The sequence below is a fragment of the Leucoraja erinacea genome, chromosome 5 (assembly GCF_028641065.1).
Source record: "Leucoraja erinacea ecotype New England chromosome 5, Leri_hhj_1, whole genome shotgun sequence".
Lineage (NCBI taxonomy): Eukaryota > Metazoa > Chordata > Chondrichthyes > Rajiformes > Rajidae > Leucoraja > Leucoraja erinaceus.
The window spans coordinates 94,693,918-94,968,593 of NC_073381.1; the positions used below are offsets into that span (position 1 = coordinate 94,693,918).

Consider the following 274,676-nt stretch of genomic DNA (forward strand, 5'->3'; position numbering starts at 1 on the left):
AAAATACTGACAAAAACAAACTTTAAAGAAAAAATGGACAAATGTTTATAGCAAGATGCACAAATCACCATACCACAAATTCCCTGCATTCCCTGCACCACATCTTCTCCAAGAATCCCAGAATTCTCATTGAAAGATCTAAACTTTAAATGCAAACATATCGTAGATTAGAATAGAAATACCTACGCATGATTTAGTATCATAACCAAGATCAAAATAGTATTAATATAAAAGACACTTTGCATTTAAAAATTTAGAACTTACATCTTTTAATTCCAGTTGGTACCTTGACCCTGCTGAGAGTTTGGAGAGAAAGGATGCATGGAAATTATTAGGTACTCTTAAAGGATGAAATAGAATGAAGGAAACAATTTACCCAACTCTCCAAGTCAGACAAAATAATGTTTGGTGACCTTGAGTAACTGAGATTTAAAAAATTACGAGAGCAGATTTCTGTGTTTCAATATTGGCTTCACATCTACACATCAAAACATAGTTTAAACACTCCTCCACTACAATGCAGATCTGGTAATCTGGAAACTAAATCTAGCCCTCAAAGTCATCACATAATACTGCAGTGTAATAATACATTTATGAAAATACTACACCGAGACCCTGAAACATGCAATTCGAACCTCAGGTTATGTGGTCACTCCAAAACATCCTGCAATCGCAAAATGATCAAAGACAAGACACCTTGCTACAGTTAAATGAAGTTTATTTATAACATTTCAACATAGCAATAATGCAAATAAGTGTCTTCCAAGCAACTTTCAGTTACAATTCAAGTTCACAAAATGTGTATTTTACATTACAGATGAGACAGAATCAGACAGGAATTACCATAAAAGTGATACTGTGATAGTGTGTTCCAGCAAAGGAGAATAAGTTGAATATCCTCTTTTTTTCCATTTCTGTTTCGTCTATTCTGCATTGCTCTATACGCTGTAATATTGGAAAGTTACTGCATCACAGTAATATTACAAAGCATAGCATTTACTAAAAAATGTGAAAAGTTTAAACAATCATAATTTTGGTCCATGCCCTTGTCCTCTCTTACCAACTAACTTTGCCACTCACAGGACAAGATGCACCAGCGAAGTCTATATATTCAGTGAAGACAACACTGAAGAATCAGGAAATAAAGAAACAAAAGACAGACACACAGACTTGACACTGCCGTTTAATGTACAATACAGGGAATAAACAGAAAAATGAACTACAAATTACATTAAAACCATCCAAGGTTTCACTGTAAGTGACAGATCATTGCTTCTGGCCAGTAGAATAATGGTTACAAAGTATGGTAATACAGGTATTGAAAAAGCTTTAACTCAAGTTTGCAAATGTTACAACCAGATGGCGTCTGTTTTCTCAAACTGGTCAAGTTGTGATTTGGAAATATCCTGTACTTAATTAAGTTTTTTTTTTAAGTGGAATGTCTGTGCCCTGGGTGCTCGTTTTAACATAATGCAGCACCAAGCGAAAAGAAAAAAATATAATGCTACATAGCACTTACAATGTGATTGGGAAACTTTTGAGAAACTTTTATAGCATGCACGTCTAAAAAAAAGCAGAAACACAAATCAAATTCACCCACAACATTGTAAAAAATAGACAAGAGTAGGCGATAGTCTGCAGACTCGACATTGAGGATTTGGTGTCCCTCATTGTCTGTTAATGTGCAGGTTACTTATCCCGTTCCACAGATATCTTTCAGTGCAACTTTCCAGTATTATTTTGGTGACCGAAGGTTTCTTGCACTTCTGCGACGTAGCTGCTTATTAGGTGCCTTGATGTCCTCAGACTCAATTGATTCATGTTTTACAGTTGTCTGATCAGGAGGCTGCATGTACATCACAGCCTTTCCAGCCTGTGCTGCTCGTCTAGAAGAGGTGCGTGGACTGCCACTGACTTTGTACTCCTCACCAGTACCCGCATGACCACCGCTCACAGCTTTACCAGTGCTGGATGGCATACTGCTGTCCTTTTCTGCCCTCTCTGAGGTGCTCACATTAATATTATGAAGGGGAAGCTGCTTTGAAGGATCTGCTCCATTGCCTGCTGTCTGTGTCTCAGGAATGAGTGTGTTAACTTCACTTTCACAACACATGGATGGATCTAGAATATTAATTTTACCGTTATCATTAAGAAGTTCTGATTCAGGAAAGCTGCTTTCATCCTCATCCCGATCTGATCTTGCATCAGGGACACTCACCTCACTATGTTTAGGCTGTTGAGAGCTGCATGTATTCTTGCACTGTTCCTGAGGAACATTAGTTAATTTACTGCTACCAATCTGCTCAGACTGTAGTGAACTGCTCATACCTGTATCTTGTTTCTCAGTAACACGTGTACCCACATGTAATGAATGGATTATTTCTGTTCTTTGCTGATCCAGCAGAGGGCACAGATCTGTCTGAAATGAACTGCACATTTCACTATTGCCAATTAGTTTATCTCGACCACCATCTATTTCTTCATCCCTCACCTGTTCTACTTTATCAAGGCGCTGTTGCTGTCCTACAGTTCTATGTAATAGTGGAGCATTTACCCTCAGGTCTCCCACCTCGTCTACTGGATTGAGAATGCTAATGCCAGCCTCTGCACTGTTATCTAATATAAAATCATCCACTTTTATATCCTCCACCTCATCCAATGGTTCAGAAAAACTTATGCCGATATCACAACGTCCCGGCAAATCTCTAGTGGTGTCCGATACAAGAGCACCCACTTCTATACCCTTAACTTCATCCATTGCATTGGAGAAACGTGGCTGAGTGTCATCGTGCTTCAGCTGCTTTGCCAAATGATCTGAAACAGGGACATCTGGTTCTACATCCTTTACCTCATCTATTGAGTCAGGAATGTTAATATGTGTATCACACTGCTCTGGGTGATCTGCAGCACTGTCCAAAGCAGGAACATCTAGCCTCACATCCTTAACTTCCTTGAGTGACTTAGAGAGGTTTAGGGCAGTAGCACATTTGTTTGGTTGGTCTTCAGCATTGTTCAAAGTAGTGGTCACATCTTTATCCACATCTATTTGCTCAGAAAACCCTGTGCCCATCTCACAATGCTCTAGTTGACCTCCAACGCTGCCCAAAACGGAGATATCTGTTGTCACATCGTCAACTTCATCCATTGGCTGAGAGGGGCTGGGGCCAGTATAGCAATCCTCAAGTAGGGCTGCAGGAGTGTCCAACTCAGAGGCACTGCTTTCCACATCGTCAGCTTGATCTACTGGCTCAGAAAAGCTTAAGCTAATATCACATTCCTTTAGATACTTTGTGGTGTTATGTGATATTTGGCCATCCATTTCCAGATCTTGACCCTGCTTTGTTGGAATAGGGAAATCCAATTTAGCATCACACTGTTCTGGACGCATTGCCTTGCAATCTAACACACACATTTCATCTCCAATTTGAGCTGCCAGACTGGAGTCTTTTTGGGCATCAGATAAAGCACCAGCTATTATCACAACAGCATCAATGTCTTTAGCTTCCCTCTCAATGAGACTACATACTTTCATTCCACTTGCCTGTGGTTGTTCCGAAGTGCGAGCAACCAACTCTGTTTTTTTCACCTTGAATGCATTCAAAGTGCTTAAATCATCAGACTGTTGATATTCTTCTGCACTGTTATTTACTACAAAAGCATCAATATCCACTTTCTTAACATGTTCAGCTGTGCTGATGATGCTTGGCAGAGATTGTTCAGCACTGCCCTCTAAGATAAGAGCATGCAATTCCACATTCTCAGCCTCTTCATTTCCATCATTGTAATGTTGTGGTTGTTCAGCCAAGATCTCCAAGGCAGCAGTATTAAATTCTTCATTATTTTCAGCTAATTTGAGCATAACAAAGTTGCCATCACCTTGCTCTGCAGTGACCATTACCTTTTTTGCATGGCTATCATGCTGAGCAACAGTCACTTCACAACTTTTATTATGTATTCCTGTTTCAGAATTACTTAAAACATCATCTCCACATGGTGACATACCTTGTACATCAGGCATGTACCTACTTCCAGCTTGTTCTTCTGTTTCCATTTCATTTTTTTTGCCTAGGCCTGCAGCTTTGGGAATGCCCACATCAGTGTTTTCTGTGGGCACCAGCTCTTTGGAACAGCTTGCACCCCCAATTTTGACCTGACTTGGCACTGACTTCAGAGTACCATGTACTAATTTGATGTTCTGTGTATTGCTGCCTAGTCTGCAGTCACCGGGGCTCTTCCCTGAGCTACTGTAATAAATGCCGTACAAATCTTCAGCATTTGCAGCAGCCAAACAACTTTTGGGTTTTTCCATTTTCTTACTAAAGTCACTGAGAGATGTGGGTGGTGGGGGCGGTCGAACTGGAATAGCCAATATGGTTTGCTCACATTCAGAGACACCAGGGGCTGGTTCTTCAGCCAAAGGATCTGGTTCTTTGTGTACATCTAGAACACTTCCTTTCAAAGTCACTTCTTCGCCACCAAAGGCTCTGGAGATCACTTCTGGAGCCAACAACATTCCAGCCTTAACCACAGGCAGTGGCTTGTTCGAAGCCCCTGAAGACCGAATGGAGAGGAATGTGTCCAAAGGTGCTGGCTTATTAACAGATGTGATGCTACCTTTCCTCTGTGGGACATTAGCTACTGGAAGATTGGGTCTGATTTTTGCGTGTGTGGTGGTGGTTACAGAGGTAAATGGCACCCATGGGCTCGTATGAGCAATAAGAGTCTTTCCCGAGAGTTTAATTTCAATAGTTTTTGTTGCAGACTTAGTTCCTTGTCCCTTGCCATCGTCTCTTTCTTTGCTGCTTTCAACATGCTCCTCCTTGGCTCCCAACGAGCTACTTTTCTCTTCTTCCTTCTCAGGTTTCTTCCAGCTAAATTTTCCAAAGGACATCCCTTGCTCCTCATCTTTCTCATCTTCAATCTCATCCTTTTTCAGCATTAGTTTTATCCCAGGCTTGCAACTGAGCTCTATCTTTTGAGATGAACAGTAATTCCTTTCCTCTTCTAGCTCCACCACACTTTCACGCTCTTGTACATCCAATTTGATTAGTTTTGCTTTACTCTCTTCACTTTCCTCAAATTTCTTTTGTTTCTGAACTTCTTTTTCTTCATCGATTTTTCTTTTCAGCCCTGCTTGGCGCCGGCGCTCTGACTCCATGATTACCACGAAGCCAGCCTGGCGGTCTAGGTTTCTCCGCTGCTCATAGACAGGATTTTCATTTAAATATCCCTAACAGAAAGTACAGAAAGACAAGTTGTTACCTGAAGAAAGTCATCTGCAGTTTTAGTTCCTAACAAAACCCATACGTATCAACTCAACAAATGTCAGCAACCCTGTGCAATAATTTTTCTTGCTGAAATGGTTTCCTCTAGTCCTTCTTCCAGACCCCCAAACAACCACAGCTCCTGATTTCCAGGTTCACTGAATGCAGTTCCACAGTTAAAACACAGAAAAAATGTGCGGCAGTTACGTTCACAACTCAATATTATATAGAGACAATGAGGAACTTACTTATGAAAGGAACCAAGCTGCCCTTAATAAGATAATGGTAATCTGTGTAGAAAGTTCCAGTATTTTTTACACAATGATGATGAAGGAACATCAGCGGGTCTACTAAGGAGGAACTTAAAGCTGGTCATGTTTTCACGTGCCTGCTACCCTTGTCCTTCTAAGTGGATTAAGTTGCCCTGGGAATGGGTAGGGCAGAAGCAAAGAGAGGCAAATTTATTAGCAAACAGGAGATCTGAGAGATGGAGGGCTACCTGGAATAGTGTGAAAATTTGGAGTAAATGAAAAGCATAGGAAGGGAAAAAAATAGCACCAATGAACATTGGAATCAAGTTAAAGTGTCTTCAAATCTCAGTGCTGTTTGCCACCCTTCCTTTCAAATATGGCTAATTTTCCAATTAGCTTGCTAGTGGCAAAATCAGCACTCCTCAACAAATACCATTTTCCAAGTATCAAGTATCAGTATTAAGTTATTAGGCAGATTAAGTTGTGAAAAAAAAAAGTCCAAGTAAACTGTAAATATGAGACATCTATACCAGTTGTACTCCATTTAATCATATTCTAAAATGTTAAGATAATATAATACTAAAGACTGAAATGAAAAAAAAAAAAACTGTAAACTAGCTATTTTTGGCAACAAAGCTAATTTCAAATTTCCAGAATTGGCCTGGCATTCCTCACTAATAATGTAGATAACTGTCTATGAATATCTGGCACTGATAGACCAGCAAGCCATATGGAGAAAATGCAACTTTACCATTAATACAAATTATTTCATGCAGCCAGCACCATGGTACAGATAAAAGTGCACACCACGCGTATGCAGGGTGGAGGCTTTGTGTTAAGACAGGCAAAACATTTTTTAAATAACTAATTCAGAAACCGAGCCTCAAAGATATCATCATGCGGAAATTAAACGTTTTATTTGAAAGAACTTCAGGTGCATTATACTCTGCCACAATAAATTTTACTGCGCATAAAATTCTTATAAGAAAATGAAAACATAAGAAATAAGTGCATGAGTGGGCCCATTTGGCCCTTTGAGCCTGCTCTGCCATTGATCAAAAGCATGGCTGATTTTCTAACTCCTGAAAAATATAGCTGGAAATTAATTTTTGCACACATACTGAAATCTCATCAGTGTTTCTTTGTAAAGTGCCTCAGCTAATAAACCGTACTCTAACACATAATAAAAAGGAAACTTTTTGCATGATCCAACATCTTTCTTAAACATTTATGGAAGAAATGGCAAAGAATTCAATCACTGAAGTCCATTCTGGATGGCCTGTTCTGCAGCAATTGAGAGTTGCAAATATCATTAGTGCATCTTAAACCCGCAGATCAGTTTTCAATGATTTTAGGTTTATGGCACCGAGTACGAAAAGACAAAATAATCTGCTCCTAATAGTATGTTATATTATACTATTATAAATAATATTACTAATAATACTAATAGTAATGATAATAATCTTATGTTCTCCCACATAGCCTGTCTCTGCCTCTTCCTTTCTTCACCCCCCCCTCCCCCCCGACATCAGTCTGAAGAAGGGTCTCGACCCGAAATGTCACCTACTCCATACTTTTCTCCATAGATGCTACCTCACACGCCGAGTTTCTCCAGCATTTTTTGTCTACTTTCGAATTTTCCAGCATCTGCAGTTCCTTCTTAACAAACTGCTCCTAATACGGTTATTCCACTACATTTTCTTTACGGTGATGAAATACCACGGGTATTTATTTACAGCTCTGTAAACCTACGAAACAATAATGACCCCAAAGAAATATTGAAAATTTAACAAGCCAAGAAATAACACAAAGCCTCATGGTAACTATTCATTCCACAGAAAGTGACATTTTTTATGCCAATCACTGAAGAACACTACATCGTTTGTAGCCAATTACCAAAACTTCCGCAAAGCCAACACATTTAGGATTTGTGTGGGAACCTCTTTAATGACCAGGTTTAACTTCATACCCTTATAAATGATTAGACCATGATTATAATCTTATTTTGAACTAAGCCACAAAATGTTCACAAAACACGTCACAAAAAATCTCAACAAAAAGATGCTTCATAGATAATGCAAGTTTCTGACCCATTGATTCCCAGCTGCAAAAAAGGATTTCTGGAAAAATAAACAAATTGTTAAAAATTGCATTTTTATAGCACCTTCACCTTTGGGAAATCGCAGCACATTACCAGTTAATGAGTTACGCTGAAAAAGTGGCAAAATTATAATGCAAAATTACAGCCCAGAAATTATGGAGGCAGTGTGTGCCATAAAGATGGACGTTTTTGGCAGAGTACATTTGCCCAAATGAGCATGTGCTACGTGTTTTATACAGTTAGGAGCTCTCTGGAAATACTTTATAATTTGTCTTCCTAACCTTATACTTATCATTATGACCATGTGATTTGACATGATCTTCAGCACAGATCTGATCTCCGTAGAACATCTCACAAAGTTGGCAGTAAAATCCAGTGACTGGCATCAAAAATTCTGAACCTGAGTAAAAAGACATTGACAGTCAGAAGAGGAAAATAAATACTGCAATAGTTCAATTTAATGAAAATCCTAAAATCATTATTCCCATGCAGTCAATACATCTAGCCGGACTGTTAATCTCATTTTATCTATGCATGTATTCTGGCTACTACCCTGATTTACATATTTCTGCTTTAGCTTCCATTAATCTTTTCTGAAAGCTAATTAATAAATTCTGGACCATAGCAACTAATGGTTGGTCCGTTCATACTTTTGCACCAATTAAATTGTTAATTGACCATATGGTCAACAATATCCAACGTCTCATACCACCACGAGAGACATCTATCTGCTTGTGTGAGTTTCCTCATGAGGATTGTTTAAGATTCGCTTTTTCCAGTCTAGCGCACAGGACTCTAAAACCAATGACAGCAACTTCAACATGAATTTAACCACATTGATTCTCAATATTACTCAAACTATCCTATTTTGACAAAGGAGTGACAATCTAAGACAATCAGGTGAATGAGACAAAAATCATTCACCTGGAGACAAAGGATCAAATCCCACCAAGAGAATTGGAAAATGTGAATGTAATTAATTTAATTAATCAAGCTTGTATACTAAAAAGTTAACAAAAGTAAATGCTACAATGAAAATATGGGACTGTTGCAAAAATGCATTTGGTTCACTAATGTCTTTTAGGGAGGAAATCTACTTCCCTTATTTCGCTTCTCCAAGAAAAATCTGTAAGTAATACCAGATTACTGGTTGTTCCTTAAATGCCCACGAAGATGGTCAAGCAAGCATCTCAATTCAAGGGTAATTTGGGATGGGCATTAAAACGAATAAAGTCAAAATCCTGAATGAATGTTTTTTTTAAAACAGGATTTTGCCATCCACAGTTGCAAACAGACATTTTACAACAGGAACTTTGAAAAACAGTGGGTAATGGATAAATGGACAAAGGCTGCAGAATAAAAATGGGATTGCTTTCGCCACCATCTAATCTGTCACATTTTACTGAACAATGATAAAATTAGCTCAATTCTTCAACTACCTTCTTCTTTGAAATAATCTTTTAAAGCATTTGGAATAAATTGTCAAATAAAATTAAAAAACGTATAAACCCACCTTTTGCTGGCATAGTTATTTTGTCAGTTCGCTTAATCAAGTCATTTTTATCTTCACTCGGCATCTTTGTAGACCATGGTCTATCGTAAGGATCCAGTGTCTAATTGCATAGTGACAGAGGTACATACATGGTGGATTTGTACATTAATTTACACAGCACATTATAATACATACTGGAAATACAATCAGTTGTTACAGCACAATAGTAAATAACAATGCAGATAAAGTGCTATTTCCTTCCTGCAGTTCATCAGTGCACGTGAAGTGCTGTGGAGAAAGCAAGACACATGTTGCAATGCTGAAGACAAAATAAAAAAGATTTTGATCAATGATTTAAGCAAAGAAAAACTGTATTAAAATGCAGAGGCATATTTACATAGAGCTTCGGAAGTCACTCATTTCAAGATGTGAATCTGCCATTGAAAAAGTTATACCCCTGTCCCACTTAGGAAACCTGAACGGCCCCCCACCCAAGGTTTCCATGAGTCGCCAGAGATTTTGGTCACTCGCCCTCGACCGAAGCGTGAGCTGCATCTACCGACCAAAAATCCTGCAGGATCTATGCTACCGACCGCACACACACAAACACATCGCGAAGGTGGGGGCCAGGGACAGCGGAGCAGCGCTGTCTGCGCGATGAAGAGGAAGGTAAACGGCTGCCACAGATTACGGTAAGTCCTTTAGGGTGCGCGGGAGGGGGGGGGGAGAGAAGGGGAGAGAAAGGGAAAGAGAGAGAGAGAGAGAGAGAGAGGGGGGTGAGAAGGGGGGAGAAGAGGAGAGAAGGGTGGGGAAAGAAGGAGTGGAGACAGTTTTAAGAAGTTTAATCAAGTTAGCAGGCATTTTACCGACCGGCGGATCCTCTAGGTCCCAAAAAGTCCAATGAGCCAATTAAAATGGCCGGTCAGCGAAGGAGATTGCCTTATTGAAGGAACATAGAAGAAGCCTCGACCACGCGGAAACCACTTTCGAGCATTAGGGAGAGTGACCAAAACCTCCGGGAACCTCATGGAAACCTTGGGTGGGGCGCAAGGTCACCAGAGGTTTCCGTTCAGGTTTCCTAAGTGGGACAGGGGCATTAGATATCTATCACTGGCAACTGAAATGCATTGCGAGGAGCTAGGGCTTACATAGACCTGCTCCAGGACTGGCTGACAGTAGATGTTGATGGTGACATTTTGTTTTTTTTGGACAGGATGCCTGTGACTAGTGATGGGCCTCAGAAGTCAAGAACAGGGATAGGTAAGATTTAGAGGGATATGGGCATTGTGGTGGGCATGGATGGTTTGGGCTGAAGGGGCGTTTCCTTGCTGTATATCTCTATGGAGACAGCAGAAGGAAACAATGTTCATAACTTTGCATGGGCTAATTCTGTACGATAAAATTTTAAATTACACCACTTAAGATAATGGTCAAAGGGGATGCAAAGGAATCCCCCAGCCCTTTATATAGCTACAAGCAGTTCCAAGACTTAATTTTCTGGAACAAATGCCAGTAAGTATTCCCCCAATTATTGAATAATTACTCTGAATAGGGTATTTAGTTTCAATGTTAGTTTTGTGGACAAATGACAGATGTTTTGCTTCGGAAGAAGGGTCTCGATCTGCATCATCTTTTGTCCATTCCCTCTACAGATGCTGAGTTTCTCCAGCACTTTGTTTTTTAGAAACATATTGAATAATGCCCAGGAGAATATAGTTCAATAAGTTTTCACAAATTCCCCAAGACATATGTAACAATTTTAGAATACTTCATGTGTTAAATTCCAGAAAAGCCTTCCATTTGATCAATACAGTTTACTTATTTGTGTGATTTCTTTCATTTCTGATTTTACATCCAGTTCTCATGGCTAAACCATGAAATATATTGACTCACACATATTCACTATACATGGCTTTCCTTGGTTCTTGACCTCTCTTTATTCCAAATCCCACTTTGAGGCATATTTAGGAAATAACCAACCATGATCCTGATATGTTCTGATTTATTTATTTTTTGCTGGCATCTTGTCAGCACAATATCCCATTTACCTACCTATTGTTCAGTGTCATCTTACAGCATCGCACATCAAAATATTCAAAGTTTGTGAGTTTCTAGCATTCACAAATAATGTTTTCAGAGCTGTACATTTCGAGTTATTGACTTTTGACTGTAAAAGCTTTACTTTGCCAGACTCTCCTGTTTTGACGTGATAAACTCAAAACTCTTCTATTTCAAAATGCATAGTTTTTCATTTTATTGAATTTCTTAATATTTATTTCCAAACAAATGATTGTTCGTTCCATGATACAAATGCTGCTGTGTTGCCTATATTGCTGAATATGATGTGTGACTTTTCTAATTAAATTCCTTTGTGAAGGTGGCATCAGAAAAGAGTGTCTAACTATACGCACCTGTCTGTGACGTTTATTATGCATGTGAGTGAAAAAGTCGAAGAGTGTTCCACAAATAGTGTTGCAGTTTTTGCACCAGTGGTTTCCTGCATCATAGTATTCGTACGCGTCTTCAGTTTCAGAGAAACTCTCACAGAGCTTCTTTGTGTTAGCATCCATTTCCTTCAGAGATCCTTGTCTTGTTGCAATCTCCTGAATTAAGACCCACAGAGATGGTCATATACAATAGCACAATTTAAGGTTAAAACAAATCCAAATTTATCATGTAAAAAGCCGTCATGATAGGATAATAATGTGCCTTCCAACAAAATGGTTAAATTGCAGTTAGGACATATTTTAACAAAAGGAGGAGTGTAGGTTTGCACATTTTAAATCCAGGTGGCAATATCAGAAATGATAATGGGGGACCAGGATTCTCTTAATTGAGAGGGGTTTAAGCGAGCTCCGCACTGATATTTATTGTGAAGAGTTCTGACAATATATCTGTCCATTCGTTCATTGAATTCATCCATTGTTCATTTTCACACAGAGGGTGGTGAATCTCTGGAACTCTCTGCCACAGAGGGTAGTCAAGGCCAGTTAATTGGCTAAATTTAAGAGGGAGTTAGATGTGGCCCTTGTGGCTAAGAGGATCAGAGGGTATGGAGAGCAGGCAGGTACGGGGTACTGAGTTGGATGATCAGCCATGATCATATTGAATGGCGGTGCATGCTCGAAGGGCCGAATGGCCTACTCCTGCACCTAATTTCTTTGTTTCTATGTTTCTATGAATCAAGAAATTAATGGTGCAAAATATGAAACCAAATATAAGAAAAAATAAAAACACGTGCCACTGGTACATTTTTCAATTAAAACAAAGTAGTTTCAAAATATCATATTATGACGTCCTTTTTATTGGTCCAAATATTTTAGTATAGTTTGACAAGCCATTTTAAAATAAAGTTTCAAAAGTCACTACCTTTGACGATGGCAACTGTTCTCCTTTGAGCAGCACCTGTTCCAGGATCACATCCTTATTTAAATCAGAAGATTTTGAAGTTTTCTCTTGAATCATTACCCCCAAGATTTGAGCCACTTTCTCTAGCTTGGATAGCTTTTTGACTGTCTCCTCAACCTGCTGACGAACTATCGACATCTGGCGATTGATATCTTCCTGAAGCTTGCCATTTTTAACCAGAAGAGGGTCCTTGTGTCCGTCCTTCTCACGGCGTTTCTTTCTTAGCAATTCCCCTTTGCACGTTAAAGGCGGAAGGGAGAGGTGAAGATTTAGTTTCAAAACATCACCTCACTTAACACGCAACTCTTCAGTTCTCTCCCTCCCCAGGTTACAGTAAGCATACTGCAGATTTTTTGATTTTTCTAACTTCCACTGACCAAGTAGAGTACAGGCCCAGAAATTGTTATCTGCAGCACAAATTGGCGTTCAGTGGATTAAAAGTTTGTATGTTCAAGCTACACCTTGATGGTGACTGAAACATAAATTTGTAAACATTAAGCAGAAACAGATTGCACTGGAAGATGCACGCACTGACCCAAGTTCTGACAAGGTCAAATCTGCCACTCTTGATCAACAGCAGATTTTATCATGACCAATTTCCTCATCAGTACCATCACGGTTTGTCATTGAGATAAATGATCTGCTTTGATTTCTATTTCAAGTTTTAACTGATATTTTCCCTCAACTCTCTCTTCATCACGGTATTTCCTGTGATAAAACTGTGTTAGAAGCAAACTGATTTATTGGTGTGGTCCTTACCTAGTCAATATGACGTAATCACACCAAATGGTTACCATTCCCTCCAAAGTAGGGCGCCCAGACTCCAAAAGACATTCAAGATGTACACTGTAACTGTGACTACTTTGGGATTCCAAATTCACAGAAATTCAGTTTTTCTTTAAAAAAATAACTACAAAATAAAACAATACTACAGTAGAGAAGGATGATGGTTGCAAATAGGCAGAAAATAAGTATTCTGGAGTTAACCACAATCATTTTGTGAAATGGACAAAGTGGACTGTTTTAAAACATCCAGTCAATGAAAGGATACCAAAAATAAATAAATACTTCTGTAGCAAAACACATCAAAAAAGAGACACAGTGCAACAAGCCCATTGCCAATTTCTACCTTGTTGTTTACAGAGCTTCAGCAACTCATTTTCAAGATATTCCAGCCGTTTCTGCCGAGATGCTTTCTCCTTCTGGAGTTTTTCCCTTTCTTCCAAAACCTGATGGAAATCAACAACATCAACGGCAATTAATTAATTAATTGATTAATATTGGCTGGCTATTAATATTAATATGCCAACAAAACTTCAGTCGAAAAAAATTCAGTTATAAGAAGCATAAATGAAAATTGGATGAATAATTTAATTTTCAGGTTCAGAAATTAAGGCAAGATTAGATGAGTAGAAATAAGTTTCAATCTACTTGAAAGAATTGGAGCAACAAAGAGAAAGAATGTAAAAGAATTACAACAAAGGAAAGGGGAAAAATGGAGAACCGATGAAAACCAAAGATATCAAACAACCCGTTCCTTTCACCTTGTGCTCTCTAATGAGCGCAAGTCCATTTCCTCAGTAACAACAATTACAAACATTCCATGTTCTCTACTGCCTGACCTGCACTTTGTGTCCGTTCTCTCTTCCTTTCTTCATATTCTCAACCCCCCCTCGTTACCTAGACCAGCGTCTCTCAACCGCTAGGGTTCCGCGAGAGGTCACCAGGGGTTCCGAGATAAATTGTGATAAATAGGCTAATCATATGTAAATGCATTTTTGAGTCATTTTTGTGTTTAATTCCATATTTTTATTATATACGTAGGGCATATTCTTGGAAAATTCTTGGGTATTATAATAAAGTCTTCAACCTGTTATATTCACCCAGGACATAGAGGTACGCAGGATGACATTTGCAGGATGTACTCAGAATGTCACCATTATATGCACCTAAGATAGCAATGACAAGGCAACCTGATGGAAAAAGGAAAATAGGTCGACCAAAACTCACATGAAGGCGAACATTCCAGAAGGAATTGGAAGGAAGCCTATTGAGGGTGGAAGACGTCGCACATACCGAACAGAATGGCGAAAGCTTGCTGCCCAATGCACTCAACAGTGTGGGAGGAACAAAGTCTAAATCTAAAGTCTGTTATATAATTTTGACGTAATTGCGTGCAGTTTTGGTCTATTGCGTGCAGTTTTGGTCTCTAAACTTGAGGAAGGACATGCTCACTATTAAAGGAGTGCAGCGTAGGTTCACGAGGTTAATTCCCGGAATGGCGGGACTGTCACATGTTGATAGATTGGAGTGGCTGGGCTTGTGTACTCTGGAATTTAGGATGATGAGAGGGGATCTTATATGAAACATATAAGGGTTTGGACACGCCAGAGGCAGAAAACATGTTCCCAATGTTGGGGGAGTCCAGAAACAGGGGCCATAGTTTAAGAATAAGTGGTAAGCCCTTTAGAACGGAGATTAGGAAACACTTTTTCACAGAGTTGTGAGTGTGTGGAATTCTCTGCCTCAGAGGGCGGTGGAGGCTGGTTCTCTGGATTCTTTCAAGAGAGAGTTAGATAGAGCTCTTAGGGATAGCGGAGATAAGGGATATGGATAGAGGGCAGGAACAGGGTACTGATTGTGGATGATCAGCCATGATCATATTGAATGGTGGTGCTGGTTCGAAGGGCCGAATGGCCTACTCTAGCACCTATTGTCTAGTAATCATCTATATTACTAAAAGTCTCATCTTGGTCACTTCCTGTTGTTCTGTATATTGATTTTAGAAAAAACGCTGCCACTTACAGCTGTGATTTTTGGCCATCTTACTCAGAGCCCCCCCGTTGCGCAGGACAAGAGGATTGTTCCCATCAATGAAAAATAAAAAAGTTATTAGTGTTTTAAAAATGGTGAGATTCTCTCTCCTGAAGGCCATGCCCTTTCCGGAGGAACTATAAAACCCGGAAGTGTTGAGTGCCTCAGTCAGTCTCTGCAAGCCAGGGGAGCGAGAGGGTCACGTCTCTCAGTCTGAGCTGTGAATAACACTGAACACATGTCTACTAAACTGTGAGTGGTTTTACTGATCTGTCAGTGCCCTTAATGTGGTTTGAAAATATAGTTTGGAAATGCTAAAGCTGTGTTGCCTTTGGTTTGGAAATGCTAAAGCTGTGTCGCCTATGGTTTGGAAATGCAAAAACTGTGTTGCCTTTGGTTTGGAAATGTTAAAGCTGTGTTGCCTAATTAAAGTTGCCTTGCCTAATTAAAGTTGCCTTGCCTTCTATATAATTAAAAGTCTAGCCTTGACCACTTCCTGTTTGCGCTTTATTGATTTTAGAAAAAACGCTACCACGTACGCCTGTGATTTGACCATCTTACTCAGTCCCCCTCCACTCATCAGGTGAGGATTTTTCCCATCGATGAAAAATAAAAGTTATTAGTGTTTAAAAAGTGTTGAGATTCTCTCTTCTGTTAATCACGCCATGAAGGCCAAGCCCCTTCGAGTGGGGGGGGGGGGGGGGGGGGGGGGGGGGGGGGGGGGGGGGGGGGGGGGGGGGGGGGGGGGGGGGGAAGGACTATACAACCCAGAAGTGTGGGCTTGGCTCAGTCTCTGCAAGATGGAGAGGTCACGACTCGCTGTCTTTAGTGCCCTGCTTGAAATGGTATGAAACTGCACTTGAAGTTGATAAGACATAGAAACATAGAAAACAGGTGCAGGAGGAGGCCATTCAGCCCTTCGAGCCAGCACCGCCATTCATTGTGTTCATGGCTGATCGTCCCCAATCAATAACCCGTGCCTGCCTTCTCCCCATATCCCTTGATTCTACTAGCCCCTAGAGCTCTATCTAACTCTCTCTTAAATCCATCCAGTGATTTGGCCTCCACTGCCCTCTGTGGCAGGGAATTCCACAAATTCACAACTCTCTGGGTGAAAACGTTTTTTTCTCACCTCCGTCTTAAATGGCCTCCCCTTCATTCTAAGACTGTGGCCCCTGGTTCTGGACTCTCCCAACATTGGAAAAAATTTTCCTGCATCTAACTTGTGTCCAGTCCTTTTATAATTTTATATGTTTCTATAAGACCCCCCCCCATCCTTCTAAACTCCAGTCAATACAAGCCTAGTCTTTTCAATCTCTCCTCATATGACAGTCCCGCCATCCCAGGGATCAATCTTGTGAACCTACGCTGCCACTGCCTCAATCACAAGGATGTCCTTCCTCAAATTAGGAGTCCAAAATTGTACGCAATACTCCAGATGTGATCTTACCAGAGCCCTGTACAACTGCAGAAGAACCTCTCTACTCCTATACTGAAATCCTCTTATGAAGCCCACAATGAAACCCATTCGGCCCACAATGTCCACACTAGCTCTCTGGAAACCAGACCCTTCAGCCCACAACACCCATACTAGCGCTCCAGAAAGCCCCCCCCCTGGCCAACAATACTATTGGTGGAGAGGTGGAATATTGCATTGGGGGACCAGCCCTCCCATGTGATGCTGGGACCCAACGGCCTTTAGTGGTCAGTGGACAGGAGTACAGACGAATTCACGTTCTCCATCAGTCCTGTCTATATTTCCTGGCGTGCAGGTATAGTCCCTCATTCACCCATGTTATTTAGTAATTTCTTCCCATCATTTAGGGATGTATATGAATTTAAAAAATTCATGCTTTTGTTTATTTTTGATAGTTTATCCAAATTTTAATTTTATGTATGTTTTTGTTAAAAGTTTGTTTAAAACATGTTGCTTTCTCTCCCTTTCTCTTTCTCTCGCTCCTCCAAGGTTAGTTCTTTGGTTTGCCTTTATTTGCTTCAGTTTTGAACAAGCAGTTTGATTTGTTTTTTTTTTTACATTGTCAATAAACTTGAGAAAAACACGAGTTATTTTTTGCTTAAACCAGTTATCAGAAAAACCTTCCTCCGCTCAGTTCGCATTAACCAACCGGATCTCCCGAAGGCTAGGCACTTCAACTCCCCTTCCCATTCCGAATCCGACCTTACTGTCCTGGGCCTCCTCCATGGCCATACTGAGTCCCACCACAAATTGGAGGAGCAGCACCTAATATTTTGCTTGGGTAGTTTATACCCCAGCGGTATGAACATTGACCTCCAATTTCAGGTAGTCCTTGCTTTCTCCCTCCTTCCCTTCCCTAGCTCTCCCATAGCCTACTGTCTCTACCTCTTCCTTTCTTGTTTCCCCCTCAACCCAACATCAGTCTGAAGAAGGGTCTCGACCCGAAACGTCGCTCAATATTCCTTCGCTCGATAGATGCTGCCTCACCCGCTGAGTTTCTCCAGCATTTTGGTCTACCTTTAATTTTTCCAGCATCTGCAGTTCTTTCTTAAACTTAGCAGAAAAATATATTATGTTTGCCGTATGAACTTTAGATTTATGAAAGAGAAAGAGATTAAAAACGATATATGATAATTTTCGGAGGGGTTCCCTGAGACATTAAAATTATTTCAAAGGTACTGCAAGGGTAAAAACGTTGAGAAATGCTGACCTAAACTAATTACTCCCATGCCATCAGGTTCCATTTGCCCATCACCCAGTTATCCACCTAACTTCTCCTCTGGTTTGCTCTTCCTATCCCCTCCTCCATAAATCTGGTTCATTTGCCCACCATCGTTTCCCTATCTGGTTCTGCCTTTTACTTACCTGTCTACCCCCACGCTCCACCTCTCAATTCTATATGTTTGATCTCCCCCCCCCACCACGCTATCTATTTGTACCTATCATCGACCAGCCACGACACTCCACCGTCCCACTACACCTGGAAAATTCCATTCCCCACATCCGGTTCTACCTATTACATACCAGCCTCTGCCTCACCTGTCCCTCCTACCTACTGGATATCTTGCCTCAGCACACTCAGACCTGATCCAGAGTCTCACCCAATATGACGACCACCCCTTGGCCTGCTTTCTTCCAACTGATTACTTGATGTTACACCACTATGCCAGGTCAAAAAACTCTTCATGCTGCCATACCTTTACCTGTGGAAATTATTAGCCAGACCCAAGTGTGCCCTAATGAATGTTCTATAAAATTATAACATATCGCTACTCTAATATTTATGCCATGGCCGATGAATACAAGAGTCCCACATGCCTTCTTCGCTATCCTCTTTACCTGTGCTGACACTTTCAGGGATCTACGGACTTGTACTCCAAGGTCTCTGTGTTCAGTAACATTCTGCAGAGACCTACCATTTACGGTGCAGGTCTTACCTTGTTTATCCTCTAAAATGCACTATCATGCAACTTAAATTAAATTCATCCCCCATTTCTCCACCCAATGCTCTAGCTGATCAGTATCATGCTGTAGCCTTAGACAGCCGCTCTTATTATTTACCACCAATTTTCATGTAATTTGCAAATTTTCTTTTCATAAGCATACATTCACATTCAAGGTATAAATCTATATTGTAAACAACAGTCCCAGAACCCTGGAAGTACACCATCGGTCACAGACACCCAATCCGAAAAGCCATTATGCTCTGCTTCCTGTCACAAAACTAATTTTGGATTCACTATGCCAAGTTGCTTGGAATCCCATGCACTCCAAACGTTTGGACCAACCAGGCATGCAGAATCTCGCCAAAGACTTCACTCAAGTTTATGTAAACAACATCTATCACACTGCCTTCCTCAACATACTTAGTTTCTCTCAAAAAAAATTCAATCAAATTAGTGATAAAACAAAGGAGTGCAGATGCTGGCTTACAGAAAAACACACAAAGTGCTGAAGCAATTCGGTGGGTCAGGCAGCATCTCTGCAGTACATGGATTGGTGACATGTCGGGTCGGGGCCCTTTTTCAAACTGAAGAGTCTTTGTGTCTCTTTTTTTAAAAACAAATTAAAATGCAGGGTTTGCCATTAACAAGGCCACAATGACTTCAGTTTAGAAGGGTCTCGACCCGTAAGGTCGCCTGTTCCTTCACTCCATAGATGCTGCCTCACCCGCTAAGTTTCTCCAGCATTTTTGTCTACCTTCAGTTTTATTTCTCGTCTTTCCAAGAGCAGACAAATTCCCTTAGAATTTTTTACAATAGCTTTACTTCCACTGATTTAAAGCTCACTGACCTCCAGTTATCTGGTTTATCTTGGCCCTTTGTTGAACAACGGAACAACATTTGCCTTCCTCCAGTCGTCTAGTCTTAAGGCTAATGAAGATGCAAACATTTTGGTTACGGACCCAACAATTCCCCCCCATGCCTCCCAAACTAGCCTGGGACATCTCATCAGACCCTGAAGGTTTATCCACCCAACAATTCGTCCTTATCAGTGCGACTCTTTTACTCCTAATATATTTATAAAATACCTTGGCATTCATCTTAATCTTGTTCGCCAATAATATTTCATTTATTATGAAATGATTAGGAGGCCCTTTTTTGTCCTCCTAATTCCTTTATTAGAAGTATTCCACATTCTTCAAATCTCCTCAAGGGCCTCTGTAATACAACAATTCTCTTTTCCCAAGAATTAGCATAATTAATCACTTTTTAAATGCATCTCACGCTACCACATCCTCTCTTAAGGGAATCAAAAATGTTGATTTTGAGGACAGGATGGTATTTTAACTTTACAGATTTCATAATGGATTTTCACAGCATGCCTCCAACTGAAAATAGAAAGGAATTGCATTCTAGTTGAGGATTTATCATTGGATACTTTATTTTGACGTGCTTCCAGAGTTACGCATCATTTTTAGATTCCAGTTCAAATGAAGTTCCAATAATTAAATTCCTACAGTAAATGTCCATTATGTATTTATTTGCCTCTGTACTCCACAATTTGAGATTTGAAATTGAAAAAAACATCACGTGGTTAAAATGCACATTGTCAGATTTTATCAAAGGATATTTTATGCATTTTGGTTTCACCATGTAGACATTACAGCTGTGTTTACACATAGTCCAGGGCACCATAATGTTTGGGACACATGGCTTCACAGGTGTTTGTAATTGCTCATGTCTGTTTAAATGCCTCCTTAATGCAGGTAATACAGAGCTCTCAGCATTCAGGGCCAGTCTTCCCTCTAGTCTTTTCATCACCGTTGGAAACTTTTATTGCTGTTTATCAACATGAGGACCAAAGATGTGCCAATAAAGTCAAAGAAGCCATTATGAGACTGAAAAGTATAAAACTGTTTCAGACAGTAGCCACACCTTCGACTTACCAAAATCAACTGTTTAGAACATCATTAAGAAGAGAGCACTGGTTACCCATCTGAAAGAAGCCTGGTCTACTGAGCTGAATTTCGAGGTGTCTGACGACACTTGGAATGAAGGTCTGACCAGAATCCAAACTTGTTCGATCAATGTCAGGTATAAACTGATTCAGTTTAAAGTCATCCACAGACTCCATTACTCAAAGACCAAATTACATCGAATCTACCCTGCTATTTCTCCATTATGTGACAGATGCAAAAGTGCAGATGGTTCTTTAACACATATTTTCTGGCTCTGTCCTCATATACAAAGATACTGGTCTAAAATATTTAAGTGGTTTTCTGGGGTCTATGGAAAAGATATTCTCCCTGATCCAGAACTGGCACTTTTTGGATGCTCAGAGACTGCTTTGTACTTCACGTCTGAAGAACAACAAGCACTGATGCTTGGTATGGTGGCAGCCAAGAAAATGATCCTAACAGACTGGAAATCATCTACACCCCCCCTGCTTCGAAAAATGGCTCAATGAATCATACAGATGGAAAGGATACGCTTCTACAACTCCAAGGTACCAAACAACTTTTTAAGTGTTTGGGGACCATTTATCAACCATCTCAAAGTCCAATAATTTCATAATTTCATATTATCTGCAGTGATGTAGTCCTGTGACCTTTACTTCTGCTTTTGCAATGCATGACTGTGTAGCACCATGTGGATTGTACCAATACTGTTATGTCTGGCGGCTTTGTTTTATTATTATTATTTTTTTTAATTTTTTTTCCTTCCTTTTTTTTCCTGTTGTCTTTTTCAGTTTTTTTTTGTTCTGTTTTGTTAAAAAATTGTATAAAATAAAAAAATATTAAAACTGAAGAGAGCACTGGTGAGCTTAAGGCCCTTTCCCACTTACGTGTCCGTGGCACGCAAATTACGCAACCTCGTCGTCGCGTTGAGGCGCACGGGCATCGTGAGGCCGCGCGGGGCCGTTCCCACTGGAGGGGTATGGAGTTGTGCGTGTTATCGCGCGGCGCTCCGGGGTTTTGAGGCGAACAAAATCTTCATGCGCCCGCGTCCTGTCACGTAACTGACGGCCAGAGTGGGACATGCCCAAGACCCTGGCGCGATGCAACTTCTCACCTCCAACAGCAGCAGAAGCAGGCAAACGATCGCCGAACTCAGTCTGGGGCTCACAGCCATTGCAGATCCGGATCCGCCCCCACTAATACTCCCAGAGCGGGGCCAAGAAGATTGAGATAGACACAAATTGCTGGAGTAACTCAGCGGAACCGGCAGCATTTCTGGAGAGAAGCAATGGGTGGCGTTTCGGGTCAAGACCCTTCTTTCAGACTGAAGAGTCTCGACCCGAAACGTCATCCATTCCTTCTCACCAGAGATGCTACCGGTCCCGCTGAGTTACTCCTGCATTTTGTGTCCATCTTCAAATGACGTCACGCGCTCTAGATGGCTGTGCGGGCGCATGAAGATGCCGCGACTCTCACGGGACCGTCGCGCCTCAATAGACAATAGGTGCCGGAGTAGGCCATTCGAGCCAGCACCGCCATTCAATGTGATCACGGCTGATCATCCCCAATCAGTACCCCGTTCCTGCCCCATAACCCCTGACTCCGCTATTTTTAAGAGCCCTATCTAGATCTCTCTTCAAAGCATCCAGAGAACCCGCCTCCACCGCCCTCTGAGGCAGAGAATTCCACAAACGCACCACTCTCTGAGAAAAGGTGTTTCCTTGTCTCCGTTCTAAATGGCTTACTCCTTACTCTTAAACAGTGGCCCCTGGTTCTGGACTCCCCCAACATCGGTAACATGTTTCCTGCCTCTAGCGTGTCCAAACCCTTAACAATCTTATATGTTTCAATGAGATGCCCTCTCATCCTTCTAAACTCAAGAGTGTACAAGCACATCTGCTCCATTCTCTCAGCATATGACAGTCCCGCCATCCCGGGAATTAACCTTGTAAACCTATGCTGCACTTCCTCCATAGCAAGAATGTCCTTCCTCAAATTAGGGGACTAAAACTGTACACAATACTCCAGGTGTGGTCTCACTAGGGCTCTGTACAACTGCAGAAGGACCTCTTTGCTCCTATATTCAATTCCTCTTGTTATAAAGGCCAACATGCCATTTACTTTCTTAACTGCCTGCTGTCCCTGCTTGCTTACTTTCATGGACTGATGTACAAGGACCCCCCAGACCCCGTTGTACTTCCCTGATTCCCAACTTGATGTAATTTAGATAGTAATTTGCCTTCCTGTTTTTGCTACCAAAGTGGATAACCTCACATTATAACCAATGCAATTTCCTTGTTCCCCATAATAAATTAATGTACCCCTTTTCAGTCTTCAAGGGTCCAACTTTGGTCCTAACTATTTTTTTCCTCTTCACATACCTAAAAAGCGTTTACTATCCTGCTTTATATTCTTGGCTAGCTTACCTTCGTACCTCATCTTTTCTCCCCGTATTGTATTTTTGGTTATCTTCTGTTGTTCTTTAAACATTACCCAATCCTCTTGCTTCCCGCTCATCTTTGCGTTAATTTTTATACTGTCCCTGACGTCCCTTGTCAGCCATGGTTGTCCCTTTCTCTCCTTGGAATCTTTCTTCCTCCTAGGAATGAACGGATCCTGCACCTTCTGTATTATTCCTAGAAACACCTGCCATTTTTGTTCCACTGTCATCCCTGCTATTGTATCTTTCCAGTCATCTTTGGCCAGCTCCTCCCTCATGGCCCCATAGTCCCCTTTATTCAACTGCAACACTGAGACCTCCGATCTACCCTTCTCCCTCTCCAATTGTAGATTAAACCTGACCATGTTATGGTCTCTGGCTCCTAATGGCTCATTATCTCGAGGTCTTTTATCAATTCCGGTCCATTACATAACACTAAATCCAGAATTGCCTTCTCCTGGTAGGCTCCAATACAAGCTGTTCTAAGAATCCATCACAAAGGCACTCTACAAAGTCCCTTTCTTGGGGTCCAGTACCAACCTGATTTGCCCAGTCTACCTGCATGTTGAAATCTCCCATAACAACCACAGCATTACCTTTGCAACATGCCAATTTTAACTCCTGATTCAACTTGCGCCCTATGTCCAGGCTACTGTTTGGGGGCCTGTAGATTAGTCCCATTGGGGTCTTTTTACCCTTACAATTCCTTAGTTCTATCCATACTGACTCCACATCTCCTATTTCAATGTCACGCCTTGCAAGGGACTGAATTTAATTCCTCACCAACAGGGCAACCACACCTCCTCTGCCCACCTGTCTGTCTTTTCGATAGGAGGTATACCCTTGAATATTCAGTTCCCAGCCCTGGCCCTCTTACAGCCATGTCTCAGTAATTCCCACAACATCATACTTGCCAGTTTCTAACTCAGCCTCAAGCTCGTCCACTTTATTCCTTATACTTCGCGCATTAATATACAGCACTTTGACCTCTGTATTCACTTCCCCTCTCGCACCGCTCGCAATTGGCCCTGACCTTACTCTGTTGTCCCTTCTTGAGCTTTCCTTCCCATTAATTCGAGAATCTTTTGTCATTTTTCATGTAGTCACTTCCTCTTCAACTCCATCTTTATACTCCCAATTTGTCAATCCCTCCCCCCCACTATTTAGTTTAAACCCGCACGTGTAGCCCTAGCAAACCTGCCTGCCAGAATGTCAGTCCCCCTCCAGTTAAGGTGTAACCCGTCCCTTTTGTACAGGTCACAAGCCCAGAAGAGATCCCAGTGGTCTATAAATCTAAATCCTTGCTCCCTGCTCCAGCCCCTCAGACACACATTCAGATCCCCTATCTCCCAGTTCCTGTCCTCACTAGCACGAGGTACTGGAAGCAATCCAGAGATAACCACCCTAGAAGTCCGGCATTTCAGTCTACTTCTCAACTCTCTGAACTCTGTTAGAGAACCTCCTTCCTCTTCTTTCCGATGTCGTTTGTTCCTACGTGCACAACTACTACTGGCTGTTCACCTTCCCTCTCGAGGATGATCCGAATTCGGCTCATGACATCCTGAACCCTGGCACCAGGGAGGCAACAGACCATGCTCGCATCTCGACTGCCACCACAGAATCTCCTGTCCGCTCCTCGGACAATGAAGTCACCCACCACTAGGGCTCTGCCCGATGTCGGTCTCGCCGGTCGAGTCCCATCTCTAGGATTGGAGCCACCGACGTGTCCACCGCTCGGACTGGAACATTGTATCCCCAGACAGCTCCCAAGAGGGTGTACCTGTTTTCATTAGGCACAGCCCCCTGGGTCTTCTACACTCCACAGTTTCCACCTTTTCTTTCCGTCACACACCTTTGTTCTTCCCGTATCCTCGGCGTGACTACTTCACTGTAGGTCTTGTGCAGGAAAATCTCGTTTTTCCAGCTGCTTCTGCAGTGCCCCAACACAGTCCTTTAGGAGCTGAAGCTGGACGCACTTGCCACAGTTGTAGCAGCCAGAGGCTCCCTGTGTCCCTGGGCTCCCACATTCTGCAAGCCTCACTGTCTCATCTGCCCCGACACGTGTTCTCCGCGCTCCGTCCTCTCGAGCTTTATGCGTTGCCTCCTCTCCTCAGCCTCCTTGCCGAAGACTCTCGAGCCAAAGACTCACACTTTACTCACAAGCCAAAGATACTTCGAAGCAGCGGTGTGAAATCACAGGATAGACACAATATTTGAAGTAAGATAGTAAAGATCATGAGACATCAGTTTATTAGTTTGATCTATATATTGAGGGTGGGCGTTGAGGGCACGTAATCCCTCAACGTTACTCCTCACAAAATAAAGATCAAACTTCAAACTGTTAAGTTCTCGTTTAATCTTACTACTTTACTTCGGAGTCACGTGAGTGACTACGTGAAGATTTTAAAGCTCTGTGATTTCATGCCGTGGAAACGAGCCCAGGCGTCATACACTGCATCAGTAGGCCACTGATGAGTGAACATTAAGAATGCATTCAGACATGACATAGATATAGACATGTTGATGCTATTAATGAACAATAGTGGCAATAGTAACCTCCCTCAACCTGGAGGAAGTATGAACCATACCTAACATAGAGTTGGCAAATACCCCTGATCTGGCAATAGGTTTATTCTGAATATATGGACAGATCAATAGTTTGACCATACTGCAACCGCTAGGATGGGGTCCATCCATGCTGCTGAGGTATAGCGGTTCGGTCCTGGTGGAGTGTGAGACTCAATGTCAATGTACACTCCTGTATATGCCAGACCCATATAACCATCTGGTGAATGTTCGTAGTGATTCCTTCTAACGAGGTTTTATGTAACTAACAATATAGCTGTCAGAGCCTATAAGGCTCTTAGGAACCTTGACATACTAGTGTAGATGCGTGATCACACGCAATCCAAGGTCCATGGGATATGCAACATCTAGTTAGGTCTTGTGTCCCTGTCTAATCTGCTTGACTAATCATAAACAAAACATGTTATTATAGCCCGCAGATATGGTCATCCTATCCATTGTAGCAATGACTGGACCCGTTGCGCTGTAGTCAGTGCCATGGCATAATCACCAGTACGTGAGTATGACCATGGACAGGGATGTTGCTGGTGCCCATCGGTGAAGTGACGTAGTACAATGTTAACAACCCATATCTCTGCATCCCTATGCCTGGGAGGTTTTAAGTTGACGACACCTTCATATTCTAGATGTCAGAGGGTGAGACCGGGCAGAGTGGTTTGTGTTCTCCGCATTCAAGTGATGAGGAGGTACTTCAGGCACAGTAATGGAATATTAACTTAATGTTATAATCCCATAAAACTGAATTTCAATGTGTCAGTCATCCGTGCCGTGTTAAACGTAAGGAAGCATAAACAATGCTTCCCATCTCCTATGCTGATTGCTGCTATTTAGTGCTATCCCTGCAATCTGTAGTGAGCACTCCTAATGCTTATGGTTTGACAACCCGAGCTGCAGGAACGATCTCTGAGTCTGTAAGTCTAGGAATTGATTATATTATGCAGAGGATGGTTTCACTGCCTGGAGCACTGCGACAGCAGTGAGTGAGTCTGATATGATCTCTGATCCCCTCCTTCTCAACTCTCCTGCCCTCCCCGCATCTTTAACCCCTGGCACAGACTCTCCACACGCTGTGAATGGAACTCTCCCTCCAATTGGACCCTTGAATTAGTATAGACATTCAATAAGATGACAACTGATTCAACGTCCCGGTGTGCTCCCCTTTTTCCCACCATCTCTCCACCTGCCTTCATCCTCCGTCCCCCACCCATTCAGTAATTAAAACATGAAGTAGATTTAGAAGCCTTGGGAAAATTGAATTGTTACTTATTTTTATTTTTTACGGAGAGAATAATCTGCGCATACGCGGTTTAAGATTTTTTATTAATGCCAACTCACTGCCTACCTTCAGTAATTACTCACGGGACGTGCCTGAAATGTCATAACCTCCATCATCAACAACAAGGTGGCAGGCACATGGGAACACAACCACCTGCAGGTTCTCCTCCAAATTAGACACGGCTCTGATATGGAAATATTGCGCCATTGACTATTGATCATAGCCAACACCAGGACATCTGCAGCAGTTCATTCAAACTCATAATAATGTTCCCATGGGCAACAAAGCTCAAGGGCATTGCCAGTAAAATCAATTTTCCTAAAACAAAATATGAAACTTTCCGTACCATATCAAAAACTTTGAAATTTTTCTCATCTCCCAAATCCATACTCCTTTCCTGAAACTTCAAATACAACTTTTTCCACATGTTTCCATTCCTGTCCCCCTGAATTTACCTTACTTCGTTATAAATCTGTCAGTCAAGATGAATCATTCCTTCTTGCTCTGCTTTATCGCTACCCTTTTGCACAATTGACTTTATGCATTATTTCTTTTTTGAACAAAGTGTAATTTATGTGCAATTTTACATAATTTGTTTTTGTGTCTTTGTGTGAGCTTGTATGTCTGTGATGCTGGTGCTGCAAGATTTTTTGTTGTATCTCACCATAATCCTGCATTTGACAACAAACTTGAGCTTGACCACACCATCCGCACCTTTTGACCAGCTAACTGGGACTGCCTTCACTTAGTTCCACAATTACCATCATCATAACCAGAGCTTCTTGGGCAAAAGTTGCATAAACCAGTTAAGTCTTCCTCTAAGACAGAGACCCCACAGATTCCTTTGGAATAACTAGGGAGAGAATAGGGCCATTTAATAAATTTATCATGTCATCTACTGTATGTGTGGACCACAAGAGATGGACAAGATATCAAGTGAATATTTCACATCTGTATTTACTGTGGAGAAGGTCATGAATGCTAAGGAACTCAGTGTAGTGATGTCTTGAAGAGAATCCACATGATAAAAGATGTGATGCTGCAGGTCTAAAACAGCATAAAGGTGGATTAAGGTCTGAGACCTGATCGTGTGTCCAAGAACATTGTGAGGAATTTAGGGAAGAAATTGCGAGGCCTTTGGCAGAGATGCATCCATCATCGATAGGCACAGGCGAGGTGCTGGAAACTCTGGAGTGGCTAATGTTGTGCCTCTATTTAAGACTGGCTTTGCAAAGAAAAAGCCTGAAAACTATAGATCGATGAGCCTGACATACTGGTCAGTGAATTATTGGAGACAATTCTGAGAAACAGGATCTATAAGCAGTTGGAAAGGCAAGAATTGATTCCGAATAGTCAGTGTGGCATTTTGCATGGGAAATCACATCTGATGAATTTAATTGAATGTTTCAAGAAGTGACCAATAAAACTGACAATTACAGTGTAGTAGACGTTGTCTATGTGGACTTCAGCAAGGCATTTGACGAGATTACATAAGGTAGGCTGGTCTGGAAGTTTAGATTACATGGTGTCCAAGGTGAGCTAGTAGTCAACTGGATACAAAATTAACTTGAAGGTAAGTGATGAAAGGTCTGGTAGAGGGTTGTTTTGTGACTGGAGGCTCGTTACGAGTGGTGTGCCACAGGGATCAGTGATGGGTCCACTTTTGTTTGTTATTTATATTAACGATTTAGATTTGAACAGAGGTGACATTGTCAATAAGTTTGCAATGATTCCAAAATTGCTGGACAGTGAAGGTTACCCAAGATTACAATAGAATCTTGATTAACTGCGTCAATGGGCTGAGGAATGGCAGGTGAATTATAATTCAGATAGATGCAAGTTACTGTATTCTGATAACAAAATCTCGGATAGGATTTGTGCAGTAAATGGCAGGACCTTTGGGAATGCTGTAGAATAGAGACCCCTATAGGGAAAGTTACATAGAACTTGAAGGGAGCACACAGATAGATGGGGTGGCGAAGAATGGGTTTGCTCTTCCTTGGGTCTAGAATTAGGTATGTTACAATACTTACCTTCAGTGGCGCTGCAATTCTGCCACTGGCCGTGTGCGCGATTTTGGCGCGTTTGAGGGTCAACGTTCCAAATGGTCGCGTTCCAGAAAAACCCACAGGCAAGTTGATTTAAATGGCCGTTAATTTACAGGTATTAAACATTAAATTCCTTCCATTTGGCCTATAAATCCATGACAATGAGATTTAAAAATTGTTATATTGTGAATTCTTGTGTGAATGTTATTTGGACACTTAGGGTATTTAAAAATGTTAATCTATTCTTAAGATATTGATAGATGTTTAGATCTAGTAATTGAATTTTGTAATTAGCTACAATTAGGTAACTAACTAATTAATTATATGCTTTAATTTCAAGTCATCTAGGTAAGATTGTTTCATATTTGTTTCAGAATGCTTCAATCTATAATAACTGAACATTTCTTTTAGTTCTCTTAATTTTTAAGAAAGTTATGGGCTTTTGACTGTCCTCGGTCACAGCTTTTGTGTTAAGTCAATGGAAAAGCAATAGAGAAGATGCTAATTACCGAGTATGAAAATTGCCATAACCTTTTTAATACTGAAGATATGAAAGTGAATTAGGTGACAACTTAAACTTCTTTTTATGCTTTATCTGATGGGATAGATTACAGACTTGATTTTTTTAAATCTCAAAATTTTGTAACATTGCTACAGGTGCACAACCTTTTATCCGAAAGCCTTGGGACCAGACACTTGTCGGATTTCGGACATTTTCGGATTTCAGAATGGAAGATTTTTAGCGTAGATTAGGTAGGTAGCGCGGGCGGCTTGAAAAGTCTGGAGCAGCTGCCTCCTCCCCGGAGACCGGGAGAATCATTGCATAAATGTTAGTCAGTTAGTTTGGAGGGATTTTATGTGGTGGTGGTGGTGTAGGGGTGAAGGGGGAAACTTTAATTCTTAGTCCCCTACCTACCTGGTCGGCGACTCCCAACCTCGCGGAGCTGGGGGGCTCCGTCCGGCCGCGGGCGGCGCCGGTTGGAGCTCCGACCCCGGCAACTCTACCCCTGGCTGCGAGGCGCTCCAAATCCAGCGCGGCCCGCGGCCGGACGTCCCAGCTCCGAGAATGTCGGGAGTCGGCGGCGTCGCGAGCAATGCCTTACCGGGTCGCCGTGCGGCAAGCTCCGGAGCGCTGTGGCCGCCTTCTTCCAACATTCGCGGAGCGTCGCTGGATTTGGAGCCGCGGAGCTGGGGGCTCCGTCCGGCCGCGGGCGGTGCCGGTTGGAGCTCCGACCCCGGCAACTCTACCCCTGGCTGCGCGGCTCCAAATCCAGCGACGCTCCGCGATGTTGTGTGTCGGCGGCCACAGCGCTCCGGAGCTTGCCGCACGGCGACCCGGTAAGGCATTGCTCGCGACGCCGCCGACTCCCGACATTCTCGGAGCTGGGACGTCCGGCCGCGGGCCGCGCTGGATTTGGAGCGCCTCGCAGCCAGGGGTAGAGTTGCCGGGGTCGGAGCTACAACCGGCGCCGCCCGCGGCCAGACCGGCCACAGCGCTGCGGAGCTTACTGCACAGCGACCCGGTAAGGCATTGACCGCTCCCCGCCTCTCCGACCAGGTAGGGGACTAAGAATTAAAGTTTACCCCCTTCACCCCCCTTCACATAAAAGCCCTCCAAACTAACTGACTAACATTTAAGCAATGATTTACAGATGTTTAAGCGTCTCCCGGTCTCCTGGGAGGAGGCAGCCGCTACAGTAGTACAGACCTGGGTTGACCGTGGGTCATTTTGGGTCAAGTTTGGCGCCAAACGCGAGCTTTGGTGCGCAGACGACATCTGGAAAAAATGGCCGGTTTTTGGAGCTTTTCGGTTTCTGGAACACCGGATAAAAGGTTGTGCACCTGTACTAGAATACAAAATTATGTCTGGTATAGAATGCATGTTCTAAAACTAACTCTAATCTCCCTGCACATAACCCACATCTCTCTAATCCCCAAATGTCTATATACAGTGGCTTGCAAAAGTATTCAGCCCCCTTTACTCTGATACCTCTAAATAAAATCCAGTGCAACCAATTGCCTTCAGAAGTCACCTAATTAGTAAATAGAGTCCACTTGTGTGTAATCTAATCTCAGTATAAATACAGCTGTTCTGTGAAGGCCTCAGAGGTTTGTTAGAGAACATTAGTGAACAAACAGCATCATGAAGCCCAAGGAACACACCAGACAGATCAGGGATAAAGTTGTGGAGAAGTTTAAAGCAGGGTTAGGTTATAAAAAAATATCCCAAGCTTTGAACATCTCACGGAGCACTGTTCAATCCTTCATCCGAAAATGGAAAGAGTATGGCACAATTGCAAACCTACCAAGACATGGCTGTCCACCTAAACTGAGAGGCCGGGCAAGGAGAGCATTGATCGGAGAAGCAGCCAAGAGGCCCTTGGTAACTCTGGAGGAGCTGCAGAGATCCACAGCTCAGGTGGAAGAATCTGTCCACAGGACAACTATTAGTCGTGCACTCCACAAATCAGGCCTTTATGGAAGAGTGGCAAGAAGAAAGCCATTGTTGAAAAAAAGCCATAAGAAGTCCTGTTTGCAGTTTGCCACAAGCCATGTGGGGGACACAGCAAACATAATAGGGCCAAATGGCCTATTCCTGCACCTAATTTATATGTGGAGGAAGGTGGTCTGGTCAGATGAGATGAAAATAGGAGGCTGCAAGGTGACTTGGATAGGCTGCATGAGTGGGCAAATGTTTGGCAGATGCAGTATAATGTGAGGTTATCCATTTTGGTAGCAAAAACAGGAAAGCAGACTATAATCTAAATGGTGGCCGATTAGGAAAAGGGGAGATGTAGTGAGACCTGGGTGTCATGGTACACCAGTCATTGAAAGTAGGCATGCAGGTGCAGCAGGCAGTGAAGAAAGCGAATGGTATGTTAGCTTTCATAGCAAAAGGATTTGAGTATAGGAGCAGGGAGGTTCTACTGCAGTTGTACATGGTCTTGGTGAGACCACACCTGGAGTATTGCGTACAGTTTTGGTCTCCAAATCTGAGGAAGGACATTATTGCCATAGAGGGAGTGCAGAGAAGGTTCACCAGACTGATTCCTGGGATGTCAGGACTGTCTTATGAAGAAAGACTGGATAGACTTGGTTTATACTCCCTAGAATTTAGGAGATTGAGAGGGGATCTTATAGAAACGTACAAAATTCTTAAGGGGTTGGACAGGCTAGATGCAGGAAGATTGTTCCCGATGTTGGGAAGTCCAGGACAAGGGGTCACAGCTTAAGGATAAGGGGGAAATCTTTTAAAACCGAGATGAGAAAAAACCTTTTTCACACAGAGAGTGGTGAATCTCCGGTAGTTCTAGAATTAGGCCAGTTCATTGGCTATATTTAAGAGGGAGTTAGATGTGGCCCTTGTGCCCAAGGGGATCAGAGGGTATGGAGAGGAGGCAGGTACGGGATACTGAGTTGGATGATCAGCCATGATCATATTGAATGGCGGTGCAGGTTCGAAGGGCCGAATGGCCTACTCCTGCACCTAATTTCTGTTTCTATGTTTCTATGTGGAGGAAGGTGCTCTGGTCAGATGAGACCAAAATTTAAGTTTTTGGCCTAAATGCAAAACGTTATGTGTGACGGAAAAATAACACTGCACCCTAAGAGCTAAATCTAACTCCCACTTGAAAATATCCAGTGAATTGGCCTCTATTGCCTTCTGTGGCAGACAATTCAACAGATTCACAACTCTCTAGGTGAAAAGGTTTTTCCTCATCTCAGTCCTAAATGGCCTACCCCTTATTCTTAAACTGTGACCCTTGGTTCGGGACTCCACCAACATCGGGAATATTCTTCCTGCATTTAGCCTGTCCAATCCTCCTGCACCTTATGTTTCAATAGACAATAGGTGCAGGAGTAGGCCATTCGGGCCTTCGAGCCAGCACCGCCATTCAATGTGATCATGGCTGATCATCCCCAATCAGTACCCCGTTCCTGCCTTCTCCTCATATCCCCTGAATCCGCAATTTTTAAGAGCCATATCTAGCTCTCTCTTGAAAGCATCCAGAGAACCTGCCTCCACCGCCCTCTGAGGCAGAGAATTCCACAGACACACCACTCTCTGTGTGAAAAGTGTTTCCAGTGGCTCCAGGTTTTCCAGCGCACCCTCCTGCTGCTGGTCAGAGATCCACAGTTCATAAGCATGGGCCACTAGCCGGATGGGATTTTCAAAACTCTCCCCCACAAGCTGCTGCTGGAGGTCTCGTGGGAACTGCTGCAGGCAGGTGATTTCAAAGAGCGGGCAGGGCAGGTGGTCGCCCATGAGCATGAGCATCTTGCTCATGAGGGCCGAGGGCATCCGCCCATGTTAAGGGCATGACAGGCGCGTTGCATTCGGCTCAGTCCGTAGATTCGGAGCAACAGCTGCTTGAGGCCTGTGTATTTCCCCACGACCAGCAGGTTATCCAGGTAAGGAATGACCCGACCGGCCGTCTGCCGGTCAAGGGCACTTACCACATAGTGATAGCGAGTCTCGTCAGCTGTAATGCCGCGGATGTGAAATTTGGATTCGGCCTGTCAAAACCAAACCCTCGGCTGCGAGGCCCAAAATGTAAGTAGCTTCAGCGTTGAGTTTGACCTCGTAGGTGGCAGCGGCAGAATGCATTTTTTTTTTTTTTAATTCCCTTCCAGGATTACACTCCTGGGCGTCTGGGGGCACCAATTGTGGCGGTGACTGGCAGGAGTCCAGCCAAAAACTAGTTGGACACAAGTTGTGTGCTCTAGACGTGTTTATTCTTCTGCATACAGCTCCCTACTCCTCAGCTGACACGGGCGTTGCCCGGCCTTAAATAACAACTCGGATACCGACCCCGTGACTCGCGCCTCCCCACCAAGAAGCCGCCCTCTAGAGCCGATGGTTCATCGTGACCTTGGGTTGCCACCAGGTGCCGCCACAATACGTTGTTCAAGATGTGCACTCGTACATCGGCGAGATCAAACGTAGACTGGGCGATCATTTCGCTGAACACCTTCGCTCAGTCCGTCTGGACCAACCAGATATTTCAGTTGCCAAACACCTTAATTCCCCTTCCCATCTCTGCACTGTCCAGTCTGTCCTTGGCCTCCTCCATTGTCAGTGAGGCCGATTGCAAATTGGAGGAACAGCACCTCATATTTTACTTGGCAGATTACAACCCAATGGTATATTGCGTACAGTTTTGGTCTCCTAATCTGAGGAACAACATTCTTGCCATAGAGGGAGTACAGAGAAGGTTCACCAGACTGATTCCTGGGATGGCAGGACTTTCATATGAAGAAAGACTGGATAGACTCGGCTTGTACTCGCTAGAATTTAGAAGATTGAGGGAGGATCTTTTAGAAACTTACAAAATTCTTAAGGGGTTGGACAGGCTAGATGCAGGAAGATTGTTCCCGATGTTGGAGAAGTGCCGAACAAGCGGTCACAATTTAAGGATAAGGGGGAATTTTAGGACGGAGATGAGATTAAAAAAATTTGCAGACAGTGGTGAATCTGTGGAATTCTCTGCCACAGAAAGTAGTTGAGGCCAGTTCATTTGCTGAGTTAGATGTGGCCCTTGTGGCTAAAGGGATCAGGGGGTACGGAGAGAGCGCAGCTACAGGATACTGAGTTAGATGATCAGCCATGATCATATTGAATGGCGGTGCAGGCTCGAAGGGCCGAATGGCCTACTCCTGCACCTATTTTCTATGTTTCTATATTGATTTCTCAAACAAATGTTACAAACAAGTAACATTTGCATCCCCCCCCCCCCCCCCACTCTCCATCCCTCCCCACCCAAGTCGTACTAGCTTCAAAGTCTTCTAGTTGAGTCTCATTGTCTGTAATTCATTTGCACCAAGCCCTCAGCTAACAACGCCTGTTTTCTTTATCATCGTTTCCTTTTTGCATCTTTCACTCATTTATTCTCTATCTCTCTATATCACTGTCAAAATCTCTCGTTTTCATTTCACCTAACTCTGCAGTTGTACAGGGCCCTGGTGACACCACACCTGAAGTATTGTGGGCAGTTTTGGTCTCCAAATTTGAGGAAGGGCATTCTTGCTATTGAGGGAGTGCAGCAAAGGTTCACGAGGTCAATTCCCAGAATGGCTGGACTGTTATATGTTGGAAGAATGGAAAGACTGGGCTTGTACACTCTGGAATTTAAAGGATGAGAGGATATCTTATTGAAACATAAGATTTTTAAGGGATTGGACATGCTAGAGGCAGGAAACATGTTCCCGATGTTGGGGCAGTGCAGAACCAGGGGCCAGAGTTTAATAATAAGGGGTAGGCCATTTAGAACGAAGATGAAGAAAAACTTTTTCACCTAGAGAGTTGTGAATCTGTGGAATTCTCTGCCTCAGAAGGCACAGGAGGTCAATTCTTTGGATGCTTTCAAGAGAGTTAGATAGAGCTCTTAAAGTTAGCGGAGTCAAGGGATATGGGGAGAAGGCAGGAACGGGTTACTGATTGTGGATGATCAGTCATGATCACAATGACTGGCTCGACCTCCTCCTGCACCTATTGTCTCAGTCTGAAGAAGAGTCTCCATGTTCTCCAAAGATGCTTCCTGGCTGAGTTACTCTAGCTTTTTGTGCCTATCTTCAATTTAAACCAGCATCTGCAGTTCCTTACTCCACTACTAGTGTCCAAGTGATCATTGGTGACATGGACTTGGTGGGCCCCGTTTATACACCGTATCTCTAAAACAATTAACTAAAACTAAAAGTGAAAATAAACAGAGTTGAAAGTGCAAAATACAAAATACACCGCAGAGCATGTGCAGTTAAAACAAAAATACAGTGATGCACAGACAGGTGGAAGTGAATCACAGAATTTGAAAGGGAGATGGGAAAATCTGAAATGTCAGTATTACAGTTGAACGAAGGGGACTATGGAACCATGAGGGAGGAGCTGGCCAAAGTTTACTGGAAAGATACTCAAGCAGGGATGACAGTGGAACAACAATGGCTGGTATATCTGGGAATAATACAGAAGGTGCAGGATCCAAAGACACAACGTGCTGGAATAACTCAGCAGGTCAAGCAACATCTCTGGAGAGCGAAGTTAGGTGATGTTTCAGGTTGGGATGTATGATTATGGGGGGGGGGGAAGGAAGAAAGCTGGAGAGAGGAGGTGCAGGACAAAGCATGGTAGGTAAAAGGTGAACACAGGGAAGATGAGGGAGAAACAGAACTGCACACAATGTTCTCAATGTGGCCCAGCCAAAGTTCTATGAGGCTGCATCATAACATCCTGACTCTTGTACTCAATGCCTCAACCTATGCAGGCAAGCATACCATATGCCTTCTTTACCACTATCGACTTGTGGTGCCACTTTCAGGGAGCCATAAACTTGGACCCTTGGACCACCCTGTACATCAATACTGCAGAGCCACGGCATTAATAGTGTTTATTGTAAATATATTCAGCGATCTGGTATTTTTCCACTTTGCACTGCCTGTTGTGTTTGTGCACGACTTGTTAGTATTCATGATTTGACTGGATAGAACTTAAACAAAGCTTTTCACTGTATCGTGGAACACATCACAATAATAAATCAATATCAATCATTCATCGATCGCATTACATCCAATTCTAGTTGTGAAAACTCCCTTTCTGACAAATCCTCAAAGAATTTGAGCAAATTTGTCAAACGTGATTTATCTTTCATAAAACCATGCTGATTAATATTCAGATTTCCTAAATGATTCGCTATTTCCTCTCTGATTATTGACCCACCTTCTTGTCCATAATAGCTGTTAAATTAACAGGCCTCTCGTTCCCAGCCTCTCTCTTCCTCCTTTTTTAACAACGAACTAACATTTCCAATAGTCAATCCATTTTTTCCCATTTCTAATGTTTTCCAATCTTCTAGTTCCCTCCCAGAACTTAGCAAGTATTAAAAAAAAAATCAATCAATGGGTCCACTATGCTATATACTCTTCAGTCACTTATTTTGGGTGAAAGAAAGATCACGACCTGAAACTTCACCTATTCGTTTTCTCCAGAGATGCTGTCTGACCCGCTGAGTTAGTCCAACTTTTTGTGTCTATCTTTTGTAGGTCATTGGGTCCTGATGATTTCTACATCTTTAGCCACGCGGGTTTTCTCTACTACTATATCTCTTGTCATTGTTCCTTCCCATTATTTGAAATTAGCTGATCTGATAATCTCAGGGATATTTGCAGCATCCTCCAAGGTGAAATTTAACATGTCTGTCAATTGTTTGTTTCCTGTTATAACTACAGCAGTCTTATTTTCAAAGTTTCTAACTGTCCTTAACCATCTTCTTTCTATTTATATACCCAAAGAAACTCTTACTGATTGTTTCGATGTTCATAATCAATCCTGAAATCCTCCGTCCTCTGGATTACAATCAGCCCTTACCCTTTCTATGCCCTACTTTTATACTTTTACAATTTTACAGAAGCCAATTAACCTACAAACCTGTATGTCTTTGGAATGTGGGTGGCAGCACCCAGAGAAAGCCCATCAGTCACAGGGAAAACGTACAAACACTGTACAGACTGCACTGAAAGGCAGAATCAAACCAGGGTCTCTGGTGCTGTAAGACAGCAGCAACACTATCACTGCCCACCTGTGCTGCCCCTAATTCATGTCCCCCCCCCCCAATTCTTGCTCTTATGCCTTTTTTTTAACCTTTTCTCGCCTGCTGATTTACTTTCTCATTTTTTGAAACATTATTTTCAAAATTTGGCAATACAGGTGCACAACCTTTTATCCGAAAGCCTTGGGACCAGACACTTTTCGTAATTCAGAATTTGTCGGTCTTCGGAATGGAAATTTTTTTATGTAGATTTTAATGGCTGGCTCAGTGGTAGAGTGCCCGGCTCATATCCGCAAGGTCGCGAGTTTGCGCCTTGATCCCGGCAGTTACTCGGTCGCGAGCTTGAGTCTTCAATGTGTTTTTTTTTTGCAGAATAAATGTTTGTATGAAATGCAGTGAAGGAGAGGTGTACTGACTGTGTGGGCAGAACTTTGGAAGTGATTGCCCACCAGTCTAAAATGCCGCTGTGTCTCCCTGTCCCTGGGATAGCAGGGGGCGATCAAACAGCACAATACCCCCCTCCCCCTCCAACTCCAGAGGAATTCGCTCCCCGATGGGCCGCTACGGCGACAAGTGGCAGTTTGCCCACAGCCCGAGCTGCGCCACCCCAAGAACACCTTGCACACCATCAGCTTCTGCCCCTACGTTTTCCTCTGGAGTTGGAGCGGGGCTGGGCTGGAGTTGCTGCTGGTTGTGGGTCTCTGAGATCTCCGTGCTTGCAGTGGGCCTGGGGGTCGCTGTCCCGTTGGTCCTGACGTCTCCGGCCACCCCCCTGGACTGGAGCTGAGACTGGGAACTGTACCGCCCTTGCCCCCTCCCTCTGCAACTGCAAACAACCCCACTCTCCTGCAAGGGCGGTACAGTTCCCGGAGGATAGCAGGTGGCCGGAGACGTCAGGACCAACAGGAACCCGCTCCCCGATGGGCCCCTACGACGCCCCGAGCTGCGCCCCGTCATCCGCAACCCAGGTTCCCCTGTAGTTGGAGCGGGGCTGGGCTGGGCTGCTGTTGGCTGTGGGTCTCTGGGATCTCCGTGCTTGCGGTGGGCCGGGTGGTCGACGTCCAATTGGTCCTGACGTCTCCGGTGACTGCACTGACCTGCAGCCATCGCCGACTTGAAGACAGTGCAAAGCCCCCGCGCCGGTGCAATGAGCGGGGAGCTGGAGAGGGGAGGGAAGGGGTCACACACATGGCCGGGGAGCAGAGGGGTGTAGGTGGGGTGAAACTGAAGGGAGCGACAATCTGCTGCTGCCTACACTGTGTATCGTGTCTACCGTGGGAACTTTTAACTCAGCGGGCAGACAGCAGCATATTGTCAATTATTAACCCTCCCGCGCAATATACCCTCACCTCTTTTATGGATGGGGATTTAGTTCCCCTTTCTTCGAGGACCGACCGGAGGTTCCGCTGTCACCTCTGCGGGCCGCCCTCGGTGAACGTCCTGTCTCCCTGTCCCTGGAATAGTAGGGGGCGATCAAACAGCACAATACCCCCCTCCAACTCCAGAGGAATCCGCTCCCCGATGGGCCGCTATGGCGACAAGTGGCAGTTCGCCCACAGCCCGAGCTGCGCGACCCAAGAACAAGACGTACCCCTTGCACACCATCAGCTTCTGCCCATACGGGGAGCGTGTTCTTCTGGAGTTGGAACGGGGCTGGGCTGGAGTTGCTGATCTGGGATCTCCGTGCTTGCAGTGGGCCTGGGGGTCGGTGTTCCGTTGGTCCTGACGTCTCCGGTGACTGCACTATGCTGCTAGCATCGCGACGTGAAGACAGTACAAAGCCCCCGCGCCGGTGCAATGAGCGGGGAGCTGGAGAGGGGAGGGAAGGGGTCACACACGTGGCCGGGAAGCAGAGGGGTGTAGGTGGGGTGAAACTGAAGGGAGCGACAATCTGCTGCTGCCTGCACGCTGAGTTAAAAAGTTACCTCGCAAGACTCACGATACACTGTGTATCGTGAGTCTACCGTGGGAACTTTTTAACGCAGCTGGCAGGTAGCAGCATATTGTCAATTATTAACCCTCCCGCGCAATATACCCTCATCTTCTCTTTTATGAATGGGGATTTAGTTCCCCTTTCTTCGAGGACCGACCGGAGGTTCCGCTGTCACCTCTGCGGGCCGCCCTCGGTGAACGTTTTCAAGGACCTTTCTTCAAGGACCGAAAAAATGTCGCTATTCGGAGGTTTTCGTTATTTGGATCGTCGGATAAAAGGTTGTGCACCTGTATTCCTAATTTTTTCAAATAACCTAATATAGTGCTAGAGACTGAATCAATGGCCCTTGCTCTTGGTATTGTACATTGCTTTTCTGAATCTGAGGACTTTCCTTCAAACCCATTTTTTGATTCATTTTTTAATCCAAATTTAAATGATCATCCATTTTCCTTCAGAAAAATATCTATCAAGAGCTGTACAGGAGCGAAGTCAAGCACAATCTTCCTGAAATATTATTTTGGGAAACAACACCTTTGATATTTCTAACTTAATTTATCCAAAAGTAAAGAAAGCACATGGTCACAAAATCCATAATTTTATCTGAAGATATAGAAGTAACAGTTAAGTACCTTCCGCTTCTGCTCAGATTTTCTTTTCTCTTCCTCAGTAGACTTGGACATCAGAATCCGGTTTGTGGATGATACTGGAGTTGGAGTAGGTGTTGTTTGCACTTGCACCAGCACTGAATCCTCGCGTTTGTAGTCCACAGTGTCGTTCGAAGAATTGACCGTTTCAATTACCCTAAGATTTCGACGGGATTTGGAGACCTTTGGGTGTTGCATCATGACTACTATTGGACTACTCGGCTCACTAACTTGTGGAGGAGGATATGCTGGCCAGGCAGGAGTTGAGTACGCCAGATAAGGGTCATACTGATTAAAGTTAGGAGGGAGCGGCGGATTTGGCAGATAGTTTATTGGAGGCAACGGATACTGAGCATAGGGTGGCATAACATAAGATGGTGATGGAGTTGGCAATAAACCAGGCTTACGGGTTAATAGATCAGTTGGTGTAGAATATCGTGGAGCTGCCCTCTCAGATTCTTGAACATTTAAAGTCATTTCTCTTTGAAATGATTCCTCACTTTCTTTCAAACCTGGGCAAGACATATTTTCTTGCTTTGGTAATTTAATTCGGGATTGTGGACGAGATTCTGGGGATTTTGTATCAATTCGGGTCCTTCGATTATCCCAGGTGCCTGAATTATGGGATTCCATGGGACAGTCAGCTGATCGTGTTGACGCTTTTTTCCCATGAAGGCGCTCCTGAGTACGGGCTGCCAATTTGCTAATCTCTGAAACACCAATGTCGAGGCCAATGGTTCTCAGTAGGTCATGGATCTTTTCATACTCTTTATCAGGTTTCACACCTGTCGTGCTGGACAATCCCTCAGGCAGACCACCGGTATGTCTCACCGGAAGAAGATTCCTGTTTGCAGGAGATCTAAATTTGTCAGAGTCAGTCTTCTCTTCCTCATCCTCTCCATACAGGAACCTTTCTTCATCCTCGACATCAGCAAAATTTCTTTCTTGTAAGTTGTTGTCAACCTCTGCCAATAAACCAAGTATATGAGAGAATCCACTATTTCCTCGACTGGCCTGTTCATGTGGCAGCAGAAAGTCTGTGGCACAGTCCTTATTTTCGGAAGAAATTTCCATTTCAGACTTTGTGTCATACTTGGTTGGATGTACCCGTTCAAAACGATAGTCAGTATTAGTTAAACCAGGGAGCCCATCCTGCTCAGTAATTCGATGCATTTTGTTGCTGTCTAGCATGAAAGAGAAGTGTTCAGATTCAGTGAAGTTTGGTTCTTGCTGTGGTAACCGCATATAGCTTTGCAACGGAGAGTATCTGTCTAGATGTTCAGGCTTTTCATTCACTATGACGCCACGATAGTCATCAAACTGAAGAAAATAATCAAAATTAAGAGTTAGGACAAACCACATTTCTGACTTCATATTCACTTTCAATATTTTGCTATTTTCTGTTGTGGTCACAGACAACCATGCTCTATGCTCAGAGAACATCTGCATAGACACTTACTTTGCTTTACATATGCTAATCTTCCAAGTTGTTGGTATTCAAATGACAATCTTGGACAATTAAATTAACTTAAAACTACATCATCTATCAATGGGCTCATAGACTTTCAATCAATACATTACTTTTACTGCTGGGAGTTAAAAGCGAAAAGTATGAATGGTAAATTATGTTCAGTCACATATCATTATGATTCACACAGATATTGCTGCCACTTCTTTTCTTGGCAAAAATATCCACTTTTTCCTTTCAAACATGTTGCTCAGCCTGCAGAGAGCTTTAGCATTGTTGTTGCATGATCTTCTCCAAAGTAAATATAGAGGAGAAACACGTCTCCCATCTCCTCCGGCTTTACGCATAAGGAACCATATTGATCCTTATGGGACCTTATTGATCCTCAAGAAGCAGGTTAGACAAAGGAGTCAGCAGATGTTGTTTACTTGGATTTTCAGAAGGCTTTTTGTGCCACAGGTGAGGCTGCTAAACAAAAATGGGAGCCCAGGAATTAGAGGCAGGTACAAGCATGGCTAGAAGATTGGCTGACTGGCAGAAGGCAAAGAATAAAGGGGGCCTTTTCAGGTTGGTTGCCAGTGACTGTGGTGTTCTGCAGTGGTCGATGTTCGGTCCGCTACTCTTCATGTTATATGTAGCAATGTTACAAAACCTACCATCAGCGGTGCGGTACAGGACTCTAAATTAACGGTTGCCCGGGTGCCACTGACCACTCAAAGCGCCGCCGGGCAACCTAAACACCGAGTCATTTTGCCCGGCTTGGCAACCAGATACTGGTTTATACCGAAGACAAGACACAAAAAACTGCAGCAACTCCGCGGGTCAGGCAACATCTCTGGAGAAAAGGAACACGACGTTTTGCGTCGGCTGTATTGTGTGGTAAAGATACTAGGTGCATGGTGACGAAGGGAAATACGGGCCCCGCACTGCAGCTCCACCTCCACCTCCTCCCGCCCGCCCTGATAGCGGCTGCTGCTTGCAAACCAGAACTTTCAATACAAATCCTCCCGCACGCCGAGGCAGGGAGGAGGGTTTGTATTGAAGGCGCCATTAGCGGGTTTGCACGCAGCGGTCCTTTTCAGGGCGGGCGGGGTGCGGGAGGAGGAGGTGATGAAGCCGCTGTCGCGGCCGCTGCTTGCAAACCCGCTAACGGCACTTTTAAAGCAAACCCCTCCCGCACGCCGAGGCCGGGAGGAGGGAGGGAGGGGGAGGCCTCGGCGTGTGGGAGGGTTTGTTTTAAAAGCACCGGTAGCGGATTTGCACGCAGAGGACCGTATCAGGGCGGGCGGGGGGCGGGAGGAGGAGGTGATGAAGCCGCTGTCGCGGCCGCTGCTACCGCTGTTCGGGACCCGTCATTCGCTCCGACACGTCTGAAGCAGCTGCACCATAGATCCAATAGCTATAGGCTCTTTGAGCTGCATAGCACGGCCCCGCACCTTGCTGTTGGCTGGCGGAGGAGGGAGGCAGTGGCGAGGAAAACCCAACGGCCAAGGCAGCGGTGCAATGTTGTCCGAGGAGCGCTGACCTTCCCTCCTCCCCACCTCGCCCCCTCTCTCTCTCTCTCTCTCGTACGACCCCTCTACCCCTTATCCTGGGACCCTCCCCCCCCTCTCCATCCCGCACAGATTCCCCATTTCCGCCTCCCTTCAGTCCTCACTGACATCCCCTGTGCTCCCCTCCCTATCTCCTCCCCCCCCCCCCCCCCCCAATCTATTCATCCTGTGCTGATCACCCTATCCACCTCGCATTGATTCTCCTTCCACCCCTCACCCATCCTACACTGCTCCCACCATTCATCCTGTACTCGCCCCCTTTCTCATCCATCCTACACTGGTCCCCCAATTCATCCTGTACTTACCCCTTTCCCATCCATCCTGCACTTCTCCTCAATCCATCCTGTACTGATCCCCATTCCATCCTGTACTATTCCATGCATTCATCCCGTACTGACCCACCCTCCATTTACCCTTCATCTTCCCCTCATTCATCCTGTAGTGATCCTCCATTCAACCTGCACAGACCCTCCAATCCACTGTATTGACCCCCCCCCCCATTCATCCTGCGCTGATCTCCCCCCCTCCATCCATCCTGTACTGATCCTCCCATTCAAGAAGAATGGGGGTAACAGTCTGAAGAAGGGTCTCGACCTGAAACATTGCCGATTTCCTTCGCTCCATAGATGCTGCCTCACCCGCTGAGTTTCTCCAGCACTTTTGTCTACCCCCATCCATCCCTACTGAACCCCCATTCAACACCACTGACATCCCCCTTGCTCTCCCCTCACAATTTTACCTACTCCAACGCGTACTAATTCACCTGCCTCAATCCATCCATTGTGCACCGACTGCCTTCTAACCCCCCCCCCCCCCCCCCCCCCCCACCCGCTCTGATTCACACACACCCCCCTCCCTGACCCTATTGTCCTGGGAATGTCCCCAGAGCGAACATTGACTATGTTTGATAAAGGAATGCAATCAAATGTGTTTTAATTCCCACTATTTGTTGTAATCCATAAAGATGGATTAATTAAATTGTGAACACGTGAAACATTAAAACCGCAGTGTTCGATTGTCACTGCTGCCGTTGACACGTTATTACAGAATTCATTTTAACGGCAAATCAATGCTCTTAATATGGAGTATCAGTACTGTAGTTATTTAATGAGCAACATTCACAACTATATGTACACATATATGTTACCATGGTCCAGGATTTATTGACACAGGTTGATCATACGCTGAATAATCCAACCCCAGTTTTGTCTGGAAGTGGAAAGAACTAATAGAAATTGTATTAATTGCAATATGTAAAAAGAGTTGAGATACTGTCTTATAATTTTGCTGCATGTCATTGTGGGATATATCATGTCTTGACTGGTGAATATGTTTAGTTTGTGACTTTATTTGAATCAGAAATAATATGTGAATGCTTCATTTAGTATAATTCCGACTGGTAACTATGCACTTCGTCCGAGCACATTATCGCACCCGTCATGCAAGCCATCTTAAATGACCACTTAAACTGTCATTTGGCAACCTAAAAAGCTGCCGAGGTTGCCCGACTGGCAACAGGGAAAAAACGTTAAGCGAGAGCCCTGCTGTAGATCTGCCACAGCCTGTGTGGGCGATTGGGGGGGGGGGGTTAAAATGCAGGTTTGTATTAATTGTGGGAGAGGGATTTCCTCGGGCTGCTAGCTGATGAAGAAAAATCGTTCGCGCTTCCGTTCGCGGTTTAAATAAAATGTTGCTGGAAGTTTGCGTTGCTGGATTAAATTTAAACACGACTAAAAACACTTTCAACATCATGGATTGCAATATCAGGACAAAACAAAAGGTATGTAGTTTATTTAACATATATTATTTTGCTTTATGGTGTGCCTTTATTTTAATCTTATGATGCAAAAAATTTTATTTAGGCCCACATATGAATCGGCCATGTCTTGCCTGCCGATATGGGCTTACATTTACGGCAATGGCAACATTTCAATCGATCACATTCCAGAAACACCCACTCAAGATTATTAATTTTTATTTTTTTTTGGTAAATCATGTCATAAGAGCATCTAAATCATCTATATTTTGTGTTATTGTCTATCCAGGATCAATATTTTGACACTAAATATCCAGAGTACAGTTTTAGTCAGATGACATGCAAAAATTAATGATTTTGATCAAAGATTGATTATCTTGAGGGTGGATGTTTCTGGATTGATTTATGGGAATTAAACATTAAATTCCTTCCATTTGGCATATAAATTCATGACAAAGTGAGATTTAAAAAACATGTTATATTTTGAATTTGTGTGTGAATGGGATCAGTTTGGTATTTGTTATTTGGATACTTAGGCTATTAACAAAAATTAGCTGTTTCTTAGAAATGGATATATGTTTAGATCTAGTAATTGAATTTAGATGAATTTAATTGATTAGATGAATTTACTTTATTTGATGAAACTGATGAATATGAATTTTTTGTTGGGTATTTACTATTTGTTTTAGCGTTTAACTTTATCATTTCTACCTTTTTTCTAAAACTGCAAATAATAACTTGTTTCTGATAATGCTGTTCAGTATTTTTTTTCCTTTACATTTTCAACAGATGGCTCCGAAGAGGAAATGCAAAATTGTCAATCCAAATGCCCAGCAAAAGAGACAGATTTAGACAGCATTCGCCGAGATGATCCAAATTTGGACTACTCCAAATGTGATGATCTACAGCACATTCTTAATGGGAAAGTAGTGGGCAGAAAGGCATGTCATGCGTGGTTTGAAGAGTAAAAACCTGTAGTTTACAATGTCAAAATTGAAAAGTTGAGGAAAAACGAGGTGTACAGAGTTGCTTATTGGTTATAATCTGAGGAGTATGATGATGCTACTGATTATGATATGCCAATGTACCAGCTAGTAACTGATCTTTTCCATAAAGACTTTGTCTATTGCTAGAAATTGTAATTTATTTATCTATCTGTTATGGACTTACAACATATAATACAATAATATTAAAGTTCTGATCTTGAGAATATCACATTTTTGAATTTATGGCAGTCTGGGTGTTTATTACTATTTCCGTCACATCGGTCAATTTTATAATTAGCTATGATTAGGTAACTAACTAATTATATGCTTTAATTTCAAGTCATCCAAGTAAGATGTTTTATATTTGTTTCAGAATGCTTCAATCTATAATAACTGAAAATTTCATTCAGTTCTCTCAATTTTTAAGAAAGTTATGGGCTTTTGATTGTCCTCGATCACAGCTTTTGTGCTAAAATCAATGGAAAAACAATAGGGAACAATCTTAAAATGTCCTGAATTATCTCTACTACTTAAACAAAGGAGCAACACTGAACACTAGCCAGTCCTTTGGCTGGACTTTGCCGGTGGCCCCCGGCAATCCTGCTTCTCTCAATAACCAGCGATAGATCCCATTAGGCCCTGGCAAATTTATCCACCTTAATGCATTTCAAGTAACTCAACACCATCTCTTTCTTGATCTCAAATTGCTCTAGCATATTAGTATCCCAGAGTGAACTCACTGTCTCCATGTCCTCCTCTTGGTGAATACTGATGCAAAGCACCTAATCATACTTTATTAGTCAAGTATGTTTTGCAATATACAAAGAATTTAATTTGCCAGTCATACCAATAAAAAGCAACAGAACACACAAAACACATTTTAACATGAACATCAACCACAGTGACACCTCTGCATTCCTCACTGTGATGGAAGATGAAAAAAAGTTCAATCTCTCCCTTCTTTCTTTGTCCTCCAGCGGTCAGGGGCCTCTAACCTTCAATTGACGGGACGATCTTACTCTCGTAGCCGGCAGCGGGCCTTCCTCGTCTTAGAAACATAGAAAATAGGAGCAGGAGGCCATTTGGCCCTTCGAGCCAGCACCGTCTTTCTTTGCGATCATGGCTGATCGTCCCCTATCAATAACCAGTGCCTGCCTTCTCCCCATATCCCTCGACTCCACTAGGCCCTAGAGCTCTAACTCTCTCTTAAATCCATCCAGTGACTTGGCCTCCACTGCTCTGTGGCAGGGAATTCCATAAATTCACAACTCTCTGGGAGTTTTTTCTCACCTCAGTCTTAAATGACCCCCCCCCTTATTCTAAGACTGTGGCCCCTGGTTCTGGACTCGCCCAACATTGGGAACATTTTTCCTGCATCTAGCTTGTCCTGTCCTTTTATAATTTTATATGTTTCTATAAGATGCCCCCTCATGCTTCGAAACTCCAGTGAATACAAGCCTAGTCTTTTCAATCTTTCCTCATATGACAGTCCCGCCATCCTAGGGATCAATCTCGTGAACTTATGTTGCACTGCCTCAATCACAAGGAGGTCCTTCCTCAAATTAGGAGACCAAAACCGTACACAATACTCCAGATGTGGTCTTACCAGAGCCCTATACAATTGCAGAAAAACCTCTTTACTCCTATACTGAAATCTTCGTGTTATGAAGGCCAACATTTAATTAGATTTCTTCAATGCGTGCTGTACCTGTAAGCCAACTTTCAATGACCGGTGTACAAGGACGCCCAGGTCTCGCTGCACCTTCCCCCTTACATTGATTTTGCCGCCAAAGTGGATAACCTCACAATTATCTATATTGTACTGCCTCTGCCACGCATCTGCCCACTCACTCAACCTGTCCAGGTCACCCTGCAACCTCCTAACACCCTCTTCACAGTTCACACTGCCACCCAGCTTTGTGTCATCCGCAAATTTGCTAGTGTTGCTCCTAATTCCCTCTTCCAAATCATTAATATATATGGTAAACAGCTGTGGCCCCAACACCGAGCCTTGCGTCACTCCTCTCGCCACTGCCTGCCATTCTGAAAAGGACTCGTTCACTCCTACTCTTTGCTTCCGGTCTGCCAACCAATTTTCTATCCATGTCAACACCCTACCCCCAATATCATGTGCTCTAATTTTAGTCAACAGTCTCCCGTGCGGGACCTTATCAAAGGCTTTCTGAAAGTCTAGATACACTACATCCACTGGCACCCCTTCATCCATTTTACTTGTCACATCCTCAAAAAATTCCAGAAGATTAGTCAAGCATGATTTCCCTTTCATAATTCCATGTTGACTTGGACTAATCCTTTTACTGCTATCCAAATGCCCCATTATTACCTATTTAATAATTGACTCCAGCATATTTTCCACCACCGAAGTCAGGCTAACTGGTCTGTAATTCCCTGTTTTCTCTCTCACTCCTTTCTTGAAAAGTGGGATAACATTAGCTATCCTCCAATCCACAGGAACTGCTCCTGAATCTATTGAACATTGGAAAATGATCACCAATGCTTCCACTATTTCTAGAGCCACCTCACTGAGGACCCTGGGATGCAGACCATCAGGTCCAGGGGATTTATCATCCTTCAGTCCCATTAGCCTACCCAATACTATTTCTCGCCTAATGAAAATTTATTTCAGTTCCTCTACCCCCTTAGATCCTCTGTCCTCCAGTACATCTGGGAGATTGTTTGTGTCTTCCTTAGTGAAGACAGATCCGAAGTACCTATTCAACTCTTCTGCCATTTCCTTGTTGACCATAATCATTTCAACTGCAGTTTTTCTTGCAGTTGCAAGGTATAGTGCCAGGAGAGGGAGAGAGGGTGGTTTGGGTGGGAAAGGCCAAATTGACCAGGGAGTTACGGAGATAGCGGTCTCTGCGGAAAGCCGACGGGGTGGAGATGGTAAGATGTGGCCAGTGGTGGGATCCCGTTAGTACACAAAAAAGCTGGAGAAAATCAGTGGGTGAGGCAGCATCCATGGAGTGAAGCAATAGGCGACGTCCTTCGGTTCAAGGTCCTTCTTCAGACTGATGGGGGGGGGGGGGGGGGGGGGGGGGGGGGGAGGAAGAGGCGGAGACAGTAGGCTGCGGGAGAGCCGGGAATGGGAGGAGAAGGACGGTGAAAGCAAGGACTACCTGACATTAGAGAAGCCAATGTTCATACCGCTGTAGTGTAAAATACCCAAGCGAAATATGAGGTGCTGTTCCTCCAATTTGCCGTGGCCTCACTCTGGCCATGGAGGAGAGGTCGGATTCGAAATGGGAAGGGGAGTTGAAGTGCTGAGCCACCGGGAGATCAGGTTGGTTATTGCAAACTGAGTGGAGGTGTTGTGCGAAGCGATCGCCAAGCCTGCGCTTGGTCTCACTGTGGTTGATCATACGCTGAATAATTCAACCACATTTTTGTTTGGAAGTCTGAAGAAATAATAGAAATTGCATTCATTGTAACGTGTAAAAAGCGTTGAGATACTGTATTATAATTTTGCTGCATGTCATTGTGGTATATATCATGTATTAATTGGTGAATATGTTTAGTTTGTGACTTTATTTGAAGCAGAAATAATATGTGAATGCTTCATTAAGCACAATTCCGACTGGTAACTACGCACTTTGTCCGAGCACATTATCGCACATGTAAGCCGTCTTAAATGACCACCTAAACTGTGATTTGGCAACCTAAAAAGCTGCCTAGGTTGCCCGGCTGGAAACAGAGAAAAAGGTTAAGTGAGAGCCCTGCCGTACCTCATCTTTTCTCCCCGTATTGCCCTTTTAGTTATCTTCGGTTGGTCTTTAAACATTACCCAATCCTCCTGCTTCCTGCTCATCAGGTGCGCGGGCTTTAAACGGTCAATCGACACGGCCTCCGGCCGGCCCCCCATGTCCAGGACAAAAGTCGACTGCCCGTGTTCCAGCACCCGGAACGGGCCCTCGTACGGCCTCTGGAGTGGCGTCCAGCCAAGTCCTCTTTGGGAGGGGTCCGGATGCCCAACATGACCCACGGCAACTCGTCCATCCAGTCCGGGCCGGTGAGTCGTGCCTTCAATGCCGCCTTCAGCTGCCGGTGGAACCTCTCCACCAGACCGTTAGCCTGCGGGTGGTAAGCCGTGGCCCCCGGTCGGAGATGTGCGCCGGCACCCCGAAGCGAGCAATCCAGTGCGCGGACAACGCACGAGCACACGTAGCCGATGAGGTGTCAGCCAACGGAATGGCCTTCGGCCACCGCGTGAAGCGGTCCACCATGGTAAAAAGGTGGGTGATGCCCCGGGACGGTGGAAGTGGCCCCACAATGTCCACGTGGAGATGGTCGAACCGCCGGTGAGGTAGACCGAACTCCTGGAGAGGTGCGCGGACATGGCGCTGGATTTTTGCCGTCTGGCACGGGATGCAGGTGCGAGCCCAATGGGCAACCTGCTTGCGCAGACCGTGCCACATGAAGCGAGCTGCCACCAGTGCCGTTGTCGCCCGGATTGATGGGTGAGCCAGTCCGTGGATGACCTCGAACACTCTCCGGCGCCAGGTGGCAGGGACGATGGGGCGCGGCTGACCGGACGACACATCGCACAGGATTGTCACACCCCCAGGACCGAGAGGGACATCCTCAAGACGGAGGCCAGAGATGGCAGTCCGGTAGGTGGGCACCTCGTCGTCCGTGAGCTGTGCCGCCGCCAGAGCAGAATAGTCCAATCCGGGCGCCACCTCGAACACGGCATTTATAGCAGGGCGAGACAATGCGTCGGCCACCCGGTTCTCTTTCCCCTTGACGTAGCGGATGGCTGTGGTGTATTCGGAGATGTAAGCCAACTGCCGCTGCTGGCGTGCGGACCAAGGGTCGGAAACCTTCTGCTGGGCGAAAGTGAGCGGCTTATGGTTGGTGTAGGCGGTGAACGGGCGGCCCTCCAGGAAGTAACGAAAATGGCGCACAGCCAGGTACAGAGCCAGGAGCTCACGATCGAACGCGCTGTACTTGGTCTGCGCGCGGTTGAGGTGCCGACTGAAGAAGGCCAGAGGCCGCCAAACTCCGCCCGTCAGCTGCTCCAGTACAGCACCAACTGCCGACTCCGAGGCGTCCACAGTGAGAGCAGTCGGGGCATCTTCCCGCGGGTGCACCAGCAGCACGGCCCGAGCAAGGGCCTCCTTCGCGCCGTCGAAAGCTGCCTCCGCCTCGTGGGTCCACTCAACGCTCTTCTGCTGCCCACCCGCCAGAAGTTGATACAGGGGCCGCATGATGTGGGCCGCGGATGGCACGAAACGATGGTAGAATGCCACCATGCCGACAAATTCCTGCAGGCCACGCACCGTGCGTGGGCGGGGAAACCGACGGACGGCGTCAACCCTGTCAGGCAGGGGAACCGCGCCTTGCGCAGTCACGCGGTGGCCGAGAAAGTCAATTTCGTTGACCCCAAAACGGCACTTGTCCAGGTTGATGGCCAAACCATGCTCGCTGAGCCGCTGACAGAGCTGTCGAAGGTGAGCGCAGTGTTCCTGCTGCGAGCGGCTGGCCACCAGGATGTCGTCCAGGTACACGAACACGAATTCGAGGTCACGACAAACCCCGTCCATGAGGCGCTGAAAGGCCTGTGCAGCGTTTTTGAGGCCGAACGGCAACCGAGTAAACTCGTAAAGCCCGAATGGCGTGATGATAGCCGTCTTGGGTACGTCATCCGGGTGAACCGGGATCTGGTTATAACCCCGCACCAGATCCACTTTAGAAAAAAATGTGGCCCCAGCCAAATGGGCCGTGAAGTCCTGGATGTGGGGTACGGGGTATCGATCCGCTGTTGTTGCAGCGTTCAGCCGTCGGTAATCCCCACAAGGTCGCCAGCCCCCGCTTGACTTAGGGACCATGTGGAGTGGGGACGCCCAAGGGCTGCTCGAAGGGCGGACGATCCCCAAGGCCTCCATCGTGCGGAATTCCCGCCGTGCCAGACGCAGTTTATCTGGTGGCAGTCGTCGTGCTCGTGCATGGAGTGGTGGGACGGCCACTGGCGTCCGTGGACTCCCGATTCGCACGAATCTTGGCTGCGTTCCCGGACATTCTCACTCCGCAGTTTCATTCAGCAACCCCCAGCCACGGAGTTGTACATTATATCCGTCTCAAAATGAGGCAAGTAGTCCGAAGTTTGAGAAGCACTTTACTTTAATTCCTCCCGGTTCAGGGGAAGACGAAACCAGGAAAAGATGGCACCCAAACCCTGCCTTTTATACCCTCCGGCTAAGGACCGCCTCCGGACTGCACCACTCCTGTGCCGAGGGGTTCGGCAGTATAATGGGACGACCCTTAGGAGCCGCCACAGGGTCACCTTTAATCTACATATAAACTGGACAAACAAAATGAGCAGCGATATTGTGGAAAGAGAAATAGTTAACATTTTAGGATAAAGGCTTTGTAATGGCAAATGTCTACTTTTTCTAGTGTCCTCTTTTCCAGTTGCATTTAGTAAGTAGGAGTGATCTTACGCAGACCTAATAGAACAGATCTTCCAGTTGTTATTTCCAGTTTAATTGATTGTTTATTGAAGTAGTTGTACAAAAAAGAGATGAACGTACTATGCTTTCCTTATTCTGCATTCAAGTTGTAGCTAGCTGATCTGTACCTGGTCTGGAGAGAACTGTATGCTCCCCCTCCCTGTGCCTGCAACTTTGTGTCCCCAATGCCCATATGTACACCACCCTGTGCATCTAATGACCACCCCCAAGTGTCCAAATTAATACTGCAAGATATATCTAGACAAAATAATATAATATGCCAACAGTAGCTAGCCTAAACATAAATGGCTCCTAGGCCCTCTATTAAAACTGAGACGATGAGAAAACAAGTTAGTATCAACCTTTTGGTCAGCAATGCAACAAGGAACAGGGTCAAAGAAGCAAGATACAAACTCCAGAGGAGATGTAAAAGGACTTAAGGGGTTAGGGCCCTGCCCATCAAAGATTAACTGAAAGATGTCACAGTGGAGATAGACACAAAATGTTGGAGTAACTCAGCAGGACAGGCAGCATCTCTGGAAAGAAGGAATGGGCGAGACCCTTCTTCAGGTTTGCTGGCAGACAAGGAGAATTACTGAGACTACAGAATATCTCAATACTAGTGATAAACAACTGCAACATATTGTTGGAGAGAGATTTAAGAAACTCAGCAGGTGTGGCGGCATCTATGGAGCAAAGGAAATAGGCAGCGATTCGGGCCCAAGCCCTTCTTCAGACTGGTAGTAATGGAGTTGAGAGGTGCCTTGCTTTTTAGGAGAAATAGTGGGCCAACTTTACAGAGAGCAAAATCTGAAATGCTTGCCAATCAGAGATCAGGTGGAAGTTGAAATTACCAAGATCCTGATGATCCAGTACCATGTCAAGAGCTACATTCATGCAGACACCAGATAGTTTTTTATTAACTTGCCTCAACTGGACACATTTGCTATGTTCATGTTCATAAGTTATAGGAGGAGAATTAAGCCATTCAACCCATCAAGGCTACTACGTCATTCAATCATGGCTTTCCCTCTAAACCCCATTCTCCTGCCTTCTCCCCATAACCCAACACCTGTACTGATCAAGAGTCTGTCAATCTCCACCTTAAAAACATCCATTGACTTGGCTTCAAAAGCCATCAGTGATCATTAATTCCACAAATTCACCCCCTTCTGAAGAAATAAATTCCTCATCTCCTTTCTAAAGGTATGTCCTTTTATTCTGCGGACATTGCCTCTTGCCCTAAACTCTCCCATTAGTAGAAACATCGTCCCCACATCCACTCTACCCAGACCTTTCACTATTCAATGAGGCCCCCTGCTCATTCTTCTAAATTCCAGCTAGTGCAGGCTCAGTGCCTTCAAACGCCCTTCACATGTTAACCTCGTCATTTCTGGGATCAGTCTCGTAAACCTCCTCTGAACTCTCTCCAATGCCACCACATCTTTCCTCCAGATAGTGGGCCCAAAACTGCTCACAATACCCTTAATGCAGTCTGACCAGTGCCCAATAAAACCTCGCAATTACATCCCTGTTTCTATATTCTAGTATTCTCCAAATAAATGCTAACATTGCATTTGCCTTACTTACTACTGATTCGACTTGCAAATTAACCTTTTGGGAATCCTGCACCAGCACCCTCAAATCCCTTTGCACCTCTGATTTCCCATTTAGAAAATATTCTACACCTTTATTCCTATCACCAAAATGCATGACTGCACTTTGCCATGCTGTCCATATGCCACATCTCTGTCCACTCTCCCAACCTGTCCAAGTCATTCTGCAGAGTCCCTGCTTTCTCTGCACTACCTGCCCCTCGAGCAGATGATCTCCGTATCATCTGCAAACTTGGCCACAAAGCCTTCAATTTCCTCATCCCTCATGTACAAAATGAAGAGTAATGGCTCCAGCACCAAACACTGGCAGACAACCAGAACCCCCCCCCTTTATTGCCACTCATTCATTGCCTTCTGCTATTCAGCCAACCTGCTATCAATTTTAGAATCTTCCCTCTGATACCATCCGCTCTCATCTTCTTCAGCAGCCTCATGCGCGTCACTTTATCAAAGGCCTTCTGAAAATCCAGGTAAACAAGATCTATTGACTCTCCTTTGTCGATTCCGCTATTTATTTCCTCAAAGACTTCCAAGTAGGCAAGATCTCCCTTTCACAAAGCCATGCTAGCCAGCCTATTTTAATTTATCATGTGCCCCAAACATAGCTATGCCAAATCCATATTGCCAATCACACTGCCTGAAACTGGAGTTGAGGTGTGAGCCCCCCATTCTCCAGCAAGGGCTCAAAGTTGGCAATACTGAGATGTTTGGGTAGGCCTGAACATGTTATCCCCGCAAAACTACTCTATATCCTTGACCAGATACCACAGCGATAATTCCCAACTTTGTTATCAAAATCATAATATTTTACTACTGCTTTTGATGTCTTCGACATCTCTCAGCAATCTAAATGTAAGGCATTAGTTGACACCAGTGAAAGTCAAGGATTTACTAAAAGTGAGCGGAGTAATTATGAGCACAAAAAAACAGTAGGATTACTTAAGAATACAATTTTTTGAGACATTGGCTACGAATTTTACCCAATACTAATAAGAAAGCCTGTCCTCAAATTGTACTCGCGTGACAATTTATACTTAATTGACACCATCATGGAGTTTTCAAGTTTATCTTGTTCATTGCGTTATGGGAACAATAAACCACTCTCTAAGAGAAAAATACGTTGAGACGTGATCTTATGACAGTCTCAGTAAATGTCTGTTAACACTTAGCTATAACAGACAGTTTAAGATATGATAGACACTTTAGGATTACTGCCCTGGCAAATAACAGTGCCTCATGTTTCTAGTTAAACACTCTACAAGCACAAAGTGCCAGAGACAAATAAGTGACTTTTGTGACTTTATGTATGTCCATGAACGTTTTCAATGTTCTCCCCAAAACTGTTGGAATAAAAAAGGCAAATGATGCAATTCCTCAAACCGGTTCAGACATTCAGTTGGATCATGGCTGATCTGTTTATCAAATTACCAATCTTAATCCACATCTCAACACATCAGGGCTCTCGCTTAACTTTTTTTCCCTGTTGCCAGCCGGGCAACCTCGGCAGCTTTTTAGGTTGCCAAATCAGTTTAGGTGGTCATTTAAGATGGCTTGCGATGATGTGCTCGGACGAAGTGTGTAGTTACCAGTCGGAATTATGGTCAATGAAGCATTCACATATTATTTCTGCTTCAAATAAAGTCACAAACTAAACATATTCACCAATCAAGACATGATATATACCACAATGACATGCAGCAAAATTACAATACAGTATCTCAACTCTTTTTGCACATTGCAATGAATGCAATTTCTATTATCTCTTTCCACTTCCAAACAAAAATATGGTTATTCAGCGTATGATCAACCTCGGTGAGACCAAGTGCAGGCTTGGCGATCGCTTCGCACAACACCTCCACTCAGTTCGCAATAACCAACCTGATCTCCCGGTGGCTCAGCACTACAACTCCCCCTCCCATTCCGAATCCGACCTTTCTGTCCTGGGCCTCCTCCATAGCCAGAGTGAGGCCCACCGCAAATTGGAGGCACCTCATATTTTGCTTGGGTAGTTTACACCTCAGCGATATGAACATTGGCTTCTCCAATTTCAGGTAGTCCTTGCTTTCTCCCTCCTTCCCTTCCCATTCCCAGCTCTCCCACAGCCTACTGTCTCCGCCTTTTCCTTTCTTTTTCCCGCCCCCCACCCCTCCTGATCGTCTGAAGAAGGGTCTCAACCCGAAACGTCACCTATTTCCTTCGCTCCATAGATGCTGCCTCACCTGCTGAGTTCCTCCAACATTTTCGTCTACCCATTCACACAAGTTCTGTTATCCCACTTTCCTCACCCACTCCCTGCACATTAGGGACAATTTTACAGAGACAAGTTAACCTACAAAGCCAATGCATCTTTGGGATGTGGGAGGAAACGCACATGCTTGCATGGAGAATGTGCAAATTCAACACAGACAGTGCCCGAGAACAGGATCAAACACAGATCTAAGGCGTGCGAGGCAGCAAGTCCATCAGCTGTGCCACTATATTTATTTTCCAAACGCACAAAAAATTATACGTTGATAACTTTGGTTACTAAAAAAAAGAAACTATCCATTTTCAATCTTAAATCTCTAAGTGATGCTATGTCCCCCTTTACAGCTACTGTACATTTTAATTCAGTTCAAGGCTATTGGGGCAGTACATTGGCCATAGATTTGCTGCCTAAAATTGCCAGAGACCTGGAATTGATCCTGAATATGGGTGCTGGCTGTATGGAGTTTTGTTTTCTCATTTATAACATAGTTTAAAGAGTACTATGTTTACATATTCTGTTGTGCTGCTGCAAGTAAGGATTTCAGCTGGGACGTGAGAGAATAAAACACTCTTGACTTACGTCGCTGATGTGTGGGATAGAACTAGAGTACGGGTGATCAGTGGTCGGCGTGAACTCAGTGGGCCGTAGGGCCTGTTTCCATGCTGTATCTTTAAATTAAATTAAAAACACTAAAACCAGAGGAAATGTAAAGAAGGGTTTCTACCCGAAACGTTACCTAATTTTTTCTATCCAGAGAATCTGGCTGCTCCCTGGAGTTCCCCCGCACAATTAAAGCTTGGAATAGTCTTCACCCTACCATAGGTACCAACCAGCCGCAACTAAATTTAAGGTAGCTTTGTTTTTCCCCAAGAACCCTTTTTTTGCTTAAGTCCAAGTCAAGAGAGTTTTATTGTCATGTGTCCCAGATAGGGCAATGAAATTATTGCTTGCTGCAGCACAACAGAATATGTAAACATAATATAGAACAGGAGATAAAGGTTCAGTGTGTCTATATACTATAGACCATATATATACACAATAAATAAACAGATAAATTGCAATAGGCTGTTATTTTTCAGAGTTTGGAGTTTGGTGGTGGTGGGTCCACCAATTTAAATTCCATTTCGAATATTTTTGGAGGATCAGGAAACCAAGAAGCAAGAGTTACACCAGTGAGTTACTGCGGCTCCAGGGAGTGATTCTGCATTGTTTTTCAGCGGTCACGGTGAGGCAGCGACCGGACAGCAATGGCGGCCATAGCTCCCACAATGCAAAGTGCAAAGGGAGGGAGAAAGTGGCCGACGCCGACCAGTTGCCGTGGCAGTGCGCACGGGCGCACATGCGCACAACGACGGCCGATTATGTGCTCGGCGGCCGGCCATGCTGAGTGGAGACCCGAGCCGAGAGCTAGAGCCGGAGCGGAGACCCGAGAGCTAGAGCCGTGCAGAGACCCGAGAGCTAGAGCTGCGCGGAGACCCGAGAGCTAGAGCCGAGACCCGAGAGCTAGAGCCGTGCGGAGACCCGAGAGCTAGAGCCGAGACCCGAGAGCTAGAGCCGAGACCCGAGAGCTAGAGCCGAGACCCGAGAGCTAGTACCGAGCTGAGACCCGGACACGGATGACGGGTGGGTGTTTGCCAAGCCGGGCAAAATGGCATGGCTTTTAGGTTGCCCGGCAGGACTGTAAGTTGCCATTGGAACCCGGGCAACCATTAATTTCGAGCCCTGCACATTAGCCATGATTATATTGAATGGCGGTGCAGGCTCGAAGGGCCGAATGGCCTACTCCTGCACCTATTTTCTATGTTTCTATTACACGAAAGACTGCAAGATCTTTGTTGCAAAACGGCAATCACATTCTCCAAAGTAGTTCGCTTTCTGCTATCTTTCACATGGAGCATTTGCTGATTTAATTCCCAAATAGGGCTTGCTCTAATTTTTACCATTATGTCGTGCTCTGGATTGCTCCACCAAATTTTTTAATACTTCTAGCACAATAATTAGATAATTTTTCAAATCAAGCCTGAATTGTTTCTATATAATTGAATTATCCAAGTCTATTTTTAATCTATCTCATTTACTGATGCACAATATATATTCGTAGCTTCCATCCTCAAAAAATTTTCAGAGATGTTGTGATAGCACACCTTGAATCCAGAAATGAAAGGATATCAAAGTAATTAATAAATACAAAATGTGCTAAATTAGTAAGCAATATTAAAAGTGCTGCCATTTTGCAAGCTTTATCCAGATAACTTAAAAACACAATATACATCACACCTGCATAGCAGTTGAAGGCTCCAATCCAGGTTCAGTGCGCTTCTTCAGAATAGATTTCTTTGGCATCTGAGGGGCATCATCTGGTCTATGCAAGACATAATCACTTCTGGGAGAGTGTTGCATCCCCATTGTACTTCTCTCAAAACGTTCAGAATGACCATAAGATGGGTGTGAGTGTTCTCGCTGAGAGGGAGGAAGCATTTCTGCTATGATCCTTTCTTCTTGCTCCTTCCTCCTGCGAGCAATTTCTAATTCACGAAATTCATCATTTTTACTTTTGCTGCAATGAAAATGTTGCCGAGCATGACTGTTATTGGGATTCCTATTTGGATTTTGTGGCCGGTCAGGGCTTCTGATTCTGTAATTCCGATGTCTTTCTGGACTACGGCTACAGCACTCCCGGCTATGACGTTCCCGGCTATGACGTTCCCTGCTGTGGCTACGGTGTTCAAGTCGTGAACGTTTGGGATCCCTTCCTCTATCATCGGATCTCAAATGGGAGTATGGAATCTTCTTATACTTATCCCCATCACGTTCTCTTGATCTTCTTCTTCCTTCTCTCTGTGACAAATTGTGTGATCCATATTCCACCCTGCGTTTGTATGAATCGCTCGATGGCATCATATCTAGAAACTCTTCAGATTGGTCATCATGGAGTGAATATTTTGCCTGCATACGAGCAGATTGTGGCAGCTGACTTCTGTACACGATACGATCAGCCATTTCATCTCTGTTGGTTACAAAGAGCAGGTTAGAGTAGAATACAACACTGTCACCTCATTCTTAATCAAGTGTTTCAAACAATGTGTCATCAATTGGCATAAGTCTGGTTATTTAACAGAAACATCTGCAGTATGTGAATCTGCTCTACTATTGTTCAGAAGTCCCAATGATTTGGCTTCTTGCTCACCAGGTCCTGTTTCTCCACACCTCAAAGAATCTCAGCAGGGCCCCATTTTCCCCACCCTTCACAAACTCAGAGGATCCATTTCCTGCACTTCTTCAGAATTCAACAACTTCAAGCACTTTAGGACATCAATGGGTCATAATTACGAAATATGATATTTTCCCAGACATCAACCAAGAACAAAATTTTCACATGAAAAAAACGTTATCCATCATTAATAGTTATATAATCATTAACCCAACCTAGTTCCTTCACACAGATGCAGTGACCAAGAAAGCACATCAGTGTATTTACTTTCTTAAGCATGTCCAGGATTCTCTGGAACATCTGCAGATGCTCTGTAGAAAGTATTCTGATGAGGTGCATCTCAGCCTGAACCTGCAGAGTGGTGAATACACCCCAGTTTATCACAGGCTTATTATGTCCTCCCATCCCATCCATCTTCATGGTGTATTGCAACAGGAAACCATAAGGTATTGTCAAGGATGGCTGTCCCAATGGCCATTCGTTTCCCTCTCATCTGGAATAAGAAACAGGAGCTTGAAACCCAGGACGTCCAGACTCAACACCAGCTTCTTCTCTACTGATATCAGATGTAAACTAATCATCTCCTTCATAACCACTACTTGTAGATATTGCCACATATTCTTAGTGCTAATTCTACCTCATTCAATTATCCCATTATTGTACTTTAATATTTTTTTGCTTTGCTTCGGATTACACTACAATCTTGCACCAGTCAGCTGTTTTGCACTTAGAATTATATTTATTTTTGTGTGTAGCATGACAATGTATACATTTTACTCTGGGAGCGTCATGTGAACAAGGAATTTCACCGCACCTTGATCTACATGTAATTGAACTGAATTTGTAAAACTAAGCTGTATGGTTCAAGTCTTACCCATGCTGAGAACAAAACAGTACCAAAAATTAACCCTATAGGATTCGATTTCAAAATGTCAAACCAGATTTACCATACTCCCTCATTCCTTTTAATACTGTGTTAAATAGTATCTTATGTAGACAAAAGTGCTAGAGAAACTCAGCGAGTGCGGCGGCATCTATGGAGCGAAGGAAATAGGCAACATTTCGGGCCGAAACCCTTCTTCAGATATATCTTATGTACTGAACGTGCAAGAATCATCATAATCTAGCATAGTGAATTCTGCATAATGAAATCGTATCATCGTTTCTCATCCACCTCCCCCAACTTAACTGAAATCTAGAACTTGTCCAGGAGAAACCTTTGCAGTATTTGCACACCATCTAAATATTACGTTCATCAGATGCTGACTGTAGACGACTGGGTTGTAATCATTCCGTTTGTATTCCACAGTTTAAACTATCAGAGGTTTGTTCTTCTCTAGAACTTTATAAAATCCAGAACCTCACTGCAGCTGGAAGAAAAGGCTTATTCTATAAATCAGTATCATCTGATGACAGACACACAAATCTGGAGTAGCTCAGCGGGACAGGCAGCATTTCTGGAGAGAAGGAATGGGTGACATTTCGGGTCGAGACCCTTCTTCAGACTCAACTCGAAACGTCATCCATTCCTTCTCCCCAGAGATGCTGCCTGCCCCGCTGAGTTACACCAGCTTTTTGAGTCTATCTTAAGTTTAAACAAGCATGTGCAGCTCCTTCATGCACAGTATCACCTGATGCTCACATTCAGATAAATAAACTGTCATAAATTTTCTAGCACAATGTTTTGGCTTTTATTGCTAAAACAAATAATACATTCCTTTATAAAGTTGAAATGCTTAAATGCAGCAGTTGTAGTTTAAAACTTTAAAGACAGAAAGCAGCAGTTTCAAGACATGTTTATGGTATTTAATAATGATTGAACTGCAATGTGTAACAGTAATTATTGCTTGAGATTTGATGCATATTAATTTCCAAGTCAATTGTCTGAAAGTAATGTTAGATTTGTACTTTATCCACATTTAATCAATAAGGTTGCAATTGGAGTATTACTTTCAGTTTTGGTCACCCTGCTATAGGAAATATGTCATTAAGGAGGAGAGGGTGCAGAGATTTATGAGGATGTTGCCTGGACTCAAGGCCATAAGCATTAGAGGTTGAACAGGCTAGGTCTTTATTCCTCGGAGTGCTGGAGGCTGAGAGATGTGTAAACCCACAAAGGGAATAAATAGGATGAATACATGGGGTGTTTTTCCCCGGGTGAGGGCATCAAGAACTAGAAGGCATAGGTGGCGCCGTACGATGCCAGCCTCGCCAACAATCTGTCTCGTCCTTTTCTTCTTTTGTTGTTTTTAGTCTGTTGCTAAATGTAAGGTTTAGTGTACATTTAGTTTTGTGGGTGGTGGGGGAAACTTTTTTTTAAATCCCTTTCCACGACGGAAATGCAACTTTTTCCGTATCGTATCTCCGTCGCACTGTGGCCTAACATCGTGGAGCTGGCGGTCTTTTTGCTGGGGACCAACTTCGAGAGCTCCAACCACGGGAGCCTGCGGACTTAACATCGTGGAGCTTGCGATCCCTTTGTCACGGATCGACTTCAAGAGCTCCAACTGCGGGAGCCTGCGTGTAGATTAACCCTTATTAATCATGCCATTTATGATCTCCACTGCACATACATGCATGTCATCCTTTACATGGTATTACGGTACTACACAGCTTTACACTAGAAATGTCAGCCAGCTCGCTCTCTCTCTCTCACACAAGCCAGCGGAGCCAGATGAGAATGGCTGGCTGTTTGAATGTTCCTGTTTGCCTATGGAATAAAGATTGATCTTCACTATGTGTGTTGCTGTGGATCATTAATAAACACTGCGGACTTAAGATCGTGGTCCCTTGGTTAGGGATCGACTTCGGGAGCTCCAACCGCAGGAGCTTCGACCGCCATGATCACGGGAGCTTTGATCGCTCCAACTGCGGATGGTTCGACTGCCCCGAACGCGGGAGAAAATGAGGAAAGAAGACAATACGTTTTTGCCTTCCATCACAGTGCACTGTGGTGGATGTTTGTGTTAATATTTATGTAGTTGTGTGTCTTGTTGCTTTTTTGGTATGACTGTATGGCAAAACAAATTCCTTGTATGTTTTTACATACTTGGCTAATAAATAAATTAATTACTTACTTAAAAGCGAGAAGGAAAACATTTAATAAAAAACTGAGGGGCAAATATTTCACACTGTGGCTGTGTGGAATGAGCTGCCAATGGAAATGGATGAGGCAGGTACAAATAACTACATTTAAAATACATTTGGACAAGTACATGGATTTAGGCAATATGGACAACATATGGGTAAATTGAACTAGTTTAGATGGGGCACCTTGGTTTGCATGGAACCAAAGGACCTGTTTCTGTGCTTTCCGACTCTAATTCCAATTAAATTGTTACTTCCTTATTAATTAAACTGTTCATTTTGAATTATTGAACTATATTATATATTCTAATTGCATAGAAAGTCATTATTTGTCCAGCATATCAAGTCAAGTCAAGTTTATTTGTCACATACACATACGAGATGTGCAGTGAAATGAAAGTGGCAATGCTCGCGGACTTTTGTGCAAAAGACAAACAACCAAACAAATTATAAACACAATCATAACACACATATTCTTTTACATAATAAATAATGGAAGGAAAAACGTTCAGCAGAGTTTGTCCCTGGTGAGATAGGCGTTTACAGTCCGAATGACCTCTGGGAAGAAACTCCTTCTCAACCTCTCCGTTCTCACCGCATGGCAACGGAGGCGTTTGCCTGACGGTAGCAGCTGGAACAGTCCGTTGCAGGGGTGGAAGGGGTCTCCCATGATTTTATTTGCTCTGGAGTTGCACCTCCCGTTGTATAGATCCTGCAGGGGGGCAAGTGAAGTTCCCATAGTGCGTTCGGCCGAACGCACTACTCTCTTCAGAGCCTTCTTGTCCTTGGCAGAGCAATTGTCAAACCAGATGGTAATATTTCCAGACAAGATGCTTTCCACCGCCGCTGCGTAGAAGCACTGGAGAATCCTCGGAGACACTCTGAATTTCCTCAATTGCCTGAGGTGGTAAAGGCGCTGCCTTGCCTTACTCACGAGTGCTGATGTGTGTGATGCCCATGTCATATCCTCGGAGATGTGGACTCCCAGATATTTAAAACAGTTCACCCTATCCACAGGATCCCCATTTATACTCAATGGAGTGTACGTCCTCGGATGATTTGCCCTCCTAAAGTCCATATCAGCTCCTTCGTTTTTTTGATGTTCAAGAGGAGGCTGTTATCCTGGCACCAGAGTGCTAGATCAGCCACCTCCTCCCGGTAGGCCTTCTCGTCGTTGTCTGAGATCAGGCTCACCACCACAGTGTCATCAGCAAACTTAATTATTGAGTTGGAGCTGAACCTAGCCACACAGTCATGTGTGTACAGGGAGTACAATAGGGGGGTGAGGACGCAACCCTGGGGCGATCCTGTGCTCAGGGTGAGGGACTTTGATGTATTCCCTACCATCTTGACTACCTGGGGCCTGGCGGTGAGAAAGATACTATATGATGTTTATTGACCAACAGTGAAAGCAAATTGAAACAATGATTGTTATTATTGCAACCATCAACCAACAACGTCAATAGAAGAGCAGCTAAAAAGCAGGTGTGATTCCTGTACTTTTTGCAGCCAGGTATGGTCTCAGTCCAGATTTTAATCCACGTCCGTTTAGCACAATTGACAGTGGTATGCTATGTCCAACAATTATCCTGGTGGTGGGTAGTATTTGGCACAGGGGAATCATAAAAAGGAAACCGTGGGGGACTAATATAATAAGAAAAAAAAATTCTGGGTTAATTTTTGCAAATTTCTCTCCACCTATAACTAATTTCAATCATTTTGTTCCTTTCATAACAGAGGACCTCCAGCATCTTGCTCAGGCGTTAAAACTTTAGAATCACATCTTGATACATCATAAACAGTCAGGTCTAATCCATGCCTCCAACCTTAAATGAACAACAAGCAAGCTAATGTTTCATATTACCTTCTCAGCCAACATATTGAACAATAGAATTGTCAAATCTTTATGCCACAAAATTTAAACCTTCTCTTCGAAAGCATATCTGTGGCTCATTCTCATATCAATGAATGAACCAGCAGTCATAATTTATTGGAATGGTGAATGAATGCACAGGAAATGCAATTTTATTTTCCACTGCAATCACAGATTTCCAATCGTGACAATTAACCATGGAAATTCGGACTTGTGTGGGGCGACTATTAAGGCAATGGTTTTCAAACAATGCCATTTATTCCAAAACAATTTAGAGCCATAGAGTTATACAGCAAGGAAATTGCCCTTCGGCCCAACTCGTCCATGCCAACCAAGATGCCCCATCTAAGCTGGCCCCGTTGCCCACGTTTGGCCCAAATCACTCCAAACTCTTCCTATCCGTGTAAAACTAGGCACTCCAACATGCTGGAGTAACTCAGCAGGTCAGGCAGCATCGCTGGAGAACGTTTCAGGTGACATTTTGGCCCAGAATCCTTCTTCTGCCTTCAGTTCCAAGTTCTCCAGAAATTCTGCCTAATCCGTTGAGTTACTCTGGCACATTATATCTTTTTGTGTAACCAGCAACTTACAGTTTCTTGATTCTACCTTTCCTATCCATGTACCTGACCTGGAGGAATAGCATCTGATATTTTGTTTGGGCAGCTTACAACCCAGGGGTATGAATAGTGATTTCTCTAACTTTAAGTAACCCCTGCATCACCTCTCTTTCTACATCCCTCTCACCCAGTCGCATCGGCTTTTCGTTCCCACCTAGCAAACAGCTAACAATGGCCTTTTTACTTTATCATGGTTACTTTTTTGCATATCTTTAATTCACTTGTTCTATATCTCTCTACTACATCGTGTATATCTCTCGTTTCCCTTTCCCGTGACTTTCAGTCTGAAGGGTCTCAATCCAAAACATCACCCATTCCTTCTCTCCAGAGATGCTGCCTGTTCCGCTAAACATGCTAATCATCCCATGTACATTCCCATCCAAATCGTTGATATAAACCAAACAGCAATGAGACCTGCACCAGTGCTGAAGCAGACTATTCGTCACAGGTTTCCATTCAAAAAGATACGATACTACTTCCGCCCTCTGCTTCCTTCCATTAAGCCAACATTATATCCAGTTACCTAGCTCTCCCTGGATCCTACTCTATCCAACATTCCAGAGCAGCCAACTTCAAAAAGATTGGAACTGTATTTCCAAAGTTGGTCAGCTTCTGGCCATAGCGTTGATGTGTGTTGCAACGTAAATCCAATGTTTTTTGGAAAAAATGCTGGTAGTCTGATTGAAAATAAAAATCACACGAGTGTGAAGTGCCTCACATATCATTCTGTACTGCATACAGCTCATTTGCTCCATTGTGTAATGAGTTGCGTAAAACTTGTTTTTGTCTGTGTACTAGGTCAAAGTTTCAAAGGCAACAAAAATCACAAAGTAGTGTGTAGGATCTACTGAATCCCACGACAGAAAGCAAAGAACAAACGACACTTAGCTGAGCCAGACATTTTGTGTCACCTTTATTCCAGAAGCCCCTTTTACCTACATTCTCACCAATCATAACCCGTGAGCAGATAAGGCCAATTAGCGCGTCTGAACTTGGAGTTGTTATTGTAGGCTGTGGGCCGAGGAATGTTTTTGTTCAGGTTCGTGACCCAATTCAGGAACAACCTGAATTTTTAACATATTGTGTAAACATATTATATAAATCATACCTTAAACTCGTTAAGACCAAAACCTGCAAATTTTTAAGTAATACTAGACCAAGGGGGACCTGGTGGGTCCCGTCCCCTCAAAGCGCAGTTGGGGGGGGGGGGGGGGGGGGGGCCTTCGGCGTCACACACACACACTAACTGCCCCCACACCCACGGGGTGTGGGGAGGGGGGTGGAGAGGAGAAGAGAGAGTGGTCAGAGCGGTCGGTCGGGCTGGGCCACCGGCAGGTGGTGAGAGCGGTCGGTAGGGCCGGGACTCCAGTGGGTGGTCAGAGAGGTCGGTCGGGCCTCCAGCGGGTGGTGATCGTCAGGCCTTATCTAAATTTGTGCAAAATTTCTTGTAGTTCCGAGACATGGGTCACGAAAGTTGATTTCTAGACACACTTTTGATGCTCGGCCCACGGCCTATTGAGCTCTTGTGGATGAACTTTCTCGTGAGGCTGCTGGCGAATCGCCAGCTGTGACAGGCTGTATGTAAAACCAACATGGGCATGAAGGCGCCACAAGTGCACAATAGTTCAAATAGTTTATACATACTATAAGTATTATTCTTCTGTAGCTGGATCTTACAATAATTTATTAAAATATTAGCATAGAATTTGATTGGCATGGAAGAGTCCAGCCGTATAGCTCGCTACTGCGTTATATAACTATGACTAATCAAAAATAACTCTCCAGATCACATACGAATGCAAGGTTTGAAGAGTTCCCAATGACAATGAACTTGAAAGAACTTGAAGAAAATCACAAAAAGTGAACATTAAAAGGCTACAAGTAACATAGAAACATAGAAATTAGGTGCAGGAGTAGGCCATTCGGCCCTTCGAGCCTGCACCGCCATTCAATATGATCATGGCTGATCATCCAACTCAGTATCCCGTACCTGCCTTCTCTCCATACCCTCTGATCCCCTTAGCCACAAGGGCCACATCTAACTCCCTCTTAAATATAACCAATGAACTGGCCTCGACTACCCTCTGCGGCAGAGATCCGTGATCCTGTCATTATTTGACTTATCCCAAACATTAATTAAAAAAAAAAAAAAATGGCTTGATCATCCAATGAAATCAGTATTCCTTCCTGGTTTGGCATTACCTGCTTTCTCCATACCTGATATCCTTTGTCCCCCCTCATAGCCACAAGGGCCACATCTAACTCCCTCTTACAATCATAATCCTGGCCCAATGAACTGGCCTCGACTACCCTCTGCATTTTTGAGCGAGAGAGTTTTCCAGAGATTCACCACTCTCTGTTGTGTAAAAAAAAGTATTGTTCTTCTCATCTCTTGGTGCTGCAAATGCCAAGGCTCTGTTAACAGGATTTCCCCGTCCAGTGGAAACACCCCTCAAACAGGGAAAGTGATATAACCCCAGGAGGCCATGAGTGGGTAATTGTGCTGTGTGTAAAGAAAAAGGGAAGAGCTAACGTAACACTGAATGTACGGAAACGAGGAATATATTAAGTTTTGCTTTTTGTTTTGTTTTGTATGTGCCCTTTTACAATACTGCACACAAAAATGTGACAAAGGGGGTCAAATTTCAAATTCCTTCAAAAAAGTTGACAAACACTTTATTGGGTTCATGACTAACATAGTATCAACACAAAATATAAGAAAAAATAGCATATTGATGGCAAGTTTCTGAAAATGGCATCGGAATACACAAATACATTTTGTGTAACAGTTATATATTATTACGGTTAAAATTATACTGGTGTCCACCAGTAATCTAGTTGGCACAGCAAGTGCACGTATTTCTTATTCCATTCTATGTTTATGAATACCACATGGAACAATAAAATTGCAAACACCATTTCCACTTCATTCACCTGATCATGTAGTAGAATACTGCATCCAGTAGAATACTGCATGATCATTCACCTGATCATGTAGAATACTGCATTCATCTGAATGGACACTGCAATGCGAATTATACATAATACACGCAAACGCACGTTGCGGTTGGCACTAAAAGGTTTGGTGTCCCAGAAAACAAACATTTTTACCAATGTGATCTAAACGGTACATTACCTTATGGATTTGAGCTATATCAATGGCCGATGATTCGTCAGAACGTTGGATTTGGGCTGATTTTTTAGTAAGTAAAATGTCTCTAACGGTCGTTGCGGATCTTCCTGAAGTTGACACGAAGGAATGAAGTTAGCGACTTGGTCCGTACGAAAGGTAAACAAGAGACAGTGTGGTGTCAAATTGAAAATTGGCTCAGGTTCTTAGTTTTGATGACTAATTTATGTCCACGTTTTTTTTAATTGATTTTAAAAAGACGGAAAATATATCATTAACGGTCGTTGTGTTTTTGACACCATGATATTTTTGATATATTAAATTTGAATATAAGAAAAAATAATGAACTCGCCCAAAAATCTTTACTACCTCGTTGGTTTTCTGAAAAATATTCCAGGTTTGGAGCCTCCGTGATTTAACTTATGGAGGTACCGATCCCGATAACGGTCGTTGTCAATGGACACCAAGCACAACGACTGTTACGGGATCTTTACTGTACTGCTTTATCTTTATGTTACTGTATTTTCTCCTGGTATTGATGAAGATATTTCCCTAGATCATTATCACAACGTCTATGTGTGAGGGGCCATATGAAGTTTATTATGAATTAAATATTGATGAATAAATGTGGCCTAGTTTTCAATGTCACATTTTTGGTATCCAAATTGGTGGTAAAATGACGAAGATTTGTCTGTCATGTCAAAAGTTTTTGACTTTCGGTCTTGAAGATATCTAAATTATATCTGTTATTTATAAGGTTTCACATGATGGGTAGGTTTATGTTAAGAACAGTGTATTGGTATAAAAAAGTAAATAATAATCTTGTTCCTCAAAATCTCTCCAGTATTGTAAAAAGACACATTTTTTAAATCATGAAAAGGCTTTTTTTTTTAATTTAAAAGTTAAAAAATCTGAATTAAAAACTTTCCTCCGTAGACGCTGTCTGACCCACTGTGTCTCCGAGTACCTGAAATGGTAACTGTTTCTCTACTTGCAGATGCTGCCTGAGCATTTTTAGTAGGTTCAGTTTAACCGATTTGCAGCGTCTACAATACTTTGTAGAAGAAGGGTTTCGGCCCGAAACGTTGCCTATTTCCTTCGCTCCATAGGGTGATTTCACCAAATGTCAAATGAGCGTAGATCCCCCCTCACGTGACCGAAAATTTTAACTGGAGGACATATCTCAGTTTGGTACATGTTAGTGAATGGGGAAACACGCACTTTCCCACCCGTTAAAAAGATCGAAAACGGCCGATTTTTTAGCTGAAATTTTCTGTGCTAGTCGGGGTGACCGTGAAGCACAGCGACCTAAATTTTCAGGCAAAAAAAAAGATAGAAAGTAAGGTAATTACAAGAGGGAACTGAATGTAGAAAACAGCGGAAGTGAACAGCAAACATTTGCTGTGGTGATTTACAGGTCCAAAATATCGGGAATTATCGCGTTTGCTCGCTGAATTTCATCAAAAGTAAGGAATTATGAACTTACTTTTTATGAAATTCAGCGAGCAAACGCGATAATTCCCGATATTTTGGATCTTTAAATCTCCACGGCAAATGTCGACTGTTCACTTCCGCTGTTTTCTACCTTCAGTTCCCTCTTGTAATTACCTTACTTTCTATCTTTTTTTTCCCCTGAAAATTTAGGTCACTGTGTTTCACGGTCACCCCGACTAGCACAGAAAATTTCAGCTAAAAAATCGGCCGTTTTCCATATTTTTAAACGGGTGGGAAAGTGCATGTTTCCCCATTCACTAACATGTACCGAACTGAGATATGTCCTCCAGTTAAAATTTTCGGTCACGTGAGGGGGGGATCTACGCTCATTTGACCTTTGGTGAAATCACCCTATAGATGCTGCTGCACCCGCTGAGTTTCTCCAGCATTTTTGTGTACCTTGCAGCATCTACAATTTCTTGTGCCCCCGTCTAGTTTTTTTTTCCAAATAGCTTTTCAATTTAAATGCACTGATTCCAGCTGCAATAAATAAACAATTGACACATTCTTGATAAACGTGTGGCCATAAGCAATTCGACAATAATCACAGCCCACCTCTCAGCGGCACATAGTCCATCCGCTAGATGAGTGTGAATGGGACGACTGCTGCAGAAGTGATCGGACCCAACTGCTGAATATAAAATCGATCGACCGACCCCACGACTCGGATCGCATCTGTTGGTGGAAGGAAAGCAAAGTGGATAAGTACAGTTATCAGGTCACAGCTGGAAAATAGACATTTCACCTGGTCTAGTGTGAAGAAGGAAGGTACACAAAAATGCTGGAGAAACTCAGCGGGTGCAGCAGCATCTAGGGAGCGAAGGAAATAGGCGACGTTTCGGGATGAAACCCTTCTTCAGACTCAAGACTTCAGCGCTCCATAGATGCTGCTGCGCCCGCTGAGTTCCTCCAGAATTTTTGTGTACCTTCGATCTTCCAGCATCTGCAGTTCCTTCTTGAACACTAGTGTGAAGAAGGACCCCGGCCCGGTTCTCCAGATATACTGTGGGCCGGCTTTCATGCCACATGTTGTGGTCGGCAACCGGCTGAGTGACTCCAGCACTGAGGTGTCTTATTTCACCTCGTCCATTTGCTTCAGCGCTCACACATACCTACAGTAGCGGAGGGTTATTCGGTGTTGCGGGTAACGAGTAAACAGCAGCCGCAGCGTCCAGGTTATCTCACTCCGGTGATCCTAACCGGGCACTGTCTGTCTGTCTGTTCAGGCCTGTCTGTCTGTCTGCCTGCCGACCGGTGGATGACTGACGTCTACCCGGCCCAGTGTAACAGCTGGAGACAGATAGCCTTCCACGGCGTTATATTTATACCAAAGGTAAACAGTGGTGTTCCTCCCTCCATTTCACCAGCATCCTAAGCAAATTTCTCTCCCCCAACTAGTGCTCCAGAGAAGTAATTCCCAAAGATCCTGGTCATTCCCAAGTCAACTTCGTGCCCCCCCCCCACGATAACCTCTGACATGGCCGAACAAGCAGCCCCGGAGCCGCCCCCCGGCCGCACTGCTGGGCCGGGGGGGGGGGGGGGGGGGAGGGGACGACGTGCCCTGACCCACATGCCCCGACCCCCCCCTCCCCCTCCCGCACGTTATTATTTGAAACCCCCCGGGTTCGAAAAGGGTGCGCGGCCGTTGGTCGCGCGCGTCCAGTCGCGGGCAGAGCGCGAGAGCCCGAAGGCCGCCCGCCTGCCCAATACGCAGCCACTCGCCCGGCCGCTCCGCGTTCATATCTTTACAGCAACCGTCGTTGTATTCATCGCCAAAAGAAACAAAATATCATCAATAGACAAATCTTCGGAACCTGATTCAACTAAGAAAAAAAAAGAGATAACAAGGCGGACAACGGCCTCGAAGATGCTTTACCAAAATGGAGCCGCTCCTGCACAGACCTCTGGGCAACGATCGCCGCCCCCACTGCGCATGTCCAGGTAGCTCTTCCACTCCCCCAAACAGCATCATAGGTGGCGCAGTGGAGGGATGTTGCCCGGCGGAATGCAGAGCCTTGCCTGCCCCACATACACACACACACACACACACACACATACGCATATACACACACACAGACACAGCTGTGGCGGCTTTTGCTTTGGGATGGGGGAAGTTAGTTGTTGTGGTTGTGCGGGGTGGGAAAGTTAGTTGTGGGGGGGTGGGAATTGTTGGTTGGGGGGGGGAATTGTTGGTTGTGGGGGGGGTGGGAATTGTTGGTTGTGGGGGGGGGGGAAAGTTGGTTGTGGGGGGGGTGGGGAAAGTTGGTTGTGGGGGGTGGGGAAAGTTGGTTTGGGGGGGTGGGAAAGTTGGTTGTGGGGTGGTGGGAAAGTTGGTTGTGTGGGGTGGGAATTGTTGGTTGGGGGGGGGGTGGGAATGTTGGTTGTGGGGGGTGGGGAAAGTTAGTTGTGGGGGGGGTGGGGATTGTTGGTTGCGGGGGGTGGGGAAAGTTGGTTGCGGGGGGGTGGGGAAAGTTGGTTGTGGGGGGTGGGAAAGTTGGTTGTGGGGGGGGGGGAAAGTTGGTTGTGGGGGGTGGGGAAAGTTGGTGTGTGGGGGGGGGGAAAGTTGGTTTGGGGGGGGGGTGGGAAAGTTGGTTGTGGGGGGTGGGGGAAAGTTGGTTGTGGGGGGGGGGGAAAGTTGGTTGTGGGGGTGGGAAAGTTGGTTTGCGGGGGGGGGGGTGGGAATTGTTGGTTGTGGGGGGGGGTGGGAAGTTGGTTTGGGGGGGTGGGGAAGTTGGTTGTGGGGGGGTGGGAAAGTTGGTTGTGGGGGGTGGGAAAGTTGGTTGTGGGGGGGTGGGGAAAGTTGGTTGCGGGGGGTGGGAAAGTTGGTTTGTGGGGGTGGGGAAAGTTGGTTGTGGGGGGGGTGGGGAAAGTTGGTTGTGGGGGGGGGGGTGGGGAAAGTGGTTGTGGGGGGTGGGGAAAGTTGGTTGTGGGGGGGTGGGGAAAGTTGGTTGTGGGGGGTGGGGAAAGTTGGTGTGGGGGGTGGGGAAAGTTGGTTGTGGGGGGGTGGGAAATTGTTGGTTGTGGGGGGGTGGGGAAGTTGGTTGTGGGGGGGGGGGAAAGTGGTTGTGGGGGGGTGGGGAAAGTTGGTTTTGGGGGGGGGAAAGTGGGTGGGGGGGGGGGGAATTTTGGTGGGGGGGGGGGTGTTGAGAGTTGGTTGTGGGGGATTTGGGGGGTTGGTTGTCCAGGGGGTGGGGAAAGTTGGGGGTGGGGAAAGTTAGGTTGTGGGGGGGTGGGGTGTTGGTTATGGGGGGTGGGAATGATTTGGTCCAGGTGGTGTGGGATGTTGTTGGGGAATGTGAGTTTGGGGGGTGGTTTGAGATTGGTTTTTTCAGGGGGCAGGGGGGGTCGAGGGAAGATTTGGGGGTGGGTGGTTAGAGAAGGTCCTTTGAGAGGAGGGTTGGAGGAGATTTGCTGGGTCATTTCCAGAGGAGAGAACAGAGTTGGGACCAGATGATAGGTTGGGGGAGGTGGGTTGGGGATGAGGAATGATTTAGTCCAGGAGGCAAGGCTATGTTGTTGGTAATGTTATGGGGGTGGTGGTTTGAGAAGGTTGGGGGGGGTGAGAAGGTTGTTTGGGAAGGGCTGAGTTAGAGAAGGTCCTTTGGAGGGTGGTTTGAGAAGGTTGGTGAGGAGGTTGAGAGGGTTGTTTGGGAAGGGCTAGAGAAGGTTGTTTGGGAAGGGATAGAGATGGTTGTTTGGGAAGAGGTAAAGTTTGGGAATGGCTGGAGAAGGTTGTTTGGGAAGGGCTAGAGAAGGTTGTTTGGGAAGGGCTAGAGAAGGTTGTTTGGGAGGGGCTAGAGAAGGTTGTTTGGGAGGGGCTAGAGAAGGTTGTTTGGGAGGGGGTAGAGAAGGTTGTTTGGGTGGGGAGTTTGAGAAGGTTTAAGAGGGAACTGCAGATGCTGGAGAATCGAAGGTTACACAAAAAAGCTGGAGAAACTCAGCGGGTGCAGCAGCATCTATGGAGCGAAGGAAATAGGCAACGTTTCGGGCCAAAACCCTTCTTCAGAGAAGGTTGTTTTTGGGGGGGGGTAGAGAAGGTTGTTTGGGGGGGGGGGGGGGGGTAGAAAAGGTTGTTTGGGGGGGGGGGTAGAGGGTAGAGAAGGTTGTTTGGGTGGGGGGGGGGGGGGGGGGAGGAGGTAGAGAAGGTTGTTTGGGGGAGGGGGGGTAGAGAAGGTTGTTTGGGAGGGGGATAGAGAAGGTTGTTGGGGGGAGGTGGGGCAAGGGATGGTTGAGAGGAGATTGTAGGGAGGTTTCAGGGGCATTGCCAGAGGAGAAAATAAAATTGTTGAGATGGGAGGGGAGTACTGGTGACAAGCTTGTTTGGGTCACTGCGTGCAATTGGTGGGCATGGGCCTTTTGGGCATATAGCGGTTGGGCAGGCTTGTTGGGTGCGCTGCTTTAAGTAATGAGGCTGGTGTGCTGGGAGCTCTTGTCAGGGGCAGTGGTGGGGTTGGGGAGAGAAAAAATTGCTGATGATGCTGGTAATGGGGAGGGAGAGATGGAGGGAGGAACACCACTATTTACGTTTGATATAAATGTGATTTTATACCTTCTGCGTAAAACTTTCTGGTGTGTCTGCCATGTGCACTTTATTAAACCCCTGTGGAAAGTTATCTCATAAACCCTCTGTCACCTCATCAAACAAAAAAGCTAACAAATAGGTAAAACATGATTCACCCGTGACAAATCTGGCTTGCTTTAATATATTTTCCTCCACTGTTACCCCATTACTCCAACCCAGGTTCGAATCTAGTCTAGTGCTGCTTGTGTGGAAGAGAGGGAGGTAGTGGATAGAGACAGAGAAGGCGTGAGGAGGGTTGCCGGGGACCATTACCCATTTTTCTTTTATGATGTCTTACCAACTACGAGTATGATGTCTGCTTTCGCAATGCTTTTTGTTGCAAATTCTACTTCATTCATGGACCCACTGCGGTTTGCCTTCCGCCACAACAGATCAACGGTGGGTGCGATCTCGCTGGCTCTCCACTCAACTCTAGACCACTTTGACAACAAAAACTCATATGTCAGGCTGTTATTCATTGATTACAGCTTGGCATTTAATACAATCATCCCCTCCAAGCTGGTTACCAAGCTCTCAGATCTGGGTCTCTGCGCATCCCTCTGCAATTGGATCCTCGACTTCCTGATCCATAGACCACAGACTGTTCATATTGGTGGAAATGTGTCAGCCTCGATAACAATCAGCACGGGAGCACTTCAAGGCTGCGTGTTCAGCCCCGTTGTACTCACTCTATACTCATAACTGCGTAGCCGGTCACAGTGCAAACTCCATCATCAAGTTCACTGACAGCACTACTGTTGTGAGACGTATCACTGATGAGGATGAGTCAGAGTATAGAAGAAAGATCGACCGACTGACCAAATGGAGCCAGCACAATAACCTGGCCCTCAACACCAACAAAACCAAGGAACTGATTGTGGACTTTGGAAGGGGTAGGATGGGGACCCACAGTCCCGTTTATATCAACAGGTCGATGTGGAGAGGGTCAAGAGCTTCAAATTCCTGGGCGTGCATATTTCTGAAGATCTCTCCTGGTCCATGAACACTGATGCAATTATAAAGAAAGCACATAAGCGCCTCTACTTCCTGACAAGATTACGGAGAGTCGGTATGTCAAGGAGGACTCTCTCTAACTTCTACAGGTGCACAGTAGAGAGCATGCTAATCGGTTGCATCGTGGTTTGGTTCAGAAACGTGAACGCCCAGGAACGGAAAAGACTCCAAAAAGTAGTAAACACTGCCCAACCCATCATCGGCTATGACCTCCCTACCATCGAGGGAATCTATCGCAGTCGCTGACTCAAAAATGCTGGCAGCATCATCAAGGACCCACACTATCCTGGCCACACACTCATCTCCCTGCTACCTTCAGGTAGAAGGTACATGAGCCTGAGGACTGCAACGTCCAGGTTCAGGAATAGCTCTTCCCCACAGCCATCAGGCCATTAAGCTCAACTGAAACAAAACTGAACATTAATAGACCATTAAAAGTACACACAAATGCTGGAGAAACTCAGCGGGTGCAGCAGCATCTATGGACCGAAGGAAATAGGCAATTTCTGAAACGTTGCCTATTTCCTTCGCTCCATAGATGCTGCTGCACCCGCTGAGTTTCTCCAGCATTTTTGTGTACCTTCGATTTTCCAGCATCTGCCGTTCCTTAAAAAGATTAATAGACCATTATCTGTTTATTTGCACTTTATCTGCTTATTTATTCATGTGTGTGTGTATATATTTATATAATGGTATATTGACACTGATCTGTTCTGTATTCATGCCTACTATATTCTGTTGTGCTAAATCAAAGTAAGAATTTAATTGTCCTATCTGGGACACATGACAAACTCTCTTGATTCTTGAATCTTGCGTTATTATCCTTTCTTTCCACCAGGGGTTTGCCTTGCTTTATCAAGGAAGGGAATTAAGATTCCTTCATCTTGTCAACCACAACCTTCCTGGGCTGAGATGGTATTTAGAGATACTTTAAGCTTAAAAGCCTGAAACTTTTTTTCTGTATTTTAAAACTTTTAATTCTATCGATTAGTTGCCTTCCCTTTCAATATTGTGCATATTAAACATAGCAACATTCCTATAGTTTGGAAACCAGAACTGTGTGCAATACTCTGTGTGGTCTCGCCAACAACTTGAACAATAAGGGCAGCACAGTGGCACAACTGGAAGGGCTACTGCCACACAGTACCAGAGACCCAGATTTGATTGTGATCTCGCACGCTGCATGTGTCGAGTTTCTCCTTGTGACTCCATGGGTTTCCTCCCACATCCCAAAGATGTACCTAATTGTAGGTTAATTGTCTTCTGTAAAATTACCTTTAATGTGCAGGGAGTAGATGAGAAAGTGGGATAACATAGAACTAGTTGAACGGGTGATTAACAGTTGGCGTGGACTCGGGTTGAATGGCCTGTTTCCATGTGCCCCCTGTATTTCTCTAGGATAGTTATTGATCCCAAATCTGACCATGCATCCTGTTTCATGACAATAAGCCTCATTTTCATGTCATCCTGCGTTCCGTACTTCTGCTTGCTTTGCCCTTCACTCTAATAGGACAATATTTTTTACAGATTTCATCAGAAATCTTTTTCTATATTTATTTAATTATATGGGCATTTATTGACTATTAATATTTGTCCTTCAAAACTATGTTGGTGAATTGCCTTTAAACTACTGCAATCATACATGTTCTCCCACTAAACTATTGAGAGGGAGGGAGGGAGCTCCAGGAATTAGTCCTAGCAATGCTGCAGAAATGATAATACAATTCTATCTCAGGGTGGTGTTATTTAGAGATGAATCTGCACGTGATAGTGTTTGCACATACTTGAAATCCTTGTCCATTTACGTGGTAGAGGCGCAGATTTGGGAGGGGTTAACAGAGTAGCATTCATGAATAACTCCAATGTACTTTGTAACTGGTGAACACTGCATCCAGTGGATAGAATATATATTTTGAATAGTGGATAGAATAGCAATCAGGTGTGCAGCTTTAGGTCAAACCTCTTGAATGTTACTTAAGTTGCACTCACCCAGGCAAATTGACAGTTTTTCATCCCATTCCTGAATTAAGAACATAATTAACACCAGGCCATCTGTCTGTGGAACGTGCCTTGCCATTCATAAAGATCATGGCCAATCTTCTACCTCTCTGTATCCCTTGATTCTTTTAATATCCAGAAATCTTTTGATCTCCAGTTTGAATTAAGTCAATGACTTCACCTTGGGTGAAAGTTGGGGTGGGTGGGTGGGAGGGTTGAAAGGAATAGAAGATTTTAATGATTCACCACACTTTGAATAAGTTTCCTTAGAGTTTGTAATAGACTACCCAATTAATGAGATTACCCCAGTTCTTATCAAGGGGTAACATCCACTTTGCATCCGTGATCAATGGTTGGCATGGACTCGGTGGGCCGAAGGGTCTGTTTTTTTCTCTCTCTCTATCCATATCTGTTATTGCTTGCCACATGGTGTATCAATGCAGAGAAGTTTTGATGCAAGTTTACAGGGACACTATTAAGACAGCATCTGGAGTAGTACGTTCAATTTTGGCCACCATATTTCAGGAAGAATATTATTACATTAGAGGTTCATTTAGTTGATTCCTGGATGAAGTGATTGGACTCTTCTCTTTAAAGATGGAGGTGATCCAATGAAAACATGTGAGGTTATAGAGAACATCCTGTCAGATGCTGGAAGGATGCTTCTTCTATTTGGGCAATGTAGAAAGGGGAAAATATTTCAGAAAGAGAATTCCCCATTTAAGAAGGAGATGAGAAAGAACATCTCAGGAGATTGTGAATCTTTGGAATTCTTTATGCCAGAATGCTGTGGAGGCAGTTATTGTTGTCATACAGGAAGTGATCTCAAGAGCAGTGGTAGAGTTGCGGCCTTGCAGTGCCAGTGATCCGGTTTCAAACCTAACCTCAGGTGCTGTCTGTACAGAGTTTGTACCATCCCCGTGTCTGGGTGTTTTCTCTGGGTGCTCTGGTTTTGTTACACATTCCAAAGACGTGCAGGCTTGGAGGTTAATTGGCTTTTGTACATTGCCCTTGATGTGTATGATAGAACTATGTATGGGTGATCTATGGTCAATGCCGACTTTGTGGGCCAATGGTCCTGTCTCCTACTTATGGCAGACCAATGAAATTCTTACTTGTTGCAGCTTTATAGGGCCCATTAATGCAATAGCACATAGATAAATATATCGTAATCATACAATAAATTAACCATTAAACTAGGTAAACTAGTGAAAACTAGTCTGTAGTGCAACCAAAGACACAGTCCATGGGAGGGCATAGCTGCTGAGGTTGTGTTGCATAGTGTTCAAGAGCTTCATGGATGCTGGGAAGAAGCTGTTCTTAAACCAAATAGTCATGGTTTTCATGTTCCTGTACCGCATTCCCAATGTTATCAGTTAAATGAGAGTGTGGCTGGGGTAGTATGATAAATTTATATTATCTGCCCTTTGAGACAGCACCTCCTACAGATCCCTTTGAGGATGGGGGTGGTCAGTATCTGTGAAGGAATAGTTGCTGAGGTTTGGGAAGAGTGGAGGAAAATGATGTTGAGAGAGAGATAGTATCAGCCATGAGCAGGCTTGAGGGGCCGACTGACCTACTACTGCTCCTATTCTTTTATGAATGCCTTTTCATAAGTGATAGGAACAGAATTAGGCCATTCGGCCCACCAAGTCTGCCATTTAATCATGACTGATCTATCTCCCTCCTAACCCCATTCTTGTGCTTTCTCCCCATAACCAAATTGTACTAATCAAGAATCTATCTATCTCTGCCTTTAAAATGTCCATTGACAGCCTCCACAGCCTTCCGTGGCAATTAATTCCAGATTCACCACACTCTGACTAAATAAATTCCTCCTCATCTCCTTTCTAAAAGAACATCCTTTAATTCTGAGACTATGACGTCTGGTCCTAGATCTTGTACTCAAATCCATTTGTAATGAAGGCTAACACATGCTTACCTTCTTAATTGCTTGCTGTATTTTCACATTCACTTTTGTGTACAAAGAATCGTGGAGAATCTAGCACTAGATGTCATAGCCTCAGAATTAAAGGACCTTCCTTTAGGAAGAAGAGGGGTAATTTCTTTAGTCAGACGGTGGTGAATCTGTAGAGTTCTATGCCGCAGAAGGCTGTGGAGGCTGCCAATTGATATTTTTAAGGTAGAGATAGATAGATTCGTGATTAGTACGGGTGTCACTGGTTTTTGGGGAGATGGCAGGAGAATGGGGTTAGGAGGGTTAGATAGATCAGCAATGATTAAATGGTGGAGCAGACTTGATGTGCCAAATAGCCTAATTCTGCTCCTATCACTTATGACCATATGGGACTCGGGTGCCCTTGAACATCAGCTCGTTCAACATTTTTATAACCAAAGGGGAGATAGTCATAGAGCTATACAGCAAGAAAACTGGCCCTTTGGTCCATCCTGTCATGTCTCAATAAGCTCACCCCTCACCCAACACTCCAAGGAAATAAGTCCCAGGCTATTCAACCTCTCCCAATAACTCAAGTCTGGAAGCATTGATAACAGACCAGTGTATCTTTCCACCCTTTCCAACCTGTTGATGGCTGCCGATAACACATAATCCTCCAAAATTTCCACCACCTCCAACGAGATCCCACCATTAGCCACATTTTCCATCTCCACCCCTTTCCACCTTCCGTTCCGACCGTTCCCTCCGCAACTCCCTGATTAACTCATCCCTTCCCACACAAACCATCCCCTCTCCAGGTACCTTACCCTGCAACCACAGAAGATGCAACAACTGTCGCTATACCTCCTCCCTCGACTCATTCCAGGGATCCTGACAGTCCTTTTAGGTTAGGCAGAGGTTCACTTGCACCTCATCTACTGTATCCATTGTTCAAGATGTGGACTGTTATACTTCGGCGAGACCAAACAGACTGGCAATCATTTTGCTGAATTCCTTTGCTCAGCCCGCCTGAACCAACCTGATCTCCCGGTTGCTGGACACTTTAATTCTCTTTCCCATTCCCACACAGACCTTTTCAAAGTCAGAGTCAACGGGTCCCACTTGGTCTAGTGATGTCCGAAATTTTGTATTCAACTAGACCAACTGCAGACCCGTTGGGGGAAAATGCCTGTGTAATTGGGGGCTATGGATGAGTGGTGGAATATTGCGTTGTGGGACCAAGCCTCCTTAGTGACAGGGTCCTCTGCTCCCCCAACGCACCCATTCCCTACCCGTTGCCCCCATGGGAGGCGTGGGGGGGGGGGCAGAAAGGGAGCAGGGGGGCAGGTAGAGTTTCAGGGGCGGGGGCGTCGAAACAGGAGGGCTGATTCCTGAACGCAATACTCCCGGCTCCAGGCGGTAGGGCCCCAGTACGAGGGGGGGTGTCTGTGATGTCAATCACAGCGTGAGGATTTTTGAACATTATCATTAATAACTCGAGAAATAAAACATGAACTTTTCAAATAAGGCGATTTTGGACCACGGAAAAAAATCTCTACCGGAATATGTAAGAAATTCATCATTAGAGCGTCGTTTTGTCGCGAAGATGCGATTATACACAAACAAACGCACACATTAACAAATACACACACATCCAAGATCAGACTTTTAATAGGTACTAGACCAAGTGCAGTCTTTGTGAGATGCGGGCGCCAGCAGCCGTTATGGTCGCTGGCCAGCAGGAGGCGACAAAATGAGTGAGTGGGGGGTGGGGGGGGGAGAAGGATTTTATTAAAAATGTATACATAAACACGACGAAATTTAATGAGGAGTGGATACTTGGAATGAAAAGTGAAATCTCTACCGAAATGGAAAAAAACTCGGCATTTCTGGGTCTGACGTTGGCGTAGCAATGAATCAAAGGCTGGCAGCCACAAGTCAGAAACACACACAGCCAGCCAGCCCGACACACAGAGTTTTAATATTATACTAGACCAAGTGCAGACCCGTTGGGTCTGTTCCCCCAACGTGCGGTTGTGGGGGGAGGCGGCACGCAGCGTCACACACACTAACTATCCCCACCCACCCCCCCCCCCCCCCCCCCTCCGCACTCACGCTAATTACCCCCTTGATATATTAATATTATTAATTTGCTCCTTTTACCCCATAACCACCCTATCTACTGACGCATAGCCCCTAACGTACAGTCACATCGGGGGGGGGGGGGGGGGGGTAGAGAGAGAGAAGGACAGAGACAGAGAGAGAGGGGCAAGAGAGAGACACACAGAGGGGGCAAGAGGGAGGGGAGGAGAGGAGGATAAGAAACGGATGAGGGAGAGACGTGGGGGAGGAGAGAGGGGTGAGAGTGATGGGGAGAGAGAGTGGGGAGCAGGGAGGGGGATGGAGGGTGCTGATAGGGGGGTGAGGTGGGGAGCAGGGAGGGAAGAGGGTAGGGGGTGTGGAGGGGAGGGGGTTTTAGGGTAGGGATGGTGGGGGAGGGGATGGGGGGGAGAGAGGGGGGGGTGGGGAGAGAGGGTGTGCTGAGGGGAGGGGGAGAGGTGGGGAGCAGGGAGGGTGGAGGGAGGGGGGTAGGGGTGTGTGGAGGGGAGGGGGTTTAGGGGAAGAAGGGGTGGGGAGGCGGAGAGAAAAAGAGGGGAGGGGTGGAGAGGAGAGGGGGGAGAACCTAAAAAAGACACATTCTGCAAGCACTGTAGAACCAAAAGAGACACTGTCGGCCGTAGGTGGCGGCGTTCTCTCGGAAATCGCAGCACAGATGGCCAAAACCGGTCAAGAACAGACTTTTAGTAATATTAGTAATATAGATAGAAGATAGATAGATAGATAGATAGATAGATAGATATGATATCCTTCCTAATGATGGCAAGCATGCCACAAGCTCTCTTCACCGCACTGTCCATCTGACTCGCCTCAGTCAGGAAATCATATGCCATAATGCTCATTTTTTTCCCACATTATATGAATCTGCCATTTTCATCCCATTTATTTCCTCTGTTCATATCATCTGTTAGCATCTCTATATTCTTACCCGAGTTAACACCCCCACCTAACTTTGTATTGTTATTATTGTTTTCTTATTATTCTTGATCTCATCAAAATCATTCATATACACCGAGAACAAATGGGGTCTCCACACTGATCCCTATGGCTCTCCACAAAATGACAAGCTCTCCCCAATCCCCAAAAATGACTATTTTTTTCCTGTTTTATTTTAAGCAACCCACAATCAATACCAATATAATATCCCCAATATCATGTGTTCTAATTTAATTTCACAGTGTCTTGTGTGGAATTCCATTGAGGGAAATCAAAATGCACCACATCCATTAATTTCCTCCTTATCTTTACTGCTGGTTACCTCCTCAACAATGTCCAATGGATGTGTCAAATGTTATTTCACTTTGATCAATCCATATCAATTTGACCCAATTTTATTTATTTTATTTTTGTTTCTTTGTTGCCACTTCCTTGATTGAGTCTGCCCTTTACCTTACTACTGATGTCAGCTACCTTATTGCAGAAATCAAATCCATGCTTGATTTATTTTACTTGAAAATACTTGAAAATCAAAAAACAGCAGAAGCTGGAAATCAAACAAAATCAGCAGGTTAGGCTGTGTGTGGAAAGCAAAACACAGTTAATGTTTGAAGTTGGAAACACTGCCTCAAGGAGGTTGTCATAAATAGTGGATGCAATGATGATCATTTTCCAAAGTTCTATAGACTCTGGAACCGTTCCTGTGGACTGGAGAGTAGCCAATTTAACTCCACTTTTTAAAAAAGGAGGGAGAGAAAACGGAATTATAGACCAGTTAGCCTGACATCGGTTGTGGGCAAGATACTCGAGTCGATTATTAAAGATGTAATAACAGTGCATTTGGAAAGCAGTGACAGGATTAGTCCAAATTAGCATGGATTTATGAAGGGGAATTTTTTGAAGATGTAGCAAGTAGAATAAATAAGGGAGAGCCAGTGGATGTGTGTCTGGACTTTCAAAAAGCCTTTGATAAGGTCCCACACAAGTGTGCTAAATTAGAGCATATGGTAGGTAGAGTATTGACTTGGGGATAGGATATTGACATGGATAGAAACAGGTTGGCAGACAAAGCAGGAAATAACGGGTCCTTTTCAGAATGGCAAGCAGTGACTAGTGGGGTGCCACAAGGCTTGGTGCTGGGACCCCAATTATTTACAATATAAACAATTTAGACCAGCGGTCGGCAACCTTGATCTGCCTAGGGGCAGGGATGCATGTCTGTGAGTGGATGGCGGGCCACATCTATCACGTGTACACATGGATCTTGCGAACGGATGGCAGGCATCAAATCACGTGTTCACAGAAGGTAGACAAAAATGCTGGAGAAACTCAGCAGGTGAGGCAGCCTCATGCAATCTTTGCATGTCTTGCCCGCTGAGTTTCTCCAGCGTTTTTGTCTACCTTTGATTTTTCCAGCATCTGCAGTTCTTTCTTAAACGTGTTCACAGAAGGTGCACGGTTTGTGCAGGATGCGGTACAGCCAAAGCCTGTAAAAAAATCCACCTGCGGGCCGGATGATTTCGGGTTACGGGCCGCATTCGGCCCGGGGGCCAGAGGTTGCCGACCCCTGATTTTGTCGATGGAATTAAATGTGACATCTCCAAGTTTGCAGATGACACAAAGCTGGGTGGCAGGGTGAGCTGCGAGGAGGATGCTATGAGGCTGCAGAATTACATGGATAGGTTGAGTGAGAGATGCATGGCAGATGCAGTATAATGTGGACAAAATGTGAGGTTATCCACTTTGGTGGCAAGAAGAAGGCAGATTATTACCTGAATGGTGTCGGAATAGGAAAAGGGGAGGAACAATGAGCCTTGGGTGTCCTTGTACATCAGTCACTGAAAGTCAGGCTGAAAGTCAGCATGCAGCTCACACTGCCACCCAGCGGGCAAAGAGGAAAGCTAAAAATGTTTCCCCTCATCGCAGATTCCACCACTCACCCATTCCTCCAACACATTGCACCACTCACGCATAGCCCCGAACTGCGCAGGCGCGGCTCATTTCCCCTCATCCCCAGCACTCCCTCCTCTTCCTCCTCCTCTTCACCCTTCCTCTTCAATCCCTAGAGAGGGAGGGGGGATAGAGGGGGAGGTGGGGTAGAGAGGGAGGAGGTAGAGTGGGGTGGAGGGAGGATAGAGAGGGCGAGGGAGTGAGTGGTGTGGAGGAAGGGGGGTGGAGAGGGAGCGGGCAGAGAGGGAGGGGGGGGTAGAGTGGGGAGGGGGGTAGAGTGTGAGGGGGTAGAGAGGGTAGTTATGGAAGGGGTATCTCCACCCCTCCCCATATCCTTTCTCCACCCTCCCCATCTCCCTCTACCACCCCACCCTATCTCCCCCTCCTTCTCATTTCCTTCATCCTCCTCCCCTACCCAGGTCTTAGAGCTGGGCCCGGAACTCGACCTGGTTCTCGTACTCGGTCCGTCCCTGGCTGTAGACGCCTATGTTTTAAAAACTCATTGTCTATCTATTTAACCATGTCTTTGCTTCATCCTTTCTTTCCACTCTTCTTCAGCCTAATATCACCTTCCAGATGATCAATTCCTCTAACTGGTCTTCTTTGCAAGATCAGGTGTGACCAAAAGCTTGATTTTGCAGATGGACATGGAGATGGTTCTTAAAGATGTACACAGCTGAAGGGTCAGAAATATCCACAGAAGTGGTTCCAAGCATTGGCTCAATGCAGTTGAAACTTTGCTATTATTTGGAAGGTGCAAAGGAAATAGTATTTCATTCTTTCTGTGTTATATTGCTTTGAAAGCAACAGGAGTAGACTTTGTTTGTCTTACATTTAAATCCTGGTTGGTTTTAACTCCATCTACACGCTTTGTTTCTGCAGCGTTAGCACACGTGCTAACAAATATCTGTCAATCTACAATTGGCCTCAGCCTCAACAAGCTATTAGAATTCATTGTGCATTATCAAGAGTTCAGGGACAACATGTTCCTGTCGGGATGAAGGGTAAAGATGGCAAGTTTGATGAAGAGCATCCTTGACCTAGTGGGAAGCAAGGGAAATATCGTGGAGGCTCTTGCATAAATATTTCCATCACCTTCTGTTTCAGGTGTCCTCCTTCCATACTGCAACCATTCCCTGACTTTGCAGTAAACCACAATGGTATTGACATCGGCACAAACTATTGAGGAAAAATGAATTATGGTGATAGGGAAAGGAACAAAACATGTAGAACTAGTCCATGTAATGAACCTTCCTAATGAAATATGACAAGACTTGTACATTGAAGCTCAGTAGTTTTACTAGTAATTAAGTTGGTGAAATTTTAAACCACATTTTAGACCATGGTCATCAAATGCCCATTCCCTTAAATCACAAAATTCCGACAAAAGAGTGACAGGGATAATATTTTGATTGAAAAGGATATATTAGCAATTCTCACATCTAGAAGCAGAAGGTTCTACCAGTTCGGATTGGTCACCGATTACGTCTTTGTGACATGTCCACCATATCCATAATTGATACAGTGATCCATCGTCCTGTCTTAATATACCTATGATACTGAATACTGAACAACAAACATAATACCACAGATGATACATTATCAGAATTACTTTATAAATAACTAGATGGGAGCAGACAGATCACAAAAAAAAGTCCCTACCCATAACAGGATGACTTTCCTGTAGTAGTGACAGGGAATGTGAAACATATGCAGAAGGATCCACTAAGGAAGCAAATATTAAGTAAAGTCAAGTCGACGACCATGTATTATCATATGCTCATGTGCAGTGAGATACAGGTACAATGAAACATCTTACAGCAGTATCACAGGCAGACTCAGACAAAACAGTAAAATATAAATTGTATACAAATTAATCAAGAATACAATAAAAACACTTTTTTTAAATAATAAGTAAGTGTAAGAGATGGTCCTTGGTGTTCTGTTGACGAGGTAGGATTAGGGTTGTGCGGGTTAGTTCAAGAACCTGATAGTTCTAGGAAGGTAGCTTTTCCGGAACCTGATGATGTACACTTCAACCTGTATATAATGCCCAGTGGTAGCAGTGAGAAGAGGACATGTCCCAGATGGTGGAGATCCCTGATCTTAGATGCCACTTTTCTGATGCAGCATGTAGATGCTTTCAATGGTTGGGAGGGTTATGCCTGTAATGGGCCAATCTGAGTTTGGCACTATCTGAAACTTCTTGTGTTCATGTGTGTTAGAATTGGCATTCCAGGCCAAAATGCCACCAGTCAGGATGCTTTCCACAGTATAACTGCAGAGATTTGTTGAAATATACAATGAATTGCTGAATCTCTTTAAACTTCAAAGAAAGTAGAGGTGCTGGCGTGCCTTCTTTGTGATTACATTTATGTTCTGGGTCCAGAAGAGGTCATAAAAGATGTTAACACACAGGAATTTGAAGCTGCTAACTCTGCCGCTGACCCATCAATGAAAACTGGCAGGTGATCTCCCGACTTCCTCTTTCTGAAGTCAGTTCATTGGCCTAGTTGACATTGAGCAAGATGATGTTGTTACAGCATCACACAACCAGGAATATGAATATATAAAACTCAATATATGCTTGAGACAATGTCCAAGGCCCAACATTTTCATTTAATTTATCAATGACCTTCATTCCAGCAAAGATCAGAAGTGAAAACGTTTGCCAATGATTGCACAATATTAGTCCCTTCAGCTCCTCAGCACATGAAGCAGTCCTGTCTGCGCACAGCTAGATCTCGTCACGAGATCATTCATGTCACCAAAAGGTCAGCCTTCAACAAGAGTCAAACCATCTACATGACGTTCAATGTCCTTATCGGTGCACACCATCAACAGCCTGGTAATCATCATTGATTAGAAACATAACTGGACCAGCAATATGAATACTGTGTCTGCAACAGTTTTCCAAGGACGAGCATCCTTTGGTGAGTGACTCATTTCCTGACATACCAAAATCTTACCATCATCTATAAAGCACAGATGATGAGTGTAAAATAATACTCTCTACATGTCTCCATGAGAGCTGATCCAAGAACACTTTAAAATGTTAGATTAATTGGCCTATATTTCCCAGGGTTTTCTTTGCAACACTTTTTAAACACACATTTACCATCCTCTAATCTTCAGACACCTCACCCACATTTAATAATGACATATATCTTCTCTAGCTTCCCATAGTGTGCTTGAATATATCTGATCAGGCCCAGGAGATTTGTCTACCTTCATACGTACTAGGACGAGCAGCACCTCCTCGACTGTAATACTGATTGCCCTCAAGACACTTCCATTCATTACCACAAGTTCCCCAGTGGTCATGTCTTTCTCTATGGTAAAACAGAGGAAATACTCATTGAGGAATTTGCCCATCTTCTGTGGCATCACAAGGAGATGACCACTTTGATTCCTGAGCTCTCACTGACTCCCTGATTACCCTTTTCCCCCTCAATGTGCTTATAAAATGTACTTAAAAAGTTTCCTCCCACATCCCAAAGGTGTGAAGGTTTGTAGGTTAATTGGTCTTTGTAAATTGCTCTTCGTGTGTAAACAGTGGATGCAAAAGTCGAATAACATAGAACTAGTGCGAACAAGTGATCGATTGTCGGTGTGGTCTCGGTGGGCCAAAGGGCCTGGTTCCATGCTGTTTGTAAACTAAACTAAAACTAAACTGGCTCTTAAACACTACAAACATTAACTAAACTGAATGAGGAACTGACTTCGATGACTTGGGCTTTTTACACTAATATTGGGGTTTTTAATTTTTTGGTTTGTTTATTATGTTTGAATATTGTGTTTACAGTCCTTTTATGCTGTAAATGTTATTTGTTATTGACGGTAATATTAAACACTCTGGACTACTATGGTTAGCTCTACGTGCTTTAGTTTTGCACTATCCTGGTCTGTGGGGGGGGGGGGGGGGGATATTCCAGTTTTCTTGGAATAACTGATAATTTACTGTATTTGTCTTTAGTGTTGCATCTAATGTGTCTGTGAAGCTGTAGCAAGTAAGAATTTCATTGTTCGAGTTCACATCTGGTGCATGTACCAAATAAACACTCTTGCCGTATAGAGCCACAAAATATATATCTGTGAATGTTCATGCATGTATTGTGCAAGGAAGGATTTTTTTAAAACAGTATTCTCTTCTCTCCTGCAGGCTTTGACTCCTTGCTGGGCTATGATTCTGTCAGCACCGTTTGTCTGTCAACATGTCCAAGCAGCCGTTCGTGTTCTGTGTACCTAGGCAGTGAGTATGAGAGGACTTTAAACTGGGGTTGATCTTGATTAGGCCCAGCCCACATCTCTTTCAAAGTTGCACGCATGCAATTTCCAGCTGTGTTCATTAATCAAGGTGGGAACTCTAGCTGATTGTGTTTTTTAACCTTTCTAGTTAGATTTGATGAAGCCAATTATGGTTCCATCTTCTTGTTCACCAGAGACCGAGATTAAAGTTGAGATATATTCAGTACATGGACAGGTTAACGCTCACTCCAATAACTGAACCATCAAATAATCAATCAGCTGCATATTTATGTGCCTGAACATGATTTATTGTTGGCATTTATCAGTCCCTTGAATTACGGGATCAATGTTCATCAGCAAAAACATATTACAAAACCTTGAAGATGAAAGGTCTCATCGTCTCCGGTTACATCTAGGGAAGCTGGTTGCTGCATATCAGGTAAAAACTACATTTCCATGTATTATGTTTGTTTTAGTCATGTAAAGATGATGGGGAGGCAGTGGGAAGCATACACTTTGGCTAACAGTAGTGAGGAAATTAGAAAAAGGTGTTCTTAAAGCCAGCAGATGCTGCTTGACCCAATGGGTTCGTCCAGAATTTTGTGTATTGCTCACTGTATTTTGTGTTACTGGGTTAACATGGTTTTCCATATCTGCCACAACCTCTCCCTGTGTTAATGAACTGTGATGAAACAAAGTCATTTACCCAAGTTTAGAAATTACTCAGACAGCATTATGTGTATGTGTTTTGCAGATTAATGCAAAAAATATATAAATTATATGTATAATTTATGATTTATATCCTTATGCCCATTTGCTAAACTCGTGCCTTGAACAACGTTTTCAAATATTTTTCAAAGTGTGAATATGGAGACATAGAAGAATGCAAATGCTTGATTCTAGGGACAAAAAATGCTGGAAAAAATCAGCAGGTAAAGCAGAATCTGAGGCCAAGTCAATGGATATTTTTAAGGCCAAGATAGATAGATTTTTGATGTGAGGTTATGGGGAGAAGGCAGGGAAAGATAGATGAGTGATGATTGAATGGCTGTAGACTTAATGGGCCAAATGGCCTAATTCTCCTCCTATCACTTATGTACAATGATGTACAAATGGATCTGGGTGGGGAAGATGGTGAAGATGGTTGTGAAAAATTGCAGAAGGATCTTGATCAATTGGCCAGGTGGGCTGTGAAATGGTTGATGGATTTTAATACAGATAAATGTGAGAAATTCCATTTTGGGAAGTCTAACATGGGCAGGACCTACACAATGAATGGTAGTGCTCTGGGAAGTGTAGTTGAGCAGAGGGATCTAGGAGTGCAGGTGCATGGTTCCTTGAAGGTCGAGTTGCAGGTAGATAAGGTGATCAAAAAGGCTATTGGTACATTGGCCATCATCAGTCAGAGTATTGAATATAGAAGTTGGGAAGTCATGTTACAGTTGTATAAGATGTTGGTGAGACCGCCTTTAGAGTATTGTGTTTAGTTCTGGGCAACATGTTATAGGAAAGATGTTGTCAAGCTGGAAAGGGTGCAGAGAAGATTTACAAGGATGTTGCCAGGACTAGAGGGTCTGAACTATAGGGAGAGGTTGAGTAGGCTGGAACTCCATTCCCTGGAGCGCAGGGGGATGAGAGGTGATTTTATTGAGGTGTATAAAATCATGAGAGGAATAGATCGGGTAGAAGCACAGTCTCCTGCCCAGAGTAGGTGAATCGAGGACCAGAGGACATAGGTTTAAGGTGAAGGGGAAAAGATTTAATAGGAATCTGAGGGGTAACTTTTTCACACAAATGGTGGTGGGTGTATGGAATAATCTGCCAGAGGATTTAGTTGAGACTGGAACTAACCCAACATATAAGAAGCAGTTAGACAGTTACATGGATGGGACAGGTTTGGAAGGACATGGACCATATGCAGACAGGTGGGCCTAGTGTAGCTGGGATATGTTAGCCGGTGTGGGCAAGTTGGGCTGAAGGGCCTGTTTCCACACTGTAACACTCTATGACTTTATGACTACAAGAGGGAAGGGGGAGGTTTGAGACCTTGCATTAGATCCGACAAAAAGATTAATGCAGGAAACTATTGGTTAGTACAGGAGAAAACAAAAAAATGTTTATGGTAGGGTATAAGGAAGGTAAAAATAAATGAGGATGGAGATGAATAGTACTGGTTCAAAAGGGATTAGTGAACAATAAAAGGTCAGTGGAGGATATTTGAATTATCGGACAAAAACTTTATTCCAGAAATGTGAAATCCACATGATGGAAATGCTGATGGCTTGAAATAATTGAATACATTGAATGTCATAAAGGCTGCTATGGCCCAGTTTGAAGATGAGGTGCTGTCCTTCCAACGTGCTTGAGGTTTGTTGGAAGAGTGTATCTCAGAACCTGGTGACAAAAAGCCATTCAACCACTGTGTCTGTGCAGACAAAATGCACTGCAGGTTACTCCCATTTCTCAAAACTTGGTTCATTGTCCTGCAGTTTATGGCTCTTCAATTGCTCATTCAGGTGGTACTTCATTGTGAGAGAATCTGCAGTGAATTCCAGATTGATTGGGAAAAATATATTAACTCAATTCCTTCATCATCTTAGCTAAAACGTCAGGTGTCATATACTTACTATGCAAGTCTTACTCTGGTTTAATTTCCCACATTTCATCACTTCACATCTGTCTGAGTTAAATCCCATTTTTTAATCTTTTGTCCAGTTTTGCAGATTATCCAGATCCTTTTATAATCTTAGACTTCCACCATACAACCAATTTATACGTACTAATCATGGCACCTACATTCTCATCTATGTTAGACTGCTCTAGGCGCATGGGATCCAGGGAGAGCCAACTGATTGGATAGAGAATTAGCTTCATAGAAGGAAGCAGAGGTAAGTTTGTTTTTATAGCTGGAGGCCTGTGACTAGTGGTGTACTTCAGGGATTGTTGCTGGGCCCATTGCTGTTTGTGGTTTATATCAACAATTTGGATGAGAATGTAGAAGGCATGATTAGTAAGTTTGCAGATGACACTGAAATGGGTGGTATCGTAGTTAGCAAAGATGGTTCCAATTGGCTAGCTCATCCTAGATCCCATGCGATCTCATAAGTCATAGGAGCAGAATTAGGCCACTTAGCCCATCAAATCTACTCCGCCATTCAATCATGGCTGATCTATCTTTCCCTCTCAATCCCATTTTCCTGCCTTCTCCTCATTACCTTTGACCCTCTTACTAATCAAGAATCTGTCAATCTCCACTTTAAAAATATCCAATGATTTGGCCTCCACAGCCATATGTGGTAATGAATTCCACGGATTCACCATTCTCTGACTAAAGAAATTCCTCCTCTTCTCCTTTCTACCGGTCCATCCTTTTATTCTGAGGATGTGTCCTCTGGCCCTAGACTCTCCCACTAGTGAAAATAACCTCTTCACAACCACTCTATCCAGGTGATTCACTATTCAGTAAGCTCCAACGAGGTCCCCAACTCATCCTTCTGAACTCCAGCAAGTACAGGCTCAGTGCTGTCAAACACTCATTATACGTTAAACAATCATCTCCAGGATCATTTATGTAAACCATCTTTGGACCCTCACAAATGTCATCACATCCCTGCTCAGAAATGGGTCCCATAACTGCTTACAATACTCCGAATGTGGCCTTATAAAGCCTCAACATTACATCTGTTTTTATATTCTTGTCCTCCTGAAATAAATGCTAACATTGCATTTGCCTTCCCAACTACCGATTCAACTTGCAAATTAACCTTTTGGCAATCCAGCACCAGCACTCCCAAGTCCCTTTGCACCTCCGATTTCTAAATCTTCTCACCATTTAGGAAATGGTCTATGCCTTTATTCCTATTACTAGAGTGTATGACTGCACATTACTGTGTTATTTTAAACTACCTGCCCCCTCCACCAATCTTTGTATCATCCGCAAACTTGGCCACAAAGATTTCAAATCCTTCATCCAAATCACTGATACACAATGTAAAGAGTAGTGGCCCTGACACCAACCCTTGTGTAACATCACAAGGCACTGGCAGCCAGCCAGAAAAAGCACCCTTTATTCCCATTCTTTGCCTTCTGCCATTCAGCCAACCTTCTATCCATGGTGGTATCTTCCATCTAATATCGTGGGCTCGCATCTTCATTGTGTAAGGAACTCCAGATGCTGGTTTACACCGAAGATAGACACAAAATGCTGGAGTAACTCAGCGGGTCAGGCAGCATCTCTGGAGAAAAGGAATAGGTGCAGTTTCGAGTCGGGACCCTTCATCAGTCTAAGCAGACAAATCCTGTTTTTCAGAATACATTCCAGGAACTTTATCACAACTGATGTTAGGCTGGAAACTAGTTTGTTCGTGCCTTTACCGTCATCTTGTGCATGAAGGCAAATGTAAAGTTTAAATTTAATTTGCCACCAAAGACAAAAGCAACGGCATAAAAACACCTATTTAGGTCAGCCCTCTTTAGGTCAGCCACCATTTCCACTTGGCAAAACATCGACATTTATTCATACTTGCCAACAATGTCCACATCTGACGCTTTGATCAGCAAGGCGAAATGTTCCACAGTATTTTGAACTGTAAAGACGCGTTGAACCTCCGGTTGCAGGGTGGCGCTCCATCAGTTGCCGCAATGACTGGCGAGGGCCCATCTTGTCGCAGCAGAATGATTGTCAGGGGCAGGGTGAGAATAGTTTTGTTTCCAGCCGGTTTCCAGCCTGATGTCAGGGAAGGCGAACATACGAGGAGGAACCAGTGGATGAACTAATCCCTGCGCGATGGGATTCACTGGTAAATAGAAACTGTCACCCTGTATTTAGACATTGAGGTCACGTCACTCCTGCAGAGTTCACGGGCATTGCTCCGCCTCCGATGTGATCCAGTATTTAGTGAACATTGCAAATCAGATCATAGAGCGGTCTTTTGATCAAAGATCCTATAGCAGAGAGGATCTTTGCTTTTGATCATGTCGGAGGAATTAGGCTTTCACTCGAAGATAGACATAAAAAGCTGGAGTAACTCAACGGGTCACACAGCATCTTTGGAGAAAAGGAATAGGTGACATTTCCGGTCGAGATCCTTCTTCAGACCTACTCGCTTTCACTCGTGCTAGTTAGCAAAGATCCTCCGCTATAGGATCTTTGTCAGTTAGTTTGCTTGTGTATCGAGATGCTGGGTGACGTTGCAAAGTGGACTAGAGCGTGGAGTTTTGATTCTGTGCCGAGACAAGTGACATGGGGGAAATTCATGGTTCCTCTGATGTCCCCAGAGCAGCTGGTTCAGACTTATACCCACCCGCATTTTCAACTGGAAGCCAAGAACCAGCTGACTTTAGTTAAAAAAAGAAATTATAAGGATAAATAGGGGAGCATGAAAATATAACTGGCCGACAAGATTAAAGAGAATCCAAAATAGACAAAAGACAATAGGTGCAGGAGTAGGCCATTCGGCCCTTCGAGCCTGCACCACCATTCAATGTGATCGTGGCTGATCATCCCCAATCAGTACCCGGTTTCTGCCTTCTCTCCATATCCCCTGACTCCGCTATTTTTAAGAGTCCTATCTAGCTTTCTCTTGAAAGCATCCAGAGAACCCGCTTCCACCACCCTCTGAGGCAGAGAATTCCACAGACTCACCACTCTCTGTGAGAAAAAGTCTTTCCTCGTCTCCGTTCTAAATGGCTTACTCCTTATTCTTAAACTGTGGCCCCTGGTTCTGGACACCCCCAACATTGGGAACATGTTTCCTGCCTCTAGCGTGTCCAAACCCTTAACAATCTTATATGTTTCAATGAGATTACCTCTCATCCTTCTAAACACCAGAATGTACAAGCTGCTCCATTCTCTCAGCCTATGACAGTCCCACCATCCCGGAAATTAACCTTGTAAACCTACACTGCACTCCCTCAATAGCAAATTAGGGAACCAAAACTGTACACAATACTCCAGGTGTGGTTTCACTAGGGCTCTGTACAAGTGCAGAAGGACCTCTTTGCTCCTATATTCGATTCCTCTTGTTATAAAGGCCAACATGCCATTCGCTTTCTTCACTGCCTGCTGTACATGCATGCTTACTTTCATAGACTGATGTACAAGGACCCCCAGATCCCGTTGTACTTCCCCTTTTCCTAACGATGCCATTTAGATAGTAACCTGCCTTCCAGTTTTTGCTACCAAAGTGGATAACCTCACATTTATCCGCATTAAACTTAATCTGCCATGCATCTGCCCACTCCCCCAACCTGTCCAAGTCACGCTGCATTCTCATAGCATCCTCCTCACAGTTCACACTGCCACCCGGCTTTGTGTCATCTGCAAATTTGCTAATGTTACTTTGAATCCCTTCATCCAAGTCATTGATGTATAGTGAAAATAGCTGCGGTCCCAGCAACAAGCCTTGCGGTACCCCACTAGTCACTGCCCGCCATTCTAAAAGGGACCAGTCAATCCCTACTCTTTGTTTCCTGTCTGCCAACCACTTCTCTATCCATGTCAGCACTCTACCCCCAATACCATATGCCCTAATTTTGCCCACTAATCTCCTATGTGGGACCTTATCAAATGCTTTCTGAAAGTCCAGGTATGCTACATCCACTGGCTCTCCCTTGTCTATTTTCCTAGTTACATCTTCAAAAAATTCCAGAAGATTAGTCAAGCATGATTTCCCCTTTGTAAATCCATGCTGACTTGGACCGATCCTGTTACTGCTATCCAAATGTTCGGCTATCTCATCTTTTATAATTGACTCCGGTGCACTTTCGAGTTCATTTTAAGATACTGTTACTTGTTTTTAAATCTCTGAATGGGCTCGCCCCGCCTTACCTCTCTGAGCTGCGCCACCCATACGCTCCTGCCTGGTTCCTCAGGTCAGCTGGTCAGCTGCTCCTGGAGGTACCGAGGTCTAGTTGGAGGCTCAGAGGGGATAGAGCCTTCTCTGTTGCCGCTCCGGCACTCTGGAACACCCTGCCGTTGCACATCAGACAGGCCCCCTCTCTGTCCATCTTCAAATCCAGTGTTAAAAAACATTTGTACTCCCTGGCTTTTGACCATGCCTGAGGCTTTGCTTCTGTTTTTGGTGTTTTTGATGTTTCTTTATTTTACATGTCTTTTCCTACTATTTCTTTTGATTGTTATTTTTGGTGTGTATTAACTTTTTTGTCAATGATTAGTGATGTACAGCACTTTGTTGCAGCTATGTTTGTTTTTAAAGTGCTCTATAAATAAAATTATTATTATTATTATCTTCCCCACCACCGAAGTCAGGCTAACTGGTCTATAATTCCCTGTTTTCTCTCTCCCGCCTTTCTTAAAAAGTGGGATAACATTAGCTACCCTCTAATCCACAGGAACTGATCCTGAGTCTATAGAACATTGGAAAATCATCACCAATGCATCCACGATTTCTAGAGCCACTTCCTTAAGTACCCTGCAGACCATCAGACCCTGGGGATTTATCAGCCTTCAGTCCCATCAGTCCATCCAACACCATTTCCTGCCTAATGTGGATTTCCTTCAGTTCCTCCGTCACCCCAGATCCTCTGGCCACTACTATATCAGGATGATTGTTTGTGGCCTCCTTAGTGAAGACAGATCCAAAGTACCTGTTCAACACATCTGCCATTTCCTTGTTCCCCATAATAAATTCACCTCTTTCGGTCTTCAAGGGTCCAACTTTGGTCTTAACTAATTTTTTCCTCTTCACATACCTAAAGAAGCTTTAACTATACTGCTTTATATTCTTTGCCAGCTTACCTGCGTACCTCATAATTTCTTCCTGTATTGTCTTTTTGGGTATCTTACGTTATTCTTTAAACATTACCCAATCCTCTTGCTTCCCGCTCATCTTTGTTACGTTGTGCATCTTCGCTTCATTTTTATACTGTCCCTGCCGTCCCTTGTCAGCCATGGTGTCCCTTTCTCCCCTTGGAATCTTTCTTCTTCCTAGGAATACTGATCCTGCACCTTCTGTATTATTCCTAGAAACACCTGCCATATTTGTTCCACTGTCATCCCTGCTAGTGTATCTTTCCAGTCAACTTTGGCCAGCTCCTCCCTTATGGCCCCATAGTCCCCTTTATTCAACTGCAACACTGAGACATTCCGATCTATTATTCTCCCTCTCCAATTGTAGATTAAACCCAACCATGTTATGGTCACTGCCTCCTAATGGCTCATTAACCTCGGGGTCCTTTATCAAATCTGGTTCATTACATAACACTAAATCCAGAATTGCATTCTTCCTGGTAGGCTCCAATACAAGCTGTTCTAAGAATCCATCACAAAGGCACTCTACAAAGTCCCTTTCTTGGGGTCCAGTATCAACCTGATTTTCTCAGTCTACCTGCATGTTGAAATCTCCCATAACAACCATAGCATTACTTTTGCTACATGCCAATTTTAACTCCTTTTTTTGTTTTTTTTTGTTTATTTTATTAGAAGTTAATACAGCACAAAACAGTACAGTGTAACCTAATTTTAGGTGCCAACTATGTAATACCGTAATCCATTCCATGTACAACCTCTAGTTTTATGTTATAAGAAGGAAGTAAGCAGGACAAGAAAAAGAAAACAATAGAAAGAGGAAAAAGTGGAAAAATAGATGGTAGAGAGTAGAAAAACGTGAAGTGAGTATATAAAAAATAAAAAAGGAAGAGAGAAAGTGGAAAGTAGAAATAGAAGAGAAGGCCCCTTAAAAGAGAATTTTTCAAATCTGTATTCAGAGATGTAGATCTATCCGCGTCATGAACTGAAATCAGCAATCTTTACGGTACCGCTGCATCACATGATTCCAAAAAGTCGATGAAAGGAGACCAACTCCTTAAGAATTGGTCATATTTATCTATTAGTCGGAGTCTCATTTCTTCAAGGCGTGCTATGTCCATCATATTCCTAATCCACATTTTAACAGTTGGTGTGGTTGTATTTTTCCAAAATTTAAGTATCAATTTCTTTCCAATTATTAACCCATAATTAAAAAAAAACATTTTGATCTTTATTTAAATTGGTATCTTCTCCTATTATTCCAAATATAATCCATTCCGTTTTGGGTTCTATTCTTGACTTGAAAAGCTTTGTAAATATATCAAATATATCACTCCAAAATTTATTCAACTTTGTACATCCTACAAATGAATGTGTTATATTAGCGTTTTGAAACAAACATTTATCGCATCTGGGAGAGACGTTTGGATAAAATTTAACTCCTGATTCAACTTGCGCCCTACGTCCAGGCTACTGTTTGTAGATTAGTCCCATTAGGGTCTTTTTACCCTTACAATTCCTTAGTTCTATCCATACTGATTCCACATCTCCTGTTTCAATGTCACACCTTGCAAGGGACTGAATTTCATTCCACACCAACGGGGCAACCCCACCCCCTCTGCCCACCTGTCTGTCTTTTTGATAGGAAGTATACCCTTGAATATTTAGTTCCCAGCCCTGGCCCTCTTGCAGCCATGTCTCAGTAATTCCCACAACATCATACTTGCCAGTTTCTAGCTGAGCCTCAAGCTCGTCCGCTTTGTTCCTTATACGTCGCGCATTCATATACAGCACTTTGACCTCTGTATTCACTTCCCTTGCATCGCTCGCAATTGGCCCTGACCTTACTCTGTTGTCCCTTCTCGAGCTTTCCTTCCCATTAATTCGAGAATCTTTTGTGATTTTTCCTGTAGTCACTTCCCCTTCATCTCCATCTTTATACTCCCAATTTGTCGAACCCTCAACCTCACTATTTAGTTTAAACCCACACGTGTAGCCCTAGCAAACCTGCCTGCCAGAATGTCAGACCCCCTCCAGTTAAGGTGTAACCCGTCCCTTTTGTACAGGTCACCCCTACTTAAAAGCATATGCAAATATGGGATAAACTGTTGTCCTGACGAATCACGGTAACAATCTGCGTGGAGCCCAAGGACATAAATGAGGATTTAAGCGAATAATTTGCATATAACATTCACTGGGCAAAATTACATTATGGGTGCAGAATTCCGCGTGGCGATAGCTACAATTTAGAATGTATTTGGTTAAAAAGAAAGCATCAGGTATAGTAGCAATTAAACATGGATACATCCTCAGGGCCTGATTAGATGTATCTCAGGCGATGGAGAGATTACGAGGGCTCTGAGGGCATCAACCAATACCTAGAAAAGTAGGAAATAAAGTGTAGGAGTAACTCAGCAGCTCAGGATGTATCTCTGGAGAACATGGATGGATGATATTTCATTTTGGGATCCTTCTTGAGTAATGTTTTTTTGTAAACCAGCATCTGCTGTGCATATTGTCCATGATGGAAAATTTCTGTTGGATGGAAAAGCTGGGTTTGTTTTCTGTGGAGCAAGAGGAGTTAAAAGGGGAGCTGATGGAGTTGTATAAAATTATGAGATGCATAGATAGGGTAAATAGAAGGGTACATTTCTCCATCAAAGCACCTGTAGTTTTAGTCCCTTTACCACAGAAGGGAAATAGCACGAGGAAATCCAAAAAAAAAAATCACTTGGTTAATTCTTGGATGTAAATGTAGATGGGTTGTTTAAGAAATTTGCAGGTGACAACAAAATTGTTGGAGTTGCAGAGAGTGAGGAAAGTTATCAAAGTATACAGTGCAAAATAGATACAGAATAGATAAGCTACCAAAATGGACAGAGAAATGACAAATGGAGTTTAATATGAGCTAGTGTGAGGCTGAGAAATGTTGTACCTTGTGAGGTCGAATATAAGGGGAGAGTATACAGTTAATGGCAAGACCCTTAATAGCATTGATGTCATAAGTGATGGGAGCAGATTCAGGCCATTCAGCCCATCAAATGTACTCCACCATTCAATCATGACTCTTCCTCCTAACCCCATTCTCTGCCTTCTCCCCATAACCCCTGACACCAGTACTAATCATGAATCTATCTTTCTCTGCCTTAAAGATATCAATTGACTTGGCCTCCACAACCTTCTGCGGCAAAGAATCCCACAGATTCACCACCCCACTGACTAAAGAAATTCTTCCTCATCTTCCTAAATCCTGAGGCTACGATTTCTAGTCCTAGACTCTCCCACGAGTGGAAACATATTCTCCACATGCATTCTATCCATACCTTCACTATTCAGTACTCTTCAATGAAGTCCCCCCTCATTCTTCTAAACTCCAGCGAGCACAGGCCCAGTGCCATCAAACGCTCATCATATGTTAAGCCACTCATTCTTGGGATCATTTTTGTAAACCTCCTCTGGACCCTCTCTGATATGGTGCCCAAAATTATATTAAATTGAATTGAATAAATGTTATTAGCCAAGTGTGTATACATACAAGTAATTTACCTTGGTGCTTTGCTCGCAAGTAACATTACGATATACAGTAGACAATTAAAAATAAAACATTATAATTTAAACATGTGAAGAATGAAATAAAATACCAGAGCAAAAGTAGGCCATAGACTTTTGGCTGCAGACAAAAGTGCTGGACAAACTCAGCGGGTGCGGTAGCATCTATGGAGCAAAGGAAATAGGCAACGTTACAGGCCAAAACCCTTCTTCAGACTGAAGCTCAGACTCAGGACCCTACATTAGTCTACAATCAATTCCACTGTCTTAAGAGCATTGAGCTCCAGGTTGTTGTGATGGCACCAGGGCGCCAGCCGTGTCACTTCCTGTTTGTAGGCAGATTCCTCCCCATCCTGGATCAGTCCAATCAGGGTTGTGTCCACAAACTTGAGAAGCTTGACAGGGGAGTCTGTGGAGGTGCAGTTGTTGGTGCAGAGAGAGTAAAGGAGAGGGGAGAGTACGCAGCCTTGCGGTGCTAATATGCCGAGGGTCAGCGGATCTGAGATGTGCTTTCTCAGCCTCACATGCTGCTTCCTGTCAGGAAGTTGGCGATCCACTGACAGAGGGGTTCAGGCACAGTCAACTGGGAGTGTTTGGAGTGTATTAGCTTTGGCACAATGGTGTTGAAAGCAGAGCTAAAATCACCAAAAAAATCCTTGTATAGGTCCCCTGGTGGTCTAGGCGCTGGAGGATGAAGTGCAGGTCCAGGTTGATTGCGTCATCCACTGTTGGCCTGGTATGCAAACTGTGATATTTGTAATATTTTTCAGCTGCGCCAGCTTTCAAGGGTCTTCATAACGACAGAGGTCAGGCCTGTAGTCTTTTTGGCTATGGGGACAATAGTGGAGACTTTGAAACAGGCAGGGACAGTACAGGTTTGCAGGGTCTGTGTAGACCGGTGCCAGTTGTTCAACACAGAGCTTGAGGGTAGAGGGGGAAACATAGTCCAGTCCTGTAGGTTTCCAGCGTTTCTGTCTCCTGAATAGCTTTTCCACCTCCTCAATTGCCTAATCTATCCCCTTTATACACTTTTATAAGCACAACTGAACTTCCTGCATTCCAAGGAATAAAGTCCTCATCTCTACCTATAGCTTGTCCCATACAAGGAAAGAGTAGCGAAGCCCTTCTCCAACTACTGACAGTGATACCACAAATGGAGAAACATGTATACACTGAACCAAGAGTCATAGAGTCACACAGAAGAGAAACAGACCAAGCAACTCTCTGTCTATGTTATCCTTCACAATTGAAGGACATTCCATTGATAAACATAGAAACATAGAAAATAGGTGCAGGAGTAGGCCATTCGGCCCTTCAAGCCTGCACTGCCATTCAATATGATCATGGCTGATCATCTAACTCAGTATCCTGTACCTGCCTTCTCTCCATACCCCCTGATCCCTTTTGCCACAAGGGCCACATCTAACTCCCTCTTAAATATAGCCAATGAACTGGCCATAACTACCTTCTGTGGCAGAGAATTCCAGAGATTCACCACTCTCTGTGTGAAAAATGTTTTCTGTGTTTTCTGTGTGGAAAAATCTAGACCAATCTACAGTGACTTGCAAAAGTTTTCATACCCCTTGAACTTTTCCACATTTTGTCACGTTACAACCACAAACGTAAATGTATTTTATTGGGATTTTTGGAAGATGGATGGAGCTGTATATATCTATCGCATATAATTATTACCACTATGGCTAGGACTCTTCATCTGTTCTAGCCAGTCAACAGTAGGGATCACACTCCCAACTACCAGTACAACTTAGTGGTGAGTAGGAATAGCTTTAAATTCTTATACTCCAAAGGAATTAAGTGATTAATTCACCTCACAGAGCAACTTACAGTTGCAACAATGAACATGCTCAAGTTAAGAGATTCATGGACATAAAATTAAGAACCAAGAGTCCATTCAAACCAAATTTCACAGTTTAGAGAAAGTGAACCTTGTACTAAGCTGGTCACATATTAATGATGGAACCTTTGAACATTTAGCTTCAATAGGGTTCTGTGGTAAGACAATTTTACATATATATCTTAATTTTATTGAACCACATACTTGGTTGAATATGTGGCATTATTTTTGTCTGGTTTCTATAGTCAAAGGGTAAGGTTGATTAATTTATTTGTGCAGAACAGTCCGACTTCTTTTGCCTTGTTTCTATGGGGTTTTTTCTCTATATATATGCATAACAGCTTGAATTATAATCTGATTTCCATACATGAATATACTAAGGTCATCCATGTGCTGCACCTGTTGGTCGGAGCCTGGCTAGTGGAATGGAATTAGGAATGTAATTTAGCTTAACCTTATACCTAATCCAATTTAAAGCATAAATGTTGCAGTCACGTGTAAGTTAAAAGACTTGCTATATTATGCACCAGATTGCACAATTTCAAGCTGCAAAAGCTTCCTACCATAGGAGGGGGGACACCCTCCTCCCACACCTTCCCCCCTCAGTCGCTACATTCCCTTGGGCTTAGTCGCTGAGCACTCTCGTAATTTCTCACTCTCAACTCTCATCCAATGTTGGCAGCCCTGTTTTATTGAAACCCGACTTTAGCTTGGAGATGTTACCAAGTTCGGGGATCTGGGTTTCTGTGCATCCCTATGCATCAGGATCTTCAACTTCCTCATCAACAAGACCACAATCAGCAATAACAACGACAGTCACTGAAAGTAAGCCTGCAGGTCCAGCAGGCAGTGAGGAAAGCAAAATGGCATGTTGGCCTTCATAGCGAGAAGATTTGAGTACAGGAGCAAGGAAGTCTTACTGCAGTTGTAGAGGGCCCTGGTGAGACCACTCCTAGAGTATTGTGTGCAGTTTCGGTCTCCTAATTTGAGGAAGGATAATCTTGCTGTGGAGGAAGTGCAGCGTATGTTCACCAGGTTAATTCCCGGATGGCCGGACTGACATATGATGAAAGAATGGATCAACAGGGCTTATATTCACTGGAATGTAGATGGATGAGAGGGGATCTTATAGAAATATATACAATTCTTAAGGGATTGTCCAGTCTAGATGCAGGAAAAATGTTCCTGATGTTGGGGGAGTCCAGAACCAGGGGTCACAGTTTAAGAATAAGGGGTAGGCCATTTAGGACTGAGATGAGGAAACACTTTTTCACCCAGAGATTTGTGAATCTGTAGAATTCTGTGCCACAGAAGACAGTGGAGGCCAATTCACTGGATGTTTTCAAGAGAGAGTTAGATATAGCAGGAACAGGGTACTGTTGTTGGATTATCAACTAGGATCATATTGAATGACGATGCTGGCTCGAAGAGCTGAATCGCCCACTCCTGCACCTATTTGCTATGTTTCCATCTACCAAATAATAACTGTTTCTGTTAATGCTGTTCAGTGCTTTTTTTCTTTTACATTTTAAACAGATGGCTCCGAAGAAGAAATGCAAAATTGTCAATCCAAATGCCCAGCAAAAGAGACTGATTTAGACAGCATTCACAGAGATTATCTGAATTTGGACTACTCCAAATGTGATGATCTACAAGACATTCTTAATGGGAAAGTAGTGGGCAGAAAGACATGTCATGCGTGGTTTGAAGAGTAAAAACCTGTAGTTTACAATGCCAAAATTGAAAAGTTGGGGAAAAACAAGGTGTACTGATGTTGCTTATTGGTTATAATCTGAGGAGTATGATGATGCTACTGATTATGATATGCCAATGTACCAGGTAGCAACTGATCTTCTCCATAAAAACTTGGTCTATTGCTAGAAATTGTAATTTATTTACCTATCTGTTACGGACTTACAACATATAATACAATAATATTAAAGTTCTGATCTTGAGAATATCACATTTTTGAATTTTTTAGGCAGTCTGGGTACAAGTAATAGGAAATATTACTATTTCCGTCACATCGGTCAATTTTGTAATTAGCTACGATTAGGTAACTAACTAATTATATGCTTTAATTTCAGGTCATCCAAGTAAGATGTTTCATGTTTGTTTCAGAATGCTTCAATCTATAATAGTTGAAAATTTCATTCAGGTCTCTTAATTTTTAAGAAAATTATGGGCTTTTGACTGTCCTCGATCACAGCTTTTGTGTTAAGTCAATAGAAAAGCAATAGGGAACAAGATGCTAATTTCAGAGTATAAAAATGGCCATAACCTTTTTAATACTGCCGTTATGAAAGTGAATTAGGTGTCAAATTAAATTTCTTTTTGTGCTTTACCTGATGGGATAAATTGCAGACTTGATTTAAAAAATCTCAAAATTTTGTAACATTGCTATCAAAGTAAGTGCCTCTTAATGTGATCTCTTATCTGTAAGAAGTGATAGGCATGTAGGGATGGCCATCCCATTGCATTATCGCGCCTTTAGTATCCACGCCTCCGTTAGAGTATATGTAATTCATTTGGGCGTGCCGGTTGTCTCTTTCTTCTGTTCTGTTTACACAAGGCTGGTGAGGGGTTGAGTGAGTGGATCCACGGTATCGTTAAATAAAGAGTTTGCATTCCAGTGTTTGTTTCAGTGATTGACTAAACCAGACTAAGAGGAAAGTATTAGATCTGGAATGAACACAGTGGCTTTATCCTCCAGTTGCTCTGTATAGAGTCTAAGTGTCTTGCAAACTTATGGCGTTCTTGAGCTTGTTTCCTTCTCTATATAATGTATTATTTCTTTTTATCCCCAGGTATTCGCTGATGCTTTGTTTGCGACCCTGGCATGGCTGATTTCCTGGCTGCTTTCTGTGACTCTGATCCTTCTAACCCATTTCCATTGTGGGAGAATGGCACCGTTGGATACTGCTTCACTCAGCTGGTTCTCAATGTGGTGCCTCACGCTGCACTGGCCTTTGCCAGTGCTTGTTATCTTAACACCCCTCGGTATGTAGCTTTTATATTAAAATATCATCTCCCAGAAGGGAGTTAATCACTCCTCATATTCTGAACAATTCTGTCTGAGATTAAAGGAACCTGCTGGCTGATTCTGAAATTGTTTTTATTTGTTGAGGCTGTATAAAGTGGTTGCCTGGATAGATTATTGCATTGCAGGTAATTGTTTAGGCAGTCTTGTGTCCCTCCACAGATACTGCTTGGCATGCTGAGTTTCTCCAGCAGATTGTTTATTGCCCCAAATTCTGGCAGCTGCAGTCTCATTTCCTACATGAAAGATTTTTCTCCTTTATCTATTTGCTAAGATCATTTCATGCTCTCATTTTGCACACCTAATTTATTTAGGTTCTCTCTTATATCCCCTAAATCTTTTGAGAACTTGTCTGATACCAGTTTTTTTATACCTGGCATAGGCTTCCTTCTTTTCCATTATCAAACGTTCAATATCTTGAACTAAGGTTTCCTAAACACTGTAGAGCTGACCTCTACTAAGGTGGGGCCTGGCATCATCTCTCATTCACCTCATACCAATCATTGGTCATGACTCAACTGGGCCATAATTTCCCAAACCTTCACAAATCTTATTGTCTCTGATTATCTCCCATTCATAGCCTCAAACCTTATAATTTCCCAAACGTGCACTGTCTGTTTCTATCTTCTTACCAAAATGCCAAAGCAGCCTGTCCTGTCAGTCACATTGTTTCTGCCTGCTTTAGCCCGCCAAACTCCTCTCCAAATACCTTAATTCCATAAAGTCCCCCGTCCCCTTGTCAAATCTCTCCAGGTACATGCAAACCACCTTGCATGCTATCTAATTTTTATATAACAATTTTGTAGGGCCATATCGTCTCCTCTTTAGTATGGATGTCTGATTACTTTACATCCGGTTATTCCCCATCAGGAAGGCTTCGGAGGCCTCCGTTCCTCCTTGAATAGAGAGCCAATCAGGTTCCCCCTTCTAACATTCTCCTCTGCGTGGCAGGACTTGTCCTCGCCCTTGGCAATTTCTCATTTGTCTCATCTCACTTTTTTCCAGTCAAAGATGTAGCCATTTGTTGGATTGACTTTTTGTTGGGTACATTGAACACTACTTGTTCCAACCATACTGTGCCACCATTCCTCAACTCTTTCTCCATTGTACCAGAGACATCGGGATGATTCCTGCATCCGTGCAGAATCTGTTGATTACATCAACTTTACCAGTAACTTCCACCCTGCTCTCAAATTCACTTGGACTATCTCGTACACCACTCGCCCCTTTCTCCATCTATCCATGTCCATCATAGGGGACAGATTATTTGCTGACATCAACTATAAACCCACTGACACCACTGTTACCTTGACTACATTTCCTCCCACCCTGCCTCTTGCAAGGACACCATCCCTTACACTCAGTTTCTCTGACTGCCACATCAGTTTCCAAAATACATAGAAATATAGAAACATAAAAAACAGGTGCAGGAAGAGGCCATTCAGCCCTTCGAGCCAGCACCGCCATTCATTGTGTTCATGGCTGATCGTCCCCAATCAATAACCCGTGCCTGCCTTCTCCCCATATCCCTTGATTCCTCTAGCCCCTAGTGCTCTATCTAACTCTCTCTTAAATCCATCCAGTGACTTGGCCTCCACTGCCCTCTGTGGCAGGGAATTCCACAAATTCACAACTCTCTGGGTGAAAACGTTTTTTCTCACCTCAGTCTTAAATGGCTTCCCCTTTATTCCAAGACTGTGGCCCCTGGTTTTGGACTCGCCCAACATTGGGAACATTTTTCCTGCATCTAGCTTGTCTAGTCCTTTTATAATTTTATATGTTTCTATAAGATCCCCCTCATCCTTCTAAACTCCAGTGAATACAAGCCCAGTCTTTTCAATCTTTCCTCATATGACAGTCCCGTCATCCCAGGGATCAATCTCGTGAACCTACGCTGCACTGCCTCAATCACAAGGATGTCCTTCTTCAAATTAGGAGACCAAAACTGTACACAATACTCCAGATGTGGTCTCAGCAGAGCCCTATACAACTGCAGAAGAACCTCTTTACTCCTATACTGAAATCCTCATGTTATGAAGGCCAACATTCCATTAGCTTTCTTTAGGAGAGGAGAGAGGGGGGGGGGGGGGGGGGGGAAGAGGGAGTGGGGGGGGAGGAGAGGGAGGGGGGGGAGGGGGGAGAGGAGAGGAGAGGGGGGGTGGGGGAGAGAGAGAGAGTGCCTTTTTACTTAAACCCATTCCAAACAACCCTTTGCCGGGCAGTGCTTTTTTTTACCTCTATCCATATTTTCATTTTCAGACCAAATTAAGGGTACTCACAGTACTGTAGACATTTGTCAGTGTAATCCAGAGCTCTGATTGAGGCACACCACTTGCAGAGACTGATTGAGGCACACCACTTGCAGAGACTGATTGAGGCACACCACTTGCAGAGACTGATTGAGGCACACCACTTCCTGGTTTTATAGTCCCTCCCCCTCCCTCCAGCAGGGGCAGCAAATAGAATGGGGAATGTTGTAAAAACATTAATATCTCTGTCAATTTTCATCGACGGGAAAAATCCTCGGCACACATGCGGCGGAGGGGGGCTCTGAGCGAGGTGGCCAAAAATGACGGCCGTAGGTGGCGGCGTACCCTCGGAAATCGCAGCACAGAAAGCCAAAACCGGTCAAGAACAGACTTTTAGTAATATAGATACTACATCTGCCACGCATCTGCCCACTCACTCAACCTGTCCAGGTCACCCTGCAACCTCCTACAATACAATACAATACAATACAATACCTTTATTTGTCATTTGAACCTCACATGAGGTTCAAACGAAATGTAGTTTCGTTTGAACATCCTCTTCACAGTTCACACTGTCACCCAGCTTTGTCATCTGCAAACTTGCTAGTGTTGCTCCTAATTTCCTCTTCCAAATCATTAATATATATGGTAAACAGTTGCGGCCCCATCAACGAGCCTTGTGGCACTCCACTCGCCACTGCCTGTAATTCTGAAAAGGACTCGTTCATCCCTACTCTTTGCTTCCTGTCTGCCAACCAATTTTCTATCCACGTCAACACCCTACCCCCAATTCCATGTGCTCTAATTTTAGTCACCAGTCGCCCATGCGTGACCTTATCAAAGGCTTTCTGAAAGTATACACACCATCCACTGGCACCTCTTTATCCATTCATCCAAAATGATGCTTTCCTGTCTCGAACTTCTGAGATGCCCTCTTTCTTCAGTAAATGTGGCCTCCCCCGTGCTGTTTGGATAGATTGGAGACCCGTGATTTTTGATGTGCCTTGGGTATCAGTGCTGGGCCGCGCGCGCACACACACACACACACACACACACACACACACACACACACACACACACACACACACACACACACACACACACACACACACACACACGGTATTGTAATGATTGAAGAAGTTAATCAAGAATGACAGCAGAATCTTGATCAATTGGATCAGTGGGCAGAATAATGGAAATGAGTACTGGGCCGCACACACACATACACACACACACACACACACACACACACACACACACACACACACACACACACACACACACACACACACACACACACACACACACACACACACACACACACACACACACACACACACACACACGTATGAGGCATTGCATTTTGAGAAGGCAAACCATGAAATGACTATCACAATGAACAGTAGGGCCCTGGGAAGTGTTGGGCCTTCAGAGTACAAGTGCACAATTCCTTGAAAGGGGCATCACAGATGGACAGGCTGGTGAAGAAGGCTTTGGCACGCTGGTGTTTAGCAGTAAAGATATTGAATATAGAGGTTGGGACGCTGTGATACATTTGAACCATTTGAGGTGAGGCCGCACGGAGTATTACCTTCAGTTTTGGTAATCCAGCTACAGGAAAGATACCATTAAGATGGAAAGAATGCAGAAAAGATAAGGATATAATTTGAGGGATTGAGGTATAGGGACAGGTTGGTCCGGCTAGAACTTTATATCTTGTGGCACAGGAGACTGAGGAGTAGAGATTGGATTAATACACACCCTTTTTCCCCCAAGGGTAGGTGAAGCTAGAACTAGAGGACACAGGTTTAAATTAAAAGAGGAAAGACTTAATAGGGACCTGGGGAGCAACTTTTTCACATAGAGGTTGGTAAGTATACAGGACGAACCGCCAAAGGAAGTGTTTGTCGCAGTACAACGACAACACAAGGGACATTTGAACGGGTAGTAAAGGTTCAGATGTATATGAGGCAAATGGGACTAGCTTAGATGGGGCATCTTGGTCAGCTTGGATGAGTTGGGCCAAAGGGCCTTTTTTCGTGTTGTATGACTCTGACTGAAGGCTGGAGATAAATTTAATGGAGATATATAAGATAATGAGTCTGGATGAGGTGGGTAGTGAGAGTCTATTCTCATTTGTGGAGGGGTTGTGGATGTAGGTGGCAGGTATAAAATAATGGGCGATGAGATGTAAAAGTAACAAAGTGAAAATAATTTCCACAAAATATGAATGGAGTGCACTGCCTGTAGATATGTTAGAAGCAACTTCCATTGTAGCCTTCAGGAAGGAGTTCGATTAATATAAATTAGAGAAAAAAATTCCTGGCAAGGGAGAAAAGCACGAGAGGTGGAACTAGTGAGTTGTTTCAATAGCGAGCGAGTGAGGACACAATGGACAAAACAACCTCATTCGGTACCATGACCATTCTATGATTATGAAATCTGTCAACATAATCCTCGATACTATTCTGTCTCTAATTTGATGCTGAATCACCAGTTTTATAAACGGGTAATGATCTGATTGGTGTGTAAAATGTGAAAAGGTCATCTGGCGCTAAATAATTGTTTTTATGAGATTATCAAATAAATTACATTTTTGGGTAATCGAGAATACCAGCTGCATCAATATGGAAGTACTTGATGTTTATACAATATCCCAAATGAAAATTATTAGCTTCGTAAGTAACAATATCTCTTACTGATTAAAGAATGAAATTAATTTTTAAATCTTCTAAACCTGACTTTTTTTGGCAGATCTCGCTGGCAGAATTTCACATGGAGCTGGGAAAGCAGGATTATCATTTCCTTCGTTATGTTGGCTCTTTTCCTCATTGATGTGTTGGCAATCATCTTTTTCCCGAACTTGAAAACTCTGTGGCTGGAGGTGTTGGTAGATTCTGTTTCTGTGATAGCCTGGCTAGTTCATGGGCTAGCAATGATAGCACTCAGCAGATCGCAGTATGGGCGGTCGTTAGGTCCAACAGTTCTGATGATTTTTGCTGTCCTTCCTGCTCCGGCATTTATTATCATTCTGGTCGCTGATTGTCAGACTGGACAAATCACATGTTCAGAATATCTCTCAAGCTGGCTGCGATTCATATTGATCAGTGCAGAATTAAGTTTGCTTATTGGTTATATTGTTGTGCTCGTGGCCTCCCACTCCAGAAGAGAGGAACAGGGTTCTGAACGAGAGCCCTTGTTGCAGGGTCAGAGTACTGAACCTGAGGAACAGATTGCAGCTGAAGAAGGGACAAGTTGGGTCTCTCGCCTCTTCTACTACTGGATGAACCCCCTCCTGAAGCAAGGGTATAATCGTCAGATTACCCAGCCCGACCATGTCTACCAACTTCCACCAAAACTTCGCACCCAAACTATTGAAGATCTTTTTCAGAAAAGCTTGCAGATATGTAAGCTCAGGGAAGCATCCAAGAAGGGAAATAAACAAGCCGGACAAAAATCTAAACCTGATCAAGTACAGAGCCCCCGCAGAAATTCATGGAGAGACCGAAGGCCATCTGCGAAGATCCAAGAAGAGACCACACAAGCAAACCAAGATACAGAAATACCACTATCCGCAGTCTTGCACAAAGCCTTTGGCTTTCGTTATTACTCCCTGGGTATATTAAAATTTACAGGCAACATGCTGGGCTGTGCAGGACCTCTGCTTTTAAATCTGCTGGTCAATTTCATGGAGTCTGGCACCAAGCAAATAAACAAAGGCATCTGGTACACATTAGGACTGTTTCTGAGCACCTTTATAGGAGCCATTGTACTCAACCAGTTCAACTATCACGTCATGATGATAGGGATGTCAGTTCGGTCAGCGATAATCTCTGCCATCTATCGTAAAGCTTTGCGTGTCAATGCCATCTGTATTTCGAAGTTCTCAGTGGGTGAGATTGTCAACTTCATGAGCACTGACACAGACCGGATAGTGAATTTCTTTCCCAGCTTTCATGAAGTGTGGAGTCTACCATTTCAGTTTGGTATCATTCTCTACCTTCTGTACCAGCAGGTTGGTGTGGCATTTCTAGGTGGCCTTATTCTAGGGTTACTACTGATACCGATAAACAAGATCATTGCCAACCTTATCATGGAAAATAACAAGAAAATGCTCGGGCATAAGGATGGCAGAGTCATGGTAAGCATTACATAAAATGTTGAATCAAGGAAATGCACAACTAGCGTATTCTTTATGCAATCCTTCCTTCTCCCTCTGTCCAACTGTTTCAGCCTTTCCTCTGTTCCATTTTCTTTTACTTGTTAGTCTCACTTCCAAATGTGCAATTTGGCTTAACTGTAACTTAGTGGCAACACTTTAAGTGGTATCTTCTGGCTTCATTCGTTTTATTTGTGGATATTATATATTTATGTTCATGTTTTGAGCTCACAATAAAGGAAACACTTTTTCGTACAAATTTTAAACAACTCTTAGAAGGTTACCCAGTAGACACAAAGTTCTGGAGTAACTCAGCGGGTCAGGCATTATGTCTGTAGAATATGGATAGGCAATGTTTCAGGTCGGCACCTTTCTACCCCAAATTTTTATTTTGTTCCAAAGCCCAGTATGTTTAATCCTTACTGACACCTTTTTGGACCTTCTCTGGTGTTTTTTTGTCTATTTGGAAATCAGGATTATCACAACCCTCCTCTTTTCAATTCCATTACTCTAGAAATTTACTTCATACTTCATACGTTTTATTACCTTGTTAACATATTATGAACCTTTACCCTTCTATCCGAATGTTTTTCAATACAATTAGGAAATACATTGATTCTGATATCCTTTCTCAAATTATCTGGAGTGAATCAGCCATTTCAGGTTGCATCAAGCTTAGTTTAGGAAAGGTTCTGCCCAAGACATAGAAACATAGAAACATAGAAATTAGGTGCAGGAGTAGGCCATTCGGCCCTTCGAGCCTGCTCCGCCATTCAATATGATCATGGCTGATCATCCAACTCAGTATCCCGTACCTGCCTTCTCTCCATACCCCCTGATCCCCTTAACCACAAGGGCCACATCTAACTCCCTCTTAAATGTAGCCAATGAACTGGCCTCAACTACCCTCTGTGGCAGAGAGTTCCAGAGATTCACCACTCTCTGCGTGAAAAAAGTTCTTCTCATCTCGGTTTTAAAGGATTTCCCCTTTATCCTTAAGCTGTGACCCCTTGTCCTGGACTTCCCTAACATCGGGAACAATCTTCCTGCATCTAGCCTGTCCAACCCCTTAAGAATTTTGTAAGTTTCTATAAGATCCCCTCTCAATCTTCTAAATTCTAGAGAGTATAAACCAAGTCTATCCAGTCTTTCTTCATAAGACAGTCCTGACATCCCAGGAATCAGTCTGGTGAACCGTCTCTGCACTCCCTCTATGGCAATAATGTCCTTCCTCAGATTTGGAGATCAAAACTGTACGCAATACTCCAGGTGTGGTCTCACCAACACCCTGTACAACTGCAGTAGAACCTCTCTGCTCCTATACTCAAATCCTTTTGCAATGAAAGCTAACATACCATTCGCTTTCTTTACTGCCTGCTGCACCTGCATGCCTACCTTCAATGACTGGTGTACCATGACACCCAGGTCTCGCTGCATCTCCCCCTTTCCCAATCGGCCACCATTTAGATAATAGTCTGCTTTCCTATTTTTGCCACCAAAATGGATAACCTCACATTTATCCACATTATACTGCATCTGCCAAACATTTGCCCACTCACCCAGCCTATCCAAGTCACCCTGCAGCCTCCTAGCATCCTCCTCGCAGCTAACACTGCCCCCCAGCTTAGTGTCATCCGCAAACTTGGAGATATTGCCTTCAATTCCCTCATCCAGATCATTAATATATATTGTAAATAGCTGGGGTCCCAGTACTGAGCCTTGGGGTACCCCACTAGTCACTGCCTGCCATTGTGAAAAGGACCCGTTTACTCCTACTCTTTGCTTCCTGTTTGCCAGCCAGTTCTCTATCCACATCAATACTGAACCCCCAATGCCTTGTGCTTTAAGTTTGTATACTAATTTCTTATGTGGGACCTTGTCGAAAGCCTTCTGGAAGTCCAGATACACCACATCCACTGGTTCTCCCCTATCCACGCTACTAGTTACATCCTCGAAAAATTCTATAAGATTCGTCAGACATGATTTACCTTTCGTAAATCCATGCTGACTTTGTCCAATGATTTCACCACTTTCCAAATGTGTTGCTATCCCATCTTTAATAACTGACTCTAGCAGTTTCCCCACTACCGATGTTAGACTAACTGGTCTGTAATTCCCCATTTTCTCTCTCCCTCCCTTCTTAAAAAGTGGGGTTACGTTTGCTACCCGCCAATCTTCAGGAACTACTCCAGAATCTAAAGAGTTTTGAAAGATTATTACTAATGCATCCACTATTTCTGGAGCTACTTCCTTAAGTACTCTGGGATGCAGCCTATCTGGCCCTGGGGATTTATCGGCCTTTAATCCATTCAATTTACCCAACACCACTTCCCGGCTAACCTGGATTTCACTCAATTCCTCCAACTCCTTTGACCCGCGGTCCCCTGCTATTTCCGGCAAATTATTTATGTCTTCCTTAGTGAAGACCGAACCAAAGTAGTTATTCAATTGGTCCGCCATATCCTTGTTCCCCATGATCAACTCCCCTGTTTCTGACTGCAAGGGACCTACATTTGTTTTAACTAATCTCTTTCTTTTCACATATCTATAAAAACTTTTGCAGTCAGTTTTTATGTTCCCTGCCAGTTTTCTTTCTGATTCTATTTTTCCTTTCCTAATTAAGCCCTTTGTCCTCCTCTGCTGGTCTTTGAATTTCTCCCAGTCCTCCGGTATGCTGCTTTTTCTGGCTAATTTGTACGCATCATCCTTCGCTTTGATACTATCCCTGATTTCCCTTGTTATCCATGGATGTACTACCTTCCCTGATTTATTCTTTTGCCAAACTGGGATGAACAATTTTTGTAGTTCATCCATGCAGTCTTTAAATGTCTTCCATTGCATATCCACCGTCAACCCTTTTAGAATTAATTGCCAGTCAATCTTGGCCAATTCACGTCTCATACCCTCAAAGTTACCTTTCTTTAAGTTCAGAACCATTGTTTCTGAATTAACAATGTCACTCTCCATCCTGATGAAGAACTCAACCATATTATGGTCACTCTTGCCCAAGGGGGCACGTACAACAAGATTGCTAACTAACCCTTCCTCATTACTCAATACCCAGTCTAAAATAGCCTGCTCTCTCGTGGGTTCCTCTACATGTTGATTTAGATAACTATCCCGCATACATTCCAAGAAATCCTCTTCCTCAGCACCCCTGCCAATTTGATTCACCCAATCTATATGTAGATTGAAGCCGTTATAACCGTTATTATAACCATTATAACCGTTTTGCCATTGTCGCACGCATTTCTAATTTCCTGTTTGATACCATCTCCAACTTCACTACTACTGTTAGGTGGCCTGTACACAACACCCACCAGCGTTTTCTGCCCCTTAGTGTTTCGCAGCTCTACCCATACCGATTCCACATCCTCCAAACTAATGTCCTTCCTTTCCATTGCATTAATCCCCTCTCTAATCAGTAACGCTAACCCACCTCCTTTTCCTTTCTGTCTATCCCTCCTGAATATTGAATATCCCTGGATGTTCAGCTCCCAGCCTTGGTCACCCTGGAGCCATGTCTCCGTGATCCCAACTATATCATAGTCATTAATAGCTATCTGCACATCCATCTTATTACGAATGCTCCTTGCATTGAGACACAAAGCCTTCAGGCTTGTTTTTACAACACTCTTACCCCTTACACAATTATGTTGAAAAGTGGCCCTTTTTGATTTTTGCCCTGGTTTTGTCTGCCTGCCACTTTTACTTTTCACCTTGCTACCTATTTCTTCTACCCTCATTTTACACCCTTCGGTCTCTACGCTCACACATTTAAGAAACCCTTTCCCTTTAACTCCATCCTCCACTGTCCCATTCAACACCCCACCCCCCTTATTCAGTTTAAAGCCACCCGTGTAGCAGTGGCAAACCTGCCTGCCAGAAATGCTGGTCCCACACCTGTTAAGATGGAATCCGTCCCTTCTGTACAGTTCCCCCTTACCCCAAAACAGATCCCAGTGATCTAAGAATCTAAATCCCTGCCCCGTGCACCAGTTCCTCAGCCACACGTTCAGGTCCCGTATCTCCCTGTTCCTGCTCTCGCCAGCACGGGGAACTGGAAGCAAACCGGAGATAACAACCATGGAGGTCCTGCTTTTCAACATTTTTCCGAGCTCTCTAAAGTCACGCTGCAGAATATTCATCCCCTTCTTTCCGACATCGTTTGTGCCGACATGCACTACCACTTCCGCATGTTCACCTTCGCCCTTGAGGATTTTCTGCACTCTGTCCGTGACATCCTGGATCCTGGCACCGGGAAGGCAGCACACCATCCTCGCATCCCGTCTGTTGCCGCAGAAACCCCTGTCCGTACCTCTCACGATGGAGTCTCCCACTACAATGGCCTTGCCTGCCTTAGGCCTTTTTGGTTTTGGCTCAACAGCCCTATTCGCATCACAGGCCAGTCCGCCGCTCACGTCTTCTGTCCCAACAACTTCTAAGCGGATGAACCTGTTTACAAGAGGTACATCACCCGGGGACGTTGGCATTCCATGCTTCCCTCCCTTTCTCACTGTCTCCCACCTTCTCTCTTCCAGTACCTTAGGTGTAACAATCGTACTGTAGGACTTGTCGAGGAACGACTCAGTTTCTCGTACGAACCGGAGGTCATCCACTTGCTTCTCCAGTTCCCCAACACGGCCCTTCAGGAGCTCTACCTGGATGCATTTTTCGCATTTGTAGCAGCCAGAGGCACCAGCGGTGTCCTTGACCTCCCACATACTGCAAGCATCGCACTGAATCAGCTTGCCTGACATCTCCTTCTTTCGTCTCCCTCTCAAGCGTATTGCGTGGTCTCCTCTCCTCAGCCTCCTCTCCGAAGACTCTCGAGCCAAAGACTCACACTTTTCTCACAGGGCACTGACTCTCGAGCCAAAGACTCATACTTTTCTCACAGGGCACTTCCCTCACTAGGCCGCTCACTCACTGCCGCTCGCAAAGAGCTGCCCAGCTTAAATAAAGACCACAAAAAAAATCACAGAGAGTTTGGATGTAGCATAGTCCATCATACTGACCAAACTCTCTGCCAAAGACTCAATTTACACTTCACCCTGCCTTGGAAAGCAGCCAACATAATAAAAGAGGCGCAGGTTTTTTGCGGAGTGATTCAATGGCAGTGCATTCGGGGGGGGAGAGATTGGAGTGAGACAGCGGAGTGGAGAAGTTGAGACGGTTGACGTCGCTGCGGCAGTTCTGGATAAAGAGTTCCAGAGCCGGGACGTTACGAGGGGGGTTCCACGAGGAGGGGGTGCGTTGGAGACGGGTTTTTTTGCGGAGTGATTCAATGGCAGTGCGTTCAGGGGGGGAGATTTTTTCAGTGCGTTCAGGGGGGGAGATGGTTTTCCATACCAGGGCATCGGAAATGTCCTCGTTCTTCAGGGAACGGGGATTCCCCTCCGCCACCATAGATGAGGCTCGCACCAGGGTCTCATCTATACCCCGCAACACTGCTCTCTCTCCCCATCCCCGCATTCGCAACAAGGGCAGTCCCCCTAGTCCTCACCTTTCAGCCCACCAGCCGGCAAATACAACCATTTCCGCCACCTCCAACGTGACCCCACCACTTGCCCTACCACCATCTACCACCATCTACCCCTATGTCTGCCTTCCGCAAAGACCGCTCCCTCCGCAACTCCCTTGTCAATTCTTCTCTTCCCTCCCATACTATCCCCTCCCCGGGCACTTTCCCTTGCAAAACGCAAGAAATGCAACACCTGTCCCTTCACCTCCCCCCTCGACTCCATTCAAGGACCCAAACACTCGTTCCAGGTGCGACAAAGGTTCACCTGTATCTCCTCCAACCTCATCTACTGCATCCGCTGCTCTAGATGTCAGCTGATTTACATCAGGGAGACTAAGCGATCGTTTCGCCGAACACCTCCGCTCAGTCTGCAATAACCTACCTGAACTCCCGGTGGCTCAGCACTTCAACTCCCCCTCCCATTCCCAATCCGACCTCTCTGTCCTGGGTCTCCTCCATTGCCAGAGTGAGCAACACCGGAAATTGGAGGAACAGCACCTCATATTCCGCCTGGGTTGCTTGCGTCCGGATGGCATGAACGTTGAATTCTCCCAATTTTGCTAGCCCTTGCTGTCTCCTCCCCTTCCTTAACCCTCGAGCTGTCTCCTCCCATCCCCCTGTCCCTCGGGCTCCTCCTCCTCCCTTTTTCCTTCCTTCTCCCCCCCACCCCCCATCAGTCTGAAGAAGGGTTTCGGCCCTAAACGTCGCCTATTTCCTTCGCTCCATCAGATGCTGCTGCACCCGCTGAATTTCTCCAGCATTTTTGTGTACCAACATAATAAAAGACTTGTCTTGCCCCATCATTCCTCCTTCTCCCAGCTCTTGTCAGGTAAAGGATGCAGAATCTTGAAAGCAAGTGCCACCAGCAAGGATCAGCTTCTTTCCCCCTGTTATCAGGCTTCTGAACGGCCCTTGCAGACATTAGGCTTTGTATCTGGAGCTGTTGCTCTACAACGCTGAGAACTGTATTCTGCGCTCTGTATCTTTCCCTTTGCTTGACGTATTGTACTTTGTTCAACCTTTGTATTTATGTACAGTAATATCTGTTTTGATTGGATTGCTTGCAAACAATGTTTCTCATTGGTACCTCTATAAATGTGACAGTCTATATTACTAAAAGTCTGATCTTGACCGCTTTTGGCCCATTCTTCTGCGATGTCCGAGAGAACGCCGCCACCTACAGCCGTCATTTTTGCCCACCTCACTCAGAGCCCCCCTTCGCCTTCCGGGGACCGGAGGATTTTTCCCATCGATGAAAAATCTGAGAGATATTAATGTTTTTTTTTAATTTGCCATTCTCTCTGCTGGCGGCATGGGGGAGGGACTATAAAACCAGGAAGTGTAGTCCCTCACTCAGTCTCTGCCAGACCCAGGAAGCGAGAGGGCCAAGGCTCTCTGAGCTTCGAATAACACTTCACGCACGTCTACTCCACGGTGAGTCCCCTCAACGCGGCTGTAAAGTGGCTGCAGCCCAATTGTTTGCCTCGCCTTTTTAAAAAGTTTGTGTTCACAAAATTAATTTTGGTTGTCAGGTGGCTGCAGCCCAATTGTTTGCCTTGGCTTGGCTTTTAAAATCGTTGCAACAGTTGGATGCCAGCCCAAGAATCCATTCGGCCCACAATGTCCATACTAGCCCGCTGGAAACCAGTACCTTCGGCCCGCAACACCCATACTAGCGCAACAGACAGCCCCCCCCCCCCATTGGCGAGCAATATTGGAATTGGTGGAGAGGTGGAATTTTGCGATAGAGACCAGCCCTCCCGTGTGATGCTGGGACCCAACGGGTCCCACTTAGTCTAGTAATAAACTAAACCTAACCCATAATTTTATTTTAAACTTGGATATCTCTTTTTGAATCTCTATTAGCTCTATTTATTTTAATTAACTTCTTTACAGCCGCCTCCTTCCATCTGTCAAAATGCAGGAAGCATACCTTGGCTGATGAATGAGTATTCCTACTTGTTGAAAAACATTTAGACATTGTACTGACAGCAGCAGGGCTTGGTATTTGGGGACTACATCCATTGTCAGTGCTGGCACTTCAAAGTTTGGCATACTTGTTGTCTGATCATTAGCTTTTGGGGCAATCATGAAAATTATAGTGGGTTCTGATCTGGTGACGCTGGGACACGGGACTACATGTGATAAACATTGAAATCAGTTCCCAGTGGACTGACAGATCAAGGTTGTTGCCATGCAGTGTTGGTGCATTCACTCATAGAAGGGGGTGGATAATTAAGTAGATAATGAACAAGGGAAGCTCAAAGAAAAGTTCAATTTCTAGTGATCACAGGGGGCAGCACATAATTGTAGTATAAAGGCTGAAGCATTTGTCATGAACATCTTCCGTGTCTTATCCATTCCTGTTTCCTCCTGAGGTCTCCACCATCATTGTCTTCAGTTCATTTGATTCACCCCATGATCGGAAAAAAATGTTGGTGAATTTCGGGGTTGAAGCACAGTGCTTCTCTAGCAGTGCTTCAACTCCACATATATTAGAAAATAGAAAAAAATAACTAGGAATGAACTCAGTAGCTTCAGTCTTTGGAGTTTTTTAATGGGAGGGATTAAGGGAAAGGGCAGATAGAAGAAAGTAGCTTTTTGAAGACTGATAGGGTCTATGTCTTACTGTATTGATTTTGAATAACCTTCAGTCTGAAGAAGGGTTCGACCCAAAACGTCCCCCATTCATTTTCTCCAGAGATGCTGCCTGTCCCGCTGAGTTACTCCAGCTTTTTGTGCCTATCTTCGATTTAAACCAGCATCTGCACTTCTGTCCTACACATGTATTGATTTTGAATTACACATCCCATTTCCTGCTATACCTCCTGGTTCATTGGGCTGAATTACATTTCCTGGATTACATGTTAACTTTTTTTTTTAATTGATTTTCCAGCTGATGACTGAGATTCTGTTTGGAATACGGGTAATAAAATTCTACACCTGGGAGAACCATTTCACGGCAAAGGTTGATGACTACAGAAAGAAAGAGCTGCACCGTCTCAGAATCATCAAGTATCTTGACGCAGTTTGTGTTTACATGTGGGCGGCCCTGCCTGTCGTGATTTCCGTCATCACTTTTGTCACCTACATCTTAATGGGACACCAGCTAACTGCGGCCAAGGTCAGTCACTTATTGTTTCCGAAGAATATTTAACCCTCTTTCCAGTTTGCAGGTGCCTGAGAATCTTTTGCACTTACAGAAAAGTGGACAGACTTGTCCAAGAAAGAAAGTGCCGAGGTTGACTATCTTTAGGATGTACAACGAGTCATCGAATAAATCAGTATGGAAACAGGCCTTTTGGCTGAATTCGCCCTTGCTGACCAAGATGCACATCTAACCTAGTCCCAATTTTCCACCTATGAACAATATTGCTCTGTTTTATCCACATACCTACTTAAATGTCTTTTGAATGTTATTATTGTATGGCTCAACTACTTCCTCTGGCTGCTTGCTCCATATATGTACCACCTTCTGTGCGAACTAAGGAACTGCAGATGAAAAAGCTTTCCCTCAGGTTCCTATTAACATCCCAACTTCTGTATTCAATGGTAGACACAATTCTGGAGTAACTCAGCGCGACAGGCAGCATCTCTGGAGAGAACGAATGTGATGTGTCGGGTCACGACCCTTCTTCAGAAGTCACCCATTCCTTCTCTCCTGAGAGGTTGCCTGTCCCGCTGAGTTACTCCTGCATTTTGTGTCTACCTTTGATTTAAACCAGCGTCTGCAGCTCTTTCCTACACATTCTATAGTCAATGCCTTTATTGATGAAAGCCAGCATACCAAAAGCCTCCTTCACCACCTTACCTGTGACACCACTTTTGTGGAACTGTGTACTTTTACTTCTAACCCTTTATCTTATATACATGAAAATTAATAGTGACCCATCCATTTTAAACTCCTTGAGCAAACTTTTATGATAATGCAAAGGCCTAGAAGTTAATCTGCATAATATCTTAAAAAAGCAGGATACAAGATGAAAGTTGTGTTAATCGACTTTGCACATGTTTCTGAGTGAGTTTTTAATTGGTTGTTCTTTAGATATGAATTTCTTGATGAGAGAATTGTTTGCTCGTGTATTTTATGGTACATGGTTGTAAAGGTTTGCACATTGCCCTAAACTCATTGCTGATCTCCCAGTTAAGTCTCTGTTGAGTCTCCCGTCAACTAAATTGGTTTGAATCACAAGACACAACTGCTGGAGGAACTCAGTGGATCCAGCGGCATCTGTGCAAGCAATGGATAGTTGACCTTTATGGGTTGAGACCCTGCACCAGGTCTGATAATCACCAAGAACAAGAGACCGTGGGAGGAAGTGTAGTCTCGGTAGCTGTGAAGACAGTTAGTTTATAGTCATTGTCAGTAGATATTTTGTCTCCTGAGATGGAGATGGATATGGATCCAGAAATGGGAGAAAGGTGTCAGAAATAGTCCAAATTAATTCCAGGGTGGGGTGGACGGTGGTTGTGAGTGTGATAAAGAAATATGAGTTCCTCCGAGGTGCAGGAGACAGCACTAATGCAGTCATTGATATTCAAAACCTACCTTGGTACGACTTCACAATTCTTTGCTACAAAGATGGACTTCTTGACCAGCAGACCTCAATACCATAATATTTACTCCACCCTGATCCTCTACACAGCTACTTCCAAACATAGATGTCCACTTAGGCCTTGAGGGGCCTAATTCTCTCACTGGTTAACCATTTCCCCCCTTTAAATACTTATGAAAGCTCATCATGGTTATCAAACATTACAACAAGATCTTGATCAACTGAGCCAATAGGCTGAGGAAAGGCGAATGGAGATTTCTCAAATAAATGTGAGGTATTGCATCACAGCAAGACAAACCACGGCAGGACTTGCACAATAAATGATAGGGCCGTGTGGAATGTTGGAGAATATGGAGACCTAAGGTCCTGATACACAGTTCCATGGAAGTGGTGACACGGGTAGACAAGGTGGCGAAGAAGCAGCTTGGCGTGCTTGTCTTCATCAGACAGGGTGCTGAGTACAGGATTACAGCTGTACAAGACGTTGGCAAGGCCACATTTGGAGTACTGTGTACAGTTTTGGTCACCCTGCTACAGGAAGAATCTCACTAAACAGGAAAGGGTGCATAAAAGATTTACAATTATGTTGTCACACGTCCGGAGAGTTTGAATCATAAGGAGAAGCTAGATCAACTGCATCTCTTTTACCTAAGAACAGGAAGCTGAGCGCCCATCTCTTCACCTCTGCCTATCCTTAGCCCCACGTCCCCCTCCCTTTTCATCTGTGCATTAATTGCCTTATTATTGTGTTTTGTACTGAATTCTGTCTTTACTTTGTGTACTAGTCATGTCTCTACTATTTATTTCACTCCCCTTACATGTTTTTCCTCTATCTGCTAAATCTTTGTAAGGTGTCCTTGAGACTCTTGAAAGGCGCCCATAAGTAAAATTTATTATTATTATTATCTTATCATAGAATTATGAGATATATAGATAGGGCGAAGTCAGATATTTTTCTAGAGTAGGGGAATCTAAAATAATATGATGTTTAAGCCGCAAGGGAAAGATTTTAAAGGGATTTGCCAGGCAACTGTATCGCACAAGGAAAAATTGCACTCTATTGCACGAGCAAGCTGCCAGAGGAAGAGGGAGAGGCAAGTAGAACTCTAATATTTAAAAGAGACTTGGGCATGCTTTGGAAAGATTTAGAGGAATATGAACCAGGAAGTGGCAAATTGTACAAGCTCAGTTGAACATCTTGGTTGGCATTGCTGAGTGAGGTCAAAGGGCCTGTTTCCACATTGTAAAGCATTATGACAACCCCTGCCTCTCTTGCTTTTCCTACATCCCTATCATTTCATTACTTCACTTTTTTCTATGACCTCCCTACATGTCCTCACAACACCCCGTTATTCTCTGCTTATAGTACCTTTCCACAACCACTCTTGCACAACACTGCCTCGATCCATGCCCCAACCCATTTCTCTCGGCCCTATAATTCTATCTCCTCCCCCCCTGTTGTTCACTCCAAAGCCTGGTCCATCCTCGCTATATATTTTTCCACAACCCGTTCCCAAAACATGCTCCCTTTTCCTCCTTACAGGTGTTCACAGCCTTAGCTTTGGTGGGAATGTTGATCATGCCCCTGAATAACTTTCCTTGGGTCCTGAATGGAATATTACAGGCAAAGGTCTCCTTGGATCGGATCCAGCGCTTTCTGATGCTCTCAGACCAGGATTTGACAAAGTACTATACAGCAGGTAATTCAGTGAGTTGAATCTCATTTCCAAGTTGTCAATATATCAAATATTTACCGAAGAAGGTGAGAGTATTTAATTAAATTTCACATTGCTACTTTTACTTTTTGTAAAAAATGCTTTGCCACAAATTTTTTTTTTCTTTTTTAACTGACATAGTCATAGAAGGATACTGTGTGGAAACAGGCCCTTTGGCCCAACTTGCCCACTCCGGCCAACAATGGCTCAGCTATCCTAGTCCCATTTGCCTGCGCTTGGTCCATATCCCTCCAAACCTGTCCTATCCATGCACCTGTCTAACTGTTTCTTAAATGATGACATAGTCCCAGCCTCAACTACCTCCAATGGTAGCTTGTTCCATACATCCACAACCCTCTGTGAAAAAGTTATCCCTCGGATTCCTATTAAATCATTTCCCCTTCACCTTGAACCTATGTCCTCTGGTCCTCGATTTCCCTACTCTGGGTTTTGTATACCTCTATAAGATCTCCCCTGTTCCTCCTACGCTCCATCGAATAGAGACCCAGCCTACTCAACCTCTACCAAAAGCTCACACCCTCTAGTCCTGGCAACATCCTTTTCTGAACCCTGTCAAACTTGACAATATCTTTCCTATAACGTGTCCAGAACTGAACACGATATTCTAAATGCCGTCTCACCAGCGTCTTATACAACCTCAACATGACCTCCCAATTTCTTTACTCAATACTGTCAGATGAAGGCCAAAGTGCCAAAAGCCTTTTTGGCCACCTTATCCACCTGCGTCTCGACCTTCAAGGAACCATGCACTTGTACTTATACTTGGAGATCCCTCTGCTCTACGACACTACCCAGAGGCCTACCATTTACTGTGTAGGTCCTGCCCTTGCTCGACATCCCAAAAGGCAACACCTCACACTTCTCTGAATTAAATTCCATCAGCCATTCCTCCGCCCACCTGGCCAATTGATCCAGATCCTGCTGCAATCGTTCACAACCTTCTTCACTATCTGCAAAACCACTAACTTTTGTATCATCAACAAACTTGCTAATCTTGCCCCTGTATGTTCTCATCCAAATTATTGACGTAGATGACAAATAGTAACGGGTCCAGCACTGAACCCTGAGGCACACCACTAGTCACAGGCCTCCAGTCTGATAAGCAACCTTCCACCATCACCCTCTGCTTCCTTCCATGGAGCCAATTTGCTATCCATTCAGCTATCTCTCCTTGGATCCCATGAGATCTAACCTTCCAGAGCAGCCTACCATGCGGCACCTTATTGAACGCCTTACTAAAGTCCATGTACACAACATCTACAGCTCTGCCCTCATCAACCTTTTTGCTCACGTCTTCAAAAAAATCAATTAGATTTGTGAGACACGACCTCCTACGTACAAAACCATGTTAACTGTCCCTAATCAGCCCTTGCCCATCCAAATGCCAGTATATCCTATCCCTCAGAATACTCTTCAGTAACTTAACAACTACAGATGTTAAACTCACTAGCTTATAGTTCCCAGCATTTTCCCTGCAGCCCTTCTTGAAAAGAAGGACAACATTTGCCACCCTCCAATCCTCTGGCACCTTTCCTGTAATTAAGGACAACTCATAAATTTCAACCAAGGCTCCCGCAATTTCCTCTCTAGTTTCCTACAATTTGTCTACCTTCAAACACGACAGTACCTTCAGTACTTCCTCGACGGTAACCCTGACTGCTCTCAAGACACTTCCAGTGACTGCTCCAATTTCCTCCATCATACTGTCTTTCTCCTCAGTAAATACAGAAGAGAAATACTCATTGCCCATCTCCTATGGCTCCACACTGAGGTTCCTGAAAGGAACCTTTTATTCCTGATAGGTCCCACTCTCTAGTTATCCTTTTCCCCTTTATGTATTGATAAAATCTTTTTGGGATTGTCTTTTCTGCTACCCACCAGAGCTATCTCCTGGCCCCTTTTTGTCCTTCTGATCTCCATTTTTAGTTTGCTCCTTTTCCCAAAACTCCTCCAGGGATGCACTTGATCCCAGCTGCCTAAACCTGTCCCATGCATCCTTCTTGTTTTTGACTAATGTCCCAATTTCCCTCGTCAGCCAAGCTTCCCTACGTTTGCCTGCTGTGCCATTCACTCTAACAGGGATGTACACATCCTAAGCTCTCTTCAGTACACTTTTAAAAACATTTCACTTGGCCGATGTTCCTTTCCCCTAAAATAACCTGCTCCAGTCAACTTGAGCGAAACCTTCTCTCATACCCTCAAAGTTGGCCTTTCCCCAGTTGAGCATTTTAACACGTGAACCCTCTCCGTCCCGATCCATAACTATCTTAAACCTAATCGACTGTGGTCACTTGTTCCAAAAGGCTCCTCCACACATACTTCATTAACTTGCCCTTCCCAATTTCCCAATACTAGATCCAATGTTGCCCTCTCATGTGTGGGAGCCTCCACATACTGTTTAAGAAAACTCTCATGAACACATTTGATGAATTGTACCCCATCTAAACCCTTCACTCTATGCTTTTCCCAGTCAATATTGGGAAAGTTGAAATCCCCTACTACAACAACCTTATTTGACCTGCTACTGTCTGCAATCTCCCGGCACATTTGTTCTTCTAATTCCCGTTGATTATTTGGGGGTCTGTGGTACACCCCCAACAAGGTGACCATCCCTTTCTTGCTCCTCAACTCCACCCATATAGCCTCACTAGACAAACCGTCCATAATGTCACCTCTGAACACTGCCGTGATATCCTCCTTAACCAACAATGCAACTCACCCTCTTTTTTTTCTCACTCCTGAAGCTCCTGTACCCAGGAACATTGAGCTGCCATTCCTGCCCCTCCCTTATCCAGGTTTCAGTTGTGGCTACAACGTCCCCAGTCGCTCGTACCTATCTATGCCCTAAGCTCATCTGCCTTACCCATCAAGCCCCTTGCATTAAAGTACGTGCAGTTTAAATTGACCCTCCTTCCTCGCTCTCTGCCTTTCACCTACCTATTCTGTCCACTAACCTTTCCCTCACCACCCTCCATACCAACTACCAACGTCTCACCTGCCTCTGTCCTATATGAGATCCCACCCGCTTCCAATCTAGTTTAAACCCTCCCATTTAATAATTAAACGTATCCTACACCAGTTTAAATACTTCCTCTTGTTTTCTGCTAGTTTTTTCCAAGATAGCTTTCTAAATTAACTTTTCTCTGCACATCATTATATTATGTTCCATGTAAGTGGCCTGAAATATGGGAACCTTGTGCCTTATACAGACCCATCCGAGGATTCTAACTCAGCAGTTGAGCTGCATGATGCTACCTTCTCTTGGAGACCATGCGAAACGTCTGATGAGGAGGCTGAGCATGATGGCAGTATGGTGCTCTTGAATCTGAATCTAATACTGAGAAAGGTAAACATAAAAAGATAATTGTTATTTTATGTTCATGTATGGAATGTATTGGCTTCAGCTTATTGATGTTATAACTTTTTACAAAGTTCACACATAATCATGTTTATTAAGGGGTTTGTCACTTTTAAAGTAACGATAGAATGGGGCTGACCATCAAGGGACAGTCAGTTTCTGAATTTAATTGACGACTGTTTACACATCATGTGACATTAGTGGGAGTGAATTTTTTGGCAAAGGAAAATATGGGCTAACACAAATTGAAAATCAGAAATCTGCAGATGCTAGAAATTAAGTAAAACCAGTAAATGCTATAAATATTCAGCAGATCAGACAGCAGTTGTGGAAAGAGAAAAAAGTTATTGGTTCAAGCCGAAGACCCTCAAGGACCTGTCCCACTTAGGCGATTTTTTTTTTTGGTGACAGCCGAAAAATAATCTGTCACCACATGGTTGCGGGGTGATGCCTGTATTTTCGTGAGTTGTCGCCTCAAGTGTCGTGATTTTTTTCTTGTCACCGCTGGATTTTGAAATGTTCAAAACCTTATGGCGACAGTGAGCTTGACTTTGCCTGTCTTCTCCTGTCATAGGTGCTGTTGTAGGTTGTTGCCAGGTGATGTTGGTTGTCGCCGGGCGCTGACTTCGGTGAATTCCATTGGCGACTACCTACGTCAACCGGCGACGTGTGCAGGCGACTGAATTGTTTTCCGTTGTCTTCAGTTGTCGCCGACAGGGTCGTAGCTTGTCATATCTTGTCGCGGGTGGACATAAGTTGACCGGTTGTCGTCTGTGTGGTCGAAGGTTGTCGTAGGTTGTCGTAGGTGTGGTCGTAGCTGGACATCCAAATGTCGTGAGGCATTGTGTCACCGGTTGACGTAGCTTGACGTCGCTAGGTGGTAGCTTGTCGTAGATATTGTCGTAGGATGGGGAGGGGGGGGGGCAGAGAAGCTGGTTTTTCAGTGTCCCGCTACGACTGTGACTGTCGCTGGCAGTCAACTAAAAATTGCCTAAGTGGGACAGGCCTTTCAGTCAGGTTTCCAATTTGAAACATTAACTCTATTTCTCCTTCCACAGATGCATTCTGAGTATTTACAACATTTTCTATTTTTATTGCAGACTTGCAGTATCCTTCTATCACAATTTAAATAATCCTAAACAGAAAGTAAGCTTACACTTGTGAGGTTTGCTATGTAGAGTGGAACTTTAAATAATAATTCCCATTTAATGATTCAGTTCTTATATATTGCAACATAGAGTGAATTGTCATGTCAGAGAGTATGGGAAATGCATAAAGAGTGGTTATTTATAATGTGTATTTGTGCTCAAGGCCCAAGATATCAAATTAAACCATAAAAAGCCACTCAAACTGTTAGTCCCTGCTAAAGTAGTTATCATCTTGTTCTTTGGCATTCTGTGTGAGTGGGTAGCTTCTATTCTGCGTGAACCACCGGCCCAAACTCTTTGAGAGTGGTCTGGTTATGCGGTGCAATTGCTTGCATTCAATGAATCATTTGGCTCCAGAGATTCAGGGCAATACACTTGCACTGTATTCTGTGGGTTCTGAGGTGATTGATGAGACGATTGTGTGGGAGCTGGAGACACTTTCACAGAGGGAGCAGACAGTGCTTGTGGGCATGAGCAGATGGGAGGCACTGTGCCTCTTACGCCGGCAACACGGGTCCTCTCTATACCGCTATTGCATAGTATAGTTGCAGAGATTTTCAGTATCATCTCCTCCACTTTGAGCAGTTGATTGATTGAATACTTTATTGGCACGTGACAATTCACAATTAAATTCTTTGCTTGCATACCCAAGGTGCAAATAGTCCCCCATAAAGGTTGCTTACAAAGTTGCAAATTCCCCCACCCGCATCAGTTCCCCTTTTGTTCTCACCCCCCACCATGGCGGCTACGGCGCCCTCCGTCCTCGTCCGTCGGTCGGCGCCATCATCGACCTCTCCACTAACGCCGCAGTCCTCTCTATGCCACCGGCCCAGGCTCCTTCCGCGGCCCCAGCACCGATAGCCGTGGGCTTCAACGACCTGCAAGGCTCCACCTCTGACCCGCGAGGTTCCGGCCCACGAGGCTCCACTGCCGGCCCACGAGGCTCTATCTCTGACGCGTGGGGTTCCAGCCCATGAGGCCCCCGTCTGGGCTTCTCAGCAGTTGTGGACCATAGAATGCCTGAATCAGTGGGGATGTTACTTTTTTTTTAGAAATATATAAATACTAGACCAAGTGCAGACCCGTTGGGTCTGTTCCCCCAACGTGTGGTTGTGGGGAGAGGAGAGCAACTCTACCGCTGCGCCACTGTGGCCGCCTTTTGACGCCTTTGTTTGTTCTGTCCGTTGGGAGAGGAGAGATTAGAGAATAACCAGGGTGTGAATGATTCTTGATTATGATGCTGCCCGGCCTGCTGAGTTACTACAGCACATTGTGTCTTTTTTTAAATTACCAATGCTTGCGTGAAGGAGCAATTTTAACGTAAAAAATGATGCAGTGCAGGCCATGAATAAAGACCTTTCAAACTTCACTTTCAACCTATACATTATAAATCTATGGACAGTGTGACAGACATTGTTGAAATTGTACTTTCCCCTTGAATTTCTAAGCTCTCTATTGCCACCTGGTGACAGCACATGAGTGTGTCATTACCTAACCTTGAATTAAAAGAATGAGCTCCAATCATGCCACTCAGAAATTTGAATCACCAATTCTCTGCAACGGCATCATATCAGTTTAAAAATTACTATCATATAATTGAGGTAATGCAGTTGAGCAAAAAGTCTTCATCTCTTAGACACCAATTATCCCATCTAATCTACAGTCAGTTTTGACTCCAAAGTCAAAAGGCCCAACAGAGGATGTACCTCCTGCGGCAGCTGAGGAAACACAATCTGCCACAGGCAATGATGGTCCAATTCTATACTGCCATCGTAGAGTCTGTCCTCACATTCTCCATCATGGTCTGGCTTGGCTCAGCCACCAAGCACGACATCCGGAGGCTGCAGCGAATTGTTCGGCCAGTCAAGAAGGTTGTTGGCTGCAACCTTCCTCCCCATTGACGAACTGTACATTGCAAGTGCCAGGAAGCGAGTGGGTATAATCATCTCTGGCCCCTCTCACCCTGGCCACAAACTCTTCGAATCACTTCCCTCTGGGAGGTGCCTCCGGACTGTCAAAGCTGCCACAGCCAGACATAAAAACAGCTTTTTTCCCCACGAGCAGTCGCTCTACTCAATAACAAAAAGTCTGTAGTCTCCTTTTGCTCTGGTATTTTATTTCATTCACATGGTTAAACTATAACGTTTTATTCTTAATGTTTTATGTGTTATTCTTAATGGTTTACTGTATGTCATGTTGTTACTTGCGAGCAGAGCACCAAGGCAAATTCCTTGTATGTGTACATACTTGGCCAATAAACGTATTCATTCATTTCAATGCAAGTAACTTCAATTACCATTCAACTTCGTTTTTCTGTGAGTATTAATGGGGCATAAAAAAAAACAATTACTAAATAATAATAATAATAATAATAATGATGCCTTTATTGTCATTATATTGTGAAATACAACAACATTAGGAGAGCTACTCCTGATCAGTGCAACCAAAACAAGTTAAAGCAAGATAAAAACACAACCAATACATCCAATACATTTAACTGCTTAAAATAGTAGATAAATTATATTTGTCACACCTAAGTAGAACATTACACTGGGAGAATATTGCACTTGTAAATACTTTAAAAGAATTCAAAAAGAAGAAATATTAGCTGAGTGGTCTGTTTTATAGTGGAATGGATGACAGTATCTCTCATGTTGTGTGGATATTTGAGGAATTTAGAGTTCTGATGGCTCAGGGAAAGAAACTGTTCTTGGTTCTGTTTGTCAGGCTTATGACGCACCTGAACCGCCTACCAGAGGGCAGGAGGTTGAACAGGAACTGTCCAGGATAGAAGGGGTCTTTGATTATTTTCCTGGCTCTGCTAGAGATGTCTTCCAGGGAGGGCAGAGGGCAGCCGATGATTTTCTGGGCATTTTTGATCACTCTCTACAGGGCTCTCCTGTCTGCTGCTGAGCAGCCGGCATACCACACCGTGATACAATATGTCAGCACACTCTCGATGGTGGAGCAGTAGAAGGCCACCAGCAGCTTCTCCTCTAGACTGTTCTTCCTTAGCACTCTCAGGAAGTGCAATCGCTGCTGGGTCTTTTTTACCACCGCTGAAATGTTGCCAGACCAGGAGAGGTATTTCGCAATGTGCGTTCCCAGGAAATTGAAGGTGGAAACCCTCTCGACAGTCCCGGTTGATGTAGAGCGGGGCAGGGTCTGCTCTGTGCCTTCTGTAGTCGATGACCATTTCCTTTGTTTTGTGATGTTGAGTGCCAGGGTATTCGCAGAACACCACTGACAGCTTCAGGACCTCATCTCTCTACGCTGCCTAGTTTCCTCCTGATATGAGTCCGACCACCGTGGTGTCATCTGCGAATGTAATAATGGAGTATGTGGAGTGGATGGGAGCGCAGTCATAAGTGTACAGAGCATAGACGAGTGGACTCAGCACACAGCCCTGTAGAGAACCAGGATGGAGGAGCAGTGGGGGCCCATTTTGACTTTGGGCAGTTAATGAGAAAGTATTTTATCCAGGCGCAGGTGAGAGGGGGGAAGTCTATGTCCGACAGCTTGTTGACTAGTATGTCAGGGATGATCGTATTAAAAGCTGAACTATAGTCAATAAAAATAATGCTTACATGGCTCCCCGGGTGTTCCAGATGGCTCAGTGTAGTGTGGAGGGCAGTGGCGATGGCGTCCTCCGTCGATCTGTTTGCTCTATAAGCAAACTGATGAGGGTCAAGGTTTGGAGGGAGGCTGGCATTAATGTGCTGTGAAATTAGTCTTTCAAAGCATTTCATGACTACTAATGTTAATGCGATTGGTCTGTAGTCATTTAGACTGTTTATGACTGGCTTCTTAGGGACAGGAATGACGGTTGCTGACTTCAGACAAGGTGGTATGGTGGCTTGTGTCAGGGAAAGATTAAAGATCTTGGTAAAGATCCCTGATAGCTGGTCTGCACAAGCTTTGAGTACTTTGCCGAGTACTTTGCCGAGTACACCATCAGGTCCAGCGGCTTTCCTTGGGTTCACCAACTTAAGCGCGCGCCTCACTTGGTGTTCCTGGGGAGTGAGCGAATGAGAGCTGGAGGTTGGTGGGAGCAGGGTGACTGCATGGGGTCTCTTTGCCTCAAAGCGAGCAAAGAAATGGTTTAGTCCCTCTCCCAGCGAGGTGTTAGCACTGTCACCAAAGGTTGATAAAAGATTCAGTCTGAAGAAGGATCTCTTCCCGAAACGTCTATTCCTTCTCTCCATGGATGCTGCCTCACCTGCTGAGTTTCTCCAGCATTTTCTGTCAACCTTCGATTGTTCCAGCATCTGCAGTTCTTTCTTAAAAATTATGAAAGGTTAATAATAATAAATTTTATTTATGGGCGCCTTTCAAGAGTCTCAAGGACACCTTACACAAATTTAGCAGGTAGAGGAAAAACATGTAAGGGGAATGAAATAAATAGTAGAGACATGACTAGTACACAAAGTAAATACAGAATTCAATACAAAACACAGTATGAGGCAGTTAATGCACAGATGAAAAGGGACGGCACGTGGGGCTAAGGATAGGCAGAGGTGAAGAGATGGGTCTTGAGGCGGGATTGGAAGATGGTGAGGGACACGGTATTGCGGATCAGTTGGGGGAGGGAGTTCCAGAGCCTGGGAGCTGCCCTGGAGAAGGCTCTGTCCCCAAAACTGTGGAGGTTGGACTTGTGGATGGAGAGGAGACCAGCTGATGTGGATCTGAGGGACCGTGAGGGTTGGTAGGGGGAGAGGAGGTCAGTGAGATATGGGGGGGGCAGATGGTGGAGGTCTTTGTAGGTGAGGATCAGGATTTTATAGGTGATCCGGTGGGAGATGGGAAAGGTTGTTGACTTTATAGAGTGTATATTTCTTTTATTAGTAGGTTTTGCTAAACTATATAACTTTTTTTTTTTGCAGTGTATATTTCTTTTATTAGTAGGTTTTGCTAAACTATATAATTTAAACTCTGTAATTGTATTATTCATGAATAATAATATAATATGGTTCTTGCATGATGCATTGAAAGCTAGCACACATGGCCAGCATGTAATAGGGAAGCCCAATGTAATGTTAGCTGTTAGTTCAAGGGAGTTTAGAGTACAGCATGGAAACAGGTCCTTTGGACCACTGAGTCCGTGCCGGCCATCGATCACCTGAACCAGAAGGCGTCCATTTAATTTGAAAATGGGGAGGAATTTCTTCTCTGAGGTTACAATTTTTTGGGCCCCTTGCCACAGAGAGCCCTGATGAATATTTAGGGTGGAGATAAATATATAATGGCGAAGGAAATGATAATGATGGATGATAGGCGAGGAATGTTGGATCAGCTATGATCCTGTTGAAAGGTGGAACAGCGTTGAGTGGCAGAATGACCTATTTCTGTTCCTGTTTCTAATGATCTGACCACTTAAATGTGTACTGCACTTCTCTTTGGTGATTATTCAAATGTTTGGAATATTGATATCTGGGATGAATAGATTGTTCTATGAGAAGAAGCAAGCAGAAAGTGCTTTTAATTCATGGGAGTTCAAAATGATGAAACATGATATCTTTGAAATATATAAAATTCTCCAAAGGTTTTCCAGGGTGTGTGCCTAGAAACTGTTTGCCTGACAGGAGAAATTGCAGTCAATGTCCTATGCAGAGTTGGCCATCACAGATTGAAAATAGGAGATATTTTTCCCTGTAGATGGCTGGGTCTTCACAATTCTCTATTTTAAAGTTTCAGATGCTTGATTGTTAAATGTATTTAAGACTGCATATTTGTTTTCAGTAAGTAATGCAAATGTTTTGAAGTGTTTGTATAATGTAGCAATGTTACAAAATTTTGAGATTAAAAAAATCAAGTCTGCAATTTATCCCATCAGATAAAGCATAAAAATAATTTTAATTTGACACCTAATTCACTTTCATATCTTCAGTATTAAAAAAGTTATGGCCATTTTCATACTCAGAAATTAGCATCTTGTTGGAAATTGCTTTTCCATTGACGTATCACAAAAGCTGTGATCAAATGGCCATAACTTTATTAAAAATTAAGAGAACTGATAGACATTTTCAGTTATTATAGATTGAAGCATTCTGAAACAAATATTAAACAATTTTACTTGGATGACCTGAAATTAAAGCATATAATTAGTTAGTTACCCAATTGTAGCTAATTCCAAAATTCAATTACTAGATCTAAACATCTATCCATTTCTTAAGAAAAGATTTACATTTTTAAATAGCCTAAATGTCCAAATAACATTCACACAAGAATTCACAATATAACATGATTTTAAAATCTCATTGTCATAAATTTATAGGACAAATGGAAGGAATTTAGTGTTTAATTGCTGTAAATTAATGGCCATTTAAATCATCTTGCGAGTGGGATTTTGTGGAACGCGCTGGTTTGGAACGTTGTGGTTGCAATGAATTTGAACCCCATGTCGGCATGAAAAATACTGCCGGTTCGGATGGGCTCCAAGTCACCTTCTCGCAGCTTAAAATTTTGATTAAAGGCATCTTAAGAAGTACTTTTTTATGTAAAAATAAACAGCCTACCTTGCCTTGTCCCCTACATGAGATCCGTCCCGTTGTCGGCGTTCACGGCTTTAGAAGATGATTTTCAATTTACTCTAACAATTAAATTATCCAGCGCTAATTTTAATAAACTTAATAAAACGACAGTCGAAGCGATTTTCTTTAGCAACTAAACAGCCGAGCAGAGATCGATTTGAATAGGCTGCAGAAAAACCCGCCCCTCTCTCAAAGGCGCCAAAGTCGCGCACACGGGCAGCGGCAGAACTGCAGCGCCGCTGAAGGTAAGTTTTGTAACATACCTACATAATAATAATTCAGTCAAGATTTTATTGTTCAATGGACTATATTTTCAAATGGATACATTCATCACACCTAAGGATTCTGTCTCCATTTATCTACAGGGGCAGTTGACAGGAATTGTTGGAAAGGTTGGCTCCGGCAAGAGCTCACTATTAGCAGCCATAATGGGAGAACTCAACAGGTAATTTAACAATGGATTAGAAATTGCAACATTGTGATCAACTATTTAATCTTTTTTTTTCACTGTTCATTTCAAGAATGTTTTTCCTTAACTTCATTTGTCCCCACCTTTCTTTCCAATCAACCCATTATTGTAGCTTCTGAATCGGCAACAAACTCTGCAAGAGTTACTCAGCCTTATGTCAGTATGTTAAGTTTTTTTTCCTCAATGTCTTGCATTTGTTCTTGATCCATCTGCCTGGCCTTTCATCTTTGTAGATTAGAATTTTCATTTTAAAGTTATTGATACTGTATGTCTTCACTCTTCTGCCTTGTTACTGTGTGCCTTGTTTCAGGATTTTTATTTCAGTTCCAGTCCTTGGACATAATGTTGTGGAGAAATGCTGAGTGCACTACAGTGCCTATTGTAGAAAGAAGATTATTAAACACTGCCAACAATGCTTGTCTACAATTTCTCCAATGTAGTTTAGAATGGTGTCAATTGAGTGTTGCCAAGTCAATGTTCTGACTGTTATTAATGCATGACTTGTGGTGCCTCAGATGTGAGTTATTGAAAGAGGTTCACCATTTTGTTTTAGTGTTGCAGGCAGTTCAGTGATCTGGCCAGATTGTGGACGAATATGTCAGCTCTGCTGATTCGTTTATAGAAGGTGGGCTGTTTCATATGCTGGGAATACTGTCACTGAAGAGTTTGAGTCATTATCTGTGATTAGGTGTTTCCACATTAGGTGCATAGATGAATATCCGGATTTCATCACATTCCCCCTAGTTCAGACCCTTCTGACCTAGATTTATACCCATACCTCGCATGCCCGACAACTTTCATTAACTTTAAATTTCCTGGCCCTCTGACATAGGAGCAGAATTAGGCCATTCAGCAAATCAAGTCCACTCCACCATTTAATTAAGGCTAATTGGCCATTCAATCGTGGATTGGGTACCTTACAACCCAACAGTATGAACATTGAAGTCGCCAACTTTAGGTAACTTCTACAAAACACCCCCTCTCCCTTCCCCTGGCTGACCATGCACCCACTATTTTTCCCCTTCCCTCCCTTTCCACCGACATTCCTAAACAATTTGCACCTCTTCAATCCAATAGACAATAGTTGCAGGACTAGGCCATTCAGCCCTTCGAGCTATCACCGTCATTCACTGTGATCATGACTGATCATCCACATTCAGTACTCCGTTCCCGCCTTCTCACCATATCCCCTGACTCCGCTATCTTTAAGAGCTCCATCTAATTCTCTTTTGAAAGCATCCAGAGAATTGGCCTCCACTGCCTTCTGAGGCAGAGAATTCCACAGATTCACAACTCTCTGTGAGAAAAAGTGTTTCCTCATCTCCGTTCTAAATGGCTTACCCCTCATTCTTAAACTGTGGCCCCTGGTTCTGGACTCTCCCAACATCAGGAACATGTTTCCTGCCTCTAGTGTGTCCAATTCCTTTATAATCTTATGTGTTTCAATAAGATAGCCTCCCATCCTTCTACATTCCAGAGTATACAAGATCAGCCGCTCCATTCTATCAACATATGACAGTCCCGCCATCCCGGGAATTAACCTTGTAAACCTACGCTGCACTCCCTCAATAGCTAGAAAGTCCTTCCTCAAATTAGGTGACCAAAACTACACACAATACTCCAAGTGTGGTCTCACGAGGGCCCTGTACAACTGCAGAAGGACCTCTTTACTCCTATACACAACTCTTGTAATGAAGGCCATTCGCTTTCTTCACTGCCTGCTGAACCTGCATGCTTACTTTTAGTGACTGATGAACAAGGATCCCCAGATCACTTTGTACTTCCCCTTTTCCCAAGTTGACTCCATTCAGATAAGATTCAGATTCAGATTCAGATTCAACTTTATTGTCATTGTGCAGTGTACAGTACAACCTGCCATCCTGTTTTTGCTACCAAAGTGGATAACCTCACATTTATCCACATTAAACTGCATCTGCCATGCATCTACCCAAAGTGTCCAAGTCATACTGAATCCTCATAGCATCCTCCTCACAATTCACACTGCCACCCAGCTTTGTGTCATCTACCAGCTTTGTCACAGTTCACACTGCCACCCAGCTTTGTGTCACCTACCAGCTTTGTCACAGTTCACACTGCCACCCAGCTTTGTGTCATCTGCAAATTTGCTAATGTTACTTTGAATCCCTTCATCTAAATCATTGATATATATTGTAAATAGCTGCGGTCCCAGCACCGAGCCTCGCGGTACCCCACTCGACACTGCCTGCCATTCTGAAAGGGACCCGTTAATCCCTACTCTTTGTTTCCTGTCTGTCAACCAATTTTCTATACATGTCAGTACCAATACCATGTGCTCTAATTTTGCCCACTAATCTCCTATATGAGACCTTATCAAATGCTTCTGAAAGCTCAGGTACACTACATCCACTGTGTCTCCCTTGTCGGTTTTCCTAGTTACATCCCCAAAAAATTTCAGAAGACAAGTCAAGCATGATTTCCCCTTCGTAAATCCATGCTGACTCGGACCGATCCTGTTACTGCTATCCAAATGTGTGGCTATTTCATCTTTTATAATTGACTACAGCATCTTCCCCACCACCGATGTCAGGCTAACTGGTTTATAATTCCCCGTTTCTCTCTCCCGCCTTTCTTAAAACGTGGGATAACATTAGCTACCCTCCAATCCACAGGAACTGATCCTGAGTCTATAGAACATTCAATTCAATTCAATTCAACTTTATTGTCATTGCACAGATACAAGTATGGGTACAACGAAATGCAGTTTAGCGTCTGTTCGTAGTAATAGTGCAATATAGAAACAAAAATACAGAATAACAGAATAAGCAAACAATGTGGACGGAGAGACTGGAGAAATCTATCGGCGGGACTCCGAGTTCAGCAATGTGATAGTGTTGTTGAAGAAGCTGTTCCTCATCCTACTTGTACGAGACCTGAGGCTCCTGTACCGCCTCCCTGATGGGAGGAGGGCAAACAGTCCATGGTTAGGGTGGGAGGGGTCCTTGATGATCTTCCCGGCCCGTCTCAGACACCGTTTTCGGTGGAGGGCATCCATGGCAGGGAGCGGGGCACCGATGATGTACTGAGCGGTTTTCACCACCTGTTGTAGTGCCTTCCTGTCAGCTACGGTGCAACTGCTGTACCATACCGTGAAGCAGGTGGTCAGGATACTTTCGATGGTACAGCGGTAAAAGTTGGTCAGGATCTGGGGGGACAGGTGAGTTTTCTTGAGCCTCCTCAGGAAGTAAATGCGCTGCTGCGCCTTTTTGATCAGTTTGGTGGTATTGAGGGACCAGGACAGATCCTCTGAGATGTGTACCCCGAGGAATTTGTAGTTGGAGACGCGCTCCACCTCAGTCCCGTTCATATGGATGGGGGTATATCTGCCCCCTCTGTTCTTCCTGAAGTCAACAATAATTTCCTTCGTCTTCTTGGAGTTGAGGACGAGGTTATTGTTGGCACACCAGGCTGCCAGGTGCTGGACCTCCTCCCTGTAGGCTGACTCATCGTTGTCACTGATCAGTCCTACCACCGTGGTTTCGTCGGCAAATTTAATGATGGCGTTGGAGCCATTCTTAGGGTTGCAGTCATGAGTGAAGAGGGAGTAGAGGAGAGGGCTGAGCACACAGTTATAGTGGAGGAGGTGAGGTTGTTGACCATAACAGACTGTGGTCTGTTGGTGAAGAAATCCAGTGTCCAATTGCAGAGGGAGGTGGAGATGCCAAGTCCACTGAGTTTGGTGATCAAGGTTGCGGGGATGACAGTGTTAAAGGCGAAGCTGAAATCGATGAACAGCAACCTGATGTAGGTGTTATTGCTGTGCAGGTGGGTCAGGACAGAGTGTAGAGCCGCCGATATGGCGTCCTCTGTAGACCTGTTGGTCCGGTAGGCAAACTGATGGGGGTCCAGTGTGGGGGGGGGAGGCTGGCTTTGAGGTGAGCCAGGATCAGCCGCTCAAAGCACTTTGCAATGACAGGGGTGAGTGCCACTGGGCGGAAGTCGTTGAGACTCCCTGTAGCTGATTGTTTGGGCACTGGCACAATGGTTGATGTCTTGAGGCAAGTGGGGACGACACCCTGGGCCAGTGAAAACATTGGAAAATGATCACCAATGTGTCCACGATTTCTATAGCCACTTCCTTAAGTACCCTGAGATGCAGACCATCAGGCCCTGGGGATTTATCAACCTTCTGTCCCATCAGTCTACCCAACACCATTTCCTGACTAATGTGAACTTCCTTCAATTCCTCCGTTACCCTAGATCCTCTGGCCACTAGTACATCAGGGATTTTGTTTGTGTCTTCCTTAGTGAAGACGGATCCAAAGTACCTGTTCAACCCATCTGCCATTTCCTTGTTCCCCATAATAAATTCCCGTTTCAGTCTTCCATGGTCCAACTTTTTTTCTCTTCATATACCTAAAGAAGCTTTTACTATCCTCCTTTATATTCTTGGCTAGCTTACCTTCTTAGTTCATCTTTTCTGGCCGCATTGCCTTTTTAGTTATCTTCTGTTGCTATTAAAAAGTTTCCCAATCCTCTGGCTTCCTGCTCATCTTTGCTATGTTATACTTCTCTTTTATTTTTATATTGTCCTTGACTTCACTTGTCTGCCACGGTTGCCCCTTACTCCCCTTGGAATCTTTCTTCCTTTTTGGAATGAACTGATCCTGCACCTTCTGTATTATTCCGAGAAATACCTGCCATTATTGTTCCACTGTCATCTCTGCTAGGGTCCAGTCAACTTTGGCCAGCTCCTCCCTCATGGCTCCATAGTCCCCTTTGTTCAACTGTAATATTGACACTTCCGATTTTTCATATTATGGTCACTGCCTCTTAATGGCTCCTTTACCTCGAGTTCCCTTATCAAATCCAGTTCACTAAATCCAGAATTGCCTTCTCCCTGATAGGCTCCAGTACGAGCTGCTCTAAGAATCCATCACGGAGGCACTCCACAAACTCCCTTTCTTGTAGTCTGTTACGACTCCCGAATGCAGGTACTTCAGAGCCGCGTAACATAATTCAAAAACCAGGTTCAAGTTCAAAAATAGTTTTAATTATTCAATGGAACACAAAACCCAAACCTGATTTAAACAACCCAGTCAGGGATATGGATGGACTGACAAACAATTTAACAGTGCTCCAGCCAGCCCGTGATGGACCGTCGAACCGGAGACTCTAAAACCTGCCTAAAGAGATATAACCCTGAAACAAAATACACGAAAACACTAAGGTCAGCCCTTATCCGTCCCAATTCAATATTTGTTAACAAGTAATGGTGAAAGTACACAAAGTTCTATGCCATGTGGCCAGGCCTTCAACAGCTCACACCAGCAGGCGGCTCACTAGTCAGGGTTGACGAAGAAGAGAGAGAATCCTGGGAGACTCTGGTATTTAAGCTTCAGATGAGTCACCCGTCACCTGACGCAGCTTGGCCAATCGGGTACAGGAGCCTTTAACCCCGTAATTCCAGGCTCACAGCCACGAGGCCTGCACTCAGGAGAGAAACAGAGAAAGGTAAGTACATAGCATTCACCGGGGGGGGAGTGCCTAACAGAGTCCAACACCAACCTGATTTTCCCAGTCTACCTGAATGTTGAAATCTCCCCAAACAATTATAACATTACCTTTGCAACATGCCAATTTTAGCTCTCGATACAACTTGCACCCTATATCCAGGCTACTGTTTGGGAGCCTGTAGATAACTCCCATTAGGGACTTTTTACCCTTACAGTTCCTCGGTTCTATCCATACTGATTCTACATCTCCTGATTCTATGTCATCGCTCGCAAGGGACTGAATTTCTTCCTCACCAACAGAGCTACCCCACCTCCTCTGCCCACCCGTCTGTCTTTTCGATAGGATGTATACCCTTGAATATTCAGTTCCCAGCCCTGGTCCTCTTGCATCCATGTCTCTGTAATTCCCACAACATCATACTTGCCAGTTTCTAACTGAGCCTCAAGCTCATCCACTTTATTTCTTATACTTCGTGCATTCACATATAATACTTTTAATCCATTACTCCCCTTCCATCGATTCCTATTTCACTTGGCCATACTCTCTTGTCCCTTCCTGAGGTTTCTGCCCCATTAATTCTGCTGTCTTTCTTAAATTTTTATATACACTCTTTCCCTTTAATCTCCTCCCCCCCACTATTTAGTTTAAACCCCCCCTTGTAGCAGTGGCAAACCTGCCTACCAGAATGCTGGTCCCCCACCTGTTAAGGTGCAGCCTGTCCTTTTTGTGCAATTCACCCTTCTCCCAAAACAGATCCCAGTGGTCTAAGAATCGAAATCCTTCTTCCCGTACCAGCTCCTCAGCCACACATTCAGATCGCCTATCTCCCTGTTCCTGCCCTCACCAGCACGAGGAACTGGAAGCAATCCGGAGATAACCACCTTGGAGATCCTGCTTTTCAGACTTCTTCCGAGCTCTCTGAAGTCACGCTGCAGAATGTTGGTCCTCTTCTTCCCAAAGTCATTTATGCCGACATGCACTACCCTTCCAGCTGCTCACCTTCACCTACTGGGTGGAAGATTGCAACCTTCACTTGGTTCGCCCTGTTTCGACGAATGCAATCAACCCGGCGTGCACATTCAAATAAGATCAAATAGAACAAGTTGTCCTACAACTTTAGGCTGTGCACGCCATACGCAAGAAGAAGACCATCACCTACAACCCCTGGGGTCTCCTGTACTCCAAGCTCCCTTCCCTTCCTCATCATCACTACCCTTCTCTCTTCGGGTATCTTCGGTGTAACGATCTCATTGTAGCTCCTGTCCAGGAAACTCTTGTTTTCCCGGATGATCCTGAGGTCATCCAGTTGCTTCTCCAGTGCCCCAACACATCAGTGTCCCTGACCTCCCACATCCTGCAAGCCTTACACTTAATCAGCTTACCCATCATATCTTCACCTCGTCTCATCCTCTCCAACTTTTGGCATAGTCTCCTCTCCGAAGACTCTTGAGCCAAAGATTGGCACTTTTCTCACATGGCACTTCCCTCAACAAGGCCGCTCCCCCTAGAGCAAACCTTGCTTATATTGGTTGATTAATTGCCTAATTTGCCAATATACCAATTTGCGAATTAAATTCCTCAGCCAATTCCGCACTCCTTCACCTGCCGACCTTGAAGGTATGTGTTGTAGGCTAATCCCGCCCGGTTTTTAAACCAACCGCAACTGAAAACAAACACTGAAAAAGCTCCCAAGAGCTTACCTATCATCCAATCCCCACACTACTTCACCTGGTGCTCTGCTGCCGACCTTGATTCTCGAATCCTTTTGTCTCACACCTTGTGTGTGTTCATCTCTGTCTAACATATGCCTATCAAAAATAACCCTCACCTGTGACAGGCCACGCTTTGTCCTGCCCCTCCACTCTTCTGGCTTTCTTTCTTCTCATTCCTGCAATCTATCTGAAGAAGGGGCCTGACCCAAAACATTCCCTCTCTATGTTCTCCATGGATGGTGCCTGATTTGCTGAGTTATTCGAACATTTTATGTTTAACATTAGGAGGGCTCTGGCTAAGTGAGACCCTGGGAAAATGTGAGATTAAACAGCCATCTCTGCATATGCTTGTTCACCCTGCGGGCTTTCCCAAAGTGCTCCAGTTTCCTCCCACATCTTCAAGGCATGCTGGTTGATAATTAATTGGCCATTATAGATTGCTGCTGGTATAGGCACGCTGATAAGAGATTCAGGATGCAGATGGTGAGTATTGAGAGGGTATTGGTATTGTTATTGGTTTATTATTGTCCTGTGCACCAAGATACAGTGAAAAGCTCTGTATGTGTGCTATGCAGGCATCTAATACTGACCTTGAGTAGAATCAAAACTTGCACACGTACAACAGCTTTTGCAAAGAAAAATATGCCAGTATAGAATATAGTGTTACAGGATTATAGCGTTACAGTTACAGAGTAAAAATCCAAGTCCCATAATGAGGTAGTGTAGATTAGTATGTCTTTACTATATAACTATCACCACACAGATTATGCATGCTACACATTCCTTATGTTGTCCAGTCCAGATCTTCATCCCAACCCTGGACACACCAGTCCTATTAGTCAGTACGTCACTCTCTCTCTTTAGATTTGATGCAGACCACAGGAATTAAAGCATGTCGTGTTCCCTCCGCTTGTACTCTAATAAAGACTATAACCTCTATGTGTGTGTCTGATCATTCAACATGGTGTCAGAGATCATGGAGCTCTTACTCGACTAGTTGGTTTCAGTTTATTTTAGTTTTTTTTTGTTCAATTTGTTATTTTACTATGGCTGGCACACTTTGTAAGCCTGAACCTTTAGTGTTTTGATGGTGACCTCGCAGAGTGTTGGCGCATCTTTGAAGAGGACTTCACCGTGTATATCCGTGCAGCGCATCATGCCGCAGCTCCAGATATTCGTGCCTCCATTCTCATCAATGTGGCTGGTACAGAAGCCACTCGACGTGCTCGCAGATTCCACTACGCCCCAGATGAGGTAGACGCTGCTGGTGTTCAAATAGTCCCGGCAGAAACTATAGATGACCCCGTCTGCCTGCTGAACAAGTTCAGACAACTGTGTGAGCTATGCACTAATCTCGTAATGGAGCGCCACAGATTCTTTTTACGCAGCCAAAGGCAAGGTGAGCCCGTTGAAGCCTATATCACTTCTTTAAATTCTATGGGTTAGTCTTATACGTGACAGACTGGTTTATGGTATTCTCAATGACAAGGTGCGTGATGTACTTATACATGATGTGCAGATATCACTCTGGAAAGGGCTGAGAATCACTGTTGTGTTGCAGAGATGAAAGAATCTTATCTAAATATGAGGTCCCCACTCTGCCTATGATGTCAATGTTGCCGGCATGTTTTATGAGGCCCAGCACCAACCTTCACACGTGCCCGGTAGATCAGGTGTCGGATTCATTTGTAATTGTGTGAATTGTGGAGGTTCGCATGCAAGATTTCGTGAACAGTGTCTGATCTATAGATTATTCTATGTTATTGCCACGCTCGACACTGGAGCTCGTTGCAATGTTCTGTCCTTATCAGAGCTCAACAGGATTCAGAAAACTGAGGTCATCTATCAGACCGCCGCCGAGTTACTTCCATTTGGAGGGGTACAGTGCTCCCTGGTGGAAGAGTCGAGTTACAGTGCCATCTGGCGTCACGTGTCTACAATCTGAGCTTCTTTATTGTCCACGAAAAAGTGACTTCTCTGCTAGGCATTGACGCCTGTAATGACCTATGTCTGGTCACCTTCGGTACGGCAGTTCATCAACTGTCTGCAACATGTGGCTTTACTCAACAGATCCTGGCACGATACGGGAATCTTTTGACGACAAGCTGCGCAAGCTTCCCATCAAGTACACGATCACGACCGACCCTGAGGTCCTACCAGTTGTCCGACCTGCACACCGGATTCCCCATGCTTTGCGGGATCTCGTACAAAATGAACTCAACAGAATGGAGATTGTGGGTGTGATTGCCCCTGTCGTTGACCCATTGTATTTGATCTCAACCATGGTTGTGGCAACAAAAAAGAATAAGGAAGAAATATGGATTTGCATCAATCCTAAAGATTTAAACACAGCCATCAAATGACCACACTATCCCATGTGTACAGTGGAAGATGTTGCAGCGCAGCTGGGCAAAGCAACTGTATTCTCAGTTCTAGATGTCAAGAGTTCATTCCGGCAGATTCCGTTGGATCACAACTCTTCCAAGCTAACCACTTTCAGCACACCCTTTGGACGTTACAAATTCCTGCGTATGCCATTCGGCATAAACTCGGCAAGTGAAGTATTTCAGTGCACTATGGAACAAATATTTGCAGGTTATCCATGCTCCATCATTGTTGATGACATTCTTGTTGCTGAACAAGCAGTCCAAGAACACAACGAAAACTTAATGAAAGTTCTGGATCGTACCAAAGAGATCAACCTCAAGTTAAACCCCCTAAAGTGCAAATTCCAAGTGAGCGAGGTGAACTACATAGATCATGTGTTCACCAGTGACGGCCTCAAACCTGATCCATCAAAGACTATTGCAATTAATGAGTTGCCAGCACCCACGGATGTGCTCAGCCTGCAGAGATTCCTTGGCATGGTAAACTACTTGGGGAAAATCATTCCAAATTTCAGTAAACTATCGACCCCACTGTGCCAGCTAACCCACAAACACACTGTATGGTCCTGGCATCAACAGCAGCAGAGGGCGTTTAACACTCTTAAACAACAAATCTTGTGTTTTGTGCCCCCACCCTCATCTACTTTGATGTTAAGCTACCTGTCACACTCGCGTACGGTACAGTCCTGCAAAGCTGTAATTCCTGCCTCCTTACACAGCAAGTACTTTGATGCCGTACATGCGGGACACCCAGGCACAGAGCCTACTGTCCTGTGAGTGAAAAGCATGTTTTTCTTGCCTGGCATGCCGGATTTTATATTCGTGAGAAGGTAAAGTCCTGTGCAGTGTGCAACAGTTTGACACCACACCAACAAAAGCAGCCACTTCTCTCACTCCCGGTTCCTGACTTCCCATGGTCCACATTGGCAACTGACATTTTTGAGTGGCATAGCAAACAATACCTGGTTCTAGTCGACTCGTATTCCGGATGGTTTGAAATCGATCTACTCAGTAGCCCCACCTCTGCAGGGGTAGTCCAGAAGCTGGCACGCCATTTCTCTGTACACGGGTCTCTGTATCAACTACTGTCTGACAATGGCAGTCAATTTACCAGCCAGTACTTCAAAGACTTTGCTACACGCTGAGGTTTTCATCATAGCAGCCCCTAATACCCACAGTCCAACGGGCTGGCTGAACATGCCGTCAGGAGTGCCAAACAAGTGATGGAACGACCCCACAGAGCAGAATCAGACGTGTACCTAGACCTGCTCAACCTGCACAACACCTCCCGTGACCCGATGCTGGGTTCACCCAGCGACTGATGTCAAGGCAAACCCGAGCCACACTGCCTGTGGCAAAACAGGCACTAGTACCGCAAGTGCTCACACCATCCGCAATCCAGCCAAGGCTACAACAAAAGCATAATGTTCAAAAAGGATGGTATGACAAGATGAGCAGACCACTTCCACCACTAGCCAAGGGACAGGTGGTTCATCTACAAACCGACAAGGGTCACGACCACCTCGGTGTAATTTCTGGAACTACTTCCGAACCATGTTCATATTTGGTTAATTCCGATGGCGGCACCTACAGACGTAATAGACAGCACATCCTGCCTGTGAATGAACCCGCACCACCTCCGTATTATCCTGATCGCATAGGTATACTTCCATCCCCATCCAGCGGCATCGGCCTGACCATACCAGCACTGCCATCCGCTCCTGATCCGGTCGTTTCGCCCATGGCCACGCCAGCTTCATCGCTGGGGATACTGTTTCACTCTCCTGCTCTGCCATCAATCACATCTCCGGTGATGGGAGAAAATGAAGGACTGTACCGTACATGTGCAGGTCACATCTGCAAGCCCACCCTAAAGTACCCGGGTTACGTTTCAACTTCCTTCCAGCTTACTTACACATACAATATGTAATCAGTAGTATGTACATTTTGCATGCACTTATCATATCTATTTTATTAGGAGTTAATTCCTTAAGAGGAAGGATGCAGATTAGTATGTCTTTACTATCTATATCTATATATATATATATATATATATATATATATATATATATTATATCACCACACAGATTATGCATGCTACACATTCCTTATGTAGTCCAGTACAGATCTTCATCCTTACCCTGGGCACACCAGTCCTATTAGTCAGTGCGTCAGTCTCTTTGGATTTGATGCCGACCACGGGGATGAAAGCATGTCTTGTTCCCTCCACTTGTACTGCAATAAAGACTATGTTATAACTTCAATGTGTAGGTCTGATCGTTCAACTGGTAAATTGGAAGATCAATTCAATACCCTAGTTTCTGGGATGACTATCCAGTAGTCTGATAGCAGCAAGTAAGAACCTGTTCCTACATGTGCTGGTACTTGCCGTCAGGTTTTTGTGTCTTCTGCCGGAAGGGAAACGAGCGAAAAACGAATGACTGGGTTATAAAAGGGACAATTTATTGGCTGCTTTCCTCAGGTAGATGGAGTCAAGGGTGGGGAGACTGGTCTGTGTGATGGATTTTGCTATATCCACAATTTTTGGGCAGAGCTGGTGTCAAGCTAAGCTGTGATGTTTTTTATGGCACATTTGCATAAGTTGGTAAGAGTCGTTGGAGACATACCAAACTACTTCTTTCTTCTGAGGAAGTAGAGGTGTTGGTGCTATCTTGGCTGTCATTTTAATATAGTTGATCCAGGACAAATTGCTGGTCATAGTTTCACCTTGAAACTTGGAGCTCTCGACTATCTCCACTTGGGCACCAATGATGCTGTTTGGAGAGTATACTCAACTTTGCTTCCTGGAGTGAAACATTAGCTCCGTCTAGAATAGGGGATAGGTACAGAGGAATGAGTGAAGTTAATAAGATTGCAGTGATCCAAATGTTTGTGGATGATAGATTAGTGAAGGGAGTCAGAAAGAAGAAAATAAACAAAAGGACTTGTTATATTAATAAAATGCAGGTCAAAACTGTTGCTGCTGAAGCTAAAAATCCAAATGGAGATTACAAGAAGAGCCCAACATATCCAGCAGTGTTTGTGGAGAGAGAAACCAAAGTTAATATTACAGTCCTGGCGCAGGGTCATAATCCAAAACATTGATCGCTCCTTTGCCTCCACAGATGCGGCTTGACCCACTGAGTTCCTCCAGCAATTTATTTTTTGTCATAGATGGATAACCTTCAAGTAGAACAGCGTGGCACCGTAATTCAGCATGTGTAACATTCTTACAGCTCTAACAAACAGAGTTCAGTCCTGATTTCCTTGCATATTCCAAAGATATCCAGGTTGTTAATTTAATCGGTGTGTCTAAATTGACATATGTAGGTTGGTGGTAGGTGAATCGGGATGGTGTTAATGGGCACGTGCGATACAAATGCTACAGAGAAATAAATGGGGCAATTGGGTGTGTAGGATTGCTCTGGGAGCCAGCATAGACCCAATAGGTCAAAGAGCGTCATCCTATGTCACAAACAGGATGAGCAATAGTTCTGTGTTTAGTAAATATTTTGTTGGGGTTACTCCATTACAAATTAATATATTCCTTGTTGGACAAAATATGAGTTCTAAATTTTGGGGCGGTGGGGAAGCTAATAAACCCCTTTGCTTTTAGTAGTGCACTCTTTCCGTAGCAGAGATTGCAGTTGTAGGAGCAGAGCATTTCTGCACATTTACCTTTCCAGGTGTTCAAAGACCGTGAAAAGAGAACCAATCATGTTATAATGTGAATCCTTCCCAAAATGTTTCACAATAAAGACATCCCCATTATCTACTAACTCCTTTTAAGTTGTGAAGCTGGACAGAGGGGCATCGTTGCTGTTATGGATGTTCTGAGGTTAAACTTTACAAAAATGTTCATTTTTTTAAACCATTTTCTACACTTCCCCTTCCAGTAGATGCTGACTTTCACTGGAGTGAAGTTTCAGGCAGCCTGGACTCATGTGTATATCACCAAAGGAGCTATTATCAGGTTATTCAACAAACAGTACCTCTAAAGCCATTGCAAAGTGTGTAATAATCCTTGCCTCTCTCTGCAAGGAATCTGCACCCAGTTAATTTTCTCCACTGCCATTATGGCTAATAATTCAGCTGCCCTCTGAAGTGCCATGAAACTAATTGTTGCCATAGGCTTGAAGACATCTTTACTGATATATTCAGTTTAAGTTGGATTGACGTGTTCCAGGGAGAGTTGATGCAGGGATGGATTTGTTTTTCTTCTTTTCATAATAGTGTTAAAATCTATCAGTCGCAGAAAGTGCCCCCAAAATTGAGTGAAATGGTAGTCTCTGCCCTGATTAAATGCTTAACAGAGAGGGTTATGATGCAGTCATGAAAATCCATGATGGATCTATGATGGGATCATATCCAGAGTACTGAAGATTCCTATGGGCCACTTCTTAGCAAGGCAATATTGGGATAATTTAATCTTGGAAAAAGCACATTGTAGATATAAAATATAAAGTGCTGAAACAACTCAGTGAGTCAGGCAACGCATTATTCCAGCACTTTGTATTTAGCTCAAGATTTGAACATCTGCAGTTCTTTGTGTCTACACTGTAGATCTACCTGAAGTTGGGGTTTAAATGTCCAGGGCAAGTTGCCCAAGCTAAGCTGTTCCTATTAAAATTTAAAAAGGTTGAGGGATGATGATTTCATCAGACCTCAAAAAATTAAGAGTAACTAAGAGGAACTTATGGTGGACGGATTGGGTGTTACAAAGTTCTGTGGTGAGAGATTGGCCAAAAAATTTTTTTATTTATTTTTTCACAGATGCTATCTACATGCTTAACTATTTTTAACAATCAGGTCTGTATCCTGGTTGTTCTCCATTGTGTAGATTCTCCCTCGCAGGGAAACATCCTCACAGCATATACTCACTCAGCCTCCTTAAATATCCTCGGAGAGCATGGGATTATTCCAGGACAGCAGTGGCTCAGTACAATCAGCTCAAGGGGAATTGGGAATGGACAGCAATGATATCCCAAACAAACAACAGCGATTATTCTGCTCAATCTTTCCTCATCCTTGGAATCAGTGCAACATCTCCAAAGCAAGAATAATCAATCAATAAATCAATAATCAATCAATAAATAAGGAAAACAAAACAGATATAGCAGAAGGGCATGAATATGGAGTTAGGTCACAGATAAACCACAATCTTGTTGAGTGAATAAACTGGTTTATGGCTAATCCCATGGCTTTATGTTTCTGATTCCTTACAGGCTTGACGGGGAGGTGTACATCTCAACACTGGAGGAAGGCTTCGGCCTAGCTGCTCAGGAGTCCTGGATTCAGTTTGCTACAATCCGTGAAAACATACTTTTTGGCCATCCATTTGATGACAAGCGTTACCAGGAAGTGATCGAGACATGTGCACTCTCAGAGGATCTTGAAGTATGAAATCTATTATTGATCTGTCCATTGTACTTAGTGCAAATAGTTATTCAAACCTAACGATCCAGGCTGATCTCTCATATATTGCACATGACTCATTCAGGCATTCCCTGCAATATATTGTATCGCTCTCATCAATCTCACTTACTTCCACTCATTTCCCTTATTTGCCTACCTGCTGTCATGACTCAAATTAATGTGTCTGTATAATCAGTGACCATGGAGTAGCAACAGGGTGAATGAATATAATGTAATTAACACAGAAATTACTGGAAACACGCAGCAGGTCAGGATGCATCTGTGGGGAGAGAAACAGAGTTATGGGCCTGTCCCACTTAGGCTATTTTTTCGGCGACTGTTATAGTGTAGCAGGTCACTGAAAAACCGGCGACTGCACCCCCCTACGACAATGTCTACGACAATGTCTACAACAACCTACCATCTAGTCTACGGCAAGCTGCCGGCAACCTACGACCCATTAGAACATCCACCTATGACCACCGACAAGCTACGACAAAGTAAGACAATTTGGTCGCCAGTACCTGTCGCCGGTTGACGTAGATAGTCGTCAATGGAATTCACTGAAGTCAACACCGACGACAACCTACAACATCCTGGCGACAACCTACGACAGCACCTGGGTCAGGCTACGCTCATTGGCACCACGACAACTGTCGCCGAAACGTTTTGAACATTTCAAATTCAGCGGCGACCAGAAAAATGCTACAATGCTTTGGGTGACTGAGGAGACTACTCATGACCATACAGGCGACACCCTGCGACCATGTGGCGACAGCCTAGTCGCCTGTAGTCGCCTAAAAACTTGCCTAAGTGGGACAGGGGCATTAATGTTTCAGGTCGAAGACACTACGTCAGAACTGGGAAAGAGAAAAAAACATGTTAGTTTTAAGTCGTCAAGAAGATGGGGGAGCATTAGATTGCACAAAAGGAATATCTGTGTTTAGATAGGTCTATTGTTATCGGGAAATAGGTTGTAGATGTCATCTGGGTTATTAAAAGCTATAAGAAAGAGAAATAAATTAACTAAAGCTGTGGCAAGCGGGGAGTTTGAAAGTGCGAATACAAACAAAAACCTTAAATTATTGAGAAATACAGGACTGGGGGACATGGATAGCTGTCAGGCTGCGCTTCTTCTTACGTTTGAAGCAGTAGATGTTATGTAATGCCCTCCAGGCACTGTGGCCAGCTCAATGTGCTGTTGTGTTGAGGGCCATGTGGTCTACCCCTCCACCAGGTGGGCAGAGGAAATGATGTGCAGCGCTGTTTGCTGGTATGCTCCACACACGCAGGCTGCTGATGAATGCAGCCCCCAGCAATGCATGCTAGCCGACCCCTACACGAAGCTGGTTCAGGGCGACTCACTCTTTGCGGGGCAAGTCTGAGCCGGGTGGGGCTGTGGTGTTCGTTGCAACAGTGAATTGAGGTCGCAAAGTCTGTTCCCAGCTGGTTCTCCATGCTCCTGGTGTGTTGAAAACAGAGCCACAGAGGGTCGGTGTGTGATAGGAGAAGGGACGAAGAGATGACAGTCGTTGAGGTCCCAGTTGCTGTGAGTCTTGGGCGAGGTGGTGCAGAGGATGTCTGGCATCCGATGTGGCCTTGCACACTAGCGTATGAGTGAAGTACTCTGCAAAGCTTGGCGGATGCGATACCTGCGAGCAGGGCCGGCCTTAGGATGTGTGGGGCCCAATTGGGAACAATTTTGGTGTGCCCCAGGTTCCCAGCCAAGGTGTGCCAGCCCAGTTATTTAGTATATATTATGAAATTGTACACTAGGTGCTATGGATTCTACACTGTGTGAATCTCTTCTGCTCCCTCCCGTTTGACTGTCAGTAGCTCCACTGGCTTCCAACATTTACCGTACCGCTAATTACCATAAAACTGCATTATGTGATTGGACACAATGCCCTTGGAGACAGCGGCTGATTGGACGGGAGGAGACCTATTTGTTGATTGGACGGGAATTTTAAGGCAAGCTGGTTGGTGATTGGATGCAACCCCCTTAGAGACAGCGATTGATTAGCCGCCAAATAAAATGATCAAATAGGAAAACAAAAATCGCTGGTTGGTTCAAACGCAGTGGACTATCTGGTTGTATCTCCAAACTAAACAGTATAACATGCAGGTACATTCAAGCTACCAGCCTTGGATGGCATCTACCACACACGGTGCCTCAGGAAGGCCGTCAGCATCCATAAAGACTCATCACACCCTTGTAACGGACTGTTCGAATTACTTCCCTCCGGCAGACGTTACAAGGCCTTCTACGCCCGTACCTCCATACTCAGAAACAGCTTTATTCCAAGAGCTATAGCGGCTCTGAACCGGCCCTGCTGAGTGCTCCCCACCCCCACTGGACTGTCTCCCTCGGATGGTCACGACACACAGCTTATTTATTTATTTTACTTGCCTTTTTCATCGGTTGGAAGCTGCATACTAAATCTCGTTGCACTGACGTGCAATGACAATAAAAAAATATATTATTATTATTATAATTATTATTAAAATTAAATTCAGTGATTATTTCACATGATTTCTTACTGTGTAAAGCTCAATATCTGACCAATTTCTGTTTAACACGTTTGATCTGCCGTGAGCATTTTTCTCTCCCAAAACAGTTCATATCTGGCAAACCGATCAACGAACCAGACAGCAGTTGGACGCAGTCATAGAAACATAGAAATAAGGTGCAGGAGTAGGCCATTCGGCCCTTAGAGCCTGCACCGCCATTCAATATGATCATGGCTGATCATCCAACTCGGTATCCTGTACCTGCTTTCTCTCCATACCACCTGACCCCCTTTAGCCACAAGGGCCACATCTAACTCCCTCTTAAATACAGCCAACGAACTGGCCTCAACTACATTATGTGGCAGAGAATTCCAGAGATTCACCACTCTGTGTAAAAATGATTTTCTCATCTTGGTCCTAAAAGACTTCCCTCTTATCCTTAAACTGTGACCCCTTGTTCTGGACTTCCCCAACATCGGGAACAATCTTCCTGCATCTAGCCTGTCCAACTCCTTAAGAATTTTGTGCGTTTCTATAAGATCCCCCCTCAATCTTTTAAATTTTAGCGAGTACAAGCCGAGTCTATCCAGTCTTTCTTCATATGAAAGTCCAAACATCCCAGGAATCAGTCTGGTGAACCTTCTCTGTACTCCCTCTATGGCAAGAATGTCCTTCCTCAGATTAGGAGCCCAAAACTGTACGCAATACTCCAGGAGTGGTCTCACCAAGACCCGGTACAACTGCAGTAGAACCTCCCTGCTCCTATACTCAAATCCTTTTGCTATGAATGCTAACATACCATTCGCTTTCTTTACGGCCTGCTGCACCTGCGTGCCTACTTTCAATGACTGTTGTACCATGACACCCAGGTCTCGTTGCATCTCCCCTTTTCCTAATCGGCCACCATTCAGATAATAGTCTACTTTCCTGTTTTTGCCACCGAAGTGGGTAACCTCACATTTATCCACATTATACTGCATCTGCCATGTATTTGCCCATTCATCCAGCCTATCCAAGTCACCTTGTAGCACCCTAGTTTAGAGAGGTTTAAACGGTTTAGAGATGTTTAGAGGGCTTCAGATGGGTTTAGAAGTCTTCAGAAGTGTTATAGAGGGAAATAGGGGGGAATAGAGGGGGTTTAGAGGTATTCAGAGGGTCCCAGAGAGGTTTAGAGACGTTATAAGCCCCCCGTGAGAAATTGTATTTTTCTGAAATTGAAGATAGACATAAAGCTGGAGTAACTCAGCAGGACAGGCAGCGCAGCGACTGGAGAGAAGACCCTTCTTCAGACTCTGAACTCTCGTCGGTGAGAGTACTTGTGATTGTCTGAAGAAGGGTCTCGACCAGAAACGCAACCCTCTCCCCAGAGCCGCTGCCCGTCCCGCTGAGCCACCTTCAACTTCAGAGCCAAACAAAAAACACAGAGTGCTGGAGGAACTCAGCGGGCAAGGCGGCTGCCTCACCCGCTGGGTTTCTCCAGCATTTTTGTCTCCTGCTAAACGTCAATGATTCTGGGAATGCTGAGGTGACAGGGTGATAGAGAGGGAGTGGGAGAGCTAGAGAGAAACGAGATGGGGAGCGGGAGAGAGAGGGAGGGAGAGAGAGAGCAAAACACAGAGAGACACAACGTGGGTCGGTAGGTGAATGACTAACCTGCACACCAAGAAGAAGCCCCTTCTCGCGGTCCGGGGCCCTCACTCATGATGGTGAGTTTAAAGAAATTCTCAATGTGTCATCGATCTACATTCCTCAGTAAATGTAATTGTGTTTTAAACAAGTATTATTGACTGCCGCGTGAATTTTATTCAAAGGAACACGGCGTAATTAATACTCATTCAAAACACAATAACATTTACTGAGGAATGTGGATGGATGCAGATTGATGACATTGTATAACAACTTGTTAACTACTTCATGTTAAGAAGTGCTAACAGTACTAGTAAACAAATCGTTTGTGTCTGATGGCCATGCAGCGGTTGTTATACATGTTCGTTTAAAAAAAATAAATCCGGATGGCGAATTAAAAAAAAAAATCTTTATTTAACAAAGAGAATTCGTATTTCCGTATGAAATACGGAACATTAGTGCGGGGCCCCCATTAGGCGCGGGGCCCAATTGGGGGGAATTGGTCAAATTGGCTTAAGGCCGGCCCTGACTGCGAGCACTGGCAGAAGATCCGTCTGAGTAGGGCGTAGGCAGGCGGTGATGATCCGCATGGTGTCGTTGTGGATGGCGTCTAGCTTGCCAGTATGAGCGCTGCGGCACCATGCTGGGGCGGCGTACTCAGCAGCGCTGTACACGAGTGCAAGAGCACTGGTTCAGAGAGTAGACGTCCTGGCGCCCCATGACGATCCAGCCAAGCAACACAGGAGGTTATTCTGCACCGAGACTTTAGCACGGAGAGCTTCAAGGGGTTGCTTGTCGGTCAGCTGCTGATCTAGTTTCACCCCGAGGTATGTAGGAAATGGGTTGTAGGGTAGTGGTGACCCATTGAGGGTGACGGTTAGCTGGCATTGAGCTTCCTTGTTGTTCAGGTGAAAGGCCGTTGTGGTGGTTTTTGCCACACTCAGTTTGGCAATTAGCTGCGCTAATTGAAAAAGAAAAGCAATGCAGCAGAAATCACCAACAATGTTACAGACAAAGAAAGCAAGGTAGCTGTAAATGGAGAATTTGATAGTAGGCTTTGATAGCTGCACCATGTGCACCTTTAAGCTGAAATGTTATAGAGTTACAAAGTTGTAAAGTTGAACAAATCCTTTGGGCCACCATGTCCATGCCAACTGTCTATACTTGTTCATGAAGCTAAGTTTGGGCATAGTAATAACAATGCAGGAGACTATAATCAAATAGGTCAGATTGGGTTGGGATGGAGAAATAATTGGCAGACAATGGGGAACTTTGAGTTGCCGCATGTAGAAACAAAGAACTGCAGATGCTGGTTTACAAAAGAGCCACAAAGTGTCTTGATTGCTTTCCTGAGGCAGCCTGAAGTATAGATGGAGTCAACAGAGGAGAATTGTGATTCATCCTGGGCTTTATGGCCCAATCCTGTAGTCTGAACACACCTGGTTTGATTCTCAAATGCAGGTTGCATTGATCCAGAATTGCCAGGAAAATTTCAATTTTGTCTTTTATTTGGATGCAGGTCCTGCCAGATGGTGACCAGACGAGTGTCGGTGAAAATGGAGTGACTCTCAGTGGTGGTCAGAAAGCCCGTATTGCCCTGGCCAGAGCTGTTTACATGGTAATTTGGTTATTCCTTTGATTTCAAGGATTCATAGTCAAAGAAAGAGAGACGTGGGACTCCACACCATTAACAACCTCTATATACTAGATCACCCTTCCATTTACTGTTCATTGGAATTCTGTAAAAGATTAGATCTGGGATTATGCATTTTCACTAACACAGCATTGAGAGGAGTGAGGACCCCATTTGCAGATCTGTGAGGAATTGAGAGACAGGAGGCCAAACCCAGTCCCATAACTACTTGGTGAAGGGAAGACTTTACACTTCACTATACACATAGCTGAGATGAAGTAGGAATAGACGTCTGCCATCAAAAAAAACATTCTAATTGTATAAATTCCTGAAAATATGATTTTGCTTCCCCCCCCCTCCCCCCCTTCCACACACCCCCCCCCCCCCCCTTCCACCCCTTGCGCCCCCCCCCCCCTTAGGACTCCCAGATACCAATTTGGTCAACCTGTGCTCCCTCAATTCAATATATTGTGGACAAGGTAGATATGGAAGGTATGCCAAGGCTGGTGGGAGGATCTAGAATAACGGATTGCCCATCCAAGACAGAGATGAGGTGATTTTTTTTTTCCCCAGAAAGTTCTGAGTGTGAAACTCTCTTCCTCAAAGAATGACAGAAACACAAACTTTGAATATTTTAAAGACAGATCTAGATTCTTGATAAGCATGAGGGTAGAATGTTACCAGAGTTAGATGGGAATGTGGAATTGAGTTTCCAGTCAGGTGAACCATGGTTTTGTTGAATGATGCAATTGACTCAAAGGGTCGAAACAATTATCCCTTCCCCTATGTTCATATGTTTGAGTGTGCATTCTTCCAAAGGTGTAACTCTCTCTGCCTATCCAGAACTTTTTATCGCTGTAACAAAACCTCTATGCCCTTGTACTCCAGTCCTCTAGATACAAAGCCGAACATGTCATGAGCCTTTTTTGATGAATTCCTGCACCTAACCATGATATTTTACTGATCTCTCTTCATAGGTACACAGTCTCCTTGGAACTCAAGTACTTCTAGCTTTCCACCATTAATAAAATAAAGATGCAATTTGGATGATCTTCCATTTCCCAGTTTTACCCATTTTTTTAGTTTATCTCTGTTATTTAATTCTTCCATTTGCAGTGCCATTTATTGTGTCTAGCAAACTTGGATATTGCACCATTTATAAATATCATACTTGCCTACTATCACCAGCATTTTCTCCATGGCATTGTATGCACTGGTGATTCAAGTGCTCATCTAGACACTTAGTAAATGTTGTAAGGCACGTGCAGCCACCACCTACTTATGAAGTATGTTCCAGATTTAAACCACCTCTGGGTAACAATAAATTCTCCACAGACTGCTTCTAAACCACTTAACCATGAAACTCTAGTTTTAGACCCCTCTGATATGAAGAAAAGATTTTTACTGCCTACTATATCTGTGCACTCCAGATAGGATCCCCTCAGCCACTTCCTCTCCAAAGAAAACTAACCCAGCTCTGCTAGTTTGATACCTTGCTCAATATCCTGTGCATTACCTCTTGCCACTTCAGCAGAACTATGCTAATAATTTTCCTTCAATTTCAAAATATACTTCATCTCCTCTAGGACAAAGATGTGTACCTTCTCGATGACCCACTAGCTGCCGTGGATGCAGATGTAGCTAATCACCTCATGAAGGATTGTATCCTGGGAATTTTGAAAGATAAGACTGTTATCCTATGCACACACCGAACAGAATTTTTGGATGCAGCTGACATGATAGTTATGATGGAAAATGGGAAGATAATAGAAATAGGTAAGCCAGTACATATATGGTTTTGCAGGGAGAACTCGCAGTGCCCAACCCAAACACTTTAATCTTTTACCTTGATCCATTCACACTCACACATGAAAAGTGAGCATTTGTCATCGAGGAAGCTGTGACACAATGTATTCAGTGGACAAATAGTTGAAGAAATTGGAGGAAACGAAGCCCAGGTATGTGCCCTTCACAACTAGACTGAGGTTGTTTATGTGTCAACAGTAAGAGCTCACCCCAAGCAGCAAACTGTCGAGCCCTTTCAGACTGTTTGATAATGCTGATGGAGCAGAATGAAGTTTGTTATGCTGCTATGTGAAGAAGCATCTTAGATCAAAAACTCCTTTCGTAGCAGTGCTATAGCCCTCTCTCACAAATTCCAGGTTAGTAATTCACAGTAACTGTACGAAGATGTTGCCAGGACTGAGCTGTAGGGAGTGATTGAGCAGGCTAGGATTCTATTCCTTGAAGGGCAAGAGAATGAGGGGTGATTTTATAGAGGTATACACAATCATGAGAGGAATAGATCGGGTAGACTCTCAGTATCTCGTTCCCAGAGTAGGGGAATCGAAAACCAGGTGAGGGGGGAAATATTTCATAGTAACCAGAGGGGTAACATTTTCACGCAATGGATGGTAGGCAATTGTGGCAGGGACTATTGCAACATTTAAGAAACGTTTAGACAGGTACATGGATAGGACAGGTTAAGCGGGATATGGTCAAATGCAGGACAGATGGGCCTGTTTCCATGCTGTAAAACTCATTTCATGGTAATACTATGAAATTATATTGGTTTACCATTATCACTTGTATTACCATACAATGCAAACCTCTGTTTTGTATGCTATCCAAGTTAATCATACCATTATTGACTGCATCAGGTAGGGCAAAAGAGAAATTAAGCAGAGTAAAGAATATAGTGTTACAACAACTAAAGAAGTGCAGATCAAAGAATAGTGCAAGAACCACAATGAGGTATGTTGGAAGATCGTACAACACCTTAGCTTAAGATAGGTCAGTTCAAGAGTCTCATGCAGCGGAGAAGAATCTTTTTCCATCTTGTGCTTCGTGATCCCAAGCCTCTGTATCTTCTGTCCAACTGGAGAGGGGGGAAGACAGAATGACCTCGCTGTGACCATAACCTTCTGCCATTTTTGGTGGTCTTGGTAGATTGGATGCTATACCAAGCTGTGATGCATCCAAATAGGATGCATTCTATGGTGAATCTGTGGAACTTGGTAAGAATGTTTGGAGATATGCCGAATTTCATTAGCCTTCTGAAGAATTAGCCTCACTTCAGATTTCATGCTCTATTTCAAAAGTTATTCGCGATTAAAGTTTTAAAAAAAAAGCCAAAACCGCTTCTCACAGAGAGCCTCTTTCCAGCTGCTTCAATTAATGATGTCACAATGCCACTTACAATTGGTTCTCAAGCTGCCGACTGCCACAATGACATCACAATGCGACGTTGCCAAGGAGAGGTTGCCAAAGACAGGCCCTGTCAGAGCGGGGCACACGAGTGCCATTTGGCATGAGCATCATGCCTGTCTGTCTGCTTCAAAGGGATCTTGGTTTGGGGGCGTCTAAAATTGAAATTGGCTTGGGCCTCAGTTCATCTATGAGAGGGCCTGGCCAAAGCTGCCATAGGGAGAGTGAGAGGGAGAGAGAGAAGGAGAGTGTCGCACATGGGCTCGCCGGCCTCCTGTATTTTCTGCAGCGAGATAGAGACCGTGTTCCACGTGTATATGGATTTTGTGAGCTTGCTGCCCCTGTACGAATATCTGAAGGGGCTACTCCTCAAGTTCTGGTTGCATTTTAGTCCCACGGTCCTGGTGTTTGGACACAAGATAGGGAGTGGGGAGGGTCAATCAGGGTGGTGGGATCCCCTTGTCCATTTGCTCCTGGGCCTGGCCAAGATGCCCATCTTCTCACCTCCCGGGGACTAATTCCAGTCTGATGCACAGTCCTCTACCACAGAGCACAGGATTGTAAGAACTAATGTCCTAAGGAATGAACTTCTTTGATTCCGTAATATCCCAGTCAACTTATTAAGCATTATCTAATTTTAAAAATGTGATGACTGACCAGACACTGACCTATCCTGCCCATCTGAAAAGATCAGGACAAACAACAGTCTCCTACTTCCTGCTGGTGGCTCAGAATCGAATAGAAATATAGGTTCCCTTGCTCAGTTTCCATTGATAATCTTGTTTCCTCTTTGAACATACAGGTACCCCTGATGAAGTCCTGAAAAAGGCAGAAGACAACCACAAAACAAAAAGGAAGAATTCAAAAAAGAAAGCTGCAGGTAAGTGAGTTTCAAACAAAAGAGGGCAAACTAAACTGGTGAATGCTTGAAGCACTCAGCACATCAGGCAGCAACTGTGGAAAGAGAAACAAAATTAACATCTCAGAAAAGCGTTCTCGCTCATTTCATGTAAGGGCAGCTAAGTCAAATCATATGGCTGTGGGCCGAGTTGCACAAAGGGCAGATTGGGTCACTAAACCAGAGTCCCTTTCCTGTTGAACATTTGTGAGCTAGGTGGATTGTTCTCATTTCAGAGTCACCGTCTCTAATATTAGCTTTTTATTCCAGAGATATTTAAGTTCAAAGCCTGCCATGGTGACATTTGACATTTGAAAATATTTATTTTGATAATTAGTCGTGATGCACTTGATTTGATCAGAACTTCGTGTTCGTTCTGTGATTTAATTGTGCAATAAGAGTCATGATGCACCATGCCTTAACGGTACACTAAGTTCTATGGGCTAGTCTGCTTGGTTCACTGGAAAGTGGTGAAATCATTCACGTAGCATGGATTTATGAAAGGTAAATACAATGTTTGGACGATTGTAATGATTTGAAGAACCAGTGGATGTGACTCTGGACTTTCAAAAGGCTTTGCAACATGCTCCAAGTATTGGGGGTTCAGTGTGGATGACAGGAAGCTGGTGGGCGGTGTTAGCTGTGAGGAGGATGCTAGGAGGCTGAAAGGTGGCTTGGATAGGTTGGGTGAGTGGGCAAATGCATGGCAGATGCAGAATAATGTGGATAAATGTGAGGTTATTGGTGGCAAGAAGAGGAAAGTAGACTATTATCTGAATGGTGGCCGATTAGGAAAAAAGAAGATGCAACGAGACCTGGGTGTCATGGTACACCAGTCATTGAAAGTAGACATGCAGGTGAAGCAGGCAGTGAAGAAAGCGAAAGGTATGTTAGCATTCATAGCAAATGGATTTGAGTACAGGAACAGGGAGGTTCTACTGCAGTTGTACAGGGTCTTGGTGAGACCACACCTGGAGTATTGTGTACAGTTTTGGTCTCTTAATCTGAGGAAAGCCATTCTTACCATAGAGGGAGTACAGAGAAGGTTCACCAGACTGATTCCTGGGATGTCAGGACTTTCATATGAAGAAAGACTGGATAGACTCGGTTTGTACTCGCTGGAATTTAGAAGATTGAGGGGGGATCTTATTGAAATTTACAAAATTCTTAAGGGGTTGTACAGGCTAGATGCAGGAAGATTGTTGGGGAAGTCCAGAACAAAGGGTCACAGTTTAAGGATAAGGGGAAAGTCTTTTAGGACCGAGATGAGAAAAATATTTTTCACACAGAGAGTGGTGAATCTCTGGAATTCTCTGCCACAGAAGGTAGTTGAGGCCAGTTCATTGGCTATATTTAAGAGGTAGTTAGATGTGGCCCTTGTGGCAAAAGTGATCAGGGGGTATGGAGAGAAGGCAGGTATAGGATACTGAGTTGGATGATTAGCCATTATTATATTGAATGGCGGTGCAGGCTCGAAGGGCCGAATGGCCTACTCCTGCACCAATTTTCTATAGGTAGCGTAGAGAGCAATTGAATAATTGCCTGAAAGTGACGGGAATAAATGAGGATTATAATGATCAATTGAGTTAGCAACACTGGGACAGCTAGTGGTAGATCGGGTGTGATGGGGAGGATCTGGGTTTGGAATTTGATTTACAGGTTAATAGTGATGTGAACAATTTGGTTCAGCTGGAGCTGGTGATCATTGAGGAGTATTTAGGTGAAATGAAGACCAGTTTATAATTCATTTGCCTTCCTAGTGTTTAATGAGTAAATTACAAATAGCACAGTGGCATGGCCAGTCAAATTATTGCCTACTGTTCCAGCGTCTGACATCCTGTGCTGTCTGTTTGGAGTTTGCATGTTTTCCCTGTAATGAGTGAGTTTTCTCTGGGTGCTTTGGTTTCCTCCCACATCTCAAAATCATGCAGGTTGGCTTCTGTTAATTGCCTTTAGTGTATAGGTGAATCCTGGTGTGCAGCAGAGTGGTGGAATATTGGGGTGGAGTTGTTGGGACTGTCCGGAGAGCAGATTCCAGGGGAAATTTAAGAAGTGCAGATTATTCAAAATTAGCTATAAAATAAGATAATGATTGTGTTTCCAAAGCAACAAAGCAGAGTATTTTTATCAGGTTATTTCCCCCCCCCCCCCCCCCCCTCGTCATTCTCTCTCTTCCAGCTTTCTCCCCACTACTCCATCAGTCTGAAGAAAGGACCTGAAATTGTGCCTGTCCGTTTCCCTCCACAGATGCTGCCTGGCCTACTAAGTTGCTCCAGCACTTTGTTTTTTGCTCAGGATTCCAGCATCTGCAGTCTATTGTGTAACCAGCATATTTTTCAACTGGCAAGAAATTAGGTAGTTTAGTGTTCAGAAGCATGTTGGCATCCATGCACCAAGTCACTGAAAGTCAATATCAGATGTCACAAGCAAAACTAAATTCTTTATGCTGCTCACTCCTACTACATATGTCTGTCTGATGGTCTGTTTTTAAAATTCAGCAAAGGAAGAACAGATTGAGGTGGTGGAGGAGGAAACGAAAGAGCCTGATGAAATAATGGAGGTCATACTGGAGGCCAAGAATGAGCAGAACGAAGAGAAGAAGGTTGGAACAGTATCCCTACAAGTGTACCGAACATACTGGATGTCGGTTGGCAAATTGCTGGCATTCTTGGTGCTCTTGTCTATATTCCTAATGCAAGGTAAGATATTTGACAATGTCAGCTCTGAGAGAGTGTAAAAGAGAGGAAGGTGATGTTTGAATGTGCAATTTCTAGAATAGCCTGCCCACGTCCCTCTAGTGTGTTTCGAGAAGCTTTTCATTTGATTCCTACATGAGCTGTTGAATGGTAAAATTAAAGGAAGATATTTGGCTGGTCAACTCTTGGCCAGGTGCTCAGAGGTTGATCCCAATGTCCCATTCTGCACCACTTTTCCTTCACTCCTGCACATTATTCTTTCCTTCTCTTGTGAAATGAGGCTGGGAATGTGGTTAAGGCGACAGCAGGGAGTGCTTTGGAACAGTGACCATAAGTGTGAAAGTTTGTTTCTGAAAAAGCAGATAGCAACAAACATTGAAGGTAGACCATGGCAATCTTTAATTGATTAGTCAGACGGAAGTGGCGATCTACAATGAGCACAAACGTTGCCCAGTGCTTCTCAGGCTCCCACTCACAGAACAAAGGCGAGTTAGCACAATTATAAATATTTCTTATCAGTAAAACACTCCTACCAAGTCTGAATATGGCATGACTGAAAGTTTATGTAACCTTTCACAATATGGGAAAACTGGGTCCAAATCGAGCTCATCCAATGACAAGTTATTATTTATCTCTGGAGCGTCAGCTATTTTTTTTCAATCTTAGCTTCTTTGTGGCCTTGAAGAAGCACATGTTATTATTGCAGGTTGCCATCTTAATGTCTTTATTGAAAAGACAACCTGTCCTCCATATTGTGTTTCATATAATTTACAAAGTCATTCAGACTTGGCACCGACCCGTTCTACTAGTCCATGCTTTTGTAGAAGAACAACTCCATTTTAGATTTGACTATTAGATTTGACTATTAGCTCTTTCATAAGGTTCAAGGTCATCATGGGAAAGAACAGAACTGGTCCTCAAGTTGAGGTCCTAAATTAGAGGAAGGCTAATTTCAATGAAATTAAGGCAGGAACTCTCAAACGTTCACTGGTATAGGCTGGTTGCAGTAAATGGACATCTGACAAGTGCTTGGCTTTTCAAATTGAAACAAAGAGTTCAAGGACAACATATTAATGTAGAATGAAGGGCAAGACTGACAAGATGAGGGAACATTAGTTGGTGAGGATTATTAAGGGTCTGGTCAGGTAAAAGAAAGAGGCTTATGTCAGGCATAGGTCACTGGGATCACATTGAGGAGTATAAGGAATGTAGCAGTCACAAGTAAGTTAGGAGTACAAAATGAGGCCATGTGATAGCACTGACGGACAAGGTAAAGGAGAATCCTAAAGGATTCTTTAAGTATATTAAGAGCAAAATAATAATAACGGAAAGAGTAAGGTTCCCTCAAAGATCAGTGTGTGATCTTAATTACAGAGCAACAAGAAACAGGCAAGGTGAATATTTCTCATCTGTATTTGCCATGGAGAAGACATGGAAGCTTGGGAGCTAGGGAAATCAGAGAAGATACAGTGATATTCTTCAGCATATCAACATTGCGAAAAAGGACCTACTGATGATCTTGAAATGCCAAAAGGTGGATATATCACTGGGGCGCAACCAGGTGTATTATAGATTACGTTATTATAGGAAGCTATTATGTTATTGTAGGAAGTTGGAGATATCTGGAACCTTGGCAGAGCATTTTGTCAGGTGCAGATGAAGTACCAGAAAACTGGATGTTGTGTCTTTATTTAAGAAGGGCAGGCAGGGATAAGCCAGGAAACTATATGACCATGTTCTACTGCAGTTGTACAGGGTCTTGGTGAGACCACACCTGGAGTATTGCGTGCAGTTTTGGTCTCCAAATCAGAGGAAGGACATTATTGCCATAGAGGGAGTGCAGAGAAGGTTCACCAGACTGATTCCTGGGATGTCAGGACTGTCTTATCAAGAAAGACTGGATAGACTTGGTTTATACTCTCTAGAATTTAGGAGATTGAGAGGGGATCTTATAGAAACTTACAAAATTCTTAAGGGGTTGGACAGGCTAGATGCAGGAAGATTGTTCCCGATGTTTGGGGAAGTCCAGGACAAGGGGTCACAGCTTAAGGATAAGGGGGAAATCCTTTAAAACCGAGATGAGGAGAACTTTTTTCACACAGAGAGTGGCGAATCTCTGGAACTCTCTGCCACAGAGGGTAGTTGAGGCCAGTTCATTGGCTATATTTAATAGGGAGTTAGATGTGGCCCTTGTGGCTAAGGGGATCAGAGGGTATGGAGAGAAGGCAGGTACGGGATACTGAGTTGGATGATCAGCCATGATCATATTGAATGGCGGTGCAGGCTCAAAGGGCCGAATGGCCTACTCCTGCACCTAATTTCTATGTTTCTATGTGGTGGGAATGTTACTGGAAGAGATCGTGAGGGACAGGATTTATTTGCATTTGAAAAGGCAAGGACTGATTAAGAAGAGTCAGCATGGCTTTGTTCATGGGAAATCATATCTCATGGATTTAACTGAGGTTTTTTAAAGAGGTGGCCATGAGGATTGACGTGGTTAGTGCGGTCCTCGCACAGATTGTGTGATTGTGATTGTTAAAGTGGGATAACATTAGCTACCCTCCAATCCACAGGAACTGATCCTGAATCCATAGAACATTGGAAAATAATCGCCAATGCGTCCACGATTTATAGAGCCACTTCCTTAAGTACCCTGGGATGCAGACCATACGGCCCTGGGGATTTATCAGCCTTCAGTCCCATCAATTTACCCAACACCACTTCCTGCCTAATGTGGATTTCCTTCAGTTCCTCTGTCACCCCAGATCCTCTGGCCACTAGTACATCAGGAAGATTGTTTGTGGATTCCTTAGTGAAGACTGATCAAAGTACCCGTTCAACTCATCTGCCCCATAATAAATTCACCCTTTTCGGTCTTCAAGGGTCCAACTTTGGTCTTAACTAATGCTTTCCTCTTCACATACCTAAAGAAGATTTTACTATCCTCCTTTATATTCTTGGCTAGCTTACCTTTGTACGTCATCTTTTCTCCCCGTATTGCCTTTTTAGTTATCTTCTGTTGCTTTTTAAACGTTACCCAATCCTGTGGCTTCCTGATCATCTTTGCTATGTTGTACTTCTTCTTTTTTATTTTTATACTGTCCCTGACTTCCCTTGTCAGCCACGGTCGCCCCTTACTCCCGTTGGAATCTTTCTTCCTCTTTGGAATTAACTGATCCTGCACCTTCATTATTATTCCCAGAAATACCTGCCATTGTTGTTCCACTGTCATTCCTGCTAGTGTATCTAGTCAAGTCAAGGATGGACTTGACTTGGGTCTCTGGTGCTCTAAGGCAGCACGCTACCATTGCGTCACTGTGCTACCCTAGGTCCTTTTGCTCGGAGTTGCGCCCTGTAACTTTTTGTTCTTAATATACTTAAAGAATCTTTTAAGATTCTTCTTTGCCTTGTCTATCAGTGATATGATATGGCCTCATTTTGTCTTCCTAACCTCCTTAAGTGACTGCTACATATACACAAGGGACTTGCTAGGCCCAGCAGCAGACACCTGATATTGCCCTTTCTTTTTCCTGACCAGACCTTTAACAATCCTTGCCAACAAATGTTCCCTCATCTTGCCAGCCTTGCCCTTCACTCTGCACAAATATATTGTTCCTGAACTCTTCCTGTTTTACTTTGAAAAGTTCAGCACTTGCAGATCTAGAATCATATATTATACAGCAGCGAAACAGGCCTTTTAGGCGCACCTCATCCATGCCAAACAAAATGACAATCAGTGCTAAAAATCCCATTTGCCCACATTAGGCTATTGTAAATATTCTACAAGTACTGTCCAAATGCCTTTTAAATGTTGTCATTGCATCTGCCTTTACCTCTTCCTGTGAATCTATTCTATATATTCACTATTCGCTCTGAGAAACACCTAGTCCTATGATTGTTTTTATTCACCTCTTTCTCTAGTCACTACTGCCCAGGGAAGAAGACTCTACCTATCCTATCTATGCCCTTATCTATCTATCTATCTATCTATCTTTATATAAAAGTCTGTGGCTGCCGCCTGCCGTCTGGCTGCCGGCTGCCTTTCTTCCTTTTGATTCGCTGCTCCTTCCTATCAGCTTCCAACACACTTCGAAACAAAGTTGCAAGACAGGAACACTGAACTTTTCACTGCTGCAGCAGGCAGGGGAGGTGCAATTGAGGGAGGCAAGGGAGTGCTGGAAACTTACATTTGGCAACGGCTTCAGTTCCATTGGAGGAGACGGGTGCATGGTGGAATATTGGGTTGGGGGAATCACACCATTGGGGGAGCAGACCCAACGGGACTGCACTTGGTCTAGTATATATATAAAAGTCTGTGGCTGCCGCCTGCCGTCCGGCTGCCAGCTGCCAGCTGCCTTTCTTCCTTTTGATTCGCTGCTCCTTCCTGTCAGCTTCCAACACACTTCGAAACCTAAAAATCTATATTACTAAATCTTTGATCTTGACCGCTTTTGGCCCACTGTGCTGCGATTTCCGACAGAACGCCGCCACCTACGGCCGTCATTTTTGGGCCACCTCGCTCAGAGCCCCCCTCCGCCTTGTGGGACAAATCAGAGAGATATTAATGTTTTAAAAACATTCGTCATTCTCTCTGCTGCCCCTGCTGGAGGGGGGGGGGGGGACTATAATTCCAGGAAGTGGTGTTCCTCACTCACTCTCTGAAAGATTGATGAAGCCAAGGGTCACATCTCTCTGAGCTCTGAATAACAGTGAACAAATGTCTACACAACTGTGAGTACCCTTAATGTAGTTTGAAAATGAAAATATGGTTTGTTTGAAGTAAAAAGGCACTGCCTACAAATGGTTGTTTGGGTGCTTTAGCTTGAAGTTGAAAGGCACTACTTATTGCAAATGGTGGCTTGGGTGTTTTGGCTTAGTTGAAATGCACTACTTACTGCAAATGGTGGCTTGGGTGCTTTGGCTTGAAGTTGAAAGGCACTACTTACTGCAAATGATGGCGGGTGATTTGGCTTGAAGTTGAAAGGCACTTCTTCAGGGCTGCCAACATTGGGTGAGAGTTGGGAGTGAGAAATTGCGAGAGACCAAGCCCGAGGGAGTATAGCGACCGGGGGGAAGGGGGGGCGGGGGGGGGGGGGGGGGGGGGGGGGGGGGGGGGGGGGGGGGTGGGGGGGGGGGAGGAGAGTGTCCCCCTCCCATTGGTATGGAACATTTGCATTTTTCAGCTTGAAATTGCGCAATATGGTGCATACTGTAGCAAGTCTTTTAACTTACAGTTGAATGCAATATATATGCTTTAAATTGGATTGGAGCGTTTTTGAAAGGGGGGAGGCTGTGCGATCATTGATCACTGGCCTTGGGGGTACCTGGTGAGGGAGTGGAGCAACCGAGTGGGGAGAGGGTGTGGAAGAAGGGTGTCCCCCCTCCCAGGGTAGGAACGTTTTGAAATTTGATGTATTAAAATCATGTTTTAGTGCACTGTAGAAGTATGATTTCAATGTTTTTTGTATGAAGTATTTTTAAGGGGTAACTTTATCCACACAAAGGGTGATGGGTGTATGGAACAAGCTGCCAGAGGAGGTAGATGAGGCAGGGTCCCAACATTTTAGAAAAAGTTAGACTGATACATGGATAGGACAGGTTTGGAGGTATGGACCAAAAGCAGGTGGCGTAGCTGGGACATGTTGGCGGGTGTGGGCAAGTTGCACTGAATGGCCTGTTTTCACACTGTATCACTCTATGACTACATTATACCTCCACCATGTATGAATGCTTCAAAATCAAGTGATCGAGTTTTATTGCCATATACTCAAGCATAGAAACATAGAAAATAAGTGCAGGAATAGGCCATCGGCCCTTCGAGCCAGCACTGCCATTCATAGAAACATAGAAACATAGAAATTAGGTGCAGGAGTAGGCCATTCGGCCCTTCGAGCCTGCACCGCCATTCAATTTGATCATGGCTGATCATCCAACTCAGTATCCCGTACCTGCCTTCTCTCCATACCCCCTGATCCCCTTAGCCACAAGGGCCACATCTAACTCCCTCTTAAATATAGCCAATGAACTGGCCTCAACTACCCTCTGTGGGAGAGAGTTCCAGAGATTCACCACTCTCTGCGTGAAAAAAGTTCTTCTCATCTCGGTTTTAAAGGATTTCCCCTTTATCCTTAAGCTGTGACCCCTTGTCCTGGACTTCCCTACCATCGGGAACAATCTTCCTGCATCTAGCCTGTCCAAAACCCTTAAGAATTTTGTAAGTTTCTATAAGATCCCCTCTCAATCTTCTAAATTCTAGAGAGTATTCAATATGATCATGGCTATTCATCTAAAATCAGTACCTCTTTCCTGTTTTTTCCCCATATCCCTTGATGTCGTTAGCCCCAAGAACTAAATGTAACTCTCTCTTGAAAACATCCAGTGAATTGGCCTGCACCGCCTTCTGTGGCAGAGAATTCCACAGATTCACAACTCTCTGCGTGAAGAAAGTTTGTTCACATCTCAGTCCTAACTGCCCCCCCCCCCCCTTTATTCTTAAACTGTGACCCATGGTTCTGAGCGCCCCCAACATCGGGAACATTTTTCCTGCAGTTACAGTAAGTGAAAATCTAGCAGGATGCTTTCACCAACCACCCCCATTTGAAGTCCACTATCTTCCACCGTATCTACCCAGTGCTTGGTACTTACTTCCAGCAGCCACTGGTTTCCTCCAGGATGCACCGAGCCACAGCCTGATCCATGCCGGTCACGTGGGTGAATTCGGCACAGAGACTCTCACGGCAGCGGTGCAATGCTTTGACGCCTCCGACGGCCCAGGACTCTTGCACTGAGGCTGCTCCATGGCCGGAGCTGCAGTGAGCAACTCACCATCCCGGCAAACACTCACCAGCCCCGCTCCCCGTCCGCATCTGTCCACGCCGCTGCTTCCGCTTCCAACACCCGCGGCCCACGCAGTTGATATGAGTTTTGAAATTTTCGTTGATCACAGAATTTCTCACAACAGTGCGAGAGAAATTTGTGATCAGCGTGAGAATTTGGTGAAATGCGTGATTCTCACGCTCAATGCATGGGAGTTGGCAGCCCTGCCTCTCCATCCCCCTCTCCCTCCCCTCTCTCCCCCTCTCTCTCCCCCCTCTCTCTCTTCCCCCTCCTTCCCTCCCACCTCACTCTCCCCCTCTCTCGTCCCCTCTCTCCATCCCCCTCTCTTCCTCTCTACTCTCTTCCCCTCTCTCTCCCCCCCCCCTCTCTCTCTCCTCTCTTCCCCTCTCTCTCCCCTCTCTCTACCCCTCTCTCCCTCTCTTTCCCCTCTCTCCCTACCACCTCACTCTCACCCTCTCTCTCATCCCCTCTCTCCTCTCTCTCCCCTCTCTCCCTCTCCCTCTCCCTTCTCTTTCCCCTAACTCTCTCCCCTCTCTTTCCCCTAACTCTCTCTCCCCTCTAATACCAGGAAGCCCAGGGAGGGGGAGGGACTATAAAAACCAGGAAGTGGTGTGCCTCACTCACTCTCTGCAAGATGGATGAAGCCAAGGGCCACGTCTCTCTGAGCTCTGAATAACAGTGAACAAATGTCTACACAACTGTGAGAACCCTTAATGTAGTTCGAAAATGAAAATATGGTTTGTTTGAAGTAAAAAGGCACTGCCTAAAAATGGTTGTTTGGGTGCTTTGGCTTGAAGTTGAAAGACACTACTTACTGCAAATGGTGGCTTGGGTGCTTTGACTTGAAGTTCAAAGTCACCACTTACTGCAAATGGTGGCTTGGGTGCTTTGGCTTGAGTTTGAAAGGCACTACTTACTGCAAATGGTGGCATGAAGTTGAAAGGCACTACTTACTGCAAATTGTGGTTTGGGTGCTTTGGCTTGAGGTTGAAAGGCACTGCTTACTGCAAATGGTGGCTAGGGCGCTTTGCTTGAAGTTGAAAGGCACTACTTACTGCAAATGGTGGATTGGGTGCTTTGGCTTGAAGTTGAAAGGCACTACTTACTGCAAATGGTGGCTTGGTTGATTTGGCTTGATGTTGAAAGGCACTTCTTACTGCAAATGGTGGCTTAGGTGCATTGGCTTGAAGTTGAAAGGCACTACTTACTGCACATGGTGGCTTGGGTGCTTTGGCTTGAAGTTGAAAGGCACTACTGCAAATGGTGCGGGTGATTTGGCTTGAAGTTGAAAGGCACTTCTTACTGCAAATGCTGACTTGGGTGCTTTGGCTTGAAGTTGAAAGGCACTACTTGCTGCAAATGGTGGCATGAAGTAAAAACGCACTGCCTGCAAATGGTGGCAGGTGATTTGCTTGAAGTTGAAAGGAACTACTTGCTGCACATGGTGGCTTGGGTGCTTTGGCTTGAAGTTGAAAGGCACTACTTACTGCAAATGGTGGCTTGGGTGCTTTCGTTTGTAATTGAAAAGCACTGCAAATGGGGGCTTGGGTGCTTTGGCTTGAAGTTAAAAGGCACTAATGCAAATCCACTTCCTGTTTGCACTGTATATTGATTTTAGATAACACGCTACAACATATGGCTGTGATTTTTGGCCATCTTACTCAGTCCCCTCTCTGCTGAGCAGGTGCAGAGAATTCTTCCCATCAATGAAAAATAAAGGTGTTATTAATGTTTAAAAAATGTTGAGAATCTCTCTCCTGTCAATCACGGCCTGAAAGCCACACCTTTTCCAGTGGGAGGGGGAGGGGTTATAAAACCCAGAAGTGTGGGTGTGGCTCAGTCTCTGCATGATGGGGGAGGGAGAGGTCATGACTCTGCCTGAGCTGTGAATCAACTGAACACACTGAATGTCTACTGAACTATGAGTTTGGTGTTTTATGGTGGCTTCACTCTGCATGCAATGGTATGAAGCTGCATTTGAATTTGGTGGCCTTGGACCCTGCTTGAAGTGGAATGAATCTGCATGAATTTGGTGGCCTTGCACCCTGCTGAAAGTGGTATGAAACTGCACTTGAATTTTGTGGCCTTGGATCCAGCTTGAAGTTGTATGAAACTGCACTTGAATTCGGTGGCCATGTACCCTGCTTGAAGTGGTTGGAAACTGCACTTGAATTCGGAGGCCTTGCACCCTGCTTGAAATGGTAGGAACATGGATTTGAATTTGGTGGCCTTGCACCCTGCTTGAAATGGAATTTCAAGAAATAGTCATGAGTCAACTGCCAGCCCACCAGCCCTGAGTGAGCTGCCAGCAGATCAGGCTTGAGGGAATGAGCTGCCACCCCCAAGAACCCATACCAGCACTCCAGAAAGCCCCCCTACTGGCCACCAATATTGGAATTGGCGGAGAGGTGGAATATTGCGTCGGGGGACCAGCCCTCCCATGTGAACATTAGTCTAGTACCCACTTAGTCTAGTATCTTCTTATAAATTCAGCCCTCCATTCCAGGCAACATCCTGGTGAATTTCTTCTTCACTTTTTAATACTCCCTTCTTGTATGTGGTGACTGGAACTGTTCACAATACTCCACCTGTGGCCTAACCAAATTTTATACTGAATGTCTCGGCCTATGAAGGCAAGTGTTTCAAATCCTTCTTCACTATCCTATCCACCTGTGTGGCCATTCTCAGTGCACTATAGCCTTGCATCCCAAAGTCTGTCCATACATCTGGTGGTTGTATGTTCTTAGACCATAAGCTTCCTGTACCCAAACCAACTATCACTGTGTACAACATGATCAAATCTTCCTTCCACCGTATCTTCTCCAAAGAAATCAAGTACAGCTTTCACATTCCATGTCTATGGAACTGTTCTGGTAACTATTTTTCCCACTCCTCTCAGATGTTCATCAGAATTGGAAACACTGTTTTTGATGTAGCCCAACCAACTCTTTGTACAGCTCTAATATAACATGCATTTGTTCACTACCTCTGCTCATGAATCCATTTGGAAGCTTTGGCTGCAAGGTGCTGGGTTAGCTGGTTTAAACTGGGAGGGGAGCAAGTAAAAAGAGTGGGGAGAAAATCACTCCCTATGCTGAAGCCTGTTGAGAAATCCCTTCTGACGTATACACGTATCTACTCTGAGAATCACAGGTACTGTCAGGATTTGCATGATGAGCTGAAGTCGCTGAGAGCAGAATTAGAGAGAACTCTTCTTCAGTCTGAAGAAAGGTCTCGACCCGAAACGTCACCTATTCCTTCTCTCCAGAGATGCTGCCTGTCCCACTGCGTTACTCCAGCATTTTGTGTCTACCTTTGATTTAAACCAGCATCTGCAGCTCTTTCCTACACTCTTCTTCATCTGGTGTTCGCTTCAGCTCATGCATTGGATTGTGAGTCAGGAAATGCTCAGATCTGAGGCACAATCTGTCAGTGGCTGATTTGCTTTTCTTTGTGGTGAATATTACTGAAGTCCGAAAATCTCCTGGTTGAGGAGTGCTAGGATTGATCCAGGAAAGAATGAGAGATAAAAAATAGTGCCATACTGTTCCAGTACTGTGGAAGAGGGACTTTTGCTCCAAATTGGAGGATGACACGGACGTTCAGCAGCTGTGGCAGGGCTTGCATGCCATCACTTCCTACAAGGCAAAAGCAAGTGGCAGCTCAAGCATCAGCGGGGCATCAATTCCAGATGACCATTATTCTTTCTACACAAGTTACGAAAAGGAGGACATTGATATGGCTGCTTGGGCCCCTCTAGCCACAATAACATTGTAATCTCAGTCACTAAGACTGACGTCAGAGGATCCTTCATGAGGGTGAACACTTGGAAGACATCTGGACCTGCTGGTGTACCTGATCGTTTTTTCAAAGCCTGCAAGGACTAACTAGGTTTTGTGGACATTTTTAATCTCTCAATATCAAGGTCTGAGGTTCCCATCTGTTTCAAAAGGACCCAATAATACGGGTTCCCTAGAGAGGTAAGGTGACATGCCTCTATGACTGCTTTAAGAGGGTGGGTATGGTGCGTATCATTTCCTACTTTAGCAAGAACCTGGACCCACTACAATCAGCCTGCCACCATATTAGATCAAGGGGCGATGCAATCTTGCTGGCTCGCCACTCTGCATTGGACCACTTGGATCATAAAAAACACATGTGTCAGACTACATTGACTAGAGCTTGGCGTTCAACCTCGTGCCCTTGAAAACTTGTTGCACAGCGCAGGGAACTGGGTCTATGTGCATCCCTTTGCAACTGGATCTTTGACTTCCTCGTCAACAGACCACACTTTGTACAAACTAGACAAAGTGGGATCTGTTGGGTCCCTGTCACACAGGAAGCTTGGTCCCCCAACGCAATATTCCACCACTCACCCATAGCCCCCAATTGCACAGGCGCAGCTCATTTCCCCTCATCCCTAGCACTCTCTCCCCCTTCCCTCTTCTTTGCCCTCTCCTCCTCCCCTCCCCCAATCGCTCCCTCACCATAGACCATATCTGATAGTTGACTTTAGAAGAGGAAGGCCGAGGATCTACGAACATGTCTTCATCAAAGGGTTAGTGGTGGACAGCGTCAACAAACAGCGGCAGAGTGGCGCAATGGCAGAGCTGCTGCCTTACTGTGCCAGAGACCCGGGTTTGATGTTGACTACAAGTGCTGTCTGTACTGAGTTTGTACCTTCTCCCCGAGACCCTGTTTTCCTGGGTGCTGGTTTATTCCCACACTCCAAAGGCGTACAGGTTTGTAAATTAATTGGCTTTGGTAAAAATTGTAATTTGTCCCTAGTGTGTAGGATAGTGCTAGTGAACGGGGTGATCGGCACGGACTCAGTGGTCTGAAGGGCCTGTTTCCACACTGTGACTGTAAAGTCTAAAGTAAAGCCTAAATCAAGTTTCTGACTGCGCATATGTCTGAAAAACACTGTGCCCCCAGTACATTGATGTGATCAGGAAGAAAGCCTATCAATGCCTCTACTTCCTTTGAAGATTGAGGAGATTTGGTGGGGATTGCCTGGTCAATCACAAGTACTGACTTCTCCAACTTGAAGGGATCTTTAGGAGTGCTGTCTCAAAAGGCAGCTGGCATCATCAATGACCCTCACCACCCTGGCCACGCTCTCATCTCACTCATGCCATCGGGAAGAAGATACAGGAGTCTGAAAACTGTAGCCTCCAGGTTCAGAAACAGCTTTGTCGAAACAACCATCAGGCTCTTGAACACTCCAAACATCAAAGAAACTACGAACTACAAACTATCTCAGTAGCACTGTAGACTTTGTAATTTTTTTTTTGTTTATTGAACTTTTGTTTGTTGATTGTGTTATTTGTGAGTACTATGTTCACAGCCCTGTTATGTTGCTGTAAGTAAGAATGTGACTGTTCTGTTTTTGATACATATGACAATTAAACACGCTTGACTCTTGAGATTCCACACCTCTCACCCTCTCTTGGTCTCTGCCATGTTTGTCAATCAGGCCTATAAGATTAATCTCTCAATGTGCCCAAGACAATATAGTTGACTCAATCTCCTTGTCATATGGTTGATACTTTAGTGCAGTTGGACGGGAAATTTCTGGGTTTGCTTCCTCCATTCCTACATGCAGCATGACAGTCAACATCCAATCAGAACTACAAACATGAAGGTATTTCACAAAGAGGGTTATTTAGATGTAACGTTTCACAATCTCTTCTGTTACAGCCACGCGTAACCTGTCTGATTGGTGGCTCTCTCATTGGATCTCTCATCTGAAACACAAAACTGACTCCACGTCAAACAGCAATTCCGAAATGGACCCCACACATCACATGATGCGATTCATTCGGTAAGCAAAGGAAATTTGCGCACATGCAGATGGTGAAATCGTTCCTTGGATGAATGTCAGGTGGTTTACATGTTCTTCAGTGCGTGAAACACCATTAACGTTCTTAAGTGTCCTTCAGTGCACCATGAGCATTTCCTCTGCTTGAATGTGATTAGATGCAGCCCTCATAGTGCGGATCAGTAGAGGGCGACTTTTACCCTCATTGTGTGGTAATGTACAGATAAATGTTCCCCTCGGTGTGTGATAATGTACAGATAATTGTTCCCCTCAGTGTGTGCATCAGTAGAGGATGACTGTTCTCTTCAATGTGTGGTACAAAGCAGAGGACTGTTCCTCTCAGTGTGTACATCAGTACAGGACAACTGTTCGCTACCTTGGGTGAATCGGTACTGGGAGACTATTCTCTGTGCGTGCATCTGTACAGGATGACTTAGCAGGAGGAATTCGTTGGTTACACCTTGGTACACCTATTCGGTGTACAGGATGACTACACAATGTGTGGGTCAGTACTAGGCGATTGATTCCCTCAGAGAGTGGATAAGTGGACGACGACTGTAACCCTCACTGTGTGCATCAGCACATGACACCAATCCTCTTAGGGTGTTGAACAGTATAGAGAACAGTTCTTCTTGGTATCTGCACCATTAGTGGGCGACTGGTCTCTTTGATGTGTAGATCTGTACTGGCTGACTGTTTCCCTCAGTGAGTGCAGTGGTAAAAGACGACTGTTCGCATCAACATGTACATCAGTAGAGGGCAACTCAGTGTGTGGATCGGTACAGGGCCACTGCTCTCCCCAGTGTAGAGATCTCTTCAAGGTTCCTGTTTACTTTGGTGTGAGATCAGTACAGGATCACTGTTCTCTCGGCATGTGGACTGTTTCCCTCAATGTGTGGGACCAGTACAGGGTGTTCCTGTCAATGTGTGGATCAGTACTGAGTGACTGTTCCCCTCAATGTGTCAATCAGTATTGGGCAACTGTTTCCATCAGTATCTAGATCTTTACTGGATCACCACTCCCCTCATAGTGTGGATCAGGTCAGGGTGACTGTGCAGGAAGACTATACAGGGTGACTGTTGGTGTGTGGACCAGGGGGATGTGACAGAATCAGGAAGCCATGATAAGTCAAGACAGTCAAAGAGTGCTGGAGTAAAACAGCAGGTCAGGCAGCATCTCTGGAAAAAAAGGATTGGTGACATTTTAGTTCAGGACCCTTCTTCACACAAAGTAGGGTTGGGTGGGGGGAGGTGAAGTGATGGAGGCCAGAAAAGATCAGGGCCAGCCACAAATGATTTCAGACAGAGTACTGGTACCAATGACATGTTAGGTCCTTTGTTGGCAAGGGAAGATGTGATCTCAAGAGAAACAATGTGGACAACTGTGGAACTAGTAAAATTACGACAAATTTATAGAGACTAAAATTTACAAGTCGTCTTTAAATACAGTAGAGGTGTCGGAAGACATGAGGGTAGCAAATGTTGTGCCTTTATTCAAGAAGGGCTGCTGGGAAAATACCGTAAACTATAGGTCAATGAGCTTAACACCTGTAGTTGGAAAGTTACTAGAGGGTATTCTGAGGGATAGGATACACAGGCATTTAGACAGACAATGGCTGATTAGGGATAGTCAGAATGGTTTTATACATGTATACATGGGAGGTTGTGTGTCACAAATTTGATTGAGTTTTTTGAAGACGCGACCAAAAAGGTCGATGAGGGCAGAGCTGTAGATGTTATATGGACTTCAGTAAAGCATTCAACAAGGTTCTTCATGGTAGGCTGCTCTGGAATCACATGGGATTCAAGGAGAAATAGCTGAATGAATTCATGGAAGGAATCAGAGGGTGATGGTGCTTCTCGCACTGGAGGCCTGTGACTAGTGGTGTGCCTCATGGTTTGGTGCTGGATCATTACTGTTTGTCATCTACATCGATGATTTGGATGAGAACATACAAGATTAACAAGTTTGCTGAGGATACCAAAGTGGGTGATTTTGCAGATAATAGAGATAGTTGTGAAAAAATTGCAGCAGGATCTGGATCATTTGGCCAAATGGGCTGAGGAATGGCTGATAGAATTTAATGCAGAAAAATGTGAGGTGTTACATTTTCGGGAGTCTAATATGGGCAGGACCTACACAGTGAATGGTAGGGATCTGGGTAGTGTTGTGGAGCGGAGTGGTCTAGGAGTGCAAGTGCATAGTTCCCTGAAGGTGGTCAAAAAAGTTTTTGGCACATTGATCTTTATCAGGCAGAGAATTGAGTATAGAAGTTGTGAAGTCATGTTGCAGTTGTATAAGACGTTGGTGAGGTCATAGTTAGAGTATTGTGTTCAGTGACACGGCACCGTGTTATAGGAAAGATGTTGGCAAGCTGGAAATGGTACAGAGAAGATTTACGAGGATGTTGCCAGAACTAGAGGGTCTGCGCTATAGGCAGAGGTTGCATAGGCTGAGACTCTATTCCTTGGAGCGCAGGAGGATGAAGGGTGATCTCATAGTGGTGTATAAGATCATGAGAGGAATATATTGGGTAGCTGCACAGAGTCTCTTGCCCAGAGTAGGTGAATCAAGGACCAGAGGACATAGATTTCAGGTGAAGGGGAAAAGATTTAATAGGATTGTGAGGGATATCTTTTTCACACAAAGGGTGGTGGGTGATGGAACCCGCTGCCAGAGGAGGTAGTTGAGGCTGGGACTCTCTCAACATTTAAGAAACAGTTAGACAGGTACATGGATAGGACAGGTTATGAAATGAACCTGGTTATGAGATGAAGTTACTTAAAATTAGAGAATTCAATATTTATACTGCTTGGTTTTAGGCTACCCAAGCAAAATATGAGATGCTGTATCTCCATTTTGCATGTGGCCACATTCTGGCAATGGAGGAGGACCAGGACTGAAAGGTCTGTGTGGGAATGGGAAGGGGAGTTGAAATGATTGGCAACTGGAGATTCCGTAGGCCTAGTTGGACCAAGCATAAATGTTCAGTGAAATGGTCGGCGAGTCTCATTTGGAGTATTATGTGGTCGGCCCATTACAGAAAAGATGTGGAGGTATTAGAATGAGTTGTGCAGCAAGAGGTTTCTATGGAGGAACAGGTGCTGCCTGGATTAGGGGAGTGGTATTAGAGATTCCGTACTCTGAACACAGAGTCACTGAATGGGGGAGGCCTTGGAATTATGTGGTCGGCCCATACAGAAAAGATTGGATATTATAATGTATATGAGGTTTACAGTGCTGCCTGGATAGGTGGTATTAGGTTACTATGACATATATGCCTTATAATTATATATGATGTACAGTAATTATAAGTACGGTAGTATGGGTAGATGGGGGGAAATGGAGGGATATGGATCATGTGAGATTAGTTTATTTTGGTATTAAGCTCAAAACAGATTGTTGTTCATATTACCTCTATAGGGTATCAACTGACGTGTTGAACAAAAGACTCTAAACCAAGGCTTAGTACAAAATATTTATTAACACTTGAGTAACTTGAGTAACACTCGAGCAAGTATATAAATGTATGAGAAGTATATATAGACAGTCAGAACCTTTATCCAAGGATGGAAATTTCAGAGGCCATAGCTTTAAGGAGAGATGGGCAAAGTTTAAAGGATATGTGCGGGGCAAGTCTTTTCACACAGATGGTATTGAATACCTGGAATGTGCTGCCATGTGGTGGTTGAGGCTGATACGATAGTGGTATTTAAGAGACTTTTGGAGAGGCATATTGGTATGGCGAGATATAATTTATGTGCAAGTAGATTAGAGATGGTCTTGGTATCACGCTTGGCGCAGACATTGTGGGCCGAAGAGCCTGTGCTTGTGCTGTACTGTTCTATAACTATTCCCCTTAGTGTGTACACTGGTAGATAGTGAGTCTTCTCCCTAGTCTGTGAATCTGTACTGGACAACCGTTTTCCCCTCCCACCTCCCTTGTCTGTGGATCAGGACAGAATGACAATTCCCCCCCATAGGGTAGATCAGTGCAGGACAAATGCAGGGTAAAATTCCACTCAGTCTGAGGATCAGTACAAGGAACTGTTCCGCTCTGTGTGTGGAGCTGTACTGAGGGACTGTTCCCATCAGGGCATTGTCCCCTCATGTCGCGGCCAGAATGTGGTAAAGTGGTCTTCACTGTGTATTGGTGTAGTTCATTGTGTTTGCGTTATGTGATTGCTGAAATTGTAAACAATGAATACTCTTGTAGTAAATTAAGTGAGATACAGTATCAATGCTGAATGTGCAGCTCTGCTGGCTTTAGGTCTTCCAGAATATAGATGTCAGATTTTACGATGTGGTATAATGTTACAGATCACTGTCTATCATTTTCTGTCTTTGTTGAAAGGTCCCTCTTCAATACAAGCATTTCGCCGGATGTCAAGTTCTACCTCATTGTTTTTGGTGTCATTGGTGCTGCAAACACCGTATTCTCAGGAATGCGAGCCTTCCTCTTTGCCTGTGGTGCAATCCGTGCTGCTGTTGTTGTTCACCACAAACTTCTACTTCGCACAATGCAGGTTAGTGGTTCCTCACCTTATCCGACTGTTTTAATGGGAACCTGATCTGAAGAAGAGCCCCGATCTGAAATGTCACCTGTCCATGTTCTCCAGAGATGCTGCCTGACTCGTTGAGCTGCACCAGCACTTTGTGCCTTTTTATGCTCATTTCAATCATGTTTGTGTAAGATTCGGAAAAATCTCCGACAAGGATTCAATAAGGTTCCGCATGTTAAGCTGCACTGGAAGATCAGATTTCATGGGATCCAGGGAGAGCTGACCGACTAGATAGAGAATTGGCTTCATGGAAGGAAGCAAAGATTGATGGTAGAAGGTTGTTTTTCATACTGTAGTCCTGTGCCTCAAGGATTGGTGTTGGACCCATTGCTGTTTGTGGCTTATATCAACGATTTTGATGGGAATGTAGTCGGTTTGCAGATGACACAAAATTGGTTGGTATCGCAGATAGTGATTATCAACAATTACAGCAGGATCTTGATCAATTGAACAAGTGAGCTGAGGAATGTTTGATGGAGTTTAATGCAGATAACTGTGAGGTGTTTTAGGAAGTCAACCAGGGCAGAACTTTCACAGTGAATTGCAGGGCCCTGGGAGTGTTGTGGCCCAAAGGGACATGGGAGTGCAGGTACATAGTTCCTTGAAAGTGGTGCCACAAATAGAATGGTCAAGAAGACAACGGTACATTGGCCTTCATCAGTCAGGATATTGAGTACAGAATGTGTAGGAAGGATCTGCAGATGCTGGTTTAAACCAAAGATAGACACAAAAATCTAGAGTAACTGTGCAATAGACAGCATCTCTGAAGAGAAGGAATGGGTGACATTTTGTGTAAGAAGGAAGAGGGGTTTTGAAATTACCTAAAATTCGAGAATTCAACGTTCATAATGTTGGGTTGTAAGCTGCCCAAGTGAAATATGAGGTGTTGCTCCTCCAGTTTGCTTGTGGCCTCACTCTGGGGAGAGGAATTAAAATGGTTAGCAACAGGGAGATCCAGTAAGCCTAGGCAGATCATTTGCAAGTGTTCAGCGAAACGATTGACAAGTCTATGGTAGCTCTTGCCGATCTACAGCGCCCTCCATAATGTTTGGGACAAAGACCCATCATTTATTTATTTGTACTCCACAATTTGAGATTTGTAATAGAAAAAATCACATGTGGTGAAAGTGCACGTTGTCAGATTTTAATAAAGGCCATTTTTATACATTTTGGTTTCACCATGTAGAAATTACAGCAGTGTTTATAAATACTCCCCCCATTTCAGGGCACCATAATGTTTGGGACACTGCAATGTAATGTAATGTTTAGCATTGCATGCAATGACTGCTTGAAATCTGCGATTCATGGACATCACCAGTTGCTGGGTGTCTTCTCTGGTGATGCTCTGCCAGGCCTGTATTGCAGCCATCTTCAACTTATGCTTGGTTTGGGGGCTAGTCCCCTTCAGTTTTCTCTTCAGCGTATAAAAGGCATGCTCAATTGGGTTCAGATCGGGTGATTGACTTGGCCACTCAAGATTGATCATTTTTTAGCTCCTTTAGTAGTATGTTTGAGTGTCTTGCTGTAGAATGAACTGCTGGCCAATGGGTTTTGAGGCATTTGTTTGAACTTGACCAGATAGGATGTGTCTATACACTTCAGAATTCATTATGCTACTACCATCAGCAGTTGTATCATCAATGAAGATAAGTGAGCCAGTACCTTCAGCAGCCATACATGCCCAGGCCATAAAACCCCCACCACCGTGTTTCACAGATGAGGTGGTATGCTTTGGATCTTAGGTAGTTCCTTCACTGCTCCATACTTTGCTCTTGCCATCACTCAGATATAAATTAATCTTCGTCTCATCTGTCCACAAGACCTTTTTCCAGAACTGTGTTGCACTTTTAAATACTTCTTGGCAAACTGTAACCTGGCCATCCTATTTTTGTGGCTAACCTGTGGTTTGCATCTTGCAGTGTAGCCTCTGTATTTCTGTTCATGAAGTCTTCTGTGGACAGTGGTCATTGACAAAGCCACACCTGACTCCTGAAGAGTGCTGGAATTTCGACATGGTGAAACCAAAATGTATAAAAATGGCCTATATTAAAATCTGACAGTGTACACCCTAACCGCATGTGATTTTTTCTATTACAAATCTCAAATTGTGGAGAACAGAGGCAAATAAATAAATGATGGGTCTTTGTCCCAAACATTACACATCTCCATCTAACCATTTTAACTCCTCTTCCCATTCTCATGCTGACTTTTCTGTCCTGTGCCTCCTCATTACCAGAGCGAGATCGTATGCAAACTGTAGGAACAGCTGCTCATATTCCAATTGGATAACTCACGATCCAACAGTATGAGCATTGATTTCTTCAAATTTAGGAAACATCAAAACACCTCCCCACTCTATCCCCCCCACCCCCTTCCTCCTCTGTGCCCCAACAGCACCTATTTCTTCCCTCCACCTACATTTGTTCCTCTAGCTTGGCAATTCTTAATTCTTCAGTCCGTTTCACTCCTTCAGTTTTTTCATCTCTGGCCTTAGTCCAACTATCCGCCTGTTAAGCCCTCCCTTCACCTGTATAAATCTGTTACAGGCCACCCTTTATCCTGCCCCTCCCAGCTTTCTGCCCCCACCCCTCATTATTTGGAAGAAGTCCCAATATGAAACCTCACATATCTATTTTCATAAAATTATAAATTATAGTGGAACTGGGCCATTCGGCTCATCGTCTACCCCGCCATTCAACCATGGCTGATCTATCTTTCCCTCCTAACCCCATTCTCCTGCCTTCTCCCCATAACCTCTGACACCAATACTAGTCAAAAATCTATCTATCTCTGCTTTAAAAATATGCACTGACTTTGCCTCCACAGCTTTCCGTGGCAAAGAATTCCACAGATTGACCACTAAATAAATTTCACCTCATCTCCTTCCGAAAAGAACGTCCTTTAATTCTGAGGCTATGACCTCTAGTCGTAGACTCTCCCACTAGTGGAAACATCCTCTCTATATCCACTCTATCCAAGCCTTTCATTATTCTGTACGTTTCAATATCCCTCATGCTTCTAAACTCCAGCGAATATTGTCCCAATGCAGTTAAACGGCCACCATATGTTAACCCGCTCATTCCTGGGATCATTCTTGTAAACCTCCTCTGCACCCTCTCCAGAGCCAGCATATTTTTCCTCAGATATGGTGCCCAGAATTGTCATAATATTCCAAATGCGGCATGACTAGCGCCTTATAGAGCCTCAGCCTGTTTTTGAATATAAACCCTCTTGAAATAAATGCTCGCATTGCGTTTGCTTTCTTTACTACTGATTCAACTTGCAGATTAACTTTTTGAGAATCCTGCACCAGTACTCGCAAGTCCCTTTGCACCTCTGATTTCTAGATTCTCTCCCCATTTAGAAAATAATCTTACGCCTTTGTTCCTACTACCAAAATGCATGACTCCACACTTTGCTGCACCATATTCCATCTGCCACTTCATTGCCCACTCTCCTAACCTGTCCAAATCCTGCCGTCCCTGGTTTCTTTCCACTACCTGCCCCTCCACCTATTTTCGTATCATCCGCAAACTTGGCCACAAAGCCTTCAATCCCCTCATCCAAATCATTAATATTCGACGTGAAGAGCAGTGGCCCCGGCATGGAGCGTGGCGGCACTCCGGAACAATGTCCTCCACAGATGATGCCTGATCTGTTGGGTTACTTCAACACGTGGATGCAAACCAGCACTTGTTCCTTGTTTATTTTTTTTTCACTTTAGTCTTTATTGCTTTTATGCATACACAAATAAAACACAAATATAACAACAAAGCATACAACAATGTAGTGAAACGGACAACAGTACAATTAATGATGTAGTGTACAGAATTATTTTCTTATTAAAACATTTTCCAATAACTTACATTGTTGTCAATAAAATTATACAGTGTTTATTTCTATACCTAATCCATTTTTCCCATTTTCTGTTAAACTCGTCTTCTTTCAGTCTTAGAGAATATGTCATTTTCGCCATCACAAATATGTACTATGTCTAACCATTGTCTTGTTTCAATATTGTTCCTTGATTCAATATTGAAAAGATCTTAACAGGTACATGGATAGGAAAGGTTTAGAGCGATATGGGCCAATCATGGGCAGGTGGGACGAGTGTAGATGGGGCATCTTCATTGACATGGACAAGTTGGGCTGAAGAGATTGTTTCCATGCCCTTTGACTATGACATGAAGGATCAGTTCCCGCTGTAATTGATGGTGTGAGGAGGCTTTGATGGTCTCTAGCTTTAATGGATAACATCTGGGGAGAATGTTACTTGCCCAGTCACACTTTGCTTTGCCTTATCACATACAGCAGTACCTGACAAAAGAAATTAGAAGAGAAAAATTGCAGGGAAAGACTAAAATCAGTGCTCACATACGCTCATAGTGCGTGGTCTGCATATTCAAACTGTTGATTAGTTGAAATTTCACTCTGGTGATTCAGGAGGCAACACCAACACCGCCGCCCTGCAGCAGACTGCCAGAAGGTTCACAGCTGTATTTTGGGGCTCGCCTTGCTTTGGAAGCATCAGAGTGGGAAATGAGCAACTGAAATGGCAGGGCCTGATTTGTCTTTCATTTTGTTTTAGGGCACAGTGTGCTTTTTTGACACTACTCCGATTGGACGCATTGTGAACCGTTTCTCATCTGACCTCTACAGTGTGGACGACGCACTTCCCTTCATCGTCAACATCTTCCTAGCCACTCTGTTTGGCCTGCTGGGCATGGTGCTCATGATCAGCTACAGTTTGCCATGGATCATGCTGGTTCTGATGCCACTTGCCATCGTTTACTTCTACCTGCAACGCTACTACCGCTTCACTTCAAGGGAGTTAAAGCGCCTCACTGCCATCACTCTCTCCCCAATCTATACGCAGTTCTCCGAGACACTGAAGGGTCTTACCACTATTCGGGCATCGCGGGCTGTTCCAAGGTAAGCTGTTTGGGAAGCAGTGAGACAATGAGTCATGCAGCATTGGAATGGGCCTCTCAGCCCACATGTTGGTGCTGACCATCAACAATATTAAATGCTCATCTGTGTACTGGAATGTGAGAATCTCCATATCCTCAGGCAGTGCATTCAGATTCCATCCATTTTCTGGTGAAAAAAAATCTACCTCATGTCCCTTCTATCAAATAACTTAAACTGATGCCCTCTATTTATAGAATAGCCTTTTATTTGTCATTCAGACCAAAGTCTGAACGAAATTTAAGCAGTCATACATACAATAAAAAACAACAATAAACACATATTAACATCCACCACAGTGAGACCACCCAACATCTCCTCACTGTGATGGAGGCAAAAGTCTTAGGTCTGCAGTCTCTTCCCTCCTCTTCTCCCTTTGCGCTGAGGCGATACCCCCCCCCCCCCCCCCCCCGGGTGATGTTATAACAGTCCCGCGGCTCAACACCGCGGCCCGGGGTGGTCGTAGCTGCCACCCACCCAGACCTGCAGACGCAGCCGCTGGCCCGCGGCCGAATCCCGGACTGAGGCCACCGCCGCCAGAACACCGTCCCAGCCACCCTCACGTGAGTATTTGTCAACTTCAGCCTCGGGCCAGGCCGCCCCGACATGGGCGCTGAACCTCCCCCACGGTCTGGGAGCTATGTATTTCTTGATCCCTCTGCTCCACAACACTCTCCAGGGCCCTACCCTTTCACTGTGAAGTTCCTGCTCTGTTTTAACTTCCCTCAGAATCCCTCTGAATCCTCTGCAGTGGTTTTCCTACCACAGATATTGGGATTGCAGATGTTTAGAAGTATGTATAAGATGCAGCCCTAAAGTATAAGCACAATATTAATACATCAGTGTTTTATAAAGTTGTACAAAACTCTCTGCTCGCATCCTAGCTAATGAAGTCAACTTTCCTTTTTGTCTTCCCTTCCTATGCTGCCACCTTCTGGGATTCTTGGATATCTACACCGTCCCACCATTTCTCAGTAATTTCAAGGATCCTACCAGGCATTTTTATATCCTAACTTCATTTGTCCTCTCAGAAAAAAACACATCACATTTTCTATTTTTCTGCCTCTATCACCAGGTGATCATTTTGTAGGCCAAGACTACCCTCACTATCAAAATTGCAAATCATCCTGTCATCTGCAAGCGTAGTAATCGTATATTCATATCCAAATCATTAACATGTATAACGTATGTCACTCTAATTCCTGTGACTGGTCACAGGCGTCCAATTTAAAAACAAAAGCTCCATCACGTTAATCTGGTGTCCAATTTGCCAACTTTCCTTGGATTCCATGGGGTCAAAAATACTGTCGAGCTTAATTCACCATTAAGCCTTAATGGATGATCCATGCAGACAACATCAAACACTACCCTCATTGATACACTTGGTCATCAAATTAAATCAAATCAAATTAGTTGGACAGGATCTCCTCTGAATAAACCAATACAGAGTGTGTCTTCCAGGGGAGATGAATCCTGTTTCTGAGAATTGGTTCCAATGATTTCTCTACCACAGATATTAATTCACTGCTGCATAATTACTGGGCTTATCAGATCCATTAAATAATGGGACTACTTTTGCCGTCCGTCCGTCATTTGTCACATCACCTCTATAGCTAGAGAAGATTTAAAAATCTCTGCCAGCCCACCAGCAATCTCCACCCTTGTCCTTCTAAGGCAACCTGGGATACATCGCACATGGCACTGGGGATTTAGCCGGTAAACTCACTCAGATTTGTAAGAGTTCTTTCTTTGCAATGGTACTTTATTTTAAAATGGATAGCTCTAATTTACAGCATGGTTCCCAAACAAACTTCAAAGTGATTTTCCTTTCCACCCTACCTGATATATGTGAGCGTGCTGGCATATCACTTTTCCCTATTGTTCCAGAATGATCTTTTTACCCTTTTGTGAACATGGATGTTACATGCCCTGTCTCATTTGTTGGCTAATTGCATGCTCATTGCACCCTCAGGTTTGAGAAGGAGAACAACCGTCGCCTTGAGCTGAACCAGCGCTGTCTTTATGCTGCCAATACTGCCATGCAGTGGCTTGACATCAGGCTGCAGATGATTGGTGTTACTGTTGTGACATCCATTGCTGTTATTGCAGTCATTGAGCACAGTCTGAGCCGTGGCAACCCTGGTAAGATGTTAGCATTTCAAGACGAGTAACACAATCGTGGGATTAGCGCAGTGTCGCCATAGAATTTCCACAGCACATCACCAACACCACCAGGCAGCAGTGAACTCCTTCCCCAGACCAAGAGCAACAGCTCTGACTTCATAGTCTTCCACACATCCATCCCACAGTGAGCTGAATCGCTACTGATTGACTGTACCCCATATTTCATCATGCCCCAAGTGGAATATAGAACAATACTGCCTTCAGTCCACGATGCCTGTGTCAAACACAATGCAAATTTAAATTATCCTTTCTGGCTGCACGTGATCCATATCCCTCCATACCTTGCATATTTACATGCCTATCTAAAATCTACTATCATATCTGCTTCCACAACCATCTTTAGCAGTACTTTCCAGGCACCCTCCAAACTCTGCACAAAAACTTGTCCCAAAAATCTTCCATAAACTTTCACCCTCTAACGTTAAAGCCATACTCTCCAGTCTTTGGCATTTCCACCCTGTGGACAAAGGTTCCGACTTGTCTATCCTATCTATGCCTCTGATTATTTTATAAACTTCAATCAGGTCTTCCCACAGCTTTCAACACTCCAGGGGAAACAATCCAAGTTTGTTCAACCTCTTCTTGTAGCTGATTTCCTCTAAATCTGGAAAAAATAACTGCCAGAGGATCTCAGTGGGCCATCATCTGTGGAAGGGAATGGACAGATGACATTTCGAGTCATGACCCTTCTTCAAACATGAAGTGCTTTGTCAAATGCCTTGAAAGGTCCATGTGGACAATATGCACTAACCTACCCTCATCAATCACCTTCAGCACCGCCTCAACAAACTCAGTAGTACACAAGGCCATGCTGACTGTCCCTAATTAACCCATTCGCTTCCATATGTAAATCCTATTGCGAAGAATCATCCCCAATAGATTTTCCACCACTGATGTGAGGCTCACTGGCATATAATTTCATGGATTATCACAATTTCTCTTGGAACAACATTGGCTACTCTCCAATGATAAAGGAAATGCAGAGACCCACACTGGGCCTGCACTCTTCTCTCTTGCCTCTCTCTATAACCTGGGATAGATCTCATCAGGCCCTGAGGGGTTTATCATATATAATCAGTGATGGAAATGGGGGGGTACGCAGGGGGAAGGTGTTCCCCTATTTTTCAGTTTCCAGTGCATGTCCAATTTCTGTACTAGAAAGGTCAGAGTTGGTAAATACGGATTTTTTTAATAAAACGACCATGGATAATCGTTACAACGCTGCACCGACCATGAGACGTAAATGATTTGTTAACTACCACTATTAGCACTTGTTAACAGCCAGTAGTTAACACGAAGTACACATACTCTTACATGGGTATGACCGCACATTAAAAAATAATCCTCCCCCTAACCCCCCCCCCCCCCCCCCCACACTCCCTTCCAATCCTCAGCCTCACGGACCTTAGCGTACCCCTAGTTCCGAAAACCTATTTCCATCACTCTATCTATCTATCTATCTATCTATCTATCTATCTATCTATCTATCTATCTATTAATTAAACCACTGTGGCTGGGTGTGTGTGTGGCAGTGTGTGTGTGTGTGTTTCTGCCTGGGTGTGTATTTGTGGGTGCCAGCCTTTGATTCGTTGCGATGCCAACACCACACGCAGAAAACACCGAGATTTTTTCCATTTCGGTAGAGATTTCACTTTTACATCCACATATCCACTACTGATTAAATTTTGTCGTGTTTATGTACACATTTTTAATAAAATCCTTCTCCCAACCGCCCAAAATTGCAGAATGTTAAAAAAAACAGCGCTCACCCATAGAATGTTGGTGAACGTTCCATTGTGTGATGTCACAATGCCAAATGCTCGGAATGGATCATTTACATATGCCTTTGCATCAGCCCCAGCCCCAGCTCCCCCCCCCCCCCCCCCCCACCCCCGCAGCCTGTGTCAAAGCTCGTCATCATGTGTGTGGGAATAGAGAAAGAGGATAGTGGGTGATAGAGAATGGAGAACAGATTGACTTCCCCTACCCCTCCCCCTTCCACTCTCCCTCCCCACTATTTCCCCTCTCTACCCCACCCCTCTCCCCATCCCTCCACACTCTCTTCCCCCCTCCCTCCACGCTCTTCCCCCTCCCTCCCCTGCCCCATCTCCCTCCTCACTTCCCTCCCCCATCCCTCCTCCCTCTCCCCACACCTCTCCCCCCCTCCCCATCCCTCTCTCCACCCCCTACCCCACCCCTCTCTCCTCCCCATCTCCCTCTACTCACTCTAACCCCTCTCCCTCTCCTCCCCCCCCCATCCCCATCCCCATCCCCATCCCTCTCTCCCCCACCCCCCCATTCCCTCTCCCCCACCCCCATTCCCTCTCCCCCCCTTCCCTCCCCATCCCCTTCCCTCTCTCCCCCACACCCCATCCCTCCCCCACCCCTTTCTCTCTCTCTCCCCCACCCCTGACCCCTCCCCACTCTTCCCCCTCCATCCACTCCTCTTCCCCCTCTACCCCCTACCCCATCTCCATCCTCGCCTCCCTCCCCCCCTCCCCACACCTCTCTCCTCCTTCCCACCCCTCTCTCCTCCCCCTCTCCATCTCCCCCTCTCCCTCCTCCTCCAACCCTCCTCGCACCCACCCCCCTCCCCCCCCCCACCCCCTTCCCCTCTCTACCCCACCCCCTTCCATCTCTACCCCCCATCCCCTTCCATTTCTACCCTACCCCACCCCCTTACATTTTTTCCCCACGCCCCCTTCCCCCTTTGTCCCTTCCACCACTCCCTCCCATCCCTCCACCCCTCCCCTCCACCCCTCCCTCCCCACCCCTCACTCCCTCCACCCTTTCCCCTACCCCTCTGACCATCTTCCACCACTCCCCCTACCCCCTCTCCCGTCCTCTTCCCCCCCCCCCCACATCTCTCTCCCCCCCCTCCCCTCTCTCCTCCCCCCCCCCCCTCGCCTCCCCCTCTCCATCTCCCTCTAAGCACGCCTCTCGCCTCTCCCTCTCCCTCCCCTCTAAGCCCGCCTCCCCCCCTCCCCCTCCCCTTCCTCCCCCCCCCCTCCCCTCTCCCCACCTCCCTTCCCTCTCCCGCACACCCCTTCCCCCTCTCTTTCCCACTCCCTTCCCCCTCCCTCCCACAACCCCCCTCTCTCCCCTACCCCCACACATCTCTCCCCCTCCCCTCTCTCCTCCCTCCTCCCCCTCCCTCTCCTCCCCCTCCTCCTTCCACCATATCCCTCTCTCCCCCCCCCCCCCTTCCCCTCTCTACCCCCACCCCTCCCTCTCTACCCCCCCCCTCCCCTCTCCCCCCCATCCCTCCCCCTACCCTTCTGTCCCTCTTCCACCACTCCCCTACCCCTCCCTCCCCCCACTCTTCCACTTCTCTCCCCCTTACCCCACCCCTCTCTCCCCCCCCTACCCTCTCCCCCCACCCCTTCCCCCTACCCCTCTGTCCCTCTTTCCACCACTCCCCCTACCACTCTCCCTCCCTCCCTCTCCACTCTTCTACTTCTCTCCTCCCTTCCCCCCCCCCTCCCTCCCTCCCCTCCCCCCCAACACCCCCCCCCCCCCTCTCTCCCACTTCCACCACTCTCCCCCCCTACACCTCTCCTCCCTCCCTCCCCATTCTTCAACTTATCTCCCCCCCATCCCCCACCTCTCCCCTTCTCCCTTCCCTCTCCACTCTTCCCCCCTCTCTCCACTCCCCCCTCTCTCCACTCTCCCCCTCCCTCCACGAGCTTCCCCCTCTACCCCCCCCCCCACCCCTCTCTCCCCTCCCTCCACACTCTTCCCTCTCTCTCTCCCTCCTCCCTTCCCTCCATCCTTCCCTCCCCTCTCCCCCACCCTCTCACCCCCTCTCGCACACCTCTCTCCTCCCCTCCTTTCCCCACCTCTCTCCCCCCCTCTCTCCCCTCTCCTCTCTCTCCCCTCTCTCTCTCCTCACCCCACTCTCCCCCCCCACCACCCCCCCCCTACCATCTCTCTGCCTCTTCCACCACTCCCCCTATCCCTCTGCTCCTCTTCCGTACTCTATCCTCCTCCCTCCACCACTAATCCCCCCCTCTCCCCTCCCCCCTACCCCTCTCCGCATCCCATCCCACCCTTCCCCCCCCCCCCCTACCACTCTCCCCCTCCCTCCACACTCTTCTCCCCCCTCTCCCTCCTCTCCTTCCACCCCATCCCCCACCCCTCTTCACTCCCAATCCCCCCCCCCCCTTACCCCCCTTACCCTCTCTCTTGCACCCCGCTACCGCTCTCCCCACCCCCCTACCTCTCTCCCCCCCTTCCTGCCCTCCCCGCTCTCCTCCCACTCCCCTCTCTCAACCCCCTTCCCTTCCCCTCTCCCCCCTCTCCCCCCCTACCACGCTCTCCTCTCCCTCCCAAATCTCTCCCGTTTCCTCCTCCCCCTCTCCCTCTCCCTTCCCACCCTTCTCTTCTCACCCTCCCTCTACCTACAACCGTCTCCCCCCTCCCCCCTCCCCCCAACTGTGTGTTTGGGGGGGTGGTTAGTGTGAGTGTGATGTCGCAGCCCCCCCACCCCCCCCCCGCAAACGCGCGTTGGGGAAACAGACCCAAAACAAACTGCACTCTCTCTCTCTCTCTCCCTCTCGTGTGTGTGTGTGTGTGTGTGAGTGTCAGTGTGAGTGTCAGTGTGAGTGTCAGTGTGAGTGTCAGTGTCAGTGTCAGTGTCAGTGTCAGATTTGGCCTTTGATTCCTTGGTCCGCCAAAACCACACGCAAAAGCTCCGAGATTTTTTCCATTTCGCTTTCAAATTCACTTTTACATTCACTAATGCACTCCTCAAAACATTTGGACATTTTTATGTATACATTTTAAAATAAAATCCTTTCCCCCCCCTCCCCCACTCACTCATTTTGTCGCTGTGTGTTGGTGTATGTCATTTTGCCTTTGAAACGTATCTCCTCGAAAACCAGATACAAAAACACAGAGATTTTTACAATTTCGGTAGGGATTTAACTTATGATTTCAGAAATCCACTCCTCGCTAAATTCGGTCAATTATTTCCCCAGATTTTGAATAAAGTTGTTCACAAAACTCACTTTTTCAAAAATAATCACTGCTTGCCAGCTGCTGACGTCACAATGCCCGCATGCCCACATATCCAGGCCCCGCCCCCCCACCGCTGTGGGTGAATGCAGCTGCTGTCAACGTGAATGCACAGTTTTCCACGAGCCCACCCATGCACCCCGTTCTTCAAAAGGCGCAGAATGATCGAGAAAGTTCTGCAGAACAAAGATTCTATAGGATTTCCAGAGAGTCAGAAGCCGCTTCTCCACATTTGGCAGCCCACTCAAACGACCGGCTCCCCTCCACCACCCCCCCCCCTCTCGTCCTCGCCCTTAAACTTCTCCTTTGACTCCTTCCACTTCCTCCAAATCAAAGGCGCAGCTTTGGGAACTTGTTTGGGCCCCATCTATGCAGGGTACGTTGAACAATTCCTGTTCCAGGCATACACTGGTCCTATTCCCAAACTCTTTCTCCGTTACATTGACGACTGCATCCATGCAGTACTCATGGAATTTGAGTCCATCTTGCACTCAGATTCACTTGGACCATCTCCGACACCTCCCTCCCCTTTCTCAATCTCACCATCTCCATCACAAGAGATAGACTATCGACTGACATCTATCACACACCTACTGCCTCCCACAACCAACTGGACTACACATCTTCCCACCCTGCTTCCTGCAAAGACTCCATCCCCTCCTCCCAATTCCTCTGTCTAAACCGCATCTGCGCCCAAGATGAGGTCTTCCATACCAGGACATCCCAGATAAAGTCCGGTTAAAGATAGTTTAGAGGTCTCCAATTAGGTAGATTGTAGATCGGGAACGCACTCTAGCTGGTAAGAGGACGGTTCAGTGCGGTCCCTTTGCAGTTTGATGTCAGCTGGTTTCTATGCTGGTGAATTCCAGAGGTTCAATTCTCTGGGTAAAGACATTTTAATTCATCACAGTCCTACTTTGTCCACAGTGGCTTGTCCCTTATCCTAAGATTCTTGCCTCTGGTAATGGACTCCCCTGCCATCAGGAACATCCATTCCTTCATCCAGACTGTCCAGTTCAATTAGAATTTTGTAGCTTTCAATGCAATCTTATTCTTTTGAACCTTTGTAAACATACGCCAAATTGACAATTTGTCTTCACATTTCAGTCACCAGTGTGATTCACCTTGGAGTGGTAATTGCCATTATGTTTTTCTCTATCCCAGGCCTGGTGGGTCTTGCCCTGTCCTATGCCCTGTCAGTCACAAGTCTACTCTCTGGAGTCATTTCTAGCTTCACACAAACTGAAACACAGATGGTGAGTGTGGAGCGCTTGGATGAATATATCACCGAAATTCCCAGTGAACATCAGGATGAATATCTTGAGGTAAGAGAAAAATTGGTGGATGGGAGAAAGAAAAAGGGAGGGAGTAAGTAAGTGTTGTTGTGTGAAAAGTTGAAGATGAGAAGGATTACCAGAATGTGCACTATTATACTGGATCACTGGAGTGAATGCTGACATCTTTTGTCTATGATTGGACAGAATCTACCTATATAAATGCATTGGAAATCAGGAAATTCTGAAAATCTGAAACTAAAACAGAAAACGTTCAGTAAGAGTGCAGGGTGTTCATGTTAGGATGAAAGGCAAGGCATGCAAGTTCTGGGAACCATACTTGATGAGAGATATTGAGGCTCTGGTTCAGGAAAAAGAAGGAACCTTAGGCAGTCAGAATCAAAAGAATCCCTCCTCAAGAATAAGAAGTGAAAGAGTACATTTAAGAAGACAATCAAGAAGCCAAAAAGAGGACATGACGGGGAGCTGACATGCAAGGCAACAGAAAATCCCAAGAAATTGTATTAAGAGTAAATGGATGCTAGAGAAAAAATAGGTCCCCTTAAAGATCACCACGGTGGTATTTTTGTAAAATCGGAGAGATGTTGAATGAATACGAATTGCCAAAGAGGAGGTAATGGTATTTATTAAGCACATTAAGATGGATATCCACCGAGCCTGAACAAGTACATCCTTGGACCTTGTGGGAAGGCAGGGAGGAAATTGTGGCAGTCCTTGCAGAGATACTTGCATTGTCTTTAGCCATAGGTGAATTTGGTGAAGACTGAAGGGTGGCTAATGGTGTACCATTATGACAGAACAGCAGCAAGAAAGAGCCAGGGAAGTACAAGCCAATCAGCCTGAAGTCAGTGGCAGAAAATTTGTTGAGGGATTTTTAGGCATAGAATCTACCAGCGTTTGGATGGGTACAGACTGATAATGAATAGTTTCCATGGCTTTTGTCAGATTTGTGAAACACAATTTCCCATGCATTCAGTTTTTTGAAGTCACCAGTAGGATTGATGAGGGCAAGACAGTGAATGTTCTCTACAAGGCTTTTGACAACATAGCACATGATAAACTAATCTGTAAAGTTAGATTGCATGGAATTCAAAATGAGCTGGCCAATTGGTTTCAAAATTGGCTGAGAGGAAACAGTCAAAGGGTAGTTGAGGAGGGTTGTTTTTCCGTTTGGAGGTGCGAGACCATTGGAGGGTCGACTACTGTTTCTTATCCACATCAACAATTTGCATGACCAGCTCTATAGTAAATTTGGTCATAAATTTGAAATTGGCACCAAAATAGGTGGTATACTAATCAATGAGGGTGGTTATCTAAGTTTATAACAAGATCTAGATTTGTTATTAAGGTAGGCCAAGGAATGGCAAATAGAATTTAACTCTGAGATTAGATATGCTGGACTTTTTTCTTTGGAGCGTAGGAGGCTGATGGGTGACATTATTGAAGTGTACAAGATCATGAGGGGCATGGATAAGGTAAATGCTCACAGTCTTGTCCTATGGTAAAGGATACAAAATCTAGAGGGCATAGGGTTTAGGTGAGAGTGGAGAGATTTAAGAAGGGCCTCAGGGGCAACTTTTTCCACTCGGGGTAATCCATATCTGGAATGAGCTGTTAGACAAACCTATATAATTCTTACTTTTTAACCAAAATTTGGACAGATATATGGATAGGAAGGGTTCAGATGGATTTTGACCAAATGGGATTCGCCCAAAATGCCATCTTGGTCGGCATTAACAATGTGGGCAGAAGGGTCTGTTTTTGTGCTGTACAGCTCTTGGACTATAAAATTGGAAACACTCAGCCGGTCAGGCAGTGTCTGTGAAAAAGATACAGAGATAAACTTTCAAATCAAAGATACTTTATCAGAACTTCGTCTGTCAATTCATGATTGAAGTACTGACACTTTTGAGAAATATAAAAGTGGATAAGTCTCCAGGTCCGGACAGGATATTCCCTAGGACATTGAGGGAAGTTAGTGTAGAAATAGCAGGGGCTATGGCAGAAATATTTCAAATGTCATTAGAAACGGGAATAGTGCCGGAGGATTGGCGTACTGCGCATGTTGTTCCATTGTTTAAAAAGGGGTCTAAGAGTAAACCTAGCAATTATAGACCTGTTAGTTTGACGTCAGTGGTGGGCAAATTAATGGAAAGAATACTTAGAGATAATATATATAAGCATCTGGATAAACAGGGCCTGATTAGGAACAGTCAACATGGATTTGTGCCTGGAAGGTCATGTTTAACTAATCTTCTTGAATTTTTTGAAGATGTTACTCGGGAAATTGATGAGGGTAAAGCAGTGGATGTTGTGTATATGGACTTCAGTAAGGCCTTTGACAAGGTTCCTCATGGAAGGTTGGTTAAGAAGGTTCAATGGTTGGGTATTAATGGTGGAGTGGCAAGATGGATTCAACAGTGGCTGAATGGGAGATGCCAGATAGTAATGGTGGATGGTTGTTTGTCAGGTTGGAGGCCAGTGACGAGTGGGGTACCACAGGGATCTGTGTTGGGTCCACTGTTGTTTGTCATGTACATCAATGATCTGGATGATGGTGTGGTAAATTGGATTAGTAAGTATGCAGACGATACTAAGATAGGTGGGGTTGCGGGTAATGAAGTAGAGTTTCAAAGTCTACAGCGAGATTTATGACAGTTGGAAGAGTGGGCTGAAAGATGGCAGATGGAGTTTAATGCTGATAAGTGTGAGGTGCTACATCTTGGCAGGACAAATCAAAATAGGACGTACATGGTAAATGGTAGGGAATTGAAGAATGTAGGTGAACAGAGGGATCTGGGAATAACTGTGCACAGTTCCCTGAAAGTGGAATCTCATGTAGATAGGGTGGTAAAGAAAGCTTTTGGTGTGCTGGCCTTTATAAATCAGAGCATTGAGTATAGAAGTTGGGATGTAATGTTAAAATTGTACAAAGCATTGGTGAGGCCAATTCTGGAGTATGGTGTACAATTTTGGTTGCCTAATTATAGGAAGGATGTCAACAAAAAATAGAGAGAGTACAGAGGAGATTTACTAGAATGTTGCCTGGGTTTCAGCAACTAAGTTACAGAGAAAGGTTGAACAAGTTAGGGCTTTATTCTTTGGTGCGCAGAAGGTTAAGGGGGGACTTGATAGAGGTTTTTAAAATGATGAGAGTGATAGACAGAGTTGACGTGGAAAAGCTTTTCCCACTGAGAGTAGGGAAGATTCAAACAAGGGGACATGACTTGAGAATTAAGGGACTGAAGTTTAGGGGTAACATGAGGGGGAACTTCTTTACTCAGAGAGTGGTGGCTGTGTGGAATGAGCTTCCAGTGAAGGTGGTGAGGCAGGTTCGTTTATATCATTTAAAAATAAATTGGATAGTTATATGGATGGGAAGGGAATGGAGGGTTATGGTCTGAGCACAGGTATATGGGACTAGGGGAGATTATGTGTTCGGCACGGACTAGAAGGGTTGAGATGGCCTGTTTCCGTGCTGTAATTGTTATATGGTTATATGCAGAAATATGAAGGGTATTCCATCTGTCAACATCTGCCCCAGACATTGATCCAACATGTGATTTCTGACCCATGCATTTCTTCAACATTTTTTATGATTCTAAAAAAGTACACACCTCTATCCACCTATTACCTGCCAGGCTTTGTCCTACCCTTCATCTTTTCCTGCTTCCTCACCCCCGCCCCCAATCAATCTGATGAAGGGTCCCGACCCAAAACGTCACTTATCTATGCTCTCCATAGATGCTGCCTGACCTGCTGAGTTACTCCAGCACTTTGTGTCTCTTTTTATAAACCAGCATCTGCAGTTCCTTGTTTAGCAATGAAAATTATATTTGTCATATCTAATGGAAATTTTGGGGATGGATAAAAGAGAAACAGTTGATATTGCATGTCTGGAATTTCCAAGATACTTAACAAAAGATGATTACAAAAAGTAAAAGCTCTTGGGGACGAGTAACAGGATAGAGGATGTATATTGTCATAGAGTAATTCAGCACAAAACCAGGCCCAACTAGCCCGTGCTGACCAAGGTGCCTTCCTCATCTAGTCACATTTGTCTATATCCCTCTCAACTTTTCCTATCCATGTAGTTTCTAAATATATTTTAAACTTTGCAATAGTGGTACGAGAGCTGCTCGTTCCAAATACCTATCACTTCTGAGTAAAAAATGTGTCCATCATGTCCTCTTTAAATTTTCCCCCTCTAATCTTAAATTAATGACCACTAGTTTTAGACTATCCTCCATTGTCAAAATAAATGTGACTGTCTACCCTATCTATGCCCCTCCTGCTTTAATAAACCATTATAAGGTCACCCCTCAGCTTCTTTTGCTCCAGGAAAAACAATTCCAGCCCATCCAGTCTCTCTTAATAACTCAATCCTTCCAGTCCCAGCAAGATCCTTGTGGACCTTCTCTGACCCCTTCCTTAACTTACTCTTACTCTGCTGAAAGACTCATCCATGCCTTCATCTCCTCCGACTGGACTACTGTAACTCTCTTCTCTTTGGCATTAATTCCAGCAACATCAACCAACTCCAACTGGTCCAGAATGCAGCCGCCCGACTCATTACCCACACCAAATCCTGGCACCACATCACCCCAGTCCTCAAAGAACTTCACTGGCTTCCCATTTCCCACCGGATCATCTACAAAATCCTGGTCCTCACCTACAAAGCCCTCAACCACTTGGCCCCCCCTTATCTCACTGACCTCCTCTCCCCCTACCAACCCTCACGGTCCCTCAGATCCATTTCAGCCGGTCCCCTCTCCATTCTGAAATCCAACCTCTACACTTTTGGAGACAGAGCCTTCTCCAGGGCAGCTCCCAGGCTCTGGAAATCCCTCCCACAACTGATCCGAACTTCTGAGTCCCTCACCATCTTCCAGTCCCGCCTCAAGACCCATCTCTTCACCTCTGCATACCCTTAGTCCCATGTCCCCCTCCCCTTTCCATCTCTGTCTTACTGTTCTATTTTGTTTTGTTCTTGACTCACCATGTAAAGCGACTTTGAGTCCTTGAAAAGCGCTATACAAATAAAATGCATTATTATTCTTATTATCCTTTGAATACCATGGCAACCATAACTGCACACATACTCCCGGTTCTCAACATCTTAAACGGCCATGCCATTATGTCCTAACTCTTGTACTCAGTGCCCCAACTGATTAAGGCGGGCCGTCTAACTGTGTTGCCACTTTTAGGGAACTATGCATGTATGCCCCTTGGTCTCTCTACTATAACACTCCCGTAATTTCTATTTACTATGTACTATAAGTCCAGCCCTCGTTTAACTTTCCAAAATACATTACTTTGCATTTGTCTGAATTAAATTCCACCTGCCATTCTTTGGCCCTCGTTACCATTTGATCTCAATCCTGTTGTACCCAAGGCAAACTTCTTCACTCTTCACCATGCCACCAATTTTGGTGTCATCTGCAAAATTCCTGATCATGCCACTGACCTTCTCATCCAAATTGTTTTTTAATATATTTGACAAACAATAGCAGAACCAACACTAATCCACAAGTTATACCACTGATCACAAACCTCCAATCTGATAAACAACCCTCCACAAACACCTTCTGACTCCTTGTACTAGGCCAATTTTGCGTCCAATTGGCTAACTTAGCTTGATATCATGCGATCAAATCTTCTAAACCAGCCTACCATCCGGCGTCAAAGGTCTTGCTGGTTCATATACACAACATATACCGTTCTACCTTCATCAGTTCTCTTGGCTACCACTGCAAGAAATTCAATTAAATTCATGAGACACGATTAACCAAACACAAAGCCATGTAGACTATCCTTAATTGGTCTCAACTAAGTAGGGTCTCGACCTGAAACGTCGCCTATTCCTTCTCTCCAGAGATGCTGCGTCACCCGCTGAGTTACTCCAGCATTTTGTGTCTACCTTCGATGTTAAACCAGCATCTAGAGTTCTTTCTTACACATCCCTCATTGTCTTTCGAAATGCAGGTAGATCTTGCACTTCAGAATCCCTTCAATTACTTGACAAACACTGATGTTAGGCTCACCAATGTAGTTTTATGACTTGTGTTTGTGGCTTATCTTAATAATGACACAATATTAGCCACCCTCCAGTCTTCTGGGACCTCACATGTGGCTGGGGAAAATACAAAAATATCTACCACGGTTCGTATAATTTCTTCTCTTGCTTCCCACAATGTCCAAGGATACACTTGATCAGGCCCCAGACATTGATCCAACATTATGTGCCTCAACACCGCCAATACCTCCTCTCTTGTAATATCAGTATGTTTATGGACGTCATTGTTCTCCTTCCTGAACACATTAGCTTTCATGACTTGCTGTATGGTAAATACAGACAAGTATTCATTTAAGACCTTGCCCATATCCTGTGGCTCCATACAAAGATGATCACACTGATCCGAAAGGGGACTATTCTCTGTTTTGCTCTTATAGAACCTACCCTTATAGAATGTTCCCTTTACTTACAGTCTTTTAGAATTCTCTTTTACCTTATCTGCCAAGAATATTTCATCTTCAATTTTTGCTCTCCTGATTTCCCTCCACTTTATACTACACTCGATGTGCTCCTCAAGCCTGATCTCATTTGCCAATACCTGACTCGTGTCTCCATTTTCCTGACCAGGGCCTCAATATCCCTCATAAGCCAGCATTCCCCAATCCTACCAGCCTCACCCTTTGCTCTAACAGGAACGTGTTGACCCAAAAATGTCCCCGTCTTACTTTCCTGTTATGCCACGCTTACAAAACAATATTTTTCCAATTGAAAGAACTAGAGTGCTGTAAGCAGCTTTACTTCTCACTCTGTTATTTAATGTCTTTTTTTTATGAATTGGAGGCAAAATCTTAATCCATGTTTTCTGACAATGCAAACCCAGATGGGAAGGTGAGCTGTGACAATGCAAAATGAAAAAGGATATGGAAAGATTATGTGAATAGGCAAGGTCAGATGAAGTACAACAATAAAAAAGAAATAGTTGGAGCCTCTTCAGCTCCTTGTGCCTGCTGCTCCAACATTTGAATATTTTGGACATAGTCCATATAATACAGGAAACTATGAGATTGTTCCTTTTGGTCAGAAAACCAATTTCACTTTGAAATGATGATATCAATTACTTTTGATCAGAGAGATCTTGGTATGTATGTATGCTGCTTCATGACATGAGGAAAGTAGGCAGAAAAATACAGCAAGCAATTAGGAAGGCTAATGTGTCCTAGCCATTATTGTATTGTAGTTGAAGTATAAATCTTACTGTCGTACCAAGTGTGACCAGATCTAGAGTAGTGTGTCACACCTTGTTGCTATTTCATGGGTGGCATTGGCAGTTGGGAAGAAGAACGATACTACATCATCCATGGGCGAGTGCTTCTTGTATCAGTGCCTTATAGCAAATTCCTACACCATGTTAGTGGGTCCAATTTCTCTTTCTCTACTTCAAGTTATATTTGTCAAGTTAATTGTTATATACGCCAGATGTGAACCGGAACAATAAAATTGTTACTCACTGCAGGCTTACAGGCACATTACACACAACAACAACAACAACAATGAAAAACATAAGTAAATATACAATAAATTATTAGTTATTGGATTGGATTCAATTTATTGTCATTGCACTTTTCAGTGCAACAAAATGGTTTAGCCTGCAGTCATAACATAGAATAAATAACAAAACAAACACTCAACACAGTTTAAAGTCCCAAGATCATTTTCTCTTCCCTCCTTGCTCTCCCTCTGCGCTGAGGCAATCCAGGCCTCCGATGTTGTGACCCCGCCGGGTGATGGCGAGCAAGTCCCGCAGCTGAATCCGAGCTCCGCAAATGGGCCGGTTCAAACTCCGCAGCCCGGGGCGGTCGAAGCTGCCGCCCTCCAGTCTAGCGCCGCCAATTCCGTTTCTAAGTAAATTAATTCTTAATATAGAATAAAGTTATTCTAAGTAACTAAACCTTGATGGTGTCAAAGCAAAGGATATAGAGTAACCATCGTCTGTAGTGGTTTTGTGTATGCAGGGAGGTTCAAAGAAGCTGATAGTTGATGGGAGGAAGTTGTTCTTGAACACTGAGGTAACTGCACTCAGGCTCGGAACATTTCAATATATCAAGATTTCAGAACATCATCTCGCTGGTGGATCAACGTGTGTTGAATGGACTCCCTTGTAGAATGCTTCCTACTGCATTCTGGAGCAGCTAATCTCCCTGTAGAATGCTTTCATCTTGCATTTGTATTCCAGTAAAATCCGTGACTGCTGGATCAGATACAGTGTGTTTCTAGGAGCATTTTAAGATCTTCTTACTATAAAATAATTAGGATAATCAATATTTTAAATATATACAGGTATGTGACTTTATGAAGAAATATACACATAGATTTCAAACTATATTTTGAGATCCTTTAGAAGAAGCAATGAATATTAAGGCTGATTCTTGAAAAAATTAACTGCACTACTTTTATAATAATATATTCAAAATAAAGAACATCATCCCTCTGGTGGATCATTAAGGGAAGATTGGGAACAAGAAGCTAATGATAAAGATCTGGAAGCTATCTCCCTGTAGAAAGTATTTGATGAATACACATAACTGTTCTATTAATGACTGCTGGATCAGATTTAATTCAATTCAAATTATTACAAAGACTATATTATTAAAAAATTATTGAGGTTGAAATATTTTTATGTCCACGTCTCTCCCACGATGCGATAAACGCGGTATTGTTTCAAGATCGCTTGTATAACACACTACCCGCTGTGTAGGATGTACAAAGTTGAATAAATTTGGTGTGAATATTTGCATATATTTACAAAGATTTTCAAGTCAAGAATAGAACCCAAAACGGAATGGATTGACTATTTGGAATAATACGGAGAAGATACCAATTTAAATAAAGATCAAAATGTTTTTTTTTAATGGGTTAATAATTGGAAAGAAATTGATACTTAAATTTTGGAAAATTACAACCACACACCAACTGTTAAAATGTGGATTAGGAATATGATGGACATAGCCCGCCTTGAAGAAATGAGACTCCGACTAATAGATAAATATCATCATTCTTAAGAGTTGGTCTCCTTTCATCGATATTGCTGAGGAATCATGTGATGCAGGAAGTACCGTAAGGTTGATTGATTTCAGGTCATGACGCGGATGAGATCTACAGTCTCCGAATACAGATTTGTCTCTGCAAGTTTGCAAAAGGGTCTTCTCTTCTATTTAACTACTTTCTCACCTTTCTCTCTTGAGTGTTTTTTTTGATTTTTTGCATACACAGCTTTTCGTTTTTTACTTTCTCCACCATTTGCATTTTTCCACTTTTTCCCCTGAATTGAACTCTTGCAGACATGGCTTTGTTTCTCATGTCACTGCTACAATAGCTCAAAGCTACAGCCCTTCCTTCTTATGTCTTGCCCTCATTGTAAATGTACCATAGAATGGATTACGGTATTACCTAGTTGGCACCTAAAATTAGGTGCCACTGTACTGTTTTGTGCTGTATTAACTTCTAATAAAATAAACAAAAAAATAAAAAAATAAAAAATAATAATAATTATTGAGGAGTTGCCTGCATATTTTTGTGTCCAGGTTTCTCCCACGTGGCCACCACGCGGTATGATTTTATTCCAAGATGTGGTCCTTGTATATCGGCCGGGACTACCTGCTGTGCTCAATGGAATTAACATCAAGATTAATCCTGGTGAGAAAATTGGCATTGTGGGACGGACAGGTTCAGGAAAGTCCTCTCTCTTCCTGGCACTATTTCGGATGGTGGAATTGACTGAAGGTCGGATTTTCATCGACGGTGTTGACACGCGTACTATCAGATTGTCAGATCTTCGGTAAGTGATTTTCATGTCTCTACACATTTATGCAGGTGTTGGAGGCTAGATAACAGGCAAGTATGCTGTTGTGCGTTTAATGGTGGGTTACGGGTCTGAGAGGATGAGGTGGCCTGCGTCTTGAGAACATCTGGCTGAAGTAAATTTCATCATGCTAAGGTTTGGAGGCATGAATTCAGGATATGTTGCTGAGGTGGGGTGGGGAAGAGGGAACGGTGTGAGGTTAAAGATTGGTTGTCCAGGGTCAGGTGAGGGTGAGGTGCATATAGTCAAGGGTTGGATCATGGGGTCTCTGCAAGTTTGCAATAGGGTTTTCGATCTGAAAAGTTAACTGTTTCTCACCACTCAGACACTTGAGTGTTTCACTGATTTGCTGCATGTTTCCAGCATTTTCTGTTTTTACTTTTTTCCACCGTTTGCACTTTTCCCATTTTCATGTGCTGAATTGAACTCTTGCAGACATGGCTTTGTTTCTCATACAGCACACAAGCTACAATAGCTCAAAGCTACAGCCCTTTGACCTCGATGTCTTGCCCTTCATTGTAAATTACCAGAAGTAATCCAGAAATCAGGGTCCTACTCTCATCCTGGTCAATAAACTGAAGTTTCAAAAACATTACTTACCAGTGATTATGACCACACAACCACTGATTCATTAACATCCTCAGTAAGAAAATCTTAGTCTAGTTTATATGTGACCCACCCGTATCAACATGGCCGATTCATAACACTCCTTGGAAATTCCCTGAATGTTACTCATTTCAAGAGAATTAAGGACAATCAATAAATGGTGGTTTTCCCAGTGACTCCCAGATCTGGAAAAATTTACAAATAAATAAATAATTGAAATTTGCTACTGTCCTGTGCATTTTTACATAGGGATCAGCAGAGCCCAGATACTTTCTCGATTTGAATGAAGGAGTTTGGGGGGACAAATTAGTGATTTCATCACACTCAGTTCTTGGCATTCTCTCTCTTTTCAAGATCAAATATGGCAATCATTCCACAGGATCCATTCTTGTAAAGTCAGTGGCACAGTGCGAGAAAATCTGGACCCACTGAACCATCACACTGACCAGGAGCTCCAGGTCGTGCTTCATCAGTGTCACTTACAAGAAGTTACCAGCAAAATGGGTAAGTGCCGACCCAATCATGATAACTGCGCCCATTCTGTTTGGCAACAAGTTGTTCCTTATAAATTTGCCTGCTTGGTCTCTCTCTCTCCATACCAGGTGGATGATTACTGCGGAGCTTATGAAAGAGGGAAGAATTTATCCATCGAAAAAAAAGCAATGATGGGACTTGTCGATGGCACTTCTCATAAAAAATCGAACGAAACTGCAGATTCAGTGAGTTTCGTTGGAGTCCGAATCTTGGTCTTTTTTTCAGTGGGGGGGTGGCTCGGGACTTCCTGCAAGCGCATTCGGCCCACCACACCGTCCCCGTGGCCCTTCCCTCTACAGGAGTTCGCCCCTGCAGATGTATGGCTGATCTGATATGTATAATAATGTCATGATGGTCCAACACTATTGGACACTGAGCCGCCCACCGTCAGCGCGGAGAAGCGCCACCCCAGCTCACCGCCGCCACTCCCATCGAGCCGACCAACAGCTCGGACCAACAACACCAACGGCCACAGACACCCAGTCAGCACCAACTCCAGCCCAACCCCACCCCAACTCCAGAGCAACCCGCTCCCCGATGGGCTGCTACGGTGACAAGTGCCAGTTTGCCCATGGCCTCAACCAAGCTGGAGCCAGTGGCTGCTAGTCCGGGGCCGCCCCGACACCTCCGGACAGGGACGGGACACTGGGGGGGGACAGGGACGGCCCAACAGCAACTCAACAGCATTCGCAGCGTCAGAGAGTTGACCCCGACCCCAACTACAGATGAAACGCAAGCCTGCACACAATGCAGCACCACCATCGCCAAGTGACCCATGACCTGGGCATGCGCAGTCGTAATACCGAACTCGCTTATTTTGACCAAAAATATTATGTTCCCAATCTCAGAAGAATCCACTAATGGGGATGACTTTCCTTTGGTGGATCTTTCTCAACCCGCTCTGTACGCCTTTAACATTTCTTCCTGCATCTCTGGCTTCTTCAATTGTACAGCTGAAATTGCCCAAAACCATTCTAGCTAATCTTGCCTGCTGCCTATGTAGGCCCTTCATAACCTTCTGCCAAATTTCAGTTGTGTCATGGCCAAAACTGTACCAGCATTCTGAAACCCTTTCTTGTCATGCAGATTTTGTGCATTGATGAAGCCACTGCCAGCGTGGACCAGAAAACAGATCAGCTGCTACAGGAGACAATACGAAGGCAGTTTGCAGAGAAAACCGTATTAACAATTGCCCACAGGTATTTATGTTATAGACACGAAGAAAGGAATAGAGGTATAAGGAGTTGGGAATGTGGGAGAGAGAATTTGAGAGGAGAAAGGGAAGCAACCAGAAAGTGAAATCAGGCTGACCGTGGGCTAGAAAGGGCTGTGTATCAGGCCCTCTCTCACTAGCCATGGACCTGTTTAATTGCACAAGTTTGGGAATACAGAAAGAGAGGTTGGGAGAGAGATTGCATCAAATCATGATTTCCTATTATTTATCTTAAGAAATATTTAGAGTTTCTCAACACTTGATCATTTTCTGAGGCTCTGACCATTACTGTAAACATAGAATAGGCCAAAATCTCCCAACTTCCACCTCCCTGCTCTAAAATATTTCTGACAGGTCTGTACTTAGAACCATATAATGTGTCATTCTTTCACGGGGTAACATGGTGGACCTCTGCTCGACAGCAATGGCATTATTGATCTCCTGCGGCCAATTTCAGGTCTCCTGGTCTCTGGGACATAGAGCTGAATGGCCTCACAGACTCAATGCTTTCAACAAGCACTGACAATACAGCAGTACAGGTTTATTTTACTATAAAATGGCACTTTTTAGAGGATTGCCTAATTCCAAAGAGGAAAGTGGCCATTTAGTAAAAAAACAAAGCAATGGAAGAATTCTGCAGGTCTGATTTACATCAATGGAGGGAAATGGACAGATGACATGTTGTGACAGTACCCTTCCTCAGACTGTTCATTTCCCTCCTCAGATGCTGCCTGGCCTATTTATTTCCCCCAGCAGTTTGTATTTTTGTTCAAGATTCCAGCATCTGCAGTCTATAAAGTCTCCAGTGGCCTTTAGGTTGTTAGCTAAGAGAATTAAAAGTTTAATATTCCCATGGAATGTAGCCAGATGGACCTCTTCCATTTTATGCTCTCACTGAGAAAAGGCATCTTCTTGAGAAGGCCAGCCCAACAGATCTCGTGGACTAGATGGTTGCCAATAATGTAAACTTACAACTTGCTGTTGTTTCCCCTGTGGCTTGTGGTATCTGTGAATAATGTTTTCTTTGATACTGTTTCTCTCAGGATTAACACAATAATGGATTCACACCGGGTCTTGGTGATGGACGCAGGCACAGTGAAGGAGTTTGACTCTCCGGATGTTCTCTCCCAGGATAAGAAATCCCACTTCTATCATTTCTTACACGGTGATGAGTTGGAGTAGATACGCCCACTATGGGCTAAGGCTCTATTGATTTGATCTGCAACAGATATTCACAGAATTGACAGTTTGGGATAGGAAGCCAGGGCTCTAATCACACCTTCTGCAAGCAACAAAAGGGAAACTTGAAGCTCAGAATTTAATTTATATTGTAGATGAAAATAATGCTGTTGGTTTGTGATCCTTAGTTACCTGGCCTTTCGTTCAGGGCGAATACCATAATCCTTAGCCTGAAGGGAAAAAATATGTTCTGCATTCTTCTATTCGCTCTGGCAGTGAATCACTAGCCTCCTTCCCAGTCCTCTGCATTCCCTATTTACAAACCATTTCTGTGTCTCCTCTCGAGTCTGCTTTCACTCGCACACTTGGCATGGTCACTCACTCTCCGTTTCATCCTTTCCTCAAGCCTCACTCCCTCTGCGTATTCTACTCACTTCCACTCTCTATCTCATGGCCCCTGCAGTCTCCCTCATGCCCTGTATAATATCCCATTCTTTCCTTTGACTATCATGTTTACCGTGAGAGACTTCTACAACTTCCCTCTGTGTGCCTGCTCTTCTTTGCTCTCCATCTTTCGCTGTGCTGGGGCTTTTGATACACTATATGTACTGCAGAATTATATGATCCTCCTGGTAATAGAGAAATCCATCTACAAGGGAAGGGAGTGGGATGCCCAATGTCCATGGATGTGTCTTGATGGGCACATTTGGATTCTCCTGGGTCCCTCAGTCTTATGATTTATTTGCTATTTTAATGGCATTTGATAATGGAAGGTACATGGGTAAATTGTTGATAATTGATCAGCTTTAAACGTGATGGGTGTCTTCTTTTGAATGAATCAGTCATTAGATCCCTGTACTATATAAATAAATTCATGACCCAAACTCTTCCCTCCTGCTGTTTGCTTGTCTATTTTTAAAGTGAATTCCATGGATAAAGTTTCGCTGCAAGTTAACATTCAGCTGTTGATATGATCCACACTGACCTGTGTTGTTACTTTCCTGGGCTGCCAAGGGACTCAACTGTGCACTGGATAGTTTGGTGATAGTTTCTGACCACTCGTGAGCAGCTGAAGAAGTGGCAGGTGAGAGATAATGTGACGCTGGCAGTTACATGAAGTGAGGACACCTTTTCAGAGGACCACATTTCCTTTCTGTTTAAATGGACCCTGCACTTCAGCAGGACTTATTTGGCAAACTTAACTTTCATTTGTAATGGCCTGGGGCACGATGGAACTTATTGCACTACTGGCAGGCTCAAGAAACTTTACCTACCTTACCACATATATTCAGGTAGAAGCTTTTGTAACAAAGCTGGGTCTCTGTCACCCTGTGGAATGACGTTTTCTAAAGCACTAGACCAAGTGGAACCCGTTGGGTCCCATCCCCTCCCCTGCTGCGTCACACACACTAACCACCCCACACACACACTTAACCCACACACACACTTAAACCACACACACACACACACACACACACACACACACACACACACACACACTCACTCACTCACTCACACTCACACACACTCACTCACACACACACACACACACACACACACACACACACACACACTAACCAACCCCGTTGATAATAATATCAATCAGTCATTCCTTCGCTCCCATCCCTCTCCCTATCCACTCACGCAAAGCCCCCAACTGTGCAGGTGTGGCAAGAGAGAGAGGGCAGAAAGAGAGAGAGTGGGCAGAGAGAGAGAGAGGGCAGAGAGAGGGCGAGGCAGGGACAGAGAAAAGGCAGAGCCCTTTCTCCAGGATCTGCACCAGCCCAGGCCCAGCACCCTCCCCACCAGGCAGCGGGCGGCGGACCCGAGCGAGGCCGCAAGTGGGCGGACTGGCGGCAGGCGGATGTCAACCCAAGGGCCGCGAGTTCGGTCACTGCAGTCTCCAGTCCAGGACCCGACTTCACCTCCGGGCTCGTCCTATCTTCCACCAGCAGCGTCTTTTGAATAACGGGGGGGGGGGGGGGGGGGGGGGGGGGCGTGATGTCACTCAAAGCGCGTGAAGGTTTCTGTGTGAGACAGCGTCAAGCAGACCCATTGTGATGTCATCAGTGAAAGCTCGTGGTTTAAATTCAAAGTATTTTGTTTTTTCAGTAATAAGTGGAGAAATAATTTTCAGTAATAAGTGGAGAATTAAAGCATGAAACGTTAAGTTAAGGTGTTTTAGACACTGGAATATGTAAAAATGTTATCATTACCGCGTAGTTTTTTCGTGAAATTGTCAAAACACACATGTATAGAGATCAGAGATCTCTCTGACAAGATCAGAGTTTTAGAGTTATCTACTGGACAAAGGGGGACCCATTGGGTCCCGGCCCCTCAACGCAGGGTGGGGGTGCAGCCTGCGGCTTCAAATACATACTGACTACCCCCCACACCACACACACACATACACACACATTAACCAACCCCTTGATATTATATTAATTTTATTCATTCGCTCCCTTTACCCTATCCCCAGCCCTATCCACTCACCCATAGCCCCCAACTCGTAGACGCGGCTAGCGAGGGAGAGGGGTAGAAAGAGAGGGCAGAGAGAGAGGGGCAGAGACAGAGAGAGAGGGGCAGAGACTGACCGAGGGCTCGGCCGCTCCAGTACAGAGCCCGACTGGCTCGTTCTTTCTGCATCTTTTGAATAACCGGGGTGAGGGACGTCACTCGCAGCGCATGGAAGACGGTGCTGAGCAGACCCATTGTGACGTCATCAGCAAAGGGCAGTCGTTTTCAATTCAAAGTTTTGTCATATTTTTAAACGTTTTCAGTAATGTCGAGATGGGGGAAGGTTGACAAAGATCACAACCTCCATATAGTTTAAAAATTGAAAGATTATATATTTCAACATGAATGAAATAAAAATAAGGAATGCACTGGGGGAGATTAAACAGCAATAAAAGTTTCCAAAGGTGATGGAAAGACTAGGTGCTGAGAGCTTTCGTATACCTGTATTAAGGAATTAAACACACCTGAGCAATTACAAACACCTGTGAAGCCATGTGTCCCAAACATTATGGTGCCCTGAAATGGGGGGGAACCATGTATAAACACTGCTGTAATGTCTACATGGTGAAACCAAAATGTGGAAACATGGCTTTTAATAAAATCTGACAATGTGCTCATTAAGCACATGTGATTTTTTTTCTATTACAAATTTCAAATTGTGGAGTACAGAGCCACATAAATAAACGATGGGTCTTTGTCCCAAACATTATGGAGGGCACTGTAGAAAAATAAACTTGCAAGAAGACCTGAAGCCATGTGTATGTGGGGTGGCACAGCACCTGTGACCTGGGTGTGATCCTGACTGCAGACTTTCATGTTTTCTCTGTGACCATGTGGGTTACCCAGGTGCTCCCGTTTCCTCCTACACACTAGGGACAAGGTACACAATTAACCTACCATCTTTAAACATTCCTCCAAAACTAAGGCACAATGTGCTGGAGTAACTCAGCAGGTCGGGCAGCATCCCTGGACAACATGGGTAGTTGACATATCAGGTCAGGACTCTTCTTCAGAAATTTTAAACTCTCCCTTATTCATGTTAAGGTCATCTTTTAATATTTGATGTTTCCACCTTCAGACAAACACTGACTTTCTACCTTGGATATGCCTCTCATGGTTTTTATACGCCTTCGTCAGGTTTCCCCTCAGTTTCTGGAGCTTCCAGATACAAATTTTGTCCAACTGCTCCTTAAGTCAAACTCATCTGGTCAGCATTCATTCATTGTTTAAGAAGGAACTGCAGATGCTGGAAAATCGAAGGTAGATAAAAGTGCTGGAGAAACTCAGCGGGTGCAGCAGCATCTATGGAGCGACGGAAATAGGCAACGTTTTGGGCTGAACCCCTTCTTCAGACTGATGTGGGGTGGGTGGGGGCGGGGAGAGGAAAGGAGAAAGGAAGAGGAGGAGCCCGAGGGCTGAGGAAGAGCTGGGAAGGGGAGGAGACAGCAAGGGCTACCGGAAATTCGTGAAGTCAATGTTTATGCCGCTAGGGTGCAAACTGCCCAAGCGGAATATGAGGTGCTGCTCCTCCAATTTCCGAAATCTCCCAATGGCTCAGCACTTCAACTCCCCCTCCCATTCCGAATCCGTCCTTTCTGTCCTGGGCCTCCTCCATGGCCAGAGTGAGCACCACCGGAAATCTGGCCAACATTCTCTCCTTTAAACTTCCCGACATGTAGAATTATTTCTAGCTCAAAGCACCTATGCTCCTCAGAGAGGCAATAATCTTGGTCTTATTATAATTCCTTATGACATGAGAGACAGTTAGACAAGCCGATTGTGTTTGCACTGACACTAACAGCATTCCTATCTATCCAATCCCTCCAGGGAAATTTAATTCTAACCACCCACACTATGTCATATTTAAGAAAGAACCACAGATGCTATAAAAATCAAAGTTAGACAAAAATGCTAGAAAAACTCAGCGGGTGAGGCAGCATATATGGAGAGAAGGAATAGGCGACATTTCGGGTCTCGACCCTTCGTCAGACTGACTGGTCTTCAGTCTGAAGAAGTATCTCGACCCGAAAAGTCACCTATTCCTTCTCTCCATCAATGCTGCCTCACCCGCTGAGTTTCTCCAACATTTTTGTCCACCCACACTATATCATACTACTTTTCCATTCGCCAAGATATCAGGTTGGTGGACGGCGGCACCGGGGCCCGCGGGTCCCTGGAGGGAGACCGCTTTTTCTGCCTGACATCTGAACATGGCCGCGGGACAATCGCCATCGCCAGCCGGGGGCTTTGACTTTGTCTATTGAAGATTTTTTTTGCCTTTCCAGCGATATGTTTATGTAAAATGTTGTGTCTTGGGTCTATTTGTTTGTAAATGGCTGCAGAAACCAGGTTTTAGGGGGCAGAGATCCCCTCGAAAAGGATCATTCAAATCATGAGAAGACCTGATCCAAGTGATGGCCTGAACTTGTCTTAACCACCTGAGGGACTTAGAGAGGATTTTTCAGCCTTCATCCTCGTTTCTTTTGTCTACCGCCTCCTCACAAGAGATCGCATGTCTAGGTAGGAGAGAAGACATGTTTTGTCGTGTTTGCCCAGAGGTCATGGCTGGTTAATTCTGCGGCACCTTTTATTCCAGTGCAATGTAGGACCCTGACCAGAGTCCGTCAATGGGCACTGCAAGGCTCTAGGAAGCAGTTAGGCAGATTGTACACAGTGGGTTTGCAATGTAATCTTCGGTGCAAATAATTTCTTTATTCAAATCTTTAAGGACAAAAACCCCAAGTATCAAAAATAGTCAAAATCCAAACATTTCATTTTCACATTATAACAGTGCTCAAAATAAATTATCTACAAGAGAATGAAATACAAAACGTTAAATATTACCTGGAGAAAGATATATGTTAATGACAAAATGCCCAGTAACGGAGGTATAGCAACTGCATCAGTACTGTATCCAGTTACAGTAACCGCTCATGGTGTGAGATCTCTGAATAGCTCCCAGGATTGTAAATGCACCGCTCACTGCAATGCTTCTGGGAGGATTTACATCCAATGTTCCCTGGGACAAAGGACATTCATTTATGCTGCCACCAAACACCTCTATGCACCAAATTAGTTTAATTTGAACCCTTTTACCCGGCCAAGGGTGCTTACAATCGCTTGGTGCCAGAGATTGGAGCTGACTTTGCCTCTGGAGTGAAAGCGTAGGTTAAATTCCCATTCGTTTTGTCGATGAGCTCCACTCTCACAGGGAGAATTTCAGCTCTGAGGAAGACTGGACTGGCTGGTCTCCTTGCAGCAGAGGGGACTGCAGGGAAACCTGGTGGAGGTGTACAAAATTATGATGCAGAGATAGGGTGGATAGTCAGAAACATTTCCCCTGAACAAAATATAACCAGGGGTAGATTACAGATGCTGGTAGATTTGAAGGGGATTTGAGGGGGAAAAATCCCTGATCCCTGGTTTGGTTTGAGGGGTTTGATTCCTGAAGATATTTGTGATCTGGTAGCTGGTATTTTCACAACACTTGAAAAGTATTTTGATGAGTTCTAAATGGCATTGAATGTTGTGGTTTAGTGCGTGAAAATGGGATGAGTAAAGGTCGGCATGTGATGCCCGGCATGGACAGGGTGGGCCGAAGGGCCTGTTTCAGTGTTGTGTAACAGTATGTCCAGCAGGCCTGTGGACGTCTGGAATTCACATCGCCATCCGGGGAGTGGCTAAAGGCTGTTGAGGATTCTGCATTGATGATCCATCTGTTTTCACAGCAGGCAGTTTTGACTGCTTTTCTGAAGACTCTCACGATTAAGGATTCTGTGAGGTTCCCTGGCATATCTTCCTCTCCTAAGAGAGGATTAGTGGTGAGGTTCTGAACTTCTAACACACACAGCAGCCAAAACACAGGCAGACACAGAGACATCCCTCATCATTGGAGATATGATTCTGTTGTATAAAAGACAGGTCAGAAACCAAGATACACATGATTATTGTAATACCTAGAGCTGTATAGCTGGTCCATTTTCAGATTTAACTATTGATGGTCATTCCCAGCATAGTTGACACAGTATGTGCGTACAGAAATGTTGCCGCTGAGGCCCGAGCAACATTGAGGGTGAATCAGAAGTTATTAATGAAGCCCAGGCATCAGTTCCACAGATTTGATCCATACAGAGTGCATTCCACATACTTCAGTCACAAATCATCTCATGTACACAAAATTCATAACGGCTCTTGGACAAATAATCCCCTCGGTAACACTCCCTGTGCTGATTTCCATCTCGGTGAAGGTGGAACTCTTTGGGGCATTTCTCTGTTGAATACAAGTCTTCTGCTGGATTCACCGCTTCCATTATTTTGACCTCCAGATGAAGCTTCCACACCCATCCACTTTCCTCAACTCAGCTCAGGGTAAGAGAGTCTTAAGTTGAAGCCATCCTAAATGTAAGTGCTTTAATCTCACCCAAGGATGCAAAAACATTGAGAGTTTGGGATGAAGGTTAAAAAATTGACATCGACTCTGGGGCCGATGCTGCCCTTGGCTGTCGGCCCATTAGATTGGATCTAGGTAGAGATCTTTCCTAGGTTGGGGACTTGTTGTACGTAGAAAAGTGATGTTGCTGTCCTCCTCGGGGGCTGGCCCCTCCTGCTGCCGCAAACATTTGAGGTGGTGATTGTTGCAGCAATGACCCGACCGATACCGTAACACCACAACAACGGTGGCCAAAGCCAGCAGCAGCGTCAGAGTCCCGAAGGTGCTCAGCCACACAAGCTGCTGCTGCGTTACAGCTGCCCGGCTGTCTGCTGTCACTTCCTTCACTGCTACCTTCAGTCGTGCCTTCCCATTTCCCCATCTGCCACCAGCGACACCATTGGAAGAGTCATCCTCAGCCCATCTCCTGGCATCGTTGGCACCAATTAGTTGCGGGTGACTGTGCCACGGCTGGAGGTCGGTCACACTTATAACGTAAGTATTTTCACGAAAGCTTTCAACCGGTGTTGCTTTGGTTGCAGACTCTTCATTGCGATTCCGTGTGGAATCGGAGCAGGTTTTTCCAGAATAGCCCTCGGGGCAAACACAGTCGAAGTCGGCAACGCGATCATAACACCTGCCACCATTCTGGCAGGGCTGGCTGGCACAGTCGTCCTGGTTGACGGTGCAGAAGCGCCCTTCAAAGCCAGCGGGGCACTGGCAGTTGAAGCGGTTGACCGCGTCGTGGCACGTGGCCCCGTTGGCACACGGTCGCATCAGGCAGTCATCAACATCCATCTCACAACGAGAGCCCACAAATCCTGCCAGGCATCGGCACACAAGGGTGGTGGCAAATCCATTTGCATCCCAGCACATTCCACCGTTCCTGCACGGAGACCTGTAATGCAGAAAGGGACAGAATTACCCAGGCTGGTCATGGAGACAAAGATGCTTTCACTTACCCCAGTCAAAGCAGAGGGGCCAAGGTCTACTCCTGGCCGCGGGAGTCCCGTGATCAACTTAGACATTCCACTTGGTTAAATTATTGATGCTTTCCAACTCCCTTGTCAAAGGCCTGATTGTTCGCATCACCTTCCAAGCAGTGGTCCGAAGGTTTAACCATTCAGCATGTAAAATAAAATCCATGCCTTCTCCATATTCCTGGGATGTCAGGACTTTCATATGAAGAAAGACTGGATAGACTCGGCTTGTACTCGCTAGAATTTAGAAGATTGAGGAGGGATCTTATAGAATCTTACAAAATTCTTAAGGGGTTGGACAGGCTAGATGCAGGAAGATTGTTCCCGATGTTGGGGAAGTCCAGAACAAGGGGTCACAGTTTAAGGATAAGGGGGAAATCTTTTAGGACCGAGATGAGAAAAACATTTTTCACACAGAGAGTGGTGAATCTGTGGAATTCTCTACCACAGAAGTTAGTTGAGGCCAGTTAATTGGCTATATTTAAGAGGGAGTTAGATGTGGCTAAAGGGATCAGGGGGTATGGAGAGAAAGCAGTACAGGATACTGAGTTAGCCAAATTAGGGTGCATGGTATTGGGGGTAGAGTGCTGACATGGATAGAAAATTGGTTGGCAGACAGGAAACAAAGAGTAGGGATTAACGGATCCCTTTCAGAATGGTAGGCAGTGACTAGTGGGGTACCGCAAGGCTCGGTGCTGGGACCGCAGCTGTTTACAATATACATCAATGATTTGGATGAAGGGATTCAAAGTAATATTAGCAAATTTGCAGATGACACAAAGCTGGGTGGCAGTGTGAACTGTGAGGAGGATGCTATGAGAATGCAGGATGACTTGGACAGGTTGGGGGAGTGGGCAGATGCATGACAGATGCAGTTTAATGTGGAGAAATGTGAGGTTATCCACTTTGGTAGCAAAAACAGGAAGGCAGATTACTATCTAAATGGCGTCAAGTTGGTAAAAGGAGAAGTACAGCGTGATCTGGGGCTCCTTATTCAACAGTCTATGAAAGTAAGCATGCAGGTACAGCAGGAAGTAAAGAAAGCGAATGGCATGTTGGCCTTTATAACAAGAGGAGTCGAGTATAGGAGCAAATAGGTCCTTCTGCAGTTGTACAGAGCCCTAGTTAGACCACACCTGGAGTATTGTGTGCAGTTTTGGTCCCCTAATTTAAGGAAGGACATTCATTCTTGCTATTGAAGGAGTGCAGCGTAGGTTTACAAGGTCAATACTCTGGAATTTAGAAGGATGAGAGGGGATCTTATTGAAACATATAAGATTGTTAAGAGTTTGGACACGGTGGAGGCAGGAAACATGTTCCCAATGTTGGGGGAGTCTAGAACCAGGGGCCGCAGTTTAAGTACAAGGAGTAAACCATTTGGAACGGAGAGGAGGAAACACTTTTTCTCAGAGAGTGGTGAGTCTGTGGAATTCTCTGCCTCAGACGGCGGTGGTGGCCGGTTCTCTGGATACTTTCAAGAGAGAGCTAGATAGGGGCTCTTAAAAATAGCAGAGTCATGGGATATGGGGAAAAGGCAGGAACTGATTGGGGATGATCAGCCATGATCACATTGAATGGCGGTGCTGGCTCGAAGGGCCGAATGGCCTCCTCCTGCATCTATTGTCCATTGTCTTTGCTCCATGGACATCCCAGTTTCTCCAATCCAACCATGTCATGAAATCCTTCGTCCCTGCAACCTGCTAACTCTTTCTCACACCCAGGGATCCTCATGTCCCTTCTGTGGAGAGTTAGCCTGAATTGAACAGTGTTTTATCATACTTTTGAAAACAATGAAATAGCATTCCTGCTTTGTACTCGATCTATTTTATGAAGCCAAGATGTTTTACCCACTGTTCTTTCACCATATTCTTTCATCATTTCACTATATTTCACCACTTTCACTCACCCTGATGCCTCTAATAACAGTTCTATAGCACAGGAACTGTGAGGAGGATGCTATGAGAATGCAGGATGACTTGGACAGGTTGGGGGAGTGGGCAGATGCATGGCAGATGACGTTTAATGTGGAGAAATGTGAGGTTATCCACTTTGGTAGCAAAAACAGAAAGGCAGATTACTATCTAAATGGCGTCAAGTTGGTAAAAGGAGAAGTACAGCGTGATCTGGGGGTCCTTATTCAACAGTCTATGAAAGTAAGCATGCAGGTACAGCAGGAAGTGAAGAAAGCGAATGGCATGTTGGCCTTTATAACAAGAGGAGTCGAGTATAGGAGCAAAGAGGCCCTTCTGCAGTTGTACAGAGCCCTAGTTAGACCACACCTGGATTATTGTGTGCAGTTTTGGTCCCCTAATTTAAGGAAGGACATTCTTGCTATTGAAGGAGTGCAGCGGAGGTTTACAAGGTTAATTCCCGGGATGGCGGGACTGTCATATGCTGAGAAAATGGAGCAGCTGGGCTTGTATACTCTGGAATTTAGATTTCACCACGTTCACTCACCCTGATGCCTCTAATAACAGTTCTATAGCACAGGAGCTGTGAGGAGGATGCTATGAGAATGCAGGATGACTTGGACAGGTTGGGGGAGTGGGCAGATTCACTCACCCTGATGCCTCTAATAACAGTTCTATAGCACAGGAACAGGCTTTTCAACCCACCATGTCTACGGTGAACATGATGGCAAATTAAACATCCCTTCTGCCTGCATATGATCCACATCCCTCCATTCCCTGCATATCCATGTGTCTAGCTAAAAGTCTCCTCAATGGCGCTATCGTAACTGCTTTCAGTACCACACCTTCATGCTCTCTCCCCTTTAGAGACTAGAATGTCCTACATTATGTTAAAGGGAGTTCCTTACCGAGCTTTGGTGCAGGGACCAGCCTGCAGCTCACAGTTTTTCCCAAAGAACCCTTCAGGGCAGGTACACCAGTAATCACCGTTCCCATCATCGAAACATTGGCCAGCGTTCTCACAGGGAGTCTGGTGGCTGCACAGGTGAATATCTGCAAGAGGGATAGAGGTTTAATTGTGCAGTTCATAATTCCACACGGTCATGTAATTCTCTTCTTCACCCTAAATCTAGGCTGGAATTGCAAAATCAACTACAGCACAGTAATTATTGAGGTGTCCACCTTATGTAAGCCCTAAGTGTTGGAGTAACTCAGCAAGACAGGCAGCATCTCTGGAGAGAAGGAATAGGAGACGTTTCGGGTCGAGACCCTTCTTCACACTGAGCGTCAGGGGAGAGGGAGTTACAGAGATAAGGAATTGTAAGAAGTGTTAAACATCAGAAGAGATGCAGATCAAGGAAAATGTAGAATAGACCATTGCTAGCTTGGAGAAGGTGACAGCAAAGCAGACTGAGATAAAAATCTATCCCCCTCTCAATTCATATATCTCTATTATCACCTTTCGATCATCTGCACACCAGAGAAATGTTCCAGCCTCTCTTTATAACTCAAACCATCCAGGCCTGATAACATTCTCATAAATCTTTCCTGCATCCTTCCCAGTTTAAGGACATCATTCCTACAGCAGGGCAGACAGAACTATATACAGTGTTCTAGCTGTGACCCTACCATGTCTTATACAGCTGGAACATGATGTCCCTACTCATGTTCTCAATACCCTGACCAATGAAGGAAAGCATGCCTTGCCTGTCTGTATCACCACTTTCATAGATGTGTATGAAAGAACTGCAGATGCCAGTTTAAATCTTGGGGTCTCGACCCAAAACGTCACCCATTCCTTCTCTCCAGATATGCTGCCTGTCCTGCTCAGTTACTCCAGCATTTTGTGTCTCTCTTTGACCACTTTCATGGAACTATATACTGTTATTGCACCCAGAGATCTTTCAGTTCTATAACATTACTTAAGGCCTTACCATTTACTACACCTGGACCATTTCCGGTATATTTCCCTACCATTCCTTGACCTCACTATCTCCATCGCAGGTGATAGACTTCTGACTGACATCCACTATAAACCCACTGGCTCCCATGGCTATCTTGACTACTCTTCCTCCCACCCAGCTTCCTGTAAGGACTCCATCCCCTATTCCCAATTTCTCCGTCTACGCCGCATCTGCTCCCAGAATGAGGTGTTCCACACCAGGGCATCGCAAATGTCCTCATTCTTCAGGGGACGGGGGTTCCCCTCCTCTACTATAGATGAGGCTCGCACTGGGGTCTCCTCCATACCCCGCAACACTGCTCTCTCTCCCCATCCCCCCACTTGCAACAAGGACAGAGTCCCTCTAGTCCTCACCTTTCACCCCACTAGCCGGCACATACAACAAATAATCCTCCGTCAGTTTCGCCACCTCCAACGTGACCCCACCACTCGCCACATCTTCCCATCCCCCCCCCCCCCGTCTGCCTTCCGCAAAGACCGTTCCCTCCGTAACTCCCTTGTCAATTCTTCCCTTCCCTCCCGCTCCACCCCTCCCCGGGCACTTTCCGTTGCAACCGCAAGAAATGCTACGCTTGTCGCTTTACCTCCCCCCTCGACTCCATTCAAGGACCCAAGCAGTCATTCCAGGTGCAACAGAGGTTCACCTGTATCTCCTCCAACCTCATCTATTGCATTCGCTGCTCTAGATGTTAGCTGATCTATATCGGTGAGACCAAGCGTAGGCTGGGCGATCGTTTCGCCGAACACCTCCGTTCAGTCCGCAATAACCAACCTGACCTCCAGGTGGCTCAGCACTTCAACTCCCCCTCCCATTCTGTATCCGACCTCTCTGTCCTGGGTCTCCTCCACGGCCAGAGTGAGCAACACCGGAAATTGGAGGAGCAGCACCTCATATTCCACTTGGGGAGTCTGCACCCTGGTGGCATGAACATTGAATTCCCCCAATTTTGTTAGCCCTTGCTGTCTCCTCCCCTTCCTAGCTCTCCCTCAGCCTTCGGGCTCCTCCTCCTCCTTTTTCCTTTCTTCTCCCCACCTCCCCCCCACCCCCGTATCAGTCTGAGGAAGAGTTTCGGCCCGAAACATTGCCTATCTCCTTCGCTCCATAAATGCTGCTGCACCCGCTGAGTTTCTCCAGCATTTTTGTGTACCTTACCATTTACTATGCAAGTCCCATCCTGGTTTGTCTTAACAAAATGCAACGCCTTGGATTTATCTTAATTAAACTCCCATCTGCCATTCCTCAGCCCATTGGGCCAATTGATCAAGAACCCATTATAATTTTAGATTACCTTTACCGTCCACTTTTAATGTCATCTGTAAACGCACCAACTATGCCTCCTACATTCACATCTAAATAAAGACAAAATGCTGGAGTAACTCAGCGGGCCAGCAGCATCTCTGGAGAGAAGGAATGGGTGACGTTTCGGGTCGAAACCCTTCTCAACCCGAAACGTCACCCATTCCTTCTCTCCAGAGATGCTGCCTGTCCCGCTGAATTACTCCAGCATTTTTGTCTATCTTCGGTGTAGACCAGCTTCTGCAGTTTCTTCCTACACAGGTTGTCACTTGTCCCATTGTGTATTTGGGAACACTTTGTGAAGGTCAATGATCGACACCATAACCCTGCAAATCTGTCCCCCATGCCCACCTCACTCTCAGATGACAAGCACAACTATTAAACTCGTATGGCCAGTTACTGAGAGGGATCAAGTTTTGTTGTTGACAGACATTTGTTTACATCAGCTCCACAATTTGCAGACTGAGATCCTCAGCTACAGGTCCAGGTTATTAATATCGGGATCAATCAATGCTGTGTCAACCCTTTACTATCTCTTCTTTGCTCCAATGCTTCAACTTGTCATTAATAAACACCTACTAAAGTGGGTTGATTGAGACTGTTCAACCTCCACCACCTCCGTGCCAGAACCAAGGTCACTGTAGCCTCAGTCATTCAATTACACTCCCAGATGATGGAGGTGTTTGCTCTGACTGCGAGTTTGAGTTCTAAACCACTGGAAACTTTATTGAGATACATGATTGAACTGGCTGTCACTAAGCCACCCACAGACCTGTCCTACCTCATGTACAAGCTATAGATCTTATAATTAACATTCATCCCTGTGTCCAGTTACCAACATCACCTCCAAGTTATGCACTTCCTAGATTTTATCATTCTCATCCATGTTTTTCTAATCTAACCTCCCCACACCAGGCAAGATCAGCAATTATTAAATGGCTGAACATATTTGAGGGGCTGAATAGCATTCTCCCCTTAATTCCCAGGCCTGTATCTATATTTGGAACCTTCCCAACACACCAACTCCGGGACACCTCACACCTCTCTCAAGGCCCTTGCAACAGGTGGTGTAGTTCCTCTTATCCAGTCCCGGTATCCTTCACTCTGTTAATGGTGCCATTGTTGCTGCTCTGCATATTTATCTGGAACAGAAAATCATAGATATATTCTAACAGTTCGGTCGACTTGGACTTCACCTTTGTCACAGAATCTTCCAGTCCAACCACTCTCGCAGTTGCACTGCCAGGGCTGGTGGCAGGTTCCGTGAACACAGCCTGGAGATCGGACACACTGTTCACACAGCTCCCCATCCCAACCAGGGTCGCATCTGCCCAGAGTGGGGAGAGAGAGGGACAAGGCAGGGGAATGAGAGATAGAAAATGAGAACATAAATATCTTTACAATTCCTTATAAAATACCAACCCATTCCTTAGATTCACGGAAAGTTCCATTGGAGTGAACGAAGCAAATGTCACTCCTTTAATCAAAAAGGGAGACATTAATTTAACATCTATTGTAGGGAAAATGTTGAACGCTATTGTAGGATCTACTGAATCCCACAACAGAAAGCAAAGAACAAACGACACTTAGCTGAGCCAGACATGCTGTGTCACCTTTACTCCAGAAGTCCCTTTTACCTACATTCTCACCAATCATAACCCTTGCGCAGATAAGGCCAATTAGTGCGCGGAGTGGCTGTTGGCGATTCGCCAGCGGTGACAGGCTGTATACAAAACCGACGTGGGCGTGAAGGCGCCACACTATCATCAAAGCTTCATAGCAGAACACACACAAAAAACAACAATAAACTGGCAGAGTCAACATGGATATCATGAAAAGCAAATCATCTTTCATTCAGCTGTTAGAACTTTTTGAAGCAGAGTCGAGGGGAAGTACAGCACAGAAACAGGCCCTTCAACCCATCAAACCCGTGCCAACCATCATTCACCAATTTACACAAAGCTGACATTGATCCCATGCTTTATTCTCCCCACTTTCTTAACATCTCCCCCCAGGTTCTACTTCTGGCCTACACACTTGGGGCAACTCAGCCACCAACCATGGCTTTGGAATGTGGAAGGAAACTGGGACACCTGGAGGAAACCCTCATGGTCACAGGGAGAATGTGTAAAGTCAACATAGATGGCCCTGGCGTTGAGGATCAAACCAGTTTATGCTGTAAGGCACTACTAGTCTACTAGTGATAGTAGACTACTAGTGATAGTAGAATATGTGTGGCATCAATTAACGCAGGTAACAAGAAGACCTGTAGATTAGGTGAACAGATGTATGTACCATCATTGGATTTCCAGAAAGCATTTGATAAAGTACAATATCAAAGGTTATTGAGGAAAATATAAACTCATGGTGGATGATATCAACATCGGTATAGACAGAATACTGGCAGCGAACAGGAGTCAGAAAGTTGGCAAGATTCAACAAGCAAGGATAAACCAACGAGTAATGCGTTGCAGGGATTGGTTCTAGGGCCCTAACCTTTTACCATTAATATATATACTAGACTAAGTGGGACCCGTTGGGTCCCAGTCACAGGGGAGGCCTGGTCTCCCAACGCAACCCATTCCCCAATGCAATATTCCACCACACACCCATAGCCCCCAACTGCGCTGGTGCGGCTCATTTCCTCTCATCCCCCAGCACTCCCTCTCCCTCCTCTTCATGTGTGGGAGGGGAGGGGGGATGGAGGGAGGGTGGAGGAGATGGGGGGAGAGGGGGGGGGGGAGGGGAGGGGGGGAGAGGGGGAGGAGAGGGGGGAGGAGGGGGGGGGGAGGAGGGGGCAGAGAGAGTGAGGGGGGGGCAGATAGTGAGGGTGGAGCAGAGAGGGAGGGTGGAGCAGAGAGGGAGGTGGAGCAGAGAGGGAGGGGAGCAGAGAGGGAGGGGAGCAGAGAGGGAGGGGACACAAAGGGAGTGGGTAGAGGCAGCACTTACCCAGGTCGTAGAGCAGCGTGGAGCTGAGCAAGGCCCCCCTTCCACCCCCACCCTTCAATCTCTATCCCCCCCCCTCTCCCTTTCCACCCCCCCTCTCTAGCCGCGCCTGCGTAGTTGAGGGCTATGCGTGAGTGGATAAGGCCGGGGACGGGGGAAAAGAAGCAAATTAATAATAATATAATATCAGGGGTGGGGGTTTGTGTGTGTGTGTTTGTGGGGGGTGGTTAATGTGCGTGTGTGATGTCGAAACCCCCCCCCCATGCGTTGAGGGGTTGAGGGGACGGGACCCAATGGGTCCCACTTGGTCTAGTCAACTTTAAAAGTAGGGATTGCCCATTTAAGGCAGATGAGGCGCGGCTCTTTCTAAATTCCTTCCTCCAAAGACAGCGGAAGAAGAGACTCTTGGCTATTTTTAAGACAGAGGAGGGTAGATGGTTGCTGAAGAAGGGGGTGAAAGCTCACAAAGCTGGTTAGGATTATAAAGCTGAGGTTGATCACACCAGCCATGATCATTGAATGGGGAGCAGGTTTGACCAGTTGGTTGTATTCTACACCGAAATATATCTTTGCACAAATGATATGAGCATCAACAGTCTCAACCAATATTTCTTCAAGGCTTTCAGATCTAATTTAGTGAGGTCTTGGTCATTTTAATCACTGAATCGAAATTGGAATCTGAGGTGAAGGTTAAAACAGCCTGATCCCCACCCTGATGGAAAGTGAAGACATCCTCATATACAGAACAGGTCACCTCAATGAGGCAGGGCAAGTGGTACATTGTCATATGTAGGAAGAGGCTAATAGTGTCATCCTTTTAAAGGGGTACGCCATTTATTGGCACCAATCAACTGGCCAAGATATAGCTTTGGTTGAGACTTTTCCCCATGGGACTTCTGCTTCTGTAAGGTTTCCTAAATGGTGATTTACACTGACAATGGTACCTGCAAATACCAGGCTCCTCACAGTGCCCATGTGCCAGGTTACAGCCAGGGATACATGGCACAACCTCCACTCCTAGAGAGAGAGAGACAATCACACATTAGTCGTACATCATGACAGTTGATAATTCCACCTCACTTCTCAGTTGCTGTACCCAATAATTTCCAATACAGATGTCCTACTGCTGCACCCACCCTGACTAGTCCCTTCCTATTCTATTCCCTTCTACATAGCTACCTTGAAAAGTAACACACATCCTGCCAGTCTCCCTGTGCATAGAAACATAGAAACATAGAAAATAGATACAGGAGTAGGCCATTCGGTCCTTCGAGCCTGCACCGCCATTCAATATGATAATGGCTGATCATCCAACTCAGTATCCTGTACCTGCCTTCTCTCCATACCCCCTGATCCCTTTAGCCACAAGAGCCACAGCTAACTCCCTCTTAAATATAGCCATTGAACTGGCCTCAACTACCTTCTGTGGCAGAGAATTCCACAGATTCACCACTCTCTGTGTGAAAAATGTTTTTCTCATCTCGGTCCTATAAGATTTCCCCCTCATCCTGTGAGCCCTTGTTCTGGGCTTCCCCAACATTGGGAACAATCTTCCTGCATCTAGCCTGTCCAACACAGGCTACAGTGTAGCCCTCTCTTTGTGTAGGGCAGGCAACCCCCTGCCAGGTTCTCATATGTAGGTGATGATGGGTTGAAATCTCACCACATTTCTCTGGAGCTGGTGAAGACTCGATAAATGAAAGGACCTCGTTCTGTGGACTGGGAAAGTTGTGGTTGTTCTCAGCTACGAAGAACAGATTCAGAGAAACTGTTCCCATTCCCATTCACAGAAACATTAAGAACCACACAATGAACGCAACTGGCCAAAGAACAAGGCACGAGAAAGGAGAAACCTCTTTTAGGCTTTACATCGTAAGGCCCTGGATAGTTTGGGAGACAAAATAAAATGTGGCATTCAGAATGGAGCTAAATGACTAATGGAAAGGAGGGAATTTTCAAGCACTAGGGAGAGGATAGGGCTTAGAATTACAGAGCCAAGGAGTCATCAGCATTGCAACAGGCCCTTTGGCCCATTGTTTTTGTGCTGGCCATCATGCACCCATCTATACTGACCCTATTTTACAGTTCTTATTCCATCACATGCCTTGGTGTTTCAAGTGCCTGTCCAAATATAGCCCAATACAGCATGAAACAGGCCCTTCAAACTTTCACCTGCCGATCAGGTTTTTTTAGCTGAGCTAGTCCCATTTAACTGTATTTGCTCCATATTCCATTAAACCTTTCCTATCCAGGTACCTGTTTAAATGTCCTTTAAATGTCTGCTTTTATGCATCTCCCCAGCTTTTATATTAAGGAAAGCATCTGTATCACTCCTCAATCATCCTATCTCATTTTGCTACTGCCTTCAGCAAGAACACTGAGGCCCCACTGTGCCTCAGATCCCCCTGGGCTCCAACCATTCATGTTGCATGGCCTGGCCCAGGTACTCCACATGCATACACCCCCCACATTGTTCCGGGTTAAATTCCATTAGCTATCACTGTGCCCAGCACATCAGCTGATCAATTGTATTCTGCAGTCAAAGACTTCTTGCTGTCAACAACACCACCAATTTTCTCATCACCTGCAAACTTACAAGTCATGTTTCTGCATTGCCGGCCTTCATCAATAAGGGCATTGTATAGAAATGGGGGCATAATGGTGCAGTTGTACAAAATGTCGGCATGGCCCAATTTGAAGCATTGTGTTCAGTTCTGGTGCCACTGCAATAGGAGATGTGCCACTTAACTGGAAAGAGTTCTTCTGGATAGAAAAGATTGAAGAGGATGTGGCCAGGGCTTGAAGGCCTGAAATAAGGAGAGGTTGGGCAAGCTGGGAGTTTATTCCTTAATACATACGAGAATGAAGTGAAACCTTATAGAGGGGTGTACAACCATAAGGGTGAGTGCACACAGTCATTTTCACAGATTAGGAGAATCAATATCTAGAACCATAGGTTTAAGGTAAGAGGGGAAATATTTAATAGCAGAAGGTGATGTGGTCATAGAGAGATACAGTGTGGAAACAGGCCCTTCGGCCCAACTTGCCCACACTGCCCAACAATGTCCCAGCTGCACTAGTCCCACCTGCCTGCGTTTGGTCCATATCCCTGCAAACCTGTCCTATCCATGTACCTGTCTAACTGTTTTTTAAACAATGGGCTAGTCCGAGCCTCCTATGGCAGCTTGTTCCATACACCCATCACCCAAAACGTTACCCCTCGGATTCCTATTAAATCTTTTCCCCCTTCACCTTGAACCTATGTCCTCTGGTCCGCGATTACCCTACTGATGGCTATGTGGAACGAGCTGCCAGTGGAAGTAGTTGAAGCAGGTACAATAACAACATTTACATTAACATATGCATCAACAGGCTTCCAGTCACAAAAGCAACCCTCCACCATCACCCCTTGCCCTGTCATCAAGACCATTTCAGATCCAATCTGCCAGCTCATCCCAAATCCCATAGACTTGAACACTGGATCAGGATCCCATATGAAACATTGTCCGAAGACCTAGAGCAATTCCACAGAGACTACATTGATCACATGAACCTCATTGAACCTGACAGTGTAAGTGGCCTCCTTCCTCTACGCCCGTGTCTCCCCACGCCTCAGAGAACTGTTCGTGATCAGTCACTAACCCTTCCAATATCGGACATAGTGTCAAATTCTTCACAAGAGACCCGACCCTCACTCCCCCCCACCCCCCCCCCCCCCCCCCCCCCCCCCCCCCCCCCCCCCCCCCCCAATGCCCGTGGATCCACCCTCCAGCCACACTGCACCAGCAGCCAGCCCCAACACTAAGACCAATGACCTTGGAGAGATGTGCAGAAAGAACAGAGAGTCCACAACGCCAGGCTGGTTTTCCTGAGGGTAGCCATCCTTCTTGGGTGCAGCAAACTCTAAAACAAAAGCAGACAAAGAAAAAGATTGAGTGACGATTCCACCCATGGCGATCTGGTCTCCGAATACTATCAGTGAAATAAGAACAAGAGGCAGGAACAGTCTGTTCTTCCCCATGTCTTCTCTATCATTTAGAAGGATCGCAGATGACCTTCACCTCTTGCTCCTTTCTCACACTAACATCATAGCACCAGAATTCCTCTCATATATAACAATCCTCTGCCTTGGATACACTCAGTGACCTCTCAACCAGGGAATTCTGAATGCTCACCAGCCTCTGGGTTAACACATTCCCTCTCATTTCAGTCCTGAATGGCCAATCCCTTTGCTCTAGATCCCTGTCTAGGGAATTCTTCAACATCTATTTTGTCAAGCCGTTAAAGAATGATGTACATTTCATTTAGATCACTAATTTAGTTAGTTTAGAGATACAGCACAGAAACAGACCTTTCTGCCCACTGGGTCCTGGCCAACCAGTGATCCCGCACACTAACACTATCCTACACCCACTAGGGGCATTTTTTACATTTATACCAAGCCAATTAACCTACAAACCTGTGCGTCTTTGGAGTGTGGGAGGAAACCGAAGATCTCGGAGAAAACCCACGCAGGTCACGGGGAGAACGTACAAACTCCGTACAGACAGCACCCGTAGTCGGGATCGAACCCGGTTGTCTGGCGCTGCATTCGCAGTAAGGCAGCAACTCTACCACTGCGCCACCATGACCAGTAATAGACAGGACATTGGAACCTGTGTAGACACGACACCGAGTCTATACCTCTGTATGATTGCATGATTAGTGAGTTTGTAGATGGCACTAAAATAGATAGTATTGTAGACAGTGTATAGGGCTATCAAAAATCACAGCAGAAAGTGTTGCATTTTGGGAAGTCAACACTTTGCAGGACTTGAGGAATATTGTCGACCAGAGGGATCGAGGCGTACAAGTGCATAGTTCCCTGAAAGTGGTGTCGCTGATAGGTAGGATGATGAAGAAGGGAATTGAGTTTACAAGCTGGAAGGTTACGATACGGTTGTACAAGATGTTGGTGAGGGCGTACTTGGAGTATTGTCTTCATTCTTGGCCACTCTGCAACAGAAAGCAGGCCATAAATGGAAAGAGCACGGAGAAGATTTATGAGGATGTTGCCTGGACCTGAGGGGTTAAGCTACAGGGAGAGGTGTACAGGGAGAGGTTGGGCACACAGGGACTTTATTCCTTGGAGCACAGGAGGATGAGATGATCTTTGAGAGGTGTATAAAATAATGGGGGGGAAATATATATATTGAATACGCTGACTGATGAAGTCAAAGTGTCAAAAGCCTTTTTGACCACCTTATCTATCTGTGACTCGACCTTCAAGGAACCATGCACCTGTACTCATAGATCCTGATGCTGGACAACACTACCTAGAGCCCTACCATTCACTGTGTAGGTCCTGCCCATGTTAGACTTCCCAAAATGCAACACCTCTTCTCTGTATTAAATTCCATCAGCCATTCCTCCGCCCACCTGGCCAATTGATCCAGGTCCTGCTGCAATCTTTCACACCCATCTTCACTATCTGCAAAACCACTAACGTTTGTATCATCATCAAACTTACTAATCTTGCCCCTGTATATTCTCATCCAAATCATTGGCGTAGATGACAAACAGTAGATGACAAACAAACGCAGATGACAAACCCCGAGGCAGATCACTAGTCACAGGCCTCCAGTTCGAGAAGCAACCTTCTACCATCACCCTCTGCTTCCTTCCATGGAGCCAATTTGCCAACCATTCAGCTATCTCTCCTTGAATCCCATTTGATCTAACCTTCCAGAGCATCCTACCATGCAACATTTTGTCTAATGCCTTAATAAGGTCCATGAACACAACATCTACAGCTCTGCCCTCATCAACCTTTTTGGTCCCGTCTTCAAAAAATTCAATCAGGTTTGTGGGACACGACCTCCCACGTACAAAACCATGTTGACTGTCCCTAATCAGCCCTTGCCCATCCAAATGCCAGTATAACCTATCCCTCAGAATACTCTCCAGTAACTTACCAATTACAGATGTTAAGCTCACCGGCCTATAGTTCCCAGCATTTTCCCTGCAGCCCTTCTTGAATAGAGGTACAACATTTGCCACCCTCCAGTCTTCCGGCACCTCTCCTGTATTTAAGGACGACTCATAAATTTCAACCAGGGCTCCCGCAATTTCCTCTCTAGCTTCCCGCAATGTCCTCGGATACATCTGATCAGCCCCTGGAGATTTGTCTACCTTCAAACACGATGGTACCTTCAGTACTTCTTCGACTGACTGCTCTCAAGATCACGGTGGCGCAGCGGTAGAGTTGCTGCCTTACAGCGAATGCAGCGCCGGAGACCCAGGTTCAATCCTGACTCCGGATGCTGTCTGTACGGAGTTTGTACGTTCTTCCCGTGACCTGCGTGTGTTTTATCCAAGATCTTCGGTTTCCTCCGACACTCCAAAGACGTACCTAGTGGATGTAGGATAGCGATAATGGGCGGAGACTAAACTAAACTAAGACACTTTTAGTGACGGTCCAATTTCCTCCATCCTACTGTCTTTTTCCTCTGTAAATACAGGAGAAATACTCATTGAGGACCTTGGCCATCTCCTGTGGCTCCACACAGAGGTGACTGCTTTGATTCCTGAGAGATCACACTCTCCCTCTAGTTACCCTATGTATTATGTATTTTTATGTATTTATAAAATCTTTTGGAAAGAATGATTGGATAGACTGGAGTCTTTTTTTCCTGGCGCAAAGGAGGCTGATGAAGTGACCCGATAGAAGATTATAAAGATACATGGATAGAATTGATAGTGAGACATTTATTTTCATGGTAAATGTATTAAAAACAAGGGGGCATAGGTGTAAAGTGGGAGGATGTAGTTTAAAAACAGATGTGACAGTGGTTCACATCTGGATCCCCCTGCTAGAGGAGGTGGAATTAAATACAGTCACTGTCTAAGACCCTTTCCACACAGAGAGTGGTGAATCTGTGGAATTCTCTGCCACAGAAGGTAGTTGAGGCCACAGTTCATTGTCTATATTTAAGAGGGAGTTAGATGTGGCCCTTGTGGCTAAAGGGATCAGAGGGTATGGAGAGAAGGCAGGTACAGGATACTGAGTTGGATGATCATATTGAATGGCGGTGCAGGCTCGAAGGGCCGAATGGCCTATCCTGCACCTATTTTCTATGTTTCTACGCTTGAATGGGCAAAAGATAGGACGTTGCAGCAGCCCGAATGCGAGCAAATGGGATTAGTGCGGCTGGAAAACCTGGTCGGCATGGACATGCAGGGCCGAAGGGGCTGTTTTTGTGCTGTGTGACTCTATGCGCTCATCCTAACCCCACGTCCACACGCGGTGAGTTTGTCACACACAGGAGCACAGAGTGTGCCAAACGCCACACTATAACCCAGCGTGTACACGCTGCGGGTGTCAACGTGTACCCACCGGCAGTGAAACCTCCCTCCAGCCCCCCGCACGGTCACTCTGTCGAGTCCGAGGACTTTTCCACAACCAGGAAAACTCTGTGAAAGGAAAAAAAAACAACAACTTTCACACACAGTAATGGCGAGGAAGTTTTTCCACTTTGAGAAGTGTTCGATCATGTGAGGTTGTGGCGAGGCAGCGAGCAGGAGGAGCCCGAATGCTGCTCCCGGCTCTGCTCGCCCCGATCCCCGCTTAGTCCCGGGGGCCAGTCCCCTCCCCGCTTCTCCCTCCCTGTCCCCGGCTCCTCACTCACCCCGTGCCTCGGCTCCACGCTCCCTCGGGCCGCCGCCGCCGCCGCCTCTTCTCCCACAGCCGCCCGGAGCGGCTGCGATCGGATCGGATCGGAGCCAGAAGCAGGAGCACGCCAGCTGTCAAGCCCTGGCGCCGGGCCAGCGGATCTCCTTAAAGAGGCCGACGCACGGCCAGGGAGGGGGAGCCCAGCCTCACCTCACCTCGCCACTGCCCCGTGTCAGCATCGACCCCACAAACCATTCTCCCTGCTTCCCAACCAGTGTCCCCCCCCCTGAAACCCTGACGGACTCTGATTCCACCTCCCCCGGGGCAGCCAAACCTCTCCGAGTGAGATATTGCCCCAAGATACCATATACCTGTTTAAAGAAGGAACTGCAGATGCTGGAAAATCGAAGGTAATAATAATAATAATACATTTTATTGATGGGCGCCTTTCAAGAGTCTCAAGGACACCTTACAAAAATTTAGCAAGTAGAGGAAAAACATGTAAGGGGAATGAAATAAATAGTAGAGACATGACTAGTACACAAATTAAAGACAGAATTCAGTTCAAAACACAATATGAGGCAATTCACGCACAGATGAAAAGGGAGGGGGACGTGGGGCTAAGGATAGGCAGAGGTGAAGAGATGGGTCTTGAGGCGTGACTGGAAGATGGTGAGGGACACGGAATTGCGGATCAGTTGGGGGAGCTGCCCTGGAGAAGGCTGTCCCCAAAACTGCGGAGGTTGGACTTGTGGATAGAGAGCTAGGCAAAAATGCTGGAGAAACTCAACGGGTGCAGCAGTATCTATGGAGCGAAGGAAATAGGCAACGTTTCGGGCCGAAACCCTGGAAATAGGTAATGTTTCGGGCCGAAACCCGATAGGGTTGCCTATTTCCTTCGCTCCATAGATGCTGCTGCACCTGCTTGATCAGGTTCAACACGTCGCATCTCACTTGTCCACCTCACCTGGCCGACCTATGGACCCAAGCTCGGTCGGCAGGTGAGCCAGGTGGGGGCAGAGAAGAAGGTGAGAAAAACCAAGGATGTAGAAGAGATAAAAGGTGATTCTGATAGGGATGATAGATGGAGTGTGAAATGAACCAGAAGGAGGGATAGAGACTGCCAGGGAAGGGGAGGGGGGAAATAAAAATAATAATAATAATAATAACTTTATTTGTTAAGCACCTTAAAAACAACCAAAGCTGACCAAAGTGCTGTACAGAAAAAAGAAAACAAGCAAGACATCATAAAACAGGCAGAACAACAGAACATACAACTAACACGAGGCGCATAAATTACATACGAAAATCCAAACAATAAATTTATAAAAAAACAAAAAAAAAACTGTGAATCTGCAGTGGGGATGGGTGGGGGATGAGCGGGTGGCGGAGGGACTTGGGGGGAGACTGAAGGAGTCTGAAGAAGCGCTCTGACCCGAAATGTCACCAAACCCTTTTTCCCCAGAGATGCTGCCTGACCCGCTGAGTTACTCCAGCACTTTGTGTCCATCTTTGGGGAATTCATTGTTCATGCCATTGGGTTGTAGGCTGCACAAGCAGAATATGAGATGCTGCTCTTCCAGTTTGCTTCTCAGTGGCTGAGAATGGACAGGCCAGTATGGGAAATGGAAGGGGAATTAAAATGACTAGCAACCGGGGATTTCCATCTGGCACTGGTGGACAGAGCCCAAATGTTTTGCGAACAGTCACCTAATCTACCCTTGGACTCAACGGTGTAGAGGTGAGATGCATCAAATGCAATAGATGTGGTTGAAGAAGGTGCAAGTAAATCTTTGTCTCACCACGAAGAACTGTTGGGGTTAAAGGTGGAGGTGTGGGGACAGGTGTTGCATCTTCTGTGGTTGCAAATGCCTGGGGACGGAGGGAGGGGGGGGTAGATCGTGAGGGATGAGCAAACCAAGTGGTCACAGAGAGAGTGGTCTCTCCTCTGCAAAAGGGCGTGAGTGGGGTTGGCTAAAATGTGACTGGCAGTGGGCTTCATTGAAGCTGTCAGAAATGTTGGAGAATGGTGAGTTGGAGTGGAGACTTGTAGGGTGCAAGATGAGCATGGGAAACTATTCTTGTTCTGTTGGGGTGGAGAGGGGGCAGGAAACAAGGGCAGGAGTGAAGGCTCCATCCACATTGGAGGGGGGGGGGGAACAATCTACTCAACATTGCCAATGAAAAGATAGGCACAGCAAGGGCTCATGCAAGTGCCAATGGCTGCCGGCCCGCGGCCTACACTATCTTGAAGCCGTGGACTGCGGAGCTTCTAGCCGCGGGTGCGCGGGCGTGGTGTTCAGAGCCTGAGATCCTTCGTTGGGGATCCCCGGAGGAGAAGTGAAGAATGCTGTGGTGGATGCTCATGTTAAATTTTATTGAGTATTGTGTGTTCTTTTTTATTGTACCGCTGCTGGCAAATTCATGTCACTGCACTTTATTGTGTATGTGATGAATCAATCTGATTGATTGAATGGTTGATCGATTGAATGACGAACACGAAAGTGGGAGGAGACAAAAGAAAAGTTATTCCGGGTGGAGGGCAAGTTCTGCTAGAAGAGAGTGTTGATTTAGAGGAGCTGGTGGTGTCTCAGTTCTAGGAGGAACTGAATGACCCGAGGCTTTCCTGGTGGGTAATGAAGAAATAAAGGGACAGTGGGAGCCGGAGAATGGGAAGTTGGTAAAGTGTGGGAGAGCATGTGAGGTGCCTCAGTGTATGTGGGAAGAGACTGGCCAAGGGGGTGGGGAGCATAAGAGAGGGTTAACGTTAGAGAAAATGAGTTCAGTGAGGCAAGACCACGCAGAAACAATGGCCTATCGGGCCAGTCCTGCTGGTGGATTTTGGGTAGGTGATGGAAACAGGCAATGCAGGATTGGGGGACTATATGTACAGGGACTATGTGTGGATCTGGATTGTGGTCTTTGGAAGAGGAAGGATGAGAATCCATTAACCTGTCTATGTCGATTGTGGAGAGAGTCAAAAGCTTCAAATTCCTGGGCGTGCCTATTTCTGAAGATCTTTCCTGGACCCAGCACACTGAGGCCCATCAACGTCTCTACTTCCTGAGAAGATTATGGAGATTCGGTATGTCAGAGAGGACTCTCTTGAACATCTACAGGTGTACAGTAGAGAGCCTATCGACTGGTTGCATCATTATTATTATTATTATTATACATGTTCAAGGACTCTCAAGGACGCTTTACAAAATTTAGTAAGCAGATTATAAAACATAAGCGGAATGAAACAAAACAAAAAAAAATAGTAAGGACATCAACAATACACAATTCATGTCGTGGTTCAGCAACTTGAATGCCCAGGAGTGATGAAGACTGCAAAAGGTTGTGAACCTTGCCCAGTCCATCATGGGTTGTGACCTCCCCACCATCGAAGGGATGTACCGAAGTCACTGCCTCAAAAACGGCAGCCGGCATCAACAGAGACCCACACCACCCTGGCCACACACTCATTTCACCCCTGCTAGTGGGAAGAAGGTACAGGAGCCTGAAAACTGTAACATCCAGGTTCAGGAACAACTTGCCTAGAGCTATTACGCTCGTAAACTCTGCAACCTCAAACAAGATCTCAACTACAGAGACTATTATTGCACTATTATTGTTTGTTTTTATGTGTATGTATGCATGTGTGTATACACACACACACACACACACACTGAACTTTCTTTTCTCTTTGTTGTTTACAGTTTGCTATGTTTACATATTCTGCTGCTGCTGCAAATAAGAATTTCATTGTTCTATCTGAGACATATGACAATAAAACACTCTTGACTATCTTGAGGTTGTGGTGGGGAGATTGCTGCAGGTAATGAAGGTGTGTGATAGTCTGGGAGTTGGTGGCCTGGTGTTTATCAGTGGGGTCATGGTCAACAAAGTGTAGGAATGAGGAGGAGTCCGAGAACTGGGACCTGGCCTCAGCATGATGAAGATCAGTCCGTCAGACTCCAACGGTAACGGTATTCTCAGCATGTTGGTCGTCAAGGTCGAGATTGCTGCTGAGTGAGTGGAGGGAGGGCTACACGTGTAGGGGTGGTGAGTCCCGTTCAGAATGATTGATTCTGCATAGGGAGAGTGAACCCTTCTGCAGGGGGCATGGCCCTTCATGTAGTCCTGTTAGGAGTGAGTGATATTTCACATAGAGTGGGACCCCTGTAGAGGAATTAATCCTTCACACAGAGAGTGAGTCTCATTCAATGAGTGAAAAAAACCATGACCATCAGGTTCAAGAACAGCTTCTTCATCACAACCATCTTGAATACTAAACAAATTTAAACTCAGCAACTCAGATCTTCTTGGCACTTTGCTTGTTGTGCTCTTATGGTTACCTGGTATATATTGGCTATTAATTTGTATTAGAATTTAGTATTATATATTTACCTGTGTATTATAGTTTATGTGCCTATTAAGCTGCAGCAAGCAAGAATTCCATCGTTCCAATGCCAGTACATGTGGCAATCAGTAGTAAACACGGTCCAGTCCATCATCGGCTCTGACCTCCCTTCCATCGAGGGGATCTATCGCAGTCACTGCCTCAAAAAGGCTGGCAGTATCATCAAGACCCACACCATCCTGGCCACACACTCATCTCCCATGCTACCTTCAGGTAGAAGGTACAGGAGCCTGAAGACTGCAACGACCAGGTTCAGGAATAGCTACTTCCCCACTGCCATCAGGTTATTAAACTTGGCTCAGACAAAACTCTGAGCATTAATTGCCCATTATTTGTTATTTGCACTTGATCAGTTTCTTTATTCATGTGTGTATCTATTTATATAATGGTATATGGACACACTGATCTGCTCTGTAGTCCTGCCTACTATGTTCTGTTGTGCTGAAGCAAAGCAAGAATTTCATTGTCCTATCAGGGACACATGACAATAAACTCTCTTGAATCTTGAATTAAACATTCTTGACTTGAATTTTAAAACCAAGGGGATTCATTCACATGTTTTGAGTATTTTGGAGTTTACATGTCATGATGTTAGCAGTTCATTTAGTCAGTGTGAATATTCATATTTCATAGTGTGAGTGACATGTTCACACATAATTAATGCGCTACCTGTTAAGCATCATTCACACAGGGAGCAAACAGACCACGTCCTGATCATTCACAGTTTAAGCACTCTGAAGTAAAGGGATGGGAAACATTTCAGTCCCAGCTCTTCGCCCACCCACCTACTACTTTCAGTCTTAAGAACGGTTCTGACCCGAAACTTCACCCACCCTTTTTCTCAAAATCAGTCCTTTCAGGTTAGGCACAGGCTCACTTGCACCTCCTCCAACCTCATTTACTGTATCCGTTATTCAAGATGTGGACTCTTATACATCGGTGAGACCAAACATAGACTGGGCGATCGTTTCACTGAACACCTTCGCTCAGTCCGCCTGGACCAACCTGATCTCCCGGTTGCCAAACACTTTAATTCTCCTTCCCATTTCCACACTGACCTTTCTGTCCTCGCTCTCCTCCATTGTCAGAGTGAGGCTAAACACAAATTGGAGGAACAGCATCTCATATTTCGCTTGGGCAGCTTACAGCCCAGTGGTATGAATATTGATTTCTCTCACTGCAGGTAGCCCCGGCATTCCCTCTCTCTCTCCATCCCTCCCCCACCCAAGTTGCACCAGCTTCTCATTTTCACTCAACAAACAGCTAACATGGCCTGTTTCCTTTATCATCGTTTCTTTTTTGCATATCTTTCATTCATTGTTCTTTATCTCTCCATTTCACAGTCTATATCTCTCGTTTCCCTTATCCCTAACCAGTCTGAAGAAGGGTCTCGACCCGAAACGCCACCCATTCCTTCTCTCCATAGATGCTGCCTGTCCCGCTGAGTTACTCCAACTTTTTGAGTCTATCTTCGGTTTAAACCAGCACCTGCAGTTCCTTCTTACAGAGATTGTGAGCCTGGCGTTTACAGACATTAATGCATTGGCGTGACTAATCCGGTCATACAGAGTGCGAGTGAGCAGGATATTGAAACAGAATGAGCGACTGAATGAGCGATCGGTTGAATGTCGATCTGTGGGCGAGAAGTGATGAGCAGGAGGAGGTAGGGGACGTGGGGTTGATGTGCATGGATCTTGGTCCTTGGGGAAGAGACGGCCAGGTGGCGCCACCTGCTCGACTCGGTCTAAAACAACACCCAGGACCGGGACCGGGAGCGGGGCTAGAAATCAGGAGCAGAATGGGAACCTACCGGGAACTGGATCAGAATCGGGAGAGGGAGCTGAATCAGGAGCAGGGGCAGAATCGGGAGCAGAAGCACAATCAGGAGCAAGAGCTGAAGCAGAATTGGGAGTGAGTGGGCACAGGGGCAGAATTGGGAGCGGAGTGGGATCGGGAGCAGGAGCTGGATCAGATTCGGGAGAGGGAGAGGAGTCGCCACCAGCAAGTCGCTCAAACAGCAAGTTTACGGGGATGTGCCATCATCGACTCCCATAAACGTGCTCGTTGACCGGATGGTGTGGATGTGAGGTCCGAAAGAGAGGGGGGGGGGGGGGGGGGGGGGGGGGGGGGGGGACAGAGACAGAGACAGAGACAGAGACAGAGACAGAGACAGAGGGGGGTGGGGTGGAAAAGAGATAGGAGACCGCAAAGAGCAACAGAAGACGTTCAATTATGAGGGCATCAGGTGTGACTGGAGAAGGTGGTGTTGTTCGTCTTGGAACAAAGAAGAATGGGAGAACAGATGACCAGGATCGTGAATGGTTTAGATAGATAAATAACTGCAAGGTGCTCCCTTTGGGTTTAAGAACCAATGGATATAGATTCAAAATTATGGCGGAGAAAACACATGGCAGTGTGGGACAGACTTCCCGAACCAATGTCAGTGGAGGTGGCCTGAGACTCACTCACTCTGGGATATTGTCTGTGCTACTCCTTCTGTGTCTCTCTCTACCCCCCCCCCCCCCCCCCCCCCCCTCTCTTTTTTTCTCTCTCTCGCTTCTTCCTCTCTTTCTTTTTTCCTTCCTCTCTGATTCCTCGCTCATTCCCTCTATCTTATCTATTTATTTGTTCCCCTTTTTTTAATCTCCTAGTCATAGGGTGACACAGTGTGGAAACAGGCCCTTTGGCCCAACTAGCCCACACCGGCCAAAAATATCCCAGCTACCCTAGTCCCACTTGCCTGCGCTTGGTCTATAACCCTCCAAACCTGTCCTATCCATGTACCTGTCTTACTGTTTCTTAAACGATGGGACAGTCCCAGCCTCAACTACCTCCGCTGGCAGCTTATTCCATACACCCACCACCCCTGGATTCCTATTAAATCTTTTTTGCTTCACTTTGAACCTATGTCCTCTGGTCCTCGATTCCCCTACTCTGGGTAAAATACTCTGTGCATCTACCTGATTTATTCCTCTCTTGATTTTATACACCTCTATAAGATCTCAAATTTCAATGACTATAATTATTCTGAATTAAAATTGGCATTAAATGGTGAGGTTTTGAACCCTGCGTGAAGCTTTAGTCAGTGGAGTGGAAAAGTGTTTTCAGTGCGAATGTTAATGTGAGCATGAGTGTGGAAGCAAGCATGTGTGTGTGAACATACACTTGTATGAGTAAATGTGGGTGAATACATGTGTGTGTGAGCACATGTATATCAATGCATGACTATATGTATGCGATCACACGTGTGAGTAAGCATGTGTGAAAGAGTGTGTGAGTATGTGTGTATGAGACAATGTCTAAATGTGTCTGTGATGGTTGTGAGTGCTGTAGATATGGATGTATTTGGATTTCAAAAGGGTTTCTCCCTGGGATGATTCAGATCCCTAAAGATGAACTCTCTGAGACTGTATGTGGATCTCAAGGATCTCAAATGCTTCTTGATGAATTTCCAGTTGTAGTTGACGGCTTATCCTCATTGGCTGTAGCCAGATTTTGTTGGATTCCTCCTGACTGGTTTTGGCAATGGGTAGGATGGGAGCTCTGGACTGTGAGGCTATGTTCCAGAGAGCAGTGATGGGCCCTGTTCCATCATCTAAAGGGGCTGCTCCGTGGCTTCTAGCTGCACTTCTTACCCACCATCCTCATCTTTGGACACCCTGTGCGTAGGGAAGAGGGTAGGGCCGAAGCTCCTGGGCCTGGCCAAGCTGGCCATCCGTGAGTCATGGCGCCAGTCAGAAACATAGAAAATAGGTGCAGGAGTAGGGCATTCGGCCCTTCGAGCCTGCACCGATATGATCATGGCTGTTCATCTAACTCAGTATCCTGTACATGCTTTCTCTCCATACCCCCTGATCCCTTTAGCCACAAGGACCACATCTAACTCCCTCTTAAATATAGCCAATGAACTGGCCTCAACTACATTCTGTGGCAGTGAATTCCAGAGATTCACCATTCTCTGTGTAACAAATATTTTTCTCATCTCGGTCCTAAAAGATTTCCCCTTTATCCTTAAACTGTGACCCCTTGTTCTGGACTTCCCCAACATCGGGAACAATCTTCCTGCATCTAGCCTGTCCAACCCCTTAAGAATTTCGTAAGATTCTATAAGATCCCCCCTCAATCTTCTAAATTCTAGCGAGTACAAGCCGAGTCTATCCAGTCTTTCTTCATATGAAAGTCCTGACATCCCAGGAATCAGTCTGGTGAACCTTCTCTGTACTCCCTCTATGGCAAGAATGTCCTTCCTCAGATTAGGAATGTCCTTCCTCAGATGTCTTCCTCAGAAGAGGGCTCTGCCCGAGCTGGCTGCCTGACCCTTTTCCGGCGTTCCGTCCGTGCCAGGGTGGTGTTAGAGAGGGACTACGCGCTGTCCACGGGTGCCCTGGGGGATTTCCGGGACCGCTGGGCACCGCGAGGGGTCGAATGCATCTTTGGCAAGGACTGTACGATAGTTGTATAAAAGTTTATTGTTTGTCATGTATTATGGTGGTGGGTTCTGCTTTGTTTTTTACTGTACTGTAAGTATTATATTAATATTTGAATAAATATTTTTGATTAAAAAAGAGAGCAGTGCTGGAGACACCCACTGTAAGTTGCTGTTTGGAAAGGTGCGGTGAGGTTCAGAGTAATGAGGGTGTATCTCAGAATCATCCACCAATTATTTGACTCCTTTCATGTTTCCAGACTTCCGACGCATTTCATTAAAGGCACATGCCTCACCAAGGGTGTCGGTGACTGCTCAGCTAATCTGACTGGGTGTTGCTCATGCACAGTGCCAGTGAGGAATGGGAGCTCTGCCTATTTGAGGGAGTGTGTCTGAGTAGTTCACGATAAGGTCCAGTCCTTCCTCCTTTCACACAAGATTCTATGAGTTCCTTGTTAATGAAGTTGAGGTTGCCAATACCATCCCAAATGCTCCCTCTGAATTCTAAGCAATCAAAAGGTCAGACATTGGCAGGATTCAGGGGGGAGGAAGCCTGGAGCACCTGCTTGAATCTTACCCTTTGTGTGACGGGTAATCTCTTCTCAAGATGGAGCCTATAATACAACATCTGTTCTGGTGACGGGCACTCAAAGATCCGGTCTGCCCAGCGTGGCTGATGTTGAGTAACTAGGACCACAGTCTAGGCTGGAGAGGACACGGGCGTTGGATTTGGGGGAATTTAGCAGAGACAGTGTTGATGGTACTCTCTCGTAGGTTGCGATGCCTGCTGGATGTAGTCCAAGTCTCAGAAGTTAAGTCGTTACCTTGTCCTCACCTTCCGACCCCTCAGCCGTCGCATACAGCATATAATTCTCCGACATTTTCGCCACCTCCAATGGGGTCCCACTACTGGCCACATCTTCCCATCTCCACCCATTTCTGCTTTCCGCAGAGACCGTTCCCTCCGAAACTCACTGGTCTACTCGTCCCTTCCCACCCAAACCACCCTGGTACTTTCCCCTGCAACCGCAGGAGATGCAACACTTGTCCCTTTACCTCCCCCCTCAACTGCATCCAAGGCCCCCGAAAGTCTTTCCAGGTGAAGCAGAGGTCCACTTGCCTCGCCTCTAACCTCATCTACTGTATCCGCTGTTCCAGGTGTCAACTTCTCTACATCGGTGAGACCAAGCGCAGGCTCGGCGATCGTTTTCACTGAACACCTCCGCTCAGTTCATCTTAACTGACCTGATCTCCCGGTGGCTCAGCACTTCAACTCCCCCTCCCATTCCCAATCTGACCTTTCTGTCCTGGGCCTCCTCCATTGTCACAGTGCAGATTGGAGGAACAGCACCTCATATTTTGTTTGGGTAGTTTACACCCCAGCAGTGTGAATATTGACTTCTCTAACTTCAGCCCTTGATTTCTCTCTCCATCCCCTTCCCAGTTCTCCCATTAATCTTACTGTCTCCACCTACATTCTGTCTTTGTCCCACCCCCTCCCTTAACATTAGCCTGAAGAAGGTTCTCGACCCGAAACGCGCCCATTCCTTCTCTCCAGAGATGCTGCCCTGACCTGCTGAGTTACTCCAGCATTTTGTGTCTACCCAGATCTCAGAAGTATGTACAAGAGCAGGGATCATTGCTACCTTGTAGACCATAAGATGGACACAAAAAGGTGGAGTAACTCAGCAGGGCTGACAACATCTCAGGAAAAAAGGAATAGGTAACATTTCGGGTCGAGACCCTTCCTCAGTCAGGGGAGAGGGAAATGAGAGATATAGACAGTGATATAGATATTTAATAAATGAATGAAAGATGTGCAAAAAAGTAACGGTGATAAAGGAAACAGGCCATTGTTAGCGGTGGGCTAGATGAAAATGAGTTACAGACAATGAGACTCAACAAGACGACCTTGAAGCTGATACGACTTGGGTGAGGGAGGGATGGAGAGAGAGGGGATGCAAGGGTTACTTGAAGTTAGAGAGATCAATATTCACACCGGGGTGTGTCAAATATGAGATGCTGTTCCTCCAATTTGCGTTTGGCCTCGTTATGACAATGAGGGAGGAGGCCTAGAACATAAAGGTCAGCGTGGGTAGACATAAAAAGCTGGAGTAACTAAGCGGGACAGGCAGCATCTCTGGAGAGAAGGGATTGGTGACATTTTGGGTCGAGACCCTTCTTCAAGGTCATTATGGGAATTGGAAGGGGAATTAAAATATTTGGAAACCGGGAGATCATGTAGGTCCAGGCGGACTGAGCGAAGGTATTTATCGAAACGATCGCCCAGTCTACATTTGATCTCACCGGTGTATAAGAGTCCACACCTTGAACAACAGATACAGTAGATGACGTTGGAGGAGGTGCAAGTGAACCTCTGCCTAACCTGAAATGACTGTCGGGGTCCCTGGACAGAGTTGAGGGAGGAGGTACAGGGACAGGTGTTGCATCTCCTGCAGTTGCAAGGGAAGGGATGGTTTGGTTGGGAAGGAATGAGCTAACCAGGGAGTTGCGGAGGGAATGGTCCCTGAGGAAGGCGAAAAGGGGTGGAGATGGGAAGATGTGACTAGTGGTGGGACCCTGTTTGAGGTGGCGAAAATGTTTATGTTGAGGTGGCGAAAAGATAATGCGTTGTATGCGATGGCTGACGGGGTGAAATGACCATGAGTTTTGTACCAAGGCTGAGGTCCTGATCTTCAAACACCCTTTATGTCAGTTATTTCTATGGCTTAAAATAGTAATTGTCTGGGAAACAGCTGTAGCTTTAAATGGTGATGAGATGGCACTCTGGTTTTCAATAGTCATCATCTTTAGATGATGCCGTGCCATTAAATGGTAGCTATCTGTAAAGAAGTACCTTTAAATGATAATCATTTGTGGTGCTGTGCTATTAAGTCACTTTTGCTGCGCCTTTAAATAGTAACTAAAAATACTGTGGCTTTAAATGGGAACAGATTTGGAAGACGCTGTGCTCTGTAGACCAAGGGTTTTCTGCCTTTATAAATACTATTTAAATCCACATCACCAATACAAACTATAATTATTTAAAGTCTCATAAACAATTACTAATTAAAGTTTAAATGTATATTAAAAATATTTGCTATACAAAGCAAAGATTTTGCAACCTTTCTCTGTTTTAAAGCTCCAATGGCCAACGTAGTCTTCTTACACACACAAACGCACAACAGCAGGATTTGGCGTTTAGGCCCCTTAGTAGGATCATGCTTGATATTATTGCCTCATATCCATTTACCAGCATTGTCTCATATCCCATGACTCAATCGATAGGCAAAGCCGATGGTATCCGTGTTAAACATACTCAGCGACTGAGACTCTACAGATTCCTCAGACGGAGAACTCCAAAGATTCACCTACTGGTGAAAAAATCCTTCTGATTTTGGCTGACTCCTTGTTCTGAGACCGTGATCCTAGATCTTGGCACCCTGCCAGGGGAAACATTCCTCAGAGTTTTGTATACTTTACTAACACCATCTCAGTTGAGGGGGAATTAATAAGAGCTCAGGAGATAGATGAGGCAAGGGGAAGGAATGAATAGGTCCGACAGGGCCAGAGTCCGTGGGCGAGGCTGGAAGAAATGGATCTGGATGAGTCTTTGGGTGGAGATGCCTGCATCAGCTTTCTGACCTTGAACGAGAGGTTACATTCCACGGTTTCCCAATCCACACTCCACTCCTTCCCGTGTGCTCACACTTGCTCCAGTTTCCCGTCGCTAGACTGACATGTGTGGGCATGTCAGAGGTCAGGTTATGCCCCGTCCCACTAAGGAAACCTGAATGGAAACCTCTGGAGACTTTGCAGGTAGTGGAAGGTCTGGGGGAAAGGCAGGAAGGTCTTACCTTGCACTACCTGCAACCTCCGGCAACCACCTTCAACTAGCATCGAAACCGGCTTCGACTAAAAAATTACCGATTTTTAAAACGGCAACCTATTTTTAGTCACGGCCGGTTTTGAATTTTTTGAAATAATCGCCGGAACATAGAAGAAGCGGAAACCACTTTTCGACCATTAGGGGGACTGATAAAAACCTCCGGGAACCTCCAGGAACCACACGGAAACCTTGGGTGGGGCGCAAAGTCTCCAGAGGTTTCCGTTCAGGTTTCCTAAGTGGGACAGGGGCAATACTAACATTCCTTACATGTTACTGGATGCATCTCACTGACAGCAGGCCTGAAAACACCAAATCAAGTGCAGCCCCAGTAACCCAGTGTGGAGGGGGGGGGGGGGGGGGGGGGGGGGGGGTTAGTTCATCACGAGGGGGGGAGCCACGGTTTGGGAGAGCGCAGCCCTCTCCTGTCCTTTGGTGCCTGCTCTAGGCAGCCTCTGTGCAGCCCACTCTCCTCAGCCAGGGTGGGCAGGCGTGGTGGTGGCAGCACACACTCGCCCAGCTCACTGCAGGCTGGGATTGTGTTCTTGTACCTCCCTTAACAAACAGCTTTCAATGTTCCCATCTTCAACACCTACTGTACATTCCTAACAACCACTCCCACTCTACCACATTCCCCTTCCCACTTCCGCTATCCCTCTTCATTTCCACAGTCCATCCCAGTCCCTCCTTCATGTTCCCCCATTCTCCTCATTCCCTTATTGCTTCTCCATTCCCTCATTCTCTTACATTCTCCTCCCCTGCATCTCTCCCTGCAGACACATTTGACCCCCCCTCCTTCCACATTCCCTCCTCACTCCTGCCTTCCCTGCCATTCTTCAGCATTTATTTCCATGCTCTCCCATTTCTCTCCTTCAGATCCTCACTCCTTCATAACCCTCTCCTGCTATCCCCTTTCTGCACTTTACATCATTAATACTGGATTCCAACATTTCCCCATTAGCAATGTTACGCTAACTGGGCTATAATTCTCTGTGTTCTCCCTCCCTCCCTTTTTAAACAGCGGGATTATATTAGATACTTTCCTATTTACATGAACTAATCTAAAGTTTAAAGAATGTTGCAAAATGACCCGAAATGAATGTATATGAATGAATGATTGAATGAATGAATGAATGAATGAATGGATTAATGAATGAATGAATACGTTTATTGTCATTGCACAATACTGTGCAACAAAATTCCATTACATCTCCTCCGGCTAAAAAAAATACAAACACGACAACCATTGACACATATGCACCCACTAGTTCTAGGGCCACTTCTTTTCAAATTCGGAGTTGAAGATTCTTGGGTCCATGGGATTTATCAGCCTTCAATCCTATCAATCCCCTCAGTAATACCACTTCCCCACTGGAAGGTTATTCAGTCTGCTTTGTTTCCCCACTGGAAGGTTATTCAGTCTGCTTTGTTTCCCATTATATTATTTTCTGCTTCTGATTGTAAGGGTACTACATTTGACCACTAATCTTTCTCTGTTTACAAATTTGTAGTAGCTTTTCTATCACATGTTACAAAATTTTTTTTTTCCCCATATTCTTGTAAGTTTACCTCACACACTCTAGTTCTTCCATTGATCTTAAATTACAAAAAAGCAGTGACCTTGGATAATCAAAGCTTTGACATTTTTTTGTGTGTGATTTGTACAATCTCCATCATTAATTTTATCTAATTCTCCTAAATGCCCATTTAAATCCCTCTTTGTTTTATCCTAAAAAGCCCAAAGAATAGAACTATTCGTTACGAATAATTCCCTGGCGTTCTACCAAGTATTATCCTGGGCTTCAAAAGTCCATATGACTGTACTGATACATGTGGCACACCATGAAAGAACAATATTAAATGTTTGGTCGTTGCTGATCCACCATCAGCATACAAGTAATTTTAACACATTATCGAGGCCTATAAATCTAATAATACCTTGGGATTTTGCGAACGGGTCTTGCAGCGATTTTTCGTTACTGATGCCTGAACATGTCGATTAGTACATAGTCAAAAAAAATCGCGCCTTTTTATTTAGAAACAGGCCAAAATCCTAGTCCCTCAGTAACATAATCATAGTACTAGATGCTATTCAGAATCCCATCTTAATGAACATCTATTGTGATTGTTCCTATCTGTGAAGGTTTGTACAAGGTAGCTGATTTATCCTTTACCATCACACGATATCCAGTACAGAATGGCCAGTCCCTAATTGGTTCCTCAGCATAACCCCTCCTCTCCACAGATGCCAAGTTCCCCATCCCCCTGCCATTTGAGTTTAGAACTCCAGAAAGCTGACCAAGTAATCTCCCGGTTAAGTCAAGGAGCAACTGGTCTTGCTATTGCAGGTACCACCTTCTCCAGAACCAATTCCAATGCCCAGAAAATGTAAATCCCTTTGTCTTGCACTTTCAATATGTTCATTTTTGCACATCTTTTATAGACTGTTTTGTCTCTCTTATAAATAACTATCATGTTCTGCTTTTCATTGTTTCATTTTGTTTCCCCTCCCCAATCCTTAGGCCTACTTTATCTTGCAACTTTGTAAGCCTTTGCTTTCATCTGAACTTTGGTAACTTCTGTGAAAACCATAGATATTAATTCCATCCATATCCCTACCTCTTTATACCATTGTTGTCCACTCCACTCTTTTAGTCCAAGATGAAGGGTATTGGACCTTGAATGGATAAGAAAGATTAAGAAGGCTGTGGGTCATAAGCAGGCAAACAGGACTTGCTTAGAAGACATCTTTGTTGACACCGAATGGATCAGCTGTTCTGTTTCCTATTAGTCTGTGGCCAGAAATGTCAACTGTCAATTCTCCTCTAAAGATGCTGCCTGGCCCATTGAGTTCTTCCAGCAGATTATTTTCTGCCATTAATTCTTGAAATAGACAAATGTTAGCCATTTCTCATTTATGTTTATGCTTTTTAATGCGGTTTGCTTTGACTTGGCTGTTACCATTCTATAAATCTGCATGTAAAATTACAGCTTATTATGATCAATCTTCGCGATACAAACTTCTGCGACAAGAAGGGTCTCGACCCGAAACGCCACCCATTCCTTCGCTCCAGAGATGCTGCCTGTCCCGCTGAGTTACTCCAGCATTTTGTATCTAACTTCAGTGTACACCAGTGTAAAACGCACACCTCTAGATCAATGTTCCCTCTAATTTTTAGTAGTTCGTGTGCGCAGAAATCTTGTATTGTGTAATTTTTTAATGCTGTTTCAAATGTGTGTGCACACTGAATTCTTGTGCAAATATATGACCTTATGAGCTTTTACTATTTTGTTAAGTCATTCAACTTCAAACCAGCTTGCAGTTCTTTTGCGCTGCACACCCTTTGCATCCTTTGATTTGACATGGTGAATCAAAATTTATTTCAATAAAAACTCAATAAGCCAGCTACAGAATTTGAAATGGTTCTTCGTAAACTGTATAAAGTCAATATGATTATGAGATTTTTACATGTATACATTATATACTGTATAATACTGTATAATTATTGATTACTACATTTTAGGTAACATTGTAGTGTCTATGACATAGATTCTTGAATGCTTTTGTTTTTCAAATGAAACAGTTCTTTATTTTAACACTGTAACAAGTCCTCCGCCTCTCTCCTCCACCTCTCCCCCTCTCTCCTCCATCTCTCCCCCTCTATACTCCTCGCTCTCTCCTCCCTCTCTCCGCCCCCCTCCCGCTCTCCCCTTCTCCCATACCCTCTCCACCCCTCACTTCCTTTCCCCATCCCCTCCCTCCCCACCTCCCTCTCCCTCCTATCCAAGGTAAAGTCCCGCCCATTTAACGCTGGGTTCCTGCCAGCAGCGCCTCCATCTTTAACGAGGGGTTGACCGGATGCGGCGCCCGTGGACCAGATTTAATTTTATATCATTTATAGCAGGTAAATTTTATAGCGGAGATTTTTTTTTTTTAATTTCAAAATCCTTTGTGCGCACATAAATTTTCTGTGTGCGCTGGTTTCAAAAATTGTGTGTGCCCGCACACGCGCACAGCTTTGAGGGAACATTGCTCCAGATTCAGGGACAGTTTCTTCCCAGCTGTTATCAGGCAACTGAACCATCCCACCACAACCAGAGAGCAGTGCTGAACTTGAACTACCTCATTGGTGACTCTCGGACTATCCTTGATCAGATTTTGCTGGCTTTACCTTGCACTAAACGTTATTCTAGGTATGTTACAAAACTTACCTTCAGCGGCGCTGCAGATCGGTCGCTGCCCATGTGCGCGACTTTGGCGCCTTTGAGAGGGGGACGGGGACGGGGACGGGGGGGGGTTTAAAATGCCTTGTTTCTCCAGCCTGATCAAATCGATTTCTGTCAGGCTGTTCAGATGCTAAAGAATAATCGCTTCGACTGACGTTTTATTAAGTTTCTTTTAAACTGCACTGAATATTTTACGAACAGGAGTAAATTGAAAATAATCTTCTAAAGCCGTCAACGCCGACAACAGGGAAGGATTTCATGTACGGGACAGGTAAAGGAAAGTCGTTTATTTTATATATAAACTTGCTTCTAAGGATGCCTTTAATCAAAATTTCACATTGCGAAAATGTAATTATGTAAATATACGAACCGGCAGTATTTTTCCTGCTAATATGAGGTTTAAATTCACTGCAGCCGCAACGTTCCAAACCAGCACGTTCCACAAAAACCCACTCGTAAGGTGATTAAATTGGCCATTAGTTTACGGGAATTATACACTATATTCCTTCCATTTGGCCAATATTCATGACCATGAGATTTAAAAATCATGTTATATTGTGAATTATTGTGTGAATGTTTTTTGAACACTTAGGCTATTTAAAAATGTTAACTTTTTCTTAAGAAATGGATAGATGTTTAGATCTAGTAATGTTGAATGTAGATTGAATGTTGTATTAGCTACAATTGGGTAACTAACTAATTATATGCTTTAATTTCAGATCATCCAAGTAAGATTGTTTCATATTTGTTTCAGAATGCCTCAATCTATAATAACTGAAAATTTTATTCAGCTCTTAATTTTTAAGAAAGTTATGGGCTTTTGACTGTCCTTGATCACAGCATTTGAGTTAAGTCAATGGAAAAGCAATAGGGAACAAGGTGCTAATATCTAAATGGTGGCCGATTGGGAAAGGGGGAGATGCAGCGAGACCTGGGTGTCATGGTACACCAGTCATTGAAGGTAGGCATGCAGGTGCAGCAGGCAGTAAAGAAAGCGAATGGTATGTTAGCTTTCATTGCAAAAGGATTTGAGTATAGGAGCAGAGAGGTTCTACTGCAGTTGTACAGCGTCTTGGTGAGACCACACCTGGAGTATTGCGTACACTTTTGGTCTAAAATCGGATCTCAGGACATTTTGCCAAGGGATTGCAGAGACGGTTCACCAGACTGATTCCTGGGTTCAGGACTGTCTTATGTGGATAGACTTGTTTATACTCTCTAGAATTTAGAAGATTGAGTTGGATTGTCTTTCTGCTGGAGGCTGCAGGAAGAGCCGATGTTAGGGCAACAGGACAAGCAGCTTTTCAGGGGGAAATCCTCGAGTACTTTTTTCATGCAGAGAGTGGTAATCTAACTCTGCCACCTAGTTGAGGCCAGCAGCTCTCTATATTTTAAGAGGGAGTTAGATGTGTGCTTCTTGTGGCTAAGGGGATCCACATCAAAGAGGTACGGGATACTGAGTTGGATGATCAGCCATGATCATATTGAATCGGTGCAGGCTCGAAGGGCCGAATGGCCTCTACTCCTGCACCTAATTTCTATGTTTCTATGTTTCTAATTTCAGAGTATGAAAATGGCCATAACCTTTTTAATACTGAAGATATGAAAGTGAATTAGGTGTCAAATTAAACTTATTTTTATGCTTTATCTGATGGGATAAATTGCAAACTTGATTTTAAAAATCTCAACATTTTGTAACATTGCTAGTTATTCCGTTATCATGTATCTATACACTGTACGTGTAAATGGTTGGATTGTCTTTCTGCTGACTGGTTAGCCCGCAACATGAAGCCTTTTCACTGTACCTCGGTACCCGTGATAATAAACTAAACTGACCTAAAGCAGCTCTCGTTCTGCAGGTGCTTCCTCCACATCAAAGATCCTAGAGGAGCTCCTCTATAATCTTTGCTCCACCTGACGTTCAGCCTTTCCTGTGGGGGTGGGGGCACGAAACACTGCCCCGAGATGTCGCCCCCCCTCCTCCTCCACAGATGCTGCCTGTCCCGCTGAGTTACTCCAGCACCGTGTTGACGTCGGGCGCGCGCGCCTGCATGCGGGAGCGCGCCCCCCGGCGTGCCCGGCGGCGCGATGGCGGTTGGCCCTGAGCGCGCGGGTTGCGTTTGAGAGGCGCGCGCGCGGGCAACGGGCAACGGGCAACGGCGGCAACGGCCTGACCCCCCCCCCCCCACCCCTGACCCCCCCCCCCCTGACCCTCCCCCCACCCGCACCCGCCCCCTCCCCCCCCCCCGCACACGCGGGCCGGCAACAGGTCAACCGCCAACTACTGACACTAACTAGTGAGTGACTGCGCTAACTTATTAACTCCGCGGGCGGGCGGCGGTGGGAGGGCAGGAGACGGGGCTGGACTGGGGGGGAGGCTAGAGGGGGAGGGGGTGGGGTATAGGAGGGGGGGGAGGAGGAGGGTATGCAAGGAGTATGAAAGGGGAAGAAGAGAAGGGTAGGAAGGGGGCGAGGAGGGTATGAAGGAGGATAGGAGGGGGGGGGTATGGATGATAGGAGGGGGTATGAAGGGAGGGGTATGGATAGGGTTAGGAGGGGGGTATGAAGGAGGATAGGAGGGAGGAGAGGAGGGTATGAACGTAACATACCCTCCTCACCCTAGATAGGAGAGTGGGGGGGAGAGAGGATGGTATGAAAGGGGGAGAAGAGAAGGGGAGAGGAAGGGTGGGGGAAGGTATCAAGGAGGATAGGAAGGGGGGGAGGAGGGTATGGATGGTAGGAGGGGGGAAGGGGGGTTGGAGGGGGAGAGGATGGTATGAAGGGGAGAGGAGGGTAGGGGAGGACTATTGTAGTGAGGTGGGGGATTGGTGCAGGGATGGATATGATGACGGGGGGGGGGGGGGGGGGGGGTGGTGAGGGCAGTGTGTGTGACAGCTCAGGGAGGCGGGGGGGGGGGGGGGGGGGGGGGGGGGGGGGGGGGGGTAGAGGAGTCAAATGAGAGCTGTGGCTGTCTAGAGGAGTCAAATGACAGCTGTGGCGGCAGTGAGGGGGTGGGACTGGGTTTGATGGGGATGCATGGGGTGCGGATGGTGGGACTGTTTAAAATGTGGGTCTGGATAGAGGAAAAAAATAAAATGTTCTGGAGGAACAACGGGTTCGGCAGCATTCGTGGAGGCAAAGGGCCGGGTGGCGTTTCAGGTTGGGAATCTTGAGCTCTCCAACATTGTGTCTCCGGGTCGGGATCTGCGGGAGTTGAAATGGGTTGAGTGGATGGAGCTGGTGAGTGGGTCAGGCAAAGTGGGAGATGGTTTATCGGAGTGGGGTTTTGTTGTTAAATGTGGAGACAATGAGGAATGGGAGGAGGGATGTTGGTGGGAATGGTGGATTTGGGCTGGTGGTGCCATTGCATGAGGGTAAATAGCGCTACTGGGGCTGTGGGGGGTGGGGTGGGGTGGTGGTGGTGGTTGGTGGTTGGAGAGACAGCTCAGCAGGGTGGTGATTATTGTTCGGGATGTGATTATGCCAGAAGCTGAGGTGGAGGTGAGTGTCAGTATTGTGTGCTGGCACATATGCCAGCTCCTGAGTGGCCTCATTGCTGTGGGCATGAGATTAAGGGTTGGAGATGTCATTCAGTGGGTTTGGGATGACGAACTGGTGCTGAGGGTTAAGGATTGTAAAATGTTAATGTTGGTACAAGGGGATCGGGGTGTGTTTGGGAGTAATTAGCGATGGAGCTCTAGTGGGATATGTGGATTGATGCAGAGGTTGTGCTGGTGGGATTATTTGGGTTGCATACATTTGGATTGGGCAGAATGGTCTGGATAAGGCTTGGGTGGAATAGTCTGATAGATGGGAGAGGTGTACCTGTCTGGGATAGCAGGATGATAAGAACAAAGAGGGAAACTAAGTGTGATTGTCAGAGCAAGGTATATGTTCGTGTGGGGTTTGAGTGCATGGTTATATGGTTATGTCAGAGCAAGTCGGGGTGTTAGGAGAGATAGCCTTACACAGTCAGTAACACGGAGCTTTTAAGATCAAAGGGAGATGGGTGAAGGAAAGATTCAATCAAATCACAGACAAAGGTCAGGGGAGCCCTTTTCTATGGGGATAATCTGTTCCAGCATTTTGTTATCTTTGCCAATGGTGGCAGAGCGGCTGTTCCTTTTGTCTCTCTTTCGTCCTGGACCAGTGTATTCTCTTCCCTTTTCTCACCCTATGACAAAATTTGCTTTGGGTAAATATGTACTGTGACACCAAAACTGACCAGATGTGTGAGAAACATTGTCATTTTCTGTTACTTGGAGTTTGAATATGTGTGTACAAACCAATGTATTTGTGAAATATGCCATGGATTGATCATTTTTCAGGTGGATTTTTGTTAACCTATACACTTTTTTTGGTCTATAACCTTGCTGATTGTTACTTCCTTCAGTACAGCGAGTGAAGGGTTTCACTTTTCAGATGAAAGGGCTGTGGTTCTCGGTTTGTGGCTTTGGTCTCTGGCTTGTGGCTTTGGTCTCTGGCTTGTGGCTTTGGTCTCTGGCTTGTGGCTTTGGTCTCTGGCTTGTGGCTTTGGTCTCTGGTTTGTGCTGTTCAAGGTTCTCAACAAAAATGTGCAATCGGATCTTTACTGTTTGCATTAAGACCAGTCATTCTATTGTATGTCTTCCTAACTGCTTGCTTCACGTGCGTATTGGCCTTCAGTAACGTGCACAAGGAGACCTAGTTGCTTTTGACTGTCTACTTTTCCCTATCCCTCTCTTTTACACATTATCCATTAAAACTCAGCATTTGTTTTTCCCTAACAAAGTGGATAATCTCACATTTTTCCATATTATGCTCCACCTGCCATGTTGTAACTCATTTAACTTGTCAGTGCCCCATGTTCTAGCGGGGATAGTGGTACGAAGATCAGACATATAAATGTGTGGCTGAAGATTTGGTGCAGGGATTCGTATTTTTGACCATTGGGATCTTTCCTGGGGCAGGGTGACCTATACAAGCGGGTTGGATTGCACCTGAACTGGATGCAACTTCAGGGCTCTCACTCAACTTTTTTCTCTGATGCCAGCCGGGCAACCTAGGCAGCTTTTTAGTTTGCCAAATGACAGTTTAGGTGGTCATTTAAGACGGCTTGCATGACGCGTGTGATAATGTGCTCGGATGAAGTGCGTAGTCCAGTCGGAATTATGCTCAATGAAGCATTCACATATTATTTCTGCTTCAAATAAAGTCACAAACTAAACATTCACCAATCAAGACATGATATATCCCATAATGACATGCAGCAAAATTACAATACATTATCTCAACTCTTTTTACACGTTGCAATGAATGCAATTTCTATTATTTCTTTCCACTTCCAAACAAAGATATGGTTGGATTATTCAGCGTTTGATCAACCGTGGTGAGACCATGCGCAGGCTTGGCGATCGCTTTGCTCAACACCTCCACTCAGTTTGCAATAACCAACCCGATCTCCAGGTGGCTCAGCACTTTAACTCCCCTTCCCATTTCGAATCCAACCTTTCTGCCTTGGCCTCCTCCATGGCCAGAGTGAGGCCCACCACAAATTGGAGGAACAGCACTTCACATTACGCTTGGGTAGTTTACACCCCAGCGGTATGAACATTGGCTTCTCCAATCTCAAGTAGTCCTTCCTCTCCCATTCCCAGCTCTCCCACAGCCTATCTCCACCTCTTCCTTTCTTCCCCCCACCCCCCCGACATCAGTCTGAAGAAGGGTCTTGACCCAAAACGTCGTTACTTCGCTCCACAGATGCTGCCTCACCCGCTGATTTTCTCCAGCTTTTTTGTCCACCACCCATTCACACATGTTCTGTTATCCCACTTTCCTCACCCATTCCCTACACATTAGGGACAATTTTACAGAGACAAGTTAACCGACAAAGCCAATGCGTCTTTGAGATGTGGGAGGAAACCCACACGCTTGCAGGGAGAATGTGCAAATTCAACACAGACAGTGCCCGAGGGTAGGACCTAACACAGATCTCTGGCGTGTGAGGCAACAAGTCTACCAGCTGTGCCACTATATTTTGTTTTCCAACACACAAAAAATTATATGTTGATAACTTTGGTTATTAAAAAAAATAAACTGTTCATTTTCGGTCTTAAATCTCTAAGTGATGTCTTGTCCCCCTGTATGTTTTAATTCAGTTCAAGACTATGTGGCAGTACATTGTACATAAAGTTGCTGCCTAAAAGTCCCAGAGACCAAGAATTGATCCTGAATATGGGTGCTGTCTGTATGGGTTTGCTCCTTTTCCCTTTGATCGCATGGGTTTTCTCTGGGTGCTCTTGTTTCCTTCCACATTCCAAAGGTGTGCAGGAAACTTTTCCAGACCCAACCCAAAATGTAATATTTTCCTTTTGTCCAGAGATTCTGTCTGACCTGTTGAGTTACTGCAGCTTTTTGTGTCTATCTTCAGTTTTTAAACCAGCATCTGGAGTTCCTTCCTACACACACAATACTATAGATTCAAGATTCAAGATACATTTAATTGTCACATGTGCCAGATGGCACAGTGAAATGAAATTCCCATACAGCCATACAATAAAAAAAATAAAGAACACAACACACTATAGAATTTGACATAAACATCCCCACACAGCAGAATCAAAGTTTCCCACTGTGTGGGAAGGCACCAAAGTCAGTCTCTTCCTCCACTGTTCCCCATGGTCAGGGCCTCCCCAAGCCCTCCGCAGTTACAGCTACAGGCGGGCCGATGTCCAGGATCGCTTGCCGGGGTGATACAAGTCCGACGTCAGGGCTGCGGGACGTCCTTCAGCGGCGTGGACACCAGAGTCGGCCCCCTCCTACCGGAGTCGGCGGCTTCCAATGTCCGCAGGCCGCGCCGGGTGGAGACTGCTGCTGTAGACCCTCTGCAAGGCGCCCCAGGACTCCACAATGTTGTTCAGCGCCGCCCGCGTTGGAAGCTCTCCGCACCAGAGCTCCACGATGTTGGAGCAGCGGCTCAACGCTCTGGAGCTCCAAACGGTGACCCAAGTAGGCATCGCCCGCTCCGTGGTGACTCCAGCGCTGCGCCGCCGCTGTAGCAGCCCTGGTCCGGTACTCGGTCCCCAGCAGGGATGGCCGCTCCGATCTAGCTGGTAGGCCGTGAGGTGGGGGGCGAGGACGCGACTCGGAGAAATAGTCGCGTCCCCGCCAGGAAGAGTCTGGGAGACGGTTTCCCCCTTACCCTGCCCCCCCCTCCCCCACATAGAAAAGTAAAAGTTTCCCCCTAAAACAGACTTTGGACTAACTAAAAATAAAAAAAGATAGTAATGACAGACAGGCTGTGGGCAGAGGCTGCTGCCAATGCAGCGCCCCTAGTCTATACGATACGATAGAGCTTTATGAATCCAGGAGGGATATTGTGTGTGTGTGGGTATATATATTACACTCACACGTGCACGCACACACATATATATAGTTATATATTATATAAATATACACTTTTGTTTTCTCGTTTATAACGTTGTTTACAGAGTACTATGTTTACATATTCTGTTGTGCTTCTGCAGGTAAAGATTTCATTGTTCTACCTGGGACATGAGAGAATAAAACACACTTGACTTAACTTCCGTCGCTAATGTGTGGGATGGAACTAGTGTACGGGTGATCGGTTGTCGGCGTGCTCGGTGGGCCAAAGGGCCTGTTTCCACGCTGTATCTTTAAATTAAACTAAAAACACTAAAACCAGACTGAGTCTAAAGAAGGGTCTCTACCCGAAACATCACCCAATTTCTTCTATCCAGAGAAGTTGAACCAGGGCAGGACCTTCAGTGAATAGTGGGGTCCCGGGGTATGTTGGAAAAGCTGAGACATCTAGGAGTACAAGTATATTTCCCTGAAAGGGCTCTTACTGGGTAAGTAGGGTGGTGCAGAAGACTTTTGCTGTATTGGGCTTCATCAGTCAGGAGGATTGGAGTATTGAAAGTGATGTTGATGAGTCTGCACTTGGAGTATTGTGTTCAGTTTGGTTATATTGCTATCGGAAAGATGTCATTACTCGAGTGGCGGCGCGGCTCTGGCTGCAGCGGCTTACCGGCGGTCCCGTTGTCTTTGTGTTTTTTATGTTGTTTATTTGTTTGGTTAATTTAGTTTTTTTTGGCGTTTTAGCTTGTGTGTTTTGAAGGGGGGGGGGGGGTTGAAACGGGGTTCCGGGGGAGAAGCAATCGGGGCCCCAGAGCAGTCTCCCGTCGGAGCGGCCGAGCAGAAGTGCGGCTCTCCCTGCGGGGGAGACGAGGAGGGAAGAGACTGCGACCTAAGACTTTTGCCTCCATCACAGTGAGGAGATGCTGGGTGGACTCGCACTGTGGTGGATGTTAATGTGTGTTTATTGTTGTTTTATTGTATTGTAATATATGTATGACTGCTGCAATTTCATTCAGACTAAGTCTGAATGACAATAAAAGGCTATCTATCTATCTATTATGCTGGGAAGAGTGCAGAGAAGATTTACAAGGATGTTGGCAGGACCAGGGGGCTTGAGCTATAGGGAGAGATTTAGTACTATCATCATGGCTGATCGATGCTGGTCTCAACTTGTCTTCTGTCCCAGACTTGAATATATTTTATGATTTATATTTGAAATTTACAGTTCTCAAAGAAATAATGCCTCTTTATATTTATTAATATGACATCTGACACTAAGTCTGTGACTAATGCAAGGCTCCCCCAACAGAAAAACATCCTTTTTGCATCTGCATTGTTAATCCCCCTGAGAATATTGTGTGTTTCAATGAGATCACTTCTAGTGCTTGCAAACATCAGAGTTGTTTAATAATTTTTCACAAGACAAACCTTGTATCCTAATAATAAAGTTACTGAACCTTGGCTGAATGGCAAGTGTATCCATCCAAAAGTTGTTCGCGGAAAAGAAGAAATCTGAAAATATGTCTCTAGCTCATTCTCTTCCTCTAATTCGATTAAATTCCCGGTTATGCCATTGGTTGCAAGCATTACAATTGAAGAGGATGTGTCGAATGACTGCTGACTCGATCAGTGCCTGAGGATTAGTTGAAAAGAGGGGCAGGAAATGCTTGGCTAGATTTCTGGAAGCATGCTTGTAGGAACTTGTTAGTGAAATGTCAGGAGGTTTGCTGAAGGAGAATTACTAACATTAAGAGGAATGTTTTGCTTGTTCTAGGTTGGTCTGTTTACAAATATCATTGAATCTTGCTAGAGTTATAAAGCCTTTTGCTTATGCTCATGGCTGGTGCTAATTCATTCCACAGAGAATTTTATCAACGAAGTGTTTTGTTTCCTGTTTACTACTTGTTTGCAGTCAGCATTATTGAAAGGTGTGTTCACAGATGGCACAGAGAGCTTGAAATTCCCCGTTGTTTACATGCCTAGAGGCATCTAAATCTGTTTTGATATTTAAACATGTCTCTGCTCAGGAGCTGCAACAGTTACCACCTGATGAGTCTTGAAAGATTACTTGTCAGATAGGGAGCAGTAATTGTCTGCAATTATTTATGCTGATCTCAGCAAAATTATTTTATACTCTAGTTTTTGTTAATAGTCCTGTAGCAGAATTGGCCAAATGCCACCCTCTGCAAAATTTGTGGATAATGCTGTCTGTCCTTTAGGTGTGCCTTGTCTTCCAACATAGATGGATCTTATCATTTGTCATGTTACGGTGCCATTTGCAAATGCCTCAGTAAATACAATTCTTCCTGAAAGATGCTTATTCTGTTAGAGGCCAAAAAATATGATTGCTAGTAATTTTTTTCCTAAGGCTGACAGGAAAGCAACCAGATTGTTTCATAAGAAGGTAACTCGAGATACAAAATGTTATTCTTGCATTTGCACCTGCTTTTCCATCCAATAAGATGATAAAAATTATCTTTGTTGGTGGTCATTTGCCCCATCACATCCAATCCAGTTAAAAAAAAGATCAGCCAATCTCTGCCAGCTCTGAGTACGTGTCTGAGTGCAATTTAGATGTGTTAAGGAAGCCTCCCTCTGCCACAGTAGTTTTGATATGTAAATGAACACAATCGCAGGCCACTAGGGCCCTCAAGGCAGCTTCTCCATTTAGTATGATCATGGCAGATCGATGCTGACCTCAACTTGTCTTATGTGCCAGTTCCCCATAACTTGTAATTCCTCTTATTTTCAAATATTTATCTATCTCCACCTTAAATATATCTGGCAATCTGGCCTCCATCACTGCCCTGAGGCAACGCATTCCAGAGATTTATTAACCTCTGAGCAAAGACATTTCTGTGCATTTCAATTTTAAATGACCAGTCACCTATTTGAGATTGGTTTAGTATGTCAAGTATACTAAACTATGGCAAAAAGCTTTGTTTTTAAGGCTGTCTAGTTAAATCATACAATGTAAAATCAGCCACACACAGTATGACAGGAACAGCATACCATAGTGCCGAATATAGTGTTAAAGTTATGGAGAAAGTGCAGATAAAAAAGGTGCAAGTGTTGCAATGAGGTAGGTTGAGAGTTTATGTGAGATAGTTCAGTAATCTGATAACAAAGTGGAAGAGGCCGTTCCTTAATCTGATGGTATGTGATTTCAAGTTTTTGTTCAATCTTATGCCCAATTGGAGAGGGTAGAACAGGGAATAGACAATAGACAATAGGTGCAGGAGTAGGCCATTCGGCCCTTCGAGCCAGCACCACCATTCAATGTGATCATGGTTGATCATCCACAATCAGTACCCCGTTCCTGCCTTCTCCCCATATCCCCTGACTCCGCTATCTTTAAGACCCCTATCAAGCTCTCTCTTAAAAGTATCCAGAGAACCGGCCTCCACCGCCCTCTGAGGCAGAGAATTTCACAGACTCACAATAGACAATAGGCGCAGGAGTAGGCCATTTAGCCCTTCGACCCAGCACCGCCATTAAATGTGATTATGGCTGATTATCCATAATTGTTCACTTCCCTGGGATGCAGACCATCAGGCCCTGCTGATTTATCAGCTTTCAGTCCCATCAGCCTATCCAACACTATTTCCTGACTAATGGAGATTTCCTTCAGTTCCTCAGTCGCCCCAGATCCTCTGACCACTACTATATCAGGAAGTTTGTTTGTGTCCTCCTTATTGAAGACGGATCCAAAGTACCTGTTCAACTCATCTGCCATTTCCTTGTTCCCCATAATAAATTCACCTTTTTCAGTCTTCAAGGGTCCAACTTTGGTCTTAACTATTTTTTTCCTTTTCACATACCTAAAGAAGCTTTTACTACCCTCCTTTATATTCCTGGCTAACTTACCTACGTACCTCATCTTTTCTCCCCGTATTGCCTTTTTAGTTATCTTCTGTTGCTCTTTAAACATTACCCAATCCTCTTGCTTCCCGCTCATCTTTGCTATGTTGTACTTCTTCTCTTTTATTTTTATACTGTCTCTGACTTCCCTTGTCAGCCACGGTCACCCCTTACCCCCCTTGAAATTTTTCTTCCTCTTTGGAACGAACGGATCCTGCACCTTCTGTATTATTCCCAGAAATACCTGCCATTCTTGTTCCACTGTCATCCCTGCTGAAGTGTCTTTCCAGTCAACTTTGGCCAGCTCCTCCCTCATGGCTTCATGGTCCACTTTGTTCAACTGTAACACGGACACCTCCGATTTACCCTTCTCCCTCTCAAATTGTAGATTAAAACATTCCATATTATGGTCACCTAATGGCTCCTTGACCTCGCCTAAAATAGATGCCATCTCCCTGGTAAGCCCTAACGCTCTAAATCCATCACGAGGCACTGCCACAAACTTCCCCAATGACCAACCTGTTTTGCCAATCACCTGCATGTTGAATCTCCCATATCAACTGTACGACATTGCCAATTTAACTCTTGATTCACTTGCACCCTGTATCCCCTGGGGCCGTGTTGATAAGCATAAACATAGAAACATAGAAATTTAGGTGCAGGAAGTAGGGCCTCTTCCATTCATATGAACTTCCCTGTGGCACGCCTCTGTGGCAGAGATCAAATTCACCCTCCGCTCCACCCCGGTTCATTACATAACACTAAATCCAGAATTGCCATCTCCCTGGTAGGCTCCAGTATAAGCTGCTCTAAGAATCCATCACGGAGGCACTCCCTTTCTTGGGGTCCAATACCAACCTGATTTTTCCAATCTACCTGCATGTTGAAATCTCCCATAACAACTGTACGACATGCCAATTTTAACTCTTGATTCAACTTGCACCCTGTATCCTTGCTACAATTTGGGGGCCTGTTGATAAGCAAAAGGACAAGCATTAGGGTCTTTTTACCCGTACAATTCCTAGTTCTATCCACACTGACTCCACATCCCCTGTTTCAATGTCACCCCTTGACTGGGATATGAATGGTCCTTGATTATGTTGCCTGCTATTGTGAGGCTGCATGGTGCAGATGGAGGTGTTCAAGAAGGAACTGCAGATGCTGGAAGATCGAAGGTACACATAAATGCTGGAGAAACTCAGCGGGTGCAGCAGCATCTGTGGAGCGAAGGAAATAGGCGACGTTTCGGGCTGAAGAAGAGTTTCTCCAGCATTTTGGTGCAGATGGAATCTGTGCGGGAGTGGGTGTAGTGTGGCAGGTTTGTGTAATGGATTGGACTACTTCTGCAACTCTTCAATTTCTTGTGGTCTTGGGCAGAGCTGATGTTAAAAGCAGTGATGCATATTCTTAGGATGCTTTTGGCGGTGCATCTGTAGAAATTGTTAATTGTAAGCGTGTTAACCCCCTTAATTTTCAGAGGAAGTAGTTATTTTGTCTGTCCTCTTTTTCTTGATTCTCCTGCGAATGGAAACATCTCAATCTACTCCGTCAACTCCCTTAGGATCTTATATTTGAATAAGTTCCTCCCCTAAATCTTCTGAACTCCAAGGAATGCAAAGTAAACTGACTAGCCTCCAGATTGGACAACCATCTCATCCAAGCCTGGTGAATCTCATTTGGACTGCCTCCATTGCGACTGTACCCTTTTAGGTAAGGGGACCAAGTGAAATATTTGCCTGATCAACACCTTGTACAACTGAAAACACTATGGCGACCTTATTTGCGAGTTTAGAAGAGTCTGCGCTCGCCACAAGCTCGCAGCATGGTTGACACATGGTCGTAGATGGTCACTGGTAAGTCTCCTTCATGTTCGAGAGGAGTTCCCGCATAGTGGTTACTACTTGCGGCCTCAGTTTGGTTGCGGAAAATTTTTCAACATGTTGAAAAATTTTCTGCGAGCATAAAATGGTCGGCATGGAGAAAATCGATACTTATGTATACTCGTAATGTAGTGGTAGTGGGGTTGCCATAGTTGTTCTAGGTAGTCGAGGTAGCCGTAGGTAAACTCCTTTGTTGATCGGGCATTTTAATTGGCTCATTGGGGGGAGAAAACGTAAGCACAAGTTTTCAGAACCAAGGAAAACCTGCCGGTAATGTTAAATGCCCTTCACAGCTGTGTATCTCTGGCTTATTAAAAGTTGTCTGGCTTAGTGTTTCCTCCCCCCTTCTGCCCCCATTTCCGCCCCCCTTCTCTCTCTCCCCCTCCCCCCACCCCCACTCTTTTAAATACTTACCGTACACTGTGCTAACCTTCCTGTTCATCGCGGGTATCACCTTGGCTTTGCACCGTGTGAATTTCAGACAGTGCTCCCCTGCTTTCCTTGGCCCCTGCCTTTGCGGTGTGTGTGTGTGTGTGTGTGTTTCCGCGCTGATGGTCGATCCAGCTCTCGGTTTTTCAGGCGAGTGCCCCCGAGCTTGAAGGCGCAGACAGTTTACTGAAAAGTGGTGTAAGTGGGACAGGCCCTTAACAAAGCCTCCCTATTCTTAAATTCCAGCACCTTCACAGTGAAAGCCAATGTGCCATTTGTCTTAACTAGTTGGGCCAGCCTACTAATTTTAGTCAATTCTAATTGAGAACACTTAGATCTGCCTGAATGTCTCAAATTGACAGTCACCTCATTTAGATGATCTGCCTTTTGATTTCTCTTGACAAAATGCATGACTCACACTTCCCCACCTTAAATTCCATTTGCTCAATCGCTCTGTCTACATCCCAATGCAGAATAATTATGTCCTTCCTTATCCCAACACTTGTCCTTTTGCATATTTTTGTATCGTTGGCAAACTTATTGTGTTTACTCTTCCAGGTTATTAATGTAAATAGTAAACAGTTGAACTGATCCCTGGAGAACCTTCCTGGTTACATCCCTCAAACTGTTGTTGGTGGTTTAAAAAAAGACAACAAGGTCTTTTAGTCTGGTGCTTACAGTTTATTGTTTGCATTGAAGGTTATAGAAATGTTTTGGTGGGACTCGTGTAAGTTTGTGCCCAGTGCCAATTCATTGCAGTTGCACTCCTGCACCTCCCCCCCCCCCCCCCCCCCCCCCTCCCCCCCCCCCCACCACCACCACCACCACCACCACACCTAAATCATGGTAGGCACTTGGACTTGATCTTGTTCTCAACCTCTTTTCCTCCCCCAGACCCACAAACTGGGTTTGTAGGTTAATTGGTCTCTGTACATTGTCTCTTGTGTGGAGGGAGTGGATGAGGATGTGGGATAACATAGAACTGGTAGGACTGGTAATTGATGGTTGGCACGGGTTCCATGTGCCGAAGGGGCTGTTTCCGTGCTGTATCTCTAATCTGAACTAAACCAAACTTTATAGAATTGAAGAGTTTGATAAAAGATCCTGATCAAAAACGTCATCCATCCATTCTCTGCACGATCTAGTCGTGTTTTGTTTATAGAATTCAATCCAATCTCATTCCTCTGATTCCAAAGTAAAGTACCCATGGCTCTTCAGCAGCCGTGCCCAATGCTCTGAGTGATTCATATTTAGAAATGCAAATATTCAAATGTCTGCTAGTCTGTGTGTGTGGAAATGGCAGTCAAATATAGCAGCGCAGAGCAAAATAATTTGACTTAAACCCAGTGCATTACTGAAGCTGTACTGTGCAAAGCGGTACCGTCAACCAGAACTGTAACCTTGAGAATGAGAGATAATGTTATAGAACTAGATGAATGAGTTGCAAAAGTCTGGATATTTCAAACATTAAATGTAGATGTTGAGTTGTGGAAACTGGTATGGTGGATGAAGGGTGTATTTGTTAGCTAGGAGTAGGTAACAAAGCAAACACAGATAAAATGTACTCTGAGACAGTCGGACTGATTGGAGAACTAGGAAGGGAGAAGGATGGAGAGAGGGGGAAAGCAAGGGTTTTTTGAAGTTAGATAAGTCAATGAATCAATGAATAAGTTTATTGGCCAAGTATATTCACATACAAGGTATTTGCCTTGGTGCTCCGCCCGCAAGTGACAACATGACATACAGTGACAGTTAGGAATGAAACATAAAACATTAAACATTAATCATAAAACATTATCGATTAAACATGTGAACTCAATAAAATACCAGAGCAAATGGCGACTACAGATTTTTGGTTATTGAGTAGAGCTGCTACTCGTGGGGAAAAAAACTGTTTTTATGTCTGGCTGTGGCAGCTTTGACAGTCCGGAGTCGCCTTCCAGAGGGAAGTGATTCAAAGAGGTTGTAGCCATGGTGAGAGGGGTCAGAAATGATCTTACCCGCTCACTTCCTGGCCCTTGCAGTGTACAGTTCATCGATGGAGGGAAGGTTGCAGCCAATAACCTTCTCAGCTGATCGAATGATTCACTGCAGCCTCCGGATGTCGTACTTGGTGGCTGAGTCAAACCAGACCATGATGGAGAAGGTGAGGACAGACTCTACAAAGAGTGTAGTGGGAAGCAGCTGTAAAAGGACAGTGCCGCTGGGGCGGGGAGTGAAAACGGGAAGAGGGAAGAGGGGGGGACGAGTACCTTTCCACAGCTTGTGGGCAGTGTCGCACGGGTCAGCACAGCCAGGGCTGCACAGAGTACCAAACTCAGTCAGCCTGCCCGCCAGCGAGTCATGTTGCCCTTTCCCCTCTCCCCTTCTCTCCCCTCTCTCCCCTTCTCCCCCCTCCCTCTCTCCCCCCCCTCCCCCCTCCCCCCTCCCCTCCCCCCCCTTCTCCCCTTCTCCCCTCCCCTCTCCCCTTCTCCCCTCTCCCCTTCTCCCCTCTCCCCCTCCCCTCCCCCTCTCCCCCTTCTCCCTCTCCCCTCTCCCCTCTCTCCCCCTCTCCCCCCCCTCTCCCCTCTCCCCCCTCCCCTCTCCCCTCCCCTCCCCTCTCCCCTTCCCTCTCCCCTCTCCCCTCTCTTCTCCCCTCTCCCCCCCCCCCCCCCCTCTTCTTACCCTCTTTTCCCCCCCCCCCCCTCCCCCTCTTCGCCCCCCCCCCTCCCTCTTCCTCCCCCCCCCCCCCCCCCCCCCTCTCCCTCTTCCTCCACCCTTTTCCCTGGGGTCTCATGGATGACGAGATCTCTTTGCTTCTGGGAAAAATATTACCAGCTGCTCTCATTCCTTCTGCACGTTGTTTTTATGTGCATATATAAAATATTACATATACAACCTGCATATATAGATATATGACACACACGCGCACACACAAACCCGAAAATCCCTTCGAATGGCAACCCTATTGGTCTTATAGCTGCCTGGGATGTCTGCACTTTCATTCCTCTAATTCCATTGACTATTCCGGGGCATGTAGTACATTCCCAACAAGATGATTATCCTTTTTTTTATTTCTCAGCTCCACCCAAAGGGCTCCTCTGGACAATCCATCAGTCATGTCAACGTGGACTACCGTCATGACAGGAAAACAAAGCCCCTCCTCTTTTACCCCCACTTCTATTTTGTCTGTAGCATCTGTATTCAGAAGTATTAAGTTACCAGCCCTGTCCCTTTCTTTGCCAGGTTTCTGTAATGGCTGAAATGTCACAGTTGCATGTACCCACCTATCCACGCCCGGAGTTCATCTCCATCACCCGTCAGACCTCTCGCATTGAAATACAAGCGATTTAATCCAACAGCCTTTCCTTGCATTCGGCTGTGCTCCTGCCTATCCCGTCTACTAAATTGGTTTTCATAGTCTTCTGCACCAACTTCCAGGCGAGTTGTAAAAGCTGCAATGATTTAAACAAAAAAGTTTATTATTGGTGCAGAATTGGAACTTATTAGTTTGAAAAACTGGTTGGAGTGGTTGCATTCATGAATATTCTCACTGTGGCCCATTTTAGAAACTTGCAGCATATTCAATATACTGAAGGTTTATATTTAAATTGTAACATGTTTTATCTGCTTTACATGAAATATTCAAAGCTGTTGGGAGAGGCAAATTACTGAGTCGTCTTGAAAATGAACTATGTTCCAAGGAATGGCTTTTTGCTGCTGGGACTTTTGTGGCAAAGTATTTTTACAAGTAACTGAAGCTTGGTACTTCCAAAGCTGAGGAAAGTTTTGATTGATTTTTAATTTATTAGTCAACTTTTGAGTTTTGTTAAAAAATATTAATGCAGATAGTGTTTACTTTGAGATTTGTGTGTAATGTGCTGAATAAATCCAAATGTACAGCAATATGCTTACTGGCAATCCTGTGGGCATTATTTTCTAGATGAGTGGACGGAGATGAATATATCAGAGGGCGGTGGAGGCCGGTTCTCTGGATACTTTCAAGAGAGAGCTAGATAGGGTTCTTGAAGATAGTGGAATCAGGGGATATGGGGAGAAGGCAGGAACAGGGTACTGATTGGGGATGATCAGCCATGATCACATTGAATGGCGGTGCTGACTTGAAGAGCTGAATGGCCTACTCATGCACTTATTGTCTATTGTCTAATATGACATATATAGAGGAAAACAGGACAATAGGCATGTCAGCTGCATGCAGGCACAAACTGGGTTACATCAAAAAAAATTTAAATCCTTGTTTTTCTTTGTTCACAAAGAAAAATGTATTGCTTCTTTTTCTGGCCTGCCTATGCACTTTCCCTTTATAATTTATAGCGACAATCCCAGATCATGCTCCAAGAAGCCATCAATGTGGAAGCATATGGGAAAATGACAAACCCTAAAATTGCAGTCCAGTAGAGATTAGATGTATTAACAATGGAATTTGAACCTTGGACCTGAAACTTGTTTTTCTCAAAGCTGACACGTAAATCAGCATTTTCTAGTTCTATTAAAGGTCTCTAATACCTTCATTTGCCTTTGCTTTTAATGTACAGCTGTATTGGATTACATGGGCGAGATTGTGCCTTTTCAGATTTCTGTGGTAGGCAAATCATACTTCACAATGCTATCTTTAAAAAGAATTGCCTGTATTTTTGTGTGGATATATTTGTGTAAACGGTACAACTTTAGTATAGCAACGTTAGAGTATTCCATTTGTTCTTGTGAAATATTGGTTTGTTATGGCTCAGTATTTGCTTTAATAGAAATTGCAAACATTTATGACGTTGACACTGCAGGTGTTAATGTGTAGTAGGTGTTCCTAACACTGATAATTAGCTATTAATATGTTGGCGCACTGCTGCACAAGTTTAAATGCATGCCCAGATTTCAGCAAATTGGTTATGATAATTAAATTAATTTCCCGCATGTTCGCTCCTTTAATTCAGAAATATCTTAAACTTCAATTTGTTAGTTCCTATGATTCTCCACATGATGAGTCATGGACATCAGTTGTTGAGGAGCAGGAGAGCCATGTTGAACTGAGACCATATCATTTTTTTGTAGGAATCAAATAAACTCTGGAGTTCACTTCAATTATCTGGGTTTTACAGGAAGTTGATGCTAGATCTTGAATGTTATGAGAAAACTGGAACTAGTTGTTCATGATTAGTATGTTGTGGAAGAACTGAGGAAAGACACTGAAGTGCATTTTTTTCCAGTATTTAAAAATAGCTTGGTATTCTTCACGTGTTTTTGTGCACTTCCATTAATTATATTTTATGGTATTCTTTGCCTCACTTTTCTGGTTTCGTCCCATTCCGCTAAAATGCTCAGGTAGAATCTTGCCTTTTTCATCTCAGTAATTCTCTGTTCGATACTGGATCCTGCATGTGAATGGTATTGGTTTATTATTGCCATGTGCACTGAGATGCAGCAAAAACAAAACTTTGTTTGCGAGCTGTCCAGGCAAATCATCCCATACCATTCCATACATTCAAACCAGACATAAGTATAACAGGGAGTGCGAAGGGAAAGGAAACTGAGTGCAAAGTATAATGTTACAGCATCAGGGAAAGTGCAAAGTCCACTGCATTAGAGGGAAGATACTAGCATGGATAAAGGCAAGGAGTGGGAATAAAGGGGGCACTCCCTTTATGACTAGTCTATCTGGATGACTAGTGACTGGTGTTCTGCAGGGGTAGATGTTGAATTAGCTCTTTTAGCATTGTACATTAATGATTGGATGAAGGAATTGATGGCTTTGAGGCCAAGTTTGAAGGTGATACGAGGATAGAAGGGGCAGGTAGTGGAGAGGATGTAGGGAGGCTGCAGAAGGACTTGGATGGATTCGGAGAATTAACAATGTGGCAGATGGAACACAGCATAGCAAAGTGCATGGTCATGCACTTTGGTAGTAGGAATAAAGGCGTGGACTATTTTCTAAACGGGGAGAGGATTCAGAAATCGATGGTGCAAAAGCACTTGGGACTGTTGGTGCAAGATTCCCAAAAAGTTAATTTGCACGTTGAATTGGTAGTAAGGAAGGCAAATGCAATGTTAGCATTCATTTCAACATAACTAGAATATAAAAGCAGGGATGTAATGCTGACACTTAATAGGATGCAGAAAACTAGCTGAAGGCTCAATTAAATCATGGATGCCACGCCACTGTGGCAGGGAGAGAATACCATCTGGAATTGGGGTCGATCTCTAGCAACAATATATCTCTACAAAATTAGAGTGCCTTTTTAATGACCATTTTTGAACAGGCATGCAAGGTTACGCTGAGGCATGTTTTCCTCCTGCACCCATTGCCAGCTGGCACCCTCCCTTACATCTTGGTAGCAGAAATATGAGGGTAAATTCTGGGAAAGTGGCCAGCCTGGATGGAGTGTTTGGCCACTGTCTTCACTGACAGAAACATAGAAAATAGGTGCAGGAGGAGGCCATTCGGCCCTACGAGCCACTGTGATCATGGCTGATCGTCCCCTATCAATAACCCGTGCCTGCCTTCTCCCCATAGCCCTGGATTCCACTAGCCCCTAGAGCTCTATCTAACTCTCTTAAATCCATCTAGTGATTTGCCCCCCACTGCCCTCTGTGGCAGGGAATTCCATAAATTCACAACTCTCTGGGCCAAAAAGTTTTTTCTCACCTCAGTCTTAAATGACCTCCCCTTTATTCTAAGACTGTGGCCCCTGGTTCTGGACTCGCCCCACATTGGGAACATTTTTCCTGCATCTAGCTTGTCCAGTTCATTTATAACGTTTTTATGTTTCTATAAGATAACCCCTCATCCTTCTAAACTCCAGTGAATACAAGCCTAGTCTTTTCAATCTTTCCTCATATGACAGTCCCGCCATCCCAGGGATCAATCTCGTCAACTGCCTCAATCACAAGGATGTCCTTCATCAAATTAGGAGACCAAAACTGTACACAATACTCCAGATGTGGTCTCACCAGAGCCCTATACAACTGCAGAAGAACCTCTTTACTCCTATACTGAAATCCTCTTGTTATGAAGACCAACATTCCATTAGCGTTCCTCACTGCCTGCTGTACCTGTAAGCCAACTTTCAGTGACCGGTGTACAAGGGCGCCCAGGTCTCGCTGCACCTCCCCCGTACCTAACCTAACCCCATTGAGATAATAATCTGCCCCCTTGTTTTTGCCGTCAAAGTGGATAACCTCACATTTATCTATATTATACTGCACTGCCACTAACATCTTCAACTGTCAATTATCTGCTTCAAGGAAATCTCCATTCCAGTCCTCAATACAAATATAGTGGTCTGGCTCTATGACTACCACCCAGTAGCTGACAGTGCTTTGAAAGATTGGTGCTACACAAAATTGCTGGAGAAACTTAGCGGGTGCAGCAGCATCTATGGAGCAAAGGAAATAGGCGACGTTTCGGGCTGAAACCCTTCTTCAGACTGATGGGGGGTGGGGGGAGAAGGAAGGAAAAAGGGAGGAGGAGGAGCCCGAGGGCGGGGGGATGGGAGGAGACAGCTCGAGGGTTAAGGAAGGGGAGGAGACAGCAAGGGCTAGCAAAATTGGGAGAATTCAAAGTTCATGCCATCAGGACGCAAGCTGCCCAGGCGGAATATGAGGTGCTGTTCCTCCAATTTCCGGTGTTGCTCACTCTGGCAATGGAGGAGACCCAGGACAGAGAGGTCGGATTGAGAATGGGAGGGGGAGTTGAAGTGCTGAGCCACCGGGAGTTCAGGTAGGTTATTGCGGACTGAGCGGAGGTGTTCGGCGAAACGATCGCCCAACCTCCGCTTAGTCTCCCCGATGTAAATCAGCTGACATCTAGAGCAGCGGATGCAGTAGATGAGGTTGGAGGAGATACAGGTGAACCTTTGTCGCACCTGGAACGACTGCTTGGGACCTTGAATGGAGTCGAGGGGGGAGGTGAAGGGACAGGTGTTGCATTTCTTGTGGTTGCAACGGAAAGTGCCCGGGGAGGGGGTGGTACGGGAGGGAAGGGAAGAATTGACAAGGGAGTTGCGGAGGGAGCGGTCTTTGCGGAAGGCAGACATAGGGGGAGATGGGAAGATGTGGCGAGTGGTGGGGTCACGTTGGAGGTGGCGGAAATGGCGGAGGATTATGTGTTGTATTTGCCGGCTGGTGGGGTGAAAGGTGAGGACCAGGGGGACTCTGCCCTTGTTGCGAGTGCGGGGATGGGGAGAGAGAGCAGTGTTGCGGGGTATGGATGAGACCCTGGTGCGAGCCTCATCTATGGTGGCGGAGGGGAATCCCCATTCCCTGAAGAACGAGGACATTTCCGATGCCCTGGTATGGAATATCTCATCCTGGGAACAGATGCGGCGTAGGCGGAGGAATTGGGAGTAGGGGATGGAGTCTTTACAGGGGGCAGGGTGGGAAGACGTGTAGTCCAGATAGCCATGTGAGTCAGTTGGTTTGTAGTGTATGTCGGTCAGAAGTCTGTCCCCTGCGATGGAGATGGTGAGGTTAAGGAATGGTAGGGAAGTGTCGGAAATGATCCAGGTGTATTGGAGTGCCGGATGGAAGTTGGTGGTGAAGTGGATGAAGTCAGTCAGTTGTGCGTAGGTGCAGGAGGTGGTCCCAAAGCAGTCGTCAATGTAACGGAGGTAGAGGTCGGGGATGGGGCCCTGGTACGTATTGAACAAGGATTGTTCAACGTACCCGACAAAGAGGCAGGCGTAGCTGGGGCCCATGCGTGTGCCCATAGCTACGCCTTGTGTTTGGAGGAAATGGGAGGAGTCAAATGTAAAGTTGTTGAGGGTGAGGACCAACTCCGCTAGGCGGAGGAGAGTGTCAGTGGCTGGGTATAGGTTGCTCCTCTGGTCGAGGAAGAACCGGAGGGCTTTGAGGCCATCCTGGTGGGGGATGGAGGTGTAGAGTGACTGGACATCCATGGTGAAGATGAGGGGGTGAGGGCCTAGAGAGTGGAATGCGTGGAGGCGGCGGAGAGTGTCTGAGGTGTCTAGAACATAGGTGGGAAGGGATTTGACCAAGGGGGATAGTATGGAGTCAAGGTATGTGGAGATGAGTTCGGTGGGGCACGAACAGGCAGAGACAATGGGTCTGCCGGGAGAGCCGGGTTTGTGGATTTTGGGGAGAAGGTAAAAACGGGCTGTGCGGGGCTGGGGAACGAAGAGGTTGGAAGCTTGGTCGGGCAGGGCGTGGGAATTGATGAAGTCGGTGATGGTGCTAGTTATGGTGGCCTGGTGCTCGTCAGTGGTTCGAAAGATTGGTAATGGCCCAAACAATCCAGACACCTTCTAATTTGCATAGAGGAAAAACAGGTCTATGGAGGATGCCATTTCTCTTGCAGTATGTTCAGCCCTAGATCACCGTGACAATATGAATGCCTATGAAAGGATGCTATTCATTGACTACAACTCATCTTTCACCATAATACCAAATAAGCTTATCCCCAAGCATCTGAATCGTGGCCCTGGCAGCTCCCATTTGCAACTGGTTTCTGAACCTCCAGACTGGAAGACCTCAGTCAATTAGTATTAGTCATAACATCCTGCATTGGTGCTACTTGGGTGTGTGTGCTCAATCCTTTGCCTTTGTACAAATACACACCATCTCAATCCTTAGGTTAGCCAATGATACAACTGTTGTGGTCAGATCTACGAGGATGAGGTGAATTAAAGGAAAGAGATTGATGGTGTCAGGACAACAACCCTTATCATCAGCAAGATGAAAGAGTTGGTTGCTGACCTTGGGAAGCAAGGGTGTGAACCCAACCCTATCCTAATCAACAGAGTTGCAGTAGAGAGCCTGCGGCAGCGGTGAACACAGTCTAGTCCATCATAGGTTTGTCACTTCGTTCCACGCTATCCACTTTCATGATGCATTGCATCATGTCCATTCCTTTATCCCTTCATACCCAGGCATCGGAGATGTCCTCATTCTTTACACAATGGGGGTTCTCCTCTTCCATTATAGATAAGGCTCTCACTAGGGTCTCCTCAATATCCCACAGCTCTGCTCTTGCTCTCCATTCGTAACAAGGACAGAACCCCCCCCTTGTCCTCACCTTCCACCCCATCAGCCGTCACATACAGCATATAATCCTCCAACATTTTCGCCACCTCCAACATGATCCGACTACTGGCCACATCTTCCCTTCTCCACCCCTTTCTGCTTTTCGCAGAGACCGTTCCCTCCGAAACTCCCTTGTCAACTCGTTCCTTCCCACCCCCTCCCCAGGTGCTTTCCCCTGCAACCGCAGGAGATTGAACATCTGTCCCTTTACCTCCACCCTCTACTCCATCCAAGGACCCAAACAGTCTTTCCAGGTGAGTCAGAGGTTCACTTGCACCTCCTCCTACCTCATCTACTGTATCTGCTGTTCCAGGTGTCAACTTTTCTACATCGTCAAGACCAAGCACAGGCTCGGCGATCATTTCGCTGACCTCCACTCAGTCCGTCTTAACTTACCTGATCTCCCGGCTGCTCAGCCTCCCAGTCCCAATCTGACCTTTCTGTCTTTGGCCTCTCCTCCATCGTCAGGGTGAGGCCCAGCGCAAAGTGGAGGAACAGCACCTCATATTTTGCTTGGGTAGTCTACACCCCAGCGGTATGAACATTGACTTCTCTAACTTCAAATAGCCCTTGCTTTCTCTCTCCATCCCCTTCCCCATTCCCAGTTCTCCCACCAGTCTCACTGTCTCTGACTACATTCTATCTTTGCCCCACCCCCTCTCTTGACATCAGTCTGAAGAAGGGCCTCGACCCGAAACGTCACCCATTCCTTCTCTCCAGAGATCCTGCCTGTCTCGGTGAGTTACTCCAGCATTTTGCGTCTACACTTATCTCTTCTACTTTCTTGGAGAAGATGATGAGCTTGGAAGCCCAGACATCCAAGGTCATATTTTATTTCCCATCCTTGACAATCCTGAGAAGGTGGTAATGAGCTATCGACATAAATCACTGTGGTCACGTCGGTGAAGATATTTCACGAGTGTTGTGACTATTAATAAAGGTCAATATTTTTCCACGTCAGGAGACTGCATGACTGGAAGGATATCCTGCACATGAATAGTATTTGCATGCCTTTTGGGAGGTGATATTGGAATAGCCAAAGCAAGTTAATGCAGTGCAATATGTTCATATTGGCGTTCTGATGCATCGGCGGCAGCGAGAACGAATGTTTCTGGTGGACAGGGTGCCAACCTCATGAGCTGCTTCATTTTATGTGGTATCGAGCTGTTTATGTCCATATAGTTACACAGAAAAATGTTCATGCGTCTCACGTGAATATTGTAGATGGTGAAAATGATCTGGGTGTCAGAATCCAGGTCATTCACAGTAGGATATCTAGCCTCCGATTTTCAATTGTAGCCATGATATTTTTGCGCCAAGATCAACTGACTCTGATGTTGGCGGTATGGGACTTGACAATGGACATCTCATTGAATATCATGGGCAGGTGTGTTAGACTCTGTTGGGAATTGCCTTTGCATGTCCACAAATGTAACTTTTCACCTGGCCCATGCCTGAATATTGTGTAGTTCTGGCAGTATGCAAGCATACGTTGCTTCAATGGCTGAATAGTTGTCAGTGGAATTCAATAGCAGATTGAAAAATCTTTTGGTTGTGGAGAAATGCCAGAGGAGAGGACAATGTGACAACCCTATTTGAAAGTGGGTATATATCGGCCAATTGGTGTAATATCTATTGCTGGAAAAATATTTGAAATGAATATGAAAAATATTTGAAGTACATATCTAGGAAGAAATAGCAGCACATTTAGACAACCCATAAGCTAAACACGCTGATTAGATCGAGCATGGGATTATGAAAAGAAATAGTGTCCAAAATGTAATTAATCAATTTCAAAATTTCCACGGGATGCAGTTCACATTTTGATCGCCTTGAATGGAATCCCTGCTGTAATGAAACCACAGTTTTTTGGTTGGCTGTTGATACATGTTGCTGGTTCCATTGAATAGATTCTGATGTTTATTATGTGTTTTAGACCTGATATGGTAAAATACCCTAAAATGAAAATCCACAGAAATGGAAAGGGCTTTTATTTCAATTTTATTAATGCTCATGAACAGGGAGTTAGTCTATTTTTGAGTAATAATCCTCCTAAATGCATAATCCTGTTATTTGCATAATATGAAACAGTTGGAGTAAAGGCAGAGATGGAACTCTGAAGAAGTCTAACTTGAAAGAATGCAGACATGCCACGCGATATGGGGCTGCTGCTTGTTCAGTAGATGGGACCTAATTGTTGGCGAGAGTTGAAAGCTGACACTCTTTCAGACCTAGATCAGATTAATTTTCTGATTCAGCTACAATGTTAAAGTTTTTCTTGGTTCATGAAGAAATTTGTAGTGATGCTTCAATTTTGGATCTCCTTACAACATTTCTGAAATGTACAAAATAACATATTTGACCACATCAAAATTATTACTACTAGAATATTTTTCTTCAAAGGTTATCTGACCCTGTAACATTCAAGACTCAAATTATGGACAAAAAACCTATTCAAACTCTCCCAATATCAAATAACTTATCCTTTAATCAGTTGATGACACCTCACAAAAAGTGTGAGCTATATGTGAATAATACTTTTTCCCCCCCAAAAACACTTAATTGGGTTTATTTTGTTGCAGTATCTGGTAGAGTTATACTGCCTAACACCAGAGACCCGGGTTCGATACTGACTATGGGTGCTTGTCTATACAGAGTTTGTATGTTCTCCCCGTGACCTGCGTGGGTTTTCTCCGAGATCTTCGGTGTCCTCCCACATTCCAAAGACGTACAGGTTTGCAGATTAATTGGCTTGATAAATGTAAAAATTGTCCATTATAAAATTGTCGAACTTCCAGTGTAGTTCCTGGTGGACTCTTCACAAGGTACAAGGTGTAGAATTTCACAGCAATCTGAATTGGTTGGCAAGTTGTCTAGAAATGTCCACAATTCCAATACTGACTATTTTTCCCACTTGCAGAAATCCCACTTGCCTCAATGTCCATACACTTTGCTTTGCTTTTTAACGTGCCTGTGTAAATGTCTTCAAAATATAGTGATTGCATCTGACTCCATCACCACCTCTGGCAGAGGTTCACCCTCTCTGTAAAAAGAAAAAGCATTCTCCTCAATGGAGCCACAAGAGACTGCAGTTGTGGAAAACTGTGGGGGAAAAAGGAGAGCAGCTGGAGAAACTCAACAGTTAGGCAGCATCTGTGGTGGAAACTGGACAAATCTGGAAAAAGGAAGGGCCTTGACCCAAATTGTCAACACATTTCCCTCCACAGATGCTGTCTGACCCACTGAGATCCTCCAGCTATTGTAAAGGGTAAAAAATAGTAGTCAATTTGCCTGCAGCAGGAATATTGAATTAAATGAGTAAGCATCGGTTTGATTTGCTCTTTCAGAAGTGCTTCATGTTGGAAAATAATAAGGAACATTTTGGGTGTTTTTCATGCAGTGTTCCATGGCCTAAGTTGATCGTTCATCCTGCATAGGATTACTCCCTCTCTCTCTGCAAATAGGGGTGCTTTGTTCTTTTGATTTATAGTACCTGTTGTACACTTTGATTTCAATGGATGTTGCGAGTTGGTGCATTCTTTTTTAACTTTGTGAAACTTTAATTCGTTCCAAAATAAATAGTTGCTTTAGCCATATTCGGGTGAATCGGTTTTACAAATGGTGTTCTGGCATATTACAAGATCATGTATTAATAACAGGCATACACAGTATGCACTTCAAGGCCATGCAATATGGCTGATTTGATCTGTCACTCTCGGCTCTGAATATGCTAAATCGCACAACATTCCCAGCTCTTGAGGTAAAGAATTTCAAAAATCCACAACTGCCTGAGAAAGAAAAATCCCCTTCAACTCAACTGTAAATGGACCGAAGAAGTGATCTTGCTTTTGTGTGTAACTTAAAATAACAGAAGTAATCAGTCTGAAGAAGGGTCTTGACCTGAAACGCCACCCATTCCTTCTCTCCCGCTGAGTTACTTCAGCATTTTGTATCTACCTAGCAGTAATCATTAAATGCCCTATGGCATTGAGCTCTTGCCATTGGATTCTGCTAGTATTTAATAACCACTGATCTAATGTCATGTCCTGCAGTTTTGGATTGAGTTTTAGAATTCTTGACCATAGTCGCTGTTGCCCATATCCATCATGGAGACTGTCTTGATTTAGAATGGCAGAATTTTTTAAATATCTCCTTGCAGACAATATTGGATGTTTTGGCCAGAGTGTATTTTAATCAATAGAGAAATATCTGTTATTGTTTCATGATATATACAGGAACATAAATAATGTTCCTGTTTCTTACTTTTATGTGTATCGTGGTAGCCAGATGTTAAAATCTGAAAGAATTTGCATTGGTACTCCATAGGATTTGTTGGCTGTTATATTATCCATTATTAATGGAATAGAGGCCCTGCTGCATCATGACTGGTGTTCAATGCCTAGAACAAGGATGGCAAGCATACCGTATGCCTTCCTTACCACTCTATCTACCGGTG

General features: G+C 44.7%; 3 protein-coding genes and 1 long non-coding RNA gene across 7 annotated transcripts; 1 reads left to right on the forward strand and 3 right to left on the reverse strand.

Moving 5' to 3' along the window:
- Positions 1-701: 701 nt before the first annotated feature.
- On the reverse strand, positions 702-70,876 carry znf318 (zinc finger protein 318). Its single transcript, XM_055636287.1, has 10 exons — positions 70,800-70,876; positions 70,243-70,362; positions 58,553-59,282; positions 40,161-41,495; positions 13,646-13,745; positions 12,478-12,749; positions 11,520-11,711; positions 9,130-9,229; positions 7,898-8,016; positions 702-5,230 (listed from the first exon to the last, which is right to left on the reverse strand). Exons 3-10 carry the CDS (start codon positions 59,273-59,275, stop codon positions 1,736-1,738), a joined length of 6,336 nt encoding a protein of 2,111 aa, XP_055492262.1. The 5' UTR covers positions 59,276-59,282; positions 70,243-70,362; positions 70,800-70,876; the 3' UTR covers positions 702-1,735.
- An 18,535-nt stretch (positions 70,877-89,411) lies between these two features.
- LOC129697604 (uncharacterized) lies at positions 89,412-93,038 on the reverse strand. Of its 2 annotated transcripts, none has more exons than XR_008723550.1 (2): positions 92,932-93,038; positions 89,412-90,948 (listed from the first exon to the last, which is right to left on the reverse strand). It is a non-coding gene; the product is annotated as an uncharacterized LOC129697604 (long non-coding RNA). The 2 variants fall into 2 exon arrangements; XR_008723551.1 differs by lacking the exon at positions 92,932-93,038 and adding an exon at positions 92,512-92,925.
- A 21-nt stretch (positions 93,039-93,059) lies between these two features.
- abcc10 (ATP-binding cassette, sub-family C (CFTR/MRP), member 10) lies at positions 93,060-203,618 on the forward strand. The gene is made up of 19 exons (XM_055636288.1): positions 93,060-93,208; positions 104,389-104,581; positions 109,625-111,011; positions 119,450-119,677; positions 122,653-122,809; positions 126,055-126,191; positions 134,247-134,326; positions 149,171-149,342; positions 155,017-155,115; positions 156,717-156,906; positions 159,140-159,217; positions 161,734-161,934; positions 174,469-174,592; positions 178,945-179,116; positions 183,741-184,084; positions 186,093-186,262; positions 192,485-192,645; positions 202,213-202,466; positions 203,451-203,618. Exons 2-19 carry the CDS (start codon positions 104,421-104,423, stop codon positions 203,488-203,490), a joined length of 4,155 nt encoding a protein of 1,384 aa, XP_055492263.1. The 5' UTR covers positions 93,060-93,208; positions 104,389-104,420; the 3' UTR covers positions 203,491-203,618.
- Positions 203,619-211,220: 7,602 nt separating this feature from the next.
- Positions 211,221-230,006, reverse strand: LOC129697605 (protein delta homolog 2-like). 3 transcript variants are annotated; one of them, XM_055636301.1, is made up of 7 exons: positions 229,732-230,005; positions 229,440-229,516; positions 225,880-225,967; positions 223,009-223,081; positions 220,315-220,445; positions 216,767-216,911; positions 211,221-213,866 (listed from the first exon to the last, which is right to left on the reverse strand). In XM_055636301.1, the coding sequence occupies exons 3-7, from the start codon at positions 225,944-225,946 to the stop codon at positions 213,050-213,052; spliced, it is 1,233 nt and encodes a 410-aa protein (XP_055492276.1). In that variant the 5' UTR covers positions 225,947-225,967; positions 229,440-229,516; positions 229,732-230,005; the 3' UTR covers positions 211,221-213,049. The 3 variants fall into 3 exon arrangements, with proteins under 3 accessions (XP_055492276.1, XP_055492277.1, XP_055492278.1); XM_055636302.1 differs by lacking the exon at positions 229,440-229,516 and having other exon boundaries at positions 229,732-230,006; XM_055636303.1 differs by lacking the exons at positions 229,440-229,516; positions 229,732-230,005 and adding an exon at positions 228,254-228,471.
- Positions 230,007-274,676: the final 44,670 nt, after the last annotated feature.

Coding starts and splice junctions, on each gene's coding strand:
- LOC129697605 (XM_055636302.1), bottom strand. CDS start 225,946: ATGGCTACCCTCAGGAAAACCAGCCTGGCGTTGTGGACTCTCTGTTCT. Junction 216,912..220,314: donor TGGAAGATTCTGTGACAAAG/GTGAAGTCCAAG, acceptor TCCCTCTTGCAG/ATATTCACCTGTGCAGCCAC. Junction 213,867..216,766: donor GGTCCCTGCACCAAAGCTCG/GTAAGGAACTCC, acceptor TCTGCATTACAG/GTCTCCGTGCAGGAACGGTG.
- znf318 (XM_055636287.1), bottom strand. CDS start 59,275: ATGGCTGATCGTATCGTGTACAGAAGTCAGCTGCCACAATCTGCTCGT. Junction 13,746..40,160: donor AATCTGAGCAGAAGCGGAAG/GTACTTAACTGT, acceptor GATTTCCATCAG/GTTTTGGAAGAAAGGGAAAA. Junction 5,231..7,897: donor GTCATAATGATAAGTATAAG/GTTAGGAAGACA, acceptor ACTTTCTGTTAG/GGATATTTAAATGAAAATCC.
- abcc10 (XM_055636288.1), top strand. CDS start 104,421: ATGGCTGATTTCCTGGCTGCTTTCTGTGACTCTGATCCTTCTAACCCA. Junction 111,012..119,449: donor ATAAGGATGGCAGAGTCATG/GTAAGCATTACA, acceptor TTGATTTTCCAG/CTGATGACTGAGATTCTGTT. Junction 174,593..178,944: donor CACATGATGCGATTCATTCG/GTAAGCAAAGGA, acceptor CTTTGTTGAAAG/GTCCCTCTTCAATACAAGCA.